This window comes from Melanaphis sacchari, unplaced genomic scaffold (genome assembly GCF_002803265.2).
Source record: "Melanaphis sacchari strain LSU unplaced genomic scaffold, SCAv2.0 Contig4_pilon_pilon, whole genome shotgun sequence".
Lineage (NCBI taxonomy): Eukaryota > Metazoa > Arthropoda > Insecta > Hemiptera > Aphididae > Melanaphis > Melanaphis sacchari.
Genome location: NW_020271335.1, coordinates 7,558,497 through 7,845,477, shown reverse-complemented (window position 1 = coordinate 7,845,477; position 286,981 = coordinate 7,558,497). Strand labels below are relative to the sequence as shown.

At 25.9% G+C, this 286,981-nt stretch overlaps 3 protein-coding genes and 1 non-coding gene across 6 annotated transcripts in view; 3 read left to right on the top strand and 1 right to left on the bottom strand.

The window, feature by feature from the left end:
* The first annotated feature begins 50,184 nt into the window (after nucleotides 1-50,184).
* On the top strand, nucleotides 50,185-81,874 carry LOC112598681 (serine proteinase stubble). The gene is made up of 9 exons (XM_025345217.1): nucleotides 50,185-50,680; nucleotides 75,599-75,701; nucleotides 77,753-78,398; nucleotides 79,571-79,935; nucleotides 80,000-80,085; nucleotides 80,161-80,267; nucleotides 80,337-80,634; nucleotides 81,369-81,494; nucleotides 81,567-81,874. Exons 2-9 carry the CDS (start codon nucleotides 75,611-75,613, stop codon nucleotides 81,723-81,725), a joined length of 1,878 nt encoding a protein of 625 aa, XP_025201002.1. The 5' UTR covers nucleotides 50,185-50,680; nucleotides 75,599-75,610; the 3' UTR covers nucleotides 81,726-81,874.
* Nucleotides 81,875-90,797: 8,923 nt separating this feature from the next.
* On the top strand, nucleotides 90,798-238,627 carry LOC112598682. Its single transcript, XM_025345218.1, has 9 exons — nucleotides 90,798-91,416; nucleotides 125,630-125,823; nucleotides 168,893-169,030; nucleotides 169,143-169,288; nucleotides 185,174-185,349; nucleotides 186,007-186,133; nucleotides 189,837-189,946; nucleotides 196,366-196,442; nucleotides 238,205-238,627. Exons 1-9 carry the CDS (start codon nucleotides 91,142-91,144, stop codon nucleotides 238,213-238,215), a joined length of 1,254 nt encoding a protein of 417 aa, XP_025201003.1. The 5' UTR covers nucleotides 90,798-91,141; the 3' UTR covers nucleotides 238,216-238,627.
* Trnai-aau lies at nucleotides 173,917-173,990 on the bottom strand. The gene has a single exon. It is a non-coding gene; the product is annotated as a tRNA-Ile (tRNA).
* A 3,628-nt stretch (nucleotides 238,628-242,255) lies between the features above and the next one.
* The window catches only part of LOC112598719 (protein TANC2), a 189,061-nt gene continuing 144,335 nt past the window's right edge, over nucleotides 242,256-286,981 (top strand). For all 3 annotated transcript variants that reach the window (XM_025345286.1, XM_025345284.1, XM_025345285.1), the window contains exons 1-2: nucleotides 242,256-242,455; nucleotides 268,229-268,289. In XM_025345286.1, coding sequence (XP_025201071.1) covers nucleotides 268,278-268,289 — 12 coding nt within the window. In that variant the 5' untranslated portion in view covers nucleotides 242,256-242,455; nucleotides 268,229-268,277. The remainder of the gene's footprint in view (nucleotides 242,456-268,228; nucleotides 268,290-286,981) is intronic.

Genomic DNA, 286,981 nt, shown 5'->3' with positions numbered 1-286,981 from the left:
TGTGTGTGTGTGTGTGTGTGTGTGTGTGTGTGTGTGTGTGTGTGTGTTTGTGTGTGCTATCTTATATTGTATCAGTAAAGAATGTCATAGATGCACTATTATATTATTATGATATTACATCTTTATCGATAATTCCCAAGTGATTTATAGAAAATTTAGGACAACGACTGGATATTAATCTCACGGAAACGAGTTTGTAAAATATATATATATATGTATTTATAACAGCTATAGGAGACGAATGACGTTTTAGTAAAAGAAAAAAATAATAGTGCACGAGAGCCCCCATTTTATCTAATCATTAGTCGGTAATAATAGCATTTCTTTTTGTCCATTAGTAGAATGTACTCTATGAGTTTGATATTAAAGTCCAGGGGCTTTATTTTATTTCCATTTTTTTCATTTCCCACAGACCATTAAAGTCAATTCAGTTACATTTCAATTCTTAACATAGGCCAGTTATACCTATAATATTAAATTCAGCAGCGCATTACCCTGTTGCATATATATATATATATATATATAAACGATGATAATGTTTTCGTCAGACACACCAATTAATACACCAAAAAAATAATAAAGTGAAATGAAAATAACAGGAAATAAATATATTTTTATTATGTAGATAGATAGATAATATTATAGTTACCTAAAATAACGCACTTATATATTATTAATCTTAGGATGAAATATCACTGTCCTTTCCACTCAAGAAATTGGCATTGCATTTCAATCTATAATATTTGTCCTTATTTAAATAAATGTGATATTAAATATTATATTTATAAGTAGTAAATACAAATTTATACAAAATAATTGGAATAATATTAAATAGAAACTATTGAATTCATTTTATTTATGAGGAAGTGAAATAAAAAATTTCATAATTAATTTGTTCTATAACAGTAACTGACATAAAAATATAGATATTACATAATAATATTTTATTTTTATATTTTTCAGTTCAAGTTTTAATGAAATTTGATATTTGAATAATAATGAACGATTCTCATACAAAATAGTTTTAAATGTAATTTTTATAATTTAAGCCATATAGACCTAAGACATTTCACAATTACTTATATTTTTATTTTATTTGTACATTGAAATTTTCAATATTTTTAGACCATATTTAAGCTATTTATTACAACACGAAATTATTTACTTTATTCTAAAGGTAAATCAGAGTTTGCTTATAATGTTAATATGTAACAATAATATTATTTAATATGATTACTATTATAATTAATAGATAATAGCATAATATATTCATCAATTTTATTAAAAATTGGCTTAAATAAAATTCAAACTATCACATCGTTATTAAAAAAAATGTAATATTAATTAAAATACAGTAAAAGCTTGTTTAACCGTCAGTGTCGGGATCAGCTCAATGTTAGTTAATCAAATAGACGGTCAACAGAAATTTTCAATAAACGTATATATTTTACAATATGATTCGCAGACAAAAATAATATGTAATAAATAATAAATACTAATAATATGTAATTTTTTTGAGGCACGAACTTTTTAAGCAAGCGTTTATCGTATTTTATAAAGTGAGACCTGAGCTGCATTTGCTTCCTCTTGCACTTCAAACCAATCAATTTGTGTTGATAACATTGATTCTGCTTCTGAGTGGCTAGTTGGCAGTTTTAAAACCGTTTTTCGACGGTGACCGATGACGGATAACAGAGAGTGGCGGGTTAAACGAGTTTCTGCTGTAATATAAAAAACATGCATAGAAATAGAAACTGACAAAATTTCCGCATCAGAATTAATTATCATAGGTATAGTATACTAGTATAAAAATGATCACTTATAATGATTGCAATTTATAAGTGTAATAATTATTAAGCATTAAATTCAAACTTAATATAACAATAAATTATTGTTTAATTTTTCAATAATAATTACAATAATATCATATGCTCAAAACCAATAAACCACTTAACCAAAAAAAAAAAAATAAAAAAAATATTCATGTATCTATTCTTAACTAATTTATTTGTTACAATAATTAGTTTTTTACTCATTCCAATCCCAAAAATGTAACATTAAACGCTCATCCAAGTTTAAATGCTTATATTCTGATTGAATGTGCCACTTAATGCCTACCGGTTGTATTATCTGAAACATTTAATACATTAATAACTCAACTTGGTGCTTGTAAACGTGATCATGTGTTATAGTAATGTTATACCAATATATTTTATATTCTTACACGATGAAGGAAACAATAATAGAAAAAAATGATTTAAATGTATGCGGAAAATGCTCGCCTACGACGTATATGAATGATGTACGCATCGACCGATTGTTCATTTAGTTTCAATTCATTTTATGACCTGGAGTTTTTTAATTATTTCTTGTTCTTACTAAACATAAAGATAAGAAACAAATTTTAGTTATTTCGTAATCATTAACAATTTTTGTCTCAATCAAATTAATATTTTATTGAAAATATTTCATAGTTTTCTATATTTATGATGTCTCAATGACTATTATAAAAGATATTTTATTGTTACATATTTAATATATGTAAATGAAAACTGTTTAAAAAAATTTTACGAGTGCATAATTTATCGATTTTACCCTATGATGTCTTGATAAACCGTTTTTGTAGGCGTTTCCGATGGTCGAACGCATATTTAAAGTATAAATAAGTAGGTAGAAAAGAGTGAATTCTATCGCCAACAATATATAATTATACAATAATATAAAACCTACAGAACCCTTAGTAAATAAAAATAAAAACCATACCAAGCTGGTAAGCTGACCATTGAATGTAGGTACCTAATATAAATAATATTGCCTTAGGCTTTAGCAATACACGATTGGACATTTGAACGAGTGTGAACGTATATGAACATAATATAATTGTATATTATTATTATTTTATAAATTAAACTATCTGCTGTAGCATAATAATTATTATAGCATATCTATAACAATGGCCGATGGCGGTTAAAATTTGGACATTGTTTATGACTTTTACATATTATTTTTTTTAGTCGTGCATATTGTAAACCAAATTATTATAAATCCTTTTGGTACCACATAAAAACAGTAGTTATACTGAATTCTATTTCGCACAATTTTATTTTGTATTTTTGCTATAAAATAAATGCATTTTATTTTCACAGCATTATTTTATGCTATATTAATTTTAGTAAATTCTATACATTGCATAGGTAATTTTTTTTAATTTTTAGGTTTCAAAGAGCATTTTAAAAAAAAATGTACTTTTTATAATTAGATTTACCATACTATACCGGCGTTTGTTCACGCTACTCAAGCTTTTATAGACAATATACAGGTGAGATATTATATAAATGACTCATATATAAGTACTTAATAATTAACATAAAACACGAATCATGTAGAATGCAAAATATAAATATGAAATTTTTAATGATTTATAGAATTTTATAATTCTATATTTGATTATACAAGGAGATAGTTTTATACATTTTTTTTTTTTAGAATTTTTAAATTTATATACATCCTAATCTTGTCAATAAATATATTATATAAATTTAAAAATTTCTCTGTGAAATTTCATTGCATCAATATTATCATTATATGTACTTATAAGCAAGAGCAGTAAAAAAATGAAATATTAGTCTCTCTTTACAATATTTCTCTCGTGATTTAGAATGAACAAAACGAGAGTTGCATTAATTTATTCGAATACATTTTCATATTCAATAATAGTTAAAACGAGCTCTGAAAATTTATATTTTTATCACAAAAAAAACAAACGTTATTATAAAAATCAATACATAGGTATTATTCTAAAATTCTAAATAAGCTTTTCAACGCGATGTGTAATGGTGACGCGCAGATGGTTATACCTGAAATATCACTGGGCAGGTAGGTATACCTCGTAAATCCCGACGAGGGATTTGCCGAGTTACTGATATGTGTGTAAATTACAGAAAATCCTCCAGGGATATTCTTGTTAGGTTATCACAATATGTGATCCACATAAAGTATAATAATATAATGTTATTGTTACATAAGCACCTAAAATCAGTTAGAAAAAAAAAATATTGCGATTACCAATAAAAGTTTTTAACGATTATGGTGTTATCTATTATTTAAAATTCATAAATGTCAACAAAAAAATCATTAATAGAACGTATTAACACTAGTTAAAGATATGGTTCAGTGCGATACTATGATAATTATTTGAAGTGTATTTTATAAACAATACAAGAAGTAGGTATGTATTTGTATGTTTATAAAACTTTTCAGTAGAAAGATTAAAAAAGTTTAAGTAGGAATATCCCCCTCAAGCCCATATTTTTTCCCATGTAACACAAAAAACAGTAATTATCAAAAACCATTATACTGATATTACCACCATATTTAATATTTTCAAATTTTCAAATAATATTTATTAAATAAATAACAGATATTAATATACTTTTTTATTTAATCAAACCGTTTTATTTTTTTTTATAAAAGGTTAAGTCTGTATGACTGTATAGATACACAAAAATCCTTAAATGACGTATAATTTATAAAAATTTAATAATTTAAAAATATGATATTATACCTAATTAAAAATTCTAAGAATCAGAATATAAATAATAAATATTTAGCATCGAAGGATATGGTGGTCATTGGTGAGCACTGAGCATATTTGGTAAATCACCTTGTATATATATTATGTTTATGTACATGTAGTTATAGCCATAGTGTCTAAAGGAGCTAAGACGAGAAACGCACGCATGAAATTGAAATCCTAAACAAAATTATAATGTACAAACACAAAGTCGTATAGATAATACCTATGTGTATATCTATACATTAGTTAAGTTAATAGTATACGACCTATACGTACAATGCGTGAAAGCGTTAGCTCGAGACGATCATTATTGGCCGTTCGACCGGGCAAGTATAAGTTTGTGTGCTTTCTATCACACACACACACACACACGATAATGTTTATTATATCTACAGGTTGACGCGGCGGTGATTTTGTGTTTCTCATCGTCCGCGGTCAGCAACAAAAAAAACAGCAACAACCGGTCGTCTATCATATTATGCGATATATTATTATTATTATTATTATTATTGCGTATAGGAGGCGAGCCGCGTTTGATGATAAATCGCCAGCCGATAATCAACGTCTAACTTAGCAGTGGTAGTGTTCGATTTCGAAAATATTTATTATACCTACAACACTACGCACATACATACCACCGCCGATGACTAAAAGCCGACGACGGTTGCCCATTATTAATATTATCCATATAATTTCGCGCCCGCCATCAATTACCTTCCGGTTGTCATATTAGCAATATAATATAATATAGGAGGCGGCCTGAATATTAGCAAAAGTATTATAACGCGACGATAATATATAATATACGACGTAAAAGACGATTTTTTTCATCGCTTAACAGTAATCTTTTCAACTAATTTATGAGTTTTAGTAATTGATTTTATCTTTAAGCAGATTTTTGATCCTTATTAGTTTTTAAACTGCAACGTACACTGTTTACTTTGTGTTTTGAAATCAAACAGTGTTTCTGAAGATTTCGATGGGTATAAAAATGTAATTTCAAACCAACAGTTAAATAATTACATCTGATTTCTAAAGCATGTATTTAAAGTTTAGATGAGCAGATTTATGTATACATATAATATGTTTATACATCAAACATAAGCCAACATTTTTATAATCCCTTAAATTATCGCTTCTTAAATCTAAACGATTAGAACAGTTATAACATATAACTTATAAACAATTAACCACAATAAGTTCTATATTCGATTTTTATATCACACGGACAATAAACGAAAAGCTTTTTATTTCGGAGTATATGAAATTCAAAATTGTATGTTATAACGTTTTATAAAGTGTTGTGATGGTATATAATTTTTTTTTTTTTTTTTTTCAAAAACACGAATTCGCGTATATTAATGTTTTTAGTAATAAGGTAATTACAGTGGATAGTTGCATTGGGTCAGAAGTGATTGCAGAGTGGGAGAAATTTATACATGTGTATTAATATTTAATTTCACTTTTCTTATTTTACGTGATGATAAAACATAATAATCGATCGACAATAGTTAACAATTATAATGGTTGATCATTTTCTGCATTGATGCTCTATCAGGTACCTAAATATTATTTATAGTAATACATCGATGCCATAATAATACTGTTTTATAATTAATAAATATACATAACACGTACATGAATGAAAGACATTCATCGGCATTTGCATTCTAAGTCAATGTTTATTATAATATACGAGTATTATAGGAATCTAATATCTATAGACTTTTAAAAATAGCGGATTATCGAGATTATTGCTTGTATGGATGTGAGAGCCAACAGGTGACAATAAAATTGGCAACCATAATATATAAAGTTTTTTTTTTTAAATTTTAGTAAATTTCAATCATGAGAAATTTTGAAACTTGTATTAAATAGATAAGTATTAGGTATTAAAATTAAACACTTTATGAATTTCGATATTGAAAATAGACTTTGGACATTTTAATATATTTATCATAGATTATATAAACGGTGTTTTTCATTTATTTATCTAAAAAAGTAAAATTAGTTTTAGAATAAAGAAAAATGTGTATAATTTTTAAAAATATAAAAATATTTTAAATTCATTTCTAAATTGGTTTAAAAGTTGTAAACATGATCTATAGTTAAGACAAGGCAACAAGGAATTCAAGCTTGTTTTGAAAATGTATATCTTGTAATAATTACTAACGATCAGAACATTAGAATAAAAATCAATTGGAATGAAATAATCAGTTTCAAACCCATTTTTGTATTATTTAAAATGCTCTTCGGACAATAGGCAAATGTACTACTACTGTATTAAAGTAGATACTCGTGTATTCATTGATCGATTTTACTGTGACTTGCTATCCCAAAAGATGAAGTACCACCCACTGTCGTATAATATGTATCAAAACTGAAAACACTATAATAATATAAAGCAATATTTAAATCGGAGACAATCGAATTTAATGATGATTAATATGTTTCCGTCACGGCTATTTATCTACGACTTGTAAATAACTGAATACTGAATAATGATCATATATTATAATATGTATAAGTATTTTTACGACAGATCACATTAACACATTATATAAAACATTTCCGGCAAAAATACTCGAATGCACAAAATACTTAGAATATTTGTCTTCCATTTAAAAACAAAATAAAATTTTTAAATGTCTATTTATAAAATAAACATAGACGAGGAAGAAAATAAATCGTATCTTCCGCATGTGAGTCAAAAATGTAAGAGATATGAAACAGTTTGAAATTTTCTCGAAAAAAATGTACATTATACCTATTAATAAAATAAATAATAAATACTATACCTAGTAGTATTAAATTATGAGTAATGTGATTTTATTAAATCATAAAATCTTATCAAAATATTTTGAATGCCAGACAATATAATAAAAAACAAGTCAGCTACGTATGTAATAATGCACATAAATACGTAATTTTAAAGCGAGCATGTAAACACATTTACGCATGTCAACTAGTGTGGAAATAAATACTCAATTATTTTTTGAAAAAAAAAAAAAATGAAACATCCAAATATAGTTTTAAACATCTAAATATTTGTGTTAAAAATAATATTCATGAGTTATTATGTATAGTTTATTCAAATAAAAATAATTTTAAATATGTACAATTTTTATTCAATGCGTATTCTAGTTGAAAATAAACGTAAAAAAAATGCCAAACGTAGTAAAACGGAAGCTTTTGGATGCATTGAACAATAAAATCAGATTTCACGATTCAGACATAAGAAGAACTGGCAGTTTTGAATCTTTTTTCATTTTCAAAATCGTCCTCACGGTACGTTTGATACAAACCAAGTATTTCGATTTTCGAGAAAAATATTTTTTCAACACTACAAATTTATTGTATTATTTTACATTCATATTACCATATTTATATACGATATATATATATATATATGTAGTTTCTTTTAATATTGATCATACAATTTTAAATGTGATTAAATATTTCTATAATGCAATAGGAATTTGATTTCTGATTTTAATTTTAATATTATACGTGTCTCTAAACAGAACTCACTAATTATACTTAACTTTATTTTTCTTTAATAGCATAAATTCAAATTATAACTTTTAGAATTTTTAACCATAGTTAAAGAGCATATTTTGAAATTTGTTGGTTTATTTTGCTGTTTAAGGATTATAATATGTCAATACAAACTTTTTATTGTCAATCGAAAAAGTAAGTTAATAGTCAAGTAGATTATTCATTGTATAATTGTTTATGAATATAATAAATATCTAAATTCAAACGAATAGTATCGATAACTTATTACATTTACCTGTAAAGGATATATCGTCTGTGCTAGCAGTATGTACTAGTCTATAATAATAAAATTAAAGAAATGACCAATAAGGATCTATTTGGTGATTTTTAAAATCATAGTTAAAGACTAAAAGTACCCTTACTGACACTATTACTACAGTAATATTTGTATAATAAACTGAATATTACATCTTATTTATATTTGATATGAATTGTTTACACTGATGATTATTTTCCTAAGTGTAAGTATTCGTACATATAGTCTAATAACTCAAAGACAACTAAAATGTAGATTAATCAATGCATTTTTTTTTTAAATATTATAGTTTAGATAATTTGCATTGAAATAACTGAGATAGATTTTCGTATGATGAAAAAAAAGTTTATATCACCAGGACATTTCTGGAATTATATAAAATAATCTATAAGTACGCATCTAAATAAATAGTGTTTAAGTATTATACTTAAAAATTTCAAAAATTAGAATTTAAATAAACACATAAAAAAGAGCATGCATGTTTAATGAATCAACCTGTGTTTAAAATTTTTTTCCTAGGGACTCTAGGGGAAGCATATGGACGCAATTGTTTCGGAGAAAGCGAACCCATGTGACAAAGAATAGGAAAATCAGATGAACTTTCACTGCGTTGCACCTGAAGAAGAAAATTGAACTAATGACCGAAACACGAATCACGATTTACGTGTCGGATTTCTTGATCCACCTATTAAATGCCCGTGATTAATGCGCAATTGTTCATTCGGGTAATTGCTATGTATATGCAGTACGGACGGTGCCGTAGTTTTATACAATGGCATGGATGTAATGCGCGCGCAAAAAAGGTCAAATCATAAACGTCAGATTATTATTATCATCATTATTATTATTATTATTATCTTTTTTTTTTTCGTTCACATAGAGAAATGCCTCACATGATGGATCATTGTAGGGAATAGATTTAACGTTTTGGCTTACTACAGTTATTCTGAAAAAATATCTTATTTATCGTCCGATGATTTTTCATTCACCTACGGATAAGATATATTAAATGCATATTTAAAACATTTTTCATACTTAAGTGTATTCCATTTGCAGAGTAAAAAATGCACTTAAAGATATACTTTTATACACACATATAATGCCAATAAACATTTTTATTTTAATTCACATAATATATTATGCACTTTATTCTTAATACATTTTTCATGTACTTAAAATAAAGTATGTTTTGTGATTTATTTCAACTATACATAAAATTAATCATTTTCAACTTTTTTCCAATCACTTATACGTTGTAATATTAAAATTCACTGTATGATTCGTAGTCTACTGTTAACATGACGAATATTATGATGTGTAAATCTTACGTAGATATATACATATTTTTTTCTACCATAAACGAAAAAATAAATTATAAAATGTATTTATTTGTTTTTTTTTTTTATCATTTAACGAGTTCTCGTATAGTAGAAAATATGAAATATATCAACAAAAGAATTAAAAAGGTAGGATTAAAAATGTGTGATTAAAAGTAAACCAGATATTTAAAATTTAAATATAAGTTATTTAATCAAAAACAAAAAAATCAAAAAAAACAAAATAACTTAAAAACTTTTAGTTTAATTTTTATATTAAAATTATTTATAAAATATAAACCGAAAACTAAGATAGATATAATTCTACGAAAATTTTAGAAATATAAATATCCTAGGTGAATACTCGTATTTTATTGAAGTTAATTAAACATTCACGTTAACCACTTGTTTGATAATACTATTAGTATTATTCATATTTTTGATAGATTTTAACATTATAATATTTGAAATTATGTTAGATTTAAATGTTTTAAATGCTTAAAAGTATGCGTAAACAATGATGCCATAATAATATAACTAATTATCATAGACATTTAAAATGTGTTTTGTATTTTATTTTTATTCTGATAAAAATCTCCGTTAAAAAGATATGAATTCTATTAGAAATAATCGGATTATTATAGACCATGATATGCGCAAACAAATGAAATATTGTTATGTTTACAACATAATATTTGCATATTAAGGCTCCTGCAAGTCTAACGTCGTTAATAAAAACTCGTTTGTTAGTCATTAAAACCTGCAGATGGCCAACGTTCAAATCCTTTTCGCTTATTATTATTATTATTATTATTATTTAGTTAAACTCTTTTAAGTGCGTAATTATTTTAAACTTGACGGATTTAGACAAACGCATCTCCGTCGTTTATTTAAGTAACTCGCTTGTATAATTTAAAGTTATTCTACGGTTACTTTTTGTCCTTTTATTTTAATATACTATTACTATACCTATACTATTTTATGTAGGAAGTTTGAAATTTGGAAACTAATTAATACGTTTTACTTAACATTTACAACGTTGTTTTTACTTATGTTTTGAGTTTATAGAAAACAACGATAAATGTAATATTAAAGTACCTATGGCTTATTCCGACTATTATCTACGAAAAGTTTACAGTTTTTTTTAGATAAAATCGAAATTGAAATTATATTTCAAGATGTACAAAATAGGTAGGTACTGTTACATTTTGAACTGATGTATATACCTATCTAACATGATTTTCATTTTATCTAAACGGAATCCACGCCTTTAGAAACGGTATTTGTATAGATGTTTAATTGAAATATAATAACTATTATAATATAGGTTAAGTTGAGCCAAAAGGTAAAAAAAAAGTAAAATAAAACCAGTTCTCAATTCAAGAATTGTTGTGATATCCAAATCTGATTTAATTTCACTTCTTCTACACTTTGAAGTCGTCGCTGAAAATTTGTATTATATACATACAACGTACCTATATAATATGTATATACCGGTATTAAAAAAATCATAATTTAATATATTTAAAATTAAATTCTTTTGTTTTTATTTCAACAAATCTTTATCATATAACATTGACGAATTCTACATTTTCTAAATGCTACACTCGATTAAAATCGCAACGTGTGAAGAAGACTTTAAAATTTTAATTTAAACGGGAAATACGCGAGGACTTTTATTTGTTAGTGTCTAACGATCCCTAATAAAATATCATTATTATAAAATGTAGCTTAAAAAGTATTGTATAATTTATCATCTTTAAAATTGGGTTGTGCGAGTATAAATTATTTTCTCTAATATGCCATTATCTATATAACATTTAGATTCATTACCTAGTATAATTTTGCTTTAAATAATTTCACGGGTCAGGTATTACTATTATTATTTTTTAACAATTTATAGTTTGTTATATCATATTATATAAGATGAGTTATTTTAATTCATAATTTACTTTGTTTACAAAGTAAAATCTTCATTTTAAAAATATAATTAATATTGTTATTAAGTAAATAATATGATATAATATAATAATAATTTCATTGTTTTCAAATTAAAATAATAATACATTCTAAGATTATTAAAAATGAAATAAGTTAAAACAATTTAACTGATTATGAATTCATTATATATACTAAAATGAAAATTATTTTCGATAGTTTACAACAATATTGATAATATCACTTATTTATATTTTTGTTATTAAATAGTACGTGATACTTCGATTTCTAAGCTACTCAAAGACTAGAGTCCATTTGTATTTGATATAATCTTTACATAGTTGTGGTCTTTAAACACGTTTACACATTTGCTTTTTATAAAATATTCATTCTAATATTTTAAGTGTTTTTTAAGCCAAGAATAAAGAGGATTAAGCTACACTTAAAAATTCAATTAACTTCGAGTAATTGCAATATGTATGCACTTGTTTTTATTATCTCGCAGTTCCCAACAAAATATCCAATAATATAATATTAATTATACAGTGATTAGTTTTTATAAGAACTGATATAGAGAGTAGTATTATATCGTAATAAATAAAATAAATAATTAAAATTAAAAAAACATAATATACTATGTTTTACATCATATTGTATCAAATAGGTAATAGTAGTGTAATTGGTAAAGTATTGGTTTATCGTTAATAAATATTTTGTTTGATACACTTCTGTAACTACTTTGAATTACGATTCTATAAATGAAACGAAGTAATTACTTTAAAATTAGGTACAAAGTTGGGTCGAACGAGTTATATCGAATATCAATACTATAGTAGAATAATAATTATACATATAAAAAACAACGACGGTGGGAAAAACAGTAATGGAATTTATATTTCGAAATGATTACAGAGTATAATTCAAGATATATACCTGATTATCGATATTGCGAGGCAATTCAATGAAAAATCTACTAAAAATTTGGTGGTTTTGGTGTTCACAATAGGAAATATTCTACGTCGGATGTCCGGCCGAAGTGCCGACTGTAGACCAGCCTCATTCAGTAGGAGAATCATGGAAAACCCCTATTTGTTTGCCGCTTCCCCGTCTGACCGTCTTCTAGTGAAATGGTTTCCGGTCACACACATACACACAGTTGATGTATATTATACTCGCGCGTGTATGTATGTGTACCTAGCCTAACCATATATAACATGTTATGTATAAACCCTCTTACGGCAAATACTCTTTGTTACGAAGCAATTCAACTCGGATCTTACCTAGTTAAAATTGTACACTTTTTGCGGTCTCAACGGTTTCAAACACAATTATCGTTTACTGTTTTGTATTCCAGTGTAGAGAACTATTTGGATAGGCAATTGGGGAAAAAAGAAAGAAAAAAAACAACAACAAAATCGAAATCTATTGATAAGTTCTTTTTTTTCACTTGTGTGGTAACCAATTAAATAACTTCATCATCATACTTATAGTACTGTTATTATAAAACGCGTACCACACGTTTACCTCCTATGTAGTATAGACAATTTTAATACGTATGTTATACAACTATTAAAACAATAGGCATAGGTTCAATTAAAAAAAAAAGAAAGTAAATAATTGGGAAAAATTATCACGTCATAGTGCATGTCATAACGATATGGAATGATTGTTTTCCATGTACATATTACAATAAATTATATTGTACATAGTATTTGGGTCAGGGCTCTACCTGAGACGGAATACATTTTTGTTCTTCCGGTATCGCTACACACTTCGGTGTAAATTACTCGAGAGATGAAAATAATTCAAAGCGCACATCAAACGGCAAATTACAAGATAAATTTCTAGACACAAACCGAAACCCCGCGCAGCTCTATCGCTATGCGTGGATACCAAGCTTTATTGTTCCTCAGTAATGTTATACACTTCAATAATATTAATCTCGATATTTTATTGTATTAAAATAATGTACACCACCGATACCGAGAACCAAAGGTTATATTAATAGTTTGTTTTGATCGGTTTGATTAAATCTATGATGATAATAAACTATGAATAGTGAATTTTACGTGTACCTGTGTAATAATTAGTTATTTAACTAAAATACGTAACATACTATACATGCGCTTATATGGTTAAACAATATTAATTTTGATATAATTCAAAATATCACGGTTATTGATATTAAAATAACATACGTTTTGAAGGGTAAACACTGAATTTTTTTTTTTGGTATTTCATGTCATACGATATAATATCCATTGCTATTAATATAACTAGCTATTAAAATTTAAATGTACCTACTGTAATAATGTATTATGTGCATTAATGATTATTTGATTCATTGTCTCAATAAATATTAATATTTCATTTTTTTTTTTTTTTTAAAGATTTTTCTTAACACATCAACGTTAAAAAAAAAAAAAAAAAACATTGCATTCTTCTATTATTCGGGTTGTTATAAATTTTTAATTTTTTTTAATCTTTTGAATGACAAAGAATATATTTAATTTAATATTCTATAACAGAATATTTTTGAGTAAAATCATATAAAAATTTAATTTCAAAAAGTATAGTTTATCAATAATAGCATTTGATGTTCAAATGAGTGCAGTTTGGAATGATTATATGAAGTTACTGCTCTTATAATAGTTATGGTGGTAATACGATTTTTTGTGGATATTTTTAACACGAGTAAAAATATTACTTAATATTACTTGTATATAAATCGAAGAATGAACTAAATAATACACCATGTACATTCCAGGTGAATAAAGACTTTTTTTTTACATTTTGGTAGTCAATTTATTATTTTAATCTAAATTCTATACTTTGATAACTTGTTTATTTCCCTAAAAACTTGTAAAAATAAATATTCGACATTTTTATTCATATTTTAATATTTTTCTTAAACAACATTTTTAAACGTTATTAAATGTCTCGTTTTATAATTATTATTGATTTATTTTTAATTTTATTTGAATATAATAAGAATTGTTGTTAAATACTAAAAATGCTACTTAAATTTATTTCATAAATTATAAATTATTTAATTTTTATATATTTTTCAACAATTTTTTTCAATTTAATCCAATATTTGTAACCAGAAAATCGAAGTATTTTAATTATTACTGTTTTAAATATTTTATCAATTAATTTTCTTCTTTAATTTAATTTTTTTTTTTGTTCTTGATTATATCAAAAAAAATAATAAAAAAACCAAATGAGTAATTTGATTTAAAATATTGTTGGTTAAATATTATATAATATTATACTGTTATACGATTGTTTGTATAATTTCTGTATAACTGTATTGATATCTTGATTGCAATGAAACGATATCATGACCGTTGAAAAAAATATTATATTCCGGTAGAACTCAAGATCATTATCAAAATTTGTGCTACCTATCAATTGTTTGTATCGTCTCTCTTTTATCATTTATACTCGTTCGTGACTATGCTTTACTTTTATTCGAAATTTAAGAATGCTATTATTGTTTTTAATATAAAAATAGAGGTAGGTTACGTATACGTATATATTCTACATCACGTCTAATATTGTTATAGTTATACTTTTCTAATAATATTCTTACTTCATCTTTCTGGAAGTATATATTCGTAAATTTATTCTTCTCTCGTACTATACAGTATTATTTTTTTTTATAAAATTGTAATCATTTCTATTAGCATCATTTAGTGATTTCTATAATTTTGTTCATTTGTTCATGATTTTTATTATTTCAAAAAATCTTTTAATTCACATCTGCTAATAGGTAACCTATACTCAAACAAATAGTTTGACGTTTGTTCTTCTCTTCATTCATAATTCACATTGTCTGTCATTCTACATACTATATTTAATTTTCCATTAGTTCTTTTCACATATTATTTTCTTAGACGGCTGACAGTTTCTTAAATTTTTAAAAATATGTTATATCGTAGTAGTGAAAATTCTTTGGATACATCTCAAATTGTTTGCACGTCTCTTCTCGTTCGTTTCTTCTATATTTTGATCCTCCATAAAACATCTCTTTAATGAATATATAATTTTAATAATGTTTTCTTGATTTCAGCCTACAGATATGGGAAGAAATTACTCATTGCATTAAATGTCTGTTTTCATTTATTTGGTTTTGTTCTTTCTATTTTTAATCGTTTAGAATTCTATCAATTATCCTAGACAATACAATGTTTTAATATTATGTACGTTTATCTAACTAATAAGTCCGACAGATGATAAGCTGGAATAGCAGTTGTGATTCACGTGATTGTGCGATAGACTCGTCGTGATTTATTTTACGATGTCTACAATAATAATAATATATTATATTATTGCATGAACAGAGTAGAAATAATATGTCGGTTCGGTTTTATTTTCTATCGCGAAAACAATCAGCCACCGCGCGACTACCGACAATAAGACACCGCTGCAGTCAATACGATACGATGCGGTCGCGCGATAAGAGTTTTGATTTTCCACAACAGACGCACACGGGGCTATATTTATATATAATATGTTTAATAATGAAATATAATACAGAAATGTATTATGTATATAGGTGTTCGGGACGTCAATGAAATACCGGATTTTGTGCGCCCCGGGACCCGCGGGGTAATCAAAACGAGATTGGCTCTCGACGTCCATAAAGTATGTACTAAACATATAGGTACCTATATGGCTATATGGTTATAGTATTATACGTATACGAACCGCGGGCGATCACAGATAGATCGTATAGATCTGGCCGTCTCAAGTATGTGTGTTTGTGTATGACTTTCACGCAGCCAGCCAGAAAATAATAAGTATTATTATTAATATTATAGTATTATTATTTAGGAACTGTATACCATCTAGACGCTTAATACTTAAATACCACGTGCGACCGCTTCTTGGGGCCGAAGGTGGCTTTGAGTGTACTTAATACGGCGGTGATGACGAGGTCCGGGTAAGAATGTGTGTGTGTGTGTGTGTGTGTGTGTGTGTGTGTGTGTGTGCGGGGGAGGGAAGAGCAAGGATAAAGGGTTCGATTGTTTTCCCTCTCGATGCGGCGACAACCCGCAGGGCAATCGGATTGTTGTGTGCGAATACGAAAATATAAAAGCCGAGAGCAGAACAAAAAAAATAAATAGTGACAAAAGAACAGACGGGAAATGAAATTAATAATGTTATAATAACAACGAACGTTTTCGTACGTGTGCCATGATATGATATACGTGCGCGCGCATTATATATATATATTATTATTATTATTATGTTTTCGACGTGTGCGGCACGTACAATGGGAAGACGAAAAGAAAGTGCACCCGATTACGAAAGCTCTACGGGATCGCGTGTTCGTTGGTCGTGCGAACAAGGGTCCCCCCGGTCTCGAAGAAAGTAAGTGCTCCTCGGCGTATCGTCTGAGCTCGAATGAAACATAATACCTATGCACGACGACGGCTACTGCAGCGACTCTACGGGATATTTGTATTGTATGGGTACCGTCTACATTCATCCTTCGTACGACAGTGACGATAATAATAATAATAATAATGCTAAACGTAAAATAATAATGAAGTGACTAGACCGCGAGATCGGTACTGCTCCGCATAATATATTATTATACTACATTTTATTGTTGTAGTATGATTATGTTGTGTACTGTACTCGTATTATTACAAACGCGTTTCGACGAATCCTTTCATTTCAAAAAGTTTAATTTGATTTCGTGCTAGAGATGTTAATTAAAAAGAAAAAAAACGCGTAGTATTTACCTTGTTGTGTCAACTATATTATACGATTGTTTATAATATTATAAGAATACTTGGATATAAAAGGAATATTGTTATATTTTGTTCCGTTATCGAACACCTGTGGATATTACTTAAAATCAACGAGATAGGTGTCGTTGATAGTATAGTATCAATAAAATAAAATATGATTTTATCATTCATATTTTTACATAATTATGGGACACGACTATAATAAAAAAATACCACGCGGAGTTAACAATGCATAAAAATATCATAATTTTTATTTAAAGTACTCATTATTTATTTAAAACATTTATTTTCAACTCAAAATTAAAAAATTAAAAAAATAAATGTTTATAAATAAAAAATGTGTATTGAATTTATGGCGATATGTTTTGTGAGTTGCTTGAGGACCGAATTTTACTGATTTCAAATTATAGAATAAAACTATGGGGGCTAGGTTAAAAAATAAAATATAAGTTCCTATTGTTTTTATAAGCAAATACAATATAATAACAAATAAATAACTTTTTAATTATTTTGAAACAACATCAGCAATCACAGATTTTTAATTTTACTAAAATTCAACAACAAAAAAATCTATATTATATAATAATATTATATAATTATTATAAAATGTATATGTCTTTCATGACAAACAAAACATAGTTAATAATAAACTTTAAATATATATAAATCAACTTAAAAAAATCTAAAGACATCAATGTTTTAAATATTTTCAAAACTGATAAATTGTTTTAAGTATTTTTGATAATTTTTTAACGACGTTCCATCGAAGTTTATAAGAATCTGCATTTATGATTTCAATGAAAAAATTTCTAGCTGTATTTTTTTAAAAATTTTAATACTTGTTGATTTGTTACACGATTTTTTCAATTGGTATATTTGTTCCTGGAAGACATAAACTTATTCACACAAGTTTTGTTAATTTAAAATAAGTCTTTCCTTGATAAAACAAAAAAAAAATTATAGCCATCGATATATTATTTGTATTCATTATTTTTATTCTAATCAACAATATTTTCTGTTATTAAATACAACACTTTAACTGACTAATTTCATCAAAAAGTTGATTTTAATTTATAATTTTTACCCAAATAAATCTTAAATATTTCAAGAGAAGTTTTTATATGTTCTGATTAAATTAAATTCAATTTATATACAAATAAATAACTTTAAATCATTCATCACGTGTTTAAATAATAAATACAGCTATAAATAGAATAAAACTTCTTAGTTTTCAATAAAAATTAATCATAATAGTTTATATTTGTATTTAAAGTCTGAAGTTTTGATGCATATGCTCTAACTTTGCCGGGTAGAAATGATTCTTCCTTTTTATGTTAAGTTATTTCAAATATTCTAAAGAAGAAGCTTTAGTGGTACATAATTTATTATCTTCAATCTTTAAAACTTCTTGATAAAATAATGATGTATTGTTTAATCTAACATATGAGAATGATTTTCGTTTATCCAAATAAAACTGCTCAAAGAAAAAAACCATCTTATTTAAAAAAAAAATAAGATTTTAAATTAAGACAAACACGTAAAGAGACACACAACAAGAATTTGAGTAAACATCACTAAAAATAAAATATTATTAAAAATAGGTATTACATGAAAATACACAAGTATACCCAAATATGAAAAATAACTGTCTAAAATTAGGAAGATGATATTTTAATAACTTTAATATGTTTTGAACATATAGTGATGTTTTAATAAGATTATAAGAATAATTTTATATTAGAGTTATTTAAGCTCAAAAAAGAAATGCATATATATATATGTATATACATAAAATTACCGATTATAGTTTTAAAATGATATTTGTTTAATGATGAATAATTTCAAAAATGGTAATATTATAATAATCATAAGAATGTATTATTATTCACCTAAAAGCGAATAATCCATTAAAACTTTTTCTGAACAACATAGTGTATCGATGCGTGACAGCAAAATTAATCAAATTTGAACAATGCACATAGTATATTTGAGTAAAAAATTGAAAACCTAAAATTAATTGAATCGTCGCTGGCGCCTAATTTATATTTCATTATATATGCAGGAGCTAGCCGATGTTGTATGCGGGCAAACGGGATAGGATTATAATTGTCAGGCCCGTTTTGCATATTATATTGGATTGTCAACAATCTGTTTTGTTTTTTTGTTCCTGGCGTAAAAAACGTATACACCTACTGTTTGATAAAAAAAAAAAAGTTTCCTCCCATGTGACACGATATAGTCATGGGCTTAAATGTTCTAATTCAACTTTGTAACACACCAATTCGACCACGTTGAATGCGCTTAACGTCCTCGTTTAACATAAAAATCCATATATGCTATAATATCCAAGTCGGTTTTTAATGACCATATAAGCCTTAAAATTTCTAATTAATTTTTTTTTTTACATTGTGGTGAACATTAATATATTTTTTAGCCATTACACGCTGTAGTGAACAGAGAGTAAATATTAATGACGATTATAATCGAAAGTACCAAATTTTTGTAAATCAAAACATTCAATGAGAAAAAAACTTAGAAAAAGTTTTATTATATTTGTATTATAAAAGGATAGAAATAAATAAATTAGGAGTGAATACACAAGGCATTGTGATTGATTCGTATACTAAACGCCTACTCTGGCTACGATCCCGTACATAGAAATAAATTTCGAGCTAGGGAGGGTTTATAAATCATTATTCATTTTTAATATACATTATAAATCAAAAGTTATAATAAATAAGTAAAAACTAGATTTACTTAACACATTTGAGTTATTATAAATTGATATTATAAATAAATAATAATAATTATTAATAAATTGCATGTATTCAAATTGTGTTGTGAATCGTCCTTATGGTATAGATCACCATCCCATAGTAACTATAGATTAATTGCTAGACAAATGCCCTCATTTAAAACAAAATTATTTTATGTTACTATAGAAAGTTACTTCTTGAATGGTATAAAAATTTTGTGAATCTAAAAATGAGATATTAAGTATACTTAATAAAAAATCAAAACAAGAAGAAATGCATTATATTAAAATATTTTATTTGGTGAGAAATTCTATAGAATATAAATGATTCACACTTTAATCTGTGTATTACCTACATAGGTCACTAGTTAACCACTTACTATCGTATCGCGCTTAGTTTCCAGTTTATTTGATTCGTCATTATCGGAAATATGAAATGTAATGTAAAATGTTAATTGTTTTTTTTTTTTTTTTTTTTTGTTTTTTTTAACCGTCGAAATTCTCAAATGTTTCCTGTCCTACAAATACCACGTGATCGACACAATGCGATTTCAATTTTTAATGATGCGTTTCATCTGTAATCCTAAGCTCATATTAACTACGCTGGTTGCCTATATATATATTATATTATATATTATGTGTATTCTATACAATTTTCGGTTATTGGAGAGAAAAAAATTTAAACGTTAAATTACGATGACGTTTATCAGCCACCCGTCTCCATCGCCGATAGTGTTATGTGTTATGTTAAACTTTTTTTTTTTTAAATCGTTTTCTTAGCATCGTTTACGCTCATATTGTTTTTCATAATTGGCATTTTTGACACAAAAATCTTTGCTTGGTGAAAGCTGCTGCTGTACAATACATGTAACATATTAATATGAGTATGTCATGCACGATGTCTGTGTATGTGTGTGTGTGTTTAGCATTCAAATTACATAACCGTGAGTGAATTAAGGTATTTTTTCCTCTTTGTCCACGGACTTCAAACATCGTCTGGGTTTCGCGTTATAACCTACCTGTATTGTTTGGTAAACGTAAATACCTGTAAAAAAAAAAAAAATCCGTTCAGAAACAGACTACCATTCGAATATTATAATACATAATATATATACACACGTGTGTGCAGTCATCGATAAAATATATAATTTGTTCAACCGATCGGAAATGTCGTACACTATAATATGGTAGGTTATTCGATTAAATTAAAATACGACCAGACGGCGGTGGTGGCTGGCGACTGTTTGTCTGCCGTGTTTTTTTTTTCAGAAACTTATACATATATAGGTATTATACAAGTTAATTGTGATGGAAGTATAAATTTATGAACAAAATGTTTTCGAAATCTATAAAATATATTGCTATAATATAACTTTTTACCTGTTACTAAATCTTATGTCATTATCTTTTCTCAAAAGAACATAAACATTTTTTTTTTCTAGGTTTTATTAAAGTTGTAAAAATAATATGTTATACAATACAAGTATTGAAGCGTAAAAATCTAAAAAATGTATCAAAAATTATTGATTTTTTAGTTTTTTGTTATATGAAATTTGGAAACACAAAAACTTGGATAGGATATTGCGTTAGTTTGAAATATTAACTATTAACTATATTAGAATATAGGAAATCATTCCCAAAACATTTTTTAATATTACATTTAAATTATATATTAGGCATTACCTAGACGAAATATGTATAATTGTAAGATAAAAAATAGATACAATTGAAAAATTAATGATAGAAATGAACATTTTACCTGTGTAATAATTGAGTCACATAAAGTTAACATCGACATGAAATTATAATATTTTAATTTAAAAATCATCTATAGTTTATTTGCCTATTTAATAAAAAAAAAAAAATGATCAATATTTTATTTAAAAACGTGGTTATATAAATATCAACTCATTTTATTATTTTTGAATGCGTTTTTAACATCTCAGAGACCAGGAAAACAAAATCTTTAATGCACAATCTATGTACAATTTAAAATTGATTGATTTATAGCAAGATAATACTCAAAAACTAAACATTTAAGCTAAATAATATATTATCACAAAGAGTAGTTTATGAAAAAAAAAAAATAAATAAAAATAAAATAATATATCATAGTAAAACCATATAGTTTTTGTGATCAATTCAGAATCAGAAATTATTAAAGCTTTTTAAATTTTGAGTTTAATGTAAAAATTGTTAAGATAACTAAACGCTATTTTCAATTTTGAATTTTTATTTAGGATGCATTTAATAAAATAAAATATTTTATATAGTTCTTATGATTTAAACCTAGCAAACATCGGCAAAAAATTTTAAAAATAACAAAAAATATTATAACAATAATATAATATGCATTGGATTCAACCTGCCAATAATATTTTAGTAACCATAGGTAATTTAATACATATTATAGATAATATTATAATAAAATTAATTAAAAATAGTATAAATCTCTTGCCATCAAAATTATTATTTTGAATATCATAATTTTTAATAAATTAATAGTTTGCAAAACATAATCGAAATAAAAAATGTATCTAAATCGAAATGTATTTGAACGACATTTTAGTGTTGTAACCAAAATGCCACACAGCGATAACCAATCTGCGGCGTATCATTTGTGTAAAATCCAAAATATTTTTGCTGATATATATATAAAAAAAAAATTGAAATTGAAAATGTATAATAATTATTAAGCTATAATATTATTATTTATTATTTATAAGATAATATATTTTTTTTTAAATTTTAGATTTTTCTAATCTGTAGTAATACAAAACGGAGCAATAATGTGCCGTGTACCTTTATATTTTCAAAGTACTCGTTGAAAATTTTTGTTTCTTATATTCTATTGACTCCGCTCTTATTACGTGAATCTGTTCTAACTGGTCATCTTAGTTCTATAATGATACTGCGCGGAGATTACGGAAATTTTGTAATTCGTTGTGTGCTTTGGTTGTGACGCAACTAGGTAACTATAAACTAATACAATGCAAAAGTATTAAAAACTAAATTTAAACATATTGTACAATGATGTAATGACGCCTGCGAGGCTGGACAAAAAAATAGCATTGATTTAGAGTGATTTATACGTAAATTAATAATACTATAATTAACTAATCGTGTGTCATAAACATATTTTTTTAAAACCATTATCGTGTTACTGAAAAAACAGAAAATGTATCAATAACTTATGATTTAAACACATGTTTTAATATTGTTTACAGTTTCCTAACTTTTTGCGATACTAAATAAATTATTATAGGTACCTGCAGTATGGCGTGATAGAAAAAAAAACTGTGCTATGTAACAAATCAAAATTATATTTTCTTATAATAACGTTAGTTTTTATTAATACATAATTTTTTCCATAGTAAAATTAATTAAAATATAAGTTACTAACCTATCAAGTTAATTAAATCTGTCAGTTATATTTGATGCACGTATAATAGGTATATTACACCCACAATAACGATATTTATTTTTTATTTAATCATATTAAATTTAAGTTGCAAAGCCGTTCGTGTATTAAAACTAGGTTAACGTTTTCAGCAGTATTTTTTTTTAAATAAAAAAAAAAAATAAAAAAATAATAAGAATACGTTAATTAATCATCGAGCAAGATATCCTCCGGGTGCCTTTTGTTAATATAGCCACAGTTTAAGCTCATCGTGATATCCAAGTCTGATGATATTACAGGTATATATTGTGAACTATTATGAAATATATAAATAAATAGTTTGCACTTTTTTTTTTTTAGTTCCTCGTAAATCAAACCAACATGCATTAGTAGTACTTCACACTATAGCATGCGAATATACGTTACCAAGAGCATTAATAACGATTATTTTTATGTCCCCTTAAACTTTAAGTATTTTTTTCTCCACAGTAATAAAATAATACTATTGATTTTTAGCACTTTAAATCAAAAATCCGTACTACTAACCTATAAATATATTATTATTTTGTACAGCGCGTACAATTATTATTATTATTATTCTTATTATTTGTATTATACGACAAAGCTATTTATTAGAAGATGGAAAAATTCGATTCGGTACATTTCGATTTCATGAATACGAATGGCACATAGGCATTCGCATATGAATGAAGATAGTGACCATCTGTTGAGACATTGACCAGTAAAAAGGTGAAAATAACGAGATGAGCTCTCCATATACATATTACCGATAAGAATAGTAACATACAAATGTATGCTATAGAGAAAAGTATAGCCGGTTATAGTATATATATATACTGTATAGGCATAATAGTTTTGGACTAATCTTCCCAGAACAATTCAATGTATTATTATTATTATGTATATACCAATAAATATTTATTCCAATGGCACTATGCTCAACTATAACAATATATTAAGCAAAACATTTTTATAATTTCTGATCGAGAAAAAAATTTACATCCAACCCAACAGTTTTTTCAGAGAATATTCTTATTGTTGTGATTATATTTTAATATTTTTTAATATTATAAATTATAAGTTAATAATGGATAATAATCTAATCGTATACTTCAAAGAAAATTTCCATTTGTGTTCAAAAGTCTATAAAGGTTTGAAATGGTACAGTGTACTTACTACTTACACACTTTGAATTGTAGTTGTATATTATTAGCATAAATAGCGTTTTGTAGATGGATAATAATAAAATATGAATTCAGCATAAAAATAATGTATTTGAAAATGAGAATTAACTGCATGAAGTCAATATTGTAAATAGGTATTTAATTTCACGGATACCGTTTCTGATATACATATAGGTACTTGTGTAAAATGTGCATTATAATATTATAATACATATTAATGATATTTACATTTAGAATAATCTCCTTGTGTATCAGGCATGTTATTATAAAACGCTTTGAAAGATAAATTGGTTCAAAATCAAACAAGTTCACATTTTGTGTGATATTATAGATATTTTTTACATTTAAAAATATAATGAAAACTGTCAAAAAACGGACGGTATTTATTATACTATTTAATTTCCCATATATGGAAATGGACATTCAATTTATGATGAAAACATTGTACGTCCTATATTTTAGAGTGGTTATTGAAAAAAAAATAAATATTTTATTTATGAATATAATTATCTAAATATCATACTAGATATTATATATACATTATACATATATGTATTTCGGAAACCAGTAGAAATATACAACAAATGGTGTTCAAAAATTAATACGCGCGAATATAATTTATACGACATAATATTATAAATACTCATAAAACCAATAGCTTTCTTCATTCTCGTTTACCTACGAGTAAAAACATCTCATGCGGCGGATTGAGAAATGTGTCTGTGCTAATTACATATACGGAAATAAAATAAATAATAAATTAGTTTTCTATCTATATAAACATTTAAAATGATATGTTTCTTGAATTCCACAAATTAAATTATATCGACAGTGCGATCATATACTGTTACAATATAGTACAATTACAACTAATATAATATTATTAGTCATTTAATTACATGCCATAAAAAAAAAAAAATGTCATAAATTAAATATTGCTATGGTATAGTGAAAAACGAGTTTAAAGCGTATCGATGTAAAAATATGACATAGGTATCTCATATATCTCATGATTAATATTAATAAGTTCGTTTTATTATGTATATAATTTAATCAATACCTAATGATCAATACAAGTTTCATCCTGTTAAAAAATTAATTTTTTTTTTTTTTAATATTATACTATTAATAATTTGTATATTATGAATACTGATAATCAAAGTATAGCTAAAAATTGCGACCTTATTCTACAATTTACTTTATCCCAACTTTAACATTAACCGACATCAAAGTTAAATACAATTTATGCCGAATTAACTGAACGATACGCACGTTACCCGGATATCGGGCATCATTACCCGTTACATATATACATATATATAATATATTTTTACGAACGTTTTGTGACGTCTTACATTGGCATTCATTGAAACATTGTAGAATAAGATATATTTGAGTAAGAAACTATTAATGCGTGTGAGTATGTATTTGTATTTGTTTAGTGGCAGTTTGGTCTCATCCATTAGCAATATCGTATAATATTATATAAAGGAGAAATGATGCAGACCTTTCAAATTGCTTATAATATTATCATCACATTTAATTGCTTTTAGTCGTATTAATAATAATTGCCGTGTCTTTTAAAGCGTGGTTCGCGAGTGCAACACAACCGACCATATTAAATATATATATATATATATATCATAATGATACAATAAACTCATAAACGTTTAATAGATAATACTAAAGACATTATTTAAAGTCGCAGTCAAATATTTATACGGCGTACGGTTATAGGTTATGTTGGCGAGCAAAAATTTCACCAAAAAATTTCTGTCCTACTTCGTGCATCGCCACACACATACACATATACAATACTCTGCTACAACAACTGCAACCGGTGATACCGTATACTCGTTAAACTGTATAGTGAACGGAGCGAGTTGTTATAATTATTGCGAACGGTGGAAATGCATTCATCCGGTCGCTGCGCGCGTCCATCTCGCCGGGCGGTATGTCACGCGCGTTGGCGAAACGCATCCGAACGCGCCCGCCGGGAGACAAGAGGTTGTGAAAGGAAAACCGTTGGATTCGTGTGCGTATTTTTGTCGTTTCCCTGCTTCTCTCAAGAGACAATCGAGTTTTCGTCGTCCGAAATCTGGTAGACGTTCGGTGAAATCCTTAAACGCGCCACAGTCAGTTTACTGGTAGGTAAACGACGGTTACCGAAGGTTAGCAACTGAATTTTTACATCGGAAATGCGTATCGTGTACCTTACTGTGTAACTGACGGCTGTGCTATAACGTATATCGATATTTCTCGAAGATGCATACATTATAATATATATTTAGAGATCCCTAGGTTGTAATATAACAAAACATAATTATTATTATACAATCATAAACCGCAATATTATGTCCACTCACAAATTAATTTATACTTTTTTTGTCTTATTTATAGGCATTTAAAATTGTTTAGTTCTTATTTTTTAGTCGAGAACCATGATAATTCAACATAACGTTCTACAGTAGCTAAAAAATTATCAAAAATAAGTATTATACACTATTTTTATTTTATACACTTTGAAGCTTAAAATTCTATATGTAAACAAAAAATATCAATCTTTTCTTTAGCGTTTATAACGATATTACTATGTTACGATTAAAATAATAAGGAAAAAATGTTAATCCTAGAAGAAGTAAAAACCATTCATGATTGCGTATACTATTATTTACTTATTACTTGAATTTTCAAAATATTTTAAATAATTTCAATCTATTTCTACTGTAAAAACCTATTTATACTATTCTACTGTATGTTGGTATAGCTTATAAAAAGTTAATAACGATAATATTATATTTATAATCATTATTATTATTATTATTATTATTATTGTATGATAAATATTAAATGTTCTTAGTAAATTAGTTTAACCTACTATATTATTAGGAGTGTGTGATGTACATCAATTATAAAATTTCCTCAGAACTACAGACTGACTATAATATTATACGCACCATCTTCGCAATAAAAATCATTTTTTGTGTACACAACGGTCCGCTGTTGAATGCAAATTCGACGTATCCATTACAGTTCAGACCTAAACACAAACGATGAGTTATACTCGTAGAAATCTGTATACTATACAGCCGATCTAGTTCCTGGGGTTTTTATTCTTTATTTTTGCCGCGATAGACCGACACTCGCGGAATGCAGATGCATGACAAAACTATTTGCCGCATCGAGATAATATAGCATCCGGGTGGTATGTGTGGCGTATACCTAGTTTACCCTGTTTCCAGCATCAGACTCGAGCGAGCAGTTAAGTATACCGTTGCGGGCTGCAGCAGTTGTGCAAGTGTTGTATTCAAAAGGAGATATCTGAATCTTGCGTACTCGAGCCATTTTAAGTCTTCCCACAAGTCACAAAGAACGTCATTTCCCTTTGCTACACACTTCACGTCAACGACACGACTATTATTATCATTTTTATTATTACTATACTACATACCGTAGTGTATATGTTTAAATGTACGTATGTATGTATGTATAAATATAAGTACGTGCGACACTGCAACTATAATAATATTATTACAGTATTTACTATATAATTACGAAATCCTACACACGTTGCAGTCGGGTCGAATGCAATCGACAACAATCGACTAATAATATTACAGTAGTCGATCATTCGTTTATCGGTTAAATCTATGCGTTTCACGATGCTGTAGACTTATATATATATGCATGTGTATAGTACCCAAGTCGTATGTTCATAGAAAATATAGTTTCTTCCGATTCTTCGCGTCTATACTTTTATTTGCTTCCTATATTCTCGATGTTCTTTTTAGATCTTTGTGTGTGTTATAATATGTTGTAGGTAATAGCACCACTTGCATACTATTGGAAAGAGAGTTACTAATTCGCATTTGAGTTAAAACGATGTATAACATTTATAATTATAAACGATTCGTGTGTCGTTGTTCGTAGACTCTTCCACTAATTGAATGGATTTTCACTTTTAAATTATATAGTTATCTTGATTTTTTAGATAATTATAGTCTTTAATATTATTACCTTTACACGGATTCGGTTTGGATAAACTTAATTGAACGTTGCTTTTATATGATTATGTAAAAACATTTTTTTGATTATTATGCAAAACAATAATTTACTTACAGTTGTAGACGTATTGTATATGTTTAGGGATTTTGTGACTACTTGTACTTTGTCAGTCACGTTTGAAAAAAAGCAAACAAAATTACTAAAATCAGCTCAAATTTAAACTCACCAAATATTAAGCTTTAAGCACACAAATAATACACTCAATCTATACTAATCAATTTATTATATTTATTTAATATATTTGAAACAGCTTTTAGATTATTAAATTTGGAATCGTAAAAATCAATAAAAGTAAGTTTTAGATTTTTAAATTTTAAAATATGTTTTTTATATTTAAATGTGCACACAATATATAAACACATCTTAGCATATATCTTACCTATGCACGAATTATATCAAATCAGCTAATAAAAAAAAGAAGGTAAAAGTGTCACTGTTATTATATTTTACTCAGTATTATTTGATACATAATATTAACTACCTATGTATTATAACTATATATACTTATATTAAACTTTAAAAATATATTGTATTTTATTACAGAATCTCCTTTCATTTTATTTTATTCAAAATATAACTTCTTATCTTAAAAAGTTTACAATAATTGCTGCACTAGTAGTAAAGAAAAATATTTTTTTAGCACGTGTCCCAGGTTCAATTTCCGCTAATCTGCGTTTTCTCGAGTTTCTGACCTGATTCCTTTCTATTTCTGCGAAACATATTTTATTTCGACTAATACGACATGTCGCTATTGTTACACCCACTGCACTTATTCATCTTCTTGTTCATGATCGTTGTAGTGCTGCGACGATTGCTCACCTCCACGACGATTAACTCGATATAAAATAACGCCCTGACCGGCTAAGACACACTTCTAAACATCAAACAAATATTTCATAAGATATACCATACTATACTGTCACCACGTGAATACCCATGATTAAGAGGACGTCTCACCCGCATGCGTTCTCTCGATCTAAGATGCGTAACATGGTCAATTTATGTTCAGCAGTTTTCATTTGGCTTCGTTGTGTTACAATAAGTGTGAAATTAGTGAATTTACTTATTAAGTTCCAAAGTAATAAAATATTCGAGACTTTTTATTTTAATATTGTAATTTAAAAACTAGTGATTATTGTTTTAAAATTGTAATAATATATGCATTTGTAAATCGAATCAAAATAAAAATACTGTAAAACACTTTCGTCAGATAGTATAAAAACTATCGAATCCAAAGAACAACTGTTGAATTAAATTTATTTTACGCATGTTTTGTAATTATGATCGATATCATTGTCCATAATATAATAAATCATGATATTTTGTTATTGTTAATATGATTCGTTCTAGAATAAAAACACTGAAATGAAACTTTATATTTTAATGTTTTATGAGAAATTAAAACGATGTATATTTTAATAACACGTATTTTGTTTAAAAATTAATAATAAATTATTATTATATTGATTTTATGAATTATAGGTAATCATTGGCAAGTTATTAATTTAAAGTAAACGCATGTTTCTAATTTGATTCACGCACATTGGCACATTCATTAATATAAAATATTTGAGTTAATGTGAGGTTATTTGTTGGTCACTGTTATACATTCATAATATGGAACAAGATACATAAAAATATTCATATTATATGTGTCTATAAGAAAAATAAATCCAATGGTTACAATACTATTACAATAAAACAAGATGATGAACGTTTTTCTGTTTATTGCAGCTTGATTAAATTTACTTGTAAATAATTAAATAAATAAATTTATATAATTAATATAATACATTTTTATTTTATTTAATATATTAAACAAACAATTGTCCAACATTTAAATTGTGAACACAGAAGAAAATCAAGAAAAATGTTTTATTAAGATTTTGAAGGGGCTAATCCTACCTAAACACAACCTTATTTTCACAATAGTACAATAAATATACAATCATAATATTATATATTATACCAGATTTTTAATTGTATTATTGTTATTTTAAGAATGTATAATATAATGATATTAAACGGAAATAAAAAAAAAAAAAAGAAAGGAATAAAATGATACACTTATGTGCTATATTTAATACACAACCGAAATCATGAATGTAATTGATGTAGGAATACTTTTTTCATAGCCTATCATCGCAATTCGTTAAGACGTAACTTAAGCTCGTTATTGATTATCGGATACATCGTAGTCTACACTTGTCTAATCAATGATTCTCCGCAGGTTGTTAATTGGTTGTATGTATAAAATTTCAGTTATGTTTTTTTTAAAGCTCGGAATTTCACATTATTCTTTAATGTATTGGTTTCAAAGAATATAATTCTAACTCACAAACCTTTCTAATACATTTTTTTTTTTTTTTTTTATTATTATTATCATTATACGATACGCACATTTTTCACTTTGTATTAATATAAAAAGTCCTCGTTTTCTTTGACTTTTTTAATAGTGACACATTTTTACTAACAACAATGCGATGTAATTTTCATACATATATTTAACGGATATATTTCTAAAATTAAATTATATCATATTAGTTAGTAGTTACTGTTTAAAACATCCAATTATTTAAATTTTGCATTATGCATCATCAGTTTACTCTGCTTTTGTGCACTGTTTAAAATGTATATTAAAATACTAATTATATAATAATGTTCTTATTGTTGCTCTGTAATATTGTTTCCGTTAAATTAGTGGCTGTACTCTGTAACAACGGCCATCGCGTAATACAATATTAAATAGTATTCTAATTTTAAAAAAGTTTATAAAGATCCTGCGCTTCGTTAAAAAGTTTTTTGTCCAACCAGGTGTTTCTAAAGTATACAACATCTGAACCATACGCTAAGAATTACGCAATAAGCCTGCTGATTATAAATTCAGTATTTGCAAGATTAAACGCGTTTGAATGCGTCATAATCAAAGTAGAACGAAATATATACTAGAATATTAGACTCGTTAAGTAAAATTACTCAAGTATATAGCATATACGATATACATATTTAGACACGATTTGACAAAGAAAAAAAAAAGAAAAAAATATGCGCTCAGTACATCATATAGGTACTTTATATAAGCACATAATATTTAATATTATTATACATAGGTACCTGGCACATATTATAATATGGACAGCGACTTTCAAGATCGATTATCTGCTTTTACGTACGAGATTGACCCACAAAACGTCGGCGCACGCACACACGAGCAAAAGTTATGACAGGGTTCTAATGTCGCTGGTCATGACACACACTCGGAGAAATATACCAAGACGTGTGCGGACATAATGGATAACGGGGGCAGCTGCTGTGTTTAAATGGTGTAAATAAAATGACACAAGTGGACTGTATGTACACACGATGTAGGTATTAAATATATAGGTACCTGGTACCTAAATGTCAATTCAACAATGATGACATCCACGAGCTTGTCCGTACATTCCCCTTACCCCGACCCACAGAGCAATATTAAATTATTATAAATTTCTCTGTGCCTCGACCAGTCGTAACACGTTATCTATCACGTCCTACTTGGCCGAAGATAACAATAATATTTAGTAAAATAATATTATTAAAGTGTTTGGGCTTATGATATAATAATACTTAGTAAGAACCTATATTATACAAATGTACATATTTTGTTCTCATATTTATTTACTGACTTTATGATAAATGCTTTAAATAATTCTGAGAAAACCATTTTTAGATAGCTATTTATTTTTATATTTAAATATACATATCATAATATAAACACGAAGAAAGAATTCTCCAAGAACACACTCTCTTCAAATTTTCTTTTTATGATAATGAACTTATTAAATTTCTGTTTTTGAAATGTTTAAACATACTTAAGGACTTAATTGTTTTCAAATACTTAGATTATTATGCAAGTGTATTACAAGCTGTAGTCAAACAAACTTTATTTTATAAAAATGAAAACCATTTTTTTGTTATTTTAAATAATTAGGAAGCCATTTTTTTTTTTTAAATTTAGATGTGTACAAATTTAAATTTAAATTAGTAGTTACTGAATCATTAAAATGTTAGTATTAAGTAAAATAGTAAATGATAATAGAAAATTTAGAAAATACGATGGTTTGAAAATTAAAATTTTTAATATTCAACAACATTTAACAAGAATTCAACAAATTTTAAATAGATACCTATAGGTAATAAGTAGATATATTATTTATATTTTATGTATTGTTAATATACTAAGATTTATTATTGTTGTTACATAAAGATTGATAGTTCTGAAGATTTTGATTTAGATGTGCGTACAATTTTGTTTTAAACTACTGTAAAAAATTATATTTTTCAATTGAAAAATATAAGTCTATTATATATTTAAAAATTAAATTATAATTTATGTATATACCATACCTATTCTTTAAATGGTATTTTAATTTGAATAATATCAAATATAATTATTTGTAAGTGTATTAAAAGTTTTAAAAATCAGAATGTAAATACATTTATTATTGAAAGATAAAATCTAGGTAGTGAGCATTTTTGGTGTATTAACAAGTAAACACTATACAAATTTGTATTTTTCTGTAAAGACACGTTGAACTAAATGATTGATGTCCACTCAAACTACATAGATATAATATACTAGCACATCTGCTTAAATTCAAGGGATTTTAACATACTATCCATTATTTACTTTCGAAAAAAAAAAGATAAAATTATACAATATATACGATATCATAATGTGATTATATATTATAGTACTATTGCGATCACGTTGAAGACGAATATTTTTATAGGGCATATATTAATAGTTACATTATTTTTTTTACACAAACAATATCTACCATTTTTTAGTTTTTAATAAAATTTATACTAAGAGTAACACTGTTTACATACGTATTTTGTATTCTTAAAAAGTATTAAACTATTCAGAATCGCTTAACATTATTGTGTATTTAATATTTTTTTTATTAACATCTAGCTTAAAATTCTTAAATATACAATAATTTTGGCCCAGTATAGAGTTGAATAATAATATACAAAATGTGGATTCGTTAGATTATATAGTATAGACAGAGTTGGTTATTTTAGTATATCATTTATATTATAACGTCGATAGTATAATGTTATTGTAAGTAGTGTTCGATTCGAGGATAAATATTTGTTCGGTAGTAATTTCGATAGAGTTCAACGGCGGTGGTCGGACGTATTGCGAACAATACACGACGGACTAGCCATAAGTATTGTAGATCCAATAGCACCTAATACTGCAGGTTGTAATAATAACGATGTTATTTTATTATAATATAAGCTATATTAATCGGAACATTCGAAAAATAGAAAGTAATTCGATCACGTAAGTTTTATATTATTATAGAAAGACATTTTCTGGTTTCGTAAAACAAATTACAAACATTGAAAACAGTAACGAAAAAAACCTATACGCTCAGTTACAATACTCGCTTTTGACGAAACACACACACACACGCACATACATACACACACATATATATATATATATAAATATTAATATATTATTGTCAATCTATTTTTTTTTCTATTTCGGACGTTATAATAACATGCCCAATAGTTAATATAATGCCTATACCTAGGTAACTATACATATGATAATATCATAATACTATAATTGTATCGTTAATGTGCCCCGAAGAACGCAAAATTAAAAAACTTATTGGATGATGAAGCTACACATTTACTCAACTGTTTGATTTTTTTTCACGTGTTTATTTTTTTTTTCTAATTAAAAAACCACATAAAGAAAGAGGAGATACAAACGACAACGAAAGACGATCCTGTTGTATGTGATTGTCAACAACGTCATTATTACGGCGATCTTTGAATTACACATTGCATTAAACCGATTCATCAACAAACCGTGAACAACATTCGTAATTGCCGTGGCACAGATAACATTTGAACGGTTCGTTACCGAAAATGGTAAGTGTGACCGTTTCCTTTTTTTAAACGATTTTCGTCTTGATTATAAATTACAATTTTTGGTATTTAAGCGCGAGATACACTTAAACGTGTATACCTATACGCATGAAAAGCACTTTGACCATTGCGTTAATTATTATTTATTATTATTTGACATGAATTAAAAAATATAACATAAAGCAATATGTATTATATATAGGTCACTGGTGTAACCAGAATTTTTTTTTTTTTTTGAAAGTAGAGGAGGATCTAATTACCAAATGTATTTCTATTACACTCTTACCATTATTATTAACTTGCATTTAAACATATTAGTATATATTTTGTAATTTTTACACACAATAATTATTGGGTATTAAGTATAGGTTGATAAAAAAATAAAAATAAATATTATTCAATTTATTTATAATTTAGTCATAAAGTAATTTGGTGGAAGTTCTGGATAAAAAGTTTACCTTTCTTTAATGCAGCGCCAATATAGGTATTAGGTACACAGTGATGATTGAATAATAACCTAATTGTGTAAATGGTATTATTAGAGTATTATTAGAATAATTCAATTTGATAATACAGTGTAACTTCTTGTATTTTTTATTTACAGATATAATTTTTATCGCTGACTAGCTACACAGTAGTGCAGTTTAAATATTGAAAATTGACAATGGTTGTTTTTATAAATATTAAAAATTAAATTAATGAAAAAGTCACGAGCTCGAAAATTAACATACGCTATTATTTACGACAATAATTTGACGAAACAATACATTTTCTTTTTATTTTATATAGATAGATATGATATAGTCATGATAATAGGCAAATAAATAATTTATTTTAAAAGAAAAAGGACATAATAATTATGCTAGTCTTGACAACATAAGCTGGCAGACGCTGGCACATGCAAATCTTAAAATGGATCTTATCGTTATCTATAAAATGTATTACACTGTGCATAACAATTTTATTTCATTAACATTTACTTATTAATTTTTGTAATAGAAACTCAATATTATTAGAATATTTTGTGAACATTGATTAGTATACAACTGTTTCATTGATATGTACTTAATAGGTATGTGCACTGCAAACTTGAAAATATTTTCACAATTAACCAAATTTTAATACACATGACGTATACAAATAATAATTGAATGTTTTAATTTGTTTTTAAACATACAGATATTGAACAAATTTCGATTTCAAAGTTTTCAACAAATCATTTTGTAATACCGAGAGAACAGTATATAAACGATAAGAATTCATAATATACTATGCATTTATTATATTTTAATAACCAATGTATTAAGCAGTATCACAACTTTGCGAGTAGGTACAAATTTCATGTTAATCATACAACTCTTAAATAATAATAATTAGATTATGAACGAATTACTTGATTTTTTTCAACGGCTATAATGGAAAGTAAATCATGATTTTTTTTTTTCAGTTTTTAGAGAAAAAAAAATTGGAAATTTTTAGTTTAATTCAAGATTGTGTGAACGTCGTCGTTACTGCGGTAAACGGATGTGTAGGTATGTGCTATACACACGACTATAATACGAGAGGTTAAAGGAATTACCTCATTAAGCGTTCGTTAGTGCGGTATGTGTTTGTTTTTCAAAAAAATTTCATTAACTATTAGATAGGTTTTAATGAAACTTTATAGCAATTATATGTTATAAGCTTGTGAAAACAGCACAGACAAAATAAATACAAGTATATATATATATTCATTTGTATCCATTCTGAAGTAGGATAATATATCTATATATAGTTTCACAGGGTGTTATTATTATTATATTAAAGATATATTTTGAAGGTACATTGATTCATGCCAATAAATACGTCTTGTTACTGACCGAATAAAAAAATTAAAAAATGTCTATAATAGCATATGAATATATAGTTTGAGTGTATATTATTTTATAATTAATAGAATTAATATTTCAAAAAAAAAAAATAAATAAATATATATATATATTATTTAACAACAATAACTAGGTTTACGTGTATACACGAGCTGGTGGTATATAGAATTTATACAAACGTAAAAAATAAATTATAACACAATAAAATGGATTGTTTGTGGTTACAAGAATGGCAATGATAATAATATAATCGAATAAAAGATTCACGGATTCATGTCGTATATAGTTATTAACAAGCTTCAGCGTAACTATGGCCATGAAATTTGGTCACCAGATTATTTTTTTTTTTACGTTGTTTGTGTACCTATGTATAGAGTTTAACTGCTGCTGCTACTGTGCAATTTTAGTATTATATTTTTATCCAGTGGAAATTTGACAAGAGTCGTATAGAAAATACCTACACACAATTTTAGTCATAATATACGACGTACCTATTCGTTTACAGGCTATAATGTGTATAGTGTGTCATTTTTTTTTTTTTTGTTCATCATCGCGATACTTGTTTTGTGCCCGTACTACTAAACTGTTCCAACCTTACGTGAAACCATCACAGTTGCGTGATTGATTAGTTTTGTTATTTTTATTATTATTTTTTTTATCAATATTCGTGTAAGCACTTGAGTAGGTACTTGACTGACGCGAGGAAAGTGACGATTTATTTGCTCACCGACTCTGTAGTGCTGCAGCATGATATGTTGTGGTATGTTGTGGATGAGTCACTCATCGGGGTAAAAAAAAAAAAAAAAGATATGAACAAAAAAAAATTGTTTTCAATACTTATAGGAAAATGTATATTAAACAAAAAACTATACCTGCAGTATACGCGCGTAGAAAAATTGTTTTAAGACCATACCAAGAAGGACGGTTTTCTATTATAATATATATATAAATATTTATATATATACAGTTTTATTTTATAAATATCATATCATATCGTAAATCGTAATATTTTGTTGATTATAAACTAAAAACGTTACTTAGTGCAACCTGACGACATATATTGATATATTACAATATTAATCGTACGAGTATGGTTGAGTAAACCGCGATTAGTTGTTTGTATGATAACATGATGTACCTACGTGTTATACGCGAATACATTTTTAAAATATTATTCTCGTTCAAAAATAGTATATACACTATACCTAAAAGCAATTTATACTTTTATGTAATAAAATGTCACGGCCAGTGCAGTGGAAAGTTATATTCAACACAGATTTAATCTAAATGTATTCGCACATTTTCAAACGGATCTGAGGTAAAATTGGGCGCAGACAATTGCGGAAAAAGCTTCTGTTTTAATGTGGCGCGAGAAGATCGCCAGAGGCCCGCCCGAACAAATTAACATGTTACGATTTCCTCGCTCTACTGGATTTTATACCAACGTATTCGCATCGTATTATAACTATTATAATAATACATAAGTATGTATGTATAATAATAGGTTCTAGTCACGCATTCATCATTCGATGGAACCTATTTATTTCGAGTACGCGAATTTATAACGCGCATTTACCGAAATCATAACAATTATAATTATGATATTATGTGAATTTACCAATTTTATAATTTGAAAAAGAAAATTATCATCATCAAGTTTAATATAAAGAACGATTTTAATATTATATCGTATTAGTGATTTTGTTCATGATCGTTTAATATAATATGTACACAATTTTATACTGAATTTAATATTACAACTTAAACATATTTTTCTTCGTTCACAAAATTTGCTATGTAATTAATCATTTTGATATAAGTTCATTGGAAAAACAATGCACTAAAAAGATTGAGCCACTTCTGCTGTGATTTCAAGTACCTACCTACATTTATGGTAACTTAAATTCAAAATATAAAATTATGTGTTACTCTTTAAATTAAAAATCCAAAATAACTAATTTATAGTGCTAATTTACGTAAATCTGTTAAAAGTTGAATTAATAATTTCCATCATATATATTAATAAAGTTGTATAAAGTTTTAAAGTTTAAAAAAGAGGTACGTCTAGTATACATAGAAAGGATTAAAATATAATAAATTAAACGGAGAAAAACGTGCACAAACAAACACAGCTATACGTCCTGTTTATAATATTTTTTTCTTAGATTTGTTTATACGTTATGTTATTGAAATTTTCACGAAAAATAAAATAAAAACTGTACATTTTAAAAATTGTAACTATATTTTCCAACTAGGAATAATTTACACTATAACGTGTTGTATATATAAATTCGTTTTAAAGCGTATTTAATATTAAATAAACATGATTCAATATGTATTTACCTCCTACGTGTATCAGACACTTATAAAAAAAATGTACATAATATGTATTATTTATTTTACGAGTGCGCATGAACAATATACCGATACAATACGTGTACAAATTCTGTCGATGGAAATTCTTGTTTGTAGTTTATGTAAAATCATTTAATTTATTTTATTTTTTTTTTATATTTTTAGGTAACAATAATAATATACCGTTTGACGTTTACGGTAAAGAACGGTCAGAGCCAGTAACGTCTTTTCGAAGGGCCGAGAAGAAAACAGCAGAAAAAAAAAACAATCCAAAAAAATCTATTGTCGCGGAAAAAAAAACCATCCAATTTCACCTGAACAAATCATTTCCCAGTCGTCTGAGATTTCATAGACGGTCACTGCGGGACAAAAATATATTATACTATGACGAATGTCCGTATTTACTTTCACTCGCCGACGTGGGCGCTTGTTTCCCACATGACCTGATCGTAATTATTATTTACCGGGGTGTGTTTAATATGTCATTTTGTAATCGACTTTGGCGGTTACCGATTATGAACCGGGTAAAACATGAGTCCGGTCACCGCAAGTATTAGTCACGATCCCCCCAGAGACATTATCATACATGCACTATACTATAGTTGCAGCCATATCTTAAACCGACCAATTTACAGGCTTCGGGACGACTCCCGGATCCTCCGGGCCACCCAGCAGGTTTTTTCAATGTAATAATTCAACCACTACGAAAAATGATTAAAAATAATTATCTTTAATGATATCTGCTCATGTATCAAGTCGTTTGCTGAGCGATTTTATTTAATTTTGAGTTTATAAAAACAAAATTTGTCCTACTGCACGATAATAATATTATTATGATGGGCCACCATGTCGACTAAATCGATTGAAATCATTTTATGATACTGCCAATATCAAAACGGTAAAACCATTAAAAATTGGGTTATTGCAAATACGAGATTAATTTTAATTATAGTCTAAACTAATTAATATAATTAATTAATTACCGGTTGATTCTTATCTGTTACGCATTTTCATTAGGACCGCGTTTGAAGTAAAAAAACTATAAAATATACATGCATACTTGATTACAGCGGTATTATAATGATTCCAACTAAAAAAAAACTTAAATAAAAATTATAAAGTTAGTTTAGATTATTAGTGGTTCATCTGCACTTCACTAATATGCGTGGTACTTATTATAGTTTTTTTTATTTTTTATAAAAGTACTTTTTTCTAATATTTGTTTTAAAGTGATTAACTTGAATAATGTATAATTAAATAATAAAATTTCATAACCAAACTGATTTTTCAAATGTTTCATGCTTATCATATATTGCATACTTGCATAACATTACTGATATTAATAGTTTGACAACTTTTACAATAAAACGTAATGAAATTCTTTTAAAAAAAATAAAATGTAGGAAACTTTCACCATATTTAAAAGAGTCACAAGGTTATGTGAACATATTTACGAAAAAATAATAATTATTTTTATTGTTTTTACTCTTTAAAATAATAATTGCATTTAAGTGGATTAGTTTTTGCATAATATTATTTTAAATTTCAAATAGTATAATATTTTTCTCACATCTAAATTTAAATATTAAATTATTTAAAATATTACTGATCTCACCCAATTTTAAACTACATAATATATGTATGTTTGAAAACATGATCATAATACAATAGAATTCGTCTCGTTTCGTTCACTTCAGAATAAGCCACAATATCTTTTGTGTTGTTACTTTTTATATTAGTAAATAATGATACTTTATCGCATTTTAAAAACGGCTCCAACCAAAGTTTATATAATAAAAGTATTAATATTTACATACAATTTTTTATACATAGGTTAATATTTTTATGTATATTGAAAAAGTAATGAGGAAGAGGAACAGTGTAGAAGTAATTACATTTTCACGTCTATATTGCACTAAGTTACAAATTGCAGTCACTATAGAATTTACAATTTTTTTATATTAAGAACCACCAAAAAATTCGTTGATTTAAAAATTCTATATTATATATTAAAAGTGTACGCCAATACTGAAATATTTATTATATAACTATTAAATAAAATAAATTTGTTTAAAATTTTGAAATAAATTTAATATCAGTTTTTTTTTTTGTAAATTTAAACAAAATTATCAAAATAAATTCAATAAAAAAAAAAAAATAATAATAATAATTTATATTTTGTGGCTTATGAGTTTGTTAGTAGTTATCAATATGTTGTATTGAGGTAAATTCCATAACGTCTGTTTTTGAAATTATTATAATTAAGATTCTATGTATTGCACTTGTAAGATGTTGGTCATTGTTAACTAAGTATATATTATAAATTATAAAAAAAGTATAAAATGTAAATAAATTTTGAAATTTAAAAGTTCATTCCACATGAAACGAAACAATTTTCAAAATAATTTATAAATAAAATAATACATATCAAATAATTATATGTTTCTCTGATAAAAATATTTATTTCATTGTATACTTGGCCTTTGTGTATGTTAAACTATTAAATAAACAAACTATGATATAACACATATTGTTTATTTAAGCTTACTTTTAAAAATGTATTATAAACATTTAAAGTTTTAAAACTGCTGGAATGGAATTATAATAGAATAAGGTATATTATTTAATGTAATATTCTGAGTTTAAAATTAAATTAAAACTGTTTTTTTTTTTTTTTTTTATATCAGTTGGTTTTCAATTTTTTATTTTGAATTATGAGTGAATGTATTGGTTATTACTTTAAACCTATAGCATTTCACGCCAAGTTAGTTTTGATATGCCTTTATAAACCAACAGAACCAACTGATTTTTTTTTTTTTTTTTTTGAAACGTTGAATGAGCGTAATGTATTAACAATACATTTCAAATAATAAAATTTTAATCGTTGTCAGTAAGTTAATGATAGTATTTTTTAGAAGTTAAGCAAATTGTTGTTACAATAATTGAATACGCATGAAAAGTGTAATTATGTAATATCGATAACAGAAAAAAAAATAATATTACAACATTATTATGATTTGCGATCAACGTTCGTTATAAATATTATAACGAAAAATCACAAAAATCAACTCTTAGATAAAATACTAAAACGATATAAACATACTAGGTTCTTCGAAATCGACAAGATTTTTAAACAGAAATCAAATTATAATTTTGTGTTCATTTCCGAGGTCATTATTGTATTACGTAATTATTATACATTCATCAGGAATACGTTAAAATATGGAAGACTGCAGTTAGAAAAAAATAAATAGGTGTCGATGCACGTATATTATGCACCATTTTGTCAAAAAAAGTTTCACTCTGCGATGTGAATCAACTATTAATATAGGCAGGTAGGTACGCAGTTATTTAATATTCACACTGCGGCTACATGCCTATATGAATACAAGTACTTGTATTACGACACCACGAAATCAAATAAGTAATAATAATAATATAATATAATATTGTTTTGTGTTTTCACTTATGCATTATTTTTTCGGAGAGTTATGCATTGGCTATTTAAACAACGCAACATAGTCGCTACTATTAGTGTGTCACGTTTGCCACGACACAGCGGCGTACCGTAAATTAGTAAGCAGGCAGAGGGTTTTCTTAAGGTAGGCTTAAGTAATTGAGAAGAAAAAAAAAAACGTATTACTAATACAATATTTGTTTAACCAATTGATTGGTTAGGCGAACAAACCGTTCTGTAACGCAGTGACTTGTATATTAATTAGCGTTCACAACTTTCGACGTATTTTCGATATAATATTATTGGTTGACAGAAATTAATCGAAATCATTATTTTAGACTGATGTAGTGATTACATTATTGTTGGTTATTCACATAAAGTTAATCTGATTAATATAATGCTTCAATTTCTATAAATATATTTCGAAAATGACTGCAAATATAAAATAAATATATAATAGAAGATACGATGATAATTAATTTATTTCCGTAATGTTAATGAATTATGAATTTTTAATTAAATAATGTACCTTAGAACATTTCCGGAACACTTCTACTACCACTAAAAATATTATTCATAACATAAAATATAATAAAATACCAATTTACTTCTTCTACAAGCCATAACTTTAAGAATTTGAAATAAATAATTTCCTCTTCGGTAAAAAATATGAGTGACTGTATAATATTTTTGTTTTGGTGTTAACTTTTATTTTGTAACTTTATTATTTTCAAAACTTATAAAAATGTGGGTCAATATAATAATACAGAACTAAATATAGCAACTCACCCATATTATTATAATAACAATATAAGTATACAATAACATATTTTATTGTAGTTTATGCATGAAAGTTGTTACTTATTTACACTTTCATTAATCAGTAGACAACAGGCTGAAAAAAAATGCCTGCCATGGTATGAATAAAGCTGATTTTGTATACAAATACACAATTAAACCTCGTTTTATATGAATTAAAAACATTTTTATTTTTCTTATTTGATTATAAGCATTTTTTTGGGATAGATTTTTATTTTATTCAGTAATATGTATAAAATATCAACATACTTTGTGATAGAATTTACTATTTAGTATTTTGCCACTCATTGGTAAAATGTTGTTAAGTTTACACAAGTGAATTTCATACAATAGATAAGTATATCATATAATCCTGAATAGTGTTTATCAAGAATGAGATATTGATCTGTATAATCTATACAATTGATATGATCATAATTCATGATGTGTTACCAACATATTCCAATATAAGCTATCTACACATGCCCTTCACCATTATCCGCATTAAACCTGTACAAAACGATTAACATATTGTATATAAGATGTTAACTGTACTTTTAGTAAAATCGACGTCAATTTTTTTACTAAGACTACGAGTTACTCTAATAACTCTAATTTGAAACAACTTATTACATAATTATATAAAATAGTAATAAATATCCAAAATCAGTTATTAAATTTAGTTATTCTCGAAAGAATGACAGCTTAAAAAAATATCCGGAAACATATTTACAAGTTGATTGTAACAACTCAACACCTTCAAACAAAATTATATTGTGTTTAATAAACTACAAAAAAAAAAAGTTAATTCTCATACAAAAAAAAAAAAAAAATTTTTAACGCAATGAGACACTCCTAAAATGATATAAAATATCTATGCATCTGAAAAAATTGTCCTTAAGTATATGTAATTAAAAATGTCAAACATTTAATTTAAATACATTTAAATATTATTAAAAAAAAAGGGAGAGCGGCAAGCATGATTGGTGAATCACTTATAGTGATTCTTTAATTTCCGGTTTATGCGGTTTGTCATTATTGGAAACAGATGAAATATTATTTATAGTTTTTTTTTTCAGCCATCCAAGTTCTCAATTCTTTCAACCTAGAGTGACACGTAATCGATGTAATGATTCAAATTTATAATGACGCGTTTCGTCATTAATCCAGAGCTCGTTTTATATCTACGCTCATCGATTCGTTTCGTACTGATCTTCTTTACATATTATTATAGTAATAACTGGGTCATGGTCGACATACCGTCTCTATTCTCTTATATAATTTTGATTATAATAGAAAACATATACACATTCTACTGTCGATTAATCATACTCGGAAGTCAGAGGGTGTTAATAATTTATGAGATAGATTATAATTATGATCAATAAACACACTGAAAAAAATTTAAGACTTATATAAACAAATTAAAAATCACTTTTCTTAAATCAAAGTACGTATTATATTGTTTCTTTTTTTGAACTTGAAAATTTAAATATTTCACAATTCAACGATTAAAAAAAAAAAAAAAAAAATATAGTTGATTTGATATTTAGGAATATTTGTGTCTAAAGTATAGTTCCATTTAATAATTATACTTATATATTGCCAAAATCCTGGTATACTCGCATTTAATAATATGGTAAATTGGTAAGCTTGTATTAAAAATCGTTAGTGTGTTTAGCTTATATTTACACAATTTTATTATGTTATACTTTACACGATTTTATAACACGGATGGTTAGTCTTGCGTATAACATAATAATGATATATTTTACGTATCAATTACTCTATGATATTTTGCATACAATTGTTTGTTATTATAATCATCAAGTTTGAAATTTAAATATTTTCTAATTAAATTGATGCGATTTTTTTTTAATGTTTTATTTTTTTCCTGGAACCGAACGTATATACAATATTAGATGAATATCTAGTAAACGAATGAAACAATTCAAGTTATGTTTCAACGTCAATTGTAAACCATAAAACCATAATATAAACGTACATATTGTATACATATATATAATTTTAGGTTAAACAACTATATAGTATTATGGAGGTCAAAAAAGTATTTAACCACTGTGTGCGCATTAGATATTGGTGTACAACGAACATATTATTCTCATACGGTCATACATTTGATCAAAGAAAGTAAAATGATAATACTATCATAAATACATAAGGTTTTATATATAGACGAACATGACGTTTGAATAGCATCGTGGTATACTTACATAGTAAGCTAAACACACATACACGTACACCGTACATGGCATTACCTAATTACGGTGTTTATGGAATCATTCTGAAGTATATAAAGTGTATAATTTTCGTATAATGTATGTGTGTGTGTGTATCCCCGTCTAAATCGCTAATTTTCGATACCTACCAACATGGTTTTATTTTTTCATATCCATTAACGCATATAATAACGATGTATGCGTCCCATAGGCGCTGTATAATTACAATCACAGAGAAAGGATTTAGATAAATCTTATATTTGTACTGCGTGATATAATGTGTAACAACTAACTACGTTTATTAGGCATATTGGATGCGAAGTACTCTGAAAAAAACCGCGATCGTTATAATATAAGTAGATATAGTTTTCCATTTGCAGACATTATGGCCTGTGGTTTTTTTTCTTTAACGATTCAGAGACGAAAATAAAACGTAATTTGTGTTTATATCTGGGTTGGATGTTTTTGTAAGACCAGATTTAGCCACAAGTGTCCTAATAAGAAAAATAATGCTGGATTTGAAATCAGAAATCAAGGTTACACCTAAATGCGATAATATAGAGGATGACCATATGATCATACTGCAGTGTTCATAAAAATCAGTTTTATCTTGCGTTTAAACAAGCACTGCTTGAATACCTAAGTACATTATTTCGCGAACGGGTGGATAAACCGATTTTGAAGTCCTTAAATCAGCTAAGTGGTCAAAATATTGACGATACGTTCTACTTAAATAGTAAACAACCTAATAATAACAATCATAGCTATTAAGTACGGCGATTTAGCGATACCGGATGAACCTAATTCGTTTTGAATTAATTGTAGATACAGTTGCGGAATATGTTATTATATGCCGCACATTTGCACACGTATTATAATATTGTTTTAGACGTTTCTATCGGTACAATAATTATTGGCTCGTCTGATAAGCTTAGCGTTATTTGTCCGATCACATTACTGTATGACATATCCGATGTCGTAGTCGGTCATTGCCATATGTCGCGTTATAATCGATTAATCATGTTAAATATTGGATGATCAGTATCGTGCGAGTTTCAGTGCCGTGTGTGCTTACTAAGTCATAACAACACACATCGATAGCTCAACTTTGACACTAATTTACGCGCCATGTTCGGAAGGTGACGTAATTTATTGATAACCAGGACAACTTCCTGAATATATGTATATCCAGTATATACATTATATATATATACAATAATGTATTACGAAGTTGTAGTTTTAAGGTCAAAGTCGCTCTTTACCTGCTGCTGCTGTTTTTGTTTACTGGCCATTGACATTTACCGTGGCTCCAACCACAACAGCTGTGTCGTATTAACTATACTCATTAACATAGAGCTCGTAACTTTTATTGATATTAATTTTAATATAACTGAATTTGAGTCATGTGTGTATTGAATGTCCCACAATGAAATACCTTACAAACAATAGGTATGTATAAAAATTAATAAAAAACTCACAGATTATCAGATAATCATCTGTTTACCGAATCTGAATTATTTATTAACTTCCAAATATCTCCATGAAATTTAATTAATATAAAAATAGTATCTAATAACCAATACTTATAAGTTATAACCGTACAATAAATTGTATTATTCCTTCAATCATAAATTAATTAATTAATTAATTTAATTGTTGGTCCATAGTTATTATTTACGACTTTATGAGTAACAATAAAATTTAGAAGTAATTACATTGTATTCTCAGAAAATATAATGATGCAACACCGTTACTTCAAGTGATAATTGATATAATTACCGTAATAATATATTTTAGTATATAAGAGCTAAATTTCTTAAAATGTTAGACCTTATTATAATAATCGTTTTCTAAATAAGTTTGTAGTTGGCATTATGTTTTAATAACATTTCAAAATATATCGATTTTTGCGATTTACGAAATAGGAAATAATAAATTTTTTACAATGTATTATAAATTTTCGTATTATTGGTATGCCATTTTTATTTTTATTCTAAGTTTGGATTTATATCATTTAAATGTATAAAATAATATAATATTTTTATTTTATGGATAAAACTACATAAACCATTATATTATTAGTACTTGTACGATAACAACTTTCTTATACCTATTGAATCTATGCATATATATTATATATAAAGATATTTTAGCCATTAAACAACTTACAATTAATTTATTCGTGATTGTTTGATAACATTAATATTATTGCATTAAAAACCAATTTAAAAGATTCAATTTTAGAGACTTATAAAATAAACATTATTTTCGCATTAATTTTTATATTTTATTTTTTTTTTTAGTATTTTTATTGAACCTTATAACATTAGATTCATAGTAAGTAATTTTATAAATTTTAATGAGTGACATATTATTTGATTACAGAACTTAAAATTTAATTGCACCACTAACTGTATCTATATATAAATTATTTTCATTATTTAAATTATAAATTATTAAATTAGTTTTTAAATTTCAAACAAGTGGGCTTAAAAAATAATTATTAGTAATAACTTATTACAATTTAAAATATTTATTTATATTATAATATTGAACATAATATCTCTATAAAAACACATTAAAAATTATATGCATTCCAATTATTTAGATTTGAATAGATAAAAAGAATTTATAGTTTTACACGACTTTTTTTTTATGATTGAAGTATAAAAATTCTTTTACTCTTTTAAATTCAAAAACAACTACCTCGTTATTAGTGTGTGAATTTGTCATATAATTAGTAATTTCTGTACTACACTATAGTTGTTTAATTGGACATAATGGAGCTTTGATACAGACTATGGAATTTCTGAACAGTAAAAAAAAAAAAAAAAATATAAAATAATAATGTGATTGAAAGTAAAAAGCTTTATTTATTTTACAACCAGGACAAACTTTAATAGCAAACACTTGATGTTCCGACTTACCTCCTACATAAATGCACTTTACTACTTTAAAAAACTTTAAAAATTTTAACTCGATAGAAACGTGTAGTGTTTGCTAAATTAATAACTCCAATAAAATCAAAAAATGGAAAAATCAGCGTTTAGTGTCAATATTATGTGATTGATGAGTTCTAAAAATCACAAGTTTTTGATTTTTTATTAGTTAAGTATTTGAGATCATAATGAATACAATATAATATATGATATATTTTTATTCTGATTACCCGTGTTTAAAGTTGTAATAATGCAACATGATATGTCCATAAAATATAGAATGGTCATAGGCGCCATGTAGATGGGTGCCCGGGGACTAAGGCATCCATTACAATTATTTGGGGTGGATAGGCACCCATTAGAATATTGAATATTTATAACGTGTATTTATATCCTAATATCCAAGTTTCAAAAATTTTATAAAACGACTATTGCAATAAAATTCTAGCTGTGATAAAAATTTAAATTTCAAAATGTAGTAAACGAAAAGAAATTTTATTCGTAAGAAAATATAAGATAACACGATTTTGATAATCACAAACCTATACCATGGTAAATAATTACAACTCAGGTATTCAACTTACTATGGTCAATAAGAAAAATTACAAAATTATTATTTCCATTACTGATAATAGTCTGTAAACTGTAATCATTGAAATAAGATTATTATTTTTGAGAATTTTAATCTTAAAAGTTACATTTATGAATCAATGATGAAATTGTATTTTTCAGTATACAACATTGTTAATATTATTATATTGTATTATTTAATATTTTAATATTTATATATACTATTAAAATCCATAAGAAAATGCAAACATTTTTAGTTAAGTAGTAAAATAATGACACCAATAGGCGCAATTTGGAGAGCCAAAATTAAAATTTTGGAAAGTTGAATTGTGTATTGATACTAAGGCCGGGCACCCATTAAGTTTTTTAAACTCTGGCGCCTATGAGAATGGTTATATTCAAATTTTATTTAAAATATACATTGTATTTATAAGAAAAATCTAGTGAAGTATACTTTGTTTATCATAAAGTTAAAAAATAATTTATGATTATTCAAATCTATTGTAAAGAAATATTTAATAATTTATGAACAGATTACGAGTAAAACGTATTAGGAATGTAAAAAATCTAATATATATATTTATATGTATGTTATATATATTGAATGGATAAAAAATTCTTTAAATATTCTATCATGTATCAACTGTTTAGAGATGAACTACTCAATAAATTAACAATAATTATTATACATTTATATATATATATATATATATTCAAAAAAATCACATGTATATTGTCATCATGACCGATGTGTATCTATTTCGATTTTAGTGTAAAAAAAAAAGCCAAATTTTTGAGATTTTCAACAATTTGTAAAGCAATTGGAGTGAATCAAACAAAAATTGGTGATTTTATTCGTACCTATAGAACATAATTAATAGTTTCGTGCATGGTAATTATAATATTTATATATATTAAGTTGTCGATATACGCGTATAAAATACAATGTAAACATTTCTTGGTACGCGTATTAAAATGTAAAACGTACCAATGAATAATAGTAGTGATAATAATTCTCCCGCTGTGCTCTGGTGTGGCATAAGTAATAACATTATTTTAGAACGTATAATAATAATAATAATAATAATAATATGACCCACTCCTATGGTTCCCCCCCGATTGCAACAATCGCGACAGAGGCGGCAAGGATCCGTCTGTCAAAGCCACGTGCTCGTCTTGAACGCCGCGAATACCGGCAGTCACCCGCGTTCCGTTTGCCCGACCGCTACACACTGACCAGATAAAAATAATATTGTAATAACATAAATAATATACAAACATACAAATAAAATACCTAATAAAAATAATATTCGTCAATGTACCATATCTATTTCGATCGTAATAATAATAATAACAATGATTTATAAGTCGACGGTTTGATTTCGATTTCATTACTATGCGAGTTACGTTACGCGTGTATTGCTAGTTGTTGTCCGATAATGATCGTTGATTGAATCGCGTGTGTGTTCGAGTGCAGCAGTGTGTTGTGGTGTGCAATATACCAACGACGGTCGATAAAATATAGTTTATAATAATTATTATCATTAGTAATCTCTTAGCCGGTGAATTCATATTTGTATTCGTTTATTTTAATGATATCGCGATTCGTTCAGCGCGGACTATGCAGGCCAGGGATACCGGGTGTGCCAAGTCAATGAACAGTTATTGAAAAACCAAACGAAAATCAGGTACATATTAAAATTTTATAACTATTAAATTAGTGTGACACATTGTAAGTGGCTGATACATTTTACGTATAAATAAATAATAGTATACTACGTTATTTAATATAATATATTTTAATTGTTTGAAAAAGCATTTTATATTCTCTGCAAATATTTGACGTTTTAACATGATATTTACCTAAATAGTATTTTGTTTTCATAGTTCGAAATCATGATAAATCCGTTAGTTTCAAATTATAATATGTACATACTTAAAAAAAAAGAAATCAAAAATAGCTGAAGAAATGTTCAAAACATTGTCAGTAACTTTATTCAGTTCCACTAGAATTTATTATTATGCATAATTTAATAATCGAAATATTATGAGGTATTTTTTCCATGAAAAATATTTGATAACTGTGTATACGACTATTTAAGTCACTGTAAAATAATAATATTATTATGTGCTATACAGATAGTTTTAGTTGAAGTTTATATACCAGTAAATTACACAGCTTGCATTTGAAAAAAAAATTTTTATACGTATTTAAAATTAAAACTTTTAACAAATGTTGAGTTTATCGTTATTCAGAATTAAAATTTTTAATATATTTTATAAATTATGACTCTTAAATAATTGTAAATTCATTATTTTGTTTAATGATAACTATATATTATAACGCTTTGTTTTGTTAGATAACATATATCATATTTTTAGTTTTTAGTTAATCGTTATGTTTTGTTTTGTGTTATTTAATTCTTTATGTTTAACTTTTCCGATATTATAATTACGTTTACAAAGTTCAATCGTTATTTTGTCAAATTTAACGTTACAACCATAACGTTCGTAAACCCTGATATACCATGATATGTGCTAAAAACGTTACAATTATGAATAAAATGTATATAAATATAGTTTAAATGAAATATTTTGAATGTATTATTATTATTGTTAACTAAAATGGCACATCGGTATCTGCATAATTAAGATAGTATACAATTTTAATAGAATATAAAATACTCCGCTATGTATATAATACTGACCTACTAACTATAATATTGAAAAAAAATACAGATAAAAATAATTTTCCAGCAAAATTTAAATAATCTACCGACTGACATCGTGTAACAGCATTTACTTTGTTTTAAACTACATTCATTTCTCAACAATTTTAAAATCACTATAGTTGTTTGATTATATTTTAGTATGGTAAGTGTGTAATAATAATACGCCATTGCATGAATAAAACATTCGAAAAATGTAAAACGGTTTTAACTACATATTCGCAATAAAGGTACTTGAAATAATGATAAGTCGTGTGGGTCAATGATAATAGATACGTCAAATTGACTGGATATAGAGGGATACGGAAAAAAAATAAAGAAGGAAAAAAAATGATCAACCGGTTTTTGTTGTATGGTCAGAATAATAAAAAAAAAAAAAAAAAAAAAAAACAGTAAGAAGAAATATATTGTACGTGTGTCGTATGATTGAAAAAGCCGACAACCGTGCGCTCTCTAGCTAGACAGGATTGTCGTGTTTAAACGGCTCCAGAAATGGCAAAGATGGCCCCAAAACAACTGCCACCGCGATTTCTGTAATTGGTAAAATTGGTCAGGGAATTTTTTTTTCTTCTCGTAGGGAGGCGTAATTTATTTTAGGCGACTTCTTACGACACCTTTTTAGGATATGTCCATTTTACGGGCATCTCGGTCACAAACTATGGGCTTTAGTGCTATAAACACTTAAGTATTACATGTGTAAGGGAGTATGCTACACCATTGGCTTAAGTATACGCTCAATGTAGTAGTTTTCTTAAAAATCAGCAATATATGTGCACAACGAATGGATTATAATTTATTGTTTTTAATCACACTCAAATAATTGAAATAGCTATATAATACGATATATTTATGAAAAAATTAATAAATATTATTTAATTATATTAAGTTATAGATGTCGGGTTTGTGTAGTAGAATCTGATTATTTATTAGCGAGAAAGTGATAAACAAATAACATTTTATACTTATAGTAGGACCCAATGGCTATATTGTAGATGAACATCAACGTATATAATATATCATTATCATAGACAAAATAATACTTATGAGTTCATATAATACTTTCTTTTGAATATTGTTGTAGTAGTCTTATAAAATTAAATTATTAAAATTACCTATTCACAATATTATAATAACAGTGCTTTGAGCGATGGCCATAAGTTACTTGTTAAATCTAAAAACAGTATTTATCTTATTACATTTATAACACAAAAAATAACTGTTTACTCAAACCATTCTCACGGTTGTAAAAACGAAATAATATTTACATTCTCCATCGTATTACTATATTCTCAAATTTATTAAACTGCCTAAGTAATCTTTAAGCCTACGGTTTTTATTTAATTGCATTTCATCACGTCGTCATCGTATTAAAATCTGTTGATTTGAATATCCAATTATAACTTTAAAGGTTGTTTAAAATAAAAATTATGATACCATATATTTTAACCATACTATTAAATCAAAGCATGACGTTCATTAAATTAGTCGTACATCAATATTAAAATATTTCATTAAGTCATATAATTTGTTTCATCGAATACACTGATCTGATTACTTTATGATAGGTATCATAAATTTTCTATTATAAACTTATTGCTCTACAATGTACGCCCATTCAATATCAATACACTCGCGTTTATTTTAATAAAACATAAATGTATTATATTGTTTCAAAGAGAAATAATATTCTAAGTTTGAAAAATGTTTGTATATTTTTTCAACGTGACTTTTGTTGCATACTTCCCGCGTTGGAAAAATAATAATCATTGAACCATAAATGTTATACCTGGTGCTATCATGTCAATAGTAAAACATATGTAAAATACATGGACGATGGGTGAAATTCTATTGTTGCATAATATACCGAATGAATCCGTGATTAAGGTGTACTTTGTAAATCAAAGCAAATCGAGGCATAAGATTTTCTATTTAACGAGGTGTATAAGAGAATGCATATTAGAAAAGTGCATTGTGTTGCGATGAATAGTTTATGATGTGTACCTTATATGTTTGTACGGGACGTGCATTTAATAATTTAATAATAATAAAAAAAAAACTGTTAATTACCTATTGTAGTTTTAACCAATAAAAACTATGTTTACAGTGATAAAATAAAGTGCACTTTTACTATAACCTAGATCCCTAGATCCAATATAGTGTATGATAAATAACCGTTATATATATATATATAACGGTTATTAAATATTCTCTATATATAGAATATTAAATTTTTTTACCTAAAAATACGAAAACACGCTGTTGTATAATTAAATTTCAATATATTTGATATTATATATTATCATATACTATAAAATAATAAATTTAAAATTTAAGGTCATAAAATATAATAACACATACAAAATTAAATTAATATAACCATTAACCAAACTCTTGAAATCGAAAATTTGAAAAATATTATTCGTTTTGATAATAATTAGAAAAAATTTGTTTGATAATATACCAGTTTTAAAACAATACATATTGGAATAAAAAGCTAGGCAAAAGATTTACCATATAAATCCATAGATACGGATATCTAGTAAAGTCAAATTATTGTTCGTAGAATTTGTACGTATATACAGCTGTAGCAACAAATATACATACAAGAAAGCGATAAAGTCGTGGTTTTAGTTTTATAGCCATGCCGCCTCGCCGGTGCGTACGACGGTGCATGCCTCTATCAACGTTTAACGTGTTAGAATATTATCGTTTTGCTACTGTTATAATAGGATACCAAGTTACGTATTATGTGACACTGTATGGGACGTGTATAAAATAAAGTAGAAACAAATAAACAATTTTCTCCGAGATATCGTGTTTTTATCACCTTATTTGTTGCGAAAATTTAACGATCATGACCGTTAACATAATATTATAGTATCTGTTATAGTAAACTGATATCATTATATTTATACAGCTTAATATCATAATATTATAGCGTACTTCGCAAGACTAGTAATCAAAACCAATAATATATTATATATACATGTATTGATATAAATATTAATCGTGAAAAATGCAATAGACTGTGTAGATATAGTGTAGATATAACTATATTTAACAATATAACACAGCGACTATATTATGACGTATCTATACCCACTTATTATAGTGTAATATCATTAAACGCGTGTTCGATTTACGCGCATACATCTGTGTGTAAGCACATTATAATGTTGTAAGTCGTATGCATGCGCGCTACCACTGCTAAGTACCAATTTCGTTTATTACCTAGGTAAATATGTTTACCAAGATTGTTTCTATGTTAATACACAACCATAAAACTGTCTTTATTATTTCTGTATCGAATAGTCGACTGACTTTTATTATTTGAAAAAATTACCATAAAATACGTTTACGTGCAATCCATCGGCTTACGCTTATCATAAAGGAAGGTAACGCTATTTCGATTACACGTTCGTATTTCAAGTGAGCATTGTAAGAAGATAATTGAATTCCTGTTCAACCTGAGAGATTTTGAAACACGTATCTATATTTTTGTCAAGTAAATAATGTAAGTATACTATAAGAGAACTCTAAAGATTGTAGACGAAATTATAACTTCGAAAAATTAATTTAACAATAATAGAACCTATATGCACATGTTATAAATTATAATATTATATACTATATTTTTGTACCGAGTAAAATCACGAAATCAAAATAATATAATTCAGGTAAACCAACGATTATATAAATGTATTATATTATTTTATTTAATGTATATCTACAATGAAAAAACAGTTTTACGTATATATAGTTATTATTTGATTTTTGTACAATCGTCATTAACCGCACGCATACCATTAACGTGGTAATAATATTTTGGAATATGTAAAAATATACTTTGTGCTATCAAAGTTTAGCGACTGTTGAGCTTTGACATTTACTTAAAAGCTAACAATTGCTTAAATCGGTCGTAATAAGATTATTATTTTATTAGAATAATTGGTCTGACAATTAATAGGAAATTAAAACATAAAAAGTAAAATCTGATTTGCTTATATTGCAGTTCTATGCAAAAACAATGAAATTAATCAACATTTATTATTCGGATTTACTATAATCTATGTCTACTCTTAGCGTTGAGCGAAATGTTCTTTAATTAGTCACCTTCCAATTTATTTTTGTTGGACCGTGTCTAACCTAGATTAACAAGACCATAAAAGTTAGTACATGCACATACACAAGCACAAAAAAAAAAAACATTTTAATCAACAACTCATAAAACGTCTAAAATTTTAGTGTGATAGGTACAAACGAATATTTATGTTTTTTTATTACTTTATTATTTTAATTACTTTCCTATTTTACTTTCGCATGAGAAAACCAGCAGTTATGGGATAGCCAGCCGGTCTGATTTCAATCTTTTTTATTTTTTATAAGTATTATTTCTATATGCCCTTGAAACTATAACTCTTAATTTCTATTAAAATATAGTCTACTGAGCTCAAAAACTGGTTTGTTCCTAATACTAAAAAGTGTGATTTATTATTATTGATTTCAGCTTTAGGTACATAATAATACATATCGATTAATTAATATTTAAAAAAAAAATGAATGTATTTAGCATAAAAAAAAGTTAGAAGTAAAACAATTTCAACAGTTTACGTATAGAAATATCTATTTAATTATTAATATTTTGACTAGCATTTGACAACTGAATTTATTATTTGAAAACGTGTTTGGTTGTCTTAAACCTGATTTTTGAAAAGTATAATTATTATACGCGTGTTTGAAAAATAAGTTCAATAAACGGAATGATTAGGTACTATTTGTTTTGTCGATAAATGATAATCATCGTTGTGTGATTTTGAACAAGTATTATAATAACAGATCATTATAAATGTATTATTCATCTAGTACTATAATAACACGATGAAAAACACGTATATACATTAACATGCCTAATAATTTATTTTGATTTTGAATAGAAAAAAAAAACTAATCCAATTATTTTATTATACACATGAATACGCGTCATATAATTTATATGATTTAATAATACTTAAAAATATATAATATAATATTATAATATTAAGTATCAACATCGAATATTAGCAAAATAAAAAACTGCATCATAATCATAGTTTTTATTTAATGTAATTAATTGAAAATAAATATAGGTACTAATCCATGGAATTAATTTATTATTTTTATATATCTAATATTATATACATAGATTACAACATTTTATCATATTACGACAAAAAATCGTACACATTAATCGTTTTTCAGTAGTTTTTATAGATTCAAGATTTCAAAATCAAAATATGTTTTAACTATTAAGCGAGATAAAATATTTAATTCGAAACACTAGGTACATTAATAGTGATGATGATATATGTTATTATATTGAACATGTCACAGATTTCCTAGATAAGCGTTTTTTTTTTTTTTAAATATTTCAGCCAGAATCGTTAGTATAACAATACGAACTAGATGAATATTTTCAGTTCAAATATTATCATATCAATGGTGAAATGTGGTTTCTCGTACATTATGTTTATAGAATAAAAGTTCAACAAATTACTTATGATTGCATTCGTTTGTCTTTTAAATAACGACTAAAATATAATAAAGCTTTTCCATATTACTCTCACTAGTCTCACTAGTCTTCAAATACATGTTTACGTATAATACATATAAATTATATATATATATGTGTGTGTGTTATCAACGTAATACTTTTTTCAAATCATTCATCAGTCTTACAGCATTTTATACTGGACGGTTAACCGAATCACTCAAACGGAACCTCGCGTAGAGATTGAATGTAACATCGTATCCTTATGGGGATTTGTAAATCGAATTTCCCGCGGGGCTCGAAAAAAGTATTCGCATAGAAGACTTAAAGGGGATACGTTCACTATTTCCGGAATATATACGTTCGCCGCAATTTATCTGTTTTGTTTTTTCGCTCTTATATATTCTATGTGCGGTTTTTATTGCCATTTCGACGCTTTTGGACCTGGTTTGAACGGCCAATAAAATTAAAAATATATATATAAATAAAATAAATAAATACATGTACCTATATAGTACATAGCTAATGGCTGAGTTAGGTTAGGTTATTTATATATATATATATATATAAAGCAAGATTTGTATAAACACGGACACGACTGAGACCATTGAAATCATTTATGTTTGCGTGCAGTTTTATTATACATAATAATATGTACCTAGGCCCTATATGCTACAACCAAAAAAAATAGTATGATTATTACAGTGTTCTAGAAAACTACTAATGTTTGGGCGGATGGTATGTGATGGTTTTTATTGGGTATTCAAAGAGATTCTGCAAATCATAATAATTATATAGATATACAAGATAATGGTAATGTCCACTGCAGAATATTGATTTTCACTCAAACCCGAATTCTGTGTTACTCTCTAAATGTAGAGAAAAATGTATTACATATAACCTGACTACAACGAACAGTATTTTTATTTTATTTTTGTGGCTTGCAATTAATATTACAGAAAAATGTTTATTTAATCATTGTTATAAAAAATTATACATCAAATAATAAATTACTAATAATCATATAATACACATTTATTAAATCGTGCAGAGTTTATAGTAAAACGTTAATCGCAGAATTAGACAAACCTTAAAGTTGTAAAACTACTAAATAATGAATGAATATAAATATCCATTAAATTATGCTATGGTTATTTATTTTCTCATATAATTATGGTGCATTAAGAATATTGAATCTTGTAATAATTACATACGCGTTATTCATCAACGTTGGTATGCTTTTATGGTTATACTATCGAAGTATAATTTAATATTGAATACCTTTTTTTAAGATTAATTGTATTGATTTTAACATAGATAAATATATCTTATATATTAGTTTTACAATGTATAATATATAAATAAATATAAACTGTATATTCGTATCGAAGACTATTGTATTTCTTTTTATATCGTATTATGATAACGCTATATTAACTAGATTAAATTATCTAACTAATAAATTAATTTTATATTATCTGTATAAATATATTTTGACGCTGTATTGTGTTGTAACGAAAGTGTTGTATACTAGGTTCATTAAGATATATACAAATTTTACATGAATATGCGCATTTTAACCATTTTCGCACAAATGTTTTTTTTAGTATTTTTCATAAATTTCTTTTACAACAAATTATTATACGTGATTGTTTACGAACTTTTGAAGCGAACACTTTCACCTGATCCCGCGGCTGACTCTTGTACCTATATATGTTTACAGTATACGTGTATTAACGCGTTAATAATGTATGTTTGGCTCTAATAACTCTACAGACAACGATGTACTTGTTCTTTGTTTTTCCGAGTTATAATAATATCATATGTATATATATAACAATAATTAAGTAGAAGATGGGAAAATTAACGTCCTACATACTACACTCCCGACGTGTACATTATATCCTGCACTCAGTATGTGCACGGTGCGTACAATATAATATGTATAACGATTTTAATTAACACTGGAGACGTGTTTGTAAGCCGGATGTCACAAGATGTCTCCGCGTATGGACGATCATCTGCAGGTCGTATCATTTTCGCGCGCATACTCAAATATCTACGTAGTAGCCTGCAGCAGCAGGACAATATAATAATAATCATCTCGACAGATTTACGAGAAAATTAGACGTTCTGTTAATACACACTGGAGACAAACTCGCGTTTAGCCGTAATACTAAAAACTAGGTACGATTATTGCGTGGAACGTACAAACGTATAATAATTCTTACTTCAGTCTATCCGCCGCACGACCTATTAATTTCATTTTATTAAAATAGCGTTTTAAAAGACCGACGTTAATATCATGTAATATACCTAATTAAACAAATTAACATGCGACACTTAAATGCAAGAATTTTGTATTTTTGAAAGTACACACACACACACACACACACATATAACTACAAGGAACATTATATGTATTATATATGAAAAATGACATTATTTTTATCTTTTTTAAACTTTTGTTTGTTTTTGTTTTGTGTTCTATATCTATGTGTGTAAATAGTTTAACGAGTCGTAAAAAAAGAACATCGAAGAAAAATATCAACATGTGACTAAAGTATATCTTCATTTTTGTTTTGAAAAAAATGCTTATCTACTGTTATAACTACTTAACAAAACTTTGGCATTTTACCAACTGAGGTATAGGTACATACACAAATTGTTTTATTATGATAAGATAAATTTTACAAGTGTTTTCAATAAAAACAAAAATATTTTTTAAGATAATAATATTTTAAAATAAAATAAAATTTGACCCATTAATCTAATCAATTATAACAGTGCCTAGGTACAATCAAATTTTCTTTCAAATATACAAACATTTATTCTAAAATAAACAAGAAATACACACATACATTAAAATATTACATTTAAATTCGTCAGAATATTGAAACTGAATTCTACCAGATACTGCGGTTAGAAAATAACAATTTGTGATACGATCATGGTTGACCGATTTCTACCGATCGCCGCGATGGTTATTTTTCGTGTTATTATACAAGACTTATACGTACTTATCTTATTAAACCCATCGCAGACATAATTATTTTTATAATAATAACAGTCCACCGGAGAGTACCGTTTTCGAATCCGTCGGGAATCGAATTGGCTTATACAAATAATAATATTTTATTATGATTCTGTCCAGTACACCGCACCGGTCTACTGCAGTGCCAACGCCAATGATGATGATCCGGTAGTTCACTTCGAGAACGATAGCCATTGCGTTATAATAATGATAATAATGGTCATGTGTATTAGGTACTATTACGAACGTCACCGGTGAGAGATAATATTATTGTGTTATAGGTAGATGAGTTGTAGATACAAATAATACCGCATGGTTGAAGCGTCCCACGAGAATCGCGCTTTTGTTTGACCACCGGTTACGAACCGCTGCGGCACGATGTCAAGTAAGAAGTAAAAATTCGAAATATTATGCATATCAAAAAAAAAAAAAAAAAAAAATACAAAATAAAAAATTACTATGGTTGCTTCGATCGGTGTGACTCCCTAAAACGCAGAGAGAAAAAACTACTGCACTCCGACCGGGTTTAATTTAATTATAATAAAAAAGAAAGATAATCGCGAATAAGGCACAGGGCCGCAGGGTGTGATTTGTGGAATTTTAACGACCAAACCCTCCGGGGGGGAACGTTCTGCACAATCACGAGAACACGCTCTCTAACACATATGTCTGTATACGCACTCACACGCGTATACGAGATTACCGGTTACTATCATCGGCAGCGTACGCATAACTAGAATGACCGAGCTGTACTCTGATCGTAGAAATGATTCGTGTTGAGAACGGTACGAGATAAATGGGGCTCGTGTGTTGAATTGACAGTGATAGAAACGGACCAAATTATCAAACGTCATCGGAGATAACGAAAATACTATAATAGAGCTCGCAAATATTATATTTCCTCTATTATTATTATTACTATAATTATAATTTTTAATAATAAGCGGATGTTTTTTAAACAAAATCAGAAATTTCAAAATAAAAAAATAATAATTCAATGTATAATATAATGGACAGACAACATATTATCATATTTAATATACATAAAAGTGAATATAAACACGTACGCTTTGAATTATTATTTGCTAATAATTAATATATGTATACCTTTTTTTTTTTTTTTTTTAACATTATAATATGTTGGTAGATGTAGCAATTATGACCTTGTGTAAATGAGTCTGTACATAGAAAATCATGGTGAAATTTACACTTTATTATCAGAAACTTAAAAAAAAAACATCCAAGTGCCTATAGTATAAGATTTTTTTCGTTTAAGCTATTATTATAATATCCGTGAAAACGAGTTGACCTATCTATTTTTTTATTATTGTTTTTATTTTTTAACAATCATTTAATCCATATAACAAATATTATTATAACAGTGCTGTAGGTATATGATATTTATTTATTTTTTTTTTTTTTGTCAAAAATTCTAAAATTAGTACAATTTTTATTTTTATTTTTATTGATTTGACGTTCATAAGCAGAACTAGATTTTGGCTGACAAAAAATTTCTAATCAATACTTATACACTCGCATAAGTGTTATCTGATGAAAACAACTTTATTACTTATCTTAAAAAGATGCAAAAGACATCCGGAGGGTTTCTCATGCTCGCATAAAATTGCAATTGAAAACCTGTTTGTTCAGTATTTTAGTCACACGATTTCAATTCTTTCAAGCGAGATACGTTTATTGAAGTGCATTCACGATTCACTATCAAACAATTATTAAATGGTTCTTTACTTCGTGGAAATTTTACTTTATTTCTTATGTTTAACTTTTTAAGTCAAAATCATAATGTTATTCTGTAATTTGAAGTTTTCAGAGGTAGTATTAAGTTGTACTTGTTGAAAATCGAAGTTTGAATTGTTCACGTTTTAATACATGATGATGTTTATATTTTTAATCTATTAGTTATTAATATTTTTCATTGCTTTACCAGTCATAAGACTTGAGTATTACCTATGGTATAATTTAATATGAATTAAGAGAAATAAATGTTTTTTATAGTATTTATATGTATAAGCATAATTATTGATTTTATCACTATAGTTAAACATGTAACACGATAAATAGGTTAAGTTAGACTAGGTTAAAATAGGTTTGTATACAATACTTTCATTATATGTGTGAGCATAACAATTGTAATTGAATAATAATTAATGTTAATATATTCTTTAGTAACACGAATTCATTAGAAAACTGTTTAACTCAAAATCACAAAATCATTGAAATCATTTAATAATTATTTTAATTTCTATAGAGTTTATCATACAATATTTTATTATATTACCCAGTAATATATTTCTTATATAAAAAATATAAAATAAAAGTTTTACTAATTAATAATAACCGTTACAAATTATATTATAGTATAAATATAAAAAAATCTTAAAAGAATTTATTAAAAAAATATAATATTAGTATTTATTTAATATTCGATAGCAGAATATTTTATTCTATTATGATAATGTTTTATGTTTAGGTAGTGTCAAATAACAGTTAAGAAATATATTTTAACGGTAATTATCAAAATAATCTGTTGTTTATTTTTTTTTTACTTAAATTACAAATATTTTCGCCATATGTATAATTTACTAATCAATAATTGAGTTTTTATTTTAATCTGATACTTTTACATTTTAATATACATTGTGTAGAAAAATGACAATTTTGTAATGTGTATTATAGATACTTAAAACATAATATTTATTTCCAAGTCTCATAATTATAGGTAAAAAAAATAAGTGTATATTTTTTATAATCCGATTCTCCACTAAATAGCCATGAAAATCGTAATAATCATTGTGGTTTTTTGCGTTTATCTCTTTGCTCCACTAACAGTCTTAAAAAAAAAAAAAAAAAAAACAATTCTGCGAGACAAATCACATCGAATTAGACGCTATAAGCAGTGAGTGAGTAACTACGTAAAATACAATACGTTGATACAAAACAATAAAATACAACTAATAATAATAATAACAACAACAACAACAATAACATAAGTAAGTGACCAAAGTTTTCAGGTTACTAGATTGAAAAGACGGTTGTTAACATTGTATTTAATGGCCTGCTCATAGCGTGTCAAAACGTATGAATTCCTCAAAACAGCTGATCCGAACCAACCATTATCAGAAGGTTTTTGATAAAGTTTCGTAAACAGCTTAACCGGTATTATTTGGACTCGTTATATTTCGTAATTGGACAGGAAAAAGTAACAATAATAAAATAAAAATACACCAATTATGGAAAACTCATTCGACCGCAGACAATCTGAACAAATAAGATTTGCGCCGAAAGGTTAAAAATGTTAAACAAACTTTTAGTGCTCATTATACAAAATTAGAACTCAAATACATAATCATCGTATTACCTACATTTTTGAACAGAAAAATAATAAATACATCAATCATATTGTATCAATCATGGTTGATATGACGACGATTGACAAATGTTTATGCACATTTAAACTTTAAAATTTAACCGACATTTTTTTTTATTTGTAATTATTCAATATTATATAACTTAAGATGGCTTAAAAAATAAAAAATTTTAGCAAAAAATTGTTACATACAAGTATAAAATTATAAATATGGTATAAAATACCATTAAAAATTAAAATGAACATGAATATTAATTATACCGTATCGTTCAAGTGTGTAATTTAAGAACTTAGGAGTTACGTTTTTATAATACGTTATCATTATTTTTAAGTATTTTATTATTGAAACACTTTCACAACTATAATAAATTGATTTCAAGATTTCGTTGTAATCGCAACGTATTTTTTTTAAGTACGAATTTATTAAAGGCGACATTTTTGAACGGTACAGACATGAAAGTGTGCTATTATATATAGTTCTTTATGCCGTATAAACATTATTAAAATATTATGTTTTTACATATGCTAATAGGCGTCATATGAATTATTTAATACAAATAAATAGTAATAATAACATTTATTTATCATATTATAGACAAAGATTATAAAAAAAAAAGAGAGAAATATTTACACAGCAATCTACTATATTCCTGCATACGTTTTTCATAAAATATTTATAAAGAAAAAAATGTATTAAAAAATTTACGTTGTCGTTTATACAGCACAGAGACCAGTCATAAAACTATTATCGTCAAACAATTTTTTTCACTCGTTTAAAAACATAGTATCTATATTATAGTCTATAACATTATGCGTACGCAGAAACATTTTCCGTAGATAATAACTGCGTACCTACTGGATATTACGGCAATTTGTTTTTCGTACCACGAGAATAAAAACTAAACGATAGATAAAAATCAAAATAATTTCCTAAACGGGTCGCCGGCAATAACGTTATTAATTTTACGTATTCGCGGGCAACATGGTAATAGTAATACGTACACCGTTGAGATGACGTTCTATCGCGGCTGTGGTGTCAGATGCCGATTAGAGACGAATTATACCGGACGCGGTTTCTCCGTGTGGTCACTGCACTTATCCGTACATGTTATATATAGGTACGTACCTATATAATATTATTTGTATCTACACATCAAACACGTGCTACCGCGCGGATAATAATTATTGTTGTTAGGGCCATTATCGCCGGTCGCCGCTTAAGTAACGAACACCCAATTATTATTGTAATGATATGATATTTATTTTTATTTTTTTTCGGCAAAAAAAAAAAAAACCTACGAAATAGAAAGTAAATCGGCTATGTGTCTAGATGAACGAGCGCGGTCCACGCGCGCGCGCCAGAGGCAGACGCGTCATTGAAACGACTCTACGATGACAACTATACACACACACACACACACACACACACACACAATAAACAGCTATTGTCATGGAAAGTTCATTGTGCCTTGTACATCTACTCACGCACGCACGCACAAACAAATTCGGTTACGTCCATAACACGCGCACATACACAAATACAAAAAACACACATACACACATCACGCGCACGTTAAACGCGCTCAGCGTGTCACATGCGTGGACATCCTACGGAAAAATAATAATAATAATAACAATATTATAATGACGACGGTGATGATAATTATTACAATAGTATGAAAACGTGAACAAAAAAATACTAAAAAAAAACTTTCCTCTCCGTGCATGACGCAAGCTCGACGGAGGCGACGTGCACGAGATTGTGCAACAGCCGTCGTCATAGTGTCGCGCAAGTCACATAACTCATAACACAATAACGCGGACGAGACACGTCATCGAATCGGTGTAGGTACCCATACGGCAGTGTTGTAGGTCAAGACGCGCGTCCGCCGTAATACGCGTAGGTTGGTCGCGATAATGTGGTAATATCGGTAACGATATCGATGAATCAAATATTAGGTATGCACGTTTTCGATACGTCCGGTTGTCGGCACCGAGTACCTACGATATTTTTGCGCGCAATGCTGTATAGTCCACCTAGTACCTACCTATAATAATTATCATTATTACGCGATACGAGAATGTGTGTATCCGGTGTACGACTTAAACGAGATGACCGACGGAGTGTGTTTTACGTAAGCGGTGGAAAAGCGCGAAACATGTCACGGGCAAGATGTAATTAAAAAAATATTGAAATTTTCATTACCTAATTACTGACTTGAAAAACAATTCAATATGAAATAAAATAAAAAAAGATTTTTTTTTATCATTTTCATAATAATAAAAAAAAATAAATACGTCTTACAAGAGAAATCATATTTATAAATTACAAGACATAACATATATTGTTATTATATTGTGAGACAGAACAGACGTAATATTACTTTCAGGAAATGAAAATGCGCTATTTTTTTCTTTTTATATAAAAAAAAAAAAAACATTTTTACACATATCACGTGATTTATTTTATAAAAATCACAAATTGATCTTAAAAGCTGATACACAATGATTTATGATGTTTTACTATAATAGTCAATATTAGATTTATTTTGTAGTCATTGCGAGTTATAAAGGTAGTTGCAAAGAATCAGATAATTTGTCCGTACGATTTAAAATATGTGAAGATAATCCCATCAATAAAGTCATGTTGAAAATAACTATGAATGACGTTTCAACAAGACATTAAAGTTATAACATTGGACTGTTTTTTATAAAAAAATTATTCTTTTGACTTTTTTACTTGTATTTACTATAATATGTACACTGCATAAATAAAACAAGATAAGAAACACATAGAAGCTATTATGTTATAAGTATTATTTTAATCAAAACTGTAAATTGATTGTTGAATAATTTAAAATTTGTGTACCTACATATATTTTGTTTTAAATTAAAATTAGTAAAATATATAGTTTTTAAGCGATGATTTTCTGGATGATATTATAATAAGATTATAAATTATCATATAGTATATTATATCATATTGACTTATAAGCTTATTTTGTTTATTTATTTATTTTTGATTGGAACGTGTCATTTATGCTGGCTTTAAAATTTATTATTATTAAATATTTAATTGTTATGACAGTTTTTTTAATCTTTATATAATATGATGTGTTATCTTGTTTTTAATTATTTGTATAGATTTTCCGTTTTTAAGAGGAAATTAATTATAAAATGTTCCATATTATTTTTTGTATGATACATATTTATAGTTTTGTTGTAGTTCATGTATTATACATATATTGTACATATGTACATAGATTTTATTACGTGTATTTTCCATCTTATTTTTTCTATACAGCGTTTTCTTAGAGATGAACAAATATAACATCATCTTGTGGTTATTATATTGCTATTATTGAATATCACGCTGATTTGTTTAAATTAGGTCATTATTCACGGTTTGTTTTATACACAAACTCGGACGACACCAGATTGTGGTTTCTAATATTATTGTTGTTACCTTGAGGCCTACATTGATACAGTTTTTTTCGTGAACTTACATTTATGTTCAGTAACACAATACCTAATATTATTATATTATTGTATTATTTATACTTACGTTTCTCAGGTTATTTTATTTGTGGTATACTGACCGGATGATGTGCATCGAAAAAAAAAAGTAGTTTTATTAATCGCAACAAAATTAATATATAAATTGTGTATTTGAAGAATATAGATTTATTTTTGTTTTAAATCAATAAGGCCATTAAATTATTTATACACTAAGACTAGTATTTGCCTTACAATTGTGTTCAGAAATTCAACATTGTCAGCATTTTTTTTCTTTAAGAATATTGACACAGTTACAAACAAGACCATTTGTAATATAAAAACATGTTTTCAGGGCTTATTTTTATTGTCTACTTTGTATATAATGGTAGTCATGAAAAAACCTAATATTAACTATTTGTATTATAATATATGTTAGGTTAAACTTAAATAACCATTATAACCAACTTTATGTTTTGATTAATTTTATTTAAAAAAATATGAAAATGACGAGTAGTATTTTTATCATTTTTATAAGAGTTTACAGTATAATTTGTATTTGAACAGAAAAAATAAATATTTGTAATTATTTTTATATTTTTTATATTTTTACTTTTTAACTATCCTATTGTTAATGATAAAGTCTCAATAGCAGGACCATTGTATTTTGGTTTAAGTTTTAATTTTTTTTTTTTTTTAAGACACTAAGATGAAATATTTTAAACTAATTTGCACAAATTAATTTACTTGGAGAATATATATTTTTTTTTTTATAATTAATGTAATCGTCAGGACACCATTAAACTGTTAATTGCATTTATACAAATTTTGTAATGATTGCATCATATAATTTCATCTAAAACTTTTATCCACTAAGTACTGCAATAAATTATATAGTGGACTACATTACTTATTGATATTTTTGAAGAAAATAACTGTCAATAAATAAAATAGTATTTATCATTACAGTTACGAATAATATCATAGTAGTAGTTTAAAGTTTTTTCTTGTGTGTATGAACATATGACAATCTTCTACTGTATATAGATTCTTTTCTCAACAATTTTATACACGATTTAGGGTAAAAACGCAAACATAATTTTGCATAATACTGACAAATGACTACATATAAACAAAAAAAAAAAAACTATTGAGGTAGGATATTATAATAATATTAAGCGCTTTTCTGACATGTTTATCTAGCATAAAACGTCACGTTATATATCAGCATGAACAGACAAGGGTCACGATTTTCGCGGTTTTTCCCCTTAGTGACACCTGCAGTGTCTTGTAAGTTGTAGTTGTCTGATTGAAAGTTGAATACTGCTGAGAAACAAAGAAAAAATTGTCTTGCCTTTCTTCTTTTTCGTCTTTCAGTCTTTCCATCTTGGACATGTTTGGTATTTGGGTACCTTTTCAGGTCACCATTGGGTATATATTGGCTTGTGATTGTGAAAGCTGCGTAGCGCTTTGACATTGATCGATAATTTACATACAATGCATGCAAATATAGGAGCTTCCACATCGGGGTACTATTTGCCCGTTTTCTGTCTCGTTCTGTTTCTTTGCCCTTGTATCTTCCTTTGCTGTTTTCTTTTCATCTACACATATCTGTTGTTCTGAGACGGCTATAAATTTAAACAGTTCCCTTTACAGATTTCACTTCAAGATAGAGAGAAAACTACACTATTTTTATTTATGCAGAACGCACTATATATAATACTTTTTTCTAGATATAATTTATCATTGGTATATAATATCTATATAATTGTATTCTTTAATATACAAAACAATACTACTATAAAAGTATTTTTATTTTAAATAGACATTTTACACTTTATTATAAGTTTTTAAATTATTTTTTTATAATATTGCCATAATTAGTGAATCAATACTAAATAATTTATTCACGACAAAGTTCATAAACTTATACTATTAAAAAACAAACTAATTTCACCAAGAAACATTTTTCATCAAAATAGTTTGCGATTAAATCTCTAGGATTAGGACTGATATAGACACAAAACTTAAGAAAATATTTTAGTATTTTCATTTTAAAATGTTTCATATGAATGTGTATATATTTTTGTATGTGATCAAAGGATGTGACATTTTGAAAAATACGAAAGTTTAATCTGAAGCGAAACGCAATAAAAAACCTGTCAGACCAAAACTAAAATAGAACACCTGTGTCAGGGTATTGCTTCATTTTCTAAAAATTAACTTCTATATTTCATCTTATTAACTGACATCAGTGTGTAGTTGTAAATAAAAATATCAATAAAATAAAATATTTCATCGATTTTATACGAAAAAATGATTAATTAAGATAATTATTCGAAAAAAAAAATATTACTATGTGTTTAAGTATTTATAAATGTAAATAGATAGTAAACTTTAAATTTATTTTTTTTACACATTTTTTATTTTATATCGACGTATTATGTACTAGATATTTCTTCTTATTCAAAATAGATAAAAAAATAAATAATAATGTATTAAATATTATCTATTTTAATTTTCTTTAAAAAAAATTATTTTCTGAATCAGTAAATATAATGTATAGTTTAATACTAAAAATGAACGAATATGTTATAGAAAGATAATGGAGGACTCGTTCACTTAATCCACTTAGACACAGTTCAATTTAGTTTTTACTAATTATTTGAAAGCGATCATAAATCATTGTACTCGTAAAATTATTTTATTTTAAGTTTGGTTTATTTCATAAATAGTGATAATAATACATATTTTTAAAATTGTTGCGTGCTTACAACAAATATTTATGAATTAACAATTTCAAAACGTATTTAATTAAGTTCATACTTACAATAGGTAATGGTTGATAAATAACATGTGAGAACATTGTTTTACAAGAAACATAAAATGTATGTAATTATAAATATGTAAAAGTTGAAAATAAAACTGTTTTTTTTATTCAATATCATGTTTTTGGAAAAAAAAAAATTTTACTTAAAAATATATTGCATTTAATAAAAATGTATGAAAATATAATATTATGCTATACATTGTATTTATTTTTCTAAAAATTAATTTTATTTTGATTTTCAATTATCATTAAATAATTGGTATGTAATATAGTGTTTTAGGAGTAAGAATCGATAAATTGATTTTCGATCCACTATTACCATATACTTTGAATATGTACTATTATTAGACTGTGTGTGAAATAAATGGAGATATTATTTCATAAATAGAAGTCGGGTTATAATTTTCCGCAAATTTTCAACTCTAAATGTTCCGATTCCAAAGATAATAAATGTTCGTGCAAAATTCAAGATACGCATAAGTCATGATTATTATACATGGGAGGCCATGACTTGAGTGGTCAACACGAATATTGCAGTACAGTTAAAATACTCGAAACATAATAATTTTTAATGGATTAAACTATTTTTAACCTTAGCTCTCAGTTCAGAAGTCAAGGCATATTGCACGTACCAAATTCATCATACGGCATTGGATACAAAAAATCACGATTTTATTATACTATAATTTATGAAAAAATGAATGTGTTAAAATAATATACAGATATCGAAAATTTTAGCTCAGAAGTAATAAAAAAAATACCTACAAATTTATTTTATTAAATACTACTGTTTATTATTTTTAAATAAATCGTAAAAATCTTTTTAGAATAGGATTTTTTTGTAAATAAGTAATAATAATTATCATTATTATTGTAAATTATTAATACGTATAATAAGTATTTTAGTATTTTAAATAATAGTATGTTGATAATTAAAACAAGAATTGAGCATGAAGTTTATAGAAAAAAATTACTACTTCTGTTTGTTAGATTAATATTAAACTTAATTTTTTTTTTCAATAATTTTTTTATTCCATATAAGTAATGGAATAATATTCATTAAATATTAATTCTAAAGAAACAACTATAATATTGTGATATATCTTTGTTTAAATTAACATCTAAAATCTAGAAGTTGATTTAAAGACAACAGTCACTAACAATAACCATTCGTTACCACAATAGGCTACCGCCAACCGCTATAATTTTAAACAGTGTGTAGCAGGTGTTTTCTACGAGAAGATCTTGTGGCTAAAATGATACTTATAACCTTTAAAACTATTATTATTATTTTCAATCAAAATACTCAAGTTATTTAATACATGAGAAAGCAAATGGAATGAACTCTGTTGTTTTCCTATAAAATATTATACTGAATAATACTTTTAAGAAAAATTAAATTTGAATACATTTAGCTGCACGAATGCCAAAAAAAATAAAAATCAGTTTTACGGAAAACATTTTCTTTTATTTATTATTTTTGTACAGTTGCTTAAATAAACGCATTAATTTAATTATTTACATTAAATTTGAATTTAGTTTATTGAAATTATTTTATTTATTTTGATTTAATTTACAACTATAAGATTTTGTCAATAATAAGAACTATTATTTTTATAGTATTTTATACTTTTAAAAATATAAATATGAAGTTTATAATATATATATATATATATATATATAATTAACTGTACCTTACTGAATTATTTTAATTTTCTTAAACAGGACATTTTAACATTATTTCTTAACGTTTTTTGAAAAATAAAATGGTTTAGTATATTAATGGAATCTATAATAATATTTATATCGACATAAATGTCAAAATATATTACAAGATTAAAACTTTTTATCAAAATAAATATACGTTGGTAAATTAATTTTTCTATGTTTAGGTAAAAATATATTTTAACAATTCATACATTTTAAAGACCACATTTTTTAATAAAATTATAATCACTTAAAATGTCTAGTTTAAAAATAAGATGCACATATTAAAAGTCTAATACTCTATCTTTGAATTTTTTATCCCTAATAATTCATAAACATTTGTTTAAATTTTAAAGTTAATAAATGTGTTATATGATTTTATAAAAAATATATTCAAATTGTCATTAATAATTGTAGTAAATTATTGCAAAACAATAAAATTATTTTTAAAACTTTGGATATTTTGTAAAGGTATGAAAAAATACAGCCACCAGGAAAGTAAAAAGGAAAATAAGAAAGTTTAATAATAATAAATATTCCCGTTGATATAACCAAACCCAATGATTTCTATGGAGTTCTCATCACAGATGACCTGTCATGTTTTTGTGGTAGTTTTTGCATCCAAAATGTACAGTCCAAGGGGGCATCCAATGATAATGCAGTTTTATTATCTATCTTTATATTGTATGGTGTACATATACACAATTACTACGATAGAGACCCGTCACGTACATGGTATACTTTCACTTTGTAACCTTATAGATCATATTGCTGTCGATTATCATCACTGGGTTATTGAAAGGTTATTTTTGTTATCAAAATGGGTTGAATTCTCAAATAATTGACTTAAATGTATATCAATAGAAGGTGCAAAGAAAGGAATATAAGTTAAATGTGACGAAAAAAGTCCAATAATTCTATATTTTTTATTTAAACTTAAATCGGCACTTACTGTCAATACATTGAAAATGTATTATTCGTTTATTTTGTTTTTTTAATTTCTGGCCTAAAATCTATCGACTTGGTGATATATTTTTGTCGAGCATAATGTAAAAACATGTTTAGGCATAGCGTGATTACGACGAAAAATCGTATTTATCAGAATATCGCTTTCTAATGTACGTAGGTATATGATACGATTGTTAAATATAGTGCGTATAATACATAGTAGTTACTATAAAAGATACAGATCTGATTAGAAAATGTTATATTGTATTCGTTTAAAAATTTTATTTGGATAAGTGTTGCGTTGTTAAAACAACTTCAAAAGCTATAAAGAAATGTAATTTTTAATCGGTACATTTGAAACGAGATTCCCAATTATTATTCGTTAATGTATTCTATTCCCACGTCGACATTATTATCAAACTATTAGGTATTGAGGTTTTTTTTTTTATCTATACAATTCCTTTTTCAACAATAATTTTAATTTATAGTTTCAAATATTCTTTTTATTTTTATTGTTATTTTTATATTTTATAAAAATAAAATCAATAAAAAAATGTGTTTTTCAACAGTTCATTTTTTAAATTCATTTTCACCAACAAATTATATTCATAAATTATTTAATAAATATAAAATGTGATATATTACGTATTATTAATAATAAACTGAAATAATAAACTAGTAACAAATGTATTTATTAAAAATAGTTAGGTATGATAAAAATGTTTAAATATTGTTTTTAATTTAAATTTCATAAGAAACTAAGAAAAATACAAGGAATAACAGTAAATAACATAAAAATATGAAACTAGAGGTCAAAAGTTAAACCTATAGTCTGACCAAGAGAAACAAAAGAAATGCAGGTGATATAGTATATATATATACGTAAACATATGTAGGTATCTTATGCATAAAACCGCAAAATGTGATATGGGATAATCATTTTGTTTCTTCTAATATCATAGATGCTTTCTTTTTATATAGAAGCGCATTCAGCTATAGAGTATAACCAGGTCTGATTTCATCTGGTCAACAGCGGGGGAATAGGTCTCAAAACTAGTTATTATTACCATGTAGGCATACAATTTGTTTAGATTGTTCGTTACATGAACAGTGACTATCAGTAATAAAAATCCAAAGTAATTTTTATTATATTTTACACTTAATGAAAGAATAAAGTTATTCTAGAATATCTTGTTTTTTGGTACAATAATACCTAATTACTTTGACAATTATACCAAATTTGAACAAAATAAATAATAATTATGAACACAATTTTATAACAAATAAAATAAAATATATCGTAACTTTTAATCATAAATAATTAAGTTAGTAAAATGATGATAGTGTAACAGTTAATTATTTTAGCTTTGACCAATTAATGATTACTAAATAATTATTATTACAATTTAGAGCTACGATGTTAATAAAATATTTTACAATGCAATCAAAATAAATAAAATCTGTGTTATAATGTTTTTATACGTTATATTACCGAAGCATTGAAGAGTAACTACAATGTGTTGTTTGGAATAAGAGTATATATTTTAATAAATACTTACAAGTATTGTATGATCTAATTTCTTATGTAGTTGAATAGTGGCGCTCAGACGGGTTACAAAATAATGCAACTGCATGTGCTATTAAAAAGAAATGGGTGTAAATAACTGTAATCATATGATAGCTTCATATTATATTATAATAATTGTAATTAATATTTTTAAATATCAAAAAAAAAGGGATAAGTGGCGAGATTTTTATTTACACCGTATACTCTCTCAAAATGCCTCTGTGCATAATTTTAGTTTTGTGTGTTGAACAAATGAGTGCAATATGATTTGACAATATTATCAACTAATTCAGAATAATATCATACTAATTACTAAAAAATTAATAGTTTTCTTTTAAAAACGTATTGAATAATATTTTACAATGAAATGTATATTTCTTAAGTATTTATAATTATTAAACATATTTTAGTTTGGTGGTATGCATTCAAAATATTGTGTATTTTTTTTTTCAATAACCTAAAAATGCTATTTATTTTGTTATTATTTATCAAATGTGTCAATCGAATAATTTTTGGTTATAGCATTTAGCATTGAAACTTGAAAATTGTTTCTTAAGGTCATTGTCCGAACATCAATAATTGTATACAATATAGTAATATGCATGTAATGGTATGTATTTTATAGACTGTTGAAAGTGATGTAATTGAATACTATGAAGAAAAGTATAACTACTTGATAACATCAAATATGGCTATAATGTTATGATATGACTGCAATAAGAGTACAACTATAGACATACTGTGTTGTTATTAGCCGACTGTGACGGATCAATGTACAACAGGTTCTAGGGTAGCAATCGTAATTGTTATCAATAGTATCGGAAACCGAGGGGGTACGGACTGAATGTTACATGTTCTAGTTGCCCAATCGGTTACTGGCTTTGTAAAAAGCGAAAATAACATTTACTACAATACAGCTGGTGTTAATGATGCGTTAGAACGAGCCTATTAATAGGTGAAAATTTGTGGACTGACCGCGATAATAATTTACACACATATTATTTTGACAGCTATTGTTTAATCGAGCGTACTTTTAACATTTTAGATTTAGGTATTTCTTACCGATGCTTATAATATAGGTTAATTGAGTATTAAAAAAAAAATTTGAACAATGATAATGGTTAATTGACTTTGTTTGGTGTTAATAGAAAAAAAAATTTAAAAAAATTGCTAATTATTAATTTGATGAATAATATTAAAATAAATAACACTTTGAATACATGTTCTTATAACAAACCGATCAAAGTAAAAATGAATAGTTCTTTCATATAAAGCATTCATCAACGTGTATATTATTGTGCCATCTTACTGTAATATTTATATATATATACACATGTATTTTTTGTAACAAGTTATTGAATATAATTTGAATTATTATATATAGGTCCGCGCCAGCATGAGAATAGCGACCTCATGGATCGTCATGTCTCTACTGACCGCCATATTCGAATCGTCTCAAGGCCATGATCATCACAAAGCGCTTAACAGTGAGTTCAAACGTAGTTATAGTTTGTTTAAAAAATTTAATGATGGACGAAAATGTCATAAAAATGTATTTAACTGAAAAAAAAATCTTTAATAATTTTTATTTACTAATTTTAATTGATTATTTTATGTTAAAAGTTATCAGTTAATAAATAATAATCAACAATATTTATATTTGTATATCTATACAAAGCATTAAGCATTAAGTAAAAAACATTACCGATAGGTACTTAAATAATAATACAAATATAGTATTCCAAAAACACATGGATGTATTCAAAAATTAAATTATAGTTAATCTATTGAATAAAACTACACACAATTCTAAATTAAAATTATGAACTAATACTTTTTGCAATAGATTCATTTAACACAGTCATAAAAAAATAGTTCAGTTATTTTTCTATGAAATAGAATAGCTACGAAGTATAAATACATTTTATTTTGTTTTTGATAACGATAAAAGAAAAAGATATGATGACAGTTACATTAAAATAATAATTCTATAGTTGTTAATTTAACCAACACCGAATACCTATTATTAATACTCGTATAACGCTATAAAATTATTTAGATTATAGTTAAACTAACAGTTATAACTTGACCAAAGACTAATCATCAAAAAATACAATTAAAATAAAAATATACGCATATACATCTGAACTTATTTTTAATTTCATAATACATAATAAATCCAAACGCCAAGATGACTAGGTAAGTTAAATATTTCATTAATTTTTAATTTATCATTTATGTAATATTGGGAATACCTTTTAGTTAGGTTTTACTTGAAAGAAAAAAGAATAATTCATCATACAAAATATAGTTTAAATTATACACAGAAGTTAGTTATAAAATGTGTGTTATTAAAATATTGAATACCCATCAACTGTTTTTAAACTATAATTATATTTTCAAATTGATTTGTTCGGACCACGATGAAATATTTTAACGTTTAAAAACGTTTATAATTTTGAACCAAAACGAATTATAGTTGTCGACACGATTATTTCGATTCATTAACAACTTTAAACGGTTTGTGTTGTATGAGTGATTTATTACACCCATCGAATATAAAACTATCTATGAGTAAGTAGGTGAAACAGAAAACGTAATGTATCTATTAACCTTTTCTAAGCTTCTTTGAAGAGTAATTTTTTTAGTAAACTAAAATTGCAAAAAGTTACTTCAAACCTATGTATATATAGATTTATCGAAAAATGTTTTCATTGGTCATATCACCATTCGCCCACAAATTTTACAAATTTAATAAGTCCATTATCCTGTCACAACTACTGATAGAATAATAATCTATAACACATACAGTTCAATTTTCGGAGTTGTTAAGAATCTCCTCAAATGAAGATTTTCTTTGTCAATTTTTTGTCTATCGATTCATCTTTAGCTAATGTTATGATAAAACTTCACGTTTCAATATTTTTTCTGTGCGAGTGTTATTTTTAGTTTTTAAAGTGAATTAAATTGATCGATAACAATAAAGTAACGAAAGCATGTTTACCACTATATTACCTGTGATTTACGCCAAAATATCATTTATAATAATTATAATAATAATAATTAATAACATAGGTACACGGTATTATACGAATTCCCTTTATACACGATTAATGATATGCCATCATAATCAAGAGGGTTTTTAGTGATTGGATTTTTCACAGCAATTTGTCAAAAATGAAACACGATTTACTTCTATTGATCTGTTTTTAATTTACACGTTACGTTAGCAATGCAACACACGTGGGTGCGACATAATCATTCCTCTCGATACACGGATATCGCGGACGACGAGATTCGAAATCGCCTAGACGTTTCCTCTCGAACAACAGACGCACAATTATTATATTTTGTTGTCGTGCCCGTACGACGGCGCGGTCCGAGAACAGTCAAAAGTCCCCCTTCCCTTCTAAACTCCCATCGTTCCACTGACCACTTTTTCAAAAAAAAAAAAAAAATCCCCCCGATCGCGCCGCCGCGCATCAGACAACGACCAATAATTATTATTACTAATGACAACGCAATAACGTTTACGCAGATTACAAGATCAACAAGAAACCATGTTCGGTGAACAGCCTGGAGGGCACGTGCATGTTCGTGTACGAGTGCATCAACACCGACGGCCGGCACATCGGCATGTGCGTGGACGCGTTCATGTTCGGCAGCTGCTGCGCGCACAACCTGACCACGGCCCAGCTGGCCATGTTGCCCGACTCGTCGGAGCCCGCGGTGCTGTTCACGCAGCCGGGCGGCAACGGCGTGTCGCAGCGGCCGCAGCACAGGCCGCACCACAGACCGCACCGGCCGTCGCAGGTGATCACCCGGCCCAACGGCGGCGGGGACGTGGACGGCGCCGGGACGTCGTCGTCGGTGGACAAGAAGTACCACTACCAGCCGGCGTCGGCCACGCCGCAGACGCCGAACGCGCAGCCGCAGTCGGCGCACGTCAATCGCGTACCGTCCACCAACTTCATATCGAACAGCCGGCCCAACTTCATGTCCAGGCCCGCGGCCCAGCCGTACACGACGACGACGACCACCACGACGACGACCACGGCGAAGATCACCGCTGCCGCCGCCGCGACGTCGACGACGCCGCCGACGCAGACGTTCACCTCGGGCCGGCCGTCCGTCCAGGACGTGGACGACAACGAAAACAAAGTGGATTCGGTCTGGTCGCACAGGTTTGTCCTTAAAATAATTCAACAGTATTTTTACCGCGGAAAGTCTCACAGCACTGCTCTCGCCTCCACCTCCCGTGGACCTGTCGATCACATGTCGGTCGTGTCACGATGTGTTCATAATTTTATCAATATACCAGATCACGACAGAACGGTTTATTAATTTAAATCGTTTCGGAGTTGTCACAATCGGCGTGAACGTCGAACGTTCAGCCGAGCAGTTGAGAATGCGATTTCAGCGATTTTCGTTTTAATTGAACGAAAACGACGTTGTTTGACGGTATCGAAAAAATAAATTGGCTAAACAGTAAAAAAATTAGTTTAAATGTATGTGTAATAATTTACGAGTTATGAAAAAATAAATTAATAAGAAATGAGAAAAATATTAAATATAAATTATAAGTTTGGAAGCCGTACACAATTAAATGAATAAAATTCGTGTACAGAAAATTATTCTATAGAAATAATTTGTAGAAAATAAACGACATTAAACCATTATAATTATGCATGGTTGCTTCAAAGCTATTATGTAATTATTAATATCATATAATATCTCATTTAATGTTATATAAGAAATAATTTGAATTATTTCTGATGATTCATTGTAATATCCTGTATTATTCATATACATGATATTAACTGCGTTTAATATCTATAAAATAATAAATAATAGGTATTCAAGAATTCGTAAATTGTACCGAATTAGTTTTCAAAAAATTTATATCTGTCATATGTTATATTTATTAATATTTTTAAATCGAAAAACCTACATGTTCATAAAATAAATGTTATTGTTTTTCATTGAAACAATTTTATCAGTTTTCGACAACAGCTTATCGCTTGGGAGGAGTTAAGTGTGACTAGCGCACTACTACCCTTTCTCTAAAGAAGATCATTTTCACAATTTCATGTGTTTAGACTTCACTTTCATTTTAATGGATTCGGATGGGACTAAGTAGAAAAATTGCAACGATTGCGGAATAAATAGCAAAATATTATTTTTGTGGTGTACCGAACTTCAAACTGATGACTTTGCATGTCATTGCAAGTTATGTGACCAATAATAATTTCATTACATTTCCCCACATATAATAAATAATTGAAAAAAAAAAACATGTAACTTGTCTTACTTCTATAAATCATTGTAACTTAAACATAAATATTTACATTTTTAGACCTAGTTGGAGTTCGAACGTGGGTAACCATCATACGTTCATAACCAAGCCAAGGCCAATCCCTCAACATCGACCGCAATATACAATACCATCGTCGACAACATTGACGAATATTACCATTACCACTAATCCTACTACTACCACGACAACCACTACCCCAACTCCTACGACGACGAGTACAACTACAACCACTCTTGCACCTGTACCAACATCACCACCAATCACTACAACTTCTACTACTAGTAAACCTTTAGTTATAAGTACAACAACTAGTCCTGTGGCTATACCCACCACCGTTTCGGGAAAGCCAGAGAAACATACCGCTAAGCCGGGTGTATCGGCCGAGACCAATCAAAAATCAATGCGTACGTTACGAGCAGATATACGTTTGATTGGAATTAAATATTTATACAATTTTATTTTTCTTAGCTTGTGGTTTGGCTCCTTTGCACCCCAGGCACGAAGTCCGCATTGTCGGCGGGAGAAACTCTGCGTTTGGTAGTTGGCCTTGGCAGGTAAACAATATTATTCACATTATTTTTATTTACTCATAATAATATTTGAAATAATTTAAATATTATCAATTACAGGTGTCTGTACGAAGGACGTCGTTCTTTGGATTTTCCAGTACGCATCGATGTGGAGGAGCTTTATTAAATGAAAACTGGATAGCAACAGCCGGTCATTGTGTAGATGAGTGAGTAAATGATGATATTATTATTTTTTTAATACATAAGTAATTAATTATTTTGTAAAATAATCATAGCTTGCTGACGTCACAAATTCGTATAAGAGTTGGTGAATACGACTTTTCATCCGACCAAGAACCATATCCGTTTGTGGAACGGGCAGTCGCTCGGAAAATTGTGCACCCCAAGTACAATTTTTTCACATACGAGTATGATTTAGCCATGGTACGATTAGAAACACCAGTAAAATACACACCTCACATAGTGCCTATATGTTTACCTGGCTCGGATGACCTTCTAATAGGTGAAAATGCCACAGTAACTGGATGGGGGCGATTAAGCGAAGGAGGCACTTTACCTTCTGTGTTACAAGAGGTAATAATGTAGTTTAATTATGTATATTCTTTGTATTGTTCGTCATTATCTACTTTTAATTTTTACTCGATAAAATATTTAATAGATAATTATTATACATATATTTTATCAAATAATAATAAAATAACTCTTATCTTATGAAATGTAGGCACTGTACTATTGATTGAATTATTGTAATGTTTTCATTAAATTCGAATTTAATGATCTCGATTTTAAGAGGAGATGCATAATAAAATGAGTTCAAATTTTCTACCAGAAAATTACCTTCAAAGTTGTAAATTGAAGTATTTTATAAATATTAAAAGTTTTTTTTACGCAAAACAAAAATAATTATTTTAAAATAAATATATTTATTGATATGCTGAGAATCTAGAAATCAAAATATTATTGACTCTGTAAAAATAAAATCATGGATTAAGTCTAGCGTAAATGGTGTTAGTGTCCAAAAATATCTTCACAAACATTTTCGATGTACTTAATTACCTTATACACCTTAGTTTGTTGGCTACTTTACTAATTGTAATATCTAATAAGTTATTAGAATTAGTAATGACAATACTCAAACTTTAATTTTAGTTTGTAAGGGAGTTTTTTTTTATTAAACAATAAATGGTTTAAGTAATGTCATTATATACAGTTTTAAATATTCTTATAATACTGTATGTTAGATATAAACCTACGCTTACTGAGATTAACTTTTCTGGTAAATATAAATTTATTTTTTATTTTTATAGGTGAGTGTACCAATAGTTAGTAACGACAAGTGTAAAAGTATGTTTTTGAGAGCTGGTAGACACGAATATATACCAGAAATATTTATGTGTGCCGGATTTGATGACGGCGGACGTGATTCTTGCCAAGTGAGTAAAATCTAAATATATTATTTTAAATACGGTAGTAAGAAAAATAACTATTTTTATCAACTTTTTAAGGGCGATTCTGGTGGTCCATTACAAGTTAAGGGTAGAGACGGACGTTATTTTTTGGCCGGAATCATAAGTTGGGGAATTGGATGTGCAGAGGCCAATCTACCCGGCGTATGTACCAGGATTTCCAAATTCGTACCTTGGATTCTACAAACAGTCACATAGTTATAATATTACAATTATTATAAAAGGGAGCCTTTTATGTCGACTCTCTAACTACAGCGCTAATTTTACTTATACATATTTAAATATGTATAAATATACAAAATACCAATTTGGTAGCACGTGTATGCGTACGTTTATTAAAAAACAAATTGTAAATTCTGTTTTTTTTTTTTTATACATTTGTAAATAGTTTATACATAATATATTAATATTATAATTTTGTTAGAATAAAATCTTGCAATAAATCTATCTTCTGTATTAATAAAACCATAATATATAGTACAATCAGAAAAGTATAATAAAACAATGATTCTAAAATCACATAGTATTTGTATTATTATTTATTTTTAAAGAATCAAAGAACTAGAATACATCAATTTTATAATGTTTCAAAACCTAACATATTTTAAAATTTAAATCAATTTACTTTGAAATCGTTTACTAGGATTTTGAATTATATTCATGTTAATGAACGTTTACATGTATTATAACATAAAAATGTTCTTACATTTCTTTTTTACACGAGCAAAAATAATAAATGAATTTACTTGCAGTATACTTGCATGAAAACATTTTTACATTAAACGACGAACAAAACCTGTCTGCAAATAATAAATACATTTTGCCATTAAAGATTTAGAAAATCAGTATTTAGAAAAGTACAGCATTTTGAGAATTACTATATGAATTACTGTGTATTGAAATATATTTATAAGGATTGTTCACTATTTATACTGAATAAAGTTAATTTACTTTAATACATTTTTTTTTTTTTTAAATGATTACCTTTAAAGAAATTCAAAGTACGTATGAATTATAAAATATAATTTTTACAAAAGTAAATATTATTACGTAACATTTTTTGTTAATATATCATGTTTTCTAAAATATTAAATATAGTGTATCATTAATTTAATAAACTTCTAAAAATATTAAAGAATTTAAGTATTTATAATTTATTTGGTTTTAAGATATAATTATAATAAAATAATACCTATCATATTAGTAAAATACTTTAAATACTAGGTATATTCTGTTACATATAATTGATATTTAGTACATAATTAGTATTTAAATTTCAAAACGAGTAGCAAAAAACTATCGGATTATTGCATCTTGTTACTCTTTCTCTTAAAAAAACGAAAAATAACAAAGTTATTACTACTTCTGAATTAGTTTCAATAATTATATGATATAAATTTCTTATTAATAAATTATTGTATAGTGTATACACGAAAATACATATGCATAGAAGTTGGAAGTATAATATGCGTAAAATTATTCTTTGAATAATTATTTTTAGTTTCATTTGAAATATAAAATCTTTTTTAAAATACTGTTTTATTTCATTTTTCTGAAACCCGTTTTGTATTAAATTTGTTTTTTTTAAGGTTAATATGAGTGAATATTTAAATATTATAAAAATAATAACATGCATTTTTATGCAAATGCACATACAAATGTACTATTTACATACAGGAAATCGTAATTATAGAACTGAAGTTTAAACAATAAATAATAATAATAATAATAATAATATGTACTGTTCCATATTTAATATGGTTAAATGCAATTAGTTATTCATAAAGAAATCTGTTGTACAACTACATTATCAGGCAAAAAAAAAAAAAAAAAAATGCAAGATAAAAATGTTATTAATTTAAATGAAATAAAAAATTCTGATTATAAAATCTAATGGCTAAATATTATGAGAACAACATAATATAAGTCAACGAACATAATAAAATATTATAACTTAAGAGAACGTTACATCCGCATATGTGTAGTTTCCGTCTTACAAATGTGCAACATAGTAAAAATCATTTCACATGGACAAAAACCACTAGGGACTATATTTTAAGCTAATTAAGCCAATTTTTACATCATAAAAAGAAAACATTCGCTGTGCAATATCGTTTTTTTAATTATATAATATTACTAATTCTGAAAAAGTTCTTATTGTTACAAAGTTCACTATATTTGTGTTTTTTCAAATTTAAATAACTTTTTTAGTGGTTCTAATATCGAAAAAATAAAAATGATGTTTCACCAATCAAAAATTGCTCTTTCTAAAGTAAAAATTTGGTTGCTTAACTTGAACTATAGCTTGAGTAATTTTTACCCGCGTAAATCGGTTTTTATTATGTTATCTGTTTGTAAGACAGAGACAACGCATAATTAGGTTGAGTTAGGTATCCATCGAACAAAAAAAAAAAAATTTTATGATGCTCAATGTACCTCATAAACTAGAACATAGAATATTACAATATCGGTAGACTGTAATTGTTATACTAACGTCGGTAAAATAAAATCCAAAGTTCCCAGCATATATACCTGTATTATATTATCTGTCAAAATTCATAAAAATGATACAAACTATATCACGTAGTCGTCTTCTCAACGTTTATTTAGTTGATATTTTATTCTACTCAAAATAATCTTCGGACTTAAATAGTGTAATTTTAATCTTCCAACCGGGGACTCACTTAATACGTATACTATTACTTTACCGTTCAGGTATTGGGATTTAATTAGTATTAAATACAACGAGTTCTTGTACTCGGGTGCTGTAGTGTATTGTAATTTTTTATTTATAGTATTTTATAGGGACTTGCGAGATTAATTATTATGTAATTATTCTTTAACCAAAAAATCGTAATTATGATATTGAAATCAAATATAATCAATAATAATATAAAAATACAAAAATATCGGTACTGGTATTAAGCTGGATTTTATTGCAAACTTAAATAAATTTTAATGTCAACACAGTAATATATCGTTGACTTTATGTAAATCTTTGTTATTTTTCAAAGGCATATGAAGTGACGCTTAAAACGAAACATTTGGTAAAACTTAAATATAATCTTATGACATTGATGATTTAAATAATTTTATTTTTAAAATAAAAATATAAAACTAAACATGGAATTAAGTTGTTATTATAATTATGTATTTTATACAATTTTAAAATAATGATTTAATATTACATACAATATTCATATGAATGTTATTTTATTGGTTATGAATTTTAAAATAACACAATATATTGATTGAACATTTTCAATTTTTGAATAAAATATGATATACCTATTGCATTAAATTATTATAAATGTATTATCTTTCCGGCAATGAAGTTAATTGATACAAGTGTATAAAATTTGTTGCTAAGAAAGTATGAACGCATTATACTATTAATGCTTAGTATTATTTATTATTATATTAGTAATATATAAATATAATAATAATATTATGAATGATATCTTGTTTATTGAATAAAAAAAAATTCCACAAATTATTTTTATTTATTATTTACTTAAACAAAAATTAATCAAATCCAAAATACAGAGATCGTGTATGCAATTTCTTATACATGCAAGTAAACTAAGTACATTTAACTACCTATTAGGAATGCTTTACTCCTAGATTTTAAAACATAATAATATATTACATCTTAAAAATCTAAAATACTATTAGTTTTATAATTTTTTTTTAAATTAAATTTGCACAGTTGATATATAAGAAAAGTTGATTTTTTTCAATAATTTGTATATATATATATATATAATTTAATATTAAGTCTTAATATACATTAGTTATGATAATATCATATTAATATAACATAATATTAGTCCAATATTTTTTTAATGGGATTTTAATATCTAGAATAAGTATTATTTATGGTAAAAAAGAAAACAATAAAAAATAAGTTTCTTTCGGTATAAGTACTAATAAATAATACCTAATTTACTACAATAAGCTATCGTTTTACAACTAGTTTAATACTATATAAAGTATATTATGAAATATAAAAAGTTTTATTCAAATATTGAAAATCTTCAACAGTATTTTGCACCACCATGATAAATCATATTATACATCCATTATTGATTTAGTTTCTAGTTGAACCATTGCAGTTTTCATACGTAATTTTTTAGAATCAATAACAACTACCAAACGCAGATTTGGTAATCGTTTACTGCAGGGGTCGACAGCCTTTTTAGTGTCAAGGGTTAAAAATAATAATAAAAACATATTTCACAGGCCATATACTTTATTTTATTTATATTTTATAGCTTAAATTTTAAACAGAATTTAATTTAATTTATTTAAATTTCATTATTGTTTGGTACCTATATTAATTTAACGTAGTAGATATATATTAACAATATTAGGTTACCAACTAACATAATGTGATATTCCATATTTTTATACCAATTTTATTATAGATTGCAATCATGGGCCGTATAAAATTGCTACACGGGCCGCAGGTTGCCAACTTCTGATTTACTATATTATTTATACTGTAATTCATACTACTAATTTCAAATTAAATTTTGGTATATATTATATTACATATTTCTACAAAAAACTAATGACGCCGAAGGAATCTTGTTGCGATATGCGTGTGAATGTTATATAAGCTAGGGCGTTAAAACAAATGTTGCAAAAAAAAACTTTTCCCAAAAATCAAATAAATAAATAAAAATACCTGTAGTTTTATCTCATGAATTTTTAAATATATTTATATAATTATGTGCATATTATTCGTATGAATATATAACTGTGTATAAGTATTTAACGACAAATTGTTTAAAAGCAACAATAATCATACTCTAATTAAATAATACCACGTTGATAAATTGATTGATGGATAAATAAAGGCATCTTATAACGATAAAATTAAACTTCTTAAATTGTAAAGGATGGAAGAATTTGTTATTTTAATTATTAATTAATTAATTATTTTAATAAATGCATACAGATTGGGTAACCTAAACAGACTTCTTCATTATTTACAAAGCACCTTTAAATTTAATTAAATATAGCAAAGACTTAAGTATTGAGATCTTAAGACCATAAAGATTACGAGTAAAGAAAATAAACAAAAAAAAGAACAAGCCAATCAAACTTAATAATTATTATAATAGTTTGTCGAAATAGTAAATTAATAGAGTCAAATACATTTTACATATTTCATTGCCTACATGTTCAATACTAAAAAATAATTAATATTGAATTTATATGTAATAAATAACTTTCAATGTAACTATTTATTTTAAAATTATATACTTAAACTAATAAAAAAAAAAAATAAAATAGTCTATCGTTTTTTAGTTGTAGATAAGTCTTCTTTTAAAATTGTAAACTAAACTTATTTTTGCCTAATATATATACTACATTTTACTAAAATAAATTAACAAAATATAATTTACCAGGTAACATTTAAAGCTATTCCATATTTGCTGTTTCATCTATTTTTCAAACATATCAACTGTATGACAAATGTATTTTTCACAAACCCTAAATTTTTTTGTAATTGCTATTTAATTTAAAAAAAAAGTTCTTATTCACAGTAGGTATCTCTATCGGCGTTACTGTATCAAAGTATATTATATATTTTGGTTTATTTATTTGTGTATCTTTCTTTACCCAAATACCAATCATTTATTACACTGTTGTCAGTAATGATAATTTAATAACGTTAATGCAGTCTTATGTAAATCTATGATATGATATGGTTTATCTATAAATTTAATTTATTTAAATATAATACAATATAATAATATGAATTTACATAGAGTTATACATGAAGCGGCGATAATGCATAATAGTACTTAATATTTATACAGGTAAAATAATTTGATAAGACACCATTTTAACATTTCTAATGAAGCCAAAATTTTGACATCTCTTCATTATTAACGCCGTATAGTTAAAATGATCCAATACAATAAGCCATAATATACATTTTTTTATCCATTGCGTCTCCTACAGATGCAAACATTATTTATTTTTTTTTATTTTTATAAGAAATATACAATCTGTACTCTAAGACACAATAAGAATATGGGCTGATTTACAATGGCATGAAGGAGTTGTTGGAAGAAGCCACCCAGTAGTGACACTTCCTAAAGATGCAAACATAAAAATTTTATTTACCCTAAATATTTAATTTAATCCACATTTTAATTCTAAATTTGTATGTAAAAACTGTAAGTATATTATTTTAGATTTTTTAATTTTCAGTATTAACTTTCAATAAATAACTTTGTATTTAAATTTCAAGTTATAACTATAAAAATATTTTAACTACAAAGTAATTGAATAATTTTCATGATTTTGACGAATTTTTTGAACAATTAAACTTAAAATACACATGGAAAAAATTGTTTCTATATATTTTTTTAAAATATTTTTAGATATCTACCTATAATAACAATTCATAAAGAATGTTTTGTTAAATTTTTATGTTTGTTGATCAAGTAAAAAAAAATTTTGAAAAAAATCAAAAATTCCTTGTGTCTAAAAAAAAAAGAGTCAACATAGAATATTTTATGATAATATGTAGAAAATGTTTATATAATAATTAAATGAATTTTGAGGATATCTGGTAATATTTTGCTATTGATTCATAAAGTTATCAACTAAATTCTATTTTTTAACAGAAACCACCTCTTAGGTGGAAAATTGAAGCATTTTTAATACTCCAAAAGAAGATGATAGACAGAAAAAAACACACTCATGTATTTTTTAATATCAATAAATTCATCGCTCCGCTCAAAACCTGAAATCAGAATTAAAATAGATTCAATATTAAAGAAAAAATGGAGGTGAGTATGCTTAGTGAATCAACTTAGCAATGAAATGTAAATATATATTACGTAATTTATATACCTAGTCTTTATGTATAATGGGCATTTTAAATATTTTTTTACTATTTGTTCACTAATATTAAAGTATAAACAATAAATATATTGTTCTAATAAATTTGTTGGGTATAAATAAGATTAAAAATAATTATTTGTATTTTGATTGAAACGTCGTATATTGTGTACATATCATGTGTCAATAAAATTGATACAAATAATGAAAAGTATTCGATATTTAAATACTTTAACTTACTAATTTAACTTTAAAAAAATGAAAGTTTACTAATTTTTTAAAAATATAAAAGATAGACATAAAAAATAAAGCTACAAAATTTAAACAGTTGTACATATAAACACTGGTGTTAAGAGCTCATTGTTATAAACTTTGAATTTAACAATATATTTAACTAGTTATATTTATTTCAGTCTAAGGTTAAGCTAAGACAGCTGAGTATAATGTTAAATATAATCGCAAAGAATCAGAAAATGCTTGAAATAATCATAACATGATGGATTATCATCATAGCATTATTTATTAATAATTTTATTATATTTTTGTAAAGTTTGGATTAATACTATTTTTGTTCTAATGGTCATAGACAAATATAATCTTATAAACTAATTATATATCTTCAATATATTGTGGTGTACATATTCTCGGGGAACCTCCTTCCTTCAGAAACAAAAATTTTAGGAAGAATTAATTTCTCATGACATTTTTTTGGTCAATAGTATGCAAAAGTGTAAAACTCAAGTTAATTGTGCCTGTATGCATTAATTGGATTTTATTTAAGTATAGAAAAATATTCATCGTAATATAATAAACGATTTACTTTCTAAAATGTCTTCGTTATATTATTTTATATAATTTTAATACTTTTATGAAAAAAATAAGCGATTGTGAGTACCTATGTGTATTTGAGTATTTCCAAAAAATAATTGTCGTTTCCACATATCACCTTGAAACTGCGTGCAAATAAATACTTATTTCTTATTTTATAAAAACTTTTGTAAAGCATAAATTTATAAAACATTTAATTTAGTTCAAGTCGTCTAATCTATTGATTTAAAAATGAAGGAGGCCATTATAACCGCACACTTTCAAAAAAAGTTCAACGTTCAAATGCACATAGTTTTATTCACACACTCCATACAGTTTTCCCCAAATCAAACTATCAAATATCGTACACACTGCTATATTGTATCGAAAACGCACACATTTGTCTGAAATCACACATTATCGTTTAGAATCGCGTACCAGTTAATAATATTATTATATTTAATTAAAATTATAAATTCATAAGTAACGAAATCAATAAAAATGTATTAAAAGTTAAAAAACCACGATGTACATTTATTTCAATTTCAGTCTAAGTGTTATCTACCATGACTAATATAATACATAGCTACTTTATTTTATTTTATTTAAAAATAAGTTTTTTTTAAATATGGTTATTTGTAATTAATATTAAAAACATAAGATATCTCAAGTATTGAATTACTGTCATGACAATTATTTAATAACCTCATATAAATAATTAATTTTAAACTGTCAATCAAATGTGTGCAGTTTTGAATTATAGATCTTCCAAATGCCCCTTTTTAATAACAAAATGTTTTTTTTTGCAGTATTGAATGATCTAAAACGCGTAGTTACGAATAGTAAGTGTGCGGTTTTGAAATATACCAAACATTTTTCTTATTAACTTCCCTAAAAAATAAGGTCTTAGTACGCCCTTAATTTTTCAGATTATAATATAATATTATAAAACTATAACTTTTTTTTGGACATTTATTTTATTACACATTAACAGATTATTAGTTATGAAAATATACAAAATGTATTTATACTTACAGTTGTAAGGGGTGGTGTAATGACCTATTTTGTTTATCTAACTCATATTATAATATCGTAAAATATCTATGAAATGAAAATAAAATATAACCATTTAGGTGCTATTAATTCTTTTATTGAGAACAATCAAAACCATTAAACAACTATAGTTGTTTCGAACGATAACAGTAAGTTGTATAATATTCATGTCGTGTGTAACGACTACTATTCGTGTGCATACATTCTTTTCAGCACAGATATACGTATACCATAATTTTCGTTATATCCGTTGTGCGCCTATTAAAACAACTCTGTACACATCTTCACGTCGCAAAACGTACCCGAATTCTCGATCGAAAATAATAATAATTATCATTATATTAATCAACATTGTCGCGAGGACCGGCAAGGTCACCGATCCACTTCCCGTGCCGGTCGCCAGATGGCATTTACGCCTTTTCTCTTTCCGCAGAGCGATTCGCCGCAGCGGCGGCGCGACGGGCTGTATACGTATCTACGCACCGCTCTGCCCCTTTGAATGGGACACAGCGCGCGGCACGAGCTCAACAGTCGTTTCGCGCCCGACGTGCCGACCACACGTGTTCGCCGACCGAGGCTTCCTCCGCACCGGAACCGAACGGATTTCGCGCGCCGCAAACGGGACATCCGACCGTCTCTCCGATTCGGCGGCACCTATCGTTTCCGGTCTCTTCTGTCGATCGATAAATCCCCGGAAATTCCGTCGGCCGAGTGTTGTCGTCGTTTTCGCGCGGCGAATAAAATAAATCCGAAACCGTCTCGCCGCCACTCGACACGAACTGACGACGCGTCTCCTCCCGCGCGTCGTCCGTTGTTTATGAACGATCGCCGAGCGTGGCAATAGGAACGGACCGACGGAGGCGCGTGCCGGCCCACGACGAACGTCGACCATGCGTACCGCCGCGCTGACCGCGGTCGCGATGTTGGCCTGCTGCCGGCCGCCGCTACCGGCCGTACGGGCCGCGTGCCTGCACACGGCCAGAGACCTGCAGGCCCAGGCCCGCGCCTCCGAGGTGGTGGTCAAGGCGCTGGCCATGCGTGTGTGGCCGGAACCGAACGGGTTGGTGGGCGGCCACTTTGCCGTCATGGCCGTCTACAAGGGCGCCAGGGCCGTGAAAAACGTATTGCGCGTCGGCGGCGCCGACTTGTTTAACATGCACGACAAGTGAGCACTTTTCTTTTGCGCTACCGTCCAATTATTATTAAAAAAGCCATTAAAATATAATAATTTATTGAAAAAAAAAATGATAAAAATGTATATAGGTTTGGTTTTCGGTACACGAACAGTGCGATATTTTTTGCGATTTTCATAATCCGTGTCATATATATTGTGTGTTTTTACGCGAATCATATGCGAGGTGCACAGAGTTGTGAATTCGTGATAAAAATAATGTGTACGGACGGTGAAAACCGACATCATAATTTCGATGTTTTCGCAGACATTATAGTATTAATATTTTAAATGCGAAGAAAAAAAAAATCGCTATCATATTTATGGGCTCATAATAACTGCCTATTTTTATATTATACTATGTATACACGACATAGTATAATTTATGATCTTTTTGACAGGTCTAAAATATATCTCAGATTTCGATAATCGTAATAATTGTCAGACTTATCGAACGCACATAATAGTATAAAAATTGATTACAGTTCACTTTTAAAACATTTAAAACGTGAGTGATTCAGTGTGATTTTTTTTTTTTTTTACGAAAAAACACCTAAAGCCAAAAGCAGTTCTTTATTTATAAAAAGTAGCGTTAGGGTTTGGCGGTAAAGTGTGTTTTTCAACTGATGGGACCATTTTGTTTTTAAATTATGTAAAATTTGGGTGTAATATGAAAAAAAACACAACGTACGCAGCATATTATTATAGGAAGAGAAAAACCACATAGAAGCCGTGAAAAACTCACTCTCGCTTTTTTTTTTTAGAAAATGTAATTCATTTTTTTTTTTATGTTTATCTTGCTTAAAAATATAAGCCCTTAATAATAATATTATTACAATTCTTATGTGGTCGTCAGTTAGTGTACGAATACCTGCATACGAAATAAAATTAAAATTCCAATAATAGCGCAATACGTTTAGTGTAAAATTATTAGATTTTATAAAAACTAAAAACAACATGACATACTACATTATAACCACAATATAAGTAAAGAATATAATTATGAAAAAAACTACAATATATTATTATGTATTTTTCCTGATAAGTACTGTATGATTTTTTTTGTTAAAACGACTAATGAAAGAATTATTGATTTTTTACAATTAAACAATTTACAAATGATTAATGTGACTTTTTTACATATATTTATGAAATTTATACATCATGATTGTCAGAGACATTATTTATTCGTTTCACCCCAATAAAATGTGACGCTGGACGGTTTAGAGAAAATAACTATGTATGTATACAACGAACAATTTTTTTTTCTGCATCTGCATCACAAAGTGTAATCATGTCATACTATTATAAATTATAACAATATACTTCGTGCATAATTTTCCCATATTGAGTTGTAATCCTTGTAACTATTTAGCCTGTAGTAGAAGTATTTTACTCGAGTACGTGAAATGGCCATGTTCAGCAAACTCGTATAGTGTATAATATAACCATATTTACTATATATAACTTTATTGACCTAAATTACGAGTTTACGATTATCTAAATTAGATTATCAACTTATTTTGTGTGTACATCAATTAAAATATCTCGGTATCTAAACATTCTTTAAATATATTAATTAAATTTTCTTTGTTACCGTCATGGATTAAATAGCTAGGTATCTTAATAAAGATATTTTAAAATTTAAAGAACCAGTTTATAGTTCATTAAACATTTACTCATTACATCAATTTTTCAATTGACAATAATTATTTTAAATAATCCAATATTCTTTTAGTAGTATATTTATGTATTATTTTTTCTTTTACATCCCTTTTTTTTCACAGTTTTGGTCATATTAAAATGTTTTCATAAACATTACTTTTTGTATTACAATTTCTATGCATATACCGTGTTTAAGCTACATTTTTGTTTTATTGTTTTTATATATAGATATTATTATAATTTTTATAAGTCGTAATCTTGAGAAATGAATATTAATACATATTTGAATTCGCATGAAAACTTCTATAATGTTAGTTATTAGCTTATTAGCTACTTATTACTACGGCATCATTTTATTTATTTTATGCGTAGTGTAAACATAAATACACATTTCACTCTATTTTATCAAAATTTTAATCTTATTTTTATCTTATGATCGTTTTAACATAAATCAGTTAACAAAAATAATTAGTGTAGTTTAAATAGTATTAAAAAAAAATATTTGTTTTTGTATCAATATATTTTAAGTTGTGTTTTCTTTTTAAATAATATTACTAGTAATTTATTAAATAAATAAATATATTCATATATTATACTCACTATAAATTAAAATCACACCTTTACATTATTCTAAATTGTAATTATATTATAAACACGTATTACATTAAGTTTCAGCTACATTATACTTTTTGTTCACAATAGTAGCCACATAAAAGTTTGTTTACAGTTTAAATTATTATAAACATAAAAGTTTTCAATGTATTGTTTTCTATGTATAAATACATACCTAATATGATAAATTATTGATAATAACAATATAGATACACAGACTATTTATTATTATTTATGTATTTTTTAAATTATGTTTTTCAACCGTTATTATGACTTATATTGAAAAGTCTTGTTAACATAATAATGGTAATTCCGTTGAAGTAAAAGAAATGGTTTTTTTATTATTTTTTTTTTTTTAAATAATTAGACTCTTAAACTTGATATCGATGTATTATTATGTAATATTATTTATTATTGTAAATTAAAAAAAATAAATACCCTTTTCTCCTGTATAGAAGGTTTTAAATGTATCTTGCCGTTGTGTAGTGTTATATTGTGTTTAATTTTAATTTAAGAATAGATCATTGTTAATTAATTAAAAAACGATTAATAGCTTAGGATGTGGGGGAATCAGCATCTATTTATATTAGAAGTGAGGATAGTGTATGTTATTTTATTTTTTTTTACTATTTTCTTGATTAGGTAGGTATATTGAATTAATTTCTTTTATCTAATCTCATATAAAAACATAATAACAATCAAATAATTGCACACGATTAATGGGTATTTATATGTTCAAACATTCGTGGGTGGTGGTGGGAAAAAAAATATAAATTAACAAATATCAAGATAATATATTATATTTACAAAGTTAAGTTAGATGGCATAATTTTATTTTATTATTATTATTCTTTTTTTCCTTTTTTAGGAAAGAGAGTAGGGCTTGAGAGCTTCAGAAATAATATAAATCAATTATAAATTATAATTAAATTAATTATACAATTTATAAAAATATTAGAAAATTATAACATTTGTAATGATAAACATTTTAAAATCACAATGATTTATATTTTATGAATCACAATCAAATATCCTTAATTGATAAAGAAAGTTACTGTAAAAGAACGTGTCATGGAATATTATTGTATTACCTACATTTTCATTTTACGAATTTAATTATTATTATAACAAAAAAAAAAAAAAAAAAAAAAAAACAATAGATAAATTTATCATGATAAATATTTCGGATCTTAATTAATTATGTATTATAATTTTTTTTTAAATAACTAGAAAATAAATTTGGGAGTTTTTATTTTATTTTAAATGCTCAAAGTGTTAATTATATCAAATTATCAATCATAAAATATCTCTCTCAATGTTAATAATTCAATTAAATGTTCTGTTCCTAAACGTGAAGTTAAACATACACATACACACACTTACACTCAAGTAAACTCGCAGTTAATTTAATTGTATTTATATAAATATATAAATTATATATTACATGTATTTTATATTTTAAACGTTACGAATTTATTATAAAGTTTGTATTTGTGATCAAATATTGTTTTTTTATTTTTTCATATACTTAAAAAAAATATTTTTAAAACAACTATCATAAAAATAAAGTGTTAAAACATCGTAGATTATAATATATTGAATTTTAGCAAAACTAATTTCAATAGTTCAGGGCACAGTGTATATATTCATATTTTACATTTCAGTGTTTGAACCTATAATATTGACTGTCAAATATTACTAACAAAAACTCATCATTAACATAATAGTCAACCAACTGATAAGAGATATATATGTTAATTAAATCGTTTGCATACATCCTTCTAACATTTTTGGTAGGATAGATTTTCAGCTTATTTATTTGTAGGTCTTTCTGTATATACTCGTTCATAGAATACAATAAAACCTGTTTTTATAAAACGTCTCCAGAAGATTTATCTTAGTACAATATTACCTTATAGATATTATTAAATAGTAAATATTAAATTGGTGCATCAATTTTATAACGTATTATTATGATGTTATAATAATTTAAACAAAAGTTACTTATATATATATATATATGTATACACAATATGTTTTAAGTCATACTTAATGAGTTCAACAGCAAAAATCTGTTTAATTCATTTTGGTAATTATTTTAAATCTTAAATTCTGTAAATATTAATATTTTATGACTCATATAAGTGCATATTATGATTATATGATTCTGTACTTTTTAATCTTAATTTATTCCAATGATTTAACATTTCAACATTTCCTCTATTACCTATATGTTTAATTAGCTTTACAGATGTAATGCAACATTGATTAACTAAAAGTTACTAATTACTATGTATAGCTATGTAAAATTTGACTCAGAAAAGAGAAATTTACTGTATAGTAATTTACTGTATAATAGAAAATATAATTTTTATCTTTTGAGCATAATGGTGAGCGCAGTGTGTGTCAGGTGTGCCATATCATAGACCGTAATCCGAGGATTTTTGTTCGACTTTAATCCATTTTAAGTCTTTGTTTAATTTTAAAGCTACAAATAGTAAAAATTTTAACACATTGAGGATGAGGTATGAAGAACTTTAGGCTATCACTAAAATAAATCAATCAGTTATCATTAAGCGAGATATTACTTATCACCGCCGTTTGAAAGCATTAATTCTACCATAGTTGTAAAATATTGAAACAATGAAATTTTGGTAATAGTTATATACTTATATACTTAGAGTCCGTTACTCGTCTAGTACGATTTGTCTTCCGTCCTGCCTAGGCCTTTACGGCGTAGGTGGGAGAGTTGACAATACCGTGAATTTACCCGTGGTGGTGGTGGTGATAGTGTACTTTGTACCGGCGACCGTTGCGTATCGTGTCATGATTATAAAAATACATCTAGTCATTTTTTTAATAATTATTTATTTGTTGAAAAGTATAAAAAATATTTAATCAATAACCAATATGAATTTTTATGAACAGATATTATTTATTAGACAGGAAATGAGGTTAGGTAAGATTCATTTAAAGAAAAACGGCCTAATTTTCTTCATGGCACATCTCATACAAAATATCTGCTTTATACTTTCAGATAATTAAATTAAATTATACGTAGATTTTCTATAGTTCTAATATTTTTTATTATGATAAAAATATTTAGTTTTGTTCCCTTGGTTGAAAATATTTATATATCATACATAACTGAAAAAAGTTGATATGTTATACTCATTATATTGATAATACTTTTATGTGTACGTAACGTAATTATAAAGTATACGTTTAACATACATGTTTAAAAATACTTAATACACAAAACATTGTTTCATATTTATTATACATAGTATTCAGAAAGAAAAACTAAATCTTATAATATTAATAAGCGATCATGATAACTTAAGTTACTTTTCAGAGTGATTTTAACTTAATTAAGTTAATTTTTTTTTTAACAAAGTGTGTTTATTAGTTACTCAATTAAAGTAATTATATTAAATGTAATTATATAATATATTATGTAATTTAAAATTAGACTGAAACTATTTTAAAGTTATATAATAGGTAATCGAAAACTGTAACTACCTATATCATTTCAACTACGGTAATTACAGTTTATAATTACCGACATTATATTATTATAATATATTACATAAGAAACAATGATGCAGAGGTTTTTCACATGTATCTGCATTGCAGTACGAAATCTGAACCAGTATACCTCTTATTTCTGGTAATCTGCATTTAAGCCAGAGAAAAATTACATTCAATTGCATTTATACGCATTAATTAAAAATTGTTGACTTTTAATTAACCTTAGTTTTTAAATTTAATAAAAAAAACATGCAATTGAAATCAAGTTTTATTTACCCTTAACGAATTTTCTCACTTAACAAGTTTTACATTATAACAATAAAAACTAAGAGTTTTTTGATATTTACTAATTATTATTTACATAGAATTAGATCTGGAATTTTTAATTTTATCTTAATAATGTGAATTAATCTTTTTTACTAAATTAATTTTATTTGCAATTTACACTTTATTTAAATTGAATATTCAAACAAAAAATATAATTTCTTTAATTACCTACTTCAATTGTTTTGTTTGTATTATATGTAAATTTTCTACTATTACTTTTAATGTAACTTTTGTGTATTACAATAGGATTTTTAATCAATTTTTGCTATTTTATATCATAAATGTATTCACATCATTCTATGGAATGTCGGAATTTATTTTAAAATTAATAACAGCTAGTAATATTATATAAAATATAATAAGAATGATAAAAATATTATATTAAATGATCTATATGTGAAATTTCGCAAAATTTTTATGAAATTTTAAATAAACAATAAAATATCCTAAGAAATACTGATTGATAGACTGTATCAACTCAATTTAGTTTTTCATATGCAATTATATGTCATTAAAATAAAATGACTCAATTGTAGTGATTGCTACTTGGTAGTATACGTACTTGATACCTGTAACTACGTACGTTATTTTTACGTGAGATATTCAACAATATGTATATTCTTAATACAATAAATTGAAAAGATATCTATATTTTAATTTGGCATGTGGACTTGTGTGAAGAGACTATCTAGAAACAACGCTTTATAAAATATATATAACATGTAGTTATTTAGTTATTTATACACTTACACATGATTATTTTATTTTATGTTCAACCTTTTTTTTTTTTTGTTTTTAAACTTTGATTTTCTTGAGTTAAAAGGCTATTATTAATACTGTCAATTTTAATTAAATTAATTAGATACTTAAATATTTAAGATACTAATTGTCAGTTTGAAATTTAATTAGTCTCAAATTAATTTAAACTATAAATTATGTACGTTATAAAGCTACTATTTTGGACTGTATCGTGTATTTTTTTTTTTTAACATTTTGATATTGGTTTAAAGTTTTTGTGACAGTTGAAATGTTCAAAAAGTTTCATAAAACACGTCCGTTTATTTGAAATTAAACACAGATTAGATAAGTTTTAAATTTTTTTCCTACCTTTAGTAAAAGTATGCTAAAAAATTATGAATAACTGTAAAAGAAGGCTAAGAAAACAGTAATAATGAAAACATGTTAAACCATTTTTTTAAGAAAACTTCTATTTTCAATGCGATATAATATATAAACTATATTTGCCTTATACAATTTTAAATACTTATAAAATAGTATTATCTTTTAAGATAAGCGAAATAAGACTTTAAAATTGTATGTAAATAGGTATTTAGAATTTTTACTTAATCTAATACTTTAACTATCCTGTTCTATCTTTTTGTATATTTGTTACTATGATGCCTAAGAACTTATTTAAGATATTAATCTTAGATAGTTTACCTTCTGTTTTATTTTTATAGCACAATAACAATATTTAATTAAAATAAAATAAATATTGTCAATAACAATAGCAATGACCGTATATAGTTATTTTATTTTTGGAAAAGCAAAAAAAAAAAAAAAAAATAGTGTATAATCATAAATGTAATTATTAGCGATTGTCATATTATTATGACAACAATTTAAACTTGTCAAAAATTTGAGCTGATTGCACTTAGCAGGACTCGAAATCATTTATATTTTAAAGGTTTTTTCCATTGAATTATTTTGTTTTGTTTTTTTGTTATTTTATATTTTATCACTTAGTTAATGTTGTGTTTAGCCACCAACAGACCTATAATCTTTATTTATATTATGTCGACGTTCGTTGTGAGTTTATCGCTTGATCTGCACCGTCATAACTGATAAACTCATTCCTTTACAGCGAAGTCTTATTTACTATTCGAAATAATTAATATTAATTAACAAGATTCAAAAGAAACTTGACAACTTTGATGCAAATTTTGTATTTCATTCGATATATTCTATACTCATGTTATTGTATTTATTGTAGACTCGTCGTACATATAGTTAACAAGTAAATGCTTTCCCCTGTACCTTTATTTACAAAGACATATATTTGTAGAACGATTCAGTATTACTGTATGCATATAATTCTATATAAATGCTATTATCATTGGAGTACGATGATAGGCCAACATCCTACAAAGTGATCTCAGTGATTGCTTTATAAAGTTCTTCTCTTCAGTCTATATTAACATCAAATGAAATGACTGTCAAATTCTCTGTATCTTATAAATATCCTGACAAGCAAAGAAAAGATTTATCGTTCAAACAAAGATATTTTAGAGACATCGATGTAGTGGTTAAAATAGTAGACATATAAAATAAATTAATTTTTTGAGTTTTACCTTATAGATATTGACAATATGTTAAGTTAAGCAGTGTAAAATTGGATGTAATTGTTACCGAATTTAATAAGTTTTATGATTCATTATATTATTTTTCTAATAATTACCACATAAATGTATATAGATAGTGAATATATTGAATAATAATAAAAAATAAATAAATAATTATACTCAAAACAGATAAAAATAAATAAAATGCTATAAGGGAATTCCAATGAACTACACTCATATTATGGATAACTTAAACAAACTTATAACACTCAAAGTAGATAAAAAAAATCTTTGAACTTTGAACAACAACACGAGTTTTTTTTAATAAAACAAATGTGAATTGGTGTGGTATTACAAAGGATAAGTAAAATGCACATTCATAAATGGCTTATTATTACTTACCAAGTTAACTTAACCTAATTATTAACCTAACCTAACTTTTATATAAACTATTGTTCACCTCATAATATTTAAAACTTCGTAGTGTTGAACTCCTTGAATTTATTTCAGCAAATTTAAAAAAGTGGGATTAACTTTAGAATCACTAAGAGTTAGATTAATTTATTTATTTTTAAAATATTATATCTTTTAATATAAAGGCATGTAGTAAAATGTACACAAATAAATTAATATTAATTTACTATTATTTATTTTTTATCACAAAATTCGAATATTTAATTTGTTTTAAATTGTGCTAATTTTAAGTTTTTATTAGAACTTTTTATCAATTTGATAAGAATTAAGCCATATAAAAATTATATTATACAGAATATTGTCCAGATATTATCAATCAATAAAATGCATTACTTATATAAAATTAACGATTCTTATAATATAATATACGAATCATATAAATCGAAAGAACTGTAAACAAATTGTTTTTAAAGAAATATTTATCCAATACGTATGTAATGGGTATTAGGGTAAGTTCATACTTTTAAGCATTTTCATTATTATAAATATTATACATATATACATATATAATTTCCCTATAACTACGTATATACACAATAATTTATTGATATGAATTATGAATATTATTAAATAATAATAATAGTTTAAAAGTATATATCATTATGTATATTTTATACGAGCATAATTGAATGGATATTAATTGACTTTTGACATTTTTTTTTATAGTCACTTCATCAAAATAATAAATTGTATTGATGTACATTAAGGTCCATTACTGCAAACCAAATAATCTGACTTGATCCATTTGTGATCGTCATGATAATACATTTTCATTCTACAATATAAATCAATAATCGACCACCTGATCTTTGGTCAATGTAGTTATTTCCATTTGGCTAAACTAAAATGACCTTCATGATTCTTTATTTCGCATGTGAACGGTGCGTATTTGTCTATAGACAAGTAATTGGATAGGACACATAAGGTATAAAGCTCAAATCTCGTTTCAGATAAAATAAATCTATGAAAAATGTTTTATATACACCATTTTTCGAAGTTCTGTTGTACTCGAATAGATAAAAACGTCGCTTTTCAGAATTGTTAAGTATTATTGGTTTTCTGATAAAACTGTGTAGATGGTATCTAAAGTTATCTTTAGTTTAAACACTTTAAACCCTACAAAAACCTCAAATGTAAATGAAAAAAAATGTAGTTAACATTTATCTAATGTTTTTTTTTTTTTTTTAAATTCAAGACTGTAAATTAATCATATAAATAAATTTAAAAATGTAGACTAAAAATAGTGTTTTAGTATTTATGAGTTATTTATAGTATTTATACTTTATTAGACATTTAAATAATTTGATAATTTTAGGTTTCTTAAATAATGCACATAATATTTACATGTTAATAATTTGTATTTATAAATAAGTACTAAACTTAAAACATATATTCCAATGATTATTTTAAAAAGACACTTATTTTTATTACTTTTATTAAATTATAAATAGCAGATATTTTTATATTATTCTATCAGAAACATAAACTTATGTTTTTTTTTTTTTTTCCCCCCGTAGTTAATAATTAAAAAAAAGTATTACAATTACATTTTTATTTTTTGATTACCTACCGTATGAAATTTTCATGATGATAGTAATATTATTCTAACAGGGATTCAAATAATTATTGTTTCTAAGGAAATTGCATTGTATTCGTTGTTTAAGTTTATATAATGGATGGTACTAATTATTATTTGTTGAAATTGCTAACAATGAGTTAGGGTCGGCAAACTAATGTCGACCAAAATTATGGTTTGTGTTCAATTTTTCTATTTTAACATAAAATATGTATGATATATTTATTTATTTTTAACTGCTTTAATCATAATAAGTTAATAGGGGTGGTGGTGAATTTCGTCCTGTCGTAAAATATTTGCAACGGTAAAATCGAGGTCATAACGCAAACAGTTGCTTTGACTCTTTAATATTCCAGGTCGTTGTCAGTGATAAGTACACGTTTCTCATGTAAAATAGTCTCCATTTCTTTTTCTCTCATTCTATCTTTTCGTCTTTTTTTGCCAAATAAACACCACAAAAAAATATTTTAATAATATTTAGCTAACATTTTATATTTTCCTTACTATATATGCATATTACACTATGTTACAAATTAAAAAAAAATATATATATATTTGTAAAACAAAACTTAGACATATAAATAATAACTATGAAAACAATGTGTGATTAAAACTAAAATAATTATAATTTATTTATTTTTTCTTTTAGTCGTTGAACAAAATTTACAATACAAAAAATATACTAATATTTGTTTCTAATATATTTTTTTTTTTTTTTTTTTTTAATAACAATCGGTATCTACAGAGGTACACATTAGTTAAAACCATTATTGAATTATATGCTTGTTTTATGAATGAATCATAATTTTGAACAATGATTTTAATAATAATATGATACTAGACCAATTTTTTCATTTAATAAAACGATAATATAAAAAAAAATATAAACTTATAATATGGGTAATTTTAATTATAATAATAATTATTATTGTATTATTATTTTATATTATAAAAGGAAGTTAATTCTGTATTACTTTTGCCTATATATAACGCCGTCATAGTTTTATTTAGACATTGACGTTTTTAATTTCCTTTCCATTATGTTATTATAGATTTCAAAACAAATTCTTTTGACAATATTTTTTATGTAGGTAGTAAATATATAAACTGTTAGTTATTATACTTTAAAATTTAATTTAATTTGACAATGATGTTACTAAGTGTGAAAAAATAGAAAAAAAAAAAGAATCGTTTCAATGTTTTGTTGTTAGAACAAAGGAGATATATGACTTTTTATTCATGAGTTACAATTGATAAGTTTTAATAATTGAAATATCATAAATATTTTGATTTAATATTTGCTGTATTTATTTTTCCAAAAATTTTTGTTTACCTTAAAATAATGGTATTTTTTCTTATTAAATTATCTAAAACTATTGTCCCAAATTTTTTATTTCAAGTACTTCTGGATTGGTTAATTCATAGTTTATTATAAATAAAGTTTTTCTTTTAGAATTGATTTTGTGTATTATTGTAGCATTGCGATCATGTTATAATTTGGTTGTCTTTACATTGTTAAACGCTTAATTACAGAAAACGTTTTATTTTTTTATGAAAATTAAGTTATTAATTATAAATAACATAAGACTTTTATACATATACGAAAAACTTGAATGTATCTATGTATTCCACAGAGAAAAATGTTACCAGATGATTATAATCCGTGACTGTTATGATACGAAAGAAGAATCAGAATCTGCAGGAAGATTGGATAACAGATGAGCTTAATAAAAACAATGTGTGTTTATTCATTTCACGCACGTAAATAACATAAGTGATATTAAAAAAAAAAAAAAATCATCAACAACCTTACATCGAGATAGTATTTTAATTTAACTTAAGTGTATTACAAATCCGACAAAGTGCATACAAAATGCATTAAGTTTACATGTTATACATTATATAGTTCAAAAGAGAGAATGTAAGGAAAACAATAAACTTTCCTGTATGTTATGTTTTTCCATATACCCTTACACAGAGTTTGAATAAATGAACCATAAAAAGCTAACATACCATACTATATGATTATGGTATATATAAAGTGTAACATTTTACTATCAGTAATAATTAACCAGAAACCATAATACACCAACAATTGATAAAGCTGATGATCTAAATGTAGAATTTCCATAATCCACCTATTTTCATTTCCAAATCTAGTGGTATCGATAACTGTGAACTGTTAAGTCATAACTTCTGAGACTTTTAAATTCGAGAATAGAGTTTTTTTTTTTTTTTTTTATATATATATAGTTTGTAAATATTATTATATGCAGTTTTGATATAATAATTTCATAAAAATAACAAAAACTAACTTTAAAGCATGTTATATCTTATATTACAAAGTGATTATATTTACCACAAGTCATTTAATAAATTAATAATAAAAAAAAAATTAGTACACTTACATAATAATCATAACATTACGTGAACAATTTTTTTTCAATACTTAGCTAAATTTCGTATAAACAATTTCTTGTAATATTAAACTGAGCGTTCAAAGTATAATTTAGTAGATATTATATAAAATACTTTATCTTTATGGATGTAATTAATAACATTAAAGTTAAAAAATCACTAATAACTAATAAGGTATAAATATAAATACTTTTATTTATTTTCATAAAAAGGGGAGGGGGAAATTTAGAAAACCGAACTTTTGCACGAGTTTGAAATGAATAAGACACTATTATGTATGTATCAAATTTAAACTTAATGATAAATCAATATATATATATAAATATTAAATATATATATATATATATAAAATATATAAAAATTACAAGGAAAGGAAGTCTTTTTATTTTATATTAAATACTAAATATGATTCATGATAATAATTTTTGTATCACAAACAAAATAATTTATTTTAATACCTATCAATTTTTTTTTTAATTTTACGAACCATTATGTAACCTTTTTGATTCTAAAAACAATTCATCCCGTATTTCATGTGTGTAAGCTAGGTTCAAGCTTCAATTTCAATCTGATTTTAACTACTTCTGGTTTTTTCTAATCACATTAAGCCATATTTGTCTTAGACGTTTATAATATATTTGATCTAGGTACCATTAGCGAATTAATAAGAGAGCTATCTGCTATGTATGACCTACCCAAGTAACTCTTGAACTCACAATAAGCTGTAATATATAATTTTTATTTTACAAATTTTTAAATTTTTTATTTGATTTCTTCTGCATTTTTTGCTTGTTGTCACGTCGTTACCGGGCCACAGATTTTCATTAACATTTTCAAAGACGAGCAGTTTATTGTGGTCTCCATCCACTTTTGTTGTTGCTCATACATAGCAGCCATACGTAGAAATTGGTCTTATGTTTTGTGTACATTCATTGTCTTCCTAGACAATGGTCTGGGCTTAAATAATGTAACCATAGCATAATACGCACTTTAATAGCCGACTTAAAGTGTAGTTTATTTTCTTGTGTATACACACTTTTTATAATTTACATTAAGCCATAGATACTTAAAACAGTTAATTTGTTTAGATGAAAGATTGTCAATTTCCAAATATTTTATGTCCTCTTTGATTTTAATTTTTCTCGTCTGAGATGTATACTTGGTTTTTTCTTAGTTAACTAAGGGCCCCATTCGACTACTCGCATTTATCAAATCAACTAGTGTCCAATTTACATCTTGTCTAGTATCTCTAGAAAGAATAAGGTCGTTTGCATAAACTAAATAATACACCTATCATTAATTTTCATATTTTTTCTTCTAAGTAAACTTCTTATGATTTTTTCTAATACAAAATTGAATAACATTGACGAAACGACATCTCTTTTTTTAAATAAAAATTCTGAAATGTATACCATTATCTAGACATTATTTTTGGTAGTATTATTTCATACTTTAGTAATTAATCTCACAAGTGTTCCAGGAATTCCAAAATTCTTAAATACAATCGATAATAAAAATTGGAAATTATCTCTCCCCTACATACCATACCTTAAAATTACTATCTAGATTCACTTTTCTAACAAAAAATACATAAAAGCTAAAAATCTAAGCATTTCATTGCTTCACTGTGAGGTGACGATTTATTTTTCTCCTTTAACAATTTAACGTGGAATAAAGTTTCATCGATGCCGCTACATAATTCTATCAGTTCCTATCATATATCACCTTAATTTGTATATTTTCGTTGAGAATGTCTAAATTCATTTCCACCACATCTCATCATGTTCTGAACCTTTCAAAAGGTCATATTAAAATTAATAAAATTTAATTTACATGGTCTATAAATTATTTTGTATATCATATAATAAATTTAAAATGTGTAAAAATGTGTATTATTAAAGAAATTGAATATAAAAACTTTCGAAGAATAAAATCACTTTTATATAGGTATATTACTTATTATGTAATCAGTATATTAATCCTAATGATGTTTAAAATTGTATTATTTTATCATTTGTAAAAACGAGTACCAAAAAATGTAAATAAAAACTATGGTATATATTATACTTATACAACAATAAAAGTAATAGTATAAAAACAAAATGCCATGTGTGTTTTGAATTTAAATGAGTCATTGATTTGTTCGACTCAATAGTGTTTGGTAAATTACATTGTCAAGATCATCCTCTGGTTAGATTCGATTATCAGGATACAAATATGTTTTATTTTTATTATATTTAATCATTAATAATATATAAAATAGGTATAAATAGGCTGATTATAAATACTAAACAGATAAGTAAAGAAAACATAATTCTTGTATGAATTTATGAGTTATAAATACTAGAAAACATCTCTATTAAGAGTTATTTTATACAATGTACACATATTACTTCTAATTCAAATATTAAATTTTTTTTATACTTTTGATAATTGAAAATCATAAATATTCTTTGATACAAAAACTGAACAGAAAATATTATATAGTTTTTTAGTAAATATGTAACTTATGTTTAGTATAATCGGAATAATTGAATAACAGAATAATTATTTTAACTACTTGCATTAAATTGAATTGTTATTAATTATTTTCATGTTAAGAAAATTATGTAATTTACGGAGACATTTTATTTATTATGGCTTGAAAATGATTTACCTTTATTTAGAAAATTTCATATGATTGTCAAATTTGCATTCATAATATTTATAATATTAAAATCAATATTAACTAATAGTTTTGATATTTTATATATTTAAATGTGTTATTATTATTATTAATTTTATACACTTCTTTTTTACTGAATTGGATTATTTAATAATCGTTCTATATTTTCTTTTAAAAGCTATTAATTAACAATTAATGATATAAATAGTTATTCAAATATCTTATTTCTTAAAGTTTTGTATTTGTGGGATATTAGATAGTGTATTGATAAAAATTATAGGTTTAAATTTATGTTGCCTCCTATTTTCAATATATTAAAATTAATCTTACGACATCGCATTTTCAATTTTCGTAATAAAATCATTCTAGAAATGTAGGGTTTTAGGAATTCTATGTACCAAGTACAGTAATTTAACCTAGCTTACTTGTTTGCCGTGAGGTATATTCAATGATTTAGTAATTTAGCTTGTATTATTTGCGTTAATTCTGGCTATAACTAATAAATAATAATAAAAATATGCATAATAATATATTTAATGCAATCTAATGGACCTACTGATTGATATAGTCCATTTAATTTATTTATTTAGCTGTTTCATGTTTATAGTTTATTCATATACCGTATGCATCTCATTGAATATTATAGTTTAGTGGTTAAGTACCCTAGTCCGAATTTACTGTTATTATAATGTGACGTTCACAGTTTAAAAATACAAATTTAGTGTTTGAATATTTAGCAAAGTTTTTATTGAATTATCACTATTAAGTCTTACCATCAATTTAATATTGGAAACAAATTAATTTATTATATTTATAAATATTTTTCAAAAAGTTGAAATTCTTGTTTATAATAATAATCTATTATTTGTCATTTGAACTATTTGTGAAATGATTATGTGATCAACAAAACAGTCTGATACTATAATAAATTTCCTACAACAATTAACTTATTTAAATATCGTTTTGTAAGAAATTACTTAAATTATAATGTAAATGAGTGACACTGTTCTTGAATTGTTTAACTAAAAGTATAAAAGTCTTATAAATTTTTATTAAAGTTATATTATATTGTTAGTCAATACATTTAATTTTTTATAATTTTCATTGTTTATAAATTAGAGTATTTTTAATATAAATATATTTATATGTAGAATGAATTATAGTCTAAATATATACATATGTGTGTGTGTATTCATAATGTATATATATATATATGTATATATATATATTATACAATAATAATAATTATATACTATAAATACACGTATATTATCATTAATATATATAGTTAACAGCATTATATTTAGTATACTAGCAAAAATATAGTTGATTGTTGTAATTTGAGTCTATCTAAATTAAGAAAAGAAAATATAAATAAAATTATGATAGTATATAAATATTTGATAAACTTTTCATATTTAAAAATATATTATAAATTATAAGAAAAAAAATTATTTATTTTGATTAATAGATAACTGATCAGGACTGGTCATGATATACGATATGAATCTGAATATAAATTTATATTAATATATTTATATATATATATATATATATATAAATTTTATAGATATTTTAGAATTAAATTATATTATATTTTTTCTTAAAATGTAATGTTTTATTTATTTTTTGTGTTTAGCCAGACTATTGTATAATTATTTTTTTGTTTGATTGACAGTCAAGAATGTTTAAATTAAACATCAGTTTAGAATAATAAAAGTGTTATTTAAAAACTATAAACAATTTCTAAGATTTTATTTTTATTTTAGACTTTTACGTAAATATAAAATATAACAATATTTGAATCAAAAATCTATATATCTATATCAAAATAAATTTTTATCTGTGTTTTAATAATATTTCTAGTTAAATATTCAGCTGTGTATTAATCAAAATAAATATATTTCTTTTTTAAAATTATAAAACTCAATTTAAAGTATTTCATAATAATATAATATATTGTATAGTGTGTAGTTTACTATATTATTCATACCGATCATTCGTCATATTACAACTTAATATAATTAAACCAATTTTTTTAGTTGAGTTCATTTATAAAATAATAAATGAAATATTTCAACAAAATTTACTACTATTCTCTAGTAATTTATTTATATATATATATATATCATTGTTAATAATAAAACGGTATCAAATTAGTAGATTTTGGATTAAATATGAGAATATTTTTGATATTTGACACTATAATATTATTATTTGACCTTAGGATATTAAATAAAATAGATTATCAAATCTGGAAAAACAAATTAGAAATTAAAATATTAAGGAACAAAAATTATATCATATTACTATATATTTTTAAATATTACTTATATTACTATTAAAACTTGAATCGATTAAAATAATATTAATAATACATAAGCCGTATAATTTTTATATTATTTAAAAAAGTAACTTGGTAATAATAAATATATTGCTATAAATGTATATAATTTAACATTTGAATTAATTTTTGGTAAATTCCATTAATTTACACAATTTATGTAAATGATTAATATAGAAAAAAGTTTCAGTTACTGCACACTGTATTCTGTATATTGCTAAATCAGATTCAGCAACGATAAATTATTTAATTATTTTTAAGTTTTTTTGTTTCAGCGAAATTCTGTTGATTCAAAACAAATAAATTATTGAGAGTTTTAGACTTGTTAGTTAAATAGTATTAGCTATATTGTATGAAACTCGCTATAGGACAATGTTTCATTACAAGGTTCTCTATGCTATTTAAAAGTTTTATCCATTTTTGACATCAAAATTATAAGGATGTGAAAGAGCACATCAATTATTTATGATAAAAATATTTTAAAATTACATACATTCAATATAATATTCTATGAATCCTTAAAAGCAATTCTTAAAGACCAACGATTAGTGAAAAAGAAGAAAAAAAAACGTCGTCGAATAAACGAAATATACGTATACACCAAAAATACCATTGTTGGTTTCGTTTAATGAAATAACGTGTAATTCTCTAGTGTATATATATATATATATATATATATATATATATATTTGTATACATACAACAGACAGAACAAAAAATAGTAGATTTCTAGCAATAATAATAAAAAAAAACGATTTTTCTCGGACCATTTAGTCACCCGTTTGTCGCTCTGCATTATTATTATTATTATTATAATAAAATGAACGAAAAGCACGGGTGATTTTTTTTTTTTACATACTTATATCTATTTATTTATTTTTATAACCTCAAAAATCTCTGAACCGGAATAATGCAAAGTTATACGTGTGATTATATTAGCCGGTACATCGGTTTAATGGGATTCCACCAGACCGAGTGAGATAGTGATAGGTAGGTAGGTAGGTAAAATATACAATAGGTACGTGGGGCTCGTGGCTGTCTCTTATATATAAGCACCGGAGCTTCGGGTGGCGGTGGTGGCCAATGCGTATTATAAATCTTAATGGGTCCTCTGCTGGGCTCAAATCCGAATTTACTGCTTTCCATTTGTTGCCCAGTGCGTAAGCCACCACTGCCGCCGCGGCACACTGCACACTGCGTACCGGAGCCGTAACGTTCGCTAACGATTTCACTTCCGCCATAGTCGTTTTTCCTACACCCCCACACCACTACACGCAACCCACACACAACCCACACACAATGTTTAAAAACAACGGAGCGTCTTTGCATTATTGCTATTATCGTATTTCCTTTGCACCCCCTCGTGATCGAATTCAAAAGTCCAAAAGTCAATAATTCTATCTTCATTTTATGCATGGTATATTTTGTATGTGTGACGGACGTGTATTGTTATTATTTAACCCTACTCTCAACCCTTATTTTAATTATTTGGCCATCAAACTCGCGCACACGCACATCCGATGGTCTTATCGTAACAGAGATCGGACCGTGATTGCTGCGGGATCCAATTGATTGAAAACGATTGACGGTCGTCGGTTTTTTTTATTTTTTATGGACAGTTTTACCTCGGGGAACGACTAACTCAGTGATGTGAGCCAGCATTATACATACACACACCACAACACTATTTTAAGGTCTATTTTTTTTTTTGTTTCCCCTGAAGTGCTAATTTTTAATGGAGTTTTCCGATTGCGGTTTGTGTAAAAGAACATATAAGTATATATGTGCGTGTGTATGTGTGTGTATTTGAGCGTATATATGTATTTGTTAAGCCATTTGGTTGGCACTAAAATCTTTTAGTCAACACTGCGTGTACGAGCAGTCACTCTTATTTTTATTTTTATTTTTTACCGTCATTTTGACTGATATTCAAACGTCCGGTGCTAGTGTATTTCTCAAATCGAATTCACGTATTAGAAAGTTTTTGTAATCATATCATGTACTATGGGAAAACAAAATGGTGGTAGATAGCTATGAATAGATTCATTCATCCGTTGTAAGTAAATAAATTATCAATTTTCTTTTTTCACAATTGTTGTAGTACACTTCATAATGTAAATGAATTCGAAACAGAATGCTTTAGTTGAGCCTATAAATTTAGTAGGAATTATACATACTCTAATTCTTATAATTATCGGTTTAAGAGTATGTATAATTTATATAATTTATTATTATTTTTATTATTATCATCTGTTATGTTATTTTAATCTTAAATACAAACAAATGTATTTCTCTAGGCGAAAAAGCATAATTAAATGTTATTTTAGTATATATTCTATAGCCATCTATCTAATATTTAATTGACTTTGTATTTAATATCGATTAAATTCAAAGTAAAGCTTTCGTAAGGAAATTCACTAAACAATAAATATTTAATACGACTAAAAATTAAAAGATTCATTTATTGAATAATAATTATTGAATGCAAGTATATTATACTTACTATTTTATACTAATTAGGAATTCTAATTTTATATTAGCGTGTTATGTTATATATTGTACAGAATAATTCAATAAGCAAAATTAATCATTTTTAAATTATTATGTTATTTTAAATCTGATTTTTGGAACACTTAAAGACCATATTATCTTGGAGTTATTTAAATTTGTTTTTTTTGGGATACACTCTTTTTTTTCTATGTGTTATTTAACAAATATTCTTTCAAAAAATAATAATGTGTTTAAATTAAAATTTAGCCAAGCATTTTTTGAATTATATAACTTTATGTATTAGGAACCTAATATCCATGGTAATAAATTTAGAAGATATAGGAGTTATGGCGGTTTGAAAACGTTGGTAATAAATTAATATTAGTTTATTGGTTTTTATCATGTATAAAATAAACTAAAAAAAAATAAAAAATTTAAATTCAATATTACATATTATATATATTAAAAAAAAAAAGATTTTTTAAGAACATTTCTTAAAAATTATTATAGTTACTATAATTCTTACTATAAAAATTTTAATAAAAGTAAAAATATTGCTCACTAAAATTTTAAATGAGGTATATACAATTTAAAAAAAAATATATCTTTTATCTAATTTACAGTAAAAAAGGAAAAATTATAAAGGAATTTTATTTTAAAAATAAAAGTTTCTATCACCATAGAACCCTCTATTTAAGTAGTAAAAATAATCTTTTGAATTTTAAAATTTAATCTAATACCTAAATATTAAAGTTAATATTTAGTAAAATAAGTATATTTAAGAATCTAAAAAATCTGAATCTATATAATTTAATTATATAAATATTATAATACACTATTTCTATTCCTTCATTCGAAATCATAATATATAGTTTTCATTATTATATTTATATATATATATATATATATATATATATATATTATATACACACTTTTAACCGCAATTAGATAGTTAATTAGATAAATATATTGTGTTTAAAACTCTGATATAAACTGGTTTTATAATAATTTAAATTTTAAAATTTTCATTTTTGTTGGTTGTATAAGAAAAGTAATGTAGATGTATAAAAAATCGAGTCTTATTCAGTTTCTTGTAAATTATAGTGTTAATATATATTTATTTTTTATGTCGGATGTTGGTGCAACGAGAGTTTTGTTTAATTTCTTGTTTTTTGTTCTGGCATTAAGCCAATGTTAAGTACTTATATTGTTTGATTACACATTAAGCTTAAAATAATTTATTTTACTATGTAGTATTACAAATATAAAACAATTAAATGGTATTAGGTATATAAATTTATGTTTAAAATCAAAGTTATTTTGCTGTTATTGAATTATACAGTGATTGAAAATTCTTTTTTACTTTTATTTACTTATTATACTATAATAAATTAATGGCCATATTAAGATTTAAAGGAAAATTTTTTTACAACATCGTACAGAGACATAATATACTTAGTTTCTGAAGCTATTTTGGAGATTTTATTTTGTCATCAAAATTGTAATTTATAAAGCAAATTGGTATAAAACGAATTTTTCCAGAATTACCCACATAAGTATATGAATTTATGAAAATAATAGATAAAACATATTATTATTCTTATATAGGTATAAACTATTTTATTTCTTCCAATTTTTCTACATATAACCAAGTGTTATGTAATCGTATTTGTCAAAAAAGCCAATTGTTTTCAAAATGTATAAACTATTTTATCGAGATTATATATCGATTAATTCGTGAAAAATATTAATAAATATAAATTTAATATTGATATATTATGAATCTAATCTCATTTTATATTTTCTTTATCTACTGATTCATTAGCAGCATTAAATGATAAAATTATACAAAATTATTATTAAAAAAGAAAAAGTTTTAATTTTGAAAAATGATGAGTAGTTGAAGATTGAAGGAGTAGAAGTGTAATAATATAACACTATATATTATAGACTATAATACATGTAAATATCTGAATATATTTTATCTGATCTTTAATTTTAAGTATATGTGGAATAAGCCAAATAACTATCTAAATTATCGCAGTATTATATTTGTTATTGTCTTTACATTTTTATGAAGCATTTACTATGTTTGAAATAATTATACATATAATTTTTAGATTTATGCTGAATAGATTATCGTTATATTAACAAAAAAGCATATATGAAGAAGCAATTTAATGAAACATGTATTTTTTGTGAAAAAAGACATCATAACATTTACAATAGGTACTCGGTAAAATTAATCTAAAACAAGAGACAAACACCTCCTGAGAAAACGACATAGAAAAAATTGACATTATTTTCTGTTCATGTAAAAATCGGTATCAATTTATTTCAAGAACACCATTTCCGATACTGTAAAATAAAAAGTCGAATGGCAATATTTTTTTATCTTCATTCTCGTTAAACATAAAAAAAAAAAAAAATAAAAACGATATCGAGACATTGAATAATGTTGCCTCTTTTTTGTAGTCATAGAGCGTTTTCGATTTTTACATTCGACCCGTCTAGATTTTTTATACGATATTTTAGAAAAATAAGAATAGACTAAAAACATATAGGTACATAGTACATTTGTGTAAGTTATAGATACATGACGTTTATTTGTAAAGAAAATTAACAAACATTTTTAGAGAATAAAAACTAATGTAAAATATTTGATAACTAATGATATGTAAATATTTAAAGTTGAATTGAATATTTCAAATAAATTTGTGGTTTCTTTTATGTTATTTATAAAAAATTATGTGTTAATAAAAACTATCAATAATTAAGAACATGCCTATATTAACTTTTACACAAACTTTAAAAAGTAGTCAGTGTAGAACATATTTTCACACATAGTTTAAACTTCAAACAATTATTCATAATTTATATTGCTTGATGATAAAGGCTCTTTCCATAGTACCATATCAAATAACTGTGACTAAAGTTTGTTATAGTCAACGCAAGCAACTTGTTGAAAACTGTAACTAACTGTATTGGTAGATTGATTAATGAACATAATTATTTAAATGCTAAATGCAATCTACATTTAATATCATATAATTTAAATGATTAATTAATTATTTGAAATTTAAAATTATTAAAACTAAATTATAATATTTATAAATTCTCAAAAAAATTAAAAATGAATTTATTTATATAATTTATGAATTCCATGTTACGTCTTATGTATAATTAACATTAATATATAAGGTAAAATATAATTTAGTTTAGAGGAGAAATAATTGATTAATCATAGGTAAATATTTATGTTTTATAAATTTTAAATGTTGTTTGTGTTAAGATAATAAAGTTAAGTAAAATATTATTAATTTTATTAAAAATATTATATAGATATTTAGGGTATAGTTACATGTAAATAACAAAAAAAAAAAAAACAATTATTAGATTTGTATTATTAATCTGATAATCTAATATGTATAAAACAAAATTAATTTTAAACTGTTGCTTTTTTTTCTTTCTGAAATTATAAAATAATTTCACGTAACTGCCTAGTCTATAAAAATACAAGTATACTTCAATGTCTATTATTAAAATAAAGTTATTGATTTTATAATTAATAAATGTTTTTAAGTAATATTTAAATTAATTTTTGTTTACATTATTTATATTCAAGTAAATAATTTTACAAAACAATTTAATGATGAAAAACAGTTCAGATATTTATAAATTATTATGTTTTGAGTTTATTCTTAATTAGTTAACTAAAAATAATGAAAATAATATCTTTTGTAATATTTTTTCCAAATCGTAAATCTAGGTTTTAAAAAGTTTTGTAGAAATGCATGTGCACATGGTTTTAAAACTTTATTATATATATATAAATAAGATTGGTGCCTACAATGTTTTAAACTTCACACTTTGGATGCATATTGTTGATGCATTGTTCTCCTTTATTCTATTTATACATTTATACACAAATACGTTTCTTAAATATGTTGATGACTAATTAATACAACAATGTCAAAAACTTATCAATGTTTTTTTTAAAATAATACATTTTTAATTAAAAGTTTGTATTGAACACTATCTTATATTATTTAACAAAATTATAAACTTTATTAAAATTAAGTAATTCAGTTTTTCGTTCGATCAACTACCATAATAAACGTCATAAAATTGTAAAATGTATTTTACAAATAAAATAACATTTATAAAATAAACTTACTATGTGTTATGAAGAGTACGATTTTAGTTTTAGAAAATTTAAATTCTAAAATAATTTATTTTCGTATTAAATTAAAAACTGTTGGAAATAAATATTTAACCATATAATATAAATTGTGTAGTAGGTAAATAAAATTACCTAAATAATTTAATGAGTACTTAAAATTGAGTCTCAATAACGTAAACGATACTAGTAAGAAAGCATTTTTATATTAAAAGTGTATAAGTATTAGGTCTGTATATGTTTAAAGTTATTTTAAATAATATATTTTTAGTTTTTAAATGTCTGTATTATTATATTTATTCATTTTCTGTTGTTATTTTTGTACTGAGTACCTATATCAAAGTAAAGTTTACATATTTTCCTTAGATTGTTTATTTAAGTTTTTATGCTTTTTATTATTGTCATCGTTCTAAAAAAATTCATTGCAAATAAATAAAAGCACAACAAAACAAATACTTACCATACCTTAAGATTTAAGATTCAATGAAATATTATTAGTAAATTGCTGTCAACAAATTTCTTTAAAACGTGTTTGCAATTTTTTATAATATTTAACATTCGTTTATTATTTTTCATGAAGATTAATTTTAAGCATCACATTTTGTTTTAGTTCTTACTTCTTTTGATTACAGATGTTTATTCTTGAACAAATATTGTTTATTTAAATCATTTTTTTTAGACTTAACTAAACTCAGATTTTTAACCATACTATACGTAAACATACAAATACCGATTAAATATTTTTAACATTTGGAATTATAACTATTTGTATATTTCAAAAATCAAACTATGCTAGTTATTGTAAAGCATTTTTATTACATACTTAAAATAACTCAGTATTATTCAAAAATAAGTAACAACGGGGATTTGAATTTTTTCACTAAATATTCAAATTAGCATTTACTAAACTTGGCATAACTTTGCCTATTTTAGTGTTATTTATATACGTATAAGTCTTTTTTTTATTATTTTATTCGTTTATACGGTAAATTCTTTGTTTTGGATAAAAAACTTGAAATTTTAATAAAAGATTCATCATAGGCTTATCTTAGCCCACTTAAAAATTAACGATTATTTAAAATGAATTCAAATTCTTACAGAATTAATCAAAATTATGAAAAATATAACGATTTTAGTTGTTGTGATGTAATTGAATAATATTAAAATACATTTAAAAATTATATACATTTCAAAAAAATTTAGATTAATTTTTAGGTATAGCCTACTTATATACCACAAACCTATTCACATTGTTCTACAATATTAAGTTTATTAAGTTTTTATTGGCTAATATTAACTATTACTAATAATTTATCATTTTAAATCATACACGACGTAAAAATACTTAATTAAGTAAAATTTGTAGCTATAATAATTGTAAGTTTAAATATTACGTTGATCTCAGTTTAAAATGAATCATACTCGTATTGCAGTTTATATAAAATTAATATGATGAATAACCTATTTAGAATAGTATAGTTAAAAGTTAAAGTAAAAACACTATTAAAATTTCAACTGTTCTACAGCATTATATCTCGAATTTTTATATGACCTAAATATAATAAAGGTCGAATTTGCGTAACCAAAACTTTTTTTTTTTGCATAAATCAAAAAAAAAAAAAATCGGTTGGTTTGTGTTATTCAGATTAGTACCTTCTTAATAAAAAGCTGGAATATTATAGTCATAGGTATACAAAACTTAAAAGCAACGTGTTGTAATAGGAAACACCTGGTTGTACTCGCTGAGCATTAAGGACCTCAGTGGTTGTTTTATTTTACTTTTTAAATATCCGTCAACCCATATAAATCAATGAACAGTAACACTACGCGAAATTGGTGAGGAAGTAGTGCTTCGATTATTACTCACAGTCACGAGGGTTCTAGTAAATTTTTCTGTGGCCTTACTGATGCGCATCAGCGTCACTGAAAATCCATTAAGCACAGTGAAAAAATAATAATAAATAAATATTAAAAATTAATAAATGATTCGTTCACAAAAATTGAGTTAAGTACTGAAAATCACAAACATCCGTTCATAACGAAGAACACATTATAATATATATATATATATATGACTAAAGTTTTAGAAATGTGCTCACGATTCAAAAGTCTAAAAAGATTGCTCAATATGTTGGTGACGGTTGCCATTTTCATCAAAATATTCGAATAGTATTATAACAGTATATATGATACATTAAAAATCTATTAAAAAATATTCGATATATTGACAAGTAACGATAAAACCAGTTATAATCACGTACTGCATCTAATCATAGTTACGATGGTGGGAATAAAATACGAACTTATTAGTTATGCTGGTTTTCATCGCCATCTTCTAGGAGTTTATTGTTTGCCGCTGAAAAACTACCCAGTGAGCAAACTATAGTATTTAAAAAATATATAAAATTAGTGATTACTAATGGACGCACGGATTCGGAAGTTTTATATTTTATCGATAGTTCATTATAAAATTAAAAAAAATATGAAAAATATATTTTTTACATTTTAGTCTCGACAGTTATATACATATTCATAAGTTAAGACAAAAAAAAATTATACAATTTCTAATAAATAAATAATATATTACGTATGTACAATATGCAATAGCATATAATATTGTGTAATAATGAATAATAAAAAGTAATTATAATTTAAAAATAAATAACGACACCTATTTTTGAAAATTTTTTTAAATTCTTAACAGGTAATTGAACTGATATTAGGACGACCATGGAAAATAGTCATCTATGTTAATGCGGTTATCAAGATAATTATTTTAATTTTATATTTGATGAGTCGTATAATATCATGTATTAATTTTTCATTTTGTCAGTAGTGGGATGAAGAAAATGTAATTTTTTTTTGCCTTTCCCGCTTGATAACTTGATAACAAAGTGTACTGCAGTAGTATAAGTCTAGTGTCAAATTGAATTATTACTACTAGTCAAATACACACTGGACACAAATTTAAGCAATTCCTCGCCGCGTATTTTGCGATACGAAATATCTCTATCATCAACAGTAAATCTTTTACTCTATTTCTCTTTTTGAACTTTTCTAGTCATAGATTAATGGAATCCATCGATCGATCTCTGTATTAAACGTTCTCTGGACATATTATTCAATTACATCTAAAACTATAATTTGTTTCTCAGCTGAACATTTTGGCTCCAATAAATCGCTATTGTCATTCTTTAGCGATTGCAGAGTTATAGAAGAACATTACTCATATTTCTGTCTCTTAGTAACACATTTCTTATTGTTAATACAACACATATTTTGTTAATATTCTTATTTATAAATTACAATTAATATTTTAACATTTTCTTGATTTAATGAAACTTTGTTAATTTTGCATTTCTTTATATATTAAAATGACACTTTACATCGCATTTAACAACATTGAGAGATAATTTTAATAATTTGAAATCAAGTCAAATTACAATAAACTAATATTGAGTAAATTATTTGTTAAAGTTTCGAAATGTTAATACTTAACTTAATTATGAAAATTCATTTATTTGACGTGTTGTTTTATTAGGCCGTATTGTAAAAACAAAAGTATAATTTTAAATTAGCTGTGACATTGTATGGTCTGGTAAAGTTGTAAAAAATATAAACTAGGTACTTGTTTCTATAATAATATAATAATTAATTTAATTTAATAAAAATAATTAAAGTATTTATATCTTTATTTTAAAACACATCTATAATAATGATGAGTTTGTTCACATAATAAGCAAAATAATAATATGAAATAAAAATAAAATGAATGAAAGTAAAATAATCAAATTGAAAGTAATTGTGATTATCTATCACAGTATTTTCAGTAATTTATTAAGATCGTATACAATATAAAAAACAATTAAATTAATTAATTTATAAAATTACATATATCCCATGGATACATATTATATTATATGCCCTTACCATTCACCAAATTGCATATCTTCCATATTTCAGTTAATTAATTTAAAAGCAAGTTATTTACACTATTTCTATAATTTTTGTTTATATCGAATCCATTTTCTTAGTAACCGTATTCTTTTTTTGATTGATTTAATTAATCGATGTAGATCAATCACTATATCGGATACCCATCCTAATTCAAGGTTATTTATAATCCAATAATATAAAAGAATGTTTTTTTTGACTAGGTAATACGTGTATAATATAATTACAGTATATCTTTGTATATTTATTGAAGCGTTTTTTTTTTTTTTACATGCTCATTGCCCGCTATTCATTTAGTATTCCCTATTTTGCGTAAAAACTTGAACACAAGGCTTATCTTTATTTTAATTTTAATATAATAAGTAAAAATTTTAGGAAATAAAAAATTATGTCAAATTAACACACTTAATAATTTCATGAGAAATAATAGAGTTTAAGACATGTTATGATAAAATTTATCCCACGATGTAGGATGTCATTTCAAACGTGGGAGTTCATGGATAATTCGAGGCTAAGGGCTACCTTTACTTAAACAGTTATTCTTTATTTGTAAAATAATAGTGATCTCTTGTTGTTGTTGTTGTTGATGTTTTTTTTTTTTTTTTGATAAATTATTTATGGTTACTTTTGGTATAGTATATTTGTGTTTGTTTACAAATAATGTGTGTAATGATTTTAAAAATAGGTGATATAATTGATATAATCGAAAGAATTATAAATTACTAAATCAATTAGTACTTACTATATAATATGTTAATATATTATTAAAATATTATGATCTTCATGACGACTACTCAACTGATGTTTGAAGTTAATGTATTGAACACAGAATAAGTTGACTGATCTATATTTTTAAATAACAAGATTCGATTTACATTTAAATATTAACCTTTTTTTTTTTTCTAAACTCAGACACATATATTTATATTTTTGAATTAATTTAACTTATAACAGTATAATTTTACATATACGTACGGTCTGCGTAGTCTTTTATACTCGCTTTTAGAAGATCTATACAAAAGGATCAGAATAACACTAGTGTATGTCTATGACCGAAAATTGCTTTCTAATATATTATTTGTGTGTGTGTAATGTGTTTGACATTTTGGTTTTTAAATATGATGTTACTATTTTATCTATTGATTTAATTTAAATTTGTATTCTTAATCTTTATGGCTGTTAATTATTATGATTGTTTTGTGATATATTTTGAATGTAAAATATATGTGATGGCTTAATCGCACATTATTAGACATACGTGATTGATTGTAAGCTTACAAATACACAACTTCATATTATTTATTAATTTTTTTTCAAGAATTGTGTATATATTGTAAGTTAATGTTATGGTTAAATTATTATTATTATATATTCGATACGCAATTTAATACACTACACAGATTAGTAAAACGCATTCGATTCTACGTTTTAAATGTATTAACTGATGGTATGTGAAAACATATATCTAAACAGTAAAAGTACACTAAATAGTTTTGCATATATATATATTATATATACTAATGTTTTTGTAAGTCTCTACAACACTAAGATTATGATGTTTAGATTTAAATTCACTATATTAAAAATCTTTGTTGGTATCTTATTAGTAGAACTTGACATCGTTTAATTACAGTATTTTCAACTCGATGCCAAAGCCTTACACACCACCATAACCTCCGCTCACTTACTACTGTGGGATACAAGGTGAAAAAAGAGTTATCGTGAAAACTTATTATTTTGCTTTCTTTGCTTTTCCCATCTCCTTGATGAGTTACCGATTAATTTATTAAACTTTGGCAGGACTTTGGCCAAAATATCCGTTCTTTCTTCTTTGAGCAGAATAGGTATATACATTTAGCCGTGATAGGTATGTATAGTAATAGGAAGGTAGTGGTTTGGAAAAAAAATGAGAAAAATCGATTCACTGAAAGTGTAAATTAGAGCACAATGGGGTGCTTCTATTACACCACTACCAGTACTACTCTTTCTACCGCTATCAACGTGTCTCTAACGTAAGACCCGGTGCCAAAAAAATCCTTTGTACGGGTGTATCAACTCTTTTCCCAACATATCATTATTCCTCTTCGAGATTAGTTCTCATTAATATGTAGTTTGATAAAATGTATAGTTATTATTGAGAAATATTGTTACTGATAATCTAAATTCTTTGAAAATAGATATCGTTGAGTACGTTATAACTTATAATAAAAATGTCTTTAATAAATCAGAACTTAAGCTATGTGTATTCAATATATATTTTATCTTATCAATGGTAAATGACTACCATTTTGCAAATTTTTTGTAAAATTGTTTTTTTTATTTTAAGTATATAATATTATGTAGGTATACGACGTTATAAATATTTATGACTATATATCAAAATGTAGTTTATAATATTATATGTTAAAAGTTAATTTCTATTAAAGGCAATCAATGGTATTTAAGAAATGTATATTTCTTCGTCGATCACGTTGAATGTTAAATATGAACGAAAAGCGAATTTAGAAGTTTAGACATTTATAAGATATTATTTTGGTACTGTAAAAATACTATTTTGTTGTTGATACAAAATGATTATTAATATTATCTAAATATAAATTTATTTAAATAATTTATTCAATTTTAAATTGTCTGCAATTTAAAAAAAATTATATTTCTAATTTTTTTAAAATTTCTCTGAATATAGAATTTAAATGTCTTTTCAATATATTTGTGTAATACATTTTGATACAATCATTCACCATCATAATTTAAAATTCTAAGTATTATAAAATAAGTACTAAAGTGTATGCGTAAAACTTTAATATTATTACTTTACTGTTTAATGCGAAATAAATTTTTCAAGTGGTTTAATCTTGTGCATGAATTCTTCAAATAATAAATAAAACAATATTTCAGTTAACTTTATAAATTTCCATGTTCGTATATATTGTGTAAGTGTAATGTATGTATACTACATCAAAGTTATAACTATAAATGGTATATGTTTAATATACATATAATATTTTATACAAAAATATATATTTTATAAATATGTATATATATATATATATATATTCAAATATTATACAGTTTATTGTTTTTAATTATTAAATTATTATCATTGTACACTATCTTTGACATATTTATTATTATTTTTTTTTTTGAATATATAAATCAAAGTACTATATTATGATATATTTTTGAAACCAAAAACAAACTTTAGAGAAGAGTCCAAGTATATAAAATATGTCTAGGATACTTTTAGTATATTTAATTATAGTTTTGCTGTCATTGAGAAGACATCTAGAATATATATATATATAAATGCATAGCTTTAGGGTACCACGTTGTATTGGTGGTGGACGCAGTCAATTTGTGGTAGGAGCATAATGTGCAGTGCTCGTAGTGATGGTGATTGTGGTACAGTAGAAGTGGCAAAAAGGCAATTGTCAAAGGCAACATTAAATCCCCTCCGGATATTTTATTAGATAGTTTTTTTTTTCACGTTCACGTTCACGCTATGAGCCAGTATATATTTCAAAAGCATCCTGTCTGGATGAAAGAGAAAAAGAATCCTTTTATTTATAATAAAGGCAGATGGAAGTTGGTCTGGTGTAATTTGTGTGAGTATAGGTGATAGAAAAATAGCCAAAGAGAGAAACTTTTAAGGTATTCAGCGTTAAATACGATTTATACGTTAGATAACTTTTTATAGTATGAAAGGCTCTTAGCCATCACAGTCACCTACGTTATAATATTATCAGTTTTTATCAGATATCAGGGATATTCTAGACTAAGATTTTCCAACTTATTAGCATATTTATTATATGGGTTTAAAGGAAAATTTGTATAATAAGAGGTGATTATTATTATTACATCCCAACATTTACCAGGATGTAGCCATCAATCCCTAAACCATTGTCTGACCACGTCATCTGAGCTTCCTATAAACGAAACATTCTTGTTGTCCTTTATTTACTTTGTTCTCGGTTATCGCCAACAATGGCTACACAGTTCATCTATACATGTAAAATATTATGACATCATTACCGACGACCGATACCTATGCACACACCAATGCTTTACCCTATACCGCTCACCTTTTTATCTAATTTTCTGAAAAAAATAATTGAATTTCCAAAGAAGACGATTAAAATAGTTGTTGAATGTATTACATTGAATAATTTTCAACGAATTTGTGGCTATATAAAATATAGGATAGTATACAAACACATATTATATAGATGATAGATGATAGTAATTTATGTGTTTCGAGATATTTATTTACACAGTGAATTTATACATCATATTTGAGATCAAAAAAAATTTCAAATTTTTATTTTAAATTTAAACACATACCTTAAAAAATATAATTAGTTTACATAGGCAATTTTTTATTATATAGTGATGCTATTAAAAAATATAAGAATTTTTTATATGCACGATTTCATAAACTAAGACGTTTACCAGTACCAACTCGTTATAACCCAGCACCAAGTATAAAATATTTTCTCGAAATCAACTATTTTGCTAGTAAATTTCTCCTAGCTCTATATGCTAAAAACTTTAATATTTCAAATGATGACCCAAAAGTTAAATTCAATTCAATATTTGATGGAAATATATTATATAATATACAATATCTTCAGTAACTTTGGAATCACTATTTTTTTTTCACAAAAAGCTTTTATATTTACGAGCACAGTATTGCTTTAATAAAATACATTTTCCCAAAAAATATTTAAAAATATAGTTTATAATGTAGTTCACTGAAAAAAAAATATGTAAGTAAAATGTAAATTATTTGACACTATCGGAATATTTGTTTACTTTCTTATATTTTATTTATTCAATTTAAAATAATTTTAACTCAGTGCAAAATAGTGATGTATGCATCATCATTATTTATTTTTAATTTAAATGATAAATAAAAAAAAGATTCTGAGATAAACTATTGTTTAAATTCACAAAAAAATAAAATAATTATCAAGTTTTTTTTTTTCAAAATTAAGTGCTTGTTTCTATACATTATTATTCGATGTATAAGTTGTTGTTTTTTTTTTTTTTTGCTTTTTTGTGAAAGGTATTGAGAAAGTAATTAATGCACCTCTAAAAGTACTTTTAATATCCCCTGTACTGCTCGTCTAAAATTTTCAACCCATGCAAACGGCACAACGTGTATTTTTTGTAAGTATTTTCATTGTAAGAAAATTAAAAAATTAAATTAAAATAAATACAAATTGGAAAAACCAATCGCTTTGGTCGAAATTTAAAACACTATAACGTAACTTACTTCGAAAATCCACCATACCAATAATATTTCATTCTGAGTACTATATTTTACTTATATTATATTGTCACATAATATAGCCTTCTGACTTTCTGATTGTGCGCAATATATTCGTATTATATTTTTATCTACTCTGACCCATTTTATCAGTCTCTAATTCCCTACTAATTAAACATTCAATAACAATTATAATTAATTAAATTATAAAAAATACAAAAACACTTACTTACTTATGGTACAATTGTGCATAGTAATTTTGCATAATAACTTTTATAGTAAAATACTAAAATATAACATCATCGATATTGTATATCATATAATTTTTTTTATTAACTCGACGGTATGTGATCATTTCAGAAGAATGAACGTGACGGGATTTCAAAACGATTTATCGGATGATGGGCACAGGGCATGCGGAGCCACATTGACTGTGGGTACGTATTATGTGCTATTTGCAGACGTCGTGCACGGCCGATTTGTAGCCAAAGACAGACAAGGCGCATTGGTTGAGTGGACAGACGGCAACGAAAGAGCCGTATGGCACGGACTTGGTGAGTAATAATAAAATAAAATGTCAATACAGATAGATTTACACGTGCCCAACGTACCTGCGCGTACGACAAAGTATATTTTTATTACAGCGACGACATTGTACTCGTATAATAGTATAATAATTAATAATAAATTAACTCTCGAACAAATAATATTGATTTTAGTTGTATTTTCGGGGCGTATAATATCGGATCGAATAACGAACCTATACATATATTATTTTATATGAATAGTGAATACGTTACAGATAGGTGGAACATTTTAATTTGCTTTGATATCAATAATAAATGAAGAGATAAATTAGCATAAAATATTCGTGAAATCTGCACTGTTTGACATAGCCAATTCATAGGATATCAGATACTCGAGCTCCGTAAATGTATACAACAAGTACACAACACTCTTCTTCGTGACGTCTTTTATACGGCTAAAGCGCGATGGTATATACACTTTTTACATATGATATTTCTTGTGTAAGCCTTGTTTGACAGTGTAACTAAAGCTATATGCCACAGACAAAGAGTATGACTCGGTCATGGATAAAAACCAATATTACTGTTTGTGCGATGTTGCAAAACAATAGTTTACTGTTTATTACATATTAGAATCCATATTACAAGCATTCGGTATAATTTCAGTAGTCAAAAAAAAATGTTCTCGTTATTTTTCATGACGGTCGTTTTTATTTGTGAAAAGAGGTTAATATAAAAATGTTTTATCGAATTATTTCCGTGTAAACAATTATTTATAATAAAAAATAAAAAAATAAAATAAATATCACATTAAAGTACGCACGTACATCTTGTGTGCCCAAGGGAATAGTTCATATTAATTCAACTTACTGTATAAAAGATTTAATAAGTAAAAGCCACTGTTTAATAACTATTAAGTTGTAAGTGTTATGATATGTTTTGTTTGACTAAAACATACATTTATTATTCAGTACTTATGTTAAAATCATATTGTAAACATTGCGCTCGTGTAATCCGTGTAATTCATTTATTTCGTTTATTGTATTTATTTTTTTTCATAATATTTTTGATGAAATTTCTTCTAAATTTGGTAAAAAATTGTCGTTTTATATTACTATTTAAGATTAAACGCACGCTTGCATAGCAAAGGTGAATGATTTCATAGGCTATTTTTTCATTCTGTGATTGATAAAGCTGACTAATATTACAGACTCCAATTTTAATCCTTTATCCGATACAAACCGATTATCATATCATCATTATTGCATATTTTATACATGTTTGTGTTAATATATAAATTTAACAATATAAGTGTATGGATACAATATAATTTAATTTACAAAAATATATCATATGTATACGACGTTAGTGCAGTACAGCAATCTAAAAAGTACAGTTATCAAGTCATTTTTTTAAATGGTATTAATTTTTTTGCTGCAAATAAGGGATTAAAATTACTTATGAGTAGCCAAACCAATTTAATGAAAATCTAAAAGGGATACGTGACGAAAGTTCCCTTATAAATAAGCTTTAGCATACTCCCAGAGTTGTTGTATTGGATGATATCGGTATGTACGTACAATACGGCTGTACCCATGTTTGTTTTGACTTTTTTTTTATATTAGCATAAGAGACTCGTAAAGATATAACACATTGGACGTGAGTGTGTTGTTAATATTCAAAACCATTTGCAGTACAGAACCCATCACTCTTGTCCAATCCGGCGTATCTCTACACCGAAGAAATTGTTTTTCAGTTTGATTATCATGTCACTAAAAACCTAAGAGGCTTAAGATGATCGGATTTACAGTATTATATTAGTTATATTTGTCATGATCTACGTCATTGTCGTATCAAATCGGTTGATTTATCACTATCGTCAGCATTAAAATTATTTTAATTAATTTTTCCAGGCAAAATAAAAGCTTGTTTAACTATCGAATAAGAACTAAGGGCTAACTAATTACATATGTTTAAATCGGTAATCCACTACCGTGGTGATTTTTTTTTGGGGGGGTCTAGTGTGTATATTATAATATATATAATATGTTGACGTATGTCGACTACACAATTTTAGTGGAACTAGTGACATACAATATATCTAACGGTCAGCAGTCTCTAGGAGACCGTTTCTACGAATTAATTTAGCGTAGTTTACAGGGTAGCAATGTTTTATATCTGACACATTCTTATGTACTTTTCCGCACCAATGTTTTTCACCTTCCCCGTATAGAAATCTCTTTTATCCTATTGTCACATCTCAATCTACACGGCCCTACAGAATGAAACCAAGTTACTTGTACCATTGACTGTTACTAACTTTTTTCCACATATATATTTCTATATAAAATTAATGGAGAGACCCATACAATTTATGTGAATTGTAAAGGACAATGAAAAAAATGCGTCTACATTATGGTCACAGATCTGAGTTGAGGACACGAAAAGAAAAATGACTTTCTTCTCCGTCGTTGTAATAGTAGTATTTTGTAGTAGTATAATAATATATAATAGGTAATATACACGTGATGGAGCTCAATATAAAATATATAGTACGGTTGTGGAATCATATAAACATATATTATATTAAGTTATGTTATGTACATATTGTAAAATAGACGTATTTTACGATTTATCTATCTTTTTAAATATTCTGAATGGAAACTTAAATATTTTTTATGTTTTTATAGAGTGATAAAATGTTGAAACTTAAAAAAATTATTATGTACATGAGTGAATCATAATGCAGTGTTTGTACGACAGTCTTTGCACTGTTCACCCATAGTTTTGCATTTTTAGAGTCAAACTTTTGGTTTTTTTAAAGTTACGTAGCAGTAGTGTCATTACGTTGTAGGACATAGATTGACTTCTTATCGATTTAGTGTTCTTTAAACGGTCGACTTAACTTTTTTTTATGGCTATACACGATGCACTCATATCGACATAGGCACGTACGCATACACCGTTTATAATCGCGTCTTTGAAATATTTGTTTTGCACTACCGAAGTCCCAAGTTGTAATACTGTTTGACTCTGTGGATTTTCTTTATCACTAGCCGTTCCACTTCCGTGTCCGTTCAATTTACTGTGACATTCATTTGCCTTGTGTCCCGGTTTTGAACATCGATAACACACTATAGTTAATTTTTTTGTACAATTTTTTGATAAATGTCCAGTATCTCGACATCGAAAACAAATAACCGTCGATTTCGTCGTAATACGATTATTTGACAAATGACTGTTATTTTTACTATTCACGTGTTTAATTAAATTCTTATCCGATTTTGTATTAGGATATTCGTTTTTGTCTCGTATATATTTGCTTGTGGCAATCAAATGTGGTAATAACTCAGTCGGTCGTTAGTATTTAATAAGAGGACCAAGATAGTCCCAATATCGATCATTTACCAATCCGCGAACTACCCACTGTATAATTTCGGCGTCACTCATATTTGCACGGTTACATTTTGCGATTTTTTTCATAAAAATATTCGATTATATTCTGTCCATTTATCCGAGAAAAGTTTTGCGCATCTAATTTTAGTTGTATCACGTCTTCTACCATAGTTGACGGAAAATTATCTCTTAACAGTTTTACCCAATCGAACCAAGTTCGATCGGCTCGGGGTAAACTGTCCCGCCAAATCTTGGCCACACCAGTAAGTTTTGCTAACGCAAAGTGTTGTACAGCCACATCGTCCCAATCATATAGTATAGCAAATTCTTCAATTTTATCGATCCACTTATTAATCGCCATAGTCGAGTTTATCGGGTTAAATTCCGGCAAAGCGCCCGACGTATCGCCTAACCAGCGACGGTGTTGTGTTACTATCTCGGTACCGCCATCAACAACATTTTCACCACCTTCAGCCATTGCCACGCAATACTCCAGCCCTGTTGTGGTTATATATAAAAAATCGACTAGTACACTGTAACTTCACTTCAACGAGCCACACGTCACGTATATTCGCGATTTTCCGTCGATCTAAGACGATAATAATATCGATCAGCCCCAGTTAAAAAAAAACCTGAGCTGTCACGGGACACCTGACAGATGTGAAACATCAACATTATTTTGTAATAGTAATTGCAGAAAAGAACAGATTGCGATAGGAACTAAATATGTCATAATGATAAAATAAAATATTACGATTTTTTTTCAGATAATGATGACTGTTTATTTAATAAACATTTATTTTCATTAAATACAAAAATTTACGAATTTATTTCAAATCGTGACTACTTAATTCGTTTAATCAGTGACTTCGGTAATAGTGACATTCGATGTTGCCTCTGACGACAGTATTACTGTGACAATTGGTCGATGCTAGCTGAAGTATGTTACAAAAGTATTGGACATAACATTATCAAGATATCTAATAAATACAGCATCTATTGTTGTTCCGTATCTGGTGGTAGGTTCTCTTGGATTGAGATATAAATGATATGATAAAATAATAACTATAATAAAAACTAACTAATTATAATAATAATTAATATTATGCTGTTTTTTTATCATGATATAATTGGATTGAGATGGCTTAACGCCGGATCGAGTGGAAGAGAATCGCACAGTCGATTGCGCATGGCGACGCGTTGCCACACCGTACACACTACCATCATATAGCGTGGCGACGCGTCGCCACGGCATGCGTCGCCACGCCAGAAATCGGTTTTACGTGCGGCTATAGATGTTTCACATCAATAACCTGACCCGAAACGAATAAGTAATCTACGGAACAACCAACACGAGCGTTTCGTTCGCAAAATAAAAATTCGCGTACAGCAACTACACAATTCCACGTTACTGCCTCACCAAAATAAAACGCACTTTTTTAACGTTGCGTACAACAACAATACGAAAAAAAAAAAATCGCGTTAACAAACCAGTCACCAACTCCATACGACATCCGATACTCATACACACATACACACGGAACCCCACACCTGAACTGTAAAGACTGACCTTACTGGACAAAATTATAGTATTGTTTAGTAAGGCCGGATTGTGCCCAAGCGAATGACACTTAGGATACGTGTGTTTGGTGTAGGTACGAGTGTAGAAAAATAAATCGCCGAGTTATATTTTACACTTTATTCGCTTAAAAGACGGAAGACAACTGACACTCCGTCGTATCAACGAAATTAACATTATACAAATAATCTTGGTATTAATCCGATTACGATCATCATATGGAAAAACCTTTCAATCGTAATCAGAGTATACTATAATAATGTATATAGCTAATAAGATAAACACACATATATATATAATTCAATTTTCAATATTGTCACAGTTCGGCCTTCCTGACCACATTGTCGTCTCTATAACATATATATAATTTTACAATTTTTTTTTTTTTTTTTATAACAAAAAAATTTATATTTTGCATGAAAACTTAAGAGGAATAATGTACAAATAATTGGAAAGTAGTTAAATTATAAAAGTGTATAATTGTAGGTTCAATTTACTTTAACCTAATAGAAATTATTATGAGTTATTTAAGTTAATAACTAATAACACTGTTTTAATTGTCAAACACTATTTTATACTATATTAGAAAATAAAGAAATAAGTACAATATAAATCATTTAATTTTTCTTGCTAATTTTTCTTTCATTTTTCTTTCCATAAAATCATCGAGTTGTGCATCTAGTTCATCTTTATTTGGCATCTTTTTTTCATTATTCCTACCATCTCTGTCACTACCTCCATCTCGTTCTCTGGTGTTGCCACGACTATTACCACGACCATCTCTTGCTCTTCGCATATAACTATCGAGTTGTACATCTAGTTCATCTTTATTTGGCATCTTTTTTTCATTATTCCTACCACCTCTGCCACTACCTCCACCTCGTCTTCTGGTGTTGCCACGATTAGCGGGTCTACTCAAACGTATAGCAAGATTGGCAACTGTAGATAAGTCTGTAGCGAGATCAATCTTCATAGGACGTCCATCCAAACGAACGTTGTTATATTGACGAACTGCATTTAATGCACCATTCTTACTATCAAAAACAACATCTGCTGTTCCTAATGATCTACCTGAGCTATCATAGTGCACTGTAGCAGTTTTTAAAGGCCCAAATTCATCAAAAAGTTCCTGGATATCTGTTGATGTGACTCCAAAATCCAAATTTGATATGATTATCTTATGAATATTGGTAGTAGATAAACCACCCCTCATTTGTTGTCTTTTAGGTCCTTTATACATATCGTGAGTCCAAGAATAAGGATTGAATCCATTTGAACGCCTGGCCATTGGCCTGTCTCTACGCATTGGGCCTCCGCCACCGCCGGTAGCACCATTTGATCGGAAATTCGATCCTCCACCACCTCTAGAGCCGCCTTGTCTTCCGTCGCCACGATGTCCATCGCGAGACGTTGACTGTTTGCTTTTGATTATTTCGTCCAAGCTTAAATCCATCTTGAGTAGATGTCGGTGTATTATTGATTCACAAACAAAATGCAGGAAGTTTAGATTCGTGTGAAGAAAACTTAGTAAATGGGAACCACGTTATAAACAACAAAAACTTTAACGAAAATAGTTGCAACACAAACAACCGCTGATCACACGAAATATCACAATGTTTAATATTACGTTGTTAGTCGGACGGTTCCGTGGTTGCCAATACTCACTATGGCGACGACTAGCTTGTGTACTCGCATCGGTATGTACCTCAGTGTATCTCCCTGGATTGTACATAGCTAAAATAGGTTTATTAGTTAATGTTTTTTTTTAATATTTCGAAAGATTTCTCCTGTTCTTTTCCCCATATGAACGGTATATTTTTAGATAATAAATCCGTAATTGGTCGTGCAATAACGGCAAATCCTTTAATAAATCGATGAAAAAAACTAACTAGACCTATGAACTCTCATACCGCTCTAACATTTTTCGGTCTAGGATAGTTTTCTACTGCCAAAATTTTCCTTTTTCCGGGTTCTATGCCACCACTACTTATTTAAAATCCCAAGTTTTCTAACCTACGCATAAAAAATTTGCATTTTTCTAGCCTAATAGTGAGCCCTGCGTCCTTGAGTGCTTTTAATACAAGTTTTAGTTTTTTAATGCCTTCTTCCACATTCTTGCTAGGTATAATTTTGTCGTCTAGATATGCTAGGGCTACCGAAAATAAAAGATTACCTAATGCTAAATTAACCATTCGCGAAAAAATTGCCGGGCAGTTTGTCGGTCCGAAGGGCATTCGCTTAAACTGATAGTGCTCGTCCGGGGTAATAAACGAAGTTTTTTCCCGCGTAATAGGATCTTTTATAGGTACTTGATAATAACCACTAAACAAATCTAAACTAATAAAAAAATAGTTACCATATAACCGATCCAGTTGGTCATCAATACGAGGTAATGGATATTTGTCCGGAACAGTCTTCTTGTTGAGCTCTCTGTAATCGACGCACATTCGAATATCGCCGGTCTTCTTTTTCACCAACACGATTGGACTGGCGTATGGAGAGCTGCTATCCTCGACAATATCGACGTCCTTTAGTTCTTCGATTAGTTCTCGTACTTTTTGTCGTTCGTGAAATGATAACCGGTATGGACGATAAACTACTGGTTGTTCATCCTTCAGGTTAAGTTTCATCTCTGTTAAATTTGTGCACCCTACTTGACGGAGATTTCGGGCGACTAATTCTTTATACTCATTTAACACAGTATATACGTCTTCGACTTGATCAGACGACAAATCACTTTTGATTTCGTCTATACGTATTGGTTCAGTATTTACTTCACGGTTAATAGCCTGTAGTTTATCTTCCGTAAATAATACACCTCTGGTAACGGTTTCACCTTTTTTTATTGTGTAATCCACGTCCGATAAATTCATTATTGGTACTGTCGCTAATCCTTGATCGTTCGTTGACACCAAACATCGCGGAACCATTTGTTGCGTCGGTCGTATACCACCTTCTATACATAAATCGGTACTACAAAAATTAGTACTAACCGAAATATGTCCTATATGGTTTTTGGAGATCACCACCGCGTCATTTGCCCACATCGGTGTTTTAGTAATTTGATTTTCAGCACTAATCGGTATAATTTCCTCAACCTTTAATTTTCTCTCTGTGCTGGTGATCATTATATGTGGTTGTTCTGTAAACGGGTGTCCCACAAGTAACGCAATTTCTTGAACGTCGTCGGGTACGACGTTAATCAACACGCACGCACTAACGCCATCGATACTGATATTTGTTTCAAAACGGCCTAGCGCCTTTACTCGTCCAAAACCATAGCCTATAAATTCATCGTGAATATTTCCATTATATTTAATTTTTAAAATAAAGTGAATTATAATTATTGTGAAATTCCGTATTCTGTATTAGTAATCCTGATAAAGAACTTAAACAATTGGAGAGTATTCTTTAAAATGTGATACCAAAAATATCATAATTGTTTGGACCTGGCTCGAAATCAACACAAAATAATAGAAGGTCAATAAATTGTTTAAAATATTGTCCTTATTTATTGATTACATTTCGGAAATAAGAGTATTTGATGAAAGTATCTTAGAACTTCTCTAAATCTTATGTATTATTGTAATAGGTACATACGTGTGATATTTTGTATAGTTATATTTTAGACAATTTATATTATTTTTATACTTACCAGAATCATCAGATGTTACGTGTAATTATAACTGTCAGACTTTGCTTAATTTATTTAGAAAAAATTGTGACGCCTTTTATGAATATTAATAGCAGAGTGTATTAAACTCTAATTTGGTATTTAAAATCCAATTTTATTTTTATTGTATGCGTTAGTAAAGTTGAGCTCAGATTCAGTAAGTCTATCAAAAATATATTTTGATTTATTTGTAGTGACAGAGGTATTACTATGGGTGACCATCGAAGGAAATATTTGCTGCACTCAAATTGCAATAATATGGTTTCAATTTTTGTTTTAATTGCTTACGACTTTATTGGTAACTATTTTCATATATTTCATGGTGAGAGAAAATAAGTTGAGTGTACTGAGAGCTATCATAATTATTCTTATCCTAGTCCAAAGGTTACCGAATTCGATGGGCGACGGTACCTTGGTTATAGAAATACGATTACATTGATGATTATGATGTATAAAAATACAATTATTAAAATGAACACAGTTAATCTATTCACTTTTCTTCAGTTATGGCTGACGATTGAATGATGGAATCTGGATTTTCTTTTTTTTCTAAATACATTTTCATGTTGACTAATGGAAATATCAGAACAATCTATTGAAATCAAATGTATTTACAGTTAACATAATATAGAAATAACGATAGTATGTGTGTACTTTTCGGCTGTTATCTTGTACTGTTTTTTAAATTCTATTTTTTTTTACATCCATGAGTAATACCTCAAACTAATTAATTACTAATAACGTAGGTGTTCTCATAAAATATTATATTATTCATGTGATAATCTTATACCAAAAATTGTATTCTTATAAATAATAATTTAATAAATTAAAAATATATATCACTTAATTTATTCTTATAATATTTACTATCATTAATATCATTAATACTATTTAAACTTATATTATTTTAATAGAGATTTGTTAGCTTTAAATTGAAAACGATTTATTTATTTATTTAATAATTCAAAGAAAAATAATAACATCTAATTGTACTACTTAATAGTATTTAATAAAAGCATTAAGAATTAGTATAAAATGCTTTAATACTTACTTTATACAAATTAAAATTAATGGAATTCTTGTGATAACAAATATAATTTAAAATGAAAGTAAGCTAAATAAAAATTACTAAATAATTTTTCTACATAATATTTATTTACGTCCACGAATAATTATTATAAAAATAATTGTTTCTGGTTTCATACTTACATAATATATATTATATCATGTATATTATTTCAGGTATATTTTAATTAAATTTCTTGATAAAATTTAACCCTTTTGTATCTAAATGATAAAGGTATGTAAAATATTTACTATTCATAAGTGTTTATGTACACAACTGCTTTATTTTTGTAAAGTAACCATAATACATTTTGATGGAATGTTTATTTCATGTTACAATAAAACAATAAAAACACACTACTTGCCTTATTATAATTCAATACATAATTATTTGATAATAAAATATGTTAGTTGAGTTTTCTTCTGTATATAGCATTCAAACATATATCGCTTTTGTATAACAAATTCTATTGTGTAAAAATAGTTTTATTTAATCATTCTATATCAAAAAGAAAATATACAAGTGCTATTTATGCATTGAATTTTGTTTTGTATCTATTTATTCATTTATTAATAAAATATTTGTTTCTATATCGCAAAAAAAAAAAATTAAATAAAAAATTAATAATATAACAACTATAAACTTTTTTATATTCATAGAAATATATTAATATTAATTTGTGACAAGAAAGACAATGTTGTTTGAAAAAAATTAACTTTGAACATCTTCAAAATAAATATTTTTGAATACATTTTTCTTAAGAAAATATTTCCCAATCAATTTCTAGATGAAACAAATTCAGAATTTTTCTTAAAAATTGTGAGAGTGGAACTTTTGAGATCAAATAAATTCAAAAAGACATTAATGAATAGTTCATCCCTATATTGGAAAATGTTTGATGTTGAACTAATATTTGTTTCTATAGTACGTAAATATAGATATATAAGAAGAAAAAGGTTATGTGTATCTTATTCTAACTTTTGAATGCTGTAATAATAATAAATGTCCTCATTAAGTTTTGAATTCTAATATCGCTATGCATACAAATATTCATGAATTTGGTAGTGATTTATTGATGTGTTTTTAATTATAATTTATTTAAATAAGTCATATAAGTACTATAGGACTATTAATTTATAATTATTTCCATTTAATTTTTGTTGTCTTTGTTAATTTAAATTTATATTAGAACATAAAAAATGTATATCAAATCTAAATAATTTGATAAAAGTGTATACATATTATATGATATTAAATTAATGACATAGCTATTTTCACAATAGGTAATTTAAAAATTCACAAAACGCTAAAAATGGAAAATCATGGTTAAAAAAATACACAATATCAAGTAAGATTCTTTGTGTACTCACAACAAATATAATTAACTGTGTTTTAGATTAATATTTGTATGGAGCTATTACAAAATGTTTTTAAGCTTTAAGCTTTATGTGATAACATATCCTGGCAAACTATTAATAAAAGTATAACATTAAAAAATACTCTTTCAAACATAGATTTTGCTCACTTAGCTTTATCCTTATTAACTACAATTTAATTCCGTTAAACCAAAATGTATCTACCTAAATGTTATAACTTAAGTTTAAAATGCACATATATTTCAAATTTAATTACATAAATAGAACGTGTAGTAAATTCATTAATTCAAAAATATTTACACAAAAGTTATACTTTAGGATGATAATGGTATCAAAGAAGTTATAAAAGTTATTTGTTTAGTTGAATTAAAGTAAAATAGCTTATAAATTAATTATTATATATTAATAAAAATATTTAATATACTTTAAATAGGTGATTAAACTAAGGGTACTAAAAAAAACTTAGATTTTGAAATTCTAACTTTGACTTCATATTTATTATTTTCATGATAAAATTATGGTTTTAATATTGCTGTTATAATTATTAGGTCAACATTGAATCAATGTTTTAATATAAGTTATAATTTTTAAGATACAATATATCTAAATTTCTACTTTATTATGAAAATTTTCACAAAAATATATTTCAATAAATAGATAATAAGTTTTACTCGCTTAGAAAACAATTGTAATCTATAACCAATAATCATTAGTTTAAAAAAACAAAAATTTTTCAACTGAACTTTTCTTAAGTACAGCTATATTTTTTTTGAAGTTGAATTATTGTTTAGCCTTATATTTATGATAAAAAATAAAATGTAATCTATATGTATAGATACCCACAATCCTATTCCGTTTTTCTTTCTTTATTTTACATTTTTTATTTCATTGTATTTAGTTAAATTAAGTTAACGCAAATGTTCAGTGAAATGATAAATCTAATTAAACTTTTACATTCACATCGTTATTTATGGCTGATGATTTATTATTATTATTATTATTTTTTTTTTTTCATTGAATTTGAAGTCATTTTTTATATGATTGATTTATGAATTACATAACTTAAAACAAAAATGAATTCTATTTGTATGTTGTAATTAACGATCAAATCAAAATATAATTATATTCTATTTCTATATTTACACAAGAAACAATATACAACAAAAATATTGTTAAATATAAACAAACTATAATTTTAATTCCTCATTTTCCACCTACAAAATAATAATATATTATTTATTTTACAATATACTTTACTAGATCTAAGAAAGAAACATTTATCTACAAATATAGAAATTGTTATGATATTTTCTTTACTAACTCCATTTTTCTTCAAATACTTTTTTTACTGAAATTAATATTTCTATAATAAAAGAAATAATACAATTGCATTTTATATTCCTTTTTTTTTTTTGCATTTTAGAATAGTCCTAAATAAATTCTAAATCAAAATGACATTATTACGAATATTAATATTTATTTGATTACTTAATGTTGTGGTATTATTATTTTTAAATCGTTGCTTCTACAGTACTTCATATTAAAATGAATTTGAAATCACATCACATAGGTATATCAGGGTAAATTTAATGTGTAAAAATCTTTTGAATTGAAGCCTCGAGGACAATTTTAATTGTAAAATATGCATGTAATTAAACATTATGTTAATGCATAAAATGCATTTTCTTTGTACTGTTGTGTACGAATTCAGTCGCTTAGTATTGTTCCCTATAGTATAGAAGAGTTTGTAATTAAAAATTACTTCTCCTATAGTCTCAATTTAAAATTACAAAACATGTTTTACATATACACAATAATTCTATTGCACTTAAATTACTCACTGCTTACAGATTACAATAACATGAACGGATGGATAATCGTCGTATCATAGTTAGTTGTTAAGCCGCACCAGACGTCATCATTTCTACCCCGATAACTCATTCCAACACAATAGATATATGCTGATGGTATTATGCGTTACTATGCTACATTATTTTACAGATCAGTTAAACATAAAATGAATACATACATGAATAAAATATCAGTTAAGGAATATTTATTTGTTTGATGTATAGTCTGTGATTAATAATATCAAGACTATATAATTAATTTTCAGAATTCTATAAGATAACAATAATAGAGAATGGATTTATATAAAAATTATATTTTTATATTAATGCTGTAAAACATAGTTTTCTAAGAACAATATTCGTTTCAAACATCAAAGAACCTACGTTTCGATTTTGTATTTTATGATATTGATCGATTTTTAATGAATCTGTTTTACTTCTATAAGCATTACTACAAGTTTTCCATTGAAATAAATAATAAAAATATAAAACGTACTATAAAATTTTTCAAAGGGGATTGTGCAATTTTGTCCTATAGGAGTGCAAAGAAAAATGTATCATCTTTCAATATAATTTATTTGCTAGTAATGAATATTCATGATAGCTGTAAAAGGATAAGATCTATTCACACCAAAATGTAATAAATAATAAATATAATAAATACAAATTACTTATATTTATGAAATTTTAATCGTAAAAATGAATATATATTTAAAAAAATACTATTATTTTCAATGTTTGCGACTAAAAATTCGAGCAAAAGTAAGAGGTTACTCATCTTTTAATAGGCAAAAAAAAAGTAAATGTTAAAAATGTAAATTTACGAAAACATTTATAAACAAGACTTAAAAGGTTTTATGGCATATTTTAAAATTTTCATTTTACAAACGCATTTAATATAAATATCAATTGTAAATAATTTCATTGGGTTACGAAAATTCTACTTTATATTACAGGAACTTTTGATAGCAGAGATATTTTCATTTTAGATTTCCATTTGCAAAATATGTACAAAAACCTCACACAAATATTTTTTAGATTTATTTTTATGTAGATTAAAATAACATGTTTAATTTAATATGATAATTAACATAATAACATCCCTGAAATCTCTCTCTCATGACATATTAAGTTTTTTAATCTATCTACAAAAGTTATTTAATTGTTTTATAGAAGTTAAAACTGATCATTACGGCTATTACAAGTATCTTTGATAAAGTCAAATCATTGTATATCATGGTAAATTTTAGGCAAGCTGTAGGTGAACATATACCTTGAAAAAATAAAGAATAGCTAATTTATATAAAGCCATATTAAAATAAGCGATTCCTAACGAACATCAAATGTTCGATGTTTTAATGACGTATAATAAATTCTTTTGTAGGTAAAATAAATAAAATATAAAAATTAAACTATTGTTTAATTTAATTTTAGATTTTCATAGAAAAAAACCTGTTAATAAAAAAAATGTACAGTTCCCACCAACATATTATATAATTAACGGACGATACGATCGCTTCTATATCTGTATTGCATATTTATTCGTCATCAAACATATATTAGAATACAAATTAACTCAAAGACTTATTGAAGATACTGTTAAATGTAATATGTTCTTCAGTACGTGGAACATATTTTAAACGGATTTTTCAAAAATTAAGTTCTTAAAATAATGGATATGTTATTAGGACGTTTAAAATATATTTTCTCTAGAGCATGTTTTTTTTTTTTTTGAAAAAAACATTTTATTTTTATTTTATATTTAAAATTTAAATACTGTAATTGAAAACTTTTTTGACTTGGATGAGCATAAACATTTTAAGGATTAACTTTGACATGTATTATATTAATATTAATGAACTTCTTTCGCAAATAAGTTATTAGTCGTCACACACACAAACACATACGCACAAAAACGCATACAAAACCAGACGTAATTCATTTAATAACAAACACTCGTTTTTATTTATTTTCTTAGTAATTTATGTATAATATATTTATATTACATATAACAGTGTATAATGTTACGCAATATTTTGTATTGAAATTTCATATTATAAATATAAATATTGCATTAAGAATTGAATGCAAGTGTGTAAATATTTTTTGTATTTATAATATAAAGTTTATTTAAATAATAAAAAAAAAATTATAAAAATTGTATAAATATTTGAACTATTAATTTCTGATTTTGATATATTTATCAATATCAATGTTGTTTATCGATAAATCTATGTACATAAAATATATTTGTCTAAATTAACCTTATTTTAAACTCAGGTAACAACCAATTCTTTTACATCGGAAATTTTAAATTATTATTACAGTTTGGTTTTTCATTTATATTTTTTACTTTGTATTATGAAGACTACTTTCAAAGTCCCATAAAAAAATATGTTTTCTATATCAAAATGAAATAATCAACTAAACAATATTTTACGTTTTAAGTATCTAAGACAACACAGTCTACTATATCAAATAAAATATACTATTTAATTAGTATGGGAGAAGCTCAATTAATAAACATCCAGATAAATTACCATTTTTTTTTTTTTTTAAGTTCTTAAACGCTTAATATTTGAGTCTAAGTTAAAGTATTTAATATTAAATATATATTAATATTTTATAATGGTAAACGAATAAACAATGGCAAAATCACGTTGAAACTTTTCAATAAAAACATTTTTAGCATATTATTTATAAATGGAAAACAACTGATGACATTTATTTTATAACAGTTAAAGTTACTTTAACATTTTCATTTGACATAATATTTGACTGCTATTTTTGTAAAAGATGTTATTTTCTGTAGATTGATTTACATTTATTAGTTTCTTTACATTACACTAATTTTACAAAAAAAATATAAATTATTTATTAAAACCTCTAAAATTAAATAGTTTATTATAATAACGTTAACTACTCGTATAAATATAGTCATTTCAACTTTTCTGGTAATATAAGTTTTCTAAATGATATATAACTTTTTCCTAAAAGTACTGTACTATGGGTAGAATCATTTTAAAATTAAGTTTGATTCATTTTGGATCATAGGACTTTTTGGTGGTATTACTTATACACTGTATAGAGTTTAAATTCAAACAATGAAATTTTAGAAAGTTTAAAACAGAGAAATGTATAATGAAGTTTTTGTTTTATACAAATAGTTATAGATGTACGTAGTAGTCTGCAAATAAATTCATATTTTTATAGATTTATAAATGATAGTCTTTAAATTAATAACATAGTTTGAAGACTTGTATTTTTTCTCTTAATTTATTATTTTATCCTGTGAAAATTAATCTATCTATTGACACTGTAGTTCGGTATGAGTATTTTCTAATAAAAATAATATCCTCGAGAAATAGCGTGATTGATTAAATGTGTGTGATGATGAATGTCCTAAAATTTAAATTTAATTTGTAAACTCTGGCAAATAATATTATATTAAATAAATATACTAATAGAAATGTTCTACTATTTGGTACATGTGTATGTAAGAATACAATTATTATAACCATTTTTTTACGTTAATTTTAATCTAGATATAGCCTGTATTATAAAACTGATTTTTATTCTAGAAAACAAGTTTTAAGACTTAATAAACTTACTTAGTAGTTAGTTGTAAAAAAAATGTTTATTAATTTTGTTGAAAGAATAATAAAGATCATTCAAGCAATAAACTTAGATAAAACAAGGTTTTTATTTACGTATTGGTATTGTATAAGTTAGTTTTTGAATTTCCAGCAATGGTAATGCAACAAATTAAACGTTGACTCTCACAGCATTATATATATATACATATATATATTATATATATATATAATTATACCGCCGTAAAATTTGAATTGATAGTTTACAAAACATAATATTTTTACTTTTCTTTAATAGTTTTACAATAATTATATAGTCCATACCATAAATATCTTTTTTTTCAAAAAGGTATACGGTAATTGGGTGACTAAAATTTAGAGCAATACCCGTTTACGTAAATTTAATATTTTTTGCGACGTATTTGTGAACAAATACACAACTCAAATTGATAATACTTGTATTAAAATGACCCAAATATGTAACTCATTTGCGTAAGTTAACTGTATAAAAATTCTATCGAAACTAAAAAAAAAACTTATAAAGAGCCCTGATAACTTGGGTCTAGTTAAAATGTCACGTTCAACTAGAATAAGCATGTAAAAATATATATTAATACTTAAAACCTAACCGAATTGTCATCGGTAAAAATTGTAAATTGATTATACTCGATTCAATTAATACTTGTATCTTATCGAGATGTATAAGATAAATTGTATCATTATCTTGTACTGAAAGTTACAATACTAGTCTAAATAAAGAATAAGATTTAATAATAATAAACAAAAGAGTCTTAATTTTTCAAATCAAAATTTTTATTAACTAGTTTTTACTTTTTTGTTGTACATAAACAAGTTATCATTTTATAGGTAAAAAATTGTGTATTATTTACAAAAGAGTAGGTACATTGAAAAATCGAACACTTCACAGGTATGCATGGTGGGCTTCAATTAAAAAAAAAAAAAAAAAAATACATAAAACATAAAAATCTAAGAAATAAAGTTTTAATTTAAAAGAATTATATTCTTGATGAAATTAAAAAATACAAAAAAGAGATAAAAACAAGATTTGAATTTGTGAAATGTATAACGCATTATTATTAAAAAAGAAAAAAATAATGAACTTAGTAACATTGTATACCTGTTTTTATATTGTATACTTATACTGTATTTTTAAGCGATTGAAAAAAATATATATTATTATTATTTGACTAATTTTTTTATATACCCAATATTATATAATATTATATATTTATAAAAAAAAAATTTAAGCACTAAAATTAATAAATGTTATATATTCGTTTGTTTTTATGTTGTATGTTTGTGTCCCAAACTCCGGGAAATAAATTGATAGCAAATATTGTACACAAAGCAGGTAGATGAAATGTCGTTCAAATACTAATCACCGCCTATAATTATGTACGAACGTTGGAGAGATATCGATATCATGTATTCAGATAAAGGTCACGACAATTTTGTCTACAGATCGCAATTCGGAATGAAATTCATTTTGACAAGCATCGTTGTCGTGGAGCGGTCGGACGTATCGTCTCATTACATATCGGGTGGTAAATATCATTAATTTCTCCCTTACCGTTGACGACAACAACGACGACGTTCCAAAGCGGGTATTTAGCTGTACCATTGTGGGGGGGAGGAAGAAACGAATACTGCGACAGTCGAAGGAAATTGTAATGTAGTATGTACGGCTGATGAATTTAATTTGTATAATATGTACGTTAAATGTGGGTAATCAAATCTAAATCATCCCGGCCGATTTAAATACATCAACGTCGTAGGGCACACGGCGACTGCCGTCGGATCTCGAAATCGGAGGAATTCGTTTGGGGGTGGGGGACGGAATACAGGAACTGCCGCCACCGCTGTCGTTGTCATTGCCAGAGACACAGCACACTGCCAACGAAATAACCTTAGGTGTATTGGATTATAGCCAGGCTAATCGAACTATGTGCGAGTTGGCTTCGAAACTGCAAATGAGCTCCGCGACCGCTCATCGCCTCCATTCCCGTGCCGACAACGATGCGGCGATTTTCGGCCATTACCATTACTGTGATTCCGAGACGGAGAATTACCAGCAGATAATCGCGGTGGTGAAAATCTCTGATATCTACATGGACCTAAATTAGATTGTTGATTGCGTATATGTGTTTTGTCGTAACGATTGTTGTGTTTGAATGTATACAGTTGTATATTCAAACGTGATTGGATAGTAACAATATTAAGTAAATTCAAACTAACTGTGTGTTGGTACGCGAAAGAAAAATGATTCTAATATTATTCAATCGATTACGTCCGTCTAGTGTATTACTTAAAGCCAGGTATAGATATATCATAATCACGTCGTAACGCTGACATTAAAATACTACTTGCTAGATCGAACTATTAAACATTATTAAATCTTAAGAACAAAATCAATAAACTATTTTCAACGAACTTTACGTAAAATGATAAACGTTAAATAGTTATTAGTAAATTGGATCATTTTTAAAATCTAAAATCTAATATGTATCAGACATCATCAGACACGTATTTTTACCTGATGTACGTTGAAAATGCATTAATAATATATGTCGCGTTACTGGATTTTATTTTAATAGTTTTTTTTTTTTTTTTTTTTAATGTTTTAGAATTTAGATATTTCAAAATTATATAAATATAATAAAATAATAATAATAAAAACTATTGTCTAATAATTAACAATATCAACATAGAAGAAAAAATTATACTCTTTAAAAAGACATATAAGTATCAAAATAAATAAAACCATTATGTATTTCAATTTTAAATACCTTAGATTTTAAATGCAATATTTGAGATTTGATTTCTTATAAAATTTTGATGGCGAAAAAAAAAGAAAAATGATCCACTTTACTCTTGTAACCAATATTTTTGAAATCGTCAAACGATCGTATTCCTCTAAACGACATAAAACGTATACAATATATCAATACGATGCCCATAAAAAGGTTTTAAAATATTATTATAAACAGTTTATATGTTTTTTTTTCCAAGAACTACAATTTATCAAATACAACTTTTAGTTCTGGAACGTAATATTATAAATCAAGCGGGAAAAACATCAAATTATGTCAGGATCAAACTAGTGCTGTTTTGTGCTCGTAAACGTTGTTTATTTTTTGGATGATCATAAATCCCGATCAAAAACCTGGATTGTGCTCATCTATAAAGAGTGGTACCGTAGAAAGTTCACATATCAGCGACAAATAACATGAATTATCTGACTAAGGAAGTAGGAATCATCGAAACTTGGTCTATTGGTTAAAGTAAAAAGGGGTTTTTTTGCCAAAGTGATGAATGAAAGCATAGTGTAGGGATAGGCTAGGTGTACTAAAATGTATTGTGTCAAAAAGCGAACGAACGTCGGTCGACTCAGTCATCAATCACCTCTCAATCTTTACAAAATGAATAACGAATTCCAATTTTGCACCTTTTTTCGTCTCTCTTCTAATTTTTTTTTCTTTGTATATTCTTTCGAGAAACTTTCTCTTTTTTTAGCTTTATTGTCGCCGAATTCAATACGTATTAGCCGAATAAAACCACTCTTAACAATATATATTTGTAATTTGAACGATAAAAGCAAAATAATTTAACTTATAATAATGCCATTATACCTTTTGATTGGCACAAAATACAAAGGATAATGATCAGCAGAACGAAATTGTTTTTCCTCTAAATAGCAATCAACATTAACAAAAAGAATTGCAACCACTTTGTCCATTCATTTTCTTTCTTTATCAATTATCATAAACTTGCCAACGAAAATATTAAATCTATACAATAATATAATTTTTAGTCGAATTTTGCTTATATTTTTCTTTTAATTATTAAAAATCAATAATATATTTATATATATTTTTTTTTAATTTGTAAGTACTTACCTTTCATGGTATAATTTAATCTAAAATAAAGTTTTATCTGGTTTACATCGAGTATAATAGTATGATATTATAATAACTTCAACTTAAGTTTACATATAAATTCAATAACCATAAATTATAAATCCAATTTCAATCAACATATTTTCAAACATTACTTGCAGTATAATATATAGTTTTATCTATCTTATCCAGTAAAATATTTACTTAAAAAAACATGAAATACGAAACATGAATTATAATTATCTCTGTTTAGTATAGGCAGCACTGCAAAATAACCACTTTTAATATTTTTCACTTAACATAATACAATATAAGTTGCACTAACACCATTTAATATTAAAAATTTAACAACGTAGTGTATAGCTAGCTTTTATACCGTATATGCATAATGTATAATAAAATCCTTATATAAAGACGTTTAAAACTAAAACTATTGAGTAAGAGCTATTTTTAAATTACAAGCAATACTTTTTATTTACCACACAGAATTTAAAAAAACTAGATTAATTGATTTTGCGTAATACCTAAATACCTAATAATAAATTAACGATAACAAATAATATGATAATTATTAGAATATTTAATACCTTAAAATAAAAGTAACGATGATAATTAAAACCTATACAGGAGACAAATTATTATAAATAATACTATTACGAATATTTAAAAACATATTATAGACTATAGTATACATAGTGAATAAAATATACCATGGAATTTCTTTAAATGTCAAGGCAATATTAAATTCGTTTAAAAAGTTATTTTAAAAAGTGTAAATAATTATATAAATCAAAGAAAGTCATAAGTAGAATATTAATTGTTAGCAAAATTTTTTTCTATAAATAAAAATATTTATGTTTATATTATTTTAGTTTGTCATTGCTATACTATATTTATTATAATTTTGATGAAAATACAGCGTGTTTTTTTTTTTTATTTTATCTTTTTTGTTAGTCTTTACAACTAAAACTGCACATTTATTTGTTTTGTATTTTACCGTATAATACAATAATTAGTATTGTTGCAGTTATTTATATACGTGACTTATTTACAAATGATGGTCTTTATTCAACAAATATTGAACTTATTAAGAATAGAGATTCTTAATAAGTCAGTATTATATAGATTAATAGACTATATTAAAGTTATATATGTATTACTGTATTAGTATATAAAACCAGTTTAATCATTTTTTAATCTAAAATACAAAATAGTATTACTAAAAGTATATATTATACATACCTACTAAACTGGTAATTAACACTGTTTGGTCAAATATTATTTCTTATTAGTTATTTTTAGACAATATCATATGAAATTCGATACCACAAAGTTTATTGTATCTTAAAATAACGTTATACAGACATTACTTAGTTATTTAGTATATTTCATTAGTTATTTTGTTAATAATCAATAATTAATTTGTATGAAAACAATGTAAAATAAACATAAAATATAAAATCACAGTCTTAATGAATACTGCTAACAATGAGCTCTAGTTGTTACATTAAACAGATACATAAAAGTTATTCAGAAACGGAATAAGCAATTCAAATAAAGAATACAATCCTGTTTGATTATTCAAATTATCAATTACTCTGTAAAGATCATTTTTTATAGTAATAAATAATATTTATTTTAATGATAACAACTTCTTTCTCTATTATAATACTATTCACTTTGCGCTTTATTATGAATAAAATGCGTATTTAAAATTTCAAAAGGGTTACATTTTGGTATACAATTATTTTAGTTTAATTTAGCGTTCATGTTTACCAATTATATAGTTATGTGAAAAAATTGTAAAGTATACTGTTTGTATAAACCGTGGCTAGATATTAACTCTTTGTAATAATTTTTTGAATATAAAACCATTAATAACAATTGATTTAGGTGCCCACCTACTTTTATTTTAAAATAAAATAACAATAACCTTATTGCTTAAAATCTCTCACAATTTCCGTTTATTCAATCTTCCAAGATTTGTAATTATTATATTATAATAGTGGACATAAAAAAAAAATATATATATATATATATAAATATATTTTTTATTTATAAATACTATCGCCTGACAAAATTCATAGGAAGTTATGAGCAAATTGGTATGGTTTTATTTTAATAATAATATATATATATATAAATATAATTTTTATAATAAGTCTATACTCAGCTCGTGTATCTATAAACTCTATAGACAACATTTGTAAATTATTAAATAACAATTTAATAAATTAAAACATTCGAGTAAAGTCTCTAAGTATTATAATATTGATTTGTTTATTTTATGAATAAATTTTTAATGTAAAAATTTAATATTGGAATAAATGTAGGTATGCTAAATATAATCAAATCAAACCTACATGTTTGAATTAGTTACTATAATTGCATTTAAAGGTTACAGTAGTTAAATGATGTACAGATTATATAGTTAAAGCAGATTATTCATAATAAATCATAATATATTCAATGAGAATTTAAAAATAATTTTTATTTAAATATTTAGATTCGAAAAAGTATATAATACATAAGTAATTAAAGAAGGTCTATTTGTAAATATTACTACAGTCGTTGCATAATGTGTTGATTTGTGTTTTAAAAGTTAGTATCGTTACTAATATATCTTTAATTTTTTCGACATTTATTTGCGCAATATAATATAAGGTTAATCACAAATATGTGAAACTTTATTTTAATATTGTTAACATCCTCTTAAGTTTAGAATTACATTGTAGTATTTTATGAAAAATAATCTTATTTTCTCTTGGTTTTTTTAATAAAATCTGGTAAATATTTAAGTAATTTATTAAATTAATACATTTTATTATGTAGATAATACCTAAAATAAAAATAAAAAAATAATTAAAATTAAATAAATAATTATTTGTTAAAAGTTTCAAATTTAATTAAAATCAGAACGGGATATTAATAGATATAATAAATGGAAATTGAGTTTTTAAACAACTCAATTTTAAGTCCATTATAATTAAAATTACCTTGAATTATATTTATAAAAACATAAAAACCATTGTATTTAGTTCTAAGAAAAAATGTCAGTCTTCTGGTTAAACAGATAGTTCGTATTTTAACACTATAGCTGTTTATGATAAAGAACTAGTTTTCCATAAATGGAATAAATAAAATAAGAGAATTTTATTGTTATTAGATATAGGAATTCACATAAACCATAGTTATTATTTTACAAATATATTGGTTATTATTTTTGATCCATTTATTAAGTAATGTGATATATTTCATTCTTGTCAAAAGGTTGATGTAATATTACGAATGAATAATAATACGTAAAAATATGATTCACAAGAAAAAAAGTCAAAAGTGAATTGGAAATCTGAAATAGTACAAATTTTGTAATTTATAGTGCAAACACAAATTCGTCTTCTATTTGTATCAAAACAAGTTTTAGGAATAATTTTTAACATAATTTGTTGGTTTTTATGCAAATATTGGATTTTGAATTAAAATACGGTTAAATGAAATGCATTCCATTGTTCTGTGGTTGTTGCTTAGATTTTATTTCACACTGTTTAAAGTGTTTCACCATTGGATTTTTACTGTGTCTCAATAAAACTATTGCGTCAAAAAGTTTATATCTCTTGTGCTCAATATATTATCGTTATTTTGTTGCATTTGTACTTTTGTTAATCTGGTGTACTTGTAAGCTAAACATTATATAAGTTGGTCGTGTTTTTGACAAGAATAAATTAATTTATTTTCCAAGTATGTAGAGTATACTTTTCTCTCTTTACGGCATGGCAGGACATAACATGTCCCACCAAAAAAATAAGCATTTCTTCACGGTGGTATGAAAAATAACTCACTTATTCTTTTATTTTTATTTTTTCCCTGACTAAATATTTCTTCAGCTTAGAACTGAAGAATAATATTGTTCAATATTCTAAATCATATTTCGTGACAAAAATGTACAGTCTATGTGTCATATTTGTGTAAGTTTATCACAAATTGTTTCTTTACTTATTTTTGTCCGTGTTATAAGTGCACTACAGTTATTTCTATTTTAGATTATTTAAAAAATTTTTAACCGATTTTTTGATTTTTTTCAATTTACGTAAATATCAGTGAAAATTATTATGATATAAATATAAAAAATATAAATCGATTCGTATTTTTATGACCTGTAGATTATTTATTTGTATAAATGTATTATTATCCAATAAATAACCCATCGTGAATTATCGACTGTCTATTTTTGTTATATGTCTATTGTCTAGTAGTATTATATTCTGGTAGACAATTCATAGCGTTCATTTAGTACATAATTTATGTCGTTTTTAATTATTTACAAATGTTTTTTTAATAATTTTTTACTTTTAATTAAATGTTTTACTTATTAATTATACTATATTATTTAATTGTTAAGTAATTATCATGTAAATTAATGATGGTGACACACACACACAAATATATATATAATTATATAATATATGTGTTACATTTTTTGTAAGTATAAAATTTATTTCAGTTCATGATACAGATGAAGAGATCAACTATACTCTTATAATTTAAAATGCGAATTTTTTTATTGAAGAATCAAGTGATTTGTCAAATTGTGGAGTAGAAAGTAGAGAAGTGATGTAAAAAAAAATAATCTCGATAATATTACGTAAATATTGCCAAGTCCTGTAAAAATACCTTCAAGTATTCGTAAAACTCAAAATAAAGTTGTAAATTACCAATACAAACCAAACCTCGTAATGAAGTCACTGAAATATTTTTTGCAAGTATTAATTCATATTATAATATGTATATGCCTAATCAAAAATTACTATAGGCCCAACCACATTTCAAAAAACTTAATGTTTCAGTCAAAAATGAAAATATTACTGAAAATAATACAATAGTTTTTGATGGATTTAGTTTTTTCGAATTAGTTTGGTCTACATCGAAAAATTTTACGATGTAAACTCCTCCGTTTACTCAGTTAGAAGGCACTACTAATGAAACTAAACAATATTTTAATAGGATTAACATCATTTTTAACTTTTAAACTACTGATTACAAAATATTAAGTTATTAAGCATAAAACTGTTCGTACACAATTATTTAGTCAACAACAATTTATAAATAAAAAGAAAAATATATAAACTTACAACATTTGATGAAATAAGTTTATTTATTGGTAGCCTAATGGATATTAAAAAGCAATATAGCTATCGTGGATATTGGTCATCTGCATCTGACTTCAACGACGCGTATTAGCAGTCGAATGACAGTTAATATTCAGTTGGATATTATCTCGTTTACACGTCAATGACAATTCAGTCGTGCACAAAAATGACAAAGACAATTTTGAAAAACTTTATAGAATTAGGCCTTTTTTTGATTTTATTTTAAAAATAGTCAACACTTAAACAATCCAAATAAAATAACTGCCATTTATGAATCAATGATTAAAGTCAAAAAACAGCATAGCGCGAAGCAATACTTATTAAAAAATATTATAAAGTATGAGCTTTTGTCAATAAAAATTGTGATCCTACATATTTAGTAACTCATCATTCTACCACATATATTTTTTGTTATATAATTATTAAATAATAATTATATGTAATGAATTAAAAAAAAAAAATTATTAGAAGCTTTAACAATTGAAGTAAATTGTTATAGGTCATGTGGAGTTAAAAAATCTGAATAAAGTATGATACAAAGAGTTTGATAATATTATTTATTCTATTCTAAAATACTTTACTCATATACAAAATTAGTTACGTTAATTTCTTTTTAATCTTAATCAATTACATCAAAGTAGGTACTATAATAGAGATTAGAAACAATAGACGCTATGGTATCTTGTAAGTTGTAAGATTTTCTAAGTTTAAAATTAACTCACATCTATATTATTATAAATGTGTGACGTGGCAAATATTATGAAAAATGTATTCTTGAATATTACAGTAAATTGTTATTATAAGTAAGAGTTTTTTTTTCAATTTCTAATATTGAGAAATGTTTTAATAATAAATTAATATTTGTTTTTTTAAGTCCTGTACTTCAAAAATATATGCCTTCTTAAAATGTCTATGATTATTATGAATACCGATGTTATAAATTATACTTAAAGGCGTTTTAAGGAAAAAAAAATGTTTTGAAAAAACGGGTCAAAAAGTAATTTCAGTAATTAGTAATTTCAAAACTATATATTAAGTTTGGAAAACTTAAATAACATGGTTGATAAATCGTAAGTATATAAAGAATCTACTGACAACCACAATTTTGTGATGAAATATGCGCACGGTGCCTGTTAAACAATTAATAATGCCACAATGCGATAAAGTATTAGTATATTATATTATAACTATGCGTGATAAGTTCACCGACTACGGAAATGGTCCTCATGTATAGTTATATTCAGAAAAGGTGATTAATCCCCCTCATGCCTCAAGTACCTACACTGCTACCCACCACAGGTCTAAATAGGATTTGATTAACTGCGATCTATTAGCATAGAGATTCTTGTCTCCAAGGTGTGTTAGCAGTCAGTCAAATCCTTTGTAAAATAATTCCAGTCAGAGATTTTCTTTTTTTCATATCACAGTTTCTGATTTGTCCGGAACTTATACGGTATTTGTTATTTTGAAAACGCATATTAGAAAGTAAGATAACAATGCTCCTATTAGATATCACGTCCTATAATATAATAACTTAATATAGATGTAAATTTAATCGACATATTTAGTAGAACTAACCTGGGTATAATTTAAAAAATTTTATTGTATTCATTTTTTTTTTTTTTTTTTGTCGTTTATTTGTTGTTGTACAATCTGTGAAGTATTTTTACAATAAGTACAAGAGATAATAACAGGTATTAATTTGAAATCATTTTTAATAATTTATCATTATTATATTACAAGTATTTCTGTTGACCCTCCAAATAAGGGATGCTATTAGTGTCATTAATTAACTGCAATATTTTTAGTTTTAAAATTATATTATAGGTTACCATAGTATTTACACATCAGTATTCAGTACTCTAAATAAATTATACTATATATAAATAGTGTTATACATTTTTATAAAATACAATAATATGCAATATTATAATATCTACACAGTGTTCAAAGGGATCTATTAATAAACCAGGAATTTAATAACGTGTATACTAACACTGCTTGAACTTTTACAAACTGAAAAATTTATTGGAATTCGGATATAGATAGATGATAGTATAGGTATTAAACATATACTGTATAATAAGTTTCCGCATAGAATCGTTTTATTTCGTTATTCGTTTTTATATTATGACAATAATCGCTTTTAATTATATGAAATAAAATATTTATACTAACATATTTCAAGCAAATTTAATATAGTAAAACAACTTTTTTGCGTAGTGTAAATATAGGTTAGGTTCTTTTTACAATTAATGTGTTTTATAAATTTAGAGAACTACCGTTATTTATTACTGCAAAAATTGTATACCAAAAAAAAGTATTGCTACTTTCAAGAAACTAGGAAGCATTGTTTCTCATACAGTCGTTATATGTCGAACATTAAGCATTTATTTGAAATACATTGTGATGTAACTTACTGGAGAAATAAACAGCACTAACTTCTCAAATTTACTGTATCGAAAGGCTTTCTCAACTTTTATAATCACTGTAAACTTTGGAGTACTATGGGGAAAACATATCAGGTCTTAATGCCGAGTGAGTGTGTAATTGGAATTTTCTTTCGAATCAACTATTTCATGTGTTTAGGAAAAAAACAATATTTATAAAACCACAAACTCATATCAACATAAAAAAAAAAAAAAAAAAAAAACTATCATTATTATTTTAATTAAATTTAAACTAACACTGCTTATTTTTATTATTTAATTTTCGTTTAGGGTAACATTTTATTTCGTAAACGCAATTATATACATAATTACTATTAATAAATATTTATTTTTTTTTTATATATATACAATCTGCAAACGTATTTTAAATAAGCATATGTGCAAAAAATAATAATAATAATAATATAATAAACAGTTACAAAGAATTGGAGACGCGAGGAGAGAAGTCACTCAGCAATAACACTCAGATATGAAAAATTACATGATTAGGCTATTTTATATATTATGCTAATTGTACGTGTATATATATATATATAAAAATATAATACCAAGTTATATATATATTATATTTTACTGCATTAATTCAAAGAGCCAAGTCGCGACACCAACGTATTTTGAGTCTTCTTGTTGGATTTTCAGAGATGTTAGCTGGGTTAATGCAGAAATCAGTAGATTAGGATGATTTGCTAGACGGCAGCGGAAGCGCTTATAGTAGAATGAGGCAATCAAGATCTGAGTATAGTGTATGATTTGTCACATAAAAGGGCATATTAGTAATTATACGAAGAGTTATATATTGAAACGTTTGTATTTTTTAAATATTGGATTTTTTTCAGGCGTCCCATAGTTGGACACCATAGGTCCAAATAGGCTTCAGAAAGGTTTTTTAGAGTAATAATTTGTTTTTTAAGTTGAGTTAAGAATTTTTGCCTAGTAGAGAATATAAGGACTCTTGTTTCAAGTTTAATAGGAAACGTTTTTGTTTTATGTGATTATCCCGAGTTAACCGCTTATCAAGAATTAAGCCTAAGTACATGACATTAAAAACCCCTGGAATAATTTTATTGGACATAAAAAGAGAAGGGGGGAATGTTTTGTCTAAAAGAAAGGGTTATATGGTAAGATTTCTCTCATGAATAATCTAAAGCATTTATTTTGTTTCTAAAAATAAATGTGGAATTGCAATCAATCAAATTATTCTTATACTCATCTTATTAACTTGTTACCAAAGTAACTTTAACTAGTGATTTCATAAATTATGATTTATGGTGAAAATAAATTATAGTTATTAATTTCATTTTTCTACGTGTCTTATTTTTCCATTAGGCTTAGAGAATTTAAATACAGCAAAACGTGTAATTTATTTTAAACTATTCAACTCAAGCACCCACGATCTTTTTAATATACATGTATAAATAAAATAAACATTTTAGTATATTTGATATTTGTTTAATATCCCAGAGGCACGATTAATTTTAACCCGTCAAACTCATAACAATATCAGGATTTAAAGTTGCCAGTTTTGGTATACTACCGAAGTTTTAGGCAATTTTATGAAAGTGGATAGTGAAACCACGATGGCTTTAAAACTTACCTCGGTCAAGAAACTTTTCAATGTGTTATTTATTCGTGTTTTGTATCAAGTAATGTCATATTTTTTGTATAGAGTATATTTTGAAAACTCTAAAATCATATTATATATATTTAGTGTATATATAGATTTGTCAAACATTTTGATTGTATAATTTTTTAAATACATTTTCTAAAAAAAATAAATAATAATATTAAATGTTTAGAAATTTGTATACATTATAAACCTTATTCTTTTATTTATTTATATAAAAATAATATATTATTGGTAAGTATCTGTAAATATAATAATAAATTCAATATTATATTATAATATATATTGTTGATTTATACCTAAACGCATTCGTATATGTTAAGAAAATTATTATTTATGTTTTATAATGACAGTATTAAGAATAAAATAGATTCTAAATCACTTTCTTCTCAATTCTTACGTCTAAATATATACTATGACCTCTATATAAGCAACGCACAATCATTGATGAGCACTTTTCAAACCGTTAAACACCTTCTCGAACGTGTTTCAATCAATCCTTATAGGCAACTCTCAAACACATAAACTTATTATCGTTGATTAAATAATATACGAAAATCATATTATATCTATTACGTGTAATACTATTATAATAATTTTGTACGCGAATTTATCCACCTTACCTATAACTAAATCATAATCATATTACAGAAATAAATTAATAATCGGTTAATTTATGAGTGTGTGCTTATAAATATTATAATGCTGTATAATGTTAATAAAACTTAATAATGTATTTAAAAGAGAAACAATACGAAGCCTACATGTTATTTTAAGTATTAAATAAAACGACATTAAATTCTAATTGATTCAGGACATAGAAGTTATAAATATATTAAATTGCAAAATATTCACTGATATATTATATTTATTTTTAAAAAAGTCATTGTTTTCCTGTTTTATTTTCGAGAGAAATTAATTTCAAGCGAGTACAATATTATTAAACGAATAATATTATGATCATGCGTATTACAGTTTCTAAAACTTAAATTTTACTGTACATGTTAAGTTTCAAAAATGTTTGATAGCTAACCTAACCATTTCCACTCATGAATTTTATAAAAATTTTATAATTTTAACAAAAGTTATTAAAAATGTAGATCAATAGTTTTTAAACGTTTAAGCTTTAGCGAACTCTATAAACGATTTACGATAGATATCTATATAATGTATTACAATAAATGTTTGTAATATTAACCTTCAAGGTTAAAGGAATATTTTTTATTTATTACGAATCCTATGAATTTTATAGTTTTACTAAACTATGTTATTTTAGTACAGTTAAGATAGCATATTCCTTACAGACTATAATGTGTTAAGATAATTTTATTTTACGCAGTGCTGGTTATATACTTAATAATATTAGTGAGATACGATAAACGTTATTTTAACGAAAGAAATGTATTATTATACCATAGGAAAATGATTGAAAATGGTTTAGGAATTTAATTCGTTAACTGTTATGTGATAGCTCTATAAAGACGTGCACTTGAGATCACCTCTGCAACATCATTGACTCCGCAGTAAAACGGTTCGAGATAAGCACTACACCAGTTATTGTGTTTTGTTGATCAATCCATTCAATAAATTATTATTTTATTCATATTATCAGGTATCATTTACAGTAATTATAATAATATATAGTGTGTAATCAAACAATTGGGCAGTATTATATTATTTTGACTGCAATAATTACTGGTTAATGCGTAAGTATTAATGCAAAAAAGAACAACTACTTCTATAAATCGTTCCTTTTAATTACAGTAATTTATCATTGAAATTATACTAATATAAAATACATTTCCATGTCATAACATATTTTATATTATGTTTTGTTTCATTGTTTATTTATTTATTCTTCAAGAATATAACTGTATCAATTATGATTTATATTTCAGTTACACTAGCAGTAGACAATATTTCGATCGGTTTTGTTTAAAATCATTGTCTTAACTTTAATTGTAAACAAAAGCAATAACATTATATCATTGTTATAAGTTTACAAAAGGATTCAAATCGAGTAATATTACAAAGATAATAATTACTTATTTCTCAGGTGACTGCAGGGTTTTTATTTCGATTTTATTCTTACACTATATTTAAATAAATACGTTTACAAATAATATATTAGAGAGAAATCACAAATTTATTATTAATTTAACGTCATACTAAAAATTTCAATTATCTTTTTATATAATAAATGTTATGCTATTGCATTTAAAACACGCTAAAAGTAATTTTTAATTCCGTACACCATGCTGGACACATCATGAGATTTCATACGATTTATTCTTTTTAGTTAAAAAAAATCAAAATTATGGTATGAAAGAAATATTTAAAGTTAATGTAAAAATATTTTATGGCATAAAGATATAAAATAATTAACTTAAAAATTTTAAATTTTATTTAAACAAAAAATATGTTTTAATATTTTCTACTAATGTAAATTAATACTTATATATAAAAAAGAAATATAAACAATAAAAACCTAATATCTAATATTATTAGACAATAATTTTTTGATAAAATATTTAAATATTTATAGAAAAAAATAGGTTAGCTATCTATTAGCAATTATAACCCCACATCATATTATACTATATCTTTAATATTTTAATTGATTTGAATGTATTTATTTCATTTATTTCTACTCTCAAAAAATCTTACCCAAGTTAAGAATATTTAGCATCGATTTTAGCTTATTATAACTATTCTGTGGCCTGGATGGCGCGATAGATGACTTCAGTCACTAATCTGTTCTGGCTTTCTGAGGCCGATTTCTTAGTGACGAATCCATGGCGCACACATAATATACAAATATGCATTCCAACTCTACTAAATAAACCTTTCAACAAACAAAAAAAAAAAACTTCTGTTTCTATCCACAGCTAATGGCTAAAGTTACCGGGTTTAATAAGATCAATAAAAAAAAAATTAAAAATAAAAAAATAAAAAAAATATATGTAACTATTCTTTTGTAATTGAAAAAAAAATGATTTCTGTGAAATGTATTTATTACAAATTTCATAAATAATATAATAAAAGTTTTTATAATTTCATAATTTTTTAAAAGAGGTAAAAGATGATTGAAAATATTAGCTTTTTGTTTTGTTAAAAATACAAATAAGCTATAATTAATTAAATAAAAAAAAAGATATAATCATATTATTTTTATATACAACTATAAACTATTATTACATCTTTAAATAGTGCATGAAGAAATGATTGGTTTTAAAATATAAGCATATACATTTTTAATTGGAAAAAATATGTATTTATTTTTTTATTTTTAGAAGAAATATACAATAGTATATGTGTTAAGAGAGAAAAAAAAACATAAAGCATGAAATAGATCATTTGAGGAAAAGAGCCACCCAGTGATGATACTTTCAATTTGGTTTATTTTGCATTTATTATATTTTTTCATTATTACTATTATTACTATTATTAATGCAATAGATATCTGCACCATTTACGTTTACGACGTCTTGGAGGGTTACCTGGAATTGTGAGGGATATTAAGTTCTTGATGAGAGAATTTGAATGAGTAGATAGATGGTGATGACATTTTCTATAGGAATGTTTGGCTTCGTTATAAATATTTTCTAAGTTACAATCTATATGTAGAGTATGGTTTGAAATATATGGAGGGGAATTTACTATTTTTCTTAGTGTCATAATATTTTGAAAAGTTTGTATCTTATTTAGATTAGACTTTTAGTCTATTTTCCCCATAGCTGGAGTCTGTATGTCCAGATGGGTTTTAATAAAAATGTATACATGAAGAGATTAATATTGATAGGGGTGACCTTGTTACCAATTAAATATTTCATTATACGTAGCCTAATGTTTAGGGATAGTCTTTTTGCACATGTGTGTTGAGCCCAAGTTAAACGTTGGTTAAGTGTTGGACCAAGGGATTTTATTATGAGTTATGAAAAAATAGGGTCATAAGGATGCCGTAAAGTAGTACATTTGGACAAGGAGTATGCCTATGTGTGAAAATAGTGTGAACTAATTTACTTTGGTTTACTTTAAATTTCCATTTAGTGTACCAGTTTTCCATTAGCGTAAGTTTTCAAATTTAAAGAGACCAAGAGAGAGTCTTCATTAATCGAGATAATAGCTTTATCGTAAGCATAGTCTGCAAATGAGGTGTTTGGTTAGGTTGATCAGAGATAAAGATATTAAGAAGTATTGGAGATAAAATACCACCTTGGGAACTCCGACGTTTATAGTTACTATTTTAGACAGCAGTTCCAAAGCATATTTTAAATGAGTGACCTGTGAGATAAGATTTGATAAGTAAGAGATAGGATGAAGGAAGGAAAGATTTCAGTTTATATAAAAGACCTTGGTGCCAAACACGGTCAAACGCCTGAGGGATATCTAGAAAAGCGCAGAAAAAATAAATAAAAACAGGCTTTTCGATAAAACTCGCCTTTGATGATTAAAATCCAAAGTAATTAATTTTTAATTCTTTGGTTACAAAATTTGTTTTAAAAATAATTATAATTAAAGAAAAGTTTGTACGTACTAGTTAAGATAAAATAATGTAATATAATTGAGCCTTGTTTGAATTTAATCTGATTAAAAAAAAATCTATTTTGAACAAAGTTCCAAAATAACAAAATTTACTTTCAATAAGTATTTATTTACAAAGTCGACTTTAGAATGTAGGTAATTATTTTTATTGATCGGGTAACAGTTGTATATTTTCTATTGAATCAAATATAAACTATCTTAAACTGATCAAAAATTATAAGATATGCAATGTCATGTATTAAAATATCTCAAAATATTCTTTGATTAGAGTTAAATTTCTTGAAATATCTGCAGTATTATCAACTAATGTTGTTTAATATTGTTAACACATACAATAAATCTATACTAAATAAAGACAATCACTAAATTCGAAGTTAGGTTTCTTCCTAACATATATTATTGAGATCACGTGAATTGAGAACCTACTAGTTAATGACACTTAACTTGAAGTTGTAATTTGAGGATTAGGTACGTTAAAATATCTCCATAATATTTCCTTTAAAGCCTACGTCTAGGATTTTCAAAATAAGATTAATAGTATATTTATTATAAATTGAAAATCATGTCCACGTAATAATGTTTATTGTAAACGGCGAGAAACAATTTTTATGGATTAATATTATATTTTTCATTAATGTATTAAAATCGCATTGTTAGTAAGTATATAACGTAAAATAAAATAAATGAATATTCAAAAACGCTTTAAATAAAAAAGAATGATTTCTAATTGAACAGATATAATTTCAATTGTTTTTTCTCAACAAGTGTATACGTATAAAATACTCCAATAATAATTATTTTCGTATCAATAAAGAATAAAATAAAATTATTATGTTTCATAAAATATACTATATAGTTTAATCCCTTGTTTAATATCTTATAGTACTTTTCAAAATTCGAGTTTGTACATTTTGTTTTTATTAGTGTTTATTTATTCAAATCCAACCGATAAAACGAAAATATAATATCTATTCCCGACATCATTAACATGATATCCATTACCCAGCTTGTTTCTTATAAATTATTTTTTCGATTCGTCGGTACCATCACGGTCAATAAATATAATATTCTAATTCCCTAACAAAGAAAATATTTTACTAGTAAACAATATTATCGCGACAGACTATAAATTATATTGGTCTACATAAATAATCAGTTTTTATACCTATTTAAGGTCACACTAGATAATAAAAATATGATATGTGTATGTTTTTCGTTCTTAATTGTGCAACCCGTTAACGATGGATATTATTAAATATAGTTATTTTTCACCATCAGGCGACATGGATAAGTTCATCTATATAGTACATAAGACACGTAGAAAATTTTTAATCGATCTTTAGAACAATCGTATACATAGGTCCGTTACATTAGCACCTTTGACAATGAATATAACGACAATTTCCGCCGGACTTCTAGCGACACGGACAGACACGTATACTCATTATTACACTAAGGATACGCACAACTATCGCGACAATACAATATGATGGTATAATTTATGACGTGTATTATAATATGTGTCATCGACATAGCCTAATATTAAAGGGTACTGCTGAGTCGTGTTCTTGGACCACAATAACCGGGAATTAATATTGTACGTTATGTATTATTATTTCCTCGGACCATACATTTCGTTGGTTGTATAATGATGGCGGTGGGTGGTGATAACTGTCCACCCATTTGTCCAAAGCATCGCGATATTTTAATATTGTGGGTAACACGGAACGTATAATTAAGTGGATAAACTAAAATTGAATATCCGGGATAACTTTAAATAACAAAAAAATTGAACAATTTGAAATGCCAAACATTCGAGTACGAATCGATATATTACACGTATTTCATATTACATTAATAATGTTATTATTACACTGACGATGGTTGTATTGCAATGACTATTATTTATTTATTTTTTTTTTTTTAACAATCAACGTTTCATTGTGGTCGATATTTTTATATTGGTCGGAAAATCGATTTTACATAATTTAAAATAAAATTTATAACGATTTGTTTTTGAAAAAAAAAAAAAATCATGTTTTTATTACGGTGTGTATCTTTTTAGAATATTTACAAAATTGTATTCTTACTTTAAAATACACATATTTTGATTATTTTTTTATGAACTTAATTTTGAACTTGAACTATTTCAGTGTTTTAAAATTATGGTGATATTTATTAAATATATCAAATTTATAGTTTTCTAGTGAGCAATAAACAATGTTCAACTTTAAACAGAGGAAATTGTAAAACGGTTGAAACGTTATTTTATCTTCGAGTACTACTAATAATTATTATAGTTTACGTACATTACCATTACTACTTCACCAAGAATTGTCTTATCAAAACTTTATATATTCATAGTTGGATAACTTTTCAATACTAATAATATTGTATTAGATACATTAGATTGTAGAGAAAACTATTACGTTCAAAATTTGAATTAAATTTACGAGCTACAACACAATTATTATAATAATTATGTACACAACTTTGTATACGACTTTCTGATATATATATATATATTTATAAAATATGTACACCTATTTGGCAACTAATTTTTGTTATAATTTTAAAAATTGTAATCGGAACTCGATACGGTAAAAAATATTGCATATTATCGAAATAATCAAAGAAATGTTAAAATGTTCTATAAATGTATTATATAGAAATAAAAACCAATAAAAACGTTATAAGAGCTTATTTAGAGTTTCCTGTCCTTCAGCACACATATGAGTATAGCAAATAATAAAAAGTTACACTAATTTCTAATTTATTTATTTACTGTTAGAATGGCAAACTTTATTGATGATAAATTAAAACAAACTTTTTGTAAAAGCCATGCATTATAATAATAACCTTTCTCTGACTTTCAGCTGTTATATATCGTTTTCAATTTGTACATTTCCGTTTGAGTTATTGTATAAATAAATACAATAAAGTATGATTATTAATAATTTGTTTTAGGGATTTTCAGAAGAAGTATATCAAGCAAACAATGCTAGTATGCATTTTAACCGACAACAAAGCCATTTTAGAACACTGTAATTTTATTCCATCATATAGTAATTGAAATAACAATAATTCATACAACACAACGTTCCTCCAAACCAACTCTGTGCGTTATAATCATTTAAATCGTTTCGGTATTATAATCTATGATATTTGAGTTGTATATACACGCACACACACCTTATATATGCTTAATTGTCGTGGTAGAGAGGCAATGGATATTATTTAAATAGACATTTAACAAAATACATATAGATATATGAAAACACTTTATAAATAATATTATTGAATTATCCTAGTTAAAACCAACTAAAACATTAATCGACTACATAATCACAAATATAGATTATCTGAAAAAAGTACGGATAAATAATTATTTTGGGTACCTTGATAATAATCGCGTTAAACTGAAAGTCGAAACGTCTTCTTAGTTTCTAATCAATTGTTATACATCGGAAAACGTATAGGAACGTCGGCGAGGGTTTGAGACAACGATTTTAACCAATTTTGTGAGATAATACGAGTTGATGAAACTATTTAACCGTTATATTCGAAGACAATAAATTTGTCAGGTTTAAACTCGACCCGCGACAATATAAATTATAGTACCTAATCGTGCTCAAGTTTGATCTAAGCTTAGGTAAATTTGTCGATTAATAACAGATTATGTCAAGACCGTAAAGCCCAATCACTAAGTTACAGTCGTGTTGTGGTTTGCGATGGTTAAAACTTTTTGTGTTTTGCACCAGCCGTTTAACATTTTTATACTATAAATACTAACAGTTATTAATTTGTCAGTCGTTTAATCATTAGTGTTGAAAACGTAGGTAAAAGTGTTCGATTAAATATATTTGTATAATCAATATATAGAACGTCAATTTGATTTTAATTTATTCATTTAAGACTACTGTTGGAAGAGCTTTGGATCCTTTGCCGAGTGATATAGGAGGAGATAAACGGCAAAGAGGGATTTATTATCTCCGTATATTCAAATACCAATACCAATCCTTCTAATTTAATTATAAAATTATATTATTATAAAAGAGTTTTTAATTTTTATTTATTTGGATAATTAGTGTTCACTAACACATATATAATAGTGCTGATGTGAAAAAAATTCAAAATATTTTACTAAGTAAAGACGAAAAAAAAAAACTTTATATCGATAACCTCAAAATAAGAACACAAAGTACCTACACCAACTATACTACGTTTGTTTACTTAACGTATACTGCAGTTGAGTTACCATGAAATGTACATATTGTACATAGGTAATAGTTATACAACGAAACATGCTGAATAAAATGTGCACTGTGGGAAAAATGATGACTGGCTCATTCGCTGTATCGTCATATTACGAACATCATTGTCTTATATGCACAGACCCTAAAAATGATTTCTTACTGTTTCTTTTTTTTCTTAGATCATTTCGCAGAACAACCATTTAGACCGTCAGGTTATGTTTAACATTATTTTTATACTTACCCAACATTTTATCTTATCTCTTGTGCACTTAATGCTTAACCAAAGCGAATCGCTCAAACGTATTTATAACTAACTACCTACCACTACTACCCAAATACACATACACGTGTATATATATATATATATATATATATACGTATACATTATAAATAAGAAACACACATTGTTAAAAACGCACAAAATTAAACTCGTTATTATATTTATTTATATTTAGTATATTTTATAAGTAACACATTATCATATTCGTTTCATATGTATTTATTGTGAACACTTAAATAAAGTAACGGACGATAACGAACATTATAATCTCTATTAGAAATATTCGGCTTATTACTTAAAAAGATATAATATCATAATCCTTCTTAATCGTAATAATAAAGAAGGAAGAGATTAAATCCTTCAACATTTCATAATTAAAGCCGGTGTTATAGTATGTACGAGTATGCCGCTGTGCTCGAAAGATGATAGGTATCGGTATAGTGTAATATAATTTATAAAATATTTATACAATATTATCATTTCTGGATTTGCGTTTTATAATATTAAATGTAATATTATATTTTCCGTCTGTTCACTGTTGTAATAAGTACACGTATATAAAATAAACCGTAAAATCTTGCAAAACACTATTCGGTTAGGTTTAAAAAAAACATAGAATTTATTATTTTACGACCTACCTGTTGTTTTGCTGATAAAATGATAATACTGAAAGTATAATATTGATAATAATATTATATTAACATATTAATGTGCAGTTAAAATATCATAATCGGTGTAATCATTATTGTATTTATTTCCAAAATGTGTGCCACTCACTTTTCACGATTTGCATTATTAATAAAACAAGATTGAAAAGAGACGCAGTGATCAACTTTTTGCGATGATACATTATATTTCATAAATGATTTATATCACATAACGCGGTTGAATGACGTACAAAGCATTAATACTTTATTTTTCGTTCTTTCAAGTATTTTCATTCATCAAATGCTGTACTTTACAGCAATTGTTTTGGCGTTCACGCGTATATTTCTATTATAATTTGATTTTAATACAAAGTTCTTTGGATAAAGTTATTATATACGTATTATGTAGTACTATAGATGCTTAAAATTCATCTCTATACACTTTATTGATCGTTCGAAATTTATGTAACTGATAACTATATGACTTAGGCTATGCATTTAATCGATCCGATTTCTAAAATGTTTGTAAACAACTCATTTAATACACAAATTCAGCAAAGTTAGTTGTTTAATGTTCAATAGTGGTGTTTGTCAACGGTCAGCATTCATTCTCACTGAAACCTCACTATGGGTAAGGAAGCTATAAATGCCAAGGGTAAATTCGAAATAATATCATTCGCAATCAAGTGTTAGTGATGGTTGTGTTGAAATATAAATTGCTTGAATATGTTCAAATTCTATTATGTATTGTAGGAAGTTGCTTTATTATAAAAACGATTTTAAAATTAAAATTTGGTGCAATAATAATGGATTAGGATAATATTCTACTATAATAAAGCAACTTATTTTATGACCAAGCAATTAATTTAAATATTTTACATATAATGATAATTTTTTTTTTATTATTATTAATATTAAAAAAAAAAAAAAAAAAAAAAAAAAAAAAGTAATAAAAAATAAATAAATAAATAAATAAATAAAAAATAATAATTGCAATAATATTTACAGTTATTTTTTCAAGGAAATAGCCTCTTTCTAGATATAGTACCTAGCTAAATTATTTAATTAGGGTTTTTGTAAAATTGTATAAATTTAATAAAAATACAGTTATTAAAAACATGTAAAAGTATAAACATGAAAACATTAAAATTATTACGTTTGTTACTATGATGAGATACGCAGTGAATGTTCTGTTCTCAATGGTGGTATACGTTATTACAAAAAAATTACAATTCCTGTTGAAAACGCTTAGTAGCTAGCTGATCATCCGAGTAGGTACATAATACTTTATAGTAATGGAAAAATAATAGCTTTGTATTATGTAATAAATATTAAATACTCTTGTGTATTTTTATACTAAAATACACAATACTAAATTACTCGATAGATATTAATTTTGTGTTAAATTTATTTATTAAGTTTAATTGGTTGGATCGCCGTGTAAACTTGTAAACTATTTGGTTTACCTGATATATCTTATCTATACAAAATTATATGTCTTATTGGCTTATATCCAACCGCCTTAATGAGTAAATATCTTTTAAGTTTATTCTTATTCACCATTAAATCCTTTACTAATCGATTTTATGTCTACGATATTACTGTTATAATATAAATATATGAACGTTAAAAGTATTCAATTCGTACTAATCTTAAAATCATTAACGTTAAAATATAGTCGTATTTCTGTAGTATACAATTTTCCAGAATATATTAGTATAACTAGTTCTAAGATGAGCTGAGAAAAATATTAGATTTACAAAGATGTGTTTTTTCTTTTTTTCTTTACTGGTTTCCTTCTGAAAACACTTTTGGGGGTAGTAAAAAACTCAAAAAGTTCCATACAGCACTTTTCTAGATTGGAAACGAAACACAAATATTGCATCTACCTTAAAAGTATTATTTTATTTTATTTTTTTAAATTTCCTCTTAGTGGTTTTCTATAAAATAGAGAATAACTGGGAAAAACGATAAATAAGTAAATATATATATAAGTATACAAGTTTAATATGATAACTTGTTTTTAAACAAAATTTTGACCGTTTTTTGGCGTACGGAGTTCTACACCGAATTGTTTTTCGAATAATTTATCATTGCTTTCAAATATGAACACGTCATATATACGTCATCTACCCTTTTACCCATTTAGACCAAGCTAACTGCAGTACAGTTATTTTTTTATAATACATTATTGTAGCCTATTATAGATACTTATCTAATATTATTAGATATTATTTTTTATTCAAAAACATGCATTTTTTATTTTTTTTTGTTAAATTACATATAACTTAATGATTTTAGATTTTGAGCAGCGTGAATAATGTATTAACTGTACAATGTTTTTTTCTACCTATTAACACCCTTTTAACTTATAAAAATGCTTTAATTTCATCTATAGGAATGGTTCTAGTAGAAAATTGAATTTTATTGGTAATTTTAAAGATTAAAAGTAAAAATCCAAGTATTTTTTTTTTTTTTTAATAATCAAGAGTAACAAAAAAACAAATTAAGGAAAAATGAGAATTTTTATGAAATTTTAAGTTAATACTCTGAAGAAACGACATGTTTTAACGATTCATTTTACTATAATTTGAAAACATTAAACATGCGAGTTTATAATTTTTATATATAATATAATGTATTTTACTATATCCAATTTAGATTAAATAGGCTAGGTATTTATATTGGTTAATTTTTATTTATTACCTATTTATACCATGGATCTATCTACACTGTTTCATGTAAAGTGATATTGACTCAAAAGATAATTACAATTATTTCATATAGTAAAAATATATTTAGACATAAATATATAATAAAAAATTTAAATAAATCCATTTTTTTCGGAACAATTAAATCAACACTTCGTAATGATAATAATACAATACTACTTCAATATCAAAATCACATCATTGAGTATACTTAGTGGTATACTGGTATAGGCAAACCGTCACCTCTGCCCAAAATCTTATTTCGTATACAATGCTGTATCATTGAATTGGAATTCAACTCATCCATTATAAAGACCAATCTAACACCTACTGTAGGTACAACACAGTGATATTTACTTTACCACATTTTGATTTTTCAATACTTAAAAAAAAACTATAAATTATAAAATTTATTTTTCTTCATATAATATATTTTATTATATTAAATATCAAAAAAATGTTTTGAATTTTATTGTACTAAAAAGTTTATATTTTCCAAATTATTAATTGATTTTTTTATATTTTTTTTTTTTATAACAAAGTGCGTATTACGCATTTTCATTAATAAAATTAAATTTATTTTGACAATAGAAAGTATATTAAACTTCTGAAATATATTAGTTTGTATTCAGTATAAATTATTTCTTTTGGTTACTACATTGCTAAAGAAAATTTAATGTATAAACATTCAAAATATAAGTAAACTACAATTAAACACAAATACCAATAGAATGGAGTAAATATCGATTGTCAATTTACACAGTATTAAATATGTTAATAATTTAATAAATTGAAAATGCGCATTTAGTATGAATACCTATATGTATATTATAATGCAAAGAGATTATTTGAACGGTGAAAATTTAATATATTGTATCTCAAAATCCATTAATTTTTTTTGAACATTTTTTTCTGTAAAATTTTTTATAATTAAGTCATATTATTCATTGTTTATTTATTTATTTATTTTTTTTTTTTATTTATAGGATGGAGTGATTGGAGTGATTGGTCGGCATGTAACGTATCATGTGACACTGGCTTGCAGTATCGGTTTCGACGTTGTCTGAAGTGCGGGCAAGGGCATAACAAAGAAATGCGAAAGTGCAACGACTTTTCATGTGACGGTAAATATTATTGCTATAATTTCAAATTAGTTTGAAAATCACTTCAAAAATTATAATTTTATTGCCATACTTAAATCTTTTAATTATTTTCGTACATTTAACGTTCATACAGGGGTTACGGAACTAGTTGCGCCGGGTGACCACGTTCGTACCATCGGTGGTAAGCTAAACGGTAGCGAAAATGGGTTTAGTCTTCTTAACACAGTCGGCTTCTCGAACTCGTTTTCACTGCTGATCACGCTGAGAGTACAACCAAAAGTAAGTGATAATATTTATCATATTTAATTACTAACATGTATAATAACGTACTAATATCCAATACGTTCACTCCTCCTACTCTCCTGAAAAAACCTCTCATACAGACTCAGACATAAATGGTGTAGAGATATATTAAATTTAATTAAGCATAAGAAGTACTACCAACAGGTTTCTTTCTCAACACGCTGTTCACATAATTTTTTTTTCAATATTTTAAAGTTTAGATAGGTACTTTATTTGCTTATTGAAATAGTTGTGTACAGATAGTAAATTTTCTTCTTATAAAAAAAATAAATGGAATATTATATTAAATAGGTATATACTATATCATAAAACATATATTCAAAACATATTTTATGTATTTAGGATATCCTAAGTATGGCTATTAGTTTTATATACTTGCCTATGGATAATATTTTAACACAATATTATTGGACATTGGTACAAATTTCAATGTAAAAAAAAATATTTCATATAATAACGAGAGAGATTGATCTCATAGTACCTATACGGCTATACCTTTTTTATAAACGTGATTAAACATATTAAATTGAACAATTGACAATCGTTTTATCATACTTACACATATGTTAATTCAATTTAATTACGTGAACACTAAAACTTCAAAATATCGACTTCAAATTATGTACTATTTTATCAAATATCTAGAAAAATTGTGTTTCTATGAAAAAATGTATTTTTATTTTTAGCCCAAGACTTAACAATTTAGTTATTTATTCTCTGAATACTGAAGTAACGTCACACTACACCCTCAAGTACCCACAAAGTAAATACTTGTATTATATGTATATGTATATGAATACTAAAATTGTCATAATATACACTAATCGTAATTAATAATGTAAACTACAATCTTATGTTGACAGTAAAGTAGATGTATAATCTGAATTTTATTGTTAATGTTAATTAATATTAAAAGACATTTTTAATATGTTAATTCTATGTAAGGATTTTTAGGTAAATTACTAATAGTTTTTTAAGTCAAAAGTAACAGAATCGTGTATGATTGATTGGCTTAAAGAGATATAGAAATTAAGTACCTGTGTAGTTCAACAACTTTTACTTTAAAATACTATAAATATTTCTGTGACCGTTGAAATGGTTATTTCTCAGAGCTGAGAATATTTTATTTGATGACTAAAAATCCCTTAGCTGATATATCCGTATGGAATATTCAGTGAATAAATCATACACTATTTTAAACCAATATATGTATGTAATACATATTAAATGGTTTTAGTAGATATTAATATATAGTAGATATAAATATTAAAAATAATGTATACATTAAAATATCTACTGAATAATTGGAATAAAGCAATTACAATTTCTTAATACTAAAATAATTTAATAAGTTAGTAGTCTGCAAGTCGATTTCAAAGCACTTTTACAATAATTAAATAATCGATTCAGAATACTTTGTAATATAGCAGGCTAAGCAGAAATGAAGTAAAATCGTCAATTTACAGAAGTGAGAAATTTCAAATCATATTATATTTTCGATATATAAAAATCTTGAACTTTTCGGAAAGCATTATAATATAAATAAATTATTATTTTGATACGCCATCTTGTATTTTAAACACGAATACGTGTATACAAGACTGCAGTTTGTCGTATACACACTGATGTTGACATCAATTATACTGTTCATCAAATTAAGTTTATTTAAAATGTTCGAAGTTGAATAACTGTCACATAAAATATTACCGTATTATTATAATCCTTTTTGCAGTGTACTCATCTTACCGTTATACTTAAATAAAATATGGTTAACGTGTGCTGTGTGCATCATGGATTCGTGACCAATGATATATTACAAAAATAATAATATATCAATCCTCTATTTATGTCGTATTTGGAGAAATTGAAAATTTTACACTTCAATATATCTTTCAGACATTCACTGTGTGTCTGTGTATCGACATTCGACAGTCTTTAAATATTAATTACAATATAATTTTATAATTTTATAAAACCGTCAAAATGTTCAATCACTTATTTAATAATGCATAAAAAAAAAAAATTATATTTCATCAGAAAAATGTAGTTTGTCAAGGATTCTCCTTAAATTGTGTGAAATATCTAAATATTTGAAAACATGACCCTTATAGATACATTTAAACATTTTAAAAATCATAATTTAATTAAATTCATTATTAAAAGAAAACATTGTTGAATCATTAATCCCCCTGTGTATAACCTAAATGGCTAAACGTTTTATTTCCAATTCTTGAGTTAAAACTATAAGTTAAATGAAAATAATAATTATCAGTTCAAAAGTGTAAAGTCGAAATCAACTTAAATATAATCATTTTATTCTCTAACGCTTTGTTACAACACGTTTAATTGGCACATATAGGTACAGTTCAAATTAATCTAATTTTAAATTGGATGAGATAAGTTCTGCCATCTGCTAGATGATTCAGTATGATATATAAATGTATTTTTTCATTTTGAATAGCTTTTTTATACTTACATGTTTTTAATATGTGTACCACAGTAAACAAAATAATTATAAATGTCTAAATTATATTTGATTTTCAAATATCACTGAAAATTCGTCCGTTGGAAATATAAATAAACATTAAATATATAACATATATATTATAAAACCTTAAATTATTGATAGGATAATATCTTAAAATTAATGAAATTAATATTAATGTTATAATTCGCTCATACAACCAAAAGGTTGCTATTCAAACAATATTGCTCCACAGATATTGTTCCTTCTCGCTGATAAAAATTAAAGCAAAAGAAAATAGTTAGGTACATAATCAAAAGTAAAAAAACTTTTCAAAGTTTAAATAAGTAAATAAGTAAATCATTTATGTAGAATAATATAAAAACAGAAATTAAAAATGGTCTTTATTTTCTACCGATAGTTACCAAACGAAAATATAATACCATTAAGATACATAATAAATAAAATATTTTGTTTATTTTTCAAATCTTTATTTAAAATTTTTCAAGACTGTTCTACATAAAATTCAAAAGTTTTATTTAAAAGTAATACAAAATTACAACTTGTGTTACTACATTTATTTTAGTTATTTGTTTTTCGTGTATATTTAAATATTAGTTATAATATTTATATTGTCCAAAATGTCAACAAAATTTCCATTTTAATCAAGAATACGCATTTGTGATGTAAATTTTATTATATATGCGCAAGTTTGACATTTCATTGAGAATATCGATAAAAGAATCCACACTGTACTTAAAAGATAGAGTGTTAAAATAAAAGTGTACACGGGTCTTAGCTATTCTTTAATTATATAATATAACGTTTATAGTCAACGTTTTATATTATACAGAATTTTTTAATTTTTTTTATGTCTTCATCACAAAACAATGATGTATGTATTACAAAAAGGTAATGTAATAATAAGAATTTAGATAGTTTAAAAATATATAATATATTTTGTTATTTTTCGATAATTGTACAATCTAGTAAGAAAAATGTTCTACTAAACTCTAATAAATATCAAGGAGACAGCGTTCCTACAGAGTATTCATGCGGTTATAAAAAATAAAATTCAGGCTACCTATATTGATTTTAAAACAATCAATAAAATAATGATCGGCAGACACCTTTATATAAATTTGCAATTATCACTTAAATTTATTAAGCGCTTCAAATATTCTCTAATCACATAGGTTGATGTAGGACGATTGTATACCCGTTCTAAAAATATTTTGAGACCTAATAAGTGACATTTAACATTCAATAATTTAAAATGAATTGTAATTATTCAATGCAACACATCATTTTGATATTTTTATAATTATATTGAATATATTTTTTTCATAAATTCATTGTACTTATACAGAAATAATTTTTTTTATCCCACATATTTTGTAAATTTTAATTCCATATTTATGTACTTATCTACATATATATCTATATTTTATTTAAAATTATTTTTATTGCATATAAATCCGTTCGCTACTGATAATATATATCCGTTCTATATTATTTATGATTTAAGTATTTTTTTAAGGTATACATAATTAAACATAAATAATGAATTTAACAAAGATTAATTTCAAGTTTCAATAAGTTATAGCGTAGAGAGTGTAAATATTATTTTAAATAAACTGTATTTCATGTAATAAAAATTAATTTCTAATAATAATTAAAAAACACCCGGATCATGATGACAGTTATATAATAATAGTATTTATAAGTTCTTTTCTAAAAATAATTATTAACAAAAATAATATGCTGTCTCCACGCACTAAAACAAATAAAAAATAAATAAGTCTGGTAAACCACTTTTATTTTGCACCCGTTTAAAATAATATAATCGCACAATAATTTCGCGATAACATAATTATTGGTTTTAAAGTTCAATAAAAAAATTTTATGTATAACAAATTTATTTACTTAATCGCCTGTATAAAGCGAGTAAATTAATATTTATACCTACTTTATCATACTTAAATTGAAATAGCAGTTAAATAATTATTAATATTTTTCTTTTAATTTTAAAATTAAGAGAAAAAAAAATTAACTATGTATAAAGCAAATATTTTAAGATACTTAGCAATGCCTTTTAAGAAAATAAATGTAATTTCGTAAAAATAAGCAAAAAAATTATTGGCCCATGGGGGGATCGAACCCACGACCTTCGCGTTATTAGCACGACGCTCTAACCAACTGAGCTAATGGGCCAGATGCTGAGCCTTGTGAATTTATATTATTTAACTATCTTTTGTAATACTTACTAAATATTTTTTTTTTAAACTTTAATTAAAAATATCAGTATAATGTATATACTATACTATTAATTACCAGAAACCTAATACTTAGCTATAATAAAGTAGAAGATAGGTTAGATACACGATACACGGTACCTACACACTCTTTATTATATTATTTATAATAATATGCAGAGAGTATTATGTATCTTCACTTGTAAACTACCTATACATAGGTACCTACTAACTACAGTCTACATTAGGTATTGCAATATTTGTATGTTTTATATTACCTATACTACATGTCTGTATAGGTAAGTAGATATTATTATATTTGTTTATCATTAACACTTGTGTAAATGTGTAATGTGTGCATACACTGAGCATAAAAGATTTTGAAAGAAAAATTTATATTATTATTATATAGATAGTGTTTACATTTCAAAATAGTATTAGTATTTTTCTAAAAATGATAAAAGGAAATTGAGTTTTTGGATTTTTTGTATTAATTTCCCTAATCTACAGATTGCCAATTTATTTTATTTTTTTATTTTATGAAATGCCTAGTTAGGTATTATACAAAATATTCAGAAAATGTAGGTACCTACCTATGTAAAAAAAAAAAAAATTATACACTAGGTAGGTACCTACTTTAAAAATCACTAGGTACCTACCTATTATATACAATTTCATACAGATAATATAATATATATAAACATTATAAACTTATATAGGTATACAATTTTTTGACAAGTTTGTTTATTCAGAAAAGTCCAAAACAGTAATTATATACTTAGTTTAATAATATAATATAAATAGCCTAGTTAACAAAATTCCAGACAATGATGATTGCTGGTGAGTATTTATTGCGTCTTTTTCGTCACGGCAGCTGTGTTGCTAAACGTGATCAGGAATAGGTACCTATATTATGTAGGTGGGTATGTAAGTATATAGACGTTGGGCAAATAGTTGTTTTCCTCTTTATTTTCACCTCGAGCGACCAATCGATCGATAGTGACGATACGATGATACATAACGCACATTTCGGTTGAGTAGTCAGCAATTTTATGCTGTAGGTACCTATCGGTATTAATGTATAACAAGTGAACATATATCCAAGTCCTCGTGATTATTACCGTGAAACAGACTGACTAATAATTAAAATTAAAAATCATTAGGTATATTTATTAAAGTATTAATCAATTTTAATGTGTAAATACTGAAAAAAAAAATGTTAAAATATGAAATTAATTTAATTTAAAAAAATAAAAAACATAATAACTTAACCTAATACAGTTATACTTATAATTAAATATCAGTAGAAGTACCTCTAATAGGGCTTATATTTTCAGGAAAATTCAATATAAAACTCATATTTTTAACATAAATTCTTATTGTTTATAAAATGTATAATTATAAACCTAACCTAACCTTGTATTTTTTCTAAGTAAAAAAAACAAAACAAAATATTAAAAATAATATTAATAATAGTATTATACCTATTAATTTTTGTTATAATAAGCATAACTAATTAAATAATATAATATGATCAGTTATTATATCTAAATTATTTTTATATTTTTTATACTCAATACAAAAATCAATTCTTATCGATTTCTATATAAGTACCATAAAAGAAAATGTTCATTTTATGAAAAAAATTTATGAGTTTAGTAAATTCCTATTGCAGGAATGTTATTACATGGCTATCATGGATATTTTTATTTTGCACGAGTGCTTTATGTTATTATATTTGTATTTAGTTTTTGATTAGTAATGGAGTCTTATTAAATCTGGTTATAAAAACTAGTCGTTAGTTTTAATTTTATAACAATACATTTTGATGTAAATGTTCAATAAACTCTAATAATGAAGTTAATAAAAATACATAGTGTGACAAATACATTACAATATTATGCATTTTGTTAAGAAACAAATATTTTAATTCGTGTGCATTTGTTATTTAGTCGAATAGATTTTTTTTTCAATTATTATCTTCATGTTTGAATTATTGAAATGGAATAGGTAATTAATTATTATTCTATAGATTAAAATGCGCATAAAATTTTGTGTTAATAAATTGTAAACAAAAAAATAGTAAAATTCCTATTATTATAAAAATTAAAATGTATAACCTAAATATTTTTACAGTAAATTATTATAATATACAATCATTAATTAAAATAAAACGTTACCTAGGGCCCCAAAAATACTATCATCGCACTGGTTTTGTGCCATAGCTATATTGCATATAATATATAGATAGGTAGGTACTTACTAATAATTTTGAAACGATTGTTGCAGTAAATTTAATAATACGAAGTACCGTAAATATTGGTTTTTGAAAAGTTTATTTATTTATTTAAAATGAAACAAAGCATGTACCGTGTTTATTGTTTTGTGGGAATTTTTCTTTTACTTATATATATATATATAGCAGGTATTAGCCATAGCTAATTAAATAATGTTTATGCAATATAAGTTTTAATAATTGTACATCGGATTGGCAGTGAAAACTTATTATTATTTTATTTTTTATAAATTAAATATCAACTAGTATTTTGAATCCATGTATAGACCATAATATAATATTAAAGTCCTTTAAATATAATCTAAAGAAAATTGCTTTTTTTTAAAACCTATAAAAATGTTTACTTAAGGGCTTAAAATCATTTTCTATAAAAAATCCAGTAATAATAGCATACAAATAAGTTTAGACTTTATTTATACTTTAATTTTTGTTGATATATTTTCATAATTTTTCATCTATTTAGAAATAATAATTGATTATTTATTGGAAATAAACGTGTTTGATGTATATAGATACAATTAAACATAATTATGGATATATAATATTTTAAATATCGTCATGGACGCGATTTCCTAATTAAAACGCGCTTACGTTTAATTTTGAACTGTAGGTACTTATGTTTTATGATGAAAAGTCGCAGTGCATATTAACAATTAAGAAAAGACATCGTGTACGTGACTTTTGACCGTCATCAGTTTGTCCTTTTCAAATCTCTATTTAATATTGTGTCCACAAGCAGAAATCCATTGAAGAAGTTAGTTAGATTACAATTGTTCACATGAACCCAAGTTACGGAGGGCATTGTCCCCTACACCCCCATATAGGTAAATAATTTTAATTCAATATTCAAATAATTGTATTGCACCAAATATTTAAAATTAAATTATTCATCATTTATTTAAAATAATACATTTAATAGTTAATCATTTATTACATTTAATAATAATATACTTAGTAACATATTCATAGTAAGCGCATTAGATAATTTATTTTTTACTATTAAATTAATTTTACAATCTATACCTAGTTACCTAGTGATACAAAAAGTAAATGCAAAACAGGATTATATGCCAAAAAGGTCGTAATAAAAATTATACATTCAAAGAGAAAAAGGCTAAAAAGTTTACAATAACTTAGCTCAAGATATTTAGAATTTATAGTATCTGGAATTTGGGTGCTATAAGTAAAGACGTCACGGCAGTAACCTGTGAGTAAATGTCATATATGTAATATTTTGAATAGTTAATTTCAAGTCTTCAGTATTTTTAGCAATCTTTTATGAAAGTGAGGTGAGATTGAAAATTTGTATTGCTATGGAAGGATTGAAGTGAATAGATAACCTAACCTAGCTACCTCAGCATGTAATAAAGATGTATACAGTAAATTTCTTGAGGAAGTATTTCTTAATGTAAAATACGATTTTATTTGGTGTGAATTGATTGACAGGATCAGAAGATGACCGTTTATTATAATAGTATTGACATGAGAGATCATGTTAGGTTGGTACTTAGCTTTAGCTATACGTTTTTCTTAAATAATATAGCGCATATATCCTAACCTAATCTAACTTAATCGTAGAAGAACAAGCAGCAGTCTGATAGAGTTTTGTAAGATTATTTACATTAAAACTAATATAATCAGTTTTAGATTCTGAACAGAGTGATGAATGTATTGATTTTACAATGATGTGTGTTTTTTTTTTTTTTTGTCTGTATACAGCATAAGTAGTCGAAATAATGCTTCAATTTCAAACTCCGGGGGTGGTTTCCGATGGCAAGTGAATATCCTTGGTGCATTATAGAGGTAAAATGTAAACATTTTTTAACAGTTTTCAAAAAAATCGAGGAAAGCAAAAAAAAAAAAAATGACGGAAAAACGGGAATTTATACGCAAAACCAGTTTTCAACCAAATCGATTTTTTTATATGGTTGTAATTCAAAAACTAATCACTGTAAATACTTGAAATTTTCACTAAATATTTATGTTAGTGTTATCTATTTACAGTTTAATTTTGACTTTTTTTGAGTTATTTATAGACCACTGAAATTATAAATTTTTATGAGAATAAAGTGTCGATAAAAAAATGTTGGAAGACCAAAAAAATGTTGAAAATATAATACAAGGTTCCTTATGAGTTGTTATTATTGTAACTAAAAAAAATTAAAAATCGTTAGTCACAATTTTTTTTTATAAACGTTTATAGTTCAAATATTTACGAAATCTATCGAAAACGCGAAAATTTGTAAGTAATTTTGAAGTTGAAAAATCATAAAATTTTTTGTGTTTATAACTAAGGATTAAAAATACTACACTATGTTTTCCCTAAGTTTTTTCTTCAAGTTACTATAGTAAAAACTCGAAGCATCATTATAGGAAAAATTTTAAGTGCGTTTGAATTTTAAATTTTTACGAAATAGCTTAACGATAACGATTTATCCTCAAACTATTTTAAATATTTGTTAATATTCAAAAAGTATAAGTCGTAGATACTTGAAAATTTTACCAGTTATTTAGATTGGAATTTTATTTACATGATTTAATTTTCAAAATATTTTGACTTTTTTTGAGCTATTTATAGATAACTGAAATTTTCAATTTTTCTGAAAATTTTTTTTTGAAGTGTCGATAAAAATTTTTTAGCTCAATCAAAATACTTGAAAATTTAATACAAAGTTCCTCATAAGTTATTCTTATAGTGATCAAAAAACTTTAAGAATAAATAGGCACAATTTTTTTTTATTAGCATTTGAAGTTCAATATATATATATATAATAATAATAATAATCCTACAGTAAAATAATAAAATGTATATACTTATATGTATTATACGAGATGATTATTGTGGTTACGAAATGTTTTCATAGATATTGTCTAATATCTATGAATGTTTTACTACAGGCGGAGTTTGGAAGAATATTTTCCTTTTAACATTACTAGCGCTGTTATCCTAGACTGACAAATCATTTTCGTTCAGAATCGTTTTTCGTATATAATGATACCTATCATTGCATTCAAATTTAATTTAACCTAGTCCGAGGTTCACCCCACCCCCTAATGTACAGAAGAACGGTACCCACTTGCCCGCTTTTTTTTAAGTTTAAATTTTAAAATTTAAATAGATATTATTTTCAAACATAGATATTTTATCAAAATTTGTGATTTCTTTATTGAGTAAAGAAATGAGAGGGTTATTAAATGATTTAAACTCCTCAAGAAAATTTGTAATTTTATTGCTTAGGCCCTGTCTTAGAATAGGGACTGAATAATCATGCTAACCAGATTGACCAGAAGTGGTTTATTTTATACACAATGTATATTTGGAGATAGTGGCATATTTACACGGGAAACCCATGGATTGCTGAACAAAATACGCTATAATACGATAACGTGACATGTTACTTATGAATGACGCAATAACTAATAGATAAACACACTCAATTAACGTAAGCAAAGAAAAAAAATCTACATTTTGTAAGGTACGGAAGGAGCTTACTTACAGTTTCAATTTAAATTCTATAATTTAGATTGAGTTTGACATTAGCAATTTAAAGTATTATTTTTACCTAATCGGTTGTGAAGAATGGGACGATGACGAAATTTTAACAGAGTAAAATAAAGACGTACCTATATGTCGTACACAAAGCGAAAATACACTGAAAACTATAAATAAGTTGTAAACACTGTATATTTTATTTTAAAACTATCATTCTTGAAAGTTTTGAATATTAATTTAAAATACATAATTTACTGTCAATAATTTTTATTAAATCTTTTTCCATGTGTAAAATAGACATTTTATTTGATTTGTAAAACGTCCATGGTGCATAGGTTTCATTCGCGTCTTTATTCTTCGTATAGCTGTAAATAATCGCTCATATATTGCTTAGTTAATCGCAGGGCCGTAACTACGGAAGACGTGGGGGGATTCAAACGCCCCCATTGATTTTCATTTAATTATTCAGTTAATATATTTTGAATGACCTTTTTTTGCTATACCATCCCTGATATATACCTAAGCCTAAACTTTTCCATTCAAAAATTTTAGCTATGTCATTGGTTAACTGATAGAGTAAGTGCTACTTATAGCATTTTATATAAATTAGGTAAAATTGTTTTTTATTATATTTTTTAAATTTTTAGTATTTTTTATCGATTTTACGAGTATCTGTCTAATTTCTAACATCAATCATTTTTGATTCAATATAATTATATCTGTCAATATCAGATAAATCCCAAAATATAAAATTATAAAAATATTATTTTTGTAATTAAATTACTATTCAATATGTATACACTATTTATATAAATAACATCAACAAATTTGCAATATAAAAATGTTGTATTTGCTACAATTTTTTTTTTTAAATATTCATACAAATTAAATTAAAACATTTTTATACTTTTGGAATAATTTTATAGTAGCTTGGTAGTCTTTCGGGGGTGAGGGAGTAAGCCTGCAGCCCTCTACGATTTCCGTTAATCATTGTGTCGGCAATTATTTCAAAAATATGAGCGTGTGTACGGAATAAATTAATCGAAAACGCCAAACATTTCAGTTAATCAATTATAATATACCATTATGTTTTATTCCATGCAGCTCTTTTGTTTTCGTTCACTTTAAATTTCATAATTTATAATTATTTCGCGTTCGAAAATTCAATTATGCATGTACATGTCATGTATGTGTATATAATATATATAAACTTATATCTGTATATATAAATATATTTTGTCTTACCGACAACTGATTGCAATATTATATACATGACTGCTTTACATGAGCCAAATACAATGGTTTTGTTCATAAAAAGAAATATAAATTGTTATAAACTGTTTTGAATAGACCATAATAATTAACATTGTGAGTCATAATAAATGATATCTAATTTTTATTTTTTTTGTTGAAACACTTGATAATAACTGTTATTAGTAGATGGAATCATTTTTAAAATTGTTCATTTATTTGTTTGATAAAAATTGTTTATTCCATGTATATATATATACACACACACACATATATTAATTGATTCACCAGTCTAGGACACCCTAATTTTTCCTTTATGTTTTTCATATTTTTATTTTTTGGATTTTTAGGTATGTTTACATTTTTTATGCTTAAATAAGTGCTTTACTGTACTTAGATTTTGTAAGCCATAGAGTAACAAGTGAACCATTATTTTTATTGTATATTTAAAAAAAAATGATTTATTAGTTTGATTTATATAGTTCTAATTAAAGTAATTTAATAAATAAAATAAAAATCCATGACTATATGTTTAAAAAATATAGTGCTAAAATGATTGGATAATTATAGATATTAATAGTATTATATATGGACCAATATATTTTGAAATTTGTAAAAAAAAATGCTTGAATGTAATAAAACATATTAAATTAAATATTCCATTTCATTCTGTTTTGTATTTAATGTTAAAGTTAAAAGTAATAATTTAAAAAAAAAAATATATATATATACATTTATATACAGTAATCTTGTAATTAAAAAATATTATCTTTAATTTGTAAGGTTTAACTACTAGTATGACTTAAATTTAAATATTAACCTTAAAAATGAATCTATTAATTTACAAGTAAATATAGCTATTAATAAATATGATATATATATATATACAAATATAATATTATGAAGTTGATATATTATTTTATAATTTATTATTATAGGTAATTTGATTATGAATCATTTATGTTAAAATTTACATTTAAATCAAAATTTGAACAAGTATTTTAAATTATAAATCGTTTATTTAAGATATTTAAAATAGTCTTAACATTTAAAAACTTAATATACACTATGTACCAGGTAGTAGGTAGTTATTTAAATTAGTACTCACCGTTACACAGATCATCATGTTCTTATCTGAAACAAGATTAAGGACCGTATAATTAAGGGCATAGTCGTTTTCGAACAAGAACGTACCCTTCACTGAAAACAAAATTTTATAAAATATATGTAAACAAATAAAATAACTGATACATATTTGTATAATTAGGGCAATTATTTTATTTTTTTACATAAGTATATTATATAAAATTTTGTTTTGGTCGAAAAGGGAATCGATTTTTTTTTTATTTAGTCGAAAAGTGAATCGGCCAAAAAGAGAAGGGTACGTTTTTAGTCGAAAACGGTCTCGCCCGTAATTAAAGTAAATGTATTATGAAGCTATTATGATTTGTTAATTTATTTTTTTATTTTTTTATAAATCATAATATTATAATAGTGAGTAGATAAATATATCCAAACATGTGATACTTAATATTATACATCTATAACAAATAATACAATATTTTTATATATTTGATTAAATAATTTGAATTACTTTTGAAGAGTATAAATTATAAGTCAATAAACTAATTTTAAACTTAATGTAAATCACGTAATATTTTTTTATATAAACCAATAATAAATGACTCTCGATCTGTTTACAATAATTGTTTATTTTGATAAAGGAAAACCAACACATTCACCGTCTTGGACGGCATACAACTTCTCTTGGCCTAACTATGTTTCCAGCGGTTGAGAAACACTGTTCAAAACTAACTGAATTTGCTGGTATGCCTAAATACTTTACAGCTAAGAACAACTTTAAATGAATACTTTGATGCACTCGTCTTTCATCATTCTAAAATGAAACCTTATTTGTAGTTCTGCCATGTAATTTTGAAATTGAACTGTAGAGTCAAATGTATTACAAGTTGTCTTTATTACTGTATATACATTTAAGTGCACTATAGTTGTATTTTGTTTCAGATGTTCGTATTTGCATATTACTATTATTTTCTCTAATATCATTTAATAAACACTTAACTTATGTTTGAATTTCCTCTCTTGCATCTGCTTTCTTTTGTTTTAATTCTTTGTATCTTGTGTTGAGAAAAGATGCAATTTTATTCGTCTAGCAGACACGGCACTGGAAAAATTCCACTGTAACTTAAAACGATCTTTTAATTCTCGTATTACAGAACATTTAAAATGTTCAGCTATTTCATCATAATTTAACTAACGTCGTAAATACTTTTCTATAACAACGTTAAGAAGAGGCCTAACATTGAAATAGAACAATATTTTTCTCTACAAAATACAGTCGTAATTATTTGTAGAGAATTTAGTAATTTAATTATAGTTTCTATAGCTGTCCATTACTTTTCCATCATTTCAAATGTTGTATTATTGCTATTGCAGTAATTGTACAATCAAACATTTGATACTTGGCACCTATTTTTATAAATTCGATCATGCATACAAAGTTTCATCTCGTTTTACAGCTTTGAATTAAATATTTCATTCGTAAACCAAGTGGTTCCTGCATAGATTTTATACTCTAAGTAACCAAATTTTAGTTTAAAAAATGAATTCATAATAGTTCTACACTTTTATGTTGTTTTCAAAGAGGTGGCTCATAAAATATTGAAAATGATGAATAATCAGTATTTAAACTATTTGAAGATGTCAATGAACTTCATGGTATACCAAAAGTCATATTAAACTCTTTAACTTCAAGATCATAATCATCACTAAGAAAAAAAATTAATTATAACAATAATTAAAATTATTTGACTTAATTATAGTAAAAGTACTTTAGTAGATTGATATACATGAACATAATGTAGTATAACAATCATGATTAGAGTTAGTGTATATTTATTACAAACTTATTACAATATTTTGAACGGTCATATGGTTTTAAATAATTAAACATAAATGTATATTTTAAAATTGTAATAGTCTAAATGGCAAAAACTAGTCATAATATTATTGTTGTCATGCAATATAAATATCTTATGAGGTAAATAAGTTATTCGTACCATCAGTGTTCGGCAAAAAATTTTGTGTTAGTCGCCTTGCTTAGGTCGCGACAATAGGAGTTTTTATATTTATGCGTCATAAACGGAAAGGGATTTGAACTGAAATGTATATGCATGTGTTATTTTAATAAATGAATATTATTAGTATTTCCATTTTCCAACTTTCATTTCCTGATTGAAAATAATTAAAATGTATACCTTATTTGATTTTAAGTAGTTCTACTGACGTTATGTATTATTTTAAAATGTCTGCCTAATTTTTCTGTTAATCCATCAAAAAAACACAATTCATTATTTGAATAATCATCACATAAATAATAAAAAGCTTTATCACCTCAGTGTTTATCACATTGTTATACTAATCTTTTTGACCGATGACTTATTTTCTAAACCAAAATAATAAAATACAGTGCTTCGCGAACTAACAGTGAACACAAATGTCACCAGCACACAGTACAAAATAGTCTTAAAATAGACAAAATATTTTTACAAGCTATCAAGTCAGTAAAATTGTCAATGAGATAATTTTTAAGTTATTTGCTTAAAACCAATTTGGTAATAACCATATGCATAATATTACAAATAACGATGACGTAGATTTATAATAGATTACATAATTAAGCACCTAAATCATATTTCAAAACTCTTTAGATATCACATTTTTGAGTAATAAAAGATATAAGATTTTGAAATTATTATATTATATTATATTATATTATGTTTATTTTTATAAAAATAAATTTGTTATTTAAATCAATTACGTGGGTATTGAGTATTCGGGTATTTACAAGATGGATAATAAATACACGGGTAATTTGTGTTAAATACAAATTTATCGGTTAAAAATATAACCGTGTATTAAAAACACGGATTTCACTACATTTTTAATGAATGTACCTGGGTAGGTCATGTGTATACGTGTGCTTTAATCACGTATGACCACAACCCATAAAAATGTCAATAGATTTTTCTGTTCGAGAAAGCCGCTTTCAGTCATCTTAATTTTAGATTTTAATTTGTAGGTGGACTTTGGTACTGTTTTTCGTTTGTCTTCATCTGCAGAACCATTGAAAGTCATAACACTTGAAGTCAGTGGTCCAGATCTATTACGTGTTTCTGTAAACACGAGGCAGTCGAATAGGTCAGTGTTGATCGCTGCAGTTTTAGCCGATGGGATTACTCATCAGCTAGGGTTGGGGTAAGTTTAAAACATATTTTTATTTCCATACTTTATTTAAAAGTCATTATGAATTTAATTTTAATTTATGATAATTTAATTGTAAATAAAAATAAATTGATATATATTATTTTCATAGTATTATAAGGTACTACAATTTATAATTGTATGGTTCAATATAAATAACTTTCATAAATGTACAATACGTCGTTATTTCATAATAGCATTATGATTTATAACTATTAAATTCAAACTTATTATTACATAGCTGATACAATTAAATTTTGTACATAATATATTTAACTATAAATAATATTAAATACGTTATTTAACGTTAAAAACATTATTAGATGTATCATAGTTATTTTAATACAGAAGAAACATGATAAAGTTTATAGACTAATGTTGAATGCAGAAAACGATAGAGGTTTTAAGAAAGAATTGACTAAGCACATTGAGTATAAGTAGTATAACTAAGGAAACCTTTTTGTTCTTGTTCAAAAACATTTATTTATTTTTTTTTTTTTTTAATTACATTCATACCATTGATTATAGAATAGACTATTTCGTAATCTATAATTCACAATAGTTAATTTTATATTTATCATTATTACTAAAGAAAAATACTTAATAAGTATTAATTGCGTGCTATATAAAATAATATCATATTATTTATAGATTTCAAGAAGATGAAATCATAGCGTATTTGGACTGCAGATGGGTTACGACTGAAACGCTTATGCAAAATTCATATGCCTCGTCTCCAGAATATTATGACATGGACGTCTTCGAGGAATCGTTAACGGTATGTTTTATATTTTATAAATATTATATTATATCATTATAATAATATTTTTTTACTTTATTTATTTTTTTTTTTTTTTATTGATCATATTTTAAAAGCCCGGAAATTAAGGTCATTAGCTGTGGATAGGAACAGAAGGTTTTTTTTGTGTAAGGCTTGGTTAGTAGGGTTGGAACACACGTGTGTATGAGTGTGCGCCATGGATTCGTCACTAAGACTCGGGTGATCACCCATCCGAGAATTAGCGACGACGGCCGATGTTTGACCTCAGAACACATTTGTGACCGAGGCCAACCACCGCAACACACCAGACCACTTCCTTACTATATATTTATTTTTATAATTCATTGCATAAAAACTGTTAGGATTGTTTGTTTTCATGAAAAAATTTATTTTTTTTAATAGAATATTTTTTTCTTTTTTTTTATAATCTGTATTAAATAAAAGGATCATTAAATTTGATGAGTAGAAAATAAATGATGTTAGGATGAAATGAATAATGAAAATGAGTATTGATATTACATTTATTATATTCATATATACATAAATATTAATTACATTATTGTAAAATATGATTATGTCTTTATGTCTATCGAACCATTACAAAGTTTTTTTATGTCTCGTTGTATTTTTGTATTTATTTTTTAAAAGCTTAGTTAAAATTTGATTCATAAGGATTTATAAAATACAATTACTTTTTAAATTCTAATAGGTTATATAACACTAAATAAAATGTGTATTTAATATGTTAGTTCAAACAGTTTATATTAATAAATGAGCTACATTTGCTAATCAAATACTTTAATCTTAAGTTTAAATTAGTATTTAAATTTTAATTAATTGGCATACTTTGTATAGTAAGATAGATTTCAAAAATATCTTTAAGACTGAAATGAAGTAACTTATAACTATAGACACGTTAAATATTAGTTTTAATAACTTTTAAAATTTAAACTTAAAAATACATAACTTTTGTAATCATATTTTGTATAGTAAGAGGCGCTTTATTTTTGTATTACTTGTCTTTTATATAATTCAATAATTTCAAAAATCAATCATTGATTAAAACATTTTTTTAAAGTATTAAATTTAATTGAACAAAGCCAAATTTAACTAACAATAGAATAATTATTATCTTAAAGCGTGAAAATTTTAAAATTTTATTCTGAAAATAACTATTTAGAATAATAAGATCGCATTTATTTTAACTACTAATAACATCGTTGTTTTCAGTTACCTACATGTATAGTATTTTCAGTCGGTAATTCACTTCTATCATAATTTGATCTGTTTTTACGAACCTAACTTTTAACAATATATAAATTAACTAATGGTTACGACAGTGACAGTGGCTTATTGAAAAAGTTTAAATATTAATCAATAATAATAAATACGTTTTTTGGTCTATTCTTCTGGCATCATACATAATGAAATTTAAAAAATATTCACACTAATTTAGGAGTATATAATGAATTTTCAATTTTTTTTTTTATTGATTTATGTTTATAATATTTTTGTTTTTCGATCAAAAAATAGATATTCTAAAGAAAAGTTCCAATTACTTTATACATACATATATAATATATATATATATATATATTAGGTTCGTTTTCTTCACTAAGAATTGTTATTTTTTGTGTGATGATTTACCAATTAATTCAAATTAAAAATATTAATATAGTCACTAAAATAGTTACCTATAATTTACTCAATAACAACGTACTTACTATACACCACGTCGAGTACTCTGGTTAATTTTTTATTAATACATTTTAATTGTAAAATTGTTTGCACGACACCAATGATAAGAAATTAAAAACACACTACGTACACTGTTCCATTTTATATCATGACACTATATTTCGGTCATAAAACAATGCATATTAACTTGATTAGTTTCAGTTCTAAATTTAAAATATAATTTGTCAATTACACAATTACATAATAAATTAATCAAACAATACTTAAACAATATATTAATATTATCATATATTACAACTTGAAGTTCTTAACAAAAAAAAAAAAAAAAAAAATGGTGTGAAAATATATAATCTATGCGTAATACTTTTACTAGTTGTTGTAACTTAGAATATTGGAATTTTTTAGAAGGTACAAAAATGTAGTTATTTTTATGGTTAGTACATTTAATTAGAAATTTTAATTTTTAATTATAAGGTACTAAAATATTATACATATTTTTTTAAGTGATTTCATATTTGCCTAACTGAGTACAATATGATATATATATTTATATTACTGTAGAGTCTAGAGGCAAGTACTTCTTTGGTTACATTATTTGATCTTTAATAATATTCTGAGCAAATTATATTAAATAGTGACAAATAATGCACATTTTTTAAATTATTTAATAATTTCGATTACTATAACTCTTAATATTTACATATAAATAAAATTTCTTTTTTAAAATTGTTCTTGTTCTATAGGTTTACAGTTATTGAAAATTCAGTATTTTTAATATGTTTCTCAAACTTAGTTCTTTGAAACTAATATAAGTATATTTTTCATACTTTCGTATTAGTCATATTTATTATTTTGTGTGTGTGTGTGTGTGTGATAACATCTTACGTTTAATTATTGGTGAATACATTTCTGAAAATAGTTTTACTAATTCAATGTTTTTTATTAATTAGTTGATTGAAAGTCATCTGGCAAAACTTTAATAAATTGATTAACTTCTTTTAGATAATTACCAGGTGTCTTATTTGAATGATTTTTAATCATATTCATCTTACGTTATTTAGCCATCAAAAACTTAAGCTTGTTTGATTTAGTTTACTTTGTATAAATTGTTGTGATATTAAGTGTACTAAAAAAAAAAAAAACATGATTGAAAATTCTTGCTATAAAAGTTCAATTTAAACAGTTTTATTATTATTTTTTTTATTATCTAGATCATTTAATTCATATTAAAACACTGAACTTAACTATAAAATTTTACTCAAAACTATAACTATATCTTAAAATTAGGCCTTATAAATAGTTAAAATAGTTACTCATTTGTATTCGATTTTACAGTATAATTAATACAATAATTGTAATCCATATCAGTATTTTCAATAAATTAAAGCAACATCATGCAATACTCATTTAACTATTACAATAATAAATTACCATATTTAATTTAATAAATAATATTCAAGTATAAAGTTATATTTGATTACTCTATTTGACCAGTAAAATAATAAACCACTCAAAATATTATAAAAGGATACCCTGCAGGCTTAATAAACTAATAGGCCTGTTTAAAAATATAAATATTTGCGTCGTCACGGTTTACATCTATTAATTAACACTATTTTAACAGTAATATTAGTGGAGTTACAGCAAAAAAAGTATACATTTTATCGGGAATTAGTAGTTTAAGGGTTACAATATTTAGCCATTATGTGTATTTACTTCTATATTATCAATTTCAATCAGAATCTTAAAATTCGAATCAATTAATGGTTGTATCAATTTTCCTATGTGTTTTTTAAACGCGCTATTTAAATATAAATAATATTGTGTACGACATTGTAATTTTATGCATGTACGATCAAGGTCTCATATTTTTATTATATTCAAAAGGATCTCTTCTAGATTTGAATGAATAGCATGGAATTTCCGGTTTTGTCTGGTTTACGGTGGTTATAAATAATATTATATTAATTGGATTTCGTCGTTATTGGGGTGTGTTTTGCAGGCGGATTTGGTGCAAATGATCGTCGTGCCGGACCCAACAGCCGTTTCAGACCAATGCACCGTGTTTCGGATAGCCGTGCTGGACACGGAGATTGTCAAAACCAAAATAAGGTCAGTATAATATAATATTATTTTATGAAAATGATAATAATAGAGAATAATCGAAATAAATCCATCGGTATTTATAAATTCATTAAAACTTGCAGAGAAACCGCCCCCATTATAATAGTAATACATATATAACCAGACTTATTTGTTTACTGATCGTATAATTAATATAGTATTAAAAGTGACGTGCAGGAGCGGCAAATGAATCTCAATCAAACAATGCGTATTTTTCACTCGAAAAAAATGTACATCAATTAAATGTATTCTTTACTGCTTCAATATTCGGAATGCATAAACCAATTACGTTTTATACGTCTGTTATATAATATTATTTAGGTACCTATTAACTTGGTATTTGACATAAAAGAAATTGAAAAACATAATATGTTCACAATTCAAGTTATTATTTTTAAGAGTTTCTTAATTTTAAATGATTATTTAAAATATTTAAATAACTTATTTTCTTGAAGTATCAAGTAATTATTAAAGAAAACTTTGTGAACTGTAATATTGATTAGCAATATTTGTATTATTGATGAATAATATTACGCATTATTTAATTTTTTTTTTAAACATTTTTATTTATAATGTTTATTCTCGGAACAGTGTTTATTCGAAATTTTTTAACTTGGGTTTTTAAGTGTTTATATTTAAATAGTAATCATATACATATCATTTTTCAATAAGACTGTATAGAGCGTAAAGTATAACTTACGTATAATAAACTTGACTTGACAATATTCGTTTTAAACACAATTTTTTCATATTTTTTTCAATACAATATTATCGAAATTTGAGTCAATAAACGAGTAACTAAAGTAATTATAAAAATAATTATTTTGACGCTATACTGGTTTATATACAAGAAAATACTAAATTAATTTATACCTCATACTAAAAGTATAATATTTTAGCAGAAAAACTTTCTCATACTAATTTATTTATTGAGCATTGTTTATTTCAAATACTCGACAATATTTTATTTACTTCGTTCAAGTCTAATATTAGTACTTTTGCTAATTAATCATTATAAAATACATTAATGTATTTTTTTTTTTTTTTTGCTTGCGTTTAATTATCGGGCGCTTGTATAAGATGGAACTGTTAAAATTGGTATCATTGTTATCTTTTAACATTTTAATTAGCCTACAGGTGTATACACAGTAATTATATAGCTCATACACATATGTAGGTATTGTTGACATTTATATTTTTATTAATTTATATATTTATTTTTTTTATTATAAATTTCAATCTCCATAGATTAATATTAATATCGTTTCTATGATAATAATTTAATTTTATCTGCAACAATGTATGATAAATGAAAAAAAAAGAGCACTTGCGTTTTAAATCAGTATAATCGGATAGCATCGATAATATGAGGGTATGTGAATAATCACAAACCACTATCCAAGAAGTCTTTTGGTCACATTTATAACAATTGAAACTGTTTATTATGCATAAGGGCGTAACATCAAATTGACATTCTCAAAAAATTAACTTCATTATTTTCGTTGACGGCAAAGTACGCCCACATAACATTATATTATAGTTATTATTCATTAGTTATAATATCAGTGTGTACAATTCGATTGCGAAATTATTATTATATTTAAACTCATATTTGTTAATAGGCCATTATGATATAAGTTTAATGTTTAATTTGAAATTATATTACATATAATCGTTCAATGGTTATCGATTTTGTATCTGTATACTTATTCCAACCGTCTTAGGTGAGGTAGATAATATTATGCTCTAAATATTTAAGCACGTTTTAAACACTGTTCTGTTCTGTTCGTACGCGGTAGTTATATATTATAAAGGATACTGAAAATTTCAACCGGAAGTACTATGCAATCCCTCAGAGAAAATACCGGATAACGTTTGGACGTGATGCGAGAAAGAATAGAAGTTTATAACTAAAAAGTTTTTCATTATTTTTAACAACAATTGTATTCCAAGAATAGTCATGAAAAAGGAAAACATAAGAAACATAAGTAATTTGATTTATTTCTTAAAATGTATAGTGTTATCGTCTGTACGACAAACTATGTCTTAAAGTAAATTTGCCATTAAGTCTGTAGTAAATTAAGTTAAATTTGTAATAATATTCATACGACAAATTGTGCATAGGTATTATTGTATTTTAATTTTAAGTATTTTTATTAATATATTTTATAAGGGACAACTGATAAACGTTAAAATTATCTTAGATTATTGTTAATTGTATTATTTTGAAATTTAATTTAACGCACAACAAATAAAAGTACTGTTACTCGATTAGCCATAAAATACAGAAGTTTAATTGGATGAGAGGTTCAAACAGACACCATAAATGTAAAACTTTGACAGTTTCCAATTGAAAGTTTAAGGTGTCAAAATGGCCAAAGGGTAAACTCGTATAACATTTCTCGAAGAGTAGTAATCAGATAACGAGCCCAGTTTAGTTAAAAATTCCAAGAGTTTCTAATAACTAAAAGTTAGATATTGTTAAATTTGATACTAAACTTAATAATAGGTACTTGCTGTAAGCATTATAGTAACTTATAAGACTTCATAATTTCAAGAAATATTTATTTATTTAAAGCATAGTATATAACATAGGTACCTAGTTAATAATTAGAAATGTATAATTTTGGATATTTAATATAAGTATGAGTATAAAATTATATTATTATTAACAACAAAAGCATACCATAAGATTTGAATAAACTCCAGGAACGGAGATTTTAATTTTAAGAAAAATGATAAATCATAATATTTGAAAAATGTTTTTAATCTTACCTAACCTATTGATTTATTAATTGTAAATATTTGTCTGAAAATGGGTGTTTGCTTTATGATTAATGTTTTAATGGTTTTCTCAAAAACTATTAAGATATTATTTTTAAATCTCTTAAGTTAGTCTTTTTTTTTTTAGATTTTATTATAGAAAAATTGTTTTTCTGAAAATACTAGTATAAATCAAACATATTGTTAAATCAATATAGCTCTATACCTGTGTTCAGACTTAGAACTAATAATTATGTTATTGGCATAATTTAATCAGTGAAAATAATAACATTATAAAAAATTGTATCTAAATAATTAACTGTGATTTATTTAATTGTAAGTTTTATAATATATTTTAATAGCAACTATTATTCAATAGACTAGTTGTAAATTAAAACTTGTATCATTTAAACTGAAATAGTTAGATAACGCAAATTGTATGTAATGCCATTGAAAGTTAAGAAATAATGATCAAAATTTTTAATTTATTACTCATTCAATGTCGTTTTAACGGGAAAATTAAACGTCGAAATAGTATATAACTACTGCCTAATTGATATTATGTTTATCTTAAATTTCATGCTATTAAAAGTGTATCATTGAATTGTTTTTATGAAATATCATTCCTAATCACTAAAAAAATACCGGTAATATAAGTCTAAATATATTATAGTGTACTTAATATACGTATTATTAGTGCTGGAGTTAAACAATAGATGTATTTCGTTAAAAACATGTAGTGATAAATGAGTATACAAAAGTTGGTTAGTCATAATCGTTATATATATATAACACATTTCTATGGTTTAAAAAAGAAAGGGTTGATATTTAATAAAATATGCGTAATGATGTCATAAAAAATTCAAATATATTATCTTAAATATTTTTTGTTTAATACTCAACTATACTTATATTTAATAATAGTCATAATTCATATAATAACATTTAATTTTCATTTAATATTCATATTAATATAATATTATGAACTTACCCAACTTAAAATATATTTATTTTTTTCATAATATACTAAAAATCAAATATAAAAAGTAATTTAACTTTAATTTTGTCAATGTGGTTAAGGTCATTTGAACTTAGATATGTTTTTACAGCTGAGAGAATCTCCAGGGAATTTAAAGCGATTATATGTAATTATATTTAAACGGTTTGTGTATAGTATGTATACACAACTTTATTTTGGGTTTTATTGCGCTATAGGTTATATGTGAGTAAATTATTTTTTTTTGTCAGTTCCGATCATTATTACTGTTTTGCACACTATAAATGTATGCTGGAAAATTTGGTCATATACATATTCTTAGTATTTACCTATTAATCTTAGATTGATAAATATCTACAATATATTCCATATTCTATTTGTATAAACCGTATATTATCAATATTACTTATGTTATAAATATGTTACATATACAATTTTAAAACTGTCAAAATACTTGTAATAACACCCTGTGTGTTGAAAAATTTTAATTTATAATACATAAAAAAAAAAAAGATTGATAAAATTATTCTGTGATCTCACACTTACCAATCTAATAAATATTAAGACATTATAATGCTGAAGGTATCTATTAAACTTTTTTTTTTGATATATTACTATTAAACTTAAATATACAGGTTTTTTCTTATTACTTATTTATTTATTATTATTTTTTTTTAAATGTATTTAATAATATGTTGTATTTTAAAATGTCTATAGTAAAAATATAATTTATTTGTTAAATAATTTATATTATTTTTTTTCTTTTTAATAATGTTAAAATTATAAAAAAGTTATAAAGTCTTATAATAATATATTTATAGAATATGTAGTTTATGAGTTTATATGTATAATATTGCATTTGGTATAAATGTTATTAAAACAATAAATTTCAGTGCCATTCAGTTAAAGTATATTCTCAATGTAAATCCTTTTCAAAAAAATTAAATAAACATAAAATAAACGTAAAATATTTTTAGTTTTGAAACTATAATATTATATAATTATTTATACTTAATATTCCACTATTTTTTTTCTAAATCTGTTTATTATTAATAATTTGTTATCTTCAGTCTATCAAAAATAGATATTACTTACCACATAATATTTTATAAATAAAATTAATCACGATTTTTTTACAACAAATAAAACTATTACAAAGGCATTAATTCATTAAATATTGTTTATTTCTAATTGCAAAATGTGTATAATTTTTGTACAGTTTCAACGGTAAACATACGGTATGGCACTTAAATTTGTTCATTAAAATATCACTACTAATGATGAACTTAAAAATACATAAATTACAAAAATATCTAACTATTTTTGTTGTTTTATGTATTGATTTAATGAATGAGTTTTTTTTCGAACTATTACAATTTAAATGAAATATATTATATACAATATGTATAAATTATTATTTATTATATACCAAACACCCATTAGTTTCAACAGCAGACGTAAATTAAAAATTAATACAAATATTATAAAGAACATTTGAATACTATTACACTGTTAATAACAACTTACTGTAAAAAAATAATTTAATTAGAATTCTTTGGATATTTTTAAAATTAGTTCAAGTAGTATCTATCCTGTAGAGAGTGTAGAGCATTGAATAACATTTATATTACCATTTTTAACTACTCACTATAATTTAAAATAATTTAAAATATGATTTACATGCAATTTATTATTCTAGGGATTTGTTGGAAACGCCAACGGTTTTGATGTTGAGTTTTAATAATTAATTATAATACCACTTTACGTGTAAATTTATTTAAAAGCTAAGATGTTATAATGGGTAACTTATTATGTTATTAATATTTTATGAAAACTAGATATGCACTATAAGTATATAAATATAAAAACAATCACCAAACAGCTTTTTTACTTAAATTATACTCTAAAAGCTTTTGTAAGTTACAATGTGGTAAACAAATATTTATACAATAACTATTATTATTCAACACAAAAAATAACATTTTCTTATATCACTAAACTACTCAAGTATTTTAAAACTTCAAAATTTAAGATAAACTTTAAAAGAATAAAGGATTTATAATAATAATATGAAACAAATATACCGCTTGACTAATGATGTTTTATTCATTTTAGTTAAAATAAATGTGATTATAAGTTATACTTGAAACAAATTAAAGAATTGAAATTGAATATATTAAATAAAATTTGGGAATTTGTTATGAAAAATCATAGTTTATCTAAGACTATTAGAACTAGGTATTAAAAATAATACAAAATAGTTATTTCAAAGATAATTATAAATATCTTCATAATATCTATGTGTTCTTGTTAATGAATTGTGTAACTAGCTAGAAAGTTTAAAAAAATGTTATTGTTAAATGATTTGTCGTAAGATTGTGATTCAAATATAATCTTTTCATACATTTTTTTAACCAATGTTATTATTTATATGATACTATCCAATTCAAAAAATTATTTCATTATATTTTAAATTACAAAAAATAAAATGTATATTAAAAATAATTATTCAAGCCTTTATGAATATTTAATATTGTGGACTTTTAAAAAATAAAAAATAACATCAGCTTAATACTTAAAAAAAATGTTTACTATTTCGAGTTAGGATCTCATATACATATATTATATATTAGTTTTTATTTTTCAGAGATAAATCTCAGCGTAGAACCAATGGACTTATTAACGGTGAACACGAAATTAAAAGAACTATTTCCAAACATTTGGGTAAGTGAAATGTATTATTGCAAATTATTTTATTTTATAATTACTGCAGCAAACATCAAATAGAAAAATTCATTATTTATATACAAATTTAATTACAACATATTATTCCATTAAAATGTTTGTTGGTACATATATCAGATATTAACGCGCATATTTAATTTCAATTTTATCATTATAATAAGAATATATTTACTCACAACAATGATTATCCACTAAAACGTAAACATGAATCCAAAATATTATTTAAATTGCTCTTTTTTGTAAACAAGGTTTTTGTTTTAAAATGTATAAACATAATACACAATATTTTATAATATATAATATAAAGAGGATTTTCATCGTAATCAAAAATTTTCCTTTAAAAAAGATTAAAAATAAAACGAATTTAATAATTTATGTACCTATCATGATTATTAGTTATATAAACTTGTATAAATATTAATTTATATTAGAATTAATTTCAAGTGGATTTTCTATATTTAAAAGGGAATAAAACCATTTAATAAGATTATCATCGGTTTGTTACAAAAAGTATATTTAATACATTTATTAAACGGGTATTATGAGTATGGACAACTAAAAATATATTTACGAAAAAAAAATTGTTATAATAAAATACTATAATAATAATTATAATATAATAATTAAATTCTTAACTCTAAACCCGAAACTAAAAATTCCCTTCAAATGCAATAACCTAAATAAAATATTTTTTAGACTTATTTTATTATTTAATTTTATTTATTTCCATTTGTTTACCTAAAATATTAAAATCCAACTATATCAAAACATTAAACACGAACAATTAGAATCAAAACAATAAGGTGGTTAAAATAATGTTAATTTAAATGAACAACAATTTTGAAATTCTTTACACTTGATCCTATACGGGCTAAACTTAAAAATGTCATTGGTACTATTTTTGATTAATCACACAACACTTTAAACCAACAGAAATTGAATGTGTGATTCCCTAATGGTAGGCAAAATGAAAAAAAAAACAACCAAAATTATTTAAAATAAATCAATGTTAAATCCATCAAGTTATATGTAAATAAATAATATATTTGTTTCTAAAAGTTAAAAATTATGGGAAACGTAATTTATTTGAAAATTATACCATTAATATGTTTTAATTATTATCACCTAGGAGATGCATCAAAATTGTGTACTTTTAAACTTTTTCAAATAATAACTACCTAATGATTTCTATACCATTCATTTTTACTGTACGTTTTGTACAATATTATGTCATCTAAATACTTAAATTAAAGAATATCAATTTTATTATTTTAATTTTAAATGATTTTACACAGCTTGATTATACTAAAAAATAATTAATGAATTAGTTTTAAACACAACTATAAATGTACATAATCATGAATTCATCTTAATATATTATTGTTCAAATTAATTTGAAAAAGCTAAAAGTTATATAAATAAATACTTTAACTAGCTTTAAAATTGTAACTTGTTAATGTCTCACCTTTTGTTTTTACTTTTTTTTTATTCATAGGTGATATATTGGCATTTTCATTTTTTATTTTATATGTATCGTTCATTGTATGTATAAAATATTATTTTCAATAAGAAAAAAAATTTTAAATACAAATATAACGGTAAAAGATACGCACAATGTAAATTATATTCTTAACGTTGAGACTTCTACCATACAGAGTTTATAGCGTTTACTAACATAAATTTTATTATTACCAGAAGTTGTCTGAGTTAAATGATTTAAAGTCAATTTTTTTATAAAGTTCATAAATGCATAAAAAAGGATAAACGCAATGAACATTCCGAGTATAATAAAATGTTTGTTTAAACGGTTTGTCCAAGCAGACTCGTATTCATAGATAAAAAGGTATATAATAATATAATATTCCCTCTCTTACAGGGCTCAGTGGGCACCTATAAAGGTTTAAGCAGTTTCCACAAAACGTTTTCCACTTGAAAGTTTAATTAATAGCCGTTACTCTTTGTTCTTGCGTCTTTCAATCAAACGTTTAATTAAACGCTCGTGATTAAATTCATTTGACTTGCTAGTGCAGCAGCGGAAAAAAGAATTGAAGAAATAAAAACGAAAACTAAAAGAAGAGAAAATAATATTACAATAATTATTAAAAAAAAAAAAAAAAAAGAAACTTACTTCTCTGTTCTGAAATTCCATATTTAATGTCAATCTAATGAAGAAGTGAGCGAACTTCACCTCTTTATTTTCGTTTATTTTTGTTTAGTCTAACGAGTCGGAATCGCTCGTTTTCTTCCTGTTGTAATTATTTCATATTTTGATAGGAAATGAAACTTTTACCTATCCACAGTTCTAGTTGATTATTGCCGTTTAATTTGACAATACTAACTCTAGCCCCAGCTACCATCTAATATCATATCATTATAAACTTGCAGTACTATAGGTTAGGTATACGTATCTATACTATAGTTCATACTTTTAGTCATTTATCCGAAATGAAAGTCACATTCACCCCACGAAACCCTTAACAATTGTAGTCGTACTAGAAATAGGACGCTCTCACGAACGTCTGGACGCATAATATAATGTAATACATCGTACGGAAAGCAGAACGTAGTACATATTATATGTATATGTATATACATTATATATTTTACTCGTAACCGACGGGCGCCACGTTATTAAAAACCATAAATCCGGTGCCACACTTTTTAACAATCACTCGGCTCCGCGTCTGTCTAACTGCGTTAAATGGCAATCCTTATATTCCTTATTATTATTGTGCCACCTTGAATAATGTATGGTTTAATATTATTATTATTATTATGTGTGTGCACATTCGAAGCACGACGATAACGTTTTGGCGGAATGCGCCCCGTATAATTTGATACTAGGCCACTGCAATGGTTCTCAAACTACTATACGGGTAATAAACTAAAATACAGTGAACAGAAACGTTTGGGAACCTCTGTCTTATAACTAGGAGATAAAATAATAAAAATTGCACTATATACTCAGCCGAGATTGTTCTCACCAACGTACATATAGGTATATACTTTGTAGGTCACATGGGTACTCCGTTGTACGATAAAACGGAATCTTGAGCGCAACCACTCCTGAACCATTTGTCGATGATAAGGAAATAATCACCCTTATTAACTTGTCTTCCACGATAAAACGAAAAACGCACGCAATGTATATTATTTTTGTGATACATAAAGCATACCGACTCCTGCAGATTCTAAAATTATTGTTATCAAATATACTCAATGATTTACACCCCCATCTTTTTTTTATAAAATTGCTGTTATACAAATTCTAATCTTGGGAATTACTTAAAAACCATATTTTATACCATTCAAAAATAACCATAAAATATTTAATAATAGTGGTTTTATATACACGCTAGTCGCTAGTACATACACATGTTATATATATATATATATATATATATATATATATATATATATTCGAAAATTTTTTAATAACTATAATTTTAAAACCATTTTAATTTCTATATCTTTCAAACCTTTTTTTCGAGTTTCCCTACGAAAATCTAAAGGTATCCCACTAGTAAGGGTCACAGCGCAATAATTATTTCCTCATAAATAGTTTTTAAATTTATTGTCATAAACTATAAATAAATTATCCATAGAGCAATATAGAGTTTGATAAGTCAGAGAGTATTCGCTTATATTTTGATTTATGTGTACATATACGTTTTATAAAAAAGGAGGTATCACCACAGGACGTTCCTTAAATGACATGGGAAAAAAATAAAATTAAAATGTGGTCTTTGTAAGTATATACATTTTACTAACATTATTAGTAAATCACCCTGTTTATAAATATGTATTCTTGTGATCTTAAACTATACAGTGCACATAGTAACTACGAGTTATAAACTATTATAATATTTGTATGTAATTGTACATCGGAATAGAGCAGTTCCAGTTATGATTTTTATTTGGATTTTTTGATTCAACAATATTCATTGTGATAGATGGCGTTTTATCACTACTATTGTAGTTGTTGTTATCATTAAAATGTTTTCAATGTATAGTAATATAACATTTAACAATGATATAATATTTTCATATAATCAATTTTACTAACTAAAAATATAAATTTGTTTAGATTCACAATAAATTTTAATTTTTAGATTAATTTTTCTAAAAAATACTGATTTTAATTCCTTAAAATATTTCATGATATTTTTGGTAATTCATATAAATGTAAAAAAGCTTATCTTGACGTACGCCACTAACAAAAGGACAAAATAATCCAAATTAATTTTCATGAATAGTATTTTACAGCGTACTTTAAGTAGTTTCAATTGGATTATTGAAATGCCCACAAAAATAAAAATGCAACCACCTTAAAAACACGTTAAAAATTCTTAGAATTGTGTATTTTGGTTTCATTGGTCTTAAATGTTTTTTCAAAACTGTTTAAACTGAAACTCTCATGAATAGTTACTATTGGACGGCTGAGTCTTATTTAAGTGCAGATATCATTCAGATTTTATTCTGTACAGAAGATTTTACATGTTACTTCATCCTCTTCAATTACAATAATTTGTTGTAATGTGACAATTCAATTTTTTTTTTTCCTGTAATAGTTTATTTTACGATAAACATTTTTATTTTTTATAATCAATATAATTATTCTGGACTTATTTATATTTATGTACTTATATTATTTCCTTATATTTAGATAGTGCATGATTATATAGTATAACTATATAACACGTATCTACTTCATAATTATCAAAATTAAATTATTGACATTATTATAGTTTTTTTACGTTTACGGTACACCCTTATTAATCCATATAATATCTTCTTTAATTAATTATTTTTTAAAACCATTCGTTTAAAGTTTGAGTTCTACAGTTCACAAATGACTATTCGACTTCACGAATTTTCATCCTGTGATAAAATAAGTTCATATTAAATAGTAATATATAATCCTTATATCAAACGTGTTATTATGAGGAATAAATAGCTTCAAAACAAGTAACTCACATATTATTGGTATCGGCTTTAATAATTATAATATAAAAACCAAAAATAAAACCGGGTCGGGTATTTAACTTTAGTGTGCTCAATTCATTTGGTACTATCAAATTCTAAATTTATCTGTTCCAAACGTTTGTGAAAACACAAATAAATGGCTTTACATTTCAAACAATAAATAAATGACAGATTAAATCTATGAGTTTTATTGCATCTATACAAGTAATAATTTCTTAAATAATATTATAGATACGTAATCTAGGATTACGAATATGAATTTTAGTTAATCCATGGATCTAATTTAGATCATCGATATTCTTAACAAACAGTGTATTATATATCTTCTCTTCGAAGGGTTTAAGAAAAAGTACGTCATTTTAGAAACTACTTATTATAAAACGGAAATCCATCAATTAAAATATATTTAATTCAAATTTTATTGTGCAAAGTATGCAATTAATAAAGTAAATCTATTAATTATTATATTTTTATAGATTATAGGTATATAATATAATATACTATATATATACATACAACTCATTTACTTTAATAAATAATTATTTTTAATAGATTTAAAATTTGAATTCTATAATGAAATAATATTTTAAACAAAATATTTCTTTGTTGAATTAATATTTTTAAAACAAAAATATTCTTAGACTAAGTAAAAACATAAATTGTATTTGAATAATAACTTCAACATTTCGACGCCATAGAGAAAGAAAATTTAAAACTTTCAAGTATACGAGTATGATCTGCAAAAAAGGCAAATATGGGCTCAGTGATTCAAATACCATATACTCAACGTAACTTTAATAGTAATTTTAAATCGCAAAACTTTATTACTTTTAAAATAATCAAACAAATTAGATACATTTTAATGTATTAAAAACAGAAATATTCGAAAATAATTCGAATTTAATTTGTGTTGACATATCACGTGTCAGATAAAACTGAAATAACCAACGTTTGGCGAATAAATCAAAATAAAATGTGATATTAAAAAATCAACTTCAAGCACATATTATGAATATAATATAACAATGAAATTTAATCAAAACACATACGAATTTAACAATAATATTATGAATGCCGTTAATTATTATTTAATATACTATATGATAAGAATAATGACAAAATCACAATATTTTTTTAATGACAACAACAAAAAAAAGTTTATGAATAATATGAACTAGTAAAAAACAAAAGATTACTTTCCAATCGTTGGATATTAAAAACGAAATGAATATGCATTCGTGCGTATTGAATATTTTAATTATTGAAGTATTAAATCCTGAAACTGGTCGATCAATAAACTTTTTAACATATGTGCAGAGACATTACATTATTCTATAATCATTTATTTTGTTTATACAGAAGAGATTAAACTTTATAAATTGCTTCATTAAAGCAAGACCCAAAGGTATCTTAATAATTTATTTATTTATCTACAACTGACAACCGTTTGAGATATTGGGTTAAGATGGTAAAAATATTGTAATACAAATTCCATCGGAAACAATAAAGAAAATATTAGTATCCATCAGATAGACTTATTTTTTTATTTATTTTTTATTAATATGATATTTATTATTCAGTAAATATTTATTCTACTTTTTTTTCTTTTAGGTATTTATTTATTTTTTTTTTTATCAATTTTTTAGGTTTTAATTACACAGTTATTCAGATTTTGGTGGTTTTAAGTAATATTAATTTCAATTAAAATGACGAAAAATAATATTATAATAGTATTATGTTTGGCAATTTTTAAATTTGATGTCTATCGTTATGGACCATTGCTAATTTGAGTAAATTTCATCGATTACATTATTTTTTAAATGTGTTACCATACTTGAGATTCAGAGAGGTAAATCAATTTTATTATCAATGTTTCACTGCAATGACGTTTGATAGTTTTTTTTAGATTATTTAATAGATTTGATTCGTCATAATTTACTGAACTTCAAATTGTTATCTAGTTTACTATTAAATTATTGAATAGATTTTTTTGTTATTAAAAATTGTCAAATTGTTATAGAAAAATCCACTGAAAATGTCCCAAGTATTCTAATTTATAATCTTTAACCCTTTATATTCTTTAATAATTTTATTATTAAAGCTTATATTTTTGTTTTGAAAAGTCTAAAGTTTTGGTAGGTACTAAAACTTTTAAACAATTCACTTGTTTTTATCATACGTGCTACATAAACCCAGTAACATTTTAAGTAGATATGGAACATACAATATGAGTACATATTCAATTTTTATAAATATTTTCACATCTGTAATACTCGGCTAAAAAACTAGTCACATATTATAAAAATAGAAATATATAATTTTTTTAAAAAAAAAAACCCTTAACCCTGTTCACAAAGTAAAACAATTATTGTTGTATTTTTAATTATTTAAAAATAGATGTATAAGTTGCTTGTACAATTGTTTTTCTCATACTAGCAAGTATATATTGATTATATTATAGATCAACTCAGTGACGTAACTAGGGCAATTTTTTGGGCGTAGACCGTTTGGGCGAATCGACCCAAAATATAGTCCGTTTGGGCGAATAACTATATACCGTTTGGGCGAGGGTTTAGTCAACTAAAACTACTGTTTGGGCGAGAATTATTCAATTAAAAATACTGTTTAAGCGGTATAAAAATGCTTATAATATACACTCAACAAAATTATATAAAATATGAATAATTAATAATAATAAGTCAAAAATCATATAAAATGTAAATATTTGGTCAAAAATCATATAAAGTATAAGGAGTCTACAGCCAAAAATCATATAACGCATAAATAATTAATAATAAGTCAAAGTCATATAAAATATAAGTAATTTACAGTCAAAATCATATAAAATATGAATAATTAATAATAAAATAACTTAGATATTTTAAACCACATATTTAAATAATTGTTTTTTGATTTTAATGTTAAAAATATATATGCTACTGGTACATAATAATTGTAAGTATAGACATGTAATGTATATAGTTGACAAAAAAACTTGGGACAATACGAAAATGTCCCGTCTCCAAAGACATTTTTAGATTTACACAGGAATTGTAAATTGTTACGACACGTTATAATTACAATTGACTTTTGTTGATTTATAAAACAAAATTGCTGATCATTGTATTTAATTGTTGATTGCATATCATATAATTGATCAAATGACTCTTTTTTGCGATTTTGGTAATATTGGGTACTGTTGTTTACGACTACGATAAATTGATCGCCTAATTAAATCAATATCAGAATAGTTAAGTTCATCCTGAAGTCCAGACTTATCTACTAATAATTCTTTCCTAATAATTTTATTAGGTTTTTCATGTATTTGTTCAGTAACTTTTTTTTTTAGAAGAACTTCGAATTATATCTATAGCTAAAGATCTTTTTGTACTTGGCTCATGATTATGTAAATGTGTTGTCATCTCTAATATATTTTTTAAATGACTATCAATTAAGACACTTACTTTACATTTTTTTGTTTGTACAACGAAATCGAATTGTTTCATTTTGAAGAATATTTGATTCCGTGTACTTGAACTGTTCGATAGCTATACATCTTTTACCTTTTTTCGTAGTTAAAATATGTTCGATTTTTAAATCCATTTTAGATAAATGTAAAAAAATAAAAAAACTTACAACTGACTATTATTGTTAAAATTAATTTTTAAATATTTGTACATGAAAATATTATTCAAGACACTACACATAGCACACTACAGTGTTATTATGTACAACTTGGACTGCGTGTCTGAATCGTATTCTTATTTTCGATAATAGTGATTAATAACGATTAGCAATATTGCAATAATATCATCAGTATCTATCTGTCACCCAGTTTTTACCTCGCACGCAGGTAAAAATAATTTCACTCGCCCAAACGGTACAAATGATAGTCGCCCAAATGGACTATTATTTTTTTGGTAAAAATTATTACCTTCGCCCAAACGACCACCGCCCAATTTTTTAGGGGGTAAATGGACATTTTGTAATTGTTACAAGTAAGAAGTGAGATAAACAAACATTTATACTTTAGATTTATAATAATTCATATATTATGTTTATTTTTTGTATTTTTAGTTTTTTCTAACCAATTAACACATTATATAAAAATAGGTTGAGGGGTACGCAGTAGTGGTGATATATTACATATTTCACTCCCCCCTCTAATTATGCTATTGTATTAGCTACATATTCAAATCGGGAATACAAGTATTACATCCTATATATTTGACAATTTACTTTTCCTAAAAAAATTAACAATTACTAATTATAATCTGTATTAGTTACTATTATACATTCTAAAATAGAGTGCATTTAACTTGACTCAAGTTTAAAGTTAGGCGTGACTAATAGTTTTTTTTCAGATTTAAATAAATATAAGTTATAATTATATTATATTGAATAGTTACTTATATTTTTATTTTTATTTTTTTTTTTTTGGCTAGTATGTTTTATTCCATTAAATTTGTGTATCGAATGATCTTATATATTTTGCAACTGGTCATCAAATACATTTTACGCGTCTCAATACTGTTGTCATATTAATTTTATAATGTTGATGAAATAAAAACAAATTAAATTAAATAAACACTGTAAAACTATTTAGAATGTATATTCAATTTCCGGGATAATCGTTATACTCGTAATATATAATTGTTTGAAATTTGAATTAATTCAATATTTTTTTTAATAACTTTACCATGATATATTTTAACTATATTGAATATATAATTATTTTTTAAAACTATGCATATAAATTAGATTTAGTTATACAGACAAATTATATAATGTTATTTAAGTATATTATGTGTATTCTTTTTTTTTTTTTTACAATGTATTTTTATTTATTTTTGTACTAAAATGTTTAACTCCATCTAAAATGTACTGCTCTACTGCGCTCAGAATTTTATTCTCTTACAAAATCCCATCACCATTTCCAGATCAAAAGAAAAAATAACAAAATAAAAACATAACTGCAAATAATTTCACAAGAAGCTTACACCTCAGCGTGTGATGTTTTAAGCACATTTTTTTTCTTTTTATGATTGATTATAAATTTAATCTTAGAAAAATATTAACATACTACATATGTTAGTTGAATGCGTTGTATTATGCATGGTAAAAAAGAATATAACGTCAAAGTCAAAATGGAACTTCAGTTTAATGGGATTAAGCGGAATGTCAAATAAATTGAATTTCATATACAATAAAGAGTACTAAATCAGATTTAATGAAATAGGTAAAAGTTTTGGAACCTTTGTTCTTTTTAGCATTTTATGAAAAATCTTAATTTTCACAAAAAGAAAGATCATTGTAAATCTTCAAATTATGATTGAATTAATAAAATGTATTAACGCTGTATAGAAATATTACATTATTCAAGATGCAATAAATAATATTATTAATCGAAAATAAACAACTAATTAATTATATAATAAAAAAATTAAATTATAATAATAATAATAATAATAATAATAATATAATTATAATTATATTTAATAATAATATTTATTATTTTAATAATTATTAAATTATAATAATTAATTATATTATTAATTATTTTATTTTATTCTAATTTGAATAATAAAATAGTTTTTATTTCTTACGAATAGTAAACTCACACATTGATGTCGTCAGCAACAAGTTTCTTTAAATTTTATAGATCTCTACCTAGAATGTGTGATTTGGCACACTATAAAATAACAGTTTGCTCTAATTTACCAGAAAGGCTGATATAAAAAAGAGATAAAGACGGTGAATTATCCCTATAAATTACTTAATATATTTCATTGTTGTATATACGGGCTTAGAGCATTAGCGATGATGATATTACGATGTCACCCGAAATCTTCTTAGAAAACGAAACCGTAAAATAACAATTAAAATCAGTAAATATTAGAAAAAAAAATCACCTTTATTTAACTATATTATTATAATATAAGATCGGATGTTTTTGATTTAAGGGCAAAATGGAGTTTGATATACATATATGTATACGTCTCACTTAGCCCGTTTTAACAGCGGGACCGTAATATTGTGTCCTGATAACGGAATAACAGTTTTCGTGGAAAATATTTTAGCAAAAGAATTTGACTCTCCACGTTTGTACTTTATTGTTGTTTTGATTTAATATTTAATGGTATAATTTTGTGTAATAATTCAATGAAGAAAATGTTTCAATAGTACCCGTGTAGATACATAACATTTTTCAAGTATATTATGATATATAAGAAAAAGTATACAATAATTAAATAATCACGTTTCATATTTTATAAATTACATATACTTTAGAGTAATAGAAAACAGTGATTAGAGTATTCGATACAAGTAGTGAAGTACGATTATACAATCGTGTTATGATCATAAAAATATATATGATTTATAAAATATTCAAGTTATTAGAACGAAATGGATATAATTTTAAATACATAACTCCGTTTCAAGTTTCCAGATTAATAAATTTATAATTTTGAGCAATTATTTTTTTTTAAATTTTCAGTAAGTTTTTTTTTTCTCATGCGCTCGCCAAAATTCCATTTAAAACGAAAAAAAAAACGATCTATTTCAAAAAAAAAAACCATCGATAGCGTACAGTTTTCGTTCTAGAAGCTTGCCACACAAAACTTTTGAAATACATTTTCAGCTGAAAAGCAAGGTCTAACCCATCGCACATTGTCGTAAATACATTACATCTCTTCCTCCGTTTATAATCTAAAATAGATTTAATTTCGTTCAAATACCAGCACCGCGGTATACAGTAATAATTTAATTAGTTTACGTCATTAACATTTAATCAAATAACAAATAAATAGATATATCATATAATACATATAATATAAACACAAACAGTGTTTAATGTTTAAGACAATTTCGTTCAATATAAACATACGGAAGTAGAGACCTTTTTTTTTAATAATACATTGCGCTTATTATATTACTTGATATTATAATATTATTAGCTAGTCTTGAACAGCGAAATGTATTGTTTATAATATATGCATTGGGGAAAATATTAAATTGGAAAACTTCAAATAAAAGAAAAATATTAATTTTGTTTTCTTTAACTTCGATGAATTATTAAAAAAACAAAAAATACATATTGTAAGGCTTTTGGTGTATGTAAGTTTATTTTTCGAAGATTTACGGTGAAAGTTTTTTTTTTTTTAATAACAAAGAATACTTTTATTTTACTTTTTTAATTATTTTATATCCAAATATTTTACTTAAAAAGTTTGAAATGACAAATATTCGATTAAAAATTGCTTCTTGGTATTTTTAATATTTTATTATTGCTATTTAACCTTTGAAGATTTTCATAAGTCTAGTATTTAATTATTATGTATTTGTATAACTCACCATCTTTTTATTTAGAAAAACAATTTTTATAATATACCTTTGTGCTTCTACTGTATACACCATTAGGTATTAATAATATTTGATAAGAAAAAAATAATATTCAAATTAAACTTCATTAGGCAATGATTAAACTTTAATATACAATTTATTTCTAAAATTAAAAATTAATAAATTTAAATTGAGTCAATACACTTACACTACTATGGAAAAAAAAGCTAATTGACTTAATCATACTATCATAATGTACTATTCATACTCCATAGACCTCGATTAAAAATTTAACCATTATAAATAATTAATTATGTTCTACTTTATTTTTATTTACATTTAATAATAAAAAAAAAAAAAAATGTTTTTAAAATTATTATTATATCTTGTATACTCGTTGAACATTTCAATGAATGTATAATCATATTATTACCTTTATTATAATTTTTGAATTTAAAATTATTAATAATATTCCTTTGAAATAAAAATCATTGATTTATTTTAAAGTTTTTCTTGCCTTTTGCTATAGTTGTATATGTCCATATGGTTGAAGTCTTAGTGGTTTTAAAAGATGCATTTTCGTGGTTATGTTAGGATAGGTACAGTATTATATCCGATATCCATCACGGATACAAAAAAAAAATTAAAACACTTCGGCGTGGTTGTTGATAATCTTTATGTGTGAAACTTTGAAGAAAACGCCGAGCTCGTTAAGACATGTTGATGGCTTATAAAATATTAAATACAATAAAAAAAAAAAAAAAAAAAACAATGAAGTGACTATGCTATAAAAAATATTTTTATAATGTACCTCGTCGTTGATTAAGCAAAATTTGATGGATGTGTTAAACTTTAATTCAAAGATAAATCATTGCAAAAAAAAATGAACAGATATGGTGTTTCAACCTCTATTTTTAACGGAATTCATAATATTTACAATTTTCTTTATTTTACATTGATATTAATAATATTTTTTCTGTTTGTAATATGGTAAAGTAAATTAATTTTTTAACAAAGATCTAACTTTTCTTAATCAACACCTATTATTATTTTAAATGTAAAGTCAATATTGACAACATAGAGATTACTGTGAAAATGATTCGAAGCATAAATAATAGCTTAAAATCATTAGTATAAATCTATGAAAACACTGTCATTTATACAGAAAATAATATATTATATATTATATATTTTGTTCGAACATACCTATACTAGCAAAAAGTTGCACGTATCTGTAGTAGATAATTTTTGAATTTCAACAAAATCAATAAAACCGTTAGACAAAAAAAAACGTGTTGCAAAATAAAAATAAGCCTTGTATCGGGCGGCAATGCGAATATATTATGAATATATGTGCTTGTCAAGATTGCTTTTAAGGGGTATAAATTTCATCACGCTATAGTGCCTGTGGGGCTACTTTTTTAATTACTTTACGATATACGCTGTGGGTTCATGGCTCATGTACGATGTTACCTCTTACGTAAACCGCGAAGGTCGTTTGAGCGTTAGTTTAGACAAATTTACATCGTGTTCGAGAAGTACCAGATGCGCGTGCACTGATATCGTATATTATTAAATCGAACGTATATGTGAACACACGCACTTCGGCTGGCGTCCTGTTGTCGATAAACTGCGGTAATAATAACCATAATATCTCCGTAATTACCACCAATTCTTAACACCGGTTAGCTCCGATCGTGGTTTTTTCACAGGAAACCGAGTGACGTCGTTATTATATAATATTGTTATTATCATGGTTAATACAATAACCAGAAAATAACTAAACATATAACTTCGATATAGCTGAAAGGTAATGACAATTGCTGAATAACACACGAACTATATATAATATTGATAAAATTGACGTGAGGGTATTCTTTTTCTAAAGTCTGGACCGACAGTATTGGGTTGACAACAACGAAACGATATTATTATTCAATTGTAAAGTATTATTAATTTGTCCAGATAAAATAGTAAGACTGTTATTAAACTAGTTTTAAAAACGCTCAATATCATTATTGAATCAATAAAAAATTATATTAAACCTAACGTCATTATCACGTAAAAAATATAAATAGAATAGTACAATGGTAAAAATTTGAGTTAATTAACAATAATTCTATAGGTGTTTGCTTAATATCAAATAATTAATAAACCAGAGTAAACAATATAATTACAGTAATTATTATTATAACTAAGTTTTTATGTTCAAATTATTAACCTTGTTTTAAATTTTTTTAAACAATATATAAATATATATATGCTTATGCATAATATTTTATTTATTCATATGGAAAATGCACATATCATAAAAACAGGGAAACATTAACTGTGGCGACTTCAATTTTATTTTTACTACAGGTTAGTGGTGAAATATTATAGTTACCTAATTTAGCTTTCTGTATAGCACTAATTAATGCAAACCACTGAATTGATAACTTTACTGACAGAAAATAATCGATAATATTTACCACGTTTGTAAGTTTTATACGAATATTATATGAATTAAAAGGCCCAAGTGTCATTGAAGTTATATCTTTATCGGCCATAGGATTTTTTTTTCATGATAATATATACTATTCTATGTTGCTTCATATTTTTTCAATCGTGTCTTTTAAATGTATTGACATTGTAACTATTTCATGTATTTTAAATTTTAATTAAATTTATGTCTTAACAAGATTATTTATGGCATAAATTAATGGTTTATAATATAATTACATAATCATATCGTATAATTTATTATAATAGCAAATTGTTTTACGGTACTACCATTTTTTGGTCTCGTTATCAAATCAAGTCACCGTGTCCTAAACATTTTACGTGTGAAAAGATTCGAGCGTAAGTAAAGAAGAAAACTTCCACGGAGCTTAAGTAATATCCACGCAAACTTTCGAATTGTCGAGTTCTGGCGCGAATATTAAGTCTATGCGAGTATCTGCTTCCCGCTCATTACAGTTTCTTAAATAATTTTAATGAGTTTCCGCGGTGATTTGCAAAAGTTTACTTTTCTACGTGCTGCGGTAACGTGTTGTGGTGACGTGCGTGCGTGCAGTGCACTATTTCCGAATAGAATTACGTAGAAAAATGCAGTCTCGCGATCACTAATCAGTAACGATGGACAAAATGCGACAACACTCGAATACAATAATACAATTATTATAAGACGTGCACAGTCTAGAATAAATTTGTGTGTGCGTGTGTGTTCACCGCAATTACGATGATCTTATTAAATTATTTATTAATAAAATTACCAGGTTTGATGTGCTCGTTTTCTCACGACGATTATGCATAATATACGACACCGTTTATAATACTACTTTGTAAATATGCATAGGATGTTACTGTACTGATGAATGATATTGTATAATCGTCTAGATAAACAAGGTGTTAAGCCCGCGGCGTATTAAAATATGAGTGTTTACTCAATCCAATTCCACTCTAGTAAGTATTTGCCTGCGCCTAAACGCATTATCTTTGAATTGAATTTTAATTTACTTATTGAGTCATAATAAAAATGAAAGTAAACTGACATTCAGCTTAATGCTACAGTGAAGACCGTGATGTTGATGGAGGTCGTTTTGAGGTTGTACTGGAAAAACATTTTTTGAGCGAAATTTATTAATTTACAAAAACTAACAAATTAATTTGAAACTATTAAAAATTGATTTTTTAATTTAAATATTTGTGTAGACGAGAAGTATAAAATATAGTTTTTTTTTTTTATTGTTTATAGGTTTGATGTCGAATTATAGACATTTTTATTTGGTATATTATTCTGTTACTTAGATCATTTACTTAGATTCATTTATAATTAATTCACACGCCAAAAATGAACAGAAACAATTATCACATCGCTCGTCAACTAATGATTTTCTGAAAACTTTCATAGAAATAGTATGAAATTCCGTATAATTATTATATAATCACTAGCACGTTAGCAAAGTAGTAACAATAATAATATGTATAGATACTGACTAACCTAATATAATCATTTAAACTGTTCACAATAATAATGTATATATTTCAGATAACATTAGTTTTATTTTTAACCATACTTTTTCCGGATTCCAAGATGAAATATATAGGTTATATTAAGCCGTGTTATATGTAAATCTCAGTGTTAAGATCAAAATAAACTTTGGAAATTCTATTTATTAATCAAAAAAAATAAATTTACTTTAGTGATTGAACTTTTCAAAATTACCCCAAATAGTTATTATGAATAAATGTGCGATAATACGTAATTAATATTTTATTATTTTTTTCATTATTATTTTATTATGTTTATATTATAATTTATACAATAAATAAGATATTGTAAATAATAATTTTAACTATTATTAAAGCCATATCATCAATTATTCTTATTTTTCTTATCTTTATAACAGATTGAATAAATAAAAATTAAAAAAAAAAATATTTATTGTTAACATTTTATGATATTTAAAAATATATTAACAATATTGTAGTTTTAAAAATGACATCGAAACTTTGTATACCAAAATCCCTAAAACTAAAATAAAAAAAAAATGTATTTATTTATCTCGTCCCCAATCATATGACAATTATTTTATATCGTTGCATTAAATGCATTGAATAATCTGTATACATCAGTTCATAGTTTTTTTGTGATTTCAATGATAATGAGAAACGTGTTAATTTAAGATATGCAAAATATGATGTTCTAGGTAGATAGAAGTTTACTTGACGTATACCAGGAAGCAACCTAACATTAAATACTGTAATAACAATAATGTTTAGTTCGATTAATTTTAGAATATTATATATATATATATATATATATATATAATATTTTAACAGCTGTGTTTTCAATGTCTAACCGATTCGATTCATATATTATAATCGATTTATACTAAATACATTTTCTTGTAGAACTCAATATTATGTATATTTCGCAGACGCAAGACTCTTTATTATCATGCACGTATTTTTTACGCACGCATACTTACATACTTTGCGTGTTCTATGAATGGCCTTCATTGCAATTTTTTTTTTAGAAGCCCTCTATTTCAAACTGAACCACTATAGAAAATTAGTACAACTAAAAAATCGAATATTATACACAATTTAATAGGTAAGTTATACATTGATTACAAATCACTTGATATATACTAATTATATAATTATTATACCTATGTCTCGTCAACGTTTTAATGTTAGTTAAACACACATGTTCCCTAATATAATATACTTTACTATCGTATTATATTGTACATTGATATTGGATTAAACCCGTCTCAATGTTGTACGTATTTATTATTATAAATAACATAATTATGTTCTGTAAAAAATAATAAAACACTCAGTCGCTTTGAAGTTATATATATAATATAACACTGCTTTGGATTAAAGTCGTGCATTCGTGCTGAAAAAAAACATACAGTTACTTAAAAAAGATAAAAAGAAGATTGGAAAAATCTTTCGGTGAAATATGTTATTTTTATAAGATAAATAAATACACACATATATGTATATATATATATATATATGTGACATTATAAAATAATAAAAATCTAAGTCCTGGTTTTCTACTTTTTCCATTAAGTTATGGTTCTATATAATCTATATCCCTTTCGATCGTCCACAGCTTAACTAAAAAATAAAATATATAGGAAAAAATTAAAATTAATTTTCAAAAAAATGTACCTGCCAAAGTCCGCTATTCCTATACAAAGAATATCTGAGAGAGCAAGAAAAACCAATTTCCGAATACGATTATGTAGGTAAGTATAGTTGTTGTGACTGATGCTGCGTAAAACGTATAAAAACAAGCGTCGTATTTCTCGGCACTCCAATTAGCGAGGTACTTTTCTTACGTAGCTTTCCTAACGTAATTATTCTGTCTAATTAGTTTACTTTAATAAAGAGAAATTATCAGGTACGTATTTATATTTACATTGAAACGTTAAAAAAAAAACTAAAATATTAACACTGTGGATCCGTCCCAGTGTAATATAAAACACATTTTAGATAATATAGTGTTATACAGGTTGACTCAAAAAACATTCTCTGCATTCAACCCTATTGTTTTCATAAACATTTTTTTTTTCACTTTTCAAGACACTTTTAGACTATTAATTATCATGTATTTTCATAAATCTATTTCAATTTAAATATTTTTTACGCGTATATACATTTAAACAAATAGTTCTGAATTATTTAACTTTTTTTTTTTTAGACAAGGCTAATAGTTATCGTAATAGATTTTAATGTATAATGGTAATATTATGATGATTTTAAAATTATAAAAATCAACATTAGCAGCATTTTTAATTTTATAATAAAAATTATCTAAGTTTCGTTGATAAGTAATAGATTAAATGTTATATATATTTTATATTTGCTGTAAACCGTAATTAAAAATTACTATAAAGAGTACAAAAAAAGTTAAAAATATTAAAAAACACATTTTTAAATTTCAATCTAGATGGAAAACTAAACGAAAAATAAAACATTATGAATTTTTATATAAGAGAGTATTCAAAAATCAAAATTTGAATAAATTAATTTATGAATTATAAAAAGTGACAATCATGATTTGTGAATCTTCCTGTATAATAAAATATATTTTCGTCAACCAACACGACAATAAAAAAAAATGATATTATTTTTTCAGTAGAAAATAAAACGAATTTATTATTTTTGATTTCTCTTGCCTGTCTAAATATATTTCTTTTACTTCTCAAACACGTTACGAATTTTCCAAATACATATGATTCCTCAAAGCATTGTAATCATTTTAATTTTTCTTTGGTTTTAAATAAATATTTCAATAGTATCCACTCATCTACTACCTTAAAAAATATTGGTTTTTAATTTAGACTACAAAATAATTATTAAATACCAATCGTATTAAAAATAATTGCTTTAAAAAAAATAAAACATCAAGATTTTACATGGAGAATTTAATAGTTAATTTTTTGTAATAGATTTTTTTGATAGAATAATGATTTTCCACGTGTTCTTATTATATTTATTTTAAAATTAATACGTTATAATAATTTAAGGCAATAAATTATGTTATTTAAATAGAAATTATAATTTATTTTTATTAAATATAACTTTAAGTTATAGTAGATCTTTCAACACTTGTATAACCTGAGTTTGAAATTCTCTTTTTTTTCTTTTTTTTTTATTAAAATATATTTACAATCTGTTATTTAAAACAAAGTATTATTTTATAAAAAAAAAAATATTATATTAAGGACATGAATAATTTGTGTAGGGAGTTGTTCATTAACAACACCTCAGTATGCTTTTTTTTTTTAGTTAATTTTTTTTTTTTAATAAAGCAATTCTTTACCTCACCTAACTTAACCTTCGATTTAGACGACGTTTAGCATTACCAGGGTGAGATGAGGAGGACATGTTGCTGATGAGTGGATTGGATATGGGTGGCTTAATAATTTAACGCGGAAACATTGGTACTGGTTTTTAGCAAGTTCGTTGACGGTGGGTATTTTAAGGTTTTAATGAAGTGATTCATTAGTAATAAGCCATGGAGCTCCGGTTATATTTCTAAGAGTAATAGTTTAGAAGGCTTGGGCAGGATATATATTAAATAGCTTTGTAGGGCCACAAATCTGTATGCCATATGACCAAATTGGTCTAATTATGGCTTTGTATAGAAGGGTTTTAAATTTGAGCAAGTTTTGGATTTTAGAAGTGATTTGAGTAAGTAAAGTCGTATATTTGCCTGTTCACATTTGAATTTTGTATGATGGGCTCAGCGTGAGATGCTTGTCAAGTATGATTCCTATGTATTTTGTTGAGGGCTGAATTGAGATTGGTTTGTTGTTAATTTGAAGTTGAGTGCATTCTTTAGGACTTAAAAAGAAATTTACTTGGACTGATTTATCTTCGTTGATTTTTATTTTCCATTTTTTTTAGCTCATGAATTTATTTTATTTACGTGGGACTGAAGCGTATTGGTAGCAGAGATAGGATATTTTTCAGACACTAGAATCGAAGTGTCATCTGCAAAGGTAGCCAATAGGGTGTTGGTCGAAGAAGGTATATCGGATATGAATATATTGTATAAGTTAGGAATAGAAACCTAAAGATATATATTTTTTTAAATTATTTATAATATATGTAATTCTTATAAAGATTTTGAGACTCATATAAGACATCTATATTCTAACTGTAATCAAATTTATGAGCAATAAACAACTTAAGAGAAATCTCATCCTGGAGTATTTATATTCTTATTTAAATAAACCTAGTTTCTGAAAAACTTTTTGTTGTGAAATCAATATGAATAGTAAATGATAATTTTTAACTATAATTAATACTAAGATAATTGATCATATTAACTTCATTGATATGTCATTTAAATTATAAAAAAGTATAAAATGGTGTTTTTTTTTTTTACAAAATTAAAAAAACATTTATTAAAAAAAAGATAAATTATATTTAATACATCAGTTCTAGATATGACTTAAAGCAATTTACAAATCTTCCGTATCCTTTATTTTTTTTATTTTCTTGAAAATGTTTACATTGTCAATTTTTTTACGGTTTAGTAAAAATTATTTAAATCACGAAACAAAAGATATTCAAATCCATAATGTTTAAGGTTTATAATTAATAAAATGTGATCAATTTTATCAAAAGATTAGGTTTTTATATTCATGTAATATATATAATATATTCCTATTCTTAAAAAAACTAATAATTATTTAATTGAAATCGCATAAATTTGTTATAGTAGAATGGCCTTTATGAATATCATATTGAAAATTTACTAAAAATTGGCTACTTAAATATATACATACATATATATATATATATATATATATTTATCGATGTAATTTACCTATTTAAAATTTTTGAAAATATTTTAGGAATAAATCTTTAAATATTCACTACATTTGTATTACCTTATTAAATATAGGAGTAATATAAGATGATTTCCAGTTATCAGAATAATATCAAAGGCAAAGACATTTATAATACTAGTGATATAATTATAATTGGTATTGAATTTAAAGCTAATTTCTTATGAAATTCCATCTGGTCTTATTATAATATTTAGATTAATGTTTTATAATTTAAAAGAAAATAATAAGTTATTTTATTTCAATGGAATTAATCGAGTCAATTATATTTTTATTGCTAATATTTAGTTAATTAAACCATGTATAAAATAAAATTGGTCAACAAGTTTTGGATATATTTTAAAAGTTTTATCTGTTAAAACTTTAAAAAATACAATATTTGTCAACATGAAGTATATTTTTTTTTACAAAAAGTCAGAATTATTGCACCACATTGTTTTTTACAAGTTCAATAAAAAACATGTTTATTGTCTGTTTTTTTTAATTCAGCTTTTATTTTTTCTGTATAAATAATAATTATTCATACTTGAAATAACACTACCATGATTAATATTTAAAATACCAATGTTAATTTTTAAAACGTGTAGTTTTTAGTAACATAACCAACAACGTACATCTAAATCGTACTGTAAACTATACCTACTATAACCATAATATATTTTAGTCGAGAGCATTTTCACTATCGATATTGCCATATTTACAAGTATGAAAGTTTTCATAACACATATTGCTTATCAATTACTCATCGATATTTATCAAATAATAATAAAATTTTATATCTATACATGAAAACTATGTTTTGTATGGTAAATATATTGGACCACATTCTAGACCCAATATTAGTTTATAAATTTTGTTCTTAAATCTTAACAAATAACTTTTCAAACAGATACAATTTTAAACATAAATTATTGAACACATAACCGTTGAATAGGCGGCTATCACCTATTTTTATTATATCATTTTTTTAAAATTTTATTCAGGTAAATCATTTTTTTCTGATACTATTATACTTAGTATATTTCAACAAAGATTGTTAATATTTAGGTAAAAATATAATGAAACTGCCTTTCAAGTATTTTTTAACTTAGTTTATATTTATCTATAATACTAACATACCACTATAACGAGTTAATCATATTAGTTAACTTGTACAGTCCTACATAATATAAGGTATAATAGGTATAATACGTATCTATATTATATAACAGAGGTGATCAACAAGAAGAGATTTGCGAGCCACCCAATAAATTAATAAATATGGAAGAGCCAAAATGAAAAAAAAAAGTTCAAATTAATGTATGTATATGAATATAGAAAAGAAGATAATTAGATATCAATTGTAATAAAATTAATAAAACGCGAAACAATATATGATATTAATTAATAATTAAAAATAAAAATAAATACATATTTAAATATTATATTAAAATCACTTTTTTTTTTTGTACATTTTTTCTATAAATTAAAATTTAATAAAATATTATAATTCTTCAAATATATAAATTCATATAGGAAAATTTTTTTTTTGTGATAATGTTTGTATCTTACGATAAGATGCGAGCCATATGAATCTATGACGGGAGCCGCAGTTTAGCCACTCTTGGTATATAATTATATTTTAATTTTCTAAACAATTCTAAAATAATGATGTATACCAGGGGTCTCCAACCTTTTTTTACGGCGAGACAAATTCGATATACGCTTTGGCATCGCGGGCCAACATTTTTAGAAATGTGTTGTCTAAAAAAAAAAAAAAATGTTGTCTATCTAGGATTCTAGGAATATCTGATAGGTTATGAAATTGAGAAATAAATAAGAATAGATGAGATTTATTTAAAAAAATGTATGTTTATTTATATAATTATTTAATTTATTAATCAATTTAATAAAAAATAAATTAAAAACAATGAAAATTAATATATTTTCAAAACATTAATTAGCTTGGCGGGCCGGTGCAAAAAGCTTGGAGGGCCGGATCCGGCCCGCGGGCCGTAGGTTGGAGACCCCTGATGTAGACCATGATTTTTTTCTTCCGTTCATAAAATATTCTTCAAATATATATTTTCTTTACCACAAGTAGTATATATAAGATTTATATTATATAATCTAAAATATTTATGTTGTGTAGTTTGGTTTTTTCAGATTTACTAAAATTCTCAAATGAATACTTTTTTATACATATCTAATACGAGTATACGAAGATTTTATATTATTACACAGCACACACACATACTTAATATAATATGTGTATTCGTTTTGTACATAGTATAATATGTCATGTCTATAGCGAGTAACATTCTTGATTATAATAATAATGATTTGAAAGTAAAAAAATAAAAAATCACGAAATATTTTGCGATTTAAATTGAAAAGTAAAAATATAAAAATCTTTCTTAAATTTTTCCTTCGAACCTACATATATTATTGTTATTGTTATATAAATTTATATATCGCGTAAAATGTGTGAAACTGTTGAATAGAAATGATATAAAGCACATGATCATAAAAACAAAAGAGAACGTAAGACAAAATGACCAAATAAGTTTTGGTCCTAGGGAAAGCAATACGTGTATACATACAATATTATACATAATATATAAAAATATTTTTTTTTAAACTTTCCATTCTTTTTATCAGAAGATTTATATCTCTTATCTGAATATGATTTACATTTTTACAGGATAGCGGTAAACACTAAAGTGTGATTATGAATTACCTAAGGTCCCTAGACGGCTAATACTGCCAGAAGGCGGCATGTACGCGACGGACGTATATATTATAGCAGAGATCGCAAACTTTTTGTAATTCTCGCTGTCTATGTAAAAATATTATAAAATATCATATTATATATTTTATGTCAAAAACCAGGTCCCCATACTCACGGTACTATGATTACCATAAAGCTTAATTTAAAAACCAAACAAAATCAACTGCCCTGATTGGAATGGCGCATACCAAAAATATGCTATAAGTTCCTCTTTTTTTTATACATCTACAAATCTTCACAAAACATTTAATATTTTTTTTTTTTTCTTTTGTACATAATCAGTCCACAACACTGTAACCATTGAACGTGAAAATGATTTATATGTTTTTTTTTTTTTTGTTTTTTTTTTTAATGCACAGTTTGTGGTGTTTATAATAAATAACATTTTTTTAATTCATAAATTATTGAAAATTTAAATTTACAACATAGTATAATAATACAATTTGTGTGTAAACTTAGTTGAACGTTATATTTGGTTTATTAAAATTATTTCCGAAAATAATGGAATGAGATTGGTGATTTTGTTTGATACTGAAATTAATATTTTGACAAGAATTTCTGTGATACTGAATAATATTATTATTTAACTCTATTCAGCATATTTTGCATTTGATTAGAATATTTTTAGTTGTAAGAATAATACTAAAAAATACAAAAAAGAGCGAGTCTTTTTTGTCATTAGATATTGATAAAACACTTAAATCAGGTTTTAAATCAGATTTGTGATTATAAACAAGCTAACAGAGTTAATAGCTAAACGTTATTATAAACACATTATAGTATTATTATAATTAGCTATTTTTTAATTGAGTATAGTGTGATGACAATGATAATTATCATCATTTAATGTTTTAGACTTATTTTAGTTTAAGTTCAACTCGATCGTATTGTATTGATCTACAATAAACAGGGATATTATGGTGTACAATTAATTGTTTCTTATTACTACATTCAGTATAATTGTTCGAAAACGAACGTACCTGAAGGAAAATGACAGCTAAGAAAACTTAAATAAAATTGTTTCGTATGCATAATTACATAAAATACTCATACTTCTAAATGTTTTGATTTAAAGATTTTGTATGTATACCTAACTTTCAACGATTTTATAAGAATAAAGTAATTGGTATCGTGTTATCGGTAAAATGTTTATAAAGTTATACATACATACATACATACATACATACATTATATATAATCATATAAACACATTTGAAATATTTATCTAAAAAAACAAATAAAATTTGTCTATATTATGCAGTTTAGTAAAATTGAATTTCAGATTTTTCATTCATAATACAGTTTTAAGAAAATATTTCCGAAATACAATAATTTGAAAACGAAACCTAAACAATATGTAAATCATAATTCAATCATCTTTGCTGTAAATCTCAGAACAGCTTCCTGAATTTAAAAGTATATCATCTATTATAGTACATAATATATTATATGGACTGCGACTATGGTAATAACAAAATATATACATTTTTCTTGAAAAACTTATTTCTAGAGAATAAAATTCCAATAATGAATTTGAAAACAGGTATTTCATATGCAATATTTTATAAAAAATCTAACCTAACCTAGAATATTAATAATAAAATAATAAAATACCTGTACAGTGTACAATTATATAGATAGATATGGATGGTTTATTTTAGACAAGTTGAAAATGGTAACATGGTCTAATGACATTGCACACATAATCATTAGACTAAACGTCTAACCCTAGCTTACAATCGGAGCTCATTCATCAGGTTCATCATAATATAGTAACACTATCAACGGCACATCGTTGATTTATTTCTGACTTACACGTATAAAATGTCGTCAACATCTGTAGTCCCTGACATTAGTTATACACGCACGAACACGTTGAAAATAAATAAAAACGTAGATGGTAATAAATTCGGTTGAATGAACGCATTATTCCACTCAGGTGCCAAACCGACTAGCGAAAAGGAAAAAAATCGTATTTTATTTGTTATAAAAATGTATAGTTATGAATTTAATCAAACCTTTTACTCATTACGATTTATTTTCTTGAAAAGTCTGTATTTTATTTTATTTTTATTTTTTATAATCAGTAATGTATTTTATGGATATAATATTTAGAGTAGCTAGAAAAAATGAATTACATTTTGTATAAATAATTAACGAAAGCTTTCTTTTTACGTTCCATACATTTTTATTCCTGTCTTTATAAAGTTGCATAAAATAATACATATTAAACAACTTATTTGCTATTAAAAATAACTATTATTAATCAACTGATCTTAATTCGTTTACATAACATATTACATTTTATTATTTTATAACTCAAATCACAACATGGGTTGTATTTGCTGAAAAATTTAAAAATATATTAAATATCAATCATTTTTAAAAATTGTATTTGTGTTGCTAGTCAAATGTTTTTGATCATTCTTCATAGGAAGGTTGTTAAAAGTTAAATTTAACTTTAAGTGCACTCTTATATATATGTTATTTATTCGCTCTCTACTACTCAAATTTAGTGAATATCTGTCGATATTTGTTTTTTTTCTATCAAAATATAACAATCGATCGTTTCACGATTTACAATAAGTTAAATCCAAACGTATACTTATACTACATAAATCGATATAGTGTAAACAAGATAACAATATTATAAGTATATCTTAGATTTTTTTATTCGCACTTGAAGATACTTACACATTATTATTAAACGTGAACTACTTTTCATTCGATTTTATTTTTACACATTAATTATCTCTAATAACATAGATAACTGACTATATACGTATAAATTACATAATTCTATACTGATATTAATATAATATGAATAAAATATAAGAGTAAATATAGTATAATATTATAAAGTGTTGTTCATTTTTTTTTTTCAATTCACACTTGACAGTTTAAAACAAATTGAAAAACATTTAGTTTGTTTAAACTGGAAACAATTATAAGTATAAAGTTAAGTGTAAAGTAACAACTAAAATTCATTTGGACGTAAAAATCTGACATTAAAAACCTATAAACAACAGGAATTCGTCTTTTTTTTCTATATGCTATATATGTAAGCCATGGTATTACTAAATTAATTCACGAGAAACGTTTGTCTCAGATTCAGGAGTTTAATGTTCATTATTTCTCGGAAACAAAAAGAAAGTTTTTTCAGATTTTCTTTCCCAAAAATTGGGTGTTAAAAAACGAGAGTAATTTGTACACGTACTATATAAAACACACATCACAGACTAACAAATATAAATCTGTTTTCATTACTATATATTGTTCGCAATTTTTATCCCGTTTCGTAGGTCTAAATACTTTGACAAAATATCATTTTTATTTATCAACAATGCCGGGTCGATTCACAGATGCCAAGAAACAGGATATGGTCGATCAAATGGATAGTTATGTTATATTAGAATTGCTTGATTGAAGTTTGTCATTATAAGGACATACCGTCGGACGTAGATAATATTGTAATAATTGAAGGATCAGATCAGCAGTTCCTGCAAATTATAATATCATAAATTCAACAATTGTGGAGAATTTGGCTTTAGAATTACTTAGATCAGTATATCTCTTCTGTTGATACGCACGTAGAAAGATCATCAGTTAGGTAGTGCGTGAAAATGTTCAAAACTTATAGGGAACAGTGATAGTAATTGGATATTAAAATATTGATAACCGTCAGCTTAGGTCATCTGAATGACTGATAAATTAGCGACGCGAAATAATATATCTTGCAGTGATTGAGGCCTGTGTATGATATGCGTTAAATATTATTAGACTGTATCAGACGAACCGTAAAAAAATATTCAAATTTTTACTTATTTATCAAAGACATTTGGAAAAATTAAAATTTCTGTAAACGTATTTTTTTTTTTTTTATTTTTTTTAGACACAAAAAATAGTAGATCTATACGCAATGCACTGCGTTCGAAACATAATGAAAATCTCTGCTTCATCTCTTGTACGTGTAATATAACAAAAGGATGAGCCGAAAAAGTTTTCAACTTATTCTGTTTGTCATGCGCATAAAAAACGCGTATTTCCGTGTCAACCGCTTTTAGTAAATCTACATTGCGTGCATAACAATGAATTTAATCTAATATCATGATTTAATTGTATTATACACATAATATATAAATATGATATTTTTTAAATGCAATTTATTATTCTTGATAATAAGATTACGGTAACACGGCTTCATGGATAGGCAATTTAGCTACATTATTGACGTGGATTAGTTTATTAATTCTCTATCACTGGACAGTGGATACACACCATTGTCTTTCATCACAATAATATACGTCGAAACGTTAAGTATATGGTTTAATTTCGAAAATAGTAGGGATTAAAAAATTAACAACCAACTATAAGTACAAGATATTTTGGTGAATATTAGAGGCAATGTAAATAAAAAAATAATAATATGTATATTTCAAAAATATTTTTGTTGAAACGCAATACGATGTAAGGAGTACACTAATTTATTTTTTCTTTTAATAATTTTATCAAGTTTTGAAAATGTTGACTATTTTTATTTATTTTATGTGTTTTATTTAATCGATTTTTTTTTTCACTCCGCTTCAGATATTATCCAATAATTTCATAAAATAATTAATTTTTCACTGTTATTTTTATAATTAATTATGTGCTAGGACACCGAAATCAGTTAAAACATGCAAATGATATGAAAATTAAATGATTGCATTTTTTAATTTGAAATTGTTATACGTTGGGTTATATCAAAGCTTCAAAACATATATTTGGTTTTTGATTAAAAATTGGGCATAATGATTAAACAAAATAAACTTTTTTTTTATTAAAAAATACTTTTATAGAATTTTGTTTTAAAAATAGAAATATTAAATTAATTTAAATGATATGGATTTTTAAAATATATAAAAAAAATTAAACATAATCGAAAGATATCGATTATAAATTAAGAATATCAGTTCATGTTCAACTGAAATACGATTTTTCCCTATCGCTCGCTCATTTATAGCTTTCATTGCGTAAAGACCAGTCTACTCTAAAACAAGGTATTGTAAGAATCATTACTTTTCACACAATTATATAGAGTGCAAATATTAGTTATTAATAAATTACCATGTTACCTAATTAAATGACTGCTGATCTGATTGCGATCATCGCCGGTTCAAAGCAACCTCATCACTCACACCTTATCTTCTTTATAATGAATTCAAGGTCTAAAGTAAACAACTCTGTCATGAACTAAATAGAACCAAGAAAACGGTACCGTCGTTAATTCTCGCTAAACCTAAAATATTTAAGACGGGTGACAAGTCACCGTTTTACTGTTGTGATAACATAAATAACTAGTCAATAGCAGAACCTATATTCAATGCGTTAGATTACAGCTTGTAATTTCTATTCCACCTAAAAAATTGAACACGAACATACTCATCTTCAAAAACTGTTATCTCTTCTACCACAAAAAATGAATCCATAGACAGCATCAATTAACATATCATCGATAATACCAATGAAAATGAAATAAATAAAATAAATCTCCTCTACCAATATGTATTCAAGCTTAGCTTAATTACAATACATTTTGTCTCAAATAAAATATAAAGAAAAACATATAGTAAAAGTTTCTTATGTAAAACTACTGTCAAAGTTATTAGACTGTAAATATTTAGTTCTGGCTCTTACAAATCTACAATTATTTTAAATTACTAAAAAATTATTTATTTCCATTCATATTAGTCAAAACAAAGCACATCATTTACAGACGTATCATCGTCAGATCGATCATCGTTATTTGAGTTGGCGTACTAGACCATTTTTTTCATGATTTAATCTTGTTCCAACAATCGCAATTCGTCAATGATTATAAAAATAATTATTGTAGTAATCGCATGACCTGCGTGAAATTTATCCGTGAAATGTGAGTTTTGTGCAACATTTATTCATAATCGCAATAAAATCCGCCTTGCAAAAGATATACGATTTCATTTTCACGCCATAAACTTTCTGAAATTAAACCCCGACTGTTTTGTGTTCCCCTCCTCGTAAAAATAGCGATATTTTATTTACCAGATTAGTAAGGAAAAAACTGTTCGACGTTTGAAAAAAAAATCCACCTAGCAGGCGCTCGGCAAGTGCAAAAGTCGATATTGTTAAACAGCAAAATATGTTTTTTTTTTACCTTTGGCCCGTGTGTTTGTGTTAGTTATATTTATTGAATCGGTACACAGCTGAAATAGTTTTTTAGTTTTTTTTTCTTTTATTCAGTAACTATTATTTACAATCTTTTCCTACTGGCAACGAGTAAAACCGATGACAAGATAACAATAAAAAATAAATAAATAAAAAAAAAAGTTAATCCAGAAAGAGAGAAGGGGACTAAATATATGAATATTTAACAAGAAGATAGGGGTATTATAGTCGTGATTTAACGCGAGTTTTAAAATAAAAAAATACTCAATTTATTTGCTAAATAGTAATAATAATTTATATTTCTCAATAATAAATAAAATTACGGAATTTATTATATTCCAAAAAATTTACGACACTTATATTTATACCACATTTTATTACACTGTTTTTATATTTAATAAGTTCAAGTATAATTTTAATAAAATTTACTAATATTTACAAAACTACAACAAAGGTTTTTTTTTACTAAACTTTAGCTGACATTTTAATAAATCTACCTAAATAATAGTGCTAGTACAAATTATAATATGACTATGATATTTTGATAATACCTGCTAAATTAAATTAGGAATATCAACTAAAAAATACTAATATCACTTATTATTTCATAATATTTTTTCGAATTATATAAATATAAAGGGACGATAAAGAGATCAAATCCTTTGAATTCGATTAAAAAGAATTATTTTACTATTAATTTTTTTAATAGTTATGTCACAATGCTCAAAAGTGATTTTAAATAGTTATATATAATGGGTAATACTAGAATATAGTAAAGACCATAATCATAGAAAATTATATATTTATACATTACACACTTTATACGTATTGTACACACCTATTTTTCAACTAGGTTTATAAATTTAATATACAAACCTTATTAACGTAATAATGATATTCATAATGTTGTTAGCTGCACTTTTTCTACTCACGCACAGCTCCAACATAACCATTCTCACAAATTTGTATGATTAAAATAATATGTGTATACGTAGATATATTTTTATTTTTTTTTTTTTTTTTGAATTCAATTATAGACATATAATAAATAATATTTAAAACGTGTATATTAATCCCTCTAAAGTATCATTCTACGTAATTTTTATAAAATATAATTTTACATAAAAATCATATAAACGATTAAATTTCATTTGTAACAAATATGTTATACGTTGGTCAGGTTGACATTCTCTAAAATCATAGTTATAATTTAAGCTTTTATTAATACACAGAATAACATATTATATTTATATAAACCAACTGTACACAAAACGAGTCATCAAAAAGTATTTACAGTTTTTAGTTGTATATTATGTATGAAGAAATTTATTCCCATTGTCATTGCCAGTCAACTTGTGATTCTCTGCTTTTTAAAAATCTATATACAAACTAATTTTTCTAATAATATCATATTTTTGTATTCTTGCAATATTTTTATCAATAATTAGTTAAGGCTTTAATTCCAAAGATATTCGTGAATTCTTAGGGAGGCGGGTTAAGATAGAATAGAATTGTTTCTCTAACCCGGTCCAATTAAAAAAAAAATTTTTCAAAAAAATATTAAAACCGATATTTAGTAAAAAATGTATTAGTATAAACGTTCGTACAATTTGAATGAAATCTCTTAAAATAAAAAATAAAAAGTTTACGGTAGAGTTACGTTTCTAAATTTCATGATAAAATTTTATGAACATGTATTTATAAATAACTTTGGTTATTTAATTCAAGAAAATTTTCTGGTCTTAAATATGGACTACTTAACATTTTTACATAAAAAAAAATGAGAAAATGCGATGCCAATGAAAATCTGGAGAAAAGTTAGCTCGTAAACCTATGGAATTTAAAAAAAAATTATCGTATCACGAGTTGAATACTTGAATTACAGCGATATTCTCAGTGAAATTTCCAATAACGGACATGAGACTACCTATATCGAACTAGTCATATAGAATACGACTCTAAATTTTTCATACACTATGTATAAGAACATTGATGAGACATATGCAGGCCATCAATTAAGATTATTTTTTGTATATTATAGTATTGCATCGTACTAAACAATGATATAATCGAATCAATTCAATTATACATATAATTTAATTCATGTTGTTATCGAGTGCTTATTTTTATCAGTGATAACTTATAATAAACACCGTGTCGTGCCTTGTTCCGCACAAAAATAATATAATAGTGTCGTTTGTCGTAAACGTTGCAGTCCGTTAACTGTCTCAATTGTTTTCGAAATATACTAGTAAAATAACTGGCTTTACTCGGCCACACGATAACAAATTTCATTTAAAATTGGATTTTTTTCCTCGTGTGACATGCATAAACAGTAATCGAGTGCCTTGCTCGCGGAAAGCAGCATATACGTAATATAATATTATTAACTGGGATGGAAAGTATATTAGGTATTTTTATTTAAGTTACAAATACTAGTTATAGTATATAAGTTTATATGTTGTATCTTGTATCTTTTGAAATTTGATAAATATTTCTTAAGAATTTTTTTTAAATAGATCATAGATTTTTTTTTTTTACGCAAAGTGACTAGATACATTAACTATAATACGTAATTTTTTGTTATTAAATAATAATTTTAAATTATAATTTATAATTTATTACATTTTAATTTAAGTTTTTGTTTTTTTTTAATCTAAACTATATTATTAAGTATATTATACTTATATTATAGTTACTATAATAACTCATTTTTAATATGTTTTTTGTATCTTTTATTTTTTGCTAGTGGGTATTAACTGGAATCATCTGGATTGCAATTTAATTATTTTTATTTTTTATTTTTACTTTAATACAAAAATACTTCAAAAAAAATTAATTTTAAGAAAAAAAACTGCGTTGTCATACTATTGTTGTTGTAAATTTAAACAATTTGTTTCGATATTAAGATTGCCAAATATAACAGTGTTGTGTCTTTTTTTATAGGTTTTTCGTGTAAGAATGAGTCTTAACGTGCTTCAAATAGCATATTTAAAATCCACATTTTAATGAGCCCCACATAAATAAAACCACATTAAGTTATAGAATGCAACAAAAATAATTAAAAATTAGCATTTTAACAACAAGTTTTCAGTAATGAAAGCAAAACGTTCAACATTTGGTACATATAAGTATCAAATCTTCAAATTTCTTCGTCATAAGCTCGTAAAATAAAAGTCTAATGTCGAAATTTTTATGAATAACGTAAATTAATTTTTAATATTTTTTATATGTCTAATCTCTAAAAACTACATAACTTAATTTTATCATTTTATCAATTATTTTAATATGATACTATTTTCATAATATTTCAATAATCATCAGATTACACTTGAAACATGCAAAAAAAAAAACATATCGTCACATTTTCAATAAAATTATCAAATAATAAACTGTTATCATATAGCAACCTATATAATCGATACTCTATATTACATTAATATAAACAAAAACGAATAGGTAAATATTATATGATAGTAAGAATACTTAAAAAATCCAAAAATCAGATACTCTATTCATTAATTATTATAGAAAAATGGAGATGAGCATGATGGTTGGAGAATCGCTCTGTATGTAAATAACTATATGTAGGTACTACAACACAACATGTGTGCAATATATTTTTTTACGCCAAAATTTACATTTCACGCGTGCATCCCACGTTTCCACCGATGTTATGACTTATCCAGCTGTGACGTTTAATTTTTCCGTAAAGCATAACCCGGACTGGCAAAACACGATAGGATTACCTACACAATTGTATACTACCGTAATTATTATCATGTTAATTAGATATGTTTTTTTTTTTTTTTTTTTATCGTCTCGGCAGAATTTTTTTTTTTTATTTCAATAATAGAATATCATTTGGATGTTAAATTATTATGCTATTCAGCCGTTATTTTTGTACGATTTTTATTAGATGGTTCGATGTACTGCGAAATATTAAATTTGCTCCAGGCGCCATGACCTACAAACCGGACAAAATTTAATCATGCGAATTTTCCGAGTAAGAATAACGACATGTGTTTCGAATACATAAACATTTGGTCCACGTCCATGGGTTATTTATACGTTGTTTTTGTTTTTCTCTTTCTATCTGCTCTTACATCGGGATCTAATCATTTTCCGTGAATAAAAACGGGAAATAATAATGTGATATGTCGTTTGCGTATTCTAAAAAGTCCTGAAAACAGTTAAATCAATGCTAGCCGTTTAGCTTCCTAAATAAATATAAAAATTCTAACTTTCGGATTGTATGTTTCTATTAACCACGAAATCACCGTGCACAACCATAATAATATATGCATGTACCTATCTACTGTTGGTAGGTACTTGATGAGGCCACGCAAACTGAAAACAAACATGGTTTTAAAAAAAAAAAAATGTATAAATATAAACCTTTTTTCTTTTTTAAACTTAATTATTTATTTTTTCCGGTGTCAATAAACACCAATCAATTTTTAATCACATCGAATAATAAATTGACCATTACATCGACTTTGTTTTTCAAATAAAAGTGTGTCACTGCCCACTAGTTATATAATATTGTATGTAAGTCATCGTTTTGGCCACGGTAAATTGTATTTTATGTGGCATCAAATACAATATTTTATGCAAAACCAATTGAATAACTAAAATATCGTAATAATTTAATAAGTACATAGGCCAAGTCTGCCTGCTAGTATAACATTAAAATATTATTATTTTTGAATAAGTTTAAAAATCCATCCCAGGAGGATTCATTAATCGAGTAATTAGTAAATGATTTTTTTTTTTTTTACCTCAATGGTTTTAATTTTTACCTTTACAAAAGACGTCTTGTATTTTTTTCATTATTTTTACCTACTCTATAATTAATAATTAAATACTGTATATTTTTTTTTCTAAACGTTTACGCGCAAAACACATGATCAAGTTATTACATAAAAAAAAAAAAAATTAAGACCTTCATAATAATAATATACTTAATATGCATATTTTCATCTTTTTTTTTTGTCAGTTGTATCTTGTGCCGGGTGAGCGCAATATATTATAATACACGACGTATTGTAACATATTGCGAATTTAAAATTCGAAAATTGTGAATGCATGTTTTAATGTGTAAAAAAAATACATTCAAAGATAATAGAATAAATTACATAAAACCTTAAAAATATTCAGTAACATTTTATTAATAGATCCTTGAATGTTTAAAAACAGTTACCGATATTAAAAAATTAATGTTAATGTGGTATTTAATACAAGATAATTATTATTGTCTTATACTCTTATATCTTATCATATATCATGCATAAAATAACTAACACAATCTATAGTTTATAGTAAATTCATTGGTCCAAAATATGGTACCAGCAAACATTCTTTAACAAGTTGTATTCTTTATAAATATTTTCGTTAAATAAAATTTCAATTTTTTTACATGTAGAGCGATATAATGTATAAAAATTAATAAGCTAATATTTATTTATAAAAATTATTTCTGTGCAAAAAACAATTGTATGATTCAATAATACTATTGGTTTTGTTGGTCATGTTTGTATATTGTGTTTAGTTAAACATTTTAATTATTTTACGATTGTATATATTATAATTTTTTTTTTTTTTACATATTATATTGAGTTAAAATATTTAATTATATTATATGAACTTATTGGCTACCGCATGAACTTCTTCATTCTTGTAGGAATAAATTAGAGTCTGACCTTTATCATTTTTTTTCTTATCTGTGCACTGCATCTATAAGAGTCTTTTATTATCATGAGCTGGGAATGCTTAATAATATATATTCACGTATTTGTATAAAAAAAACCAAGAAGCATAATATAATATGCAGCAAAATGTTCTTGAAAGTTAATTTTTATGACGCACGAGCTATAAAACTACAAGGTTATTCACCAAATGCTTTGCACCTGAAATGGCTGAAATCGTATAATATATGTGACTACTTATTTTGGAATTATGCTAAAGAAAAGGTGAACAATCGATATATTAGATATTATGAAATTTATCGATTTTTTTTAGATTTTCAATAACTGGTACCACATTTTTTTGAGCAGAGAACATTTATAACTACCAAAAACCAAATATTAAATAACATTTAGTGCACGATTATTAAAATTCTAACCATTTCAAATTAGTTCAATAATTTTGATGAACCATGTATTTTATAGTGGTTGCAAACTTCTTGACACTATTCGTTTTTGAGATATTACTTATTTTGCAGACTTCATCGCGTTTGTTTTTGTTTTTCAAAAATATATTTTTATTATACTATATCACAAATTATCTGATCTAGAAACAGAATTATTATCTGCTCGTCACTTAAATTAATTTTATCCATCGCTATTCATATAATATAAAACGGCTTCTGCAGGATGTACACAATTCCAAACAAACAAAAACGATAAGCTTTTTTCTGACATTTACATACAATAACCGTACTAGAATTTTAGTCTTCACTCGTCCCCGACTCATTGACTTATCTACCGGTCACGGTCGTCAACTGTTTTATCGTTTTGTACATTTCACAAAATGCCAAATTTATGCAGACTTGGTCATAAACATGTGTGATTTCATACACACATAGTATACACATCCGTTGAAGATTTGTATTCACCGACGCTGTATCATTTCGTTTACACGACGCAAAAGATTATAAATTATTATAAATTTTTTTCGCGCTAGCCAGGAAATCGCGTGTCTCGGCTGCCCACGCGCTCTCCCCGCGTCACCGAGCTAACCGGTCTGCCGTACGAGTTTTATACCGCAACAGCCGCCACGGACGATAAATCTAGTCTTTTCAGGACCGGAAGTCCCGGTCTGTGCCGACATCACACGTGAAACCGCCAAGTGTAATATGTGTACTTATTTTGTAAAAAAAAAATAAAAAGGTGTATAATATATAATATTATTATAATATAATGCACGTACAATGTTCATGAGTGTATTATATTATATAAACATGGTCGCCGCCCACCCGAAGTTGAGTGTAAGTACTCTGCTGCAGCCGCTGTATTGTGCAATAGTTATTCAAATTGTTGTGCGAACCGTGAAAAAAAAATTATGATTGAATTAATTACACATTTAATCGATGTGATTAACGATTACTATTGTTTGTTTATGTCTAAGCAAAGATTTTTTTTTCAAATATGTAAAAGGTTTCTTCACGTCGATCGTGTTTAAGAAGAATTTTGCGTAGTGTTTGATTGTTACCTATTGAAAAACTATAAACTTTCAAAAATATATTTTAGACTATAGTTCTCCTCCGTCTTTTTTCTTTGTTTATTATTCAAAATCCATTTTCGGTGCCCATACATTATTACTATTATTATTTTGTTGTTTTTATATCTTAGTTTAAAACATACAATAACGCATCAACAATCTATCGAACTGTTCACCACACCTCTCGATTAGTATAAAATTATGTATAATATAAAATATATAAAATGAAAGAGAAAAATCAACACAACCCTCGTCTCCATTCAACCGCATCATTGATCATCGCCTAACAGTATTATAACAATGAAAATAATCACTTTAAAATCAGTATAGACTATACTTTAGCCCGATCGAAAACAGTACGTAGAGAATTTGCAATGATATATATATGATTATAAAAGTTAAATTATATCGATAAATAATTAATATTAAATAAAATTATAGTGTTTTCTTTGATCGAGTTGCAAATTATCAATAAAACAAAAAAAAATTGTTGTGGCAGTTGTAGACAATCGAAAAAAATATATTTGTTAGGTATTATAAATAACGGTCATCAATATGTTATAAACTCACCTACCTACTGTAGCAGTTCGTTGAATATATACTATGTCATTATAATGAGAGAACTTCTTTATTGAACGACCTAGTCGAATTTACTTTCTATCCGGCTTAACCAATAATTGACATTGGATCCTTACAAACCTAAGTCTTTCGGTTTAAATATCCTATTTACTTTCGATTTTTTTTTTTTTTTTTTAAATAGACATAGGTACTGTATAATAATACTTATTTGTTATTCCATCGATGGTTTGAAAAATTTGTAGCCCCATATCACGACGCAATTCCACGAATCATTCTTACAACTATGGGTTGTTTTACCTAGTATTTCCCTAGAAATTTCAATCCAATAATTTATTTTTAAATTAGGTTTTTTCATTTAATATATTTTTTTTGCTCATCCCGGTATATTTTTGTATTATATCAGTTAACCCGGGTTGTTAATTTTAAGTAGAAATATTTGTTTTCATACTACCCCAGGTTACGGTCAATTTTATATCGACATTTTGATCAGTATTCCATCGTTTTGTTCATTAAAAATAACTAAAAATACATCCGCAATGAGTTATTTACTAATTGAGCCCATACAATTTAATTAAAAATATTAAACACGAAATGAGCTTTTGTAGGATAAAACAAAAATATTTTTTTTATTACAAAATGACGTAGTTTCATACCAATTTCAAAAAATAATAAAAACTTTTATAATTATTGTGTATCTGTAGAAGAAAAAAACATCATACATATCATAAATGTAATTCTGTTTACACTGTTTAGTCCATAGGCACTCGCTAACCAGTAAATTGAAACCTTTGTCAAAAATTAAATCGCATAATAGAATTAAAAATACTCTTTTCAAATCTCATCTTTAATTTGACAATAACAAAATAAAATTATACATTTATTGGATAAACCCAATTGTATTTTATCTTATTGCTATATAATTTACTCGTTTTTGAAAGCTATTTAATGACTACCAAATAGAAAGTCTCTATTGCTAATACTATTGTCATAATAATTATTATCACTGTTATTAACCATAATCTTTCTTAGCTCATACCAATTGATAAGTATCTTTTAAATAAAATATTTATTTTTTTACATTTATTATATTTTTAGCTGTTTTGAGTACATAAAAATATATAATCGATACGTTGGTTATTAAAATATCATTTACAATCGCAAATATTATAAAGCCAAAATATTTAAATATATTAATCTTAATTACATTTTGAATAGTATAAATAAATGTATTTTATCATTTCATTATACATTATTATTAGACTCGGTAGTGGTAGTTTGTTCACGTTTTCACGATCAAAAAAATTAAAGTGTCATTAACTATTGAATATACTTTTTTATATAGATTCAATGCGTACATAAAATATATTTATGCCGTACAATATCTGAATTTTTTTTTTTTGTTAATTATAATTTATTAGAGGTCATTAAAATAATTCATTTGTAGTGAGCTATTATATTTGTATATAAATTATAAAAATTACACAATTTTTAATGATGTATAATATTATTATTTAAAATGATTCCATGCAAATAACTTGCTTGTTTAAATAACAGGGAAGTAAAAAAATTATTGCATTCGTAAGTAGAAAAATAACCCCAAAAAATACAATAGTAATTATTATTAAAATAACTTTTATTTGGTTTCCGGGCGTTTTATATAGGCAATATAGGTACATTACGGCGAAAGTGGTTTAGTAGTAAAATGTTATTTTATGTTACATCGAAATAAAATAAGCAATTTAACAGACAAATAACAAATCAATACAACATAATATAATATAAATAATTATTAAAACACGAATTTTATTTTATAATTGTATGGTTAACAGTGTCTTTATTAATTCAATATTGAAAAATACTTTTGAGTCGATGAAGTTCTTAGGTTCATCACGTCGGTTATTAAAATCAAACAATTGTATACGTTATTAAAATCAACACAATACATTACAAAAGTCAAAAAGTGTTACACACTTGTAGCGACTCGCGACTGACATTATGTATTGTTAACTTTTAAGCAAGTAGTTTCTCAACACAAAACTGATTGTTAATGTCGTAAATGACTTTAAAATTTGAATATTAAAAAGCAGATTTGGAATCATAACTACACTCACACACAAACAAACACACAAGCAACTTTATGTTGTAATGCGAAATTAATTAAACGATATTTCTGATAAAACTTAAATAAAACTTTATTGTTTATATTACTTTTAATAGCTATAATGTTTAAATTCATTCAGTTTGCATTTTTAGAGTATTATCGTCTCAAAGGTATAACAAAACAAAGAGAATTAAGTTTAACGAATTAATATACATAATTATTTTAATGTTCGTCAGTTTCGGTTTGTTGATTTATCGCTCCCATACTTCATTGCAACAATACGGACACACATCTTACTCCGCACAGATCGGACGTGGATTTGTTGAGTTAAATTAATTTTACTATATTGTAACTGCTGCTGCAGTCGTATCTCCGTTAGAACCGTACGCTGCCTTGTTAACGATCTCAAAAGAATTGAAACTATTCGGCAGTTTGCGTTCATACACAACGTATTCATAACATATTATATCGTATTTTACCTATAAATGCGTCCGAGAGCTAAATAATACGACGTAGAATGTTATTTGGTGCACGCGCTACATAGACGAACACAAACGATTTACGATGTCACGAGCACGAGATAGTAGAAAACCGACTGAAATGTTGGCTAACAAGTTCGACTGCTGTTACGGGTAGTCGTTAATTTTTAGATTTTTAATATTTATTATTTCAAGAGATATTTATTATTCTATATTAATATAAAATAATCTAAAGAAGCCGTAGTGATAAAATAAAATGATTTGTAATTAAATCTTCAAAACATATTATTCTTTGAACGCTAGTTTTCAATATCTGAAAAAAAGACAAAATTGCTACCACAATAATATTGGTTTGCGTCATATGTTATTATTTTATTCTGAAGAGTAGAATTGTATTGTATAGACTCGCAAACCTAATATATATAATCATATCCTTATACGTATGGCGTCCATCAGTGCGTGAGTTATTTATTTTATGAGTTCATAGTAAAGCCATTCATTACATTATTGTTATATGATCTTTAATGAACGGATGTAGACGCAGACGGTAAAATATAAAATAACGATTTGTTAGTACAATAATCTATTACTGGTTATTAAAAAAGAATATTATAAGTTATTTAATTACTGTATTTTGTTAACATTTTTGATGTACAATATAAAGTTTGTTAACAAATTTAAACAGTTTTATGATTAACTAATAATTAAAATATATGAGCCATAAGAATAATGTGTATATACATATTTTCTAAGATTCATGATTATCATTAAATATAATTATACTTTGAATATTTTTTTATATCTACAAATATGGTCAATACAATACAATAATAATTACAAATACGGTGTGTGATTATAGTTTCAATAATTTTAATAAATAATTTTATAATCAGTGTAGAAATATATTCATAGAACTGCCAAAGTCGATGAAAAGTCATTTATTAAAATTTATCGATTTTAAATAATATCATATTGAGTAATCTTTGAAATTTGTTTGCACAATATTTGTTAGTTAAAAAAAAAAAAACACGTATTAAAAGCTCATTTGTGCAAACACGCTCTTGCGAAATCGATCAACGCATCTACGCAGAGGCGCCATCTCGATAACGCACGCGTAAACAATTAAAAATAATATGAACTACTATATCGATGCATACTTTATTTTTTATTTCTGTTCTTATCCTGTTCTAATGTGGTTATTATTTCTGTTTCAGAGTCCGTTTAATATAGATCCAAAGATGGACCTCGACCGGAGACTGAACAATGAATATGTCGACGTATCAACACAAGCGTGTATACATAATTACAAATATTACTACAGTTCAATAATACGCATAATATGTTGGTGTTAAAAAAAAATAAAAAAATATTTGATAAATATAAATATAATCATGAACATTATTGTTCGAAATTTTCGGAACTATAGGTGTGCACATAATAAAACGTACGATTATGTCAATGTAAAATAAATTAATATTAATAATATAATATTGTAATAATCGAAGGTTTTTTTTTATACAAATTGAAATCCTCATCGGAACACAACGGAGTCAAATACCGACGCGATTTAATCTTTAAATAATAATTGTAGTAATGATAGTAAAAAGAAAAATATTTATTTGATGTTTGTACATAAATAATATATTACAAAGTTATAATAATATTATGCACGTTCACATCAGTTGTATGTGTGCGTGCGTGCGTGTTATGTATATGCAAATAATATTTTATTGTAATAATTATAAAACTATAACCTATTGAAACGATAAGCTTTTAATCAACAAACTTCCCCTTTCCGCGCGCATTCTCATTTTGGTGGTACATTGTATAATAATAAAATATACAACAATGGCAACACTCTAAAATCAGTCGGAATACGCGATGCCGAAAATATTCTGTACGCATTGTGTATACAGTATTCGTGCGATTATCGAAAAAAAAATGCAAGTTTCATAAGATCATAATATCAATATTTTAAACGCGCATAAAAAATACTTAATACCATACGTTTTCAAGGTTTTGTGTTTTAATCGCTATACCTGCGACATGTACATAATTATATTATATTATATATTGTATTATATTCTATTATAATAATACCTATGTATAATTTACTTTAATATCGTTTTAGTTCATATATCGTGTACAACCATTACAATATTTATAACTATGTATATGATATATATATATTTATAATGTGCAAAGTCTAAATAATATTATCTTCGTAAAAAAATGCATTAACGAAGACGAAATCAAAAAATTCGTAGATCGCGTGCTCACATACCGGTAACGGTTTAAAGTGATGTCGTCAGTATATTATATATATATATATATATGTATATATATAGTTATAACTTTTGTAATTTAACTTTTTATTATTATTATTTTTTTTTTTTTTAATACTATGTAACGGCGGCAGCGATTAACTTACACTCGAGTCCCAGCCACCAGAAGGATAGATTTTAACGAGTTTATTTTTATTATTATATTCTCATTATCAAAACTTTTAAATTTTCCAGTATTATTATTATTATTTTATTTTTATTTTTTTGGTCCCGTAACTGAAAGGCTGATTTAATGTAATATCGTTGTTCTTATAAATTCTAAACATTGTGTGTAAATAATTTATTTTTTATTATTGTTTGAATCCGATAGTTGTGGTCAAATCCGATGGCTTAACGGGTTTTTATTGATTTAAAATAGTTTATTGTCGCATTCGAAGTAGTCTTTATAATTCTTCTCTCTTATATACGTATACAGGAAAAAAAAATCTGAAATCGTTTAAATCTTCTGGTGGCTAGTGATGTGCTTTATCTCAACAAGTGGTTCAAAGCACGGGGTCTAATGTTTCATTTTTAATTTGTCGATCCGTACATTAATAATACATAACTACCGACAACATATACAGCCAAAATATATTTTAAAATCTAAACCTCATTAAATTAAAGAACAATTTTCAATTGTTAAATGTAATAAAGATTATTGTTTTTAGTATTTTTAATATTATCATATATTTATATAATTATTATTATAGAGTGTAAAAATTCGTGTATTTAATGCCGTTCCCCTTGTTTGTTTATAAAATCGATTAAGTATTATTGTGCTGTACAATTATATTGTAATAGTTTTCGTAGAAATGTTTATATGTTTTTTTTTTTTTTTTTTTGTACACGATAAAAAAAAATAATAATAATTAATGCATACGACCAAAATCGCATTGCGCTGTTGTCATTATTCTTGTTGTAGTATTATGTTACTGATTGCACTAAAAAAACTTCATTACAATTAAACAGCTGTTTTCTATCCGTCGTTTATATTGCGTCACAACAGCTCCGAATGACGACGTTTGATACCAAAAATATTCTCGCACACATTTAAAAGAATATTTTTTATTTAATATCTAATTCACGTCATTCAGGAGCTTCATTAATATTGAACGAAAGAAGATAGGTAGACTGAGACAAATGGTTCACCTAAAAGTTTACATAAAGCCGGGGTAATATCTTATTGAAAAATCGTATCGGCGAAAGACGTTATTATCATATACGTACACAATATTAAAATAATTAAATAACGTGTATTTATATTTTGGAATAAATTGGCTGCATATTTTCAAATCATTTAAAATTAATTTTTCTGAAAATACTAAGGATAAATTATATATTATATATTTCTAAGACTTACTGTCTGACCCGGCACTCAGCATAGTCTAGTTTTTTAATGATTCGTATTAGTTTAGACTAATAACATCCATGTCGTTCAGTACAAAATTATAACCACAATAGTACAATGCAATTCTAAATAAATTTTTTTGTAGTTCTTCGCCCCCTCTCCTCTTATTAAAATCTGAAATAACGCATTTAACGCTTCTTTTTTTCGTTTATAGGATGATAACGAAACTTGAGTTCTCCATTCCAAAATACTATATAGTCCAAAATCGATTTTTTGGAAGTAATAAGAATACTAAACTTCCTGTGTTCATGACCGATTTTTGAATGTCTGCGACCAATCATCAGCTATTAATATTTCAACGGCAACGCTTCTCGTCAATCGAACAAATTCCATCGAAACTTTTAGGTAATATGAGTTCCACACCGATAACCGTCTTCAGTTATACTTAAGTTCTACATAAAAGGGATAGGCATGCGACAAATTTACGGAATGTTTTTACGTCCTGTAACCTACGAAAGAGTAGCATATATTTCCATTTGTGGTGACACGTGCCAAGCACGCCTGCAATTACGTTGACGGTTTTAGTTTTATCAAACCTTCCAGACTATATAATAATATTAAACTATTGCAGTTAGCGTTGAACAAGACAATTCTGTGATTACCCGATTCGATACGATCAACAATTGTCGTTGGATTAATTTTGATTGAAAACTCTTTCTATACGGATAGTACGGAAGTACTACTTATATTATACGAGTATAAAGATTCTGATGGTTCAGTTAAAATCAATAAAAATTTACTTTAAAAAAAACCAGCTAAACATTAAATAAGTATTGTATATTATGTACTGAAATTTAATCAATTTCAAACTATATATATATATGTACAATTGTCGTTATTTAAACTTTATTCGACGGCTTTATAGGGATTTCTTTTTTAATGCATGCGACTATATTGGACTAGTGAGAAATTGCATTCCATTTCACTTTCATTACGTAAATAGTTGTGTTTTTCGTTTGAAATCAAATTCGGTGGACGGCTTTTATTTTATGGATGAATTTTTGGCAAGTCTTATTATAACATAAGTTTTGAATAACACAATACTTACGAACAGTCTATATTTAAACGTAAAATTTATTCCCTCCTACCCTCAATACAACCATTGCCATCATCAGTTATCGTTATTATTTATTACGATATCGCGACATTCGCAGGATATCTATACATCATTTCAGAGACTTATACGGTATAAAAAAAACGTAAGTACACGCATTTGCTACGGCAGAATATCAGAGAAGTCCAACGCTCGGAATTCTTCTCGGGGCACACGCGCGTGCCAGTTGAAAAACAAAAAAAAAAATCCGAAAAATAAGAAGAAGCCGACGACCGTCGCGTACACAGGATGCAATAATTTCTCGTAGCCCGACGCCCGCCGGAGTGTACGGCTACGTGTCGTATAGTGGGCAAGTAGGGACGACGCGTCGCACAGGGTGTATTTTTAAACGCCGGGCGCCAACGGATATCTGCGGCGGTGGCACCGGCTACGGCAGTGTCGCAGTCGTTGTCGCGACGCGTCCATTTCGTATAGCGACGCGTAAGCGAATACAATTGTCACGAGACGACGCCGAACGAACGAAAAAAATTTAAAAATTAGTTGTAATTACGACACGCGTATAAAATATAAACTGTAGTAATTATTCGCGCCGTCGGTGTCTATGTAGAGTGTAAGCTGACGGCTAAGCATCCACACGACGAAGGTAACCACGCGAGACCGCACGACGGACACGCACGAGGTGAGTACCTACGTACCGATATTTTTTCCACCCCCTTGTCGAGTAGTAGATTTTACGGGTGGTAGGTTGAACCGATAGGTTCGGTGTAAAAAAACCGAAATGACGATAATTTATATAGGTAAAGATCTTGCGAACGATACACTCAGTTACATGAAACGCAGTATTTCGTTGCACATCTATGATGCAACGCATTTTTTTTATGCAGAATGACTCACTGCCTACCTAATAATGTATTAACCCGATAAACTGGTGAGATATAATACTATATATATATGAGATGAAACACTACTGCGATCTCCTTCCAAAATAAAAGCTGATCTCGGACGGCTGAGTAAAATATTTACACAGTTTTTAATAGGTATATATATTATTTTTGAATAATACGTATTGTATTAGTAAATATATATTTGCTATATCATTTTCCAGAAAACTCACACCAAGAATTATTGTGAAAATTTTAAAATTGTTATACGCTTGCAAATTATTAATTTCAATAAATTTTATTGATACTTATCACTGACTGTTGAATTATTCAAAACAGAAAGGTTGAGTTTGTCACCTACCTACGTCGAATTTGATAATTAATCGGAAAAATTATAACTTATAAGTCATTAATTTATAATTTTCACATGTTACATCCATTATAAATAGGTAGTTATTTTATAAAAAAAAAATAAGCTCTGATCGTGTTGCTTGTTGTGTGTATCTTTCGTGGGTAGATGGATTCACAATACAAACTGTATATATATATATATAAAATACCTGTTTTCTTTTATTGATCTTTTTGAAATATTATATTAACTCCTCGAAGTATTTAATTTATATTTAACTATACATTTTAGAAAGAACAGCCGAACAAATAAGTTTTTTTATGAAAATAGAGCTAAACATCAGAATTTGTTGTTACTATCAAAACATTTATTAATTTGTACACGTAAATCAAGTCAAACATTTAAACATAAAGTTAAGCATTCTATTAATTTACAATATAACAGTACACACCACAGCGAAGGAAAAGGTTAATAACAAATATTAACTTCATAAACATAATTATACACATAAATTGTGTAAAAAAATCCATCGTTCCTAACCAAATAACCCAAAAAATTTAATTAAATATAGATTTTTTTTTTTTATTTCATTTATAATAAACCAGAATAAATTATATTACTTTGTATTTTATTATAAACTCTACTGTATAGGTATTTAAATTATTTTTTTTTTTACAAGTTTGATTTGTGTTATTTAATTTAATTTTGAATATTAAATTTCAGATATTTAAAAATCGTAATATTATATTTCGTTAGATAAATTGTTTATTTAAATTCCGTCGTTATAGGTACGAATAACTTGATTTTCTGATATTGCGCCAAATCAGTAGTGTACATAATTTGTTCAGTAACAATAATAATAAACGTAAGACATTTAATTTTTTTTCAATTGTAATATTAATTCCAGATTGAAAATTCGTATCTCTTTTACATTCAAATAATATAATAAAAAGTACAAAAAAATATACATAATTAATTTTTATTAACAATTTACGTCGTTTTATTTATAAGTATAATGCGTTTGGCGTAAAAAAATAGTTATTATGATATTGATAAAGAATCATAAAATATATAATATTATACTATAGGTACGCCTTCCACGAACGCCTTTGTGCGGTCATTTCAAATGCAATAAATATATAAAAACTATTGAATAGACAACTGCGATCAATCATTAAACATAATAGTTAAATCGATAAAATCTTTCTGTGATTGAAATCATAATCATTTTTAAACAATCGACAATATAAGTCACGTATTTTAATATATCTACCTACATAATGTGAATTGTATGTTTTATTATATTCGTCTATTAACGAATACCGACGCCACTACGTCTCACCGTGAAACGCAACCAATTGTCTCGCCTGTCAAGTTAAATATGTATTTTTTAAACTAAAAAAATATTATTTTTAACGCCTCCGGTCACTACATTATTAATACTGACGGCATCGATTTCTATTTCTATTTCCAAATTGTCACAACTCTCGTAATAATAAAACAGGACGTGGTCGCGGTCGCTATTGATCTGCAAGTTATTCACATATTATATTTATATACGAGTATATATTAAGTGTTGAGGAGTAGTGGTATGGCAAGAGGATCTTTGATATTGTGCTCCGATGTCTAAAGGGAGTCTAGATAACAATTTGCGTAATCATTGATGCGAAAGCATTACAAGGATTTATTATTATAAATCTGAACTATACCTGAAAACTGTTTGTGAAAGGAGTAGATTAACATGGGTTCAACAGCGAGTAAAAGGTTGGCATTTGATAATGTTTACTGTATTTTTCCTATTATGGGTATATATGAACGTAGGTTTGACATTTCACCCTCATGAAGTGGCATACTCGTGAGCAGGAAAGGCCACTTGATGGAATTTAACTCGTATATTTACGAAGACAACTATAGTTAGAAGATCGACTTTCGGGGTTTTTTTTTTTTTTTTCATGTATTTTCTCTCGTCGTATAAATGTGAAACGGTAAATAATTATTATCATATAAAATTATGTATATTGACATTCATATTTCTGAATTAAGTACCAATCGTTCATAGCTTAATCTACAGGAATTAGTAGTATTAGAAAAATACAATTAGTTTTAGACTAACTCCTAAGCTTGAGCCATCGAACAATCTTACAATCATAACAAAGCAATAAACATAAATCACTACAGTCACTTGTATTATTAAAATGTTACGTATCTTTATATTTTTTGTAAGTACTTAAATATGACGTTTAAAAATAAATATATAATTGAACATTTTACTGTTTAGAGGATGTGAAGAAGACTGGTATTTGTCGTATCCATCTTATAAACTTAAAACAGTAGAATTACATTCATTATTCAGCAGAACTAATTTTGAGTTGGTAGCTTTATTATTAGTGACAGTTGACCTATTATCAAACTTAAAAGTAAGAATATTACTTTGCTCGATGGCGAACATACACAAATCCTTCCATTGTTATTTGAGAAAATCATAATCCCCTCTCATTCTAATTTAACTTTTAATAAAACGCTATATATGTACTCATTTTTATGTTTATAAATAGTTTTTACTACACTTAAATGTATAAACAAACCGTAAGTATTTTTAAATTAAAATATTTTTCATGTTCTTAAATTTTAATTTTAATACCGTAAGAGAAAAAACATAAGAACACAAATGATTTGCTTACCATTAAATTTGATGATAGATCAATTCACTCTAATACTGAACCCATTTTCACAAAATCGGTTGTGCCGAATAAAATTTCCCCCCTACCCCAATGTCATACGCATGAACGTTCCGTGAAAATTGTGCTTCGCAAACGATATGCCACTGCATGTTCACCATCGTAATTAATATATACATCATGACGTGTGTTATAAAATTATAATATATTTATATAAACATTATACATCTATATAATATTATATGTAATAAATTTAAAAAAGACATTGCTCACCATCGCCGTCTGGTGTACGAATATCTTCGTGTTTGATGACGCCGTGGACAAATAAAAAAAATAACCGTAATGGCACGTCGTTCGAACTTTGAATTATTGTTTCCGGCGGATATACGAGACAGCGGTGGCGCGGCGGTTGCATTGGAGACGGCCTTCGTACGTACGCGATAATATTGTATTATTAAATTGCATAATAATATTATCCACTCTTTAATATATTATATCTTTTTACGACTCTAGCCGATCGCGTTTCATTGATAACGCGACAGCGGCGCGGTTGTCATTTGGTTTATGCTAATATACACATGTACGTATATATAGTGAGATTTAATTGTCATACTTAACGACGACGACGTTATATAGCAATATTACCGCGCGCGTACATCATAATTCATAATATTATTACTCTTATATCATTATATATATATATACGACTGGGGCGTCTTGTGTAATAATATAAATAATATTATATGCCTGCAGCGGACAGAATACACTGCACCGCACACTGCACTTAATAATAATTACTGTATATACCAGCCTGCAGCTGTATGTGTGTGTACTTGCATTAGGTGTCTAATAGCAAGTTAAGGGAACTGAACCTGTACGCAGTCACAAAAGTCCAATTTATCGTTATGACCTAGGTGGTATAATATATACGTAACAACGGTTATTAAACGGGATGCAGAAAGCTGTCCATAAATACATGAACATCTTAAACTTCCGTCAGTCGATTACGTCATTTCATTATATGTGCCTAAATAGAGTGTCGTTAAATTTTGTTATCTGTGTGTAATTGTGCTTGTTACACGGCCTGTGGCCAAAAACAGCCACACAATTTTAAAAAAATAATAAAAACATAATTTTTTAGTACACTTTAGAAATGTAGATCATTATTATGTTTATTTGTATACATAATATTAATATAGAGTTTGATGGAGATTAAATAATACATTATATTATTGTGCCAAAATAAATCTGTTTTGTTAAAAAGTAACACTCTTTTCGTTTATTTATTTATTTATTTTTTTTTTTTTTTTTTGTTAACAGCCCAAGGGCTGGATGGCAGCATTCCTTCACTCTTCACACTTCTCCGTTTTACGTTTTAGTTCATAGTATGTTAAACACCCTATATCCTTAACTACTTGGCTTATGTATTCAAGTGGTGGCCTTACTCGACTATTCATTCCTTCTGTTAATCCTTCTATTATCCTACCTAATAGACTGTTATGTCGTAGTGTATGTCCAATTAGCTTAGCTCTTCTTATTTTCAAAGCTTTTAGAAAACTTTTTTCCTTTCCTACTCTTCGAAAAACTTCTTCATTTGTTATACGTTCCATCCAACTTATTTTAAGAATTCTTCTATAGCACAACACTTTGAATGCAAGTATTTTATTTTCTTCGGCCTTCTCTATTGTCTATATCTTACTACTATAAAGTACCACGTTCGAGATATAGGTCTTTAGTAGATTTATCTTTATTTTCAAATCTATATTTCTAGAAATAATTAGGCCCTTCCTTCTTTGGAATACACATCGTGCCTGTTGTAATCTGCATCTAATTTTTTGAGCACATCTTCCGTCATTTGTTATCATACTTTCCAAATCCATATATTTATATACTGCTTCAAGTGTGTCACCATCTAGTTTTATATCTGGCTTAGCTACTTCATTTCGAATACAAACAAGGACTTTAATGTTTGACTTATATATTTTCATATTATATTCATATTTGAATTTAATATTTATGACCGTTAGAATATTTTTTAATTCTTCTTCACTTTTCTCCGCTAACACCACTATGTCATCCGCAAACCTAATGTGAACCTATGCGTTTATTTATTTATACGTAAAACATCACACAGGCAAAACAAAAAAATACAGCTGTATATATTATATATATTATAAGTTATAACAACTACAATTAACTAAATAATAGAAATATTTTGAAAATTAAAAAAGCTTTAAGTTGTGTGCGTTTAAGTTTGAAATATTAAATGGCAAACAAGTTATTTATATCATATCATACTATTTTCGAACTCACGCATAAGATACATAGGACTAAAATAAGGAATTAATATTTTAAATAGGATTATTTATCAACAATTTTATAATTTTATGTAGTATTGATATATAGAACTATATTTTATCTAACTAATTAGATCTGGACAAAACTTTTCATATTATTTAATAATTCAAAGTATATTTAGAATCGATTGAAATATAAAATATTGTTATCAATATAATATTTAATTTGTATGAAAGATATTATTTTATTTAAAAAAGTATAAATAATCTATAATAAACTTGAGAAAATCGAAAATAGTTTAATTGAATTTTTCATAAAGTCAACTTGAAATCTATTTCCATACATTTTTGATTTTATCTCTAGTCACATCGCAGTAATACGAACTTTAAAACTTATCATATTCAATTTTTTATAAACTTAAGACAAACAAATCGAAAATGTGGTTAAGTTGATTACAAGTAGACTTCACGACGATTTCAAATCTGTTTTGTCGAATCTTTATCGATCGGTACACTTGATATATAAAACGTCTAGATTTCTATACGTATATTGATGATAATCACCCGACTGTGACGAAAATTATCTTTTTTTATCCTTTTTTTCAATTCCCGATCAAATATTTTTTTTATCAAATCCCGGTTCTTATTTATGAAATACTATTTTTTTATCACTAAAATTAAAAATATATCCTAATATTTCGTCTTGCGCACTTTTACATACATTAAATAAAACAAATTAACACCAGGCAACAATATTTGGTGCAAACTGTACTTAAAATATTCCGCGATAAAAAATTTGATAAGTTGCAAGATTGAAAAGTTAGCGGGATACAAATTTACTATGATAAGTACTAAGTAGGTACAAAATATATAGGTATATATGAAAAAATAAACAATGATTATTATAAATTATTATATTATATTGTACTCTTATTTATTATTAGTTATTATACCAGGGTGCCAGCGATGTCGGGTTGTTAATCTTGTTAAGTTCTGTTATAAATAAAGTATTTAAAATGTTAAATAAAAAAGATAAAACAGTATTAGTAATATTTAACTTAAAATTTCGCTTTAATAAAAAGTTAAAAACTCACATTAAAATATTGCGTAGTACAAAATAAACAAAAGTTGTAAAAGTTTTTTTTTAAACAATACAACAATCGCATAGTATATTAAATATATATTATATTTTACTTTTAATAAATCTATTTTTGTAAATACTTATACACTATTTTGTCAACAAATTTCGCGTGTATTTGGTCACCACTGGAATACTTATATATTTAGTACACGATCAAGCATCTCCAGTATTTACGAAAAACACAAATATCTCCTCTTCAACAATAAAATTATCAAAAATACTAAACAGTGACTTAAATACTACAATGATACATAATATGTCGTTTAAACTACAATCCACTAAACGAAGTTTAATGATCATTAACTGAGATATATATGTGCTATATATTCCGTCTCATTCCGTTCAGATTTGTTCGATCGAGCCCAATAGCTACTTTTTTCAACTCCTGTATTATGTGTTTCTATATGCCGGTTAACACACGTATCCTGTTTTTTCTCACGGAAATCTAATAATGTTTTATTTACCTATTTCGTATTTACATAACCATTAGTTATACAAATAATATTTTGGAAAAAAAATTGTATAAACGTACCGTGCGATTCTAAGAAATATTTTACAAATAAAAAATAATAATATTTTTAATTTATTCTGTGTTATTCAAATTTACAGCAAAAGACAACAAAAATATAGACTAAAAAAATATTCGACTGATTTTGACGAAATTCACGGAGGCTGATATTTCAAATATCAAAAAAGTTTAGTAAGTAGTTTCAACAGCGTTCAAAAATATATCAGTTACAATATCCACCAATGCCGATCTTCCCGTGAACTGTGGTACGCTAAGACCGAGATACATCGATATAAAGTGCCATTTATTATATATTTTTTATTTTTTCCACGGGCAAAATCGGATTATAATGTTATACAGATAGCTTATGTTATATTATGACTAGTGTTGCTGTCGCGTTAAGTTATCCGATTTCTCGAAGAAAACTATTCGTTTGTCCGATGTCGGTGCGCGTGATAAGTCGTTTTGTGCTGCGCTCGCGGTAAGGTAATAAGACGTATCGTTTCTACGTAAACACGATAGTCAGTAAACATCATCAGGTTATATTATTTGCACTGCAACACGTTGTAATTTTTCTGCGTATTTCTCTTCATATAGAATTTAAGTATCACCTATTCGATACAATATTAGAAACAGGATAAGGAATCAAATATATAAATGATTAGAGGTTTACCATCATGTTTTGGGAATATTTGTTTAACAGTATAAAATAATAATAATAAAAAAAAAAAGACATACAAATGAGCAAGTGAGTTTCATTGTTATACATTAGGTGTCGAGTGGTTCACTGTTATAATGGGTGCGTTAAAATTGAATTCAATGATATATCATTGTGCCTATACGAAAAGCGATTCTGAACGAAAACGATCTGTAAGCTTATATCACTAAATATATTTTATGTTCTTTTTTCTTTTGATATAGCTATGTTAAAGTTATTCATTTTTTCGTTGAGTTTTAGCAAATAAAGATCTGGTTTAACGTAAAAATCACTTTTTACTTAATGTTTTGTTTCTTTTCCAGAACATAAAAAAAAAAAAAAAAAAAACTAAGAATTTTTAATGCCGATTTTTTTTTTATGTATTAACTAAATCCAACATTTTACCCAAAACCACTTTTAAAGTTTAAAATCTAAACATTTTATGGACTACTTATCATGTGCACATACACAAAAATAACTCAAATTAATGTAAAATCAATACATTCATTGCTCCGCTAAGAATCTTAAAGATAAAACGTTTAGATAAGTTTTATTCACTCATCTTTTATTTTTAAAAGCATTATTTGTTGTTGTATAAGTTCAGATTTTGTGTGTTAAATTTACTTATGTTACAAGTCAAGAACCTTCTTTTTAAATCTCCAAAAACGTAATTTTTATATTTAACCTCTATCGCGAGCAAACGTTTATATTCTTAAAACAACATACACAAAAACACTCAAAATATTTATTGAAAGTATTTAGTAAATATACAATTTTTACGGAGTAAAAAACCCTCTTCGATTTCTTGTTTAAATTTAGATATAATATAAGAATCATAAGACTTTTCATAAAAGAGTCATATATATGCTGTCGTTATTAAATCCAGTTATATTTATAAGACCGTACAAACAGTTAGATTTGAAAGGCTATATATAACATATTATATATATATATATATATATATATAATATAATTATATTATAATAAGTTAAATAAAATAAAATCTCCTTCGAGACTTTCATAGGATCGCTAGTTTATCATAAATTTTGTATTTTTCTGGTATAGGTATATATTACTATCTGATCGTGAGGGAGGTTGTAAACGAAAAAATTACATCATAAAATTACAAATCAAAAACAAACCCCCGTTCGTAAAACCAAAATCTTTATAACTAATATCAATTTCTTTCAACTGTATAAATTAATGATAATATATTTTAAAACCAAAATTATAATAATCAGTTCCGTGCGTAAATCATAATATATTTGTATATTTTATTGATGGAAAATCTTAACTGGAAACTATAAGCTTAATTAACTGTTTAAAAATAAAAAAAACCAAAACCTTTTGGATTAAAAAGGTATTATTATTAAGGTATAACCTAATCTAAACCGTATGGACGATGTTTAAATACCTTATAACATTATTTTACGTATCATATGAATGTGCGGGACCGTAGAGATTTCGGATATTCCGAGAGACGATAATAATAACGTGTCGTTCTCGTCGTCGTCAATGTGTCGTCGTCGGCCGCGGTAATAACAATTACCATGTCTTACACGCCGAATCCCAGACTCGTATATATTATTCGTATATGTGTATACTGTTACACTGTTACGCCGTTACATATTAAACCGTACGCGAGGCGCGGAAAACTCTCGTGAATCGTATTGTAATAGTGGTGCATTGCGCGCTAGTGTCCGCTATTTTTAAAACTCTAAATAAAAATGTCCGCGATTTCACCGTCTTATTGCCACTTGGTTTTATTATTGTTATTTTTTTTTTTTTTATTAATATTATTATTATTAACTTGACTTAACGACTCTGTTATTGCGTTTTCCACGCAGCAATTGTACTCTAATATATATATATATATATACATGCACATTTCACATATACTTTATTCTATCCACCACTCGGCAACAACAACAACAATAACAACAATCTATATATATATACAAGTACTGCTCTGAGTACTGCCGGGTAAGCCATACTGTATATAAGGTGTCTTATACTCGGTATAAGGTAATGTGTGTGTGCGAATGCGTGTGCGATCGCGGTACCGTGATGTCGGGTGAAGGCACTTAACTGCGACCGAAAAATGTTTCGTTGAAAGCTGACTCGGCTCTATAAAGGTTTGCTGTAGTCGCGTTGTTTATAGTATACGACGTATGACTTGCCGAGACAAACTAAGCTATCTGTCGCAGCGCTCGAAAATTCAATTGCGTTTTCCATGTTATGTATACATAGTTACCCGCCACCGTCCGTATACAAAACGACATCATTAGGTGGGTACATGCCATAATATTGCGAATTTTGCGCACCGATAACCAGGCTCAAAGTTGACTGCGGCTATGGTTTAACGTGCGTACCCGACGAGAAAAATACCGCCAAAATTTGCGGCTTGACACTATTATTGAGGAACATAATACGATCAATGATCATAATATATTTAAAACTTTTTTGTTTAGTGTATATTATTGTCATGATTATTGGTTATCTTCTTCGTAGTTCTATGAAATACATCACATTATTTGCTATACATTACAAGTACTTGTGCTGCAAAATTGACGACGTTTGAAGTATAAAAAAAATGTATTTTTATTTATGAATTTTTGTCGTCCAAAATTCACTAAACATCGTTTATTGAGAATAATTTCAAGGAATATTGTAATTTTTCTTATTTTTAAAAATTAATTATCAATTTCAACATAAAAATAACACTCTTTTAGCCGTTTTAATTTCAATTCTATTGTGGATGTAAAATAAAATAGAAATAAACAAAAAAAATGACTAACATACATGAATATGTTTATATATATATTATGTTACGGTTCAAATGGGAAAATTGTCATTATAAACACTGACTGGAAGTTGTATACAATGCCCGAGTTTTTCAAGCCATGTGGTTAATTTATACAATGACTAGTACTCAAAATGCCAAAACAAAAAAAAAGAATAACAATAATAAAAATATTAGGTTCAAATGTAATGCTTATTTTATTTTACAATTATTTAGTTAATATTATTAAAAATTTTAAATTTTTAAATCAAAAAAAAAAAAAAAATATTAGAATAAATTCATTTTAACACGTATTTCCATAATGATATTTGAAGATGCAAACAATTCCAGCATTTTTACACTTATAACTCTTTTTATGGCATTTTTACCACAGGTACCTACACTGACTATAGCTTTGGCCTTCTTGGTTGGAAAACAGCCAGATACTTTCATAAGTGATATCTGAATATCTGGTACATAGTCAATAATAACAAACTATTCTTTGAAAATTATTAACTGATTTCTACTGTAATAATCTTGTAATTTACCTCTGGTTGTACCTAGTTTGTAATTTCAGTTTTCTAATACAAACAAATGTTGGTAATTATATACATTAGTGAACAATTATGGTAACAATACTTTATTTATTGTTTATAATACCTAATATAACTCTCAAAATAAACTGTAAATCATCCAAATTCTGTCTACATCTGATTTTTTTATTTGTACATATTGTTCAATTTTTCCTTCATAAAATTTTCTTTACGTGATAGATTTCATTTTATTTACTTAGATTTCTGAATTTTGTAAAGATTCAATTATCCTTATAAATAAAGTTGTCTAGAACTTAATACATTTTCTTTATTATAATTTTCCTTTGTTTCCCCTTTTTGTTCTTCGATGTCTTTTTCTTTAATTATTTTCAAGGCTTTTTCTATATCTACTTCCATTTTTAATTTTCTATTACATTTATTGGGAGTATACAGTTGTTTAAACCAATTTTTGGCCTAGAGCCAAACGTAGCCCATAAGGCGAACATTAAATGTCATGATGAAAAGAACGATTTTTCATAAATTTTTCATAAATTGTTCCACTTTTTGATTTTATTATCATGCAACCATGTTCCTAACATATACTCGATGTCTTGATTGGCACGATCTACTAAGCCTTGACTTTGAAAATGGTGAGGTTTGCCATATATTGTTTTAAGTCTATCATATTATATATAGTTCTTTTACTATCTTATCTATCTTAATTACGAATTATCTATCATTTTCACTTTGAAATATTGCTGAAACACCAAAAGTGGTAAAAATATCCAATAACACATACTCAATTTCCTCAACGCGTTTATGAGTCAAATGCGTAGATTTACAAATTTGGTTAAATAATCTTAGTAGACTAAGATAAATTTATAATTACCATCAGACTCTACCTAAATATCAATCAGGTCTATTTGACAACGCAAATTTTTTTCATTAGATATAATAGGTTTAACCACTGAGTCATTACTCATTTTTAACTGTACTATTACTTTTTAACACGACTCACACAAAATTAAATACTACATAATAATTTTATCTCTCTTGTTTTATTTTTGTATTTTTTATTGAACACGTTTTCAACTCTATTCTGTCCTCTATGCAATATTGAGTTTCATGCAGAATATGAAACAATTCTTTATTTTGTATTTACGTAATATTTAATTTGATCACCTTTATTTATTAGCTAACATGTTGTTTTACGTTATAGACTACAAATATCATACAATATGTTCATTTGAATTTTTTTTCGTGCTTTAATTTCTTTAAAATGTATTATAAATTTGTTATATTTACTTTTACTTAAATATGTTCTGTTATGGTTCTATACATTTAAAATGTTATTTAAATTTTCGTTGAATTTAATTTTCATTTTGAAATAAAAATACGCATAAGTTAAATTGAACGCCCAACGTATAATGCGGCGTTAAACAGTAAACTGCAGTCTATTGTAAGTATATAGGTTTTTTACCAAATATATGAATTCTGATAATGTGTTTAGATTAAAATATTATTAAATTATACTTCTTTCAGTTCAATCGATAAATATTTTCTGATAACGATAATTTACTAAAATAATAATAACATGATGTGTGTTATACCCATTAATCTTATCATTGTATACAATGACTAGTGACTACAAATATTACGTGCATTATTTACAATGCCCGGTTAATGTTTACAATGACCAATTTTTTTTTTACTTGGACCGTAACATATATACTATAATATATGATTAGGATGGTTATGCATGATTTAAAATTGTATATTCTTTTATCGCCATATACATACCACCAAAACATAAATTAGAAAAAAATTCAAGATAATTAGTCTATTGTCAACAGTCAGGTATTGTTTTTGTCAACTAAAATAAAAATATTTACTTTCTTCTATTTGTATTTGAATAAGAAAACAGATCTATTTGCAGAATAACGATTTTATATTATACGCAATACAACGTTAAATAAAAGAATCTTACGCCATAATACTTACCATACAATGGCACATTGTGTTTACCTCAAGTCAAGGATTTTAATACACGGATTCACAATATTTTTTAAATTAATATTTTGTGGTTTATCTTTTATTGATATTTATTTAATAGCACGTTAAATATATTGTTAAATTAGTTATTTTAACTGACAAAAAATATAAACATTTTAGATAATTCCAAATTATTCATCACAAACAAAATACAAAATTCTGTCATATAGATTTGTTTAATTTTTCTAAATTATACTGTCATGTATATAGTTAAACGCATAAGTAGTAACCACCCAAAGTAAAATTTTAAAGAAAGAGAGAGAGAGAGAGAGAAAACCATGCTAAAAAATGTCTGAAAATATAAGGTAAATAAAGATTTAATGTTATTTTGACAAAGAAATGTAAATATTCTACTATTCTGAGTATATTAATAATAAATATTCATATTATTACACATAATATAAACAATAAACATATATATATATTACTTTATAATTTATACACATGCATTTTAATAAGTAAATATGATCTAATGTATTATTTTGTATTGGTAAAAAGTATGAATGAAATTTTTTTAGCTATAATCGGCAACTATATTAGCCCCACCACAATTGTCATGGTTATAATGTTATAATGTATAGTGTATATATCCACATTTTTAGTTTTTATAATCGTATCACCGAGTTTTCTTAAAAATCAAAACATTTTTTGATACGTATATGGTTTAAACAAAATATTTGAAAAATATGAAAAAATATTATCCAATTTTTAAATAGCATGCATCTTTTCTTAAAAATGAATTTAGATTTTTAACTGTATAAAACATAAATTATTATTACTAAAACTCAATTATATTGGATTAAGAGACGAAATATATAAATTATTTATATCTTATTTATTACATAGAATACAGATAGTGTTCCTCAAGGTACTGTTTTTGCACATCTTATGTTTACTATATTTATAAATGGTTTATTAAAGCTTCATATTAATGCTGAAATCATTTGTTATGGTGATAATCCTCAAAATTTAATTTATGATAAAACTATGTAAATACTTTGTTTATAAACACTAATAATTTTGTAAAAAAAGTATTAAAAATTGGTTTTATAATAACTTATTAGAATTAAATCTAATTAAATCAAAATATATTTACTTTTACATTAACTTTGAATTAATCGACTTGAATTTAAAAATACACGTGCATTTAATTGTCAAAATAGTTTTAATAATTGTATCGTTGTAGAAAGTGCATATTATATTAAGTATTTAGGCCTCAATTTAGACAACAAATTAAAATGGAATTAACATATTGATAATTTTAAATGATTTAACAAATATTGTACGAAAATATTTTTATATTTTTTATAATGTGCGTTATGTATTTAATATTAATATGAAACAAATGATTCATTTATCTTAAGTTAAATCAGCTATTGATATTATAATATTAGTTTTTAAGGACAAACACATATTTTGCATGTTATTTTATTTTTTAAAGTACTTGAATAAGTGTAATTAAATTTATTTTTAAGATACTTAGTATTACAAACAGTAAATTTGTTTATTACTCGTTAAATTTACTTAATATTAAGAATTGATATTATAAAAGTATATTATTGTCTTCTATCCTTTCATAAATTTATAAAATTTATCGTATCACTCACAAATATAGTACATGCTTCAAAGAAAATATAAATATTAGTGCTCTTATTTTTTCTAAAGCAATTCAATATAAAAAAATCTATACTTTTAATAGTTAAACTATGTAGAATACTTGAAATTAATGTATATAAACTCCATAATTTAAATGCACTTAAGTTATATTTAAAAATTTCGATTTATCTCATTTATGTTTATAATTAAATGTAAATCTTATTAAATATATTACAACTCAAACTCGCCAACACAAGCTATGCTTATAATTTATAAAGTTATAACCTTTTATAACCTTATTGGGTAACTGAAAATCTTCTTGTTGTTATGTATGTACGAGTACGTAAATTATATTTTTGTTCTATTTAATGATTTGATTTAAATACATTTTTTACTATTAAATAACTTCAACGGCCGTTATACATAGAAAAAAATATAACATTTTGACCTATATAGATGAAGAAAGTCTCCAAAACATCATTTTCAGTTTTCAATGACCACCGTTATGGCCGCGGTATATATAGTATGATGAATATGAATTAATGAGTAATGAAAGTTTTTGATTTCGCGGCACTCATTCAAAATTTAGCAAGAAAAACTTTTCTTATTCGAGAGACTATAGAAGCTACGTCAACTTGAAACATTTATGGAATAAATATATTTATACACTGCGAACATTTCAAATTGAATGTCTTTTTCATAAATTTTTGGTTAAAAAAAACATTGTCGCACCCTGAAATTCATAACTTTACGTCAAACATCTGTAGCATCATTATAATAATATGATAAGTTTAGTGTAACGTACAGAAACTTATTAATTAATATGTATACTAGATATACGTCTTCCAATTAAAATATAATTTAATTTCATGACAGCTTATTTCATATAGCAGTGCACGATTTCTGACTTTGATAATATTATGTGTTCTTGATAATTTTGTTCAATTAAATAACATTACGTATTTGTAAAACATTTTGTGGCAGACATTATAAAACCATGTAGGTAGGATTGATACAGAATGTGTTTTTTACAAAAAACAGAACATGACAAATTCAGAAAACTCTGTGGATAATAATATGATATTATATCATAGTATTTTCCTCACGGTACTATAACCGACTGTGTTTTTATGATTTGTTATTTTTATATAAGCCAAAGATTGAAATTTTACTGTTTTTTAATTAATGTTATAATATCCTTATCATAATACTATAAATGACTTAGCTAATTAGCTATATTAAACATCAGAAATGGTATAAAATCCACCTTAAGTAAATAATATAAATAAAAAATTTTCTGAATCACAATCCAACAAAGTAATTTAATTTTTTAAAACATATTACATATTATGCAAGTTTATGTTATTGGTATTATTTTTTTTAATACAAATACATTTTCTTTAGTGTATAACTATATAGTTTTTCTTTGGTTAACCCTAATTAGGAAATTCTTAAATTCAACACTACTATGCTACTCATTAAAATATTGTCGTATGTTTCGTATGTGAGAAATTAAAAAAATAAATAAATCAAATTAACGAATACTTTGATTACTTTAATATCCCAGTTTAATACGCCCAACATTCCTTTATCAGTTTATGTATTTAATTAACGAAAGTAGGTACGAAAAAGAAAATACTTCCGTAAGTAAAAACCTTAACTTGTATTTTAGATTTAATCAATTTATATTAGCTTTTCACCTTATTCACGGCGCATGCTATTTTAAACGCATATACAGCCACATTGAATTTCAACCCTATGGTCTAAATAAAACGATATTAACTTGCCGATTTGATTAATGTATAATTAATGATTAAAAAAATCTATACCCTTTAATGTTTTACAAAAGTATAATATTATCATTATTATTTATTAACATCATCAGTGAAGAATACGTAATTACCCGAAATTTTAAAAACAATTCATAATATAATATAATATATATGTATAAGTATAATATATATTTCGCCGAAAAGCAATATTCAGCGGATAATGTTTTATTAAAAAATTAATTTTTATAAAATATTCAATATATTTATATTTTTAAAATCTCTTGCTGTAGGTCAGACAAAATAAAAAATCTGCAGGTTAATTATATCATAATAATTAATGAATAATGACACAGAGATTCCACGAGCGCATCATTAATTATGTTGAGTATATTTAAAAATTAATTACATATTTTTAATTATCATCGTGTATTCACATTTCCTTTATCTATAACGTTGTTTGTAAAATTTGAATTTTTACCGATACTCAAATGAATGAATATGGCAGCAATTTTATACATTATTATTGATTTTGAAAAATCATTAAAACATACATAATAAAAATTTGAGCAATATTAATGTACTTGCTTGTTGTTGTTTTTAATGTTAATGACAAAGCCCAATTATATACTATTTAGATGAATGTTTACAATCATTCAAAACAAAATAATTGTAATAATAATAAAATATTAGTACTATGTAATCAATGTGTATGAACATAATTTATTACTAAAAATCTGAAAATAAATAAATATTTAGGTTAGTGCATTGCGAATTGGATTGAAAAAGGATAAACAACTTAACAATTCAGGACCGTCAATATTTCCGGCCAAAAACTCAAATAAAAAATGTAGATCCAAACGTAAACGACATTGATCTAATTGTTTCGAAATTCAGAATAAATTTAATTGAAGCGTATAAAAAATAAGTTTTCATAGTAATTGGATCTAATGGGCCATTTAAATTAATCTAAGGGTTGTGTTATTGTAATAAAGCTATGTACGTTTTTCGTGGGCAGTTAACTTGCAAACCAATGCTAAAATTCAATGAATTTTGAATTATAAAAACTATTGTATGCAAGTATTTACGTCCTCCACCAAATTTCAAAATCCTTTGTACAGTGTTATAGTTGTATCACCATTACAAACTAGTTATAAAGTAAACAATATTCTGTGTTTGTTATCAGTTATCGTCAATTACATTCTATAATATTATTATTGTCTATACGAAAATCGTTTTTTTTCAAATTTAGTTTGTTGTACAACCGTACAGGATATCCCGTTCACCATTAGGCACTGACTAAAAAATGTTTTTTTATCATAATTATTATGTACATCAATCATTCAAATTCAATGAGAGAAACTTTATTCGTCCAACACTGTCTATACAGTTTATACCTACAAACAGATAAGTAAATGTTATGATTAATTTCATCCGTTCAGTAAAGTTATTATTATTATTTGACTGTTTCGTGTTCAGCTTACAATATAGTAGGTGACGTTCATTACGTATTGTTATTATTATTGTTCAAAGAATATTTTTTAAACATGATTTTTCGTGACGTAATAAATATGAACATTAATTATGTCAATAGAAAAGTTGTTGACTACTTAAGTAACTTATGAACATTCCATACATTTGGAAAATATATATCTAATTTAAAGGTATACACAATACACGTATATACTTTATGATTGATATAATGATATGAGACAATTAATTAAAATATTGTATTTAAAACGAGTTAATAGTATTCAGATATTCGGATTTGAAATAGATTGTAATAATATATCATACACAAATAATTGTGATATTATGTCATTTTATTAGATATATTTTAAAATTCGTGAATTTTGAATACAATATTCTGTTCAAAAAATGTACCTATGGCTTAGATTTCGTTGTTTTTAAATTATTATATTTCTAAAATTTGACATCGTATTTATTGTAAGTAAAAAAAAAAAAAAACGTCGTTCAACTCGCTAAGTAAAACGTTTCGCGTAAACTCGTGTTTCCTGTGACAGTTTTGTTCAAATCACTGTTCCAACATGCGTAATGATCTACTCACATGGTATTATTATAATGCACACGTCGCTGACTTCTATGTACAAAATAACAAGACGTCTGAAAATATTCCCAGCCGGCGTTTCACACATAGTATTTGCAGTGTGTCCGCGCTAAGAGGTACCACTAAATATTTTAGCTGGATGACCTTGAATCTAAATGTGATTTTTTTGGGATGTAAAATAAAGTACTAAGGTACATGGTTTGAAAAGTGTACGATTTGATGTGAGTAAGTGCGTAGTATAGATTCTTTTTTTTTAAATCAGAATTTCAATTTTAAACTACAGATTCGGATAGATTATACACAAGTATACATTATATATTATCAAAAGAGAAATTTACAATCTATACAGTAGACAACAATAAGTATAACTATGATAAATAATAAATAAAATAAATTTACTTGAATCACATGATTGAAGAAAAAATCCTCCATTGGAAACACCCTCTTTAATACTCAATTTTTTTTTGGTTTTTTTTAATTATATTCCTGTAATAATGTATGCATTTTAATGGATAAATTTGAGAAAATTGAGTGCACATCAATTCATATTTACTTACATGGATTATAATTGGACTTTATAATTTATATATAGGCAGTTTAAATGAAGTTTTTTAAAAATATTAAAAGTACGAGTTTGACGTGGAAGGTAAGTGTGGGGGCCAAGCTCCCTCCCACAAGTTTGTGTTAAATAATTTTTTATTTGTAACAAATTTTTTAAATCGTTGAGTTGAGCTCCTCAACTTATTTTTTCCCAATTCGATCACTGTTTAGTGATAAACTTCTGAAATTATATAAAAGTATTTCGTAATAGCATGTACAAATGTGACACTTAAGTTAATTCAGAAAACAAGGGACTTAAACCACAATAATGTTGTCCGCCAAAAATGTACGTACAATTAATGTATTATACTATTATCATACCAGTTGCATTATTCGATGTTACCACGCAGCCTTTGTATAACCTTTCAATGCAACATTACATTTCAAATTCAATAAGGGCTTATATTCACGGTGTTTGGGTCGTCAGTAATAATCTTATAGCAATGATGAAAGTGATAATAACATCGTGACTTCATAACTTTTATAACGTAAGTAACTCTCTACCCAGTGTGGCAATAAAACGTGGCCATTTGAAAAAAATAAAATATTTTTTTTACATTTTTTATAATATCATATAGGTACACTCTGCATGTAAAGAGTGATTTTTATTTTAATCGTGATCGCATATTACTTTGAAAATCATAATCGTATTTTTTAAATTATTGGATAAATATTTATTTCAATATTTTTAAAATAAAATTATTCTTTTTACAATTTGTTGCCATAGTAATTATTTTTAAATTTTATCTTTTTAAATCACGTCATATATTTGAATTTTATACAGTAGAATATTTTTCTGAGAATTAGAATAAAAAAATTTTAACTTTGAAAGAGCAATAAATTTTTTGCGAGTATTTAACGCTTAGATGAACGGAGTAGTAGACAAACATTAAGCGGAGTACATAACTATCCCTTTGCGCTACAACGGTGGACCACTTAGCTCATCAAAACTTTAAATACTGATTAACTGCTCGCATTAGAAATCCAATTTTACGCATCAGAATTGTTATCAAAAAATTATTCTACATCTGGATTTTAAGCTTAAAGTTGATGTTTTAATTAATTTAACTATATAATATTAAAAAATACATCTTTAAAAAAAAAAAAAAAAAATGTTGTTTAACTATGACTTCAAAATCTTTAAAGATGATATTATTGAATGAATCGTGTTTACTTTTAATCGCTCTGTATTTTTATAAGTAGCATTCATACATTATTATGTACTAAATAATGAGATAATTATGCACTGTGCAGACGCTCTGGCGGATTATATTAAAATAACTGCACCAAGCTGCTTCGAGATTGAGACGAACCAACCGCACGCCATTATAATTCAGCCAGAGGACATGACTCTAAATTGATCCAAACGCACGGCGTGTAACATTGTAACTATAAGTTTATATATGTATATTGGCAATTGCAGCAGCGCACGTACACACTGACTGTATACATATATAGTATATATACCAACTATATACGTGTATGTTATAAATACAGGTATACGTGCTTGTATACTTGCTCGCCTGCAGCAATCATATATATATATATATATAGAGAGAGAGAGAGAGATACACAGCACGTATGACACAGGTTATATACGGTTTAACCTAAATGTATATATATATATATATATATATATAAATAAGTGGGCGACCGGGTGTGTTATAAAAGCCACGGGTGATGACAGACGGGCGAAAAATCATTTTCTTCGCGGTGCGGGTGACGAGCTGCCGGGACACGTACATGTCTTGGGCGGTGTCTGAGGGTGGCGAGTGGATGACTTATATTTCGTCGGGTTTAATTTTCGCTTATCGTCGGCTCGCATCTTCTCCTCCGTTCACCGAGCATCGCCTCGTCGTAAACACGACCATACCCAGACTTAGAACGGCAGGAGAGGTGTCGAGGTTGTTATTATTTTTATTCCCGGTTGATTAACTAACAATGCGATATTTAGTATATTATGGTGAGTACCTGTAGTTCATATTCATGAGGCCGACGACGCTCAGTCGTATCTAAATATATACTGACATATATGTATAATATAATACTATGTATCTACTGAGTGAGACTCGGAATGAATCAAACCAATATAATTGTATATAATATTGTAATATAAGTATTTATCTTTGATGAAGTGCAAGTTTAATCATATGCCCGGTAAACTTGATGTGATAAGATTTTTGAAATAAAAAAAAAAAAATTTGACAGACTAACATAAAAAACAAATATATTATTAAATACTGTAATTTTTACTGTTTACAGTATAATAGTATACGATCTTATTGAAAGCAACATTTTCGAATTATGAAGTATAGTAAATGCTCATTTAACATCCAGGGTTTTTAGAAATCACGACGTTAATCGAAGCACTTTTTACATACACTTTATTCTAATGTTTTCCTGCTAATAAATAACAATGTGCATATTTATGTTAATTTCACAATTTAATTGTTTGTAAAATTTACGTATGTATTTACAATTTATTCTTTAAGAAATTAAAAATGATTACGGAATACATATTTCCTAAAATACATAAAATTAGAGTCTACGTAGGGTAGGTATGTCAATTAAAATAATAACAGTATATTATCAGAAAAAGGTCGACAAAATTAAATTACTTATTGCAATAATTATACAAAATATTATATAAATACATATAACAAAAATTGTATGAACACAATGTGTATTACAAATGGCGTTATACTGAAACCGTTGCAGTGTTAAACGAAACACAATGACTTAAATTCTACGACGCAATAGCGAAATAACGCTAAATGAGGTGACGTTAAACGAGAACTTACTGTAACATGATCGTATTAAATAATAACTTTTTTTTTTTTTTTAAATATATAATGTATAATAAGTAATCACCTAATTATATTATAACAAACAACCCGCAGTCTACCAAGACTAATAAATGTTAACAATAATTGATCTCCATATCTCGTATGTTACTTATTTGAAGCATTTTACGATGATCGTAATATATATGTATATATATATATATATCAATAAACTAAAAAAATATTAAATACACAATGACTTAGGTATGGTTATCTCCAAATCGTCCTTTTTTAATGAATTTATTAAAATTCAATGAAAAATAAATAATATCTAAAAAGTGTGGTTATTTTAGAAAAAATAACAAGATGGTGTTACAACAAAACAATGGTTTATCAAACCTCAGCGAGATATCTACGCTAAGCAATTATACGATCAGAATATGAATAATTGATAAATTAAAAGATACATTGGAGAGGTTAAAATGCTCGGTGATTGGCCTGTATAATCAATGGGTACGTTATGTTTGCGCGCTTTCAGGATAGAGTAAAAAAAAATTAATCCAGCGAGTGCCACCGCTTCGATGAAAACGTGCGTCTCTCGGCTCTTTTTTTCTTTCCCATACTGTAAACGTATTATCGCTATACATACTTACATCAGTTTTTTCCTCTTTTGTTCACAGCGCGCATGACCTACACATACACACTTAAACATGTACATATATACACACGAGTGTTAACGCATCGCTAAACGCACTTTGGCGACGACGACGACTTCAAGTCGAATTAACAAGCAGAAGCACACAATAGCTTACTGTGTGTTTTAAAATGTTAAAAAGCTGTAAAAGGTTGTGGTGCTGTACGCCACGCTAAAATGTGAAAAAAATTAACTGCAATAATAATAATAATATAATAACGCTATAGCATTCCAGGCATATGTATGTACAAAATAAGTCAAAAGATTTCCGTGAGTTTGAATTAAAATCTCCCCCATAACAAAACACCTTCCTACCGATGAGTTAGGTCTACAAATATGTACTGGAGCGTTATATTTAGACCTATGCCGCATGTATATATTATAAAATAGATCGATTATAATATTATGAATATCCTATAAATACAACCACACAAGTCAGGAAGTTAGACTTTTTTAGTAGATTTTTTCAGTAAAGTATTCAGAGTTTTCTTAAGTAGAGTATACAGACTTATTTTAACTATAACTGACTAACAGGTGCTTCCTTCCTTGCCACTGAATTTATTTGAAACTTCGATAGAATTACCGTATAATAATAATAATAATACATTACACATACAAAATACGTCGCTAAAATAAAATAGATACAATAATTCATTATTTGTAGGGAAATGAAATATTTTGTATAAATTATAATTATAATTGTTCTTTTATCAAATTTTAACGACATCTTAGTAGTTTTTGTACTGTCTGTGTACCTACATATATTATGTTTATTATATACCATGTAGATAGATACACTAAATCTTTCTTATCCTCACTAAATCGTCAGCATTTGGCAACCAAATCCTATATTAATAATAATAAACGATTTAGTTTTACGATTTTAGTATTATGACCTTATTATTTTTTAAGACTTTATGAATTCTATGTACGGCGTATCCACAGAATTATTATTTTTAGGCCAGGTCCGCTCTTTCTTATTGAATTTAGCCGGATGTTGTAGAGCTGAAAATATAAGAATGATAAAATGGAGTTTTAATTAAAATCAAGGAGACGTACATTGTAACTACATTCATTTGAATAAAACTCATGAAACACATGGTTTATACCTATGTATACTATAAACATTAAGCACTATATATTATGCCTATATAATTATTCCGGTAAATGCATATTTTTCCATTAACTATACTGTAGAGCAGTATACTTTTCGTGGTATAATTATTTTACTGTTATATACGTACAAGTCCGTATGCAGAATTTTTTTTTTTTTTTTGGGGGGGGGTCATACAAATCTTAGTAAGTGGAATAAACTATAAAATAACAAATAATCTATTGATATTTAAACGCTTTAAAGCAATAAACATATTATATATCATATACTTTAAGCACTCATACATAAGTCAACAAGGTTTGTTAATAATTATTTAAATACGTATAGTACATAATATTTTATGGCACAAGTTCTAAATTTCTATTTTTTTCTTAAAAAAACGATTGATTATTTCCTAAGGATAGACATAAATATTTCCATGTATATTAAATAATGCTCAACCGGTTACCTAATCTATCTTCAGCAGTAACATTACTCAAATAGTTCTGAATATTTTTTTAGAGAAGAAAATCAACTTATTATAACCTATACGATTAGATTAGATACTTTAAAATGTGGGAATATTAAATTAATAATAAAAAGACGAATGTTAAATTTCTAAGTTCACATAATGTGAGAAAATGTTGTGGTGGGCTAACCACCCCTCGCCCAGGTACGACCTTGTATACACAGTGTACGTATAGTGTACTATATAGATTTTATAATATTGTTATGTTACTTGAGGTAAAACTGCAAATAACTAAATCTTTTCATTGTTTTGTTACATCATATATTATACATAAACATTATATTATAGACATTTAATTTGTCTGTTTGCGACGCATCACCGATAAACCTATACATAAAACTGCAGATTTTTAAGTATTTAAAAATCATTTATTTGAAATTATATATTTTATTTTGTCTACTATATAACACGTTATGAAAATATAATTATAGACCAAAAATTATTTTAGTTAATTATATTGTGAATTATATTCTATCGTGAAACGACTGCAAAAAATTTCTCGAGAAATATATGACATTTTCAAATTATTCATATTAAAACTTTTAAGAACACTATATTAAACATTTAAACATACCATTTTACATTTTTCTACTTGCAATATTTGACTTAAAAATCATAAAATGTATCTTCCATAACAATAATCTTATAGTCCATGAGCGATATATTCAAGAACGACGAAAAAGTTAGCAATATAATTTATATATATATATATATAATCAGATTTCCAAGTACCCACTTACCAATCATCACGTAGTTTGAGTATTAATAATTATATAAGAAGATAAGGAGCATAAATGAAAATCAGTTACTATTATTTTGAGAAGGAAGCAAACTTTTTAAATTTAATAAATAATTTATTGAATGCTTTTAGAGATACTATTATAAGATAATGTAGTTTTTGTATTGTTGTTTAATACTTACTCAAATTCTAAATTATATTAATTATTTAGTATTTAAAACTTCATTTAAATTTAATTTTATATACCTAAGATTGGAAAATGTACACAATATCCCTCCGAAGTTATTGTTACAGACATGTAAAAATACCGAAAAGGCATGCGGAAAATTTAATAAGCGTTTACTTTTTAAAATGAATTTATTGTGCGTTGCCTTCGCACAAAATTGTTTTTTCGTACACCTGCAATAACTTATTGAATTCAAACTGACTGCATATAGTAGTCTCAAGTATTTTCTGGTTTTTATAAATTATTTTCAAAATAAATATACTAAATATAACTATTGGAATTAAATTAAATGAAAACAAAAAATTATTTTTAATTAAAATACTTATCAGTTATTAATATTTCTAAGAAAATGTTTTATATTTTTATAAAAATGTATTAAACCATATTTATAAAAGAAAAATAATAATAGAATAATTTGTTATTTTTTTTTTTTTCAGGGAATTTGAAAGATATCTGAGAAGGCTAAGCTCCACAAGACCCCCTTGAATGGAACCAATGGTAAGGATTTTCATTTTATGCACTGTTACAGACAAAAAAAAAAAATCATGTCTGAAAATAATAATAATAATTAAAAAAAAAAACATGATTTTTAAAAAGAAATATAACGCCCTCCGGAAATACGCGCACTAGTCGGCAGTCGCCGTCGTCGCACACAGCATAATAATAATCACAGTCTTGTATACAGTATAAATATACGAATATGTTATACATGGCATCGGCTCTATTTATGGACTCTCATCGTCTGACTATGCTATGAACATAACCGTCAACCCTTTTTGTAAATTACGTGGTACCGACTAGGGCACCCACAGAAGCACCCAGGAGTCGTCGAGCCTGAACGGAAACAGTTTTTAACGCTCACCGACCTCAGTTGGCGGATAGGTGAGATGGTGGGGTAAACTACACTTATTATCAACGTTGAAAAGTATTTCAAATAATTTGTGTACTGTTGTATACAGTCCATCGACAAGTGTTTGAGTAAATATTAACTACTATTTAAATGTATTGAAACATGAACAGGTATTCTTTAAAACGTATCTCCAAATATTTGTTTTCAACTTGCAATCAATTTATTGAGAATTTTTAAAAAAACACCTCGAATATTTTGCTAATATTTAAAACCGAAAAGAGTCTCAGTCCTATAATAATTATATTCTTTATTACGGAAAAATATTCCAATTACAATTACTTATAACACGACAGTACTTTTTGTATATTCTAAATTAAATTTAAAATGTATTATCGATATAAATATATTTTGGATCGCACTAAGCACCACTGAACAGACTCAGTGAGTTTTCATGATCAAATTATGAAATCGATATCGAACATTATGTACGGCCGTACGACTGTTGATACGAAATCGAAATAAATGTACCGTTATGCGGCATGAAAAATAGAAACCGGAACCACGAGTGGTGTGAAGGAACAATAAATTGCAGTAATAATAGTGATATTTTGAATAAATATCATTATCGTGGTAGGCGTGCCGGTGCCTTCTTATCGCATCGCCACAACATACTGATAGTCTCTTTAACGGCCACTTTAGGGTGACAGCGCAACTATAATAGTGCCACAAAATAGTTTTTATCAGTGCGAATACAATCATTTTATACAGCCAAGTTAAAATATAATTTTTAAATTAGCAGTTCAGTAGATATAAATATATCAATAAATAAAATCATAATAGTTTATTATATTTATAACAAAACTGACCACTCGAATATGAATAAATTTACCATACTGTTAGAATTTGTTAACTGCAGATTCGGCAAAACGTAAATACCGACAACGATGGTTAACCAAATTTAAATTTTTGTACGATATTACGATGCCACATTACCCCGTACACCATCATACGCACCAACTACACTGCAGTATACAAGATGATTGGCCAAAACGCTCATTCACTATTTCCTCTTTAACAGTGGAGTTATTCAATCTCTAATTTTTTGAAGCTTTTTAGTATACGACTTAAGAACCATATTTTCAAACACTTGAATATATTTTATACTACATAAGAAATGTAGTGTATAGCGATAACAACTTATTTTTTTCAAAAAAAAAATCACCTTTTTTTGTAAATCGTTATAAAAATAATTATTTGACAATTTTGTTAAATTAACTTAAACAAAATTTAAAGTACCTAATACATTTTGTAAATTAATTTCGATAAGATTATAAGATTCTAATCTGAACCGATTTATGGATACAAAAACATCTTTTGACAATAATATGTTCGTGCAGTTGGTACCTATAAAAACTGATATTGAAGTCCTTGAACTATAACCATAGTAATCGGGGTGCGAGCTATTCAATTTTGGATATCGCAAGCCCCCTCTCCCTCGAGAAATTCAATTAAATGTGTGCCCGTATAGTCGTCGATTATTTTTTCATTGGAAAATTAGTGATTAAAGTTAATTAAGCTACATCTGTTTGTTTTGCTGCTCAAGTTTGTTATTTTCGTTCAATCATACAACTACTTATATAGTATCAAAATAAATTTGACTGTCGAAAATTGACATTTTAATAAAAATTACAAAAATATAATATAGCTCCGGGGTTCGAAAATTTTATCGAAAATGTATCTAGAGTAATCAAATATATTAACTATGAGCTACACAAATAGTAACCTACCTATAGTGTACGCCGGTGCAGTCAAGCTGTACATAAAATAATTTATAGCGTCTGGTGTAACACTCACTCTTGAGTGGTTTTTCGTTTAATGTAATATTAACAAACTATTTCATAGTATTAAAAGCACACGCAGGATAACTCTGCAGCTTCTGGAGTAAACGATTAATGACAATAATGCACTGATTTCAGTATTTCACTGATAAAATTGACGTATACTAACGCAAGTATAGGGCAATACCTTTTATATAAATATATATAATTTATAAGCAGTATTTCCCAAAGAACGATTAAAGTAATTATAATTTACTACTTTGGTCTATAGAAAGAAATTTCATTTTCAGTAATAATACATATTTAACATATACTTGATGATTTTTTAGACATACTCAACCTTTTTATAGTTAAATTATAATATATTAAATGCTCTCCAATATTAATATACTTGTTTATTGTAAATTTTACACAACAAGCCTCTTTGAAATTAATAAAAAGTCTATTTAAAAAAATTTAGACATCACTTTATTTAAATCTTAAACATAATATTAATAAATTAAAGTACCTATTTCATTAATAATCGTAATAAATAAAGGTATTTTGGATACTCCATTATGCATGTTATTATAAGTTAATAGTTTTATGAAGCACTTTTAACTATACTTTCCTCTCTAATTAAAGAATATTATAAATACGTAGGACTAGGGTTTTTCAGCAATTAATGTTCCTTTTAAAGGGAGTGTAATAAAAAGATAATTATTATATATATTAGTAAATACGTTTTGAATCGTTCTGATTTCAATGAAGTAAACTTTTTTATTGCTTTTTCCTCTATTTACTTCTTTTTTTCTTAGGTTTTACTTATTTTTCTTGAAAATTTAACTTATTTATAAGTTATAGACTAAAAATACTGTATTATTATTGCCAAAAGTTATAAAACTGGTAAAAAACCAATAATAAACAGATGATTGATAAAATAACTATCGTTATTGTACCGAAATTGTATAGTTTTAAATAGCAACCAATAAGATGAGTTTTAACGAAAGTAACCTGACCAAATAAATGGTAGTAAATTTCTTTTTTAATATTTAATTTTATGTGCAATTTAAATTTGTTTTTTTAGAATTAAATTTAATAATTTTTTTTTTTTTTTTTAGTTTTTTTTGACTTCTAATTTAATAATTAAAAATATATAATTGAACTATATAATAATATACCAGTCAACAAGTCGTGCTTAATTTTAACGGCATCAACAGCAACTTACAGTTTTTTTATTGGTTGATGCTTCAACAGAATTATTCATGATAACAATTGAGTAGATTATAGTAATGTAAATTACAGAATATTAACACATTTCATTTACCTATTTAAAAATGTATACTTGAATTTTTTCTAAATAAATTGAAATACGAGACCGTAAACAAATTTTTTATTTCAATAAACAAATACATACTAATTAATGTACGATTATTTAAGACCAATTATTCTCAAATACTCGTTTTAAATTCTTTCCGAAATTTAAAGTCAAAAATGTTGAGTTATACTATGTATTTTGTATCTCTCTATACTCAGTTGTACTCATACTACACAACTGCAATGGCGGATAGAATCATAAGAATATATTATGGATAATATTTAATAATTTTTACTTGTAATTTTTCAAGACATGTTTTATACACGTTTATAACCTAACCGCAGTCACGATAGTATTACATATTTATATGTTACAGTAATTCACTCAACACAACGGCTTGTTAGTTGGTGCACGAGAAACATAGTAATTTTAACATTTCCTCGATACCTTACAACCACGGTGATTTATATTGTTCATTATTCCGTTGCTTGGTGTTTAATTCATCCTACAATTTCAAATATTTTAGCTCGTTTCTGTGCTATTAAATTTTATTGAAACAAATACGATATCGTATTTTATAGGTCGATTAGGTTAAGTACTCATATAAAATGCCGAACCCCAATAATCATTTTTAATTGTATAATAGGTACTACCACACTAAAAATGAATAGTTTTAAGAAACTATTCTACGAATACCGATTGAATCTAAAAAATGGTTTATAATTATTTATGTGAAGTTATTCATTATTAGTAATCATTTTTTTTCATGAACGGAGAGTAGTAACGTTATCATAGTAGAGCAGAGTGTGATTTTGTGATATCAATGTCTTGACGGAAAATATGTAGTTCTATTAGCAAAATTTAAAATTATTTTTACAATAAATATATATACCTAAGGAAAAACTATACAATTAGTTAAAGTTGCTAATAAAATTTAGTTAATACCTTATTGTTGAAATAGCAATATAATATATTTATGTTAAATAATTTTAATGTTATAATAATAATATTATGTAATATATAATTAATGATAATAACACCTACAATTTTAAAATCATTTTTTACTCTATTTTGATAATTTACGGGCACATGAATAATTTGTATACAAAATTGTTGACTTTAAACTTTTATAAATAATAAACTAAATTGATTCAATAATTGGCATTTGCCCGTCAGTGTTTTCTTAGAAAACTACGATCCATACTTTTACAAGGTTATGGAATTAAATATAAATGACGGCTGTCGCTTTTTAATGGCAAAAAAAAAGTTTAAAACCTAAAAAATAACAAAAATGAAAAATAGTAAGTCTTATCTACAGTATTTCAAATTTTATAAAAGAAAAAATTGTTTCCAAGAAGTTTTCAGGAAAATGAGCTCCGTACTATCGTTAAAAATCACCATGTAATGCAGTTTAACATACATAAATCATTTTATTCGACTAAAGTTGTAAAAATGCAACATACAATTTTATAATACTATTACCAAAAATCTCACTTGATGAAATTATAGATCACAGCACACCAATTATATATTTTGTAATTATAATCGTACGTAAAATTACAATGTTATTATTTTTATTATTTTATTTGTAGACAGATCGAGAACTAACCATACAAAATGCACCACTTATGGTCTACAAAAATATATTTTATGTATTCTAAGTAAATATTATCTTCTAATTATCTAGTATACGTGGTCATTAGTCTCTGCACCTATAAAATGAAGTTAATTTATCAAGAATTTCAATCACTTTTTAATTTTAAGCTTTTCAAAAAAGTTAAATTTTCATATTAATATTAATTTTAAGAGCTTAAATGAAACGCTGTTATTTCTACGCCTCGCTCTATAAATTAGGTTTTTATATTTACTTTAAACTTTTTAATACATTTTTTATAAGATTTTGTTGCAAATTTTTAAAATGAGATGAAAATCAACATGCACCGAATAGCGTTTGTTTTTCACTTCATATGACAAAAAGCTTAGCTGTAACTACTTTATAACACAATAATAATTCTAAAAAGAAAACAATTTTTTCTCTCATTTATTTAAGAAATATAATATTTTTCGGTTTTCTTAGCCTAAGCCTGGATTATAATTATAAGGTATCTAATAATAAGATCAACTAATTTATGAGTAATTATAATTTAGTAAATTTAAACATCGCATAAAATTTACATAATACACTCAATGCATGATGAAAAATTCCTCGAAAAGTATATCTATATGCTATGATAATGCGTATACCCCATTTCATCCTGTTTATAATATTATACCAATAGTGTGTTACAGAAATAACTTCTTAAGCACGCAAGACTTAAACACATTCTTATAATCGATATTTATAAGTAACATTATTTATAAAAATATTAACTAGAACGTTTAGAACCAAAATTATAATTACAATTAGTTATTAAATCATATTTTCACCAAATAATACAATTATACATATAATATTATAAATCTCATTTTTCACTTGTTCTTATTGTCTAGCGGGTCGATATAAAATAAATATATATTATAAAATAGTAAAGTATCTTGCAGTGTATACGAAAATCCACAGATATCCACAGATAATATTATAAAATAGGAATTGAAAATAAAAAACGATTTTTAAACAGATCAGCTGTTTAGATTCTTTTGTCTGGTAAATCGAATATGTAGGTATATATATAATATTGCGCTGCTAAAGGCTGACACGAAGATAATGTCGTTTCAATGGGTTTATCAATATCGCACGAGTTTCCGAAGTTATCTCTCGACGAGATTTTTACTATTTTTTTCCAGCGTTTTTCTCTTATATACTCGTATATATATATATTCTAGAGTCATCCGACTGACATACACATGGTTTACGATCGGACCGCCGATTTGTGGTCTGTTTTTAGCGAAACCATCTTGAAAAACGAAAATGGCCACGTCGTGGTCGTAAACCTATATATACGTGTATTATACTTTGTAGTAATACATCAATTTTCAATGGGTTGAAGGCTCGATGCAGGTCTTTATGATAGTAATCAATTTCACATGTTTTGGAAAGAAAGAAAATCTCGAAGGAAAATTCTACTATAAGGTAGCCACAAACATTACATAATCGGCAGCAGTACGATAAGACATGACAAAGTATAATAATAGGATTATATGCGAAACGAGTGAAATTGAATTTAGTGTAAAATGTGTTCAGAAAATGCAAGAAGAAACAACCAATGTGATTTGATCAAAGAAAAATAAAAAAAACGTTTAACTCACGATACCTGAAAGTGGCAGTCTGCCATGTCCAACGAAGAAAATGAAATGCCTGTTTCGCGAGCTGTGTTAGAATCGTTGCGACGCGTCGCTCGTCGATAACATCACAATAATAATATTTCTATAACATTTACTCTCACCGTCCATTTCAATAATTGTTTACTACATTTATTTGCATCCGATATACAAGCTTGACGTAACACAGCGTAAAAGGCCTCATGATAGTAAATAGATTTAAAATGTCAACTAGGTACATATTGACACGGTCATTAGTTATTGGTCACCGGCTCACCGCTATTAATTTGTTGTAGTAACACGGAGTGTATCGTCTTCCGCAGTCGGCCAAACGCAAGTCCGGATAAAGAGAGGAGCGAGAGGGGAGGCACAGTCCCAAGGCCCACTGATTTTAGGAGCCCATCTTTAATTCCAATATAAATATACATTTTTAATTCGTTTAAAAAAGTTTAAAAAAAAATATTTTAGTGGTTATAGCGAATAATTAATAATTATAAAATAAAAATGTTTTAATTTTATATTACCTACAAAAAATTACTATATGGTAATAAATATTAAATTGTTATTCTATTATTCTATTAATTCATAGCGTATAGGTGGTATTAATTGATATTAAGTATTATTGATCTGTTTGCATAAGAGGTGCCCATGTATAATAAAAATAATAGATAATAGTTCGGCCGAAAGAGCATTTTCCAAATTAATAAGAATAAAAATTAAATATAGAACAAGCCAGGCTAAAGAAAATTTAACATAATTATTCAGAAAATGATTTTTTGCAATTGATCGATTTCAATGCAACTATTCAATAATTTGTAAACAAAAAATAAATTAAATTATTATTCTTTTTAACAAATACAATGTGTTTTATATATATACTATGTGTATAATAAATTATTATGTAACTATTAATATTTATATAGCCTTATATATATTACAGTTTTTAAAATTTAGTGATACTATGACGCCCATCACCTCAGTATTAAAAGTATTTCAACCTCCGCCATTTTCAAAGTCCATATCGGTGTCGAGCATAATAATAATTACATCGTCGGGCTAGCACGCTTACAAGCTACAAATTAAGGCCTTTCCGTCGGCGATCGCCAGACTTGACTGCCGCGACAATATCAGATTCGTTGTTGCCAATAACGCTCCGGCAGAATAAATAATGTAGCTGTAATATGAAATTTTGTACATTTTCGTGCGTAACGTATAACTTTTAGCATTTCGCCAACACGTTCTGTCGTTAATATATGCCTAAACCGTTGTTAGATGACAAAATTTAACTCTGCACACAACCTCAACGTATTATCGAATCGTATCGATGTTTAATCATTTCCGTATGTAGTTGATTTTCAGTGATAAACAGTTACATTAATGGTGCTATAAAAATGAGTAAATAATATTATATTGATACACACTATATACAAGTATATTATATTACATAAATAGTAGTCAGTAAGCGGCGAGTTTATGAGGACATATCGTATCGACATATGTTGCCACCGTGTTTGAGATGGTTAAATTAAATAGTGAGCTACAATATACGTATAAAAATTCTGTGTGAATACTGTGAGCTGTATACCGTTGCTAAGTTGATACACAAATAAACCTATGATGTCTAACCTATGGTTGGTAGCGTGCATCTCGTTATATACGCTGCAGTTTAAATTGGAGTTGACATCAAAATAATACCTCGGCACAATACTGATACATATTATAATACGGGCGAATCCGTTGATAATTTCAGTATATATAATTAGATATGATATAATGATAATAATATTAATATGACATAAAAAAAATATAATGTGTCTATACACTGTTCATTAATTCTAACGAATCGAGAATTCTCTAGAATGAATCATAAAATAATAAAATGTAATTTATTTAAGAAGTGGATTTAAATACAAATTTAATTTTTTTTGTGAAACCTCTAAAACAAAATTCGTTTTGTATTTTTTGCATAATATATTTTGTATATGATGCATTTATATATTATATTAATTAGTAAAATTATATCAAATCATCTCCAAAAAAAAAAAAAAAAAAAAGTAGGAAAAACTTTTAAATATGATTTATTTTACTCTGTTGTATAATTTTTATTTTGTTTTATATCAAACGTACGGAGACGTAGGTGAAAAAGAAAGCACTATACAGACGATTTTAAATCTGTCCTTAACAAACCTAGTAAAATAATAGTAAAAATGTTGAATATTTTTCGTTATCATCAAATGATGAAAAAATAATTTTAGAAATATTTTAAAAATAGAAATAAAATATAAATCGTCATGATAAAATATATAGGTAGTGTGCACATAAAAAAAAAATTCATCGATGTATTATGTGGATATTAGTGTACACCAACTAATGTCGGCTTATGTTCTAAACGTCTCGGGTTTCGGTCGGTCCTATATACTCTTATATCTATCTATATATAATAATATGCATTATATTATGTTTTATAGTTATGACGATGACGACGACGACACGACGCCCACCACGTGCTGCGGTCGCGTGCTTTTAGTCGAGCAAAGGAAAGCTGACACAGTTTGTCAACTCTCTGGTGTTTTATAGATTGTGCGCATGTCTGCATATACTTGTATAAATGTGTTTATGTGTGGATATACACGTCATATATATATATATATATATATATATATGATATATATTTAGGTACCAACCACGCGGGGGAGATCCGTTCACGTGTTTTTATGCACAACGACGCGGTCGTTTCCGACTCGCAACATGTCACCCGTTCCGGTCTCTGTCGCGAGACACGACAGCGTGTAAAAACACCCATCATGACGCTTGAAACCCGGACTGAGGAAATTCCTGTACATCGGTTTTTCTTTTTTATATTTTCGCTCGTGGAGTATCAAAACCGGAAACGAAGAATGACACAGAAATCCGGCACGAGACAGACTTGACGATGCATATTATAGTATAGTACCTAACGACGTCGAGATTAATATTATTATCAAACTCTTAAATTATTGAAATATTTTGACGTGTTATTGTCGTGAAATATCGACTCGATCACGATTGTACCGAGTGTTTCTTTTGGGTATGCATGACAATTTACATTTTTAATTTTTTATCTAATCTAAGCCCCGAGTATTATATTTATAAATAAATGTATATAAACTGAATTTTGAATTAGAAGTCTAATCCAAAGAGAGGAACGCAAGTGAGACTACAAAAAAACATTGGTCCATTAAACTTTTAATAGTAGATAATAGTTAATAACATAATGTAATTAACTACGAAATTCTTCTTGTATATATCCATATATTGCTTTGAGATATTAAATTTAAAACGATGTGAGTTGACGTTTATAAAAATAAAAATAATGTTTCAAACATTGTGAATTTATCATAAAAATATAATCAATACATTTTGTTTCGTAGCGACTTAAAATTATTCAAAAATAATAATATTTTTTTGAAATAATGAGTGTTTTACATTAAACAAATCACTTTGTATAGATTTAACGTAGGTACTTAATACGCTTATTTGTTTCTTTCGGTTACTGTTACGGAGTCGCCCACGCGTCTGAACACATTTCTATCGGTTATTACCATTATTTCATAACAAATGTAAAATGTAATAGACGCGTGATTGTAGCCGTTACATCTCTGATCGAGTTGTATCGCAATTTACACGATAATAATACTATTAGATTATGCGAATCTATGCAGTACGCTATCATCTTCTATTACTATATATATAGGTATACAAGCTATTAGGGAAATAAAAAGTTTAAGATTAATTTGAGTATTATAAGTCTGATCATCGTGTTATTGTCACATTTTAACGCTTAAACTTATGTTTATTTTTACGACAGCAATGTTTAGGAGAATTGTAGTCCGAAGACTTACTCGCCGAAGCATAGGCCCCGGCGTCTGCAAATGAGGTCTGTCCCGATCCTACGGTGGCGTATTAAATGAATGTGTTTATCGAGCGTTATAAAATACCGACTGCCCACCACGTGTCTCGCACAAGTGCTGCAGGTCGTTCTACCCACCCGCCTACCGAATACGATCACGGTCGTTGAAATTATATTATTATAATATTATGTTTGTTTAAATATCCTATACGTACATTATACTGTGGGCTTGCTTGTGTAGTACAAACATGACAAAAAAGGTGCTTCTCGGATTTGACTACGTACAATACATCTTACACCATGACGCTCGCCTAATACAACACATACGTGCGTGAGTGCGTGCGTGCCAGCGCATTTGGAAATGCGTAAAAATAAGTATTAAAAAAAAAAAAAAAAATTAAAAATTCACGGTGGGGTCCCGTCTAGACAGTAAATTATGTAATATACATATATACATATATATAAAACGTGGCGCGATGAATGAGAGTCGAGATACGCCGCCGTTAATGAAACGGTCACCAGAAATAGAGCGACTCTGGCGGACAAACGGTTATTTGGCATTTGTACAGAGGCGGGAGACACACGCGCGCACCATTGGTAGGAAGATGGGTGGACGATGTAGAGAGAAAAGGAGTGCGACCCCGGAGAGAGACGGGCGAGGAGTTGGTACATATTATAGTGCTGAGTTGCCACGGCAGACGCGTCGCAAACGGAAATAGATGACGGGCGAGGGCGAGCGGAGGTACGATATACGTATATAACAATATATCCACTCGCACACGTCGACCGACGACTGGTAGACACAATACAAATTCTTTTAAAGGTCCCGGATCATCGGACCGCCGCAGCACCGCAATCCTTATAGCCGTTCCGGTTTGTAATCCGATGGATCGACATTTTTTAATTCCGGACCCGAACCGTCATCGACATTTCGCCACTCGCCTTTCTCTTCGATGCGTTTCTTTTCAGCGAGATTCTTCGTATACATCTAGCGGAAAACGTCATGGACCCTATTTAATGTTCACATGTACTATTTTTAAACCGTCCGCGCGTATCTCACAGTATACGATATAAATATATTAGTTCTATCACGGTAATAGGTACCTACTACAGCGTGCGTCTTTTGCTAACGGTTTATACCGTACAGGTTAGTTTATTAGGTACATTGGAAAAAAAATAATCGACTTTGCCTCGTTCATTAGTTTCAGTGGCGCAATTGCAGTTCAAATCTTAGAGGTGCTATAAACCACGAAACGCTCAATGAGGCGTATATAGTACTCTGACCCGCATTCCCAATATTACCATTTATATCTACCACAATGATAATATTTAAATGATGTAATAAAAAAAAAAAAAAAACATGTTTTATTCGAAATAATTGTATTTTGTATAAACATAATATGACTTTCGGTTTATGTAGGAAAATGTTTTTTGACATTTTAATACTCGTTGGCTAAATATCTTTCGATGTAATTGATATTTAAACGTTGATGAAACGCTGCTGTTTCATATTTCTTCTGGCTTCTTAGCCAATTTTTTAATCGTCACGTAGGAAAAAAAATTAAGCTCACAAGTTTTTGAACTCGCGGGAATGATAGTTAACTATGTAATGCAACTTATGTAATACTACTAATGCAACTCGATGCAATAAACTAATACAATACAATCGGAATGCGAGATGAAAAAAAAATCGAATTGATAATAAATCTTTGAACTTCTTTTAAATCATACAAATACCAAGAAAAATGGGGGTGCTTCCGTAGTTATATGTGTATAACACTCTGTGTATAATGCATTTTCATCTTAATTTTCAAACATCCGTCGTCCTTTTTTTTTTAAAAAAAAAACGTAGCTCGACATTGGCGACGTCGATTTTTAGTCTAATAACTTTGTAGGTCTAATGTTTTACAAACGTATACCTAAAAAGTAACTACGATAATAAGCGTATATAGTGTATACAACTGTATTTACGTAACGCATTTATAGCTATTATGCCCAGCAGGAGATCAGCGTTTTCGATTAGATTGTTTTTCTTATTTTTTTTTTTTTCATCTTTTATCAACAAACTATTGTTTTATCGCGCCGCTCGATTTTTCCGGTTCGTTTTGCGTTGCCAATATACGTATAATAATAATAATATATGTAACGTACAACAAAAATGTGCAGCGACCGTTGTATTTATACATGCATAAACAAGCAAATACATTGAAACGGTTGAATTGGTCTCGTGTTCTTAGCCGCACCCATATAATAATAATAATATTAGTAATAACATATATACACATATAATATATATATAGATATAAGCTCGCAAAACTCGGCTTTAGAAAACTTCATAAATAAACGGTTTAGAGTACAACCAATACATATGTATATATACATATAAAAATGCGAAATACGTGCGTGGCGTTTTAGATCAATAATTTCTTGCCGGATATATTATTATAGGATAAATATAATATATTAATATATGTATATATATAACATATATAATATGATACGTACACGTGTATTTTCTGAGTTCACAGGGTATATATATTGTATATACACAATATTATTATAATACCGTTTTGCGTCCTTTCCGATCGACTAAATAATAATAAAATATATATGACGATGACTCCGAAGAGGTTCGAGGAAATTATTGAAAAACTTATTTCATAATGTATGTTGTTAAATAAAATTCAAAGTCAAAAGAAATAACACATTACATAATATAGTATAAAGGCACAGATGCTGTATTTTATATTTTTTATACGAGTTTGATAAAAAACGACATTTTTCGATTTTCAGAATTGGATTTACGTCATAAAAAGTTAGACTTTAGATTTATAAAAATACAAAATTAAGCTCCGACTGGTTTTTGAACAAACGTCGAACGTAATTGTGTTTTAATTGTAAAACATATTTTTTATGCTACGCACTTCCTTTTTTTTTGTCTTTCGAGTTAAATATTTCGATCTTGTATATATTAGATGCATTCAAAATCGTTTCCATACTTTAAAATTAACATCCTAATCAGAGAGGTTATTATATTTTATTTATAATCGTTATTATAGACAATAGAATCATCATATTTGATCAACAGACAGAATATAAATAAATACATATAATAATTTAAAGAATAAAAATGGCGTGCTTCAATCAGTGTGTTAATATATAATGGTATTCAATAAATGAGCTTTTTAATTATGTGTAGACTTTTAATCTCGGCACCGCAGTAAATCGACATTCTATGTTATAATATACATATTAATTTACGTTGTACGCATGTACTATAATGGCCTGCATGCAATACATACTACGTGACAGCCGTAGTGGCATGTACCTTTTCTCCGTGTAATCTGTCATATTCTGTCTAGAAACAATTATATTATAATTAAATATACATACAGATTGCTAGGTTGGCTCTCAAAAAATAAATTATTTTTTAAACAAGCAGTATTCTCTATTTTATTTAAGTTAAAACAGTTTTTATTTACCTAATTTATTAACTAATAACAAGTTATTTGAACACCCCCATTCATATACATGTGAGAGTTTTACGGACCCCTAGAAATGGTTACAATATGAAAGAGGACGTTTTATATTATTTGGCATACGATTAAGAACGCTCGAAATAGAACAATGAAATAACCTCCAACCCTAAAAATAACGATAATGCATCGATTTAAAAATCTAAATGTAAGTATTTCATCACTAAAACTTAAGTTGTAGTTTTTAGGATCAAATCCTTTAGATAGTTTCAAGTGTAGATATAAGTTGTTTTGCTTTATTTTTCAAGAAAAAAAAACTAGTGGAATATAGTATCCATTTTAATAATAATGTATGATAAATATTATTAAAAAATAATTTTTTTTTATATACAATCAACAGTTCTGTCAGCCAAAAAAGTTGTACGATTGTCCATACAATTTAGATTTTATTTAGTTGTATTACAAATGAAATGTTTTTCGTCGTGTATATAAATAAATTGTTGACCTTTATATTTAAAAACATCATCATTTTTCCTATTTTAAAGTTTGGAAACAACCTCAATAAAAATCTTGAGTAAAGCTTGATATATTTATTTTTTTCGCAGTAAATTGCTTTTCGAATAGATTTTATATCTTGATGTTGAAAAACTGAAGTGTTAATGTTTTTCATAAATTCTGTACGAATAATTTTTACTGGTCTGGTTGAAACTGATAGTAAAGCTCTTCTCTTACCATTTTTCCGTAACATCTGACGTTAAATTTTTGAAACGGCTATCTTAGAATGACAATGCGCATCCAAAACTTCTTTAACAGCGATCATATAATTGTACTATGACTTTTACCCTCTGTTATTAAACTCGCTATGAATTTTGTGTTGGTGCATGCGTCCACTTCTCAAAATTATTTTTCCTCCGTCTGATAAATTTGTATTTGTAGGATTTTGAAACAATTCAATTTCCGTCACGTTCAGAGGATATAAATTTTACGTCTTAGTTATTTTCTATTTTATTAAAATATAAACGTAAAATATTTTGTGTATACAACACATTACACATGAAATCACATACCGAGAGTAACGAGTATATTTCGATTATTATCGTTGTATTTACATAGATTATCAATATGAATTAATTCAGTAATATGTTATCACAAACAACAATAGGTATTCCCTAATCATTTAATTTAAAATTTGGATTTTCAGACTACTCTAGATTTAGCAACATTGCAAGTAATTATAAAAACTAAGCGGTCTCAATCATAATAGTCAAAAAGGTTACTGTGATAATCACCGTTCTCAATTGTATTTCTATCCCAGAAATGTACAGGGGGTGCGACTGTGCGAAGGACTCATTTCTGAGACGTACCACCACCACGTAAGCTGTTCAACAGCACGTTCAAGTGCGTTCACCTTATTTCTATAAACAGATTTGCGTCATAGTATATACAATAATAATGTGCCCATCATATAACTCAATGGCTAATGCAATTTATAAAACATTATTATTATTACGGCTTAAAATACATAGGTAATAAAATACAATTTCTTGAATTTAAAAAATAACTGAGTTATTAACTTAACCTACTGTTTATTCAGAAATTATTAATTTTCCTGAGAATCCTTTATATAATATAATATATTATAATATTATTATCATATTTATCTAATATAATATTGTATGAGTTAGAGAATATTTTTACACGCACGCATCTACGGATGATGAGACTGGACGTCTGCAAGTCATATAAATGTATATATCGTTCATGCAATCGTCGCTTTGTCGTGTATAATAAATCGCAAATCGTCGTACTCCCAAACATTTGTTAGTGATTTATCGTGTACACACCACGCGTGTATATTGCACACGCATACACCTCATATGTATTTCCGTGAAGTTTTCCACTTCCAGACGAATAAAGTTTGGACCATTTGCTGCACCGCAATCGTCTGTCGTCACTATACTACATTAACTCTTTGTTAGGGTATAAATATTAGAAATCAAGTTCAATCTAAAACAGATAAGGTAATTATCATGCCCCATTTGATGTGTCAATTTATCCAGCTTATAAATTTTTCCATGCGGCAACGCAAGTTTGATTTTTACGCGTAACTCATCAAGAGTTTCTACGGGAAAAAAATTCTATATTTTTTTCACGCAACCATTACTGATCAGCTTTACTTCTATTTAACTTCGGGTAGTCCTCGAGTAATGTAGAATGATATGAACGCGTTGTCCATAACAATAATACTGAGATCTTCCAAGTTCTTTAACATTTACAAATACCACTTTTCAAAAATTGTAGCATTCATCTGTGAATGATAATCTTTGGTATTGCCAGAGTTACAACGAAGAACTGATTTTGCATCTTTGACAAAACCAAAGGAAAGGGATCCAGCGTGACAAATTATAAGGCGAATACCTTTCCCTGTAGTTACTTTTAAGCCCTCTGTATTTTCGTGTTTTTTTCAAATATGTCTCCGAGTATGATTTTGGTTAACCCAAATCTCGTCTAAATAGACTATTGGTCGAGTATCACCATTTGTACGAAGCTCGTTCATTTTACATAAAAATTTTACGCGCGCAGCTACTATGTCCGACCGTTTCATTAGAAATTTGCGACCGTCATTACACCTTTTGTATTTAAAATTAAGTTTTTTCAAAATGATTTTTAATAATGATTTCGACACCCGGTAATCATTTTTTTTCTCGCAATACTACTAAAATTTTTACACTTGTTGAAAATTCTCCCCTATCATAAAAGCTGTAAACTACTCTTCTGACCACTTCACTGTCGAAATCGTTAAGATCAGTGACAGGTTTGACCCAACTATAACGTTTTCTAGGTGATCGAAATTTAATATCCGTAGAACTTCTGACACCTAACTCCGCTTCAACACCAAAAGATTTAGTTTTATTTTCTTACAAATTCTCTGTACAGTAAACCGAATCACTAAACAAGCATCTGCCGTCCTCTCTTGACATAATCGGAAAAAATTTGCCACTTCCGGCTGGTCTTTTTTACTTGCCAATATTTTAAAATATTTGTACACATTTTATATAGTTTTTTTGGTTTGAGAATGAATATCTGGCCAGATCGACATTTCAATTAAACAATATACGCACAAAAATGTACAATTAATAAACAATATGTAACAACCGTACAAAATATATGTAACAAATTCAGTTCAAATAATAACAACCAGCACACACAAATAACATGTTACACGAAGCAAAGAGGTCTAGCGACTAACATACACTAACATGATTTAATGGTAAGAGGTTTGTATTAAAATCTAAAGGTATTCAACATGCAACGGTCACACAATAGCTAGCTATTATAAGTTATAGGCTATTGTACATTTTTGGAGGGATACTAAAAATTATTTATAAAACAGCTATATTAGCATTAACACTTATATTAACACTTGTCTACATCTTTACATAAAAATCTAAAACTAATCTAACATATCCGCTATAATAAAAATATTCATTTAAAAAAAAAAAAAACACGCAGCTGCACAAACAACCAAAATGTTTAGAACCTTTGGTCTTCATAAAAACATCCACTAGGTGTGTGACGGTTAAATTTCTAGTTTCGCTGGCCGCACTTAGTGTGAATTGTCATTTTATTTTCAATAGCCTATTATTCACTATTTTGATTATTTTTTTAACCTGATTAGTTTTATTCCGAATTTAATTTTTAACCGATTAATTTAAGTCCTTTTCAAGTTAGGTGGAAATGTAACGGTGTACCATCAAAAAATAAAGCAGTAATAATAATATATAAACAGATTTAATAAAAAAAAAAATTATCTGTTTTTGGATTTTTTTTTTATTTTTAAGACTAATTTCTAGTCTAGCATATCGGACTAACATGTTAGACAAAAGTGAACTTAATATATGTAATTGTCTTTGTTTGAAGTGAGTGAACGAAGAGACTCTACAGAGACATATTGTATTATAACCATGAAATGCACACGATATACGCTGCTCCAACCCACATGTTATTATACATTAATAACTTTAATATAGAATGATGTATTAGTTTGTTTTGTTCGACTTTACTTGAATAGAGATATCTATACTCAGATTGCTCTTAAGTCGTCTATTCGAACCGTTTGAATAGCGAGTTTGTCGCGAAAATTCAGGAAATTGTTTTGAGCTCTCTCGACGATGCTGCAGGTTTGAGTGACGACAGTAAATTTCCAAGAATTGTAAACAGTCGCAAGTTATCAATAAACTATAAAGTACAATAATATGATGACAAAGGGGATCTTCAAACAACATCATTGTTGTATAATACACGCATAATGATATGGTAATATTGAAACCAGTGCATTTTTTTTCAATAACAACAAACTGCCTATATACACGTACACGTATAACTCCGACAGTTATTCCTAATTTCCAGAATCGCTTATCCGTAGGTACACATCGAGATAAATAACCGCAGCACGCGCGCTTGACACTAATTATAACGGTCGCGTATTTCGGTCGATTTATACGTTATACCAATACATATAAATATATATATATATATATACATTGTGTGTGTGTGCGTGTACGTGTGTATATGTGGTATA

Bases quoted from the DNA above. Each gene is read 5' to 3' on its own strand.
- LOC112598681 (XM_025345217.1), top strand. From the start codon at position 75,611: ATGAGAATAGCGACCTCATGGATCGTCATGTCTCTACTGACCGCCATA. The intron at 80,268-80,336 runs GTGAGTAAATGA...AAATAATCATAG, and splicing joins GCCGGTCATTGTGTAGATGA to CTTGCTGACGTCACAAATTC. The intron at 80,635-81,368 runs GTAATAATGTAG...TTATTTTTATAG, and splicing joins TACCTTCTGTGTTACAAGAG to GTGAGTGTACCAATAGTTAG.
- LOC112598682 (XM_025345218.1), top strand. From the start codon at position 91,142: ATGCGTACCGCCGCGCTGACCGCGGTCGCGATGTTGGCCTGCTGCCGG. The intron at 169,031-169,142 runs GTAAATATTATT...ACGTTCATACAG, and splicing joins CAACGACTTTTCATGTGACG to GGGTTACGGAACTAGTTGCG. The intron at 185,350-186,006 runs GTAAGTTTAAAA...TATTATTTATAG, and splicing joins ACTCATCAGCTAGGGTTGGG to ATTTCAAGAAGATGAAATCA.